The sequence below is a fragment of the Bacillus rossius genome, chromosome 3 (assembly GCF_032445375.1).
Source record: "Bacillus rossius redtenbacheri isolate Brsri chromosome 3, Brsri_v3, whole genome shotgun sequence".
Taxonomy (NCBI): domain Eukaryota; kingdom Metazoa; phylum Arthropoda; class Insecta; order Phasmatodea; family Bacillidae; genus Bacillus; species Bacillus rossius.
The window spans coordinates 47,718,212-47,983,808 of NC_086332.1; the positions used below are offsets into that span (position 1 = coordinate 47,718,212).

Here is a 265,597-nt window from a genome sequence, read left to right on the forward strand (position 1 = left end):
TGTGATGATTCGGGCTGTAGTTGCTGCAGTTGTGATGGTACAGTCTGAGGTTGCTGCAGTTGAGATTGTCCGGGCTGTGGTTGCTGTAGTTGTGATGGTTCGGGCTGTAGTTGCTGCAGTTGTGAAGTTACAGTCTGAGGTTGCTGCATTTGTGAAGTTACAGTCTGAGGTTGCTGCATTTGATATGATCCAGTCTGTGGTTGATGCATTTGATATGATCCAGTCTGTGGTTGATGCAGTTGAGATTGTCCGGGCTGTGGTTACTGTAGTTGTGATGGTTCGGGCTGTAGTTGCTGCATTTGTGATGGTACAGTCTGAGGTTGCTGCACTTGAGATTGTCCAGGCTGTGGTTGCTGTAGTTGTGATGGTTCGGGCTGTAGTTGTTGCAGTTGTGATCGTTTAGTCTGAGATTGCTGCAGTTGAGATTGTTCGGGCTGTGGTTGCTGTAGTTGTGATTTTTTGGACTGTAGTTTCTGCAGTTGATATGATCCAGTCTGTGGTTGCTGCGGTTGTGATTGTCCAGGCTGTGGTTGCTGCAGTTGTGATGGTCCTAAGTTTGGTGGTCCAGGATGTGGTAATTCAGATGCTGTGCTTGGTGCAAATGCAATCATAGAAATCGCATTAGGATCATATGGGTACATACCTGTTGCTTTAAACCCAGACTTTATGTTTGACATTGTGAGTGATTTGTCCCATAATTTTGTGAAGATTCTTCCAAAACATTGTTTTGATAGGGTTCTTTCACCATGGTGATGCCAGTACAACATTACCTCTTCATCCCAGTGGTATTCGAAGGAACGGAAAACTGCCTTATCAAGAGGTTGCAGTTCATGTGTTGTATAAGAAGGAAGACAATATAATACGATATCATACCGCTTTGCAGTGCCCACTATTTTGTGGTCCAGGTGGCTCTTGGCATCATCGAAAATAAGGACACAACGACCTGCTGGTTTATGATGTCCAAAATGGTGCAGCCATTCAATGAAGGTGCTTGTTGTCATGGAACCCTTCGGAGACATGCTGCAAACTGATCCTACTGGCAAATCATCAACGAATTCTGGCCTCATTCATTTTCCTTGAATAATATCATTGGGGGAATGGCTACACCCGTTGCACTCACACAAGTGACAATCGTTACATTTCCCCCGTGCTCATTGCCAATGATGTGGACTCGACGTGAACCTTTTTCTGCTAGCACTTTTGGTTCTCTGTGTAAATTCAGTCTGCATCCTTTTTCGTCCATGTGGTCTTCCAAAAATATTGTTATCCTCGCAAATCGCTTTGATTTTACTGAAATGGTTTTCAACTACATATTTGTTTAATTTTTGCGCTCTAGCAGGATTGAGGTTTTGCCCTTTTCTGATCGAAAGTCTAGGGTTATGTATCAGAAATTGTCTTGCCCATTTACAACTCTGATTTGCGTAATGTCAGAAAACTGATGTTTGATGTTGTTTTTCTCACAGTACTTGTACACACATAACCTTAAAACTTTCGGTGTAACAGTATAACCAACTTCGGCAAGATGCTTGATTCGAGAACAGAGTTCTGCAGTTTGTTCTTCAGACAAAGTGAACTTACATCCTAACTTTGATTTGGTAACTCTGCCAGATTTTACATATCTCCGCAAGGTCCTGCGTGGAATACCAAAACATTCAGCTGCCTTGTAATCTGACATTTCTTTCTTCTTAATTGCTTTTAAGGCTTTTTCTAGATCCTCCTATCTCCACCTGCCTCTTTTCTTTGATGGCGACTTCATTTATGAAAATAAGAAACCATTTATTGTAGACAACAAAGCAATGATAAGTTATTTATATATTTCCAGATTTTAACATGATGAAATTTTAGAAAGTTTCAACAAAGATATACAATAAGCCAAAGTATTAACTTCCGTTATAAAAAATATCAAATTTGAAATAAATAATGTTATATAGGGAGGGAGAGGAAATGCAAATCGAAAATAAACTCAATATGGCCTACTAGGCCATATTGGTACCTATTGCTTCATAAAGATTTTTAGGTTAGAAAACATTGTTATTAATTTTCTTGCGAACTGCTATGACACTACTTTAATCGAGACACTATTTACTGTCAAAGAACACATAAACAATTTTCATACAATTTATTATATAATTATTATAAACAAAAGTTACCAACATTAAATTTATAATCCACAAATGCCTTGTAACAAATAAACACACTTACTCGTTGCACCAACAGCTCATGGATACTATGCACCTGGTAAACGAAACACACTCTTCTTGTTACTTTTAGAAAAGGGTGCTGGCACCATATTTAGTATAGATGGTGACATTACGAAGAACTAGTAAATAGGCCATATTGAGTACTAGGCCATATAGGGTACAGGTACCTTATTATGCATTAGACTCTTTTGAAATAGAGTACACAAAAAATTTTTTTCGGTTATGCACTATCATCTAACCTAAATATTCTATATTAGGCTATTTACCGACACTAAAAACAGTTTATACACTTTTCTTGAGTTTTTTCAATTCATTCTCTATTTCTAATAATTCTCCTTTTTTTCTCTTCAAGCAATTTATCCTTTTTCATTTGGAGTAATTTGATTTCATGTGCAGCTCTTTTTCTTGCATTTAACACATCATCCTGTTCGTTATGTTTCCTTCTTAAGTCTTCCTTCCGTCTTGCTGAGGCATTGCGAAATAACAAAATAATTTTTTTTTGTAATCTGATGCGCAAGAGAAAAAATGCCCTCTTAAAAACCAAATGAATCAATAATCAAATCTGAATTGTAAGTACTCCCACCCTAGCCCAAAACAAATTATTCCAAAGTTAAAATACCCACCTGGAAGTGAAAAGATATGATCATGAACCAGTCTTTGCGCTACAAGAGATTTCTCTTGAAGATTTTCAACCAAAAAATCTTTGTTAAAAGAGAAACTTCTCTCTACCACTTCATTTCCAGGGAAACAAATTAAGAAGCGTTGGAAAAATAGGATTAATTGAACATGTGCATCTTGCATAAATGAGTTGATCAAATTAAAAATGAACTTGTCAAGGCTTTCCTTCTTCCAGTTGAAACATTTTGCAGCTTTCAAAACCTTGTGAACTCTCTAAGAATAATCTCCCATCAGCAGGTGCCAACTGATTGTGTGAGATGGTTCCTGAATGCAAGCATGCGCCAAAACGCATCCAACATACTTCAAGTCCTGCAGAAGCCCATCAATTTGCAACAGTTAAGGAAATGTATCGAAAAATATACTACGAATCTCTGGATTGTGTGATTGGAGAAGTTGAGAAAACGTTCAAACAACCAGGGTTTGAGAAATACTGTAGGCATGAAATGGCACTCGTTCAACATCCTGCAGAATGGAGTGAAGATGTCACTATGGTGCTGGACGAACATAATTTTGACATTACCAGATTAAGTCGCCAGCGGGAAATGTTACATGAACTTAATCCGGTCTCAGTACTGTGGCAGCCATAGCATCGAAGTTTAAAGAAATGCAACACGAAACACGTTGTTTATTCACAAATACTCAGGAATTACTTCGATTGCTCCTGGTAATTCCTGTCACATCTGCAACTGCTGAACGATCATTTTCAATGCTTCGAAGACTGAAGAATTATTAGTGAACTACAATGTCTCAAGAGTGATTAAACCATTTGTGTATTTTAAATTGTTATCAGGAAATGGTGGATACAATTGACACCATGGGTCTTATGTCAGAGTTTGTAAATAAAAATAACTATCGTGTGCAACTGTTTGGCAAAGTCTAGTTTTGGTATAACTAAACAACTAAAGTAAATTGTGAATGCTTGTACTGTTTCTTGTTGACTAAATTGAAATGAACATCCTAACAAGAAAGATGGCTCTAACATTTGCATTTGAGTTTTTAACTTTCCATTTTGTATATTTGATGAGTATATTAAAATTTAAATATTAGTATGTTGTTTACTATACATACTTTTAATTTTACAAAACACTTTTATGAGTCATAATTATTATATATAACTAGCTATGTCAAGTTATTTAGGAAGCATGTAGGTGCTTGTTTCATTGAACTTTTTTTCTCTTTAACATACACAAGGCCTAAAAAATGTTATTTCCACTAGCCGTGTAATCAATTTTTAGATAATAAAACTGCTTAAATAGCACCATTTTCCACCATGAAATACAAATTTTCCCGGGGGAGGACCCCCGGACCCTCCGCTTCAATAGGAGGGATCAATGATTCTTTATAAAAAGGTATATTGCCCCCCCTTTGAAAATTTAGTTGTTGCGCCCCTGGTTACCATGGCCACAAACTGTAAATGCAATCTGTGTATACTGAATAACTTGTAAGGTTTCCAGTGAATTCTTTTAACATTATCTTGTAATTTTCATCTTATTAGAGTAAACTCAAGCATAAAAAAAATGTATATTGAACCACCCAGGCCCTGTACCTCGCAAGAGGAATTTTGTCCCCACCCCTCCCTCTTGACGGCCCTGCCCACAGGCTCAATGACCCTGCTGGGGATCGAACCCAAATAGCCTTGGTGAGGGGAAGGGAGAAGAGGAGTGACAAATTACATCCGCACATCCTACTTGCACACCTGGCACGGCTTGGGAATGTTTGGGTTGGCTTCCAGTGAAGCCAGTTGTTAATTGGGAAGCGACCCCCGAAATACCATCATTAGCCTGGATGTGGGACACCTGTCGCTGTTCCTAATTGTCCCAGCCGGCTGCGTGGAACATGCCCAGCCCGGCGACTGAATGGTCCAGCTCTTCTGCTTGAGTGATCAATGACTGCGTTGTAGTATAGTTTTGAATTAAAATGTCTTCACAATGAAACAAATCTAGATTATTACCAACCTGCACCACTTATTTATAGTGTATTTCATCATAAGGGAAGATAGGTAAAAATAGTACTCAGGAATGTTCTATGACTACATTTTAATCTAATTTAGATCTAACTGTATAACAAATACACTGCCATAGAACTTAGTACTTCAATCTCATCAACAAGTAAAAAAACTGTTACGATAGGATCTTTTTTCAATCCGAGTAGTTTTACACAAACAGTAAATTGCATCATAGTGTTACGCCCTTCCGGTGACATGACCGAAAGATATGCGACATATATATGTATGTATATATATGTATAGACAGTACACAGAGCTGACCTGGGCACTTCTGCACTTGGCTTAAAGCATAACATGTAAGAGCAAGACAAAAAAAGATTATTTTATATATATGTACACACACACAGCACAAAAGAAATGTTTTATCACTCACCATGTGATCATACAATACTCTTGTTTACAAGCAAATTGCTAATAAATACACCTTGTACACATGGATTTCCTGCTCAAAGCCACACACATAGTATGTATATATCTCTTGACTCTTAAAATTTGTCCATATCCCCATCAATCTTAAACAAATTATATAAATACAGATCAATTCCAGAGTAAAATTAGCAAATAATAAGCTTTATAAAACTAACTTATTTCAATCAAATATTGTTGGCAGTAACATATATTATATTACAAATATTTGTACGGACAAGATTCACTAAATATTTTTCAAAACAGTGAGAGAGAGAGAGAGAGAACTGTGGGATGGAATTAAAAAAAGCTACACAGCAGCAAGCAACCACTAAATAAAAAACCTCACCTATTTCTTGCAACGATAGACCTGACACAGTAGTACAAAAGGCCTTGTTATTAGAAACTAGCAATTATTTCTAAAGCAAAATATCTCTACTACTGGTGGGGAGACAGTTTTATTTTCTGAATACCCAATTACGTACCATATGAAAGGATAACATGTAAAATCAACTCTCTCAAAACAGAGAAATATTATCATAGAAAAATCTTATAATTCTAACTCAATGTAGAAAAAAAACTGCTTACAAAAATGGCAGTAGGGCCATGTATTACAGATTTTATGAAACACAAAATAAATTACAAGAATTCACTAACGAGCACTACATGCTGCAAATATAAATTCAATCACATCTGCATGGAGGAAATACTTGATGATTGAGAAAAGAAATTCTACACTCATCAAGCATCACAAGACATAAAAAACACATTAAAGATAATGCAGTAAAAAGTTTTTTGTTTAAAAAAACTTCACATATATTTCTGACTTTTAAAGCACCTAGAGCACTTGCAACTAAAAATCTGAAGAGAGCACTTTTAGCTGCATCCAATGGCCGATGACTTTTTCTTGAGTACAATGTCTTTTATATTTAAGTGGACTTTTTCCTTTTGTTTAGGCGGCACGGAATTGAAACAAAACCGTTTAAATGCCTCCAGCTCTCTTTCTGCATCATCAATGTCCCCATTCTCAAGATCTATGTCCTTCGGTGCAAATACGTTTTCTGCAACACAAAATACACAGTAAAAAATATAAACAAGCTATGCTTCAAAGTACATGCCCCTAGAGATTTATCCATCACTTTCATTTCATACCTTTCCCGCTTTCCTAGCAAGACAATAATTTTAAGTTAACCTTTCAAACCAAATTTAAAAAAAAATTATTAATATCACAACAGTATCATTGGTGCATATTCATCAATAAGAGAAAAAAAATTTCATTTATCAGTAACATATGAAATATCTTTTTCAACAATCATTCCAAATCATCCAAAACAAAAAACAAAAAAAAAGCAACCTTTCACCAAAATTAAACAATCACATAACATGCATGAATTATTACTGAAGTCGCCTCATGATAGTTTTTTAAGATTAAGAGTAAATTTGGTTTTATGTCAGATTTGGGTAGACACCTACCGATCACATATGAATTATTTGAATTATTAAATTTAGAAATGTAATATTGTTCTGTTAGTTATTGAAAAACTATTTACAAGAAGACTGACTGCTGAGTTTCAAAATGCTTATCCGTCATCATTATACCTAAAATAGAAAGCCAGTGGCAAAGTGTGTCTGTCCAAAGGTTCATTAATAAAATATAAATTTGAACTTATTGCTATGTAAACAAAAAAAACTACAAACATTGACACAAGAAAGGGGAAGGCACGACCTGGGAATTCACTTCGGGACAAGACTTGGTACAGTGAAACCTCGTTAATATTATCCCGCTTATTACGAACAACTCGTTAATATACCTATTACTATTGCCCCGTGAAATATGCCCATTAAACACAATGAAGATTTGTTTGGTTGATACGAAATTCTCGTTATTATGTATAGCGAACAATAACAATTCCCTTCCGTATAAACAAACAGTCATGTTTACCGTTTAATACGAACCAAAGATTACCACAAAGATACGGCCCCGCCTGAGTGTCCGAAGTGTGTTTTTAACTCTTATGTTTTCAAAATCACTTGTTCGTGTGTTCGATATGTTCAGAAATCACTCGCGTTTGTACAATATTCAATATATCGAACTTCACGTGGGATTGTATTTATGTTCGATTTTGTACTTCCTTTGTATACATGAATCTGTGCCGGACCAATAAAATCAAAATATATATTACGCCTAACCCGTTTAATATTTGTGTACGTTGTAATGAAAGTTTAAGTGAATTAACTCGTGAGAATTTTATTAAACTTTAGAATTTGTACGTACACACATAAAAATGGAGGCAAAACGTAAACGCAAGGAAATTGCATTGAAGACGAAAATTAAGATAATAAATTCAGTTCGTCAGGGTTAAAAAACGAAAACAGAACTTTCTGAAGAGTTTGGTATATCAAAATCAACCTTAAGTACAATTCTAAAGCAAGCAGATAAAATAGAAGAAGCGGTCAGGATAGGTAGTAATCAAACTAAGAAAAGGATGCGCGTCGGTAAACATTCCGAATTAGAGGCCAAACTGCTGGAGTGGTTTCATCAGATGCGCGCTGCCAGAGTTCCAATTTCCGAGCCTATTATCCAAGAAAAGGCTGATCAGCGTGCAAGTTGATAATGACTTCAATGAGTTTGTTCATATTGATGACAGTGTGTACACCAGTGCAAGATTAACTGCAGAAGATCTTGTTGGTTCACGAGGATTACAGGAAACACCAAGGGCTGATGCTGTACAGTCACTTTGTGAGGGTGGTACAAGTCAGGATAATGATGGTGATGACAATGGTGAGGTAGTGCATAAACTTCCAAGAAAAAGTGACACAATCAGTGCTTTGCGTACACTGGAAAATGTACTTGCTGCAAGTGATGTGCCAATTGACTTGATTGCAGGATTTGAGAAGATATGTTCTGCTGTAAATGATATTTACAGAGATAAGTGTGTCCAGAAAAAAATTAATAATTTTTTTAAACCTATGTAAATATATCTTGCATACTTTGCATAAGAATTGCTATACACTCAACAGCAATTAACTGTACGGTAAATGTTAATCATTTTTGTCAAAACTTTGGAAACATATTAAATAAGAATACATTCATACGTATATGTATACTAATTATCAGTCTGTTATAGTGTATTTTATTAAAACTATTAAAATTGCTTCTAAGTGTATTTTGTTAGTGTGCATGTCAATATCTGGCTTCTATTACAATAATAATATTCCACATTTTTAGTGCTCTGACATGTAGGAATTCAATATTTCTAATCGAGTTCTTATTCTACCTATTGGCTCAAGAACCTCATTAATATGAACCTCGTTACTACAAACTGAAATATTTTACTCCCCTTCAGGTTTGTATTAATGAGGTTTCACCATATATAGGTAGTACCCCTTTAGGGTGTTCAAACCTCAAAAACAAGAAAGTGCGCTGGTCAGCCAATTTTGAGAAAAAAGCCTCCAAACGTTTCAGCTCAGCTTATGTATTAATAAGTATCAATTTGTCGACAGCCGCTGAGCATCTTAGTCGGTAGGGTTCTTGGCTACTGCCAAATCATTCAGGTTCGAATCTGGGTCGCGATCACTTTCTGTGTTTATTTTATGTTTATGTTTTTGTCTAAAAATAATTTAAAATAAGCATTTGTAGCAAATAAATATTTAAATTATACTAGAAATAATTAATAAATATACTAATAATTATTATACATATTTGATTATAAAAAATGTATCACTAAAATATAATTAAAATGTTTAAAACATGCATTAAAACCAGATACAAACTTGTTCATTGAATTTTCCAAAACTGGTTTTGACCTGACAAAAGTTATATGGGTAATAGAGAGCAGCTGTTATTTTATTGAATACAAAGAACGTTCCTTACTCTTAACAATCTAATGGGACGACAGTTTTCATTTATTATTCTATTGCATTAAATGTTTTGAAGGTTACAACGTGTCAGTTCACGTTTGGATTTCGCAGAGCTCGAACTATTCCATGATATATTACTCCATAATACAGATAGTTTTAATAGTTTACAGTAAAATGTCAGTGAGTGACATACTGTGCATATGTTGGTTGATAAAATGTTTGTAAGCGATGAAGAGCTTATTCATGCTAATTAAGTGTGTGAAGAAGTTTTTTTTTTGAGCAAGTGGAAGCTGATATCTCATCTGATGAGTATGAGCCCGAAGAAAGGAAAAAAAAAGAGAAGTAGAACATATCTGTTGGATTATAAAATCAAAGCCGTTAACATTACGAAGAAAAAAAAACATCCTAGATGAAATTTGAAAACACTGCAAAAAATTAATGTATCCATTATAAAAAAAAGTATTTATTCCAAGGAAAATACATAAAAAGAGAAGGAAATAAATTTGATAAATATGCAATTATTGATTCTTGGATGTATGATTATTTTGTTAAAGCCAGACAGAATTATCAACATGTAACTACAAGAAACTTGCAGCATTGGGCTATATTTGCTGCTAGACAGTTTGGAGATTTTGAATTTAAAACTTCTGAACGATAGGTGAAGAAATTCAAAAGCACTAATAACATACGTCTAGGAAAAATAACAAACTTTGTTTTGCAATAGGAAACAGCAACTTTCAAACAAGTTATGGATTCTGCAGCAACCTTTCGGAACCAGGCATTACAATTAATACCTAAATTTAACAACTTCGTCATTAATACGGACCAGTCTCAGGTATGTTGAAATAACAAAACTTTAATGTATGCTTATGCTAATTGTAATTGTTTATTTATCAATTTCAAATAACTCATGCTATTATCTGTTTTAGGGTGCCAGTACCAATCTACATTTAATAGGAATCTTACAGAAAAAGGTATTATAACTGTATTTGTTAAAGGAAGCGAAAAGTTATTAAGGAAATAGCAAAATATTGTTTTTTGATAACTCACATTATTAATTTGTTGCATTGTTTTTAATTCTACACAAGTGCTATTGCTAATGTGCGTGTAAAGAAATAAAAATTCTCATAAAAGAAAGCAGCGTTACTTCAAATCTATGACCGCGCTACTTCAAATCATGCCGTAATTTATCGGCGTCGTTACTTCAAAACAACGTTACTTCAAGGGCCAAGTGTACAGCAGCAATAGCTGGTATCATGAGCGTTGGTCGATTACTTAGTGTGTGCACAAGCACAGCGGAACATTAATACTGATTACTCGCTGGCATGCAATAGAACAGAGCTGACTGGCACACACACTGCACGTGCACCGAGTCCAGTAGAGAAAGAAATACACGCTAGCGAGCTCTACGGGTAGTTCCAAGCATACTACAATATATGGTTGGTAGCACCAACATGTTATTATGATTGTATTTCAAGTCACTGATTTGTTCCTTTTTTTTTTTTTTTGCTTATAAATGCTGCACTCTTTGGATGATTTTCAGTACTGTATTAACATTGTTTTAAGATTGAGATAAAACAAAAGGTTTTGTTTTCAGTCACACTTAATGGAGATTCTTATTTATTTTTTATGAATATATTAAAGTAAACAACAACCCAACTGAACTGTTGATATCAGTAGTACTTGCTATCTGTAGTATTAATATGCACAGGTATTGATCCAGCCATAGTCATAAAATTAACACTGTATTACATCCCATACTTGCTATCAAACATACAATGAAAGCTTATGCTATTAAGATTTATGATCACAAATAAATCACCTTTAAAATAAAAAAAATTAAACTATTCAACATGACTGCAGCCAATACGATACATTTGAGACTTCAAGAAAACTTTGAAAGAATAAAATATTAACACTAATGTCATAATTTTGCAACTTATTCAAGTACATATTTAACAGAAGAAACCCAAACTAAATTCTATTAATTGAAGTTTAACAGGAAGACAAATGTTTGCAAAAAAAGAGGACATTATGTAACTATATTTTGCCAAATTGATTTTCCCCACCACAACCTAATAGTAAAAAAATATTAAAAATACATTGTCCATTGCTAAAAGTTATTGAAATACTCACTACAATAAAAAGTTTTACTGTTCATCTGTCATTATAATAATCTAAATAATTAAAATAAAGTTAATGTTTTTCAAAACTAAAATTAAATAATAAGTAGACTTAGCTATTCAAAAAATAATTTTAATCATACGTAATTATTTATATAATGCTAATCCCAAGTCTGCCCTAAACATGCGTACAGTCCCCAGTGCACAGAAACACAAAAATACACTCATACAAACATGTGCACACAAGCATACACACTCTACATATCTCAGTGGTGTATTTTCATTTAGAGTATTAGGCTTGCCAAAGAACTCCTGTCTCCAAAAAACCTTAACAATATGAAACAAAATTCACAAAACTTTCATTAAAGCTGCATGTAAAATTAGGTAATACAAACATCTCTGCAGAAATTACTTTAAGTATCAATATTTTAGAGGTTTTGTGAATGGTATGATTTTGAAACTTACATTTCTTGCTTCTGGGTTGTATCTATTATTGTTTAGATTTTAGAAGTACTGATTCTCAAGGTATTAGCATGTCTAATCACAGATACTATCCAGGAAAGAGATAATCTGATTGTTTTTTTGAGTATTAAATAGCCTCATGTGGATCACCATAACTTATGAAGGTTTGACCAATCACGTGCAATTGCAATTAACTGGTAAAATTAGTTTAATAAAAGAACATTTTCATCTGAGAGTGGATTAAGAGTTCCAAATATTTACTTGATCTGTATCCATCTTATCTCATCTGCCAAAATACAATTTTTAAGTTTTCTACGGCTGTGAAACTGCAGGGGAAAAAATGCTTAAACCAAAATTGTTGATGTTTCCACAAAAAAAAATTACCAATGGTTGTTATTTAAAGAATGTTTTGTAACCAAGTTTCTTTGAGAACAAACACTGGGCTTGAAGTGCATGACCTATAATTTAACCTAATTTTTATTATTATTAAATTTTAGGTCTGAAAAATTATATACATTGAGATAGCTACCTGCTAAGATTAATATATTATATTATGTTTCATTACGTAAAATTTCATAGCTGAGCCTTATACAAACTACAAGTTTGTCTTGACTTAAATTACAAGAAATTATTTTTTAAATTTCAAATGCCTTCATTATATTATTATTGTTGATAAATTATTTTTATGAAATAAAAAAAATGTTGATTGTACAGTATTCTAACATAAATAAGTCACATTATTGTTATGCTACTTCTAAAAAAAATGTTACTGGATTTGCTGATAATGGAAAAACACTACTACTAGGCTACACTAATAAATTTATAATTTCTTTTAGAAGTAATCATATTTAAATAAACTTTTAAAATATTTGACAACTTTCTAAATCAAGATTTATTACGGAAATAAAACTTATTAAATACTTCTTTGCAAAAATATTTGCATAAATGAACAATACATGCTTCAATAATTCATTAGAAACGTTAACTTTTTTTTCTGTGTACTTAAAGTCTTCTACTTATATTTATTTATTTTATCTAAAAGAAAAGAATTACAGTCTTTATGATATAAATTCTCCTTGACACATTTCCCCCAAAAGATAAGTAGCTTTATATAAATTCAAAACAAAAGGAGCAATTTTCTTATTGACATTGACACAAAGAATTAGAGGGTGTGTTAATTAAATATGTCCTTAATCGTCGCTCGGAATCCACGACAACGAAAAAAATGCTGTCCCAGCACACGGAAAGTAAGTTACAGTACATTCACAGTCCAGTAAATGGATATAAAATCTAAAATTTTTTAATCAAACTTACTGTATCTTTGGCTTACATAGTGAAACACCAAGTAAAACAATCAGTATCGACAGTTACGTGTGGGGGGACGACGCACGGCAAATAGAGCTGGCAGGCGGCAGCAAAGAACTCTCAATACACGTCCGAGGTAAGTGCGTCACGCCCAAACAAATCACAGCTCCCTGAAACATCCAGGAGAGGCAAGGAAGGGAGGCTGTGTTTGCAGCTCTCGCAGGATGTGGCAGGACTATGAAATAAAATAGATGTATGCTTAATTCTAATTGCTGGCTTGTCCGCCAGCAAGAGCGCACATTTTATAAGACAGGCTATGGGAGGGAAGGAGGTGATGTGGGATGTAATATGCTGTATATGCACAGTATTCTCTGGTTTCTGGCTGACCCTAACTATGACATTTGTGATGGATTGTTCGAGAATAATCTGTAAATATATGTACTCCAAACATAATGTAGGTTACCTAATGAATACCCAGAATACACCTTATACACCACTGACAATATCACATACACACATGCATGAACACACATTAGAAACTGTATGACACAAACCTACTATACACCACTTAAAAACATACTACACCAATTTCAGAAACATGAACACATCAACACACAGCATGCATGCATGCTTACACACACACATACATTTAGGGTTAATGCAACTTTAAATTATAAAACTCCATTGCTTGCATTATTTCAAACCAACGGAAATTTTCCCTAACCTTTCACACTACTTTAAACAAGCACTAATGTGTCTTACTGTTATTTTTTATTGACTCAAAGGATCACTAACACTTCTAAAATATCAATTTCAATGAAGACATCTACTAATTGAAAGAAATTCATACTTAAAAACATGAAAACTTCTGATTACACAAAAAGCCACTGTAACTCGATGAAAGTTGTGTGTCACTTGTATTTACTTTGGGGGCATTGAGATATTATATTTGCCTTTGCTCCACCTAACATGTCTGCCTACAAAAATAAATTCATACTTCTATTTAACAAAAATAACGTTGCCAAATGCCACTGAAAATCAATATTCAACATACTGTATGCTAAAAGTTGCCAAAACAAGAAATTTAAGATACTTATAGTAGTTTCTGCAATTTTCTCTCTCATAGTTCTTAATGACTCTTATTTTATCCGACTCTTCTCTATTTACCATGCAGTGCACTAATTAAAAATATTATGCGAACATGCACAAAAACAAACAAAATTATTTTGTAACCAAGAGATATTATAAGCACAGTTTGCAAAGAAATATAATATTCTGATATTTTTAAAAAGTTTATAACAAATCAACTCAATCAAAAACTATCATAATAAAATTGTAACACTCATATTACTGTCAGAATAGTGGTTGAGAGCACTGTAAGATGGTAAGTAAGGAGCAATTAATGAATAGTTAAATTATTTTTTTTATTTTGACATACACCACAAATTGTTCCAGCAAACTTTGTGTTCAAGTCAAGAATAAAATGTAAACTACAACAGGACACATTTAACAAAGACAAGCATAAGATAATAGGTTCAAAGGTACTAACCAACAAGGTTCCAGTCATCTCCGTGGTCGTGATCACCCGCAGATTTCTTCTTCTTTCGCTTCTTCTTGGCATCGTTGGCGGCGCTGAGCGCCTGGCTCTGAGCAGCCGCCACGCGGCTGGCAAAGCTCTGAGAGCCGTTTGCCAGGCGGCCCGGCACGACAATCGACTTGCGTTGCTCCGAGAGGCACGGCTGAGGGGTGGTGGAGACACGCATCCGAGGGGGCACTGCTCCTGTGACGGGGCCGCCGAGACCTTGTCTACCGTTCTGGGGAGTTACCTTGCCTGGGTGAACACCGTTCATGCTGCTGAACTCCACCTGAGAGGGAACCCTGCTCCTGGGAGCACTGCCATCACCGCCCGGGTACTTCTGTGTGTGGAGCGACAAGTTCTCTTTGCCCTTCGAAGCAACGCCATTCACGACCGAACTAGGTGACATCTTCTTCCCCGTCTTCCCATTAGCACCGTTGCAACTGCTGTTCTTTTTCGCGATATCCCCGTTTACGATCGGGACGGGAAACCTCGGGGTAGAATCCATCGCCGGGTTGCGGATGGTCACGGTCGAACCATTCACCTTGAATATGGCCTGCCCCATGTACACACGAGAATTAGCATTCATGTTAGGAGCATGACCATTTTGTTTCTGAGAAGGTAGAAGAAAACATGGTTGGGACTGCGCCCTTACATTGTTCGAGCCACGCCCGGCGACACCGGTAGCCTGGGTAGCGATAGGGACAACACGAGTCGACTGCTGTACAGGAACCCTTGTGATGCTAGCACTGCCATTGATGCCGTTCACTACAACGTCACTGGAACCAGTCTTGTTCTTCTTCTTGTTTTTCTTTTTACTAACATTTCCAGCCATATCTTCCCGAAAATCTGAATCAAACACAAAAAAAAAAAAAAAAGATAACTTTAAGACACATGATTCAATAAACTGATTCTCAAGGTATTAGCATGTCTAGTCACAGATACTATCCAGATTAACATAATATACTTGAAAATATAAGTTTCAATACTGATTAATAGAGACAAGACTTTATGGTTTTATTTATAGTCTAATCTCATTTTTAAAACAGAATATTTTGGTGTTATTGTTTAAATTTTTATAAAAGCTGTTTTAAATAGTTATTCGACCAAAATAGTGTTAAAATTTATATGCTGCATTTTTATGATAAAATGATTTGTAATAAATTGGTCTAAAACAGATACATTCAGAACAATAAGAATAAATAACCAACCATTTGTAGTTTTAAAGTGATTCAATAAGAAATCACTACATAGTATAAAACAAAGTCTCTTCCCGCTGTCTGTCTGTCTGTCCCTATGTACGCTTAGATCTTTAAAACTACGCAATGGATTTTGATGCATTTTTTTTTTTAATAGATAGAGTGATTCAAGAGGAAGGTTTATATGTATAATACATGCATAATATAGTAGAGAAACACTGATAATTTTAGAAGTTTCTAATGTGATGTCGTAAATAAACACATTTTTTTGCGCTTACATTGCAAACGCTGGCTGAACCGTACGAGATAGATCAAAAGGTCTACAAAAAATTCAGCAATGGTATATGTCTATCTCTTAGGGATAACCCACAATAAACATTTTTTATACTTTACTTTTTACGAGAAAGAATTACTTATTTACGAAGCGATTTTAAGCGATACCAATACAGCATTAATCCTTATACAATTATGTATTTGTGCATTTAATATATATAAATATGGCCCTTTACAGCATGTAATTTAAATAAATATTTTCGAAGATATTACAGATTTAAAATGCAGGGCCATAGCAGTTGCGGCGGTACCGGCCGGGGGGCCGGCGGCGTGTGCCTATAAATAGCACTTTTATCTACGTTGTATATAAAGACATTCTGTAGTGTATTTAGTATCAGCAGCCGGGGCAGGTCGCTAGTGTACAATAAATAAATTAATTAATTAAATTAATTTTTCCGATATACATGCACTTGGGTACAATTTTTTGCCTGAAAATGACATTCCTTGAATTTCAAACATTAAAAGATTACTTATTTATGATTTGAATTAAGTTTTGTTTAAATGCTACTTGTTGTTTTGAGGACAATTCCCACCCAATTATTTTCCACTATAGGCCAATTGTGCCGACATATACATGTGACACGTTAGCTGCTATTTGTAAAAAGAGTCAGGCAAGTGCTTATGGTTTTTATTGGAATAAATGTGATGTGGTCACTCTCAAGAAAAACTTTTGTTCCCACATCTGGAAAATGCTAACCACTAAAATTCTTTTAACACTTTTTTTTCAATATTTCTTCATAAAAATCTCAACTTAGCAAAAATAAATAAATAAACTAAACAGCCAATATGGCAGGTGAAGCTCTCTCTTGGTTAATACTGTTTCCAGAGTTTCACTATGAAAAAAAATATAATGTAATTTAACTTAAAAATACTATATTCTATATTGAGTAACTAAACAAACACATGCAGAATTATTTTACATAAAATTGTAAATTAATTGCAGTTATTTATAGAGAAAGTTTTTAAACCAAATTTTAACAATGAAATTTTCACTAATTTTTAAGAAATTTTGAATTATGAGTGGTCTAATAGTAAGGATAGCCGCATCTTTAAGATCTGTGTATGTTAAAATTCATCTTATAATCTAGATTTTCTTATATTCGAAATACCTATAATACTCTAGGTCTCCCTTAAATTCGAGTTAATCTTACATTCGAGATAATCATATATTACAGGCTCCTTGCAACTCAAGATAATCTTATGTTCTTATACATTGGATATCATCTCATAAAATGGGATGGATACATGTTTAACATTTAATAATTCAAAATGTTAGTTTATCAAAATTGATGTTCTGAACATTTTTATATTGATACCACTACTGAATAATTGCATAACCCTCAACTGAAGGTATTAGTTTCAACAATAAATATTACAAATATGTTACAACATAACTAGTTGCTATAATTATTACAACCAAATGAGAACATAAAATATATCACCCTGCAGACTGACACTAAACAAAGAGGTTGTAGAGAGAACAGCAGGAAGAAGCTACGTTGAATCCGAACACAACAATTTATTTAAAGCTACGAATTTTGATTACATTTGACAGCTAATATTGTAAACTTTGAGTACGAGCACACTTTTCATACAGTATTAATAGCTCTGGAGCTATTTTTTATACCACAAGTCTTTCAGTTGGTGGTTTGAAGTAAACATAAGCTAAGCAATGTAACTGAACTAACTTAAAGCAAAGCTAGTTAAAATCTGAATTTACACAAATGAAATGGGTGTCATATGTTGCAGTAACTCTGGGTTTCTCCGGATACTTTCATTTTCCCCGGAGACCTCATTCAACACTTCTGCATTTCAACTTACTGGCCAGACACGACAGGTCTGTCTTTTTGACTGAGCAGCGTAGCCCTACTGAGTGCCTGCTTTCTGTCATATTTGCATTTGACATTAATTTGGAAAACAATCCAAGGATGTTATTACAAGAGAGTACTTTTTACTATTTGCAATTTTACTAAAACAAATTATTTCAATTAAACTGAGAAGATTCATAATGCAAGATGAGATGGGGCATTTTGCTCAGCAGTTGCACTGTAAAAACAAAGAGTTTCCACTTAAGGTAACTTAAGTCCTCACCTCGTGGAATACTGAGATCATCCTTCATTTTGCCCGTATCAACCACAATGACGTTGGAGCTGGCGACGTGAGCAGGGTTGCCATGAGGCATGGCGCTCTCCGGGCGGGAAGTCTGCTTCTTTTGGAAAGGCACTGCCGAGTTGTCCACCTTGGTGATGGTGATGCCAGGGGGCAGCTTCAGACTCTCCAGGCTGAAGGAGCGCGACCCTGCAGACTCCTGCCTGCCCTTTCCTGGGCCCTCCATCGACGGAGCGACCTCTCTCTGGACGCCTGCCACGCCCACCACCTTCAGAGATACCTTTGCGCTAGGGACAGTGGCAGTGTTCTGGGACTTGCTGATGTTCATGGGCAGCTTTGCTGCGAGGGGCTGTTGTACACTTCTCGCGGAGGAATGTTGAGCGACGGGCTTGCTGGGCGGGGACAGCGGCGGTGTGGGCTGAGCAACATTAGGAACGATCACTGGTGGGTTGCAACCATTTTTACTCTTCTTTTTCTTACCCCCACCATTCACTCCACCAGCACCAACCATACTGCAGTTCGTAGGAGTAGATCTACACGTTGTACCCTGATGGTGCACTGGCTCGTTTACCACCTTTGACTTATCTTGAGAAGGAAGCACTGTGCAGTAGGAAAAAAAAAATTGTTAGTGGCTATCTTGATCAAAATTCTCAAATACAGTAGAACTAATAATTTACAAAAACAGTAAGACCCATGTTAACATCTACAATGTTGTTTAGTTTCTGAGAGACAGAACTGCCTATGTTAGAATTATGTTAGCCTTATGATGTAAGCATGCTTTTTAAACCTCTCTCCCATTTTCACCCCATAAAGTATGAATTTTGATAGATAAATGGAAAAAAAAATACAAAATGCAACTCTTACATGCACGTTGTTTAGTTTCTTACCCCTTATTTCAATAGATTCTGAAATAATAGATTTTCTTTTCAAAACCATAATTACCCCTTAGACACCCCTTAGGTGTTGAATTTCAAAAAATGGAAAATTTCAGTTGGTGGTTTTTATATGTTTATTATTGATACCCAATATTTTTCTTATGCTTGATTAGCTTTGTTCACACATAATTAACTATCTTAAAAATATATTTACACTTTTTCACCCTCTTCGGAATGGTAATTTATAATTATATATAACCTAGTGTTTAAGATATTCAAAGACCTTACTAACAAACAGTTTTCATCAAAATACGCCAAGGAGTTTTTGGTTGATGATGGAAAAAACAAAACAATGACAATAATTTTAAAAATTATATTTTTTAAATTTAAATTATGTTATTAGCCATTTTCAATTTTTTTTTTTTTCATTACTTCAATCAATTAAAAGACTTTTTTACTCAAAATATTTTAGATTAGTATCAATAGATTAAGAGTTTAAATGCTTCACAAATGTAATTGAAAGTACAGAAGTCAGTCCTAAATTACTCTATGGATTCATTTTCATTCTCTATGAATTGTGGATACATAGTCGAAATTTCCGAAGTCTTCATTGCTCTCTATTAATATCAGTAAACACATATGATTTTCTTTCTGTCTAGGAGAGCATTTTTGATTAATAAATGAAATTCTGTTAGTATTAACTTTATCTTCAACATCTTCAGCACATGCCTGTCTTGTATGATACTATGACAGTTCAGTTAGCCAGGCTGCTGGAGACGGTCATGTTGCGTCTCGTCTTAAGGTGTAGAGTCTCATCGCATTCAGTGTGGCCAAGCCCTAAATGTGCTTATAGTTTTATTTTAAGCTTCAAATGTGATGCAAAGCTTTGATTAATGTGAAACTTTGCATTTGTTTTGAAGCTTTAAAACACTGGATACCTAAGCCTGAATATTTAAATTTTGAAATACTGTAGGGCTTTTTAATTTCAAAAGTGCAGATGATCATAAATAAAAAAAAGAGTTGTTTAGTTTGGTATGATCAGGAACATTAATTATAGGAAACCTATTTACATTAATGATTTTTAAATTTTCAAGCAATTTTCGGTTTTTTGAAGGTAAAGTTTACATTTAAACCGCTTAAACAATCCCTAAAGTATACTTCATAGAACACATTTTTTACATTTCTAAACAGTCTAGAGTAAAACTGATTTAAGATACATGTCACACGCTAAGTCATAGATTTGTAACACAGCAAGTTTATTTCAAAAATAAATTATTTGGATATTAATTTCTTTCTTTTAGAGTGCCAATAGATAGCATCAATGTATGGGGCCAACATAATAATGAGTGGTGTGTAACAACAAGAAAGTGTTTCATCTGGTATTTTATTTTATTATTTATTTTAATATTAGTGTACCATTTATTTATTATAAATATTAATACTAATTTACAAACCATTTTTAAAATATTTTTTTGGTACTTTGCATAACATTTGAAAATGCCTAGGTATTTTTATATTTTAAATGGGCAAAATCTTTGTTAATAACATATTTTTACACCATAAAAAAATTTATTTATCTGTTATATATTTTTTGCGTGAATGAAGTCAGTTACTTAAAAAAATAAAAAGTAAAAAAAAAGGCACTCTGGTGTGCTTTTATGAATGCACAAAAATTTTTATGCATAGTAACGTTATCATTTCTAATGAATGGTGTTAAAAGTAGGGCCAATTGGTTTTATAATCATTAAAAGCATTAAAATATTATTTTTTACTTCATTCCAGTATTTTATCAAATAAGTGTAATAACTTGATGAGAAAAATATTGGGAGTTTGCAAATTCTTTACACATTTCAATTTTTATAAAGTTCATTGCATGTGTGAATTTGCAAAAAGCAAAACATAAATTCGTGTAACGTCCGGGAAGAAATGAATGATGGTGCTGTGGTGTCATGGTACTTTATACAACACAATTGTTACGCTGTTCGGGCATGCACCTAATGTAATAGGCAGGGATTTTTTATGGAAAATAATTTCTTTGTGTCATTTTGTGTTTATACGGAGTTTATTAAACGGGAAATCTAATAACCCCAAAAGTATTACAAGAGGGATGTTTTCGTTAATGGAGTAGGAAAGCATTGGTGCTATAGTATTCTAAAATTTTAGGCGGTAAAACCTCTTAAGCAATAACGTCTTAAGCATATTTTACTAACGTAACATTGAAAAATTATTAAAACTTATTATAATAATCAATCACATACACAATAAGAATTTTAATGTTAGCAAGTTGGGTAGCATGAATGTGGCAACAGTGGGCACCATTTGCTCTGTACTGCAATCTACGTGTGAGACAGAGACAACAGCCACTGACAAAAAAAAAATATGTATTAACCTTACGATAACATTAAAATACCCGTATCAGAACAGTAAATTAGCATTCCAATCTTACACCCTCCATTATAAAAAAAAATTCCTTTTTTCTTCCCCAAGCAAAGCGGGCATGAGAAGGGGTGCATGGCCATAACTGCTGTAGAGTCTCACCCACGAAAGTGTGCAATTAAACCCGACAAGTGAGAAGTAGCTGCATAAGTGAACTATGCCTCAGATTAAGATATAGTGATACCAGCTAAACACACAGAAAAATGTTAATCTCATCAGTGATTGAAAGTAGTAGTCACGTTATCAGAAATTGGGCGCCATAGCATACTATTGAAAATATTTAATATTAACAAAATTACTTTACTCAGAAGGAAATGAAAATATAATTCATTCAGAAAACAACAGCTTTATGATTTTCTATATCAATCTGCACAGAACTAGACATTATTTTACGCAAAAGAAAATTTAGTTATATACTACTTATTTCAAATATGGGATTATGTACACATAAGGACAATTAAGAAATAGAATTATAGGGTTTTAAAATAATAAGAGTTTAAATTAATGAGGTTTTACTGTAACACTGTAAGTAAGTACCTTACTGGTAACAAACTTAAAAATTTGTAGGGCTATAAAGACAAAAATCTGAATTGGTTAGAATCTTTAGTTACTTTAATTCAGGGTAAGAAAAAAAAACTGTTAAAAAAGTGGTTTTTTTTACCAGGTTTTTAAGGTTAAAACCAAGTTTTTTTATTACTTTAAATATTTTGGTTCTCACTATGTTAAAACGAAAGCCATACAACATCCCACTTTCTGCCACTCATGTTGAACCAGAAAAGTTATAACATCAAAGAAATCAAGTCCAGCAAATCTGCACATCTAACTGGGACTTAATTACAAAAAGGGTATTTCCCCACACGAGGAGGATTCTACCATAGAATGGGCAATGGGTGTTTCTCACAGAATGGGTATTTACAGTACAGTCAGGGATTTCCCACAAAATAGGAATTATAATTTAATATTTTTAATTTTAGAGGAGTAGCCTACATATTTATCTGGGTATGATTTACAACTCTTACAGATAATTTAAATGATAAGATCTTGATTAGTACATAATTTTTTGTTCCTGTAAATCACAAGAAACATTAATGTCCAAATTTTTTTTGTTATTAGAGTGGAATTAGACCTTACATTAAACAAATTAATATATTCTATTTAAAAATACATTATTTTAAAAAACATTAATTTTTTTTCACAGAAACCATTTTTTTAAACCACGGTTTAAAGTGTGATTTAAACCATCAGCCAAACTTGCTTTAATCTATAAAAACAATTGATAGCCCATTAAATGCTATATCATATGTCATTTATAATGATATTATTGATGGATGCTCTTACCTTGGCCATTGATAAGGGTGAAGAGCACTTTATCCTCATCAGGTGTGGTGCCTTTGAGTGTGATGGTTACGGTGGGCTCTGCACCATTGGGCTCGATGACACGCTTGATGGTGACCATCTGTGGAGGGTGCGCACATTCCTCGGAACTATTGCAGGCAGGAGGGAGTTCCGACTTCTTGGGCGGGGAGCCGCTGCCCTTCCTCGGCTGCTGGAGGGGATAGGAGGCCGGCGACTCTGGTGGCGAGTCCACAACCGTGATCGTAACCTCTGAAGTTTTCTCAGTGGTATCAGCCTTGGTTCCGGGCACTTTCTTCTCCTTCTCCTTCTCCTCCAACTGCAATCACAACAAAAACTGTCCTTGAAAACATTTGAAAGGCAATGAAGACAATTGTTTGTAACATTACATACTTTCTGCACCCTTGTAGAAATGTAGCATAATTTCTTTGTATATATTTCAACAATATTCTAGTTTGTAAGTTCATAAAAATATGTTTAGTTGGTTTTTTTTATTCCAGATAAGGTTATTATTGGTGTAGTAAAATAATACTTTCAGCTTAAAGATTGATTTGAATTAACCTCTCAATTAATTACGATTTTACATAATGAAATGAAATATTTTGGGTATAACATACTACAAGTTCTAGAACTCTCAGAAATAAAGAAAGAAAGGGTGCGACACCCTGGCGCCTGCTCGAGAAACGTAGTTAATTTCTGGTAAGTTCTTATAACTTTTATTGGGAAAATCCAGTGCATAGGCACGAGAAGGCACAGCAGTGGTGATATCATATGTAGGAGAATGTTTGCCGTAGAGGTCTGCGAGTACTCGAAAATCGAGCTCGAGCCGAGTACTCACTTCAAACTCGAGCTTGGCTCGAAAATATTGTTAGGCTTGAAAATTTAGAGCTTCAGCAGCAGCAGGTTATTTGGCCGGAAAGTATTGTGACGGTGTTTTACTATTTACGGAAGAAAATACAGTAATACTCGCTTACAACGGTACCGCATGGTAGGTTTTTCCGTATAAAGCGTTTAAATTGTCCGGGGTCTCGTCATTTACGCCATTAAATGTGATATAAAGTCCCGTTTAAAATTTTTCCGAAAGTTCCTGTCTAAAATAGTAATGGCGCAAGTAAATGTGAAGAAAAGACAAATGAACAACAACTTATGAAGAAATATGCATGATGTACCATAACTACAGTACAAACCCAATAGTTATCTTAAGATAATTACAATAAAAAGAACTAAAGATTCTTTGTAGGTACCATAATTACTACAGAAGCATGATAGCTACCACATTTGCACTATAGTTACCATAACAACCAAGATGTATGTTTAGTGTGATGGTAATGTATTTATTTATGACGTAATATTAAAGACAATTATTTAAAAAAAAATAGAGGTTAAATTTTGATATGTACGGTTGGCACATGTTGCTAAAAAATAATGCAAGTTGAAAGAATGCAGTACTACTATGAAAAGTGAAAAGGGTATTAGTGGATTTTTAGGTTATGGCTAGAGACCCCGAAAAATGGTGAAGCACGAAATTCACGAAATAACGCAAAAAATTGATACTTTAAACAAATTTTGCGACTTTCCTTTGATTTCGACATTGTCACGAAATTCACACTTTTCCGCACAAAATAATGTCCTTATGTCACAAGTTCTATTTATTTACGCCATCATAAACATAGGCGTGAAATAAACATAGACTGAAAGACTAGTGCCGTGATATTATCATCTTCGTTTTGACACGTTACTGAAATCCACGTATTTTTATTACTTGTTTACAAGCAGTAAATATTGCCATCGCAAATGAAAACAAAATGTAACAAATTTCAACAATCGATATGTGCGCACTACCAACATAACAAAATTGATTGTCCACAGTTTTCGTGTTTTGAATAATGGTCGTTTCTGCCGCAAGGCGCACTGGTGTCGATTTTTCTAACCTAATTTAATCGCATAGAGCTAAAATGGCAGTCATTTTTGCGTGCACATATCTATGAGTGTTTACAATTACCGTCCACATTTTGTAAGTTTTGTGATACAATTGAATTTATGGCTAAGATGCCGAAAACTTCGACAATGTTTGATCGCGAAAGAGAGATGAAATCGGATGGATTTTATATTTTTGATCAGCGGGACAAAATTATGATGTGCAAGTTCTGCAACGTGCGGGTTGATTTGACACACAAAGACACGTGCAAAAAGCATGTGGCAAATGACACGCACAAAACAAAACAAAAAATACAATTATTTTGTCAAGCAAATTCTACCGTGTCTAAACAAATCTCGATAGGCGACAGCGTGAATAAAGCAAACAAGCTTGAAAAAGCAGAAAACAAGAATTTGTTTCTGATTTTGTTAATATGATGCTGTAAGTTAACATTTCTTTGGAAAAAGCTGATCATTCAGCTATGAGGGAATGGTTTAACACCCATGTCGAAGGTTAGCCTTATTTACTTAGAAATGTTTTCCCCCTCTTATAAAAGTTCATAAGCATGTGTAGGCCTACAATATTATAGATTAACTTACCTTTAGGCCCAACTTACCTTTACTTCAAATAAATATGCAAGTACCTCAGATTAACAAACACACAAATAGGATGGATTGCATTGTGAAATGGTGAGCACACCACAAGATATTTCTGACTGATTGATATTTTGACTCTGTAATCCAGCAGTAATCTTGAACAGGTTATGTTAGGTTTGGCTAAGAATTGTTTTGAGTAAATTAGCCCATTAATATTTTCAGCGATAACCTTATAAATGCTACCTATTTATAAGTATATTGTAAGTTATGTATACATTTTAGGTGCAGGGGATTTGCCATCAGCCAACACTCTTGGAGAAACTTATGTCCCAAAAATTGGCCAGACAAATTAGGAAGCAGTAAGGCACGCTGTAGAAGACAAACAGATTGTATTCTTGTGTGACGAAACGACAGACAAAGTGGGCCGATGTAAGGCAGTGTCTGCTATTTTGTAGTGCCTATGAAAGATACTATGGTAACTGTTGTGTTACACATTTGTGTACCAACCAAACTTGCCTGCAGAGGAGAATTTATAGTATGCACAGTGAGATAGACTCTATAATTGAATTTGGATATTGAAATACTGTGTATTGTAACTTAGGATTTTTAATGGAATATCTCAAATGTTTTTACTTTGTTAAGACGTCTTTAGTCTTTGTAAAGCCCATGTTCTTTAGTTTACAACAATTTTTTTTCCTTCAAAATGAGACATCACTTTGATACTGTATAAAAAATACTGACTTACGAAACAGGTTTTAAAACTGTACCAAAGTACCATGTGAGAATAAGTATTTTCTTGAGATGAGTAGTACCTAGGTATCATATGTGAAGCATTGTAATCAAAAAGTATAACAATGTTTAATCGAATGAATCATTCAACAAAGTTTTTACATTTTTCCTGTTTATGTAAAGAAGATTTTCACATACAAAATTTAACAGCTATTAATAATTTTATTTTTATGTACAATATAACATATTCGTAAACACTGCTTTCCTCATTTATATGTACCGCTATGAGGGTTCTTTTACACCCCCAATGGCATAATTTTTTCACCATTTTTTGGGGTCTCTACCGATTGCTTATTTTTACACAGATTTTTTGCACCGCTTTTGTCATTTTTTTACACCGAAATGAGCCAGTTTTATTAACCATTTTCTGGGTTCCCTACTAATAATTTATAAAAACTGAAAGTTCTTTGGAAAATTTGTATCCGCCTCTAGCTCTAATTGCCTACGAGTATTAATGATGGAAAATCCTTTAAACAATAAAGATGTAAATAATTGCCTCTTGTTCTCACTTATTTTCAAAATTGCACTAATATTTATTTGTAGCCAAAAGTAGAGATTGTAGCTGTAAAAAGTCTTTGTAGAAACATTATTCTCGACAACAGCAATTTAAACCCATGTTCTACACAATCAGTCCGTAGAGGGAAGTATGACTATAAAATCTTTTGTATTAATAATACTTAAAATAATATAAATTCTTCTTAATATAATATTGATTATAAAATGATTTAACAGTAACTTATTTGTATAACTCTATAAAACCAAATTATCTTCTGTGGTATCACTTCCAAATTGAATATGAACTTCCTTTCCACAAGACTTATCAAAACATTCTAGTACGAAAATTTTCTAGCACCTCAAAAAGTTCTTAAATCAACAACTGTCTTTTTTCGTATAGCAAATTATGAATTTTCAAAGACATGAAATAAAATGTTTTTCCTTTTTTTTTTCCTTCTTTTTTCCATGGATATGACTACAAACATTGTATACAGCAGGATGATTTAAAATAAATATTAAAACTTTACCAAAAAGAAGTGTTACTCTATGAACTGGCCTAAACAATCAATATATTTCAATTTTGTGGAATCTATGATTCAAAGAAAGAAATTCATTCCTGAATGCCCCCAAGCAATATCAATCCGGCAACAGTGCACACCATTAACCCTCCAATTCAAACTAAGAACAAGATGTGCTTCAGACAAATCCAAAGACCCACCTTCTTCTGTTTCTGACGAGCCTTTTTGGCAGCCTTCTTGGCATCCTTGCAGCGAGTTGACTGGTTGCCCTCGATGAAGTCGAGCAGCGCCTCCAGGTCTCGGGGGTCCTTCACGTCGCCCAGCTCCTCCGGGACAGCCGTGCTGAACGCAGGGGCCAGCAGCGCGGTGCCCGGAGGGGCAGCCGTCGCCGCCGTCGCGGGCGGCTTGGCGCTCGTGTCTGGCACCGGCACCGGGGAGGGAGGGGTCGTGCCAGACGCCGGACTGTTGCCTTTACACTTGGCTTTCTTCTTCGTCAACAGCAGGCGCAGCCTCTCCCTCATCTCCTGGTAGTTTCTGCTAACTGGGGCGACTGATGGCTGTAACAAACCATTTATCATGTGTGACCATGCACACTTGTTTGCTTTCACAACCCAGCCAGCCAGATGAACAGATTGCAAACCAATGGATTGATGTTGCAAGGTATATTCTGCAAAATTTCACAGACTCACCATGCCATGGCCGAAGACCTCGCAGTAACAGCAGTCACAGTGGCGGGAATCTCGCTGTGTTGATGCTGTTGTGGAGCTGGATCTCTCCGAACATGAGTCATCTTGGCTGGAAGAGTCCTCCAACTCTGGAATTTCACTTTCATCTGAAACAAAAACAAGCTCCTTGACTTTTTTTTTTTTTTTGCAATTTTTTGCATTTTAAGTACCTGGTTAGTATGTTTGAAGATTTTGCCATTTGAAAAAACACTTATTTACCATGCTAAACAATAACTATATTATATTTGAAGTTAATAATATTTTAAACAGCCTGCTGGTTATATTCCTCAGCTGACTTTAATGTGAATTTTTTTATTATGTTGAACTTGTAATACATGAGGTAGTTTAACAGAATGATATATAAACATATTTCAAAGACAGTTGAAGCACCTGGAGGGTGATTACTAAAGGCAATACAACCTACAAAATCATGATGAGTTTCAAACCACTTGAGTAAAGTCAGTGTTCATAATTAAATCTCAAAGCTCAATTAAAAGAAAATTAACATTTTACATGAGCCATGTTATATGCTGGGCAGATGCAAGTTACCTATAGTATAGATGATGGAAAATAGCATTTATAAATGTACTTTAAAGTCTCTGAAGAAGAGGGAATTAATTGTATCATGTTATTGTAATTGTAAATAATTAATACTTCCCCCTTTTATGTTTGCTTCACAGAAAAGTCTTCATACCCAAAGGAAGTGGACGATAATTGTTACACCCTTCTTTTCAAAATGTATCATTGTAAATTGTGTTTGATTGAACAATAATCACAACAATATGTTTCTTAAGACTTTTCCCCCTCAATTATAAGTTTAAACAGTTTTACAGTAGTACACATTTTGTGTGTAGCTAACAAAACGCTTGTGAAAAAATTATGCATTTTAAACGGCAGTGTCTTTGGATAGGCACCAACTGATTTTGTTCAGCCTTTTCTGTAATACAAAGATATTAAAGCATTAACCTGAATTCATGTTTATTCTACTACAGGTAAGGAAGAAAATAAAATTTTTCATGGGCAAGTTTGGCACATGAGAAATTTTGGTTCTAGGTGCTTAATTGTATTTGTTTTTAGACACAAAGGCTTTAAATAATGAAAAGAGAAAAGCTGACTAATGTGTTTATAATCACAATTTTAGGGTCTAAATTGTCCAAGTAAAAGCTACGGCTATAAATGGCTCTGAGAAATCATATATGAAAGTAATTTCTAAACTAGATTCTATTCTGTGAAAGCAATCTCCAAATGGTACATTTTAAAACTACACCTATCCCGCACTTAGCACGTCTTCAGATTGCGTGGATTCATTTAGCGTGATGTGAATTTTACTGCCCCAGTCTTGAATAGCACATCTGTAAATATCAGTTACCACGAAATCTCGGCAGGCAAAAAAAAAAGTCTTAGCACGAAGCCACAAAGTCTGTTTCAACTTCTGTAAACAACAGATGTGCCGTGGGATACAGTTATAGTGCGCTTTCAAATGTACAAAAACTATGTCCCGTGGGATTTTTGATGATACAAGCATGGGAGTGGTATTAATATCTTCGTTATAACACGGAGAATCAGTATTTGGATGGTGGACAGGAGACACTAGTGGCAGATTAATCTTATACACAAAAAACAAAATGGCAGCCACTCTGCCGTACATGGTATTGGTTTTTCATGTTTAGCTCGTAAAATACATTATTTACGACAAAGTGACTTCTTACAAAAAGTTTTCAGTATTAATTTATACACAAAACATGTTCTTAGGGTATTTTGTGTACGGCTGACCATTAACACAGAAATTCGGCTTTTAAAAGAATAATTTATGATTTTGTTTTCCAAAAAGTACACAGTGTTTTTTTTTTCTTTCAAAGAAAAAATACTAACTTTTTCAAATTAATTATATTATCTAAAACATAAGTAGACTTCAAAGTTTACACAAATATCTAACATATGTCTACTGCATTTTACTAAAGCAAGGTTTATCAAATAAAATCTACATTCTAAATCTCGTCATCACTTTCTATAGTTGATTCATTGCATTCATCTATGTCTTCTGTATCCTTAGAGTTTCCACATAGTTCTGGATCGCCTTAACATGTACACATTTCTGTGCACTTTATTCCATACGTGAGACAGGTGCATGGTGGACAACAGCGACGTAGGGAGCATGTGCAACTACAAAGCTCTGCCATAAGGTCTGGAACACAAGGCAAGGTGCACACGATTGGTTCAAACGTTCCTCCAACGTACGTCCATCCGAAGCTGAGTGGTGACGGTATGACTGGGTTTTGTTTGATATCTTGATTCCACTCAAGTGCCTGAAGATGAGCTCTTAACAGTGCTGGAGTTAGAGCAGCTTTTGTTGGTGGAAGATTTTCATCTTGACATTGTTTTTTTGTGAAAAGCCACCATCGCACATCTCCAATCTATAATTGACAAACAAATGACTCCAAAGCGTTTCTGACATCATCTGGAAGAGTGGGTGTTGTACCAAGCTTTGCTAGGGCCTCTAGTAGGTCATCATTAATGGAATTAAATGCTTTCCACCACTTAAGCTTCCCTTTATTGGCAAATGACCCAGTGACATCTGAACCTGATAAGGCATGAAGTCCAGGGAGAGCAGCAGACTTGAGTAACCCATGTGGATAGGGGCTATGTCAACAAACCTGGCCAAGGAAAATTCAAAATTGTAATGTAATTTGAGGAAATCGCCTTAAGGCTAAAACCAGAACATCTGTATCTGGCGAATAAACGTGCGTTGTTCTGTATCCTTGTTGTGATATGTATACTCCGTGAAGTATGATTTTTGTATCTGCTTCTTCCTGTGTGGTCCGAAGGCTTGAAACATCTGTTACATCTGATGATGCAGCTTGATCCCTCCAGCTAACTATATATGTCTTGTTATTGCTCACTCCCCATTTTAATATGTGACTAGATAGGAACTCTGTTAGCTCAGCTTTGTTTTTATTATGAGCAAGCAAATTCTTCATTGAAGTTTTGCTAACTATCATTCCAGGCGTTATTTTGTAACGGATGTGATCACTGCTCAGTTGCCGAATACATCTCATTTCATTTTTTAATGAATTGTCCTTATACGTGTCAAACATAATATGTACTGAATTATAGGCATTGAATTTTTTACCAATCCACTCGCTTAAGTGCATTCCTAGATCGTGACACATTTTTACTGTGTTAGGCTTATTGTAAGTGTGCAGTAGAGCCATTCCATCAATTATAGCCGCGATTTTGTCCGAACCTTGTGAGTCTTCTGTTGGATGTGATAGTGGTGAACTTCTATCAATCTGTTCTTCATTTGAGGGCAATGACTCCAAAATCGCTGCAAGATTTGATTTGTTGGAACAATGATGCATTTTACCATCACAAGCAAACAATAATTTGGGAGGGGTGAAAATTCGTAGTTGCTCAGATTGAACTTTATGTCAATATCATCTCTGCTTCGAGATGCCATCAATAGCCTAGACATAAGTGAGAGATCTGTTTTCATAGATACTATTTTGTCTTTAAGGACAACTTTAACCTTTTTCGCTGATGCTTTACAAGTTTTTGTGGGCTATTTCTTAATTGGAGACCAAAATTGTGTTTTGTTGCTATTTACACGCTCTGCCATAAAAGATTCCTATAACTTTTGACCCACTTCTTCTATGTTACTTACAAAATCATGCACATCTTCCGGGAACACTCTTCGAGTAAGAATGTGGGTAAGTTGTTGGTTTCTACACTGAAAACGGTTGGTAGAATTTATAAATGCATCTTTGAGTTTCAATACATTGCGATCTAGAAGCCCGTAGTGTTTTGTCTGTCCACCAGTTTTCATCCCAAGAAAAATTTCTGTCTCATTTTAAATTCTGTTCAGTTCGGGATTTACAAGGAAGAAACGATTTCTGGCATTATCATTTTGTGTAATACCTACCAGTCCTCCTTGCACTTTCAATTTACAGTTTTGGTGCTCTAAAGCTTCATCTGCACCTAGGGCACAGAAGGGTACAACATTACAATTGACAACCCATTTTCCCTCTATGAACTATTGTGTTTGTTTCGTCTTTTTCGTTTTGCCGTGTTTTTTGTCTCGTCTCAACTGTTGTGCTGAATTCTTTTTGGGTTCAATATTTTTGTGCTGTCATCATTTGTGGTTTTTTTTATCGTTCTATTCTGTTTTGGAAAACTATTGTGTTTGTTTCGTCTTTTCGTTTTGTCATGTTTTGTATCGTTTCAACCGTTGTGCTGAATTTTTTGGGTTCAATATTTCTGTGTCGTCATCATTTGTGGGTTTTTTTCGTTCTCTTAGTACATTTTTCTTTGTTTTGTTGACCATATTCCTGTCACGGAATATTTTGTGGTGTTTATATCCTTGTTGACAACAGCAATTTTTTGCTTAATTTTGTGTTTTTTGCCCTTTTTTGGGTTTTATTTATATATTTCTTTATTTTTATTTTTTAGTTTTTCTTCAACTGAAAAAGTTTTTAGCAATGGCGTATGTCCAAAAACTTACATCAAGTCATGAAGTTTTTCCAGATATCTGGATCTGTTGATTGTAATCCATCCATCTCAGCAAGATACAGTGAAAACATCCTTGCATAATTTAATCTATTTAGAGCAAAGAAATATTTCAGAAAGTCATGAAGAGCAGCCAGGCTGAGATTCCAATCAGATGTTCTAACAGATCTGATAAAGCACAACATAGACTGTACCATATCCATATATGAACATGCCATCTTGAAGACCGGTTCCACTGATTTCCTAGAACTCACAAATCTATTAATTTCTTCAAGTATCCTATTTTCTTTAATGAAAGACATTACTGCATCATGTTTTTGTATAATATTGGTTTCATTGTGAGATTGTAAACTTACTGCCATTTCATCCAGTAGAGGCTGTAACAATGTAATTTTTCCCGGTCGTTCTTTGTCAAATTCTTCTAGAAGAAGAATATTTAATGTGGTTGCAGTTGTTAAATGGGCTTCAATAGCTCTCCTTACGTGTCTTCCCTCCAGTATTTGTTTCATAGTCACTGAGGAGTACAAATCACATTCTGGTATTCCACTTCCACATAAAAACTCACCAATTGTTCTAAGTTGAGCTATGATTATGTGCAGTTCTCCAGGCTTCAATATCCATTTGCCCTTGCAATCTTCTTTTGCCATTTCAAACTGCTTTAAAGGTTTATAAATTGCCATGTCAGCAGTAACAACGACTTTGTTTGTCGTTTTATTCACATATTCGTTTAGTTTTTCAAGCTGCCTCACAACTGTTAACTGAACAGAACTATTGCTTGGAGGCTCTGGAATTACTGGCAGCAATGAAACTCTGGAACCACATTTCACATCTCCTAAATAGCTGTTATACCCTATCCATGTGGGAGAGTGTATAGATATATCATTACCATTCAATATGGATCTTCGTAACAGGAACCAAACACTGTCAAAACATATTGCTTTTTTAAGTAATTCACCATATTGTTGGACAATGTTGGAAACGACTGGTTCTGGACCACATGTATTCCAGTTCGTAGGTTTTGTACAATACAGTATTTTTGGTAAGGCATCTTCAAGATTTGGTAATGGCAAATTATTTGATGAGGCCAATTATATTGGAGCATGCCGATCAGACTCTTTTACATCTTGGTAAACAGTTACAGCTGTCCCATGAAATGTCTTTCTTCCATCAACGGTGTCTTCACAAAAGTCAATATTGTCCATAGCACAATGTATAAACCTGTCAGTAACCAAATCTGGTGGTATGTATACGCCATCATTGCTAATACTCCTATTAACCACACTTCTTGCAATATTTATTTCAATTCTCAGGACTCTTGAGTAATCAATACTGCAACCAATGTTATACATGAGTTTGATCAAAGACTGACTTCGTGTTGTATTATGAATAGTTAAGCCACAAGCCACCTGAAGAGGTAGTTCTCGACTGTGATGGAAACTTAAAGATGTTTTGTTTTCTACTTGTCTTCGAGAAAAACAGTTTGACATGAGCGCCTGTGACATATTGCTTGCTCATCTCTATACATCTTCGTTCTTTGTTATTTTATTTTCATTAATGTATTTTTCCCTGCGATACACCATTTAAAGTACATTTCAATTTCTTGTGGAACAATTTCTGTGAGACTTTCTGGAATAATACCATCAAATGTCCATGATTTTGCTTTAAAAATGTGTTTTCTTATAATGCTTGTAGATTCAAGCAATACATTCAATTCTCTCATCATTTCATCGCCACAACTTTCCGCTTCAGCAATCAGTTTGTCTCTAGTACATTTCATTGAAACTCTTTGTGGCTTGTTAGCCTGGTTTGGACGAGAGAATTCAATGTCTTTGTCTGATAGTTCTGTTTCAATGAAAACTTTAAGATGTTTGCGTGTCATAGCATTATGCTGTACATTGTTTGAACAAATATTAAATACGTTTCTTCCAGGACATCCATTCCAAATATTTTTCCTGAAGACAGTTCCTGCTCCAATATATTTATAAACTCTACACATGCTGCCATTGAAGCAACATCCTTAATATGTTGATTTGTGTCCGTATTCTTCGGTCGAAAGATGTTAGTGATATTTTTTGCCCAGCATTTAGGGTGGTACATCACGTCAATTGCATGAGCGTCATTTGGGTCTACAGCTTCGCTATGGCGTACTCGTAAAATGGCAACATTATTTAGTTCAACAGCATGGCGCAAGTTTTTCCCAGCAGTATTAGTCGACACTTTTCTTAATTTAAGTCTTCTAGAACCTGGCTTGTCACAAAAAAAAACACTTTTCTTTTATATAGTTCCTTGTTTGAGATCTTGTTAATTAGATAGAAAAACTTTCAGAGGTTGGTGCACATGCCTCTTGCAATGGCTCATTTAATCTTTCCTCGTATTTCTTTCTTAAAAGTCCAATATGCTTTTTATGGGTTATACGTTGATAACACGACCTATGCCATGCAATCTTTTGTGTTCTCATAGAATCAACACTAAAATCATTATCAAACTGGTTTACTATATTTTCGCATTGTTCATCACCATAACATTGTCTTTCAGCTATGCAATCCACAAGTTTCTTGTATCACTAGATGGATGAGATACTAGTTTTTCAGACGATGACGAGGTACAGAGGACACAACTAGGATTATTTATTGTCTTCCTCTTCTTCGCCAAACTACAATGATATGCAGCATCCATTATTACGTTTTTTTCTGGTTACTTCTCCAAGTAATCTGTTACAAAAATAGATTTTATATTAGCTTAATATTGAATGCATACAAATTTTAAATGCAAACATAACATGTACAAAGTTACAGAAAGCTGATATTGGCAAGTAATACTGGAGATTTCTAGCATCTGAGTGAATTATTCATTTAAAAGCTAATTTTCTTTGTTAAAGGTCAGTCGTACACAAAATACCCAAAGAACGTTTTGTGTATAATTTAATACTGAATACTTTTTGTAAGAAGAAACTTTGTCATAAATATTGTATTTTACGAGCTAAACATTAAAAACCAATACCGTGTACAGCAGAGTGGCTGCCATTTTGTTTTTTGAGTATAAGATTAATCTGCCACTAGTGTCTACTGTCCACCATCCAAATACTGATTCTAACTAAGAGATTGATACTACTCTCATGCTTGTATCATCAAAAATCCCACGGATGTACACTTGCAAGCCGACTATTAGCCAAACAAGGGGGGAAGAGATGCGAGCGCAGGTCAGTATACGCTATTGGCTGTTGTACAAACATCAGCTATGGCAAGTTAAATTGTGGCTATGGAGTGTAAAGGACCGAATGTTTTTACGTCCGCCCGTATGCCACCGTGCCGTACCGTTGTCGCCTTGCCAAAGACCTGGCCGTGAACTCAGTCTAGCCAGTGGCAGGAAATTCACTCAAACAAAAGCAACATCTGCCCATTCAGCTGCCGGTAACTGTACATGCTTGATCACTCATAATGCATCGTGTTCAAGTATTTGAGACAAAACTAGAAGTATTACTGCGCGCAGATTGTCATGAAGGCCACTCTTATATTGGTCGCACTTTATTTTTAAGCAAGTCAACTGTGTGACAATCGTACGAAATATGGACTCTTACCAAAAGTTTATATACATAAGTCAGGTGCTGTTGATTGTACTAGCGGGAATATATTTTATATTAGATACCGGAACAGAAATGAACAGACAATTCACGTAGAAAAGGTTATTAAATTAATGTTGCAATGAAATAAAATAATCATTGGCCTGACAGGATTGGTGTGAACCAGGTGGTGATACGCGAATAAGCACTTTAATTTTTGAAAAATTAAAACGTAATTATCCGGACAGTAATATCGGTTTCACTGTCAGTAAAGGATGGTTTGGAAAGGTACGCAACATGAGTTGAAGGTCACGCCCGGGCGGGCAAGTCAGCCAGCCGACTGACGATAAAGTACATAACCACGTATCTCCCGTTACGCAGTGTCGTATTTGTCATACAAAGTGTGATGGGAGGCATATAAAGATAAATGATGTGCCATATTTATAGTTGAGTGATATTCAATGCATTTATATTACGTAAAGTATATTTTCCTACACAATTTTGGAACACATTAAATAAATTAGCCTTGCTATTTACGGAAACTAATGCTTCAGAATACGCGATTTCGAATAACACAAGCGTTTTTAGGAACGAATTAGTCGTGCTAAGTGAGGGATAGGTGTATATAACTTTGATTATCCCAAAAACTTAACCTACCAGCCAGTTCAAAGAAATTTAAATATACCTATGATACTTTAATGTCACAGCCATTTTCCACTAAAAAGAAAACATTCAATCAAAGATGTTTACTTAAACAGCTAGGACACATCGTAGCTCTTTAGATCAAAACATTTATACCTCCTCAAACTAGCACACTAAATGAAATGGCACATCTTTTGTAGAGAACAAGTAAAAATACCTTATTAATGGGCATTTTCACCTTTCAGAATAAACCATACTCATCCTGAAACTGAGCAACATGAAGACATGCTACACGAGACATTCACAATCAACTCTAGACTACATGGCACCTAGTGTTGTGAATTGGGTAAATACCCGGTGGGTAGGGTATTTAAAAATGGGTATTTACCTAGGTACTTACCCCTGCCTCTGGTAAATACCCAAAATGAGGGTTTTTAAAGTAAAATCACTTTTTAAGTGTATAGTCATATGGCATATTCATTATTTTATTGCTGTAACTTTATGCTTATTTGTTACTAAATTAACCTTATAAAACCATTTAGTAATCATAAATAAAGTGATCAAATACACTCTAATTTTTAATGAAATATAGCAGCATGTATTTCAATCCCCCAGATACACAAAGTATAATATACTGTATTTGCGGAGTTAGAATCTACCTTAAATGAAGCAGTTCCCCTGTCTCCACTCCAAAAAGCTGAAGAGAGAAACATTTTGGAAAAATTTTGTATTGGCGAAATTCATCTAGCAGCAAATCTTTTGAATCCTGCAGTACAAGGTAATGAATTGAAACCAACAGAATTGGTTGATGCCTTGGGTTTTATCTGTGAAGTTGGTCACCACATGGCCTTGAATGTAATGAAGATTTGGCTGACTACAGGGATAAAGAAGGACTGTGGAGGCGCCAGTTCATTTGGGATGGTGTGGGTAACAATGAATTGAGCCCAATATTATGGTGGAGGGGCCTACGTGGAACTTGTGTGTTAGCTGATGTAGCGATAAGAATCCTTGGGGCTCCTGTCACATCAGCTGCTACAGAACGAACATTCAGTACCTTTAGCTGGATCATGACAAGAAAAGAAACAGGTTAACAACCTTACGTGCTGCCAAGATAACGTATGTATCTCATTACTGGAAATTACTAAACAGTACTACCGAGACAGAAGGAAAACAAAAAGAGAGAAAGAGAAATAAGGTATCTCCATACAAGAAACACAGCAAAACTGACAGTGAAGATGAAGATGACACAGAGGAAGATGACACACAGGAAGATGACAAGCTGGAACTTACTAGTGAAAGTGATAGTGAAGTGGTTAGTGAATGAAGACAAACTTAAACTGGTAGAGTACCGTATTTACTCGCATATAGGTCGCCATCGCAGATAGGTCGCACCCATAATTTGAGGTCTTGAATTTGGTATTTAAGATTCCCCCCATATAGGTCGCACCGGTAATTCATTACCGCGCCGTGCGCCGTGCGCGGAGAAAGGTCATTGTACTCGATCAGCTGCTGTTACGGCGCGCCTGCTGGCTCTTTGTTCACTGAGCTGCGCATGCGCAGTATAACTCACTCAACGCTCCGCCCAGACTCGTGACGTTCCTTCAGCAGCCAGCCAATAGATGCGAGCTTAGCGAAAAAAAATATAAGCTCCACCTCCCGTGTACCAGTTTTATCCAGTTCTAATACCAATTTATTGGTATACGCACCAGTTTTCTCGCTGCCGTGACATGTTCAAGTTTACATCCATCTTGATGTCTTGATACCAATAATTAATTAATTACGATCCCCAGAAATAAATTGTTAGTTTAAAAAATATGCGTCAACTGTACAATACTTCCGAAATTATAAAATACGTATAAAACAGTTACCAAGACTCCGCTCATTTTATCTTGTGAAGTTTGTCTCGTACCAGTATTTCGGCTAAGTTGTGACATAAATACAGTATCAGAAATTAACAATCAGCCACGTTCATACATTCGTGAGTTTATTTTTTTCCCTCGTGCATTTTAGATTGTCTCCTGCTATAATAACTCAGACTTTTACACGCCTAGGCTTAAATTATTACATGTTTAGAAATAAAAGCAACTTTTTATGTTATAAAATATGTATATTTTGCGATTTAAAATGTTCATTGCCGACTATAAACGTTACGTTTTTCACGATGTTTTTAGTGTTTTTAGGCCTACTAACTAATCTTATCTACTCTTAAAGTACCCACGGTATTTTCCGGTTGTTTATTGTTGTTACGTGACGTAAATAGCGGGATGGATTCGATTTTTGAGTCGTAATTTGCTTGAAAGTATTGTATTGGACTAAATGGGAACTAAACGGGACCTGAAGAATATAGTGCAAATAACGGGAAAACGCAAATAACGGTAACGTAAATAAGGGGTTTCGTTGTATGTGTACATTGTAAATAAATTTGCTTATACCTATATAGACTTCTTTTTCGCATTTTAAAGCAAAATATTGCAAAAAAAATTTCTCAACAATTTAAAAAAATTTTTTCTTCACATATAGGTAGCACTTCATTTTTTCCCCATCAAATCTGGTAAAATTGCCGCGACCTATATGCGAGTAAATACGGTATTATTAAAAATATTAGTCGAGGAATATTTTTAACTTTTAGTCCATTTTGCACAGATGAAGAGTGAAGAACAAATAAACATGCAATTAATTTCTCAGCTATTCTTAGAAAATTTTGAAAATACACGTTTACTTTTTATTTGATATTGTGTAAGTTAAATATCATTGTAGGTTAATTAATGTGAGATTTAAGTAAGGACTGGAAAGTAATAACAGATGGATTAAAATAAAACTACAAAAAGATAAATTAAAAACAGTAACTTAAAAAACAAAAAATGTAAATATGATTAGTTATATAATATTGTGTGCTTTTGTGTTGAATGCATGATGTTAATGAAAGTATGCTACAACTTAGAAAGGTGATTCCTTCTTCCAAAAAAAAACAAGGTAGTCAAGTCTTAGAGTTACACTACGCCATTTTTTTGCGTAGTACTATTCTCTAGGGAAAATTTGTAGTTAAAAAATTTAAAATGTTAATATTGACAAAGTATGGAAAATTATGTGGAGTAAAATTACAATATTTTGATAAATCTTTAGTGTGTTGAATTATCCAACCTTCAAGGGGAAAAAACCTTTAAATAAAACTCTCCCCTTCATGATAATAATAGGTCAGGTCAGGTTACCCTATTCGCTATTCCCCAAAATAAAAATTTAGTTGTCTGGTTTTTCTAAATATTTCACACTGTTGCTTTTCCCCCATAAGAATTGTGCTTGGAAAAAATGGTGGCGTATAACTATTCCATGTTTTTGATATGAAATCACCTGCTAAATTTTGCAAAATACTTTCATTAACATCGTGTATGTAACATATTACTTTGTGAAATTATTAAAACTTGACAAAATTAAAATTATCATTGATTTAATGAAAATACCCAGGTATTTATGAAATTTGGGTATTTACCTGGGTATTTTACATCTCTAATGGCACCTATTTATAGAACTACAGAATATGTTTATTTGATTCCCAAACAATCCTAGAAAAAAATAGCAACCAAAACTTATTTATAACACTTTTGTTGCTCAACAGCAATTATGTAGAGGTAATGAATTGTCACTATACTTAAATGGTATGCCTCAATGTACAAGTAATCAAATGTAATAAAATTGATTGAAAACTGAAATTAAGGTAAAAATAGTAAGACTACTTGTGCAGCGCAACATCACTTCACAATGAGTCATTTTCAATTCACTACTAGAATGACTTGGCTGCTGACTGCAACCTCCAACAAACGCAACCTCAGTTGTACTTAGTGTGAGAAGCACACCCCACCATTCATCAACAATTAATTTTTTGCATGTGTGCATTTACTAAAAAGTGAAATGTAGCACTGTACTGCTTCAAGTGCGTTACTATGATAACATAATTGTAGATAAAAAAAACACTAATTATTATCAAATTCGTACTTCAAGAGAAAAGCATTTCATAAACTCCACATCATGTAATCAAAAATGAATATGTGTATAATTTGCACGTGAGAGTTGGTCCTAGACATCACTAACTTACACATTCCTGTGTGGGTAAAGATAAGCACCTTGAAATAGAATTTTTGCAGGTAAGAGTTACTACTTCCCATATGCTAGTAAAGCTTAATATGCATCACCATTTACTTTAAATTGGTCATGCCCAATTCAGCATTTAAGCTAATGTTTTACTCATGGGAAGGTATCATAAAAATTTTTTTTACATTGAATTGAGCACTCGCTAATGGTTCAAACCAACACAAAGTGTTTGCTGCATTTGGCAATGAGATGTTTTATAAGTTCTTTACTAAAAAGTTTTTGTTTGAAGATTTCCTCCACAATTGATATAAATTAATCATTTATTAAAAAAAATTGTCTAACATGTTCTCAGGAAGCCATGTACTAACAACAAAAAATATTAAAAAATTTTGGGTTTAGACACTTTTCTTATGCTCAGGTAGCCAAGCAAATAATAAAAGAATAATTGGTGAAAATTATAATATTAAAATGACATAAAGGAACGAGGACACTCACAATCTCCGCAGGGCACCCTCTTGATGGGCTCTGCATTGCCACTGGCACTCTTAAGCCCTTTGAGGCAGGTGTGCCCCGGAGCCTTGCCCTGCGCAGGCTGATGGAAGTGAGTGGTGCTCGTCGCCGCGGACTTCACCACGTCCGGCAGGGGCTGGTGGTTGTGGGAGTGGACATGACCATGGCCTGCACATCACACACATCACGCGTACAATATCCACACCACACTCCTCTACGCCTCGAGACACGCACTTCGGAGACCGGCCACAACTGACCTTGCTGGGTTTGCGTAGTGGAATGGCGGACGGTGCCGGGGGCGGCAGGCAGCATCCCTTCGGGAGACTGGCCTTTCTTGAGCTGCACCACAGAGTTGATGGGAAGGCGAGGCCTGACAAGGGTGCGGTGGGACGCAGTGGGCTGCGACTGGGGCTGGGGCGGCAGTGGTTGGTGCTGCTTCACCTTGCTGGGGCTGGTCTGTGTGGACGCTGAGCTGTGCTGTCCGGGGCCGCTGGTCGTCTTCCCCAGCTGCTCCCTGCTGCAGACAAGAAGGCCACTCTGTCACTCCAACACTACACTCAAGATGAGGAGCATGTTGCCAAGGTGCTCCAAGACATTTGAACAAAATCACATGTGGTTTTAACAAAAATAGTGAACATCCCTTAATTTGGCATATTCAAGACCACAGCCATTCCGAATAAGCGATTTTGCTGAATTATCGAATGCCAATATTCAGTAGTATCATTTATCTGAAAAATTAATTGGCAAAATGTAGACTAAGCGAAAATGTTGAATTACAGGAAGATATTGAAGAAAAGCCCAGTAAACTTTTAAACATGTTACAGTAGTACCCTGTTATATTGTTCCTGCTCATAATATTTTCCTGCTTATAACATTGCGGCCGAATGTCTTGGTCGAGGCCGAATGTCTGTAGGGGTTGGATGCTCTACGTGCACGCTCCTGCATCGGAAGTAATAAAAATTGGAATTTAATTGTGTCTATCTTTCAGTTTTAGTGATCAAGTGATACAATTAACTCCTCTCTAAATGAGATTTAAGAATTTCTGGGGTTTTCAATGCTCCACGAAAATGGAGTATTAACCTATTAGCTATTAACAACTGAACTTTTACCCAAAGGAGATATGAACAAAAGCAAGAATCCTCCTTTGAAGAATCTCCTTTGAAATGCTTCATACAGGACATTCCACGCCTGTTACAATAGACTTAAGTAAGGTAAACAAAATGATTATCTCATAAAACTATATTGTGCAATGAAGTTAGACGATTTAAAAAAAAAGGGGGTCGACTGTAAAGTCGGTTTACGGACGATAATTTTACGTGATAACGTCATAAGAAAACATTGATGAAAAATTGCATACTTTTTCATTTTAAAAATATTATTTACAGTTTTTGCAAATTTAATTTAAATAATTTGTTTAAATATAATCACGAACAATAAGTTATAGAAATAAACTGAAATCAAATCAATGTCAATAAATTGTTAATTTGAAATGACGAAATTGGACAAATAAATCAAATGTTTAAAACTGTTGCTTTTAAAAAGCCCGCCTTAATATGTTTGATATTATAGAAGATTTTCTCGCACGGTGGTTAGCCGGTTCTTGCACGCTCGGCTCAGGCGGAACGTGACAATGAGTCAAGCTTTTTCGTGCGTGCAGCCGACGTTCATCGATTTATAAGACGTTATCACGTCAAAAGTGAGAATTTAGTCCTTAAAACTGTTGGATGATTACAGGAATGAAATCTGTGATCAGAAAAATGAATTAATTCCAATTAAACAAGAATTTACCATGCAAAAAGAAAAAAAATCATTTAGTCAGGTTTGACGAAAGTGAAGGCCAATGATAAAGCTGAACAGGCGGCAAGGAATGTTGCTACATCTGTCGCCTTGCAGATTGACTGGACGGCTTACCTACTTCCAACTCAGAGAGGATTCAGAGAAGCCAACAACCGCACCAATACCCATAACAACCAACAAACTGATGAACAAAGGTTCACCATTTTGCAATACTCACATAACTCCACGACCAAATTGAATCAAGATTCGAAAACTTCATCGAATGAAAGGAAAAATTCCAATGGAAATTAGAATCAAAAATATTTAATCCCTAAAAATTGCTAAACCGATCCATCGAAAAACAAAAGCTCTCTTTGTCACTTGCTTTGACCTATCTGTGTAAGAGAAAGAAATAGTGGATTATATTACCCATGAGCTGTATATTTCACAGGTAAAAGTGGTAAAACATAGCTCAATATATAATAACTACGCCTCCTTCCACGTCTCGGTTTTAGAAGAAGACTTTGACAGAACTCACAACTCTTGTTTCTTGGCCGAGCGGCTTTCTAATAAGTCCTTTCTAGAAAACTACATCAAGATCAAATATATGATAACACGGAAAAAAGTCACATGCCTTAAGAATCAACCAGCAATACTGCCATGATACCTAATTAAATATCTACAAACAAGGTGCGGGAGAACGACCTTAATTTACACCCCACGTGCCTACGTCTGGTTTATGTGAGTGGGAAATATTCTACCAAAACGTAAGAGAATTAAGTACCAAAGCCACAGAATTTTTTGAGAATCTTTCAAATTCAGATCATGAAATAATATGTATTGTAGAAACTTGGTTTTCAAACAATAGTATAAATTCTCACTACTTCAATGACAACTACTATATATTTAGATCAGACAAAGACCCCTCACAAACTTTAACGGGAAGAGGTGGCGGTGATTTGATTGCAATTAATAAAAATAAATTTAAAAATGTTTTCCCAACAAATGAATTTGACCATCCAGGATTTGAAGCTTTTTGGATTACAACCAACACCCTCATCATATACTACCTGTTTTGAAGATTTTGAAGAAAATTGTACAAATACGTAAGATAATATATTAATATAATAATTGGCGATGTCAACGTACCGGGTGTCGACTGGATTCAGATGCCTACACATAATACATTACAATCTTAGTATTAAAACGAAGGACTGCCTTTATCAACTTTGCCTCAGCCATAAACTTATCGCAATTAAAAACTCAATTAGCCAATCATCTGCTAGACCTAAGCTTTTCTAATATTGAGCACCGCTCTGTTAGTAAAGCTGTGAATCCCCTTGTCAAGGAAGACTTATTACTAGGCATGTGCGAGAAAGACTTTTTTGAATTCGAGACGAGATCGAGAAAGCAATTTAAAAATTCTCGAGAATCGAGTCGAGATCGAGAAATCTGTACTTTAGTTAACAGGATAATATGATCCAAAAAAGTAAAACTCAATAATCTGACAAACATACATAATTATTCAATAATTTTATCAAGTATCCACAATTGCAATTGCAATTACAACTTTACCTTTACACTCAACAGTTTATTTGCCTACTGTCGTATGTAAACATACGTTATTGACTCCATAGTCTATACAGTTTCCTTGAGCCATGGACGGTACTTAATCATGAAAGTCTGAACATTCACCACTATCGATATGTCACTATCGATACGGACCGCAATTTAAACATCATGTTGCTTGTTATATACTGCTGGCCGTGTGTATAACCTAAGGCCATAAAACAAAATGCAATCGCGGAAGAATTCTGCAGTCATGTTTATATTTTTATTTTTTACTGTACCGTTTTACGTTGATACTTGATATTGATACCGAAAATGATTTATTTTTTACTTTAATGTTGGTTTTATTAACGGAAAATAATCATTTTCTTCTGTAATTTAATGTGATAACCACAGCACAATTCATTGTTTACGTTTACAGTTTCATGTAGTGACTTGTGAACAGAAGTTGTTCGTTTTTAACTTTTTAATAATTTATCGTGTATACTATCGTAACAAGTATATTTTATTTTATTCGATCTACGTTACGTTGAAGATATGTTAATTATTTCAACACGCAACGCAAAATGCTGCCTCAATATATTATATTACCTAACCTATTTCTTTTTTACAAAATTCTCGAAAATTCCGAGCCAAAAAAATTATCTCGAGACGAGATCGAGAAAATTTCTGTCTCGACTCGTTCTCGATGATGCCGAGACTCGCACATCACTACTTATTACATCCTGCCAATGAGGTAAATATTAAACTGGACATCATTATCAGAAATAAAAATATTTATATTTCTTTCGAAAACTATAAAAACTATGATTATCTTGAACTATGTAATGCTATCAAAGATCATAATCGGTCAGATTTATTTAACATTAGTAATGTAAAGTGTATGGTGGATTATTTAACATCCAAAATAAATAAGTTCAAAAATGATTATATACTTCCTACTGTAAAGACCACACCAAATGATTCTCATTGGTATTCAACTTATTATCTTTTCTTAACACTATTTTTTCTGAAGTAATTACACATGGTCAGGCCGATGCATATTGTTTTGATTTAGCCAAAGCTTTAAGTAGGTACTGTAAATCATCACTCTCTCCTCACTAAATGTGCTAATTTTGGTTTAAGTGACAAATTTATAAACTGGTTATCCAGTTATCTAAATAACAGAAATTTCTGTTTCAATAACAAATGTCAACTCTGATTTACACCTGGCTACATCTGGTATTCCACAAGGTGATACCCTTTCAACACTACCTACCTTTCAATATTTACATTGATGACAATTTTGGTACTTAACTTATCTACTGGCACACTATTTGCAGATGACCTAAAAATTCAAAGGCAAATAATGTTGAATCATGATTGCTATTTTTTTCAGTGTGATATTTCTGATGTTGCTAAATGGTGTAACTTAAACTTAGTTAATCTTAACATGATAAAGACTACTATCATAACCTTCGCCAGAAAAATACACCCAATAATTTTAGAATGTAAACTTGCAAATACACTTATCTCCAAGGCACAATATGGTAAAGACCTAGGTATCTTACTTAATTCTAAGTTATATTTACATTTACATATTGAATCACTTCTGAATTACTCAAACAGAAAACTTGGACTCATTAAATTTATTACTTATCCTGCTTCGATAGAGGACTCCTCTGTTCCTCTATAGTGCTCGTTAGGTCTAAAATTGAATACGGGTCAATAATTTGGAACAGCATCAATAATATTCACAACAATATCAACAAATTCAACAGAATACAAACTAATGTATTTAGACTCTTATTCCAACAAAAAAAAATTCTATTAATGTAGATTTAAATTCCCTCTTTCAAGTCCTTTCAGATAGACAAAACACAAGATGCAATAAAAATATATAATTGTTATGATTCTAACATTAACTGTCCTTATACAGTTTGTAAAGTTTTGGTTCAAGGACACAATTAAAGAGTAACTTAAACAGTTTTCGATACGCACATGTGCGAGTACAGCTTTGTTGCTTTTGCCGCTTACAGTGCTACCTATGCTAAAAAGAGTGACTCCTGAGCTTGAAGCGTTTTGTGTTCTGAGATTTGCTAAGAGTGAATCTGTAATTTAAGTTCCCATTTCATTTGTACGAGAGTGGTTGAATATCCCTGACGGGTTGGTCCTAATGGTTGAGATGACAGAGTTCTTTTTGGCTGGCCTCCACATTAACCTTACATAACACCATGAGATTTTTGTTTTCCTTTGGGGGTTTATAAAAGATTATGTCTACGTTCTGCCGCTACCTAATGATTTGTGAGAGTTGAGATACAGAACTGAAGAAGCGTGTTAAACAATGTTTGAGAAGAATCGGACTTTAGGTTGGATGTGTGCCGTATAACTAAAGGTGCATATATTGGACATTTGTAAGAAAAAATAGGTTAGTTTACCTTCAATTTGATGCATGATTTGTTTTAAATAGTCTAAATGAAACTTGTATAATATACCATTGAAATTGGGACATTCTTTTATGGACATCCTGTAATCTGGAAACTACTGGCATCAAAATTCCCTTATTTAATAGCCATAAGCAACCTTTATTATGAACCTTAAGACGGAATAATTATATTGTATATAGACTTATTACGAATTTTAACAAGTATGAAAGTTTCTTATTGCAAACTAGTAAGAATGTTAATCGTACAAAATTAAGTATTTTCTTAATATGTAAATATTACATTTATTTTGTGCTATATTCATATGAATATTTTCATTTTTCAGTATGTTTCAACTTAGTTGGAAATACTTGATAATCTGCTTGTGTTTGTCTGTTGCAACACCTGCCTTACTTCATTAATTTTGAGTTGGTATTTGTTTTTGTTTTGTTTTTGTGTTATGTTATGTGTTAGTGTTTGTTCAATATACATTGTTATTGTCTTTATTTTTATTTATTTATTACTTATGTCATCTTTTTAAATATTTGTGGTAGGAGGATTATATTGGGTCTGTATGTTTGTACCTACTGTAAGTTTTGCAGTGTCTTCTTTATATATCTATACATATATATTTTTTTTTTCTAAGTGTGCACACACCTACAGTCCTAGATGTATTTCCAAGCATGTCACAATAAATAAATAAATAAATAAATAAGTAAATAAATAAATAAATAAGTAAATAAATAAATAAGTAAATAAATAAATAAATAAATATTTTTTAAGTTCCAATATTTTCCCCATAAGGACATATATTTATTTCTTGCATGTATAACATTTCAAAAATAGTGCATTTCCTGTTTATAACATTTGCTTTTTAAAATTCAATGAATTACAAAAAGTTTAAAAAACCTAACTATTCCAACACTTATCATATCTGTGCAGTAAATGCTGCAAACCATACCTCAGACCATTCTACACACTGGTGTGCCTATCCGAATGCAGCTCAATGTTTTCAATAAGGTAGTATCACTAAACACCACTAATTCAAAATGGTGCTGTTGTTTGCAAGTTGAGTGTTCACAACATCACAGCACATCCTTTGCCTTTGTAATCTGAATGCATTGTTCCGCAAATGTACACATGAACGTACGTTTTACTGTCGATAATATTGTTCGTTAGTTCTTAAATGTTTGAAGGAGTTTAAAAGGGCTTAATTTTATAATTGATTAATGTGTTTAGAAATCTAAATGAAAAGGTGTAAAACAATTTAAATTCTATAACTGCAGGCTAATGATGTAGGCATAATGGTATTTCGTCAGTTTGTGGAATGGGGTTGTCACCCAACGTTTCGTGGACACGGAGATAATTAGAGGCGCTTGAAAGGTGAATCGGTAGAGAACTGAAAAATTCGCGGGTTCATTTCGTGTATTGCTAAAATTCAAATAATTATACCTTAGTGCTGCTTTTGTCATTGGTTCACTGTTAATCTGGAGGACTGAGGACCAATTAGAGACCCTCACTCATAGAAGTGTCGAATCACAGGCCACCCAGTCGAGACGACTCACAAGTCAGCAGCCAATGAACAGTTTTTAATTTACTCAAGCCACATTCAATAAATAAAGTGACTTGAATATAAATACATTCTACACAAAGTTGTTTTGTTTTATTAAGATATTCTAAAGTTAATAAAGTGTATATCAGTATAAGAAAAACAAATTATTTTGAAAAATTATCCTTTTTTTGCCAGTAATTGTTGTTACCGTTTTCTAACACTGCTGTACAGCATTTTTTGATGAAATTGTATACTGCTTTTGATCATTTTTAATGGTGAAACACCTCATTTTTATTTACCATTTTAAGTGGCCTTACGAATCCCACTCCCGCACATACCTGCAGGGATTTGAACCAGGCTGCGAGCTGTGGGCTTGCGAGGGCAGTGTGGCTTTGTGCTGGGGCTGTTTTGGAGGCGATACGGGACCACTAGTAGGGGGAAGAGACGGCTGGGGTGATGACGCAGGAGGGAGGGACTCTGCCAGCACCGTAGAGGCAACATTCTTCTCCCCTCCCGTGCCACCATCGCTGCATTGAACCTGCGGCAACAGACACCCTATCAGCTTACAGCGACTATCTTTACTTATCTCATGTTGCGTAACAGTGCTTAGGTTATTGTGTTATACCAACAATACAGATCTGAAATGCTGAATGTAACAAATGACAGCCACTCTACTTATTTCATGAAAAATTTAAAAAAAAATTTACAACTGATTTACAACTGAGAAGAAAGAAAAGGGGAAACATTTCACAAAACTATACACAACCTTTAGTTACAATCAGTGATACACCAATATGACCTTACCGATTTTACCAATAATTGTAAAGCTCAAAACTTGCTATTACTGATTCAGTTAACAGTTATCACAGAAAATTTTCAATAATCAAATTAAAAAAATTGGTTTATAATTATAAATAATAATTTACACAAAAGCTTTAAGTCACACCCATATCCAGAACTCACAAAAAATGTGCATCTTAAAATCAAGTGACTTCGAGTGAATGAAGGAAAATATCAACTGTAACATGCAGACAATTTTCACAGCTCTAAATGTCACATGAAGTATTATAGAATTGAATTAATAAAGGTGAACTAACCTAGTCACAGATATTATGTCTTAAAATTGAGTAAATAACATTATTCATAAATCTTAAGCAATTGTGTCAAATTAAAAAATTTATTTCAATTCAAGCTTTAAGAACTCTCAGTCAGAAGTTTGGAAGTGGTTCAAGATTAAGGGAGGCAGGTTAGTATAGCCTTATACAAGATTTGGGCAGTTTATTTCTATACAACTTAATATCTTAGTTTATTGTGTGGTCTTTAGTAGGAATGGGCCGGTCGAATACACGAACCTTAGAATATCATCAAATATCTAGTATTTTAAAGATATGAGAATCAAAAATAATTTTTAAAAGATTACCTGAATAAACTGCGTACTCAAATAAGCCATGCGTTCCTTATCTTTTGACAGTAACCAAAAATATTTGTAATTTAAAAATAAGCCTCAAATTAAACTTTTAAAAACTGAATTTGTGACCATATTTCAAATTTCTATTTAATTTTTATTATGTATGGTTAAACACTGCTGACTGCAGTTTACTAGGTCTATTTTTGTGTTTCTAATATTATAATTCCATTAGATATTGTACTTTTAAATATATGATTATCTAAATAAATTTAATATAATATGTAATGATTCAAGAAACTTAGTTTGTAAAACAAACAGTGTAAGCTTTGAAAGTTTTAACACTATATTTAACTTTTTTTAAATTTCTTTAACTATTTTATTTTTGACCCTAGACCTACAGTCAGATTCAAGTCATAAGATATACTTTGTGATTAAAATTCAAGAAATTGGGATTTGGCCCATCACTATCTTGAGTACGTAATTATGTATGAATCTTGCAAATAATTAAACATCAATCCAACTGTTTCACTCATTTTCAAAAACTTATGTTCGAAATGCTGAATACTCAAGTGTCTGCTTCATTTTTTACTTGTGCATTTTATTCTGCTGCAAAATCTGAGACAATAATGTCACTATAATTAGCTTCCTTCCAGTGAATAAACTTGCCTGCTTTGATAGTGCTGAACAAATTTCTATCCCTCCACAGTACACATGCATTATTTGTACACAAATCTGTGGCCAATAAGCAAGGGACGTACTGCGCACGATTTGACAGCAAAGCCAATCGGCCCCTCTCTTTCTAAAGACATGTGCGAGCCGAGGAAGAAGACAAGACAGCACCCGCGGTCCGCCTGCAATCGTATCGCCATCGCTTGAGCAACCATGACAGCGTCTGTGGTTGCCCTGGGCAACCATGCGGAGGGCTGATGAAGCCTGTCTGTGCCCACCCCACCAGCCACTACCCCTGGCCCACCCCTTCTCCACTCAGGCAAGCTGAGTTCACACAGCACCACACTCGCTTGGAATTCCCAGGAGATTTATTCTTAAGTTACTCGGAAAGGAGTTCCCGATCATAAAATGAAGATTCTAGGAGATTTCACATGTTCAGTATTCTAAGTTACGTGTGGCGTCTCGATTTTCGGTGACCGCCCATTGGGAGAGCCCGACTGCTACTAGGCTCTCGGAACCTGACTTCACGATCGGCCACTCGCTTTCCAACACGGCGGCTGAGAAGCGTGGTGGCAACAGTTACACTTAAGCTGGATATCCACTCACTCATTGTTTAGACACTACTTGCATTATTCTTACAGTAATTTTTAATACAGTTACAAATTTCTGTTTAGGTACCTATAATATGAATATAAACGACTCCATTCATTACTATTCCATCATATAAGGAAGAAGTGGCAGAGTGGGTTAGGTCATGGCGTTGTAACCACAACAAAAAAGTTTTGTGAGTAAAATATCCCCTTAATTTTTTTTTTAAAATTAAGTAGTTTTCATTTATGTTCAACAATTAAAGACTTCAAATTATTTTAAGGTACCGGTACCTAGAATTTTAAGTTTTTTAACTCAGTCTTGCCTCTCTTTATCAGCATACTTATATATATTTTTAGTGCTATTATTTTCATATTTAGTATTTTAATTCATATTTTCAAGACTTACATTGAATATTTTTGTTTTGTTTTAAATTGTGCTCAGAATAATTCATATTTATTCAAACAATTAAGTTAAAAGAGTTAATTTTGTTATGCGCGATTGCCCGAGATTGCACCGATAAAGTAAGGTTATAGTCAACTGTAATAAAAATCCACTTAATTTTTCTCTTTTTATTTTTGTGAATGAAAATGAATATTCAATCATTTTATAGAAAAAAAAAATTTAATTTGTTGGAGAATTGAATCCAAAACAATCTCGTGCAGCAGTTATAGCATGTGATTCAGTTACTCTATAAAATAAGCTAAATCAGTCAATACACTTTTCATTACTATAATATACAATTATATAAAATTTTTTAGTTAATCTGTTTTGTTATTTTTAACTTTAAAAAGCTAATTCCTAATTCCTTTAAGTGCTTCAATGTTTAATGCACAAATTCGCCTAGTAGCCATCAAAACATTGTTATACTTTAATAATATTTAGACATAAAAAAATATTAAAGTAATTGTGTAACATTTAATTTGCAAGATGTTCATTGTGTGAACTGCACAAGATTTTTCGTACAACAAGAATCATTTACCTCTAACCCAATTAATTGTACACATGTGGATACATAGAATAATTTATCCCCACACAACGGGAAACTACACTCTAAATTTCCCTTATTTTGTGCTCAACAAAGACAAGATGTTTCTTTTATTTGCGACACTGTATTACTCATAAAGTCATAATATACCGTATTTACCCGATTGCAAGACGACTTGAATGCAAGACGAGGTCAACTTTTTAACCTTTATAAACCAGAAAATAGTATATAACAAGCTATAAATAAACATTTTACCACCACCGTAGCACGTTTGCTTCGGATATGCCAAAACGTCTTGATGCAGCACTGTTGTTGTTTTCTTCTGCATATTTTACCACAATGAGCTTAAAATTTGCATCGTGATATGTTCAAGAGCCTTTCTTTATAAAAGAATTTGATGTTCCTCGCCTTTCAACACTATCCATTTTAGGTTGCCGCAATTTACCGCATTTGTTTATTAACGAAAATAAACAATTTCGTTTACATAGAATAACATTGTTAAAACGTATACAACACTTCGGTTACTAAAATTGTTACAGCGCTCGCAACATAGTGGAGATATCATGTACTACAAAAGTCAGCATGAGAAATGACCTGGTTTACCAACTTCCAAGTCTAGGTTTCACGTCTTCTTTCATGCATACTTTATCTATGGCGTGAGCGCAAATAAACAAAGCATGGCAACTAGTACTGTAGATGTTTTTTATAATCTTTTTGCGTACAAATTAGCTTTAAATTGTACTGTATTTTTCATTAAATGATTATAATGTTAATAGTTATTTATTGCCTGTACCCATAAAAGTAATTTCACATTGTATTAGCCTAAAAATGTGGGACAAACTACCATCAAAAATAATAATTTTCAAATGCAAGACGAATGTGAAAGTTTTTACCGTTGCCGGGAGAAAAAATAGTCGTCTTGCATTCAGGTAAATACGGTATGTTATTCCACTTTTTTACAGTATCTTACCATTTTGCAAACGCAGAGTTCAAATAAATAGTTACGATTTAGTGATATATGATAACTTATGAAGATGTAATGGCTGTTTAGTGTCACCATGTTGTTTGTTTGGAATGCCCGGGAGGAGGAGGCAGAAGAGAAGGGGTGGGGAGTGACTAGACCCAAACATTGCAGAGGAAGCAGACTCTCGTACCGATAGAGCACCTAGAATAGCATTTTAAACACTTGTCGGTAAAACCTATTTGTACAGATCAGTGAACAAGCAGTATGTCGGATTTGACATCGAAAGCTTACGATAGAATAAACAATAAACTAAGAATAAACCCCCAGAAGTGGCAGGCCATTCACAGGAACCCATTTGCTTCTACATCAATCTCAAGCCCTCAGAAATTGTATAAAACGCCATCCCTTGGCCTGCAAAGGCAGTTGAAGTCCAGGGGACAAAACGAGAACAACCCCAAAGCCAGCAGAGTATAGCTCACCACACCATCTGAGATCGAAGCCTGTCCGTACGAAGAAGATTCCCTCAGAAGAAGCTACAACTAGCGTTCCGCTAAGAAATTGTTAGTGATAGATAGAGAGAGATCTGTGGTGACATGCCATAGTCAGTGCAAAAGTCAGTGAAGTGACAATCTCTATTTAGTAGTAAACAACCAATTAGAGTCTAGAGTACAAAGGCAGGCTGTCACCACTGAGATTGAGTATTTGAGAAATAAATTTAGATACCTTGAAATAGGAGTGTTCTTTTTGGGGTGGGGTATTCCACAGGAAACTCTAAGCAACATCAACTGCAAGAGGGCAAACTCGAGTCTCGCCAGCACTATCTCCAAAGAAGGAGCAGCCATCCAACAGCCTCTATAGCGACCAGCCGCTCGTGACTAACAAAGAATGCCTCTCCTACTGAGGCAAGAGGGAAAAAAACCCCACCAGCCAAAGTTCGGCACCTGTGAACTTCCCCTCTCAAAGCCAGACAGCCATTTGCAAGGCATTCCCCACTGGGGATACCCCCCTGAATTCATCAGGCCCTTCCCCCCAACCCCTCTTAGGTATCTACTTTAAGTTGAGCCAAACCTATATCTAACAACCAAGCAGGCAGACATTGAGCATAAGACGCCCCTGTCGATAACCCGTATGCAGAGCGTCACAACACAATTAGTAGCGCCCAACGTGGAGCTGACTCCAGGACAATTTGACCATTACCCCCAACACCTTTCACGAACCTACACTTACCAGGCCTAGTCTATAGCATTTCAAATGGACTAGGCAGCCATAGAGTCATCTTGTAGCAGACATCCTACACTCCTTAGGATCAAACCAAAGAGTGTCTTGCGACGCAATATTTCCCAAGGCAAAGTCTTTTTTCATGCAGATTTTGGAAGCTGGCAAGTATATGTGTTCTGTTTTTCGACAAGAGTCTAACCTGCACAGCTCGCACTAACCTGCAGCTGGTCCTGGAGATGCACACCAAGGTGAGAGTGCTTGGAGCCAAGCTGAGTCAACAGCGAGGGGTGGATGTTGTACAAGTGAGGGTAGAGGCTGCCAGCATCTCCACCTGCAACACCGCAGCCGAGCCCACAGTGTCACCTCGCATCCAAACACGCCTGAGCAGAGCACACGGAGACGCTGGGCTACATACCTCCCCCCGTGCCGTGGATGTGCGGGTAGAGGTGGAAGCCCCCGGCATGTAGGTTAATGTTGGCCCCCGCCACGGGTGTGCCCTGCTGCTGGACACACGAGTGACACTCGTAGTTCTCCATCAGCTCCATCTGCGGGGAGGCAACAACACCACCTCTCATGACCACCCCCGTCACAATGACACAGTAACTACCTCCACCCAAACAAACCTAACAAAAGACTGAAGATTAACAATTTAAACACGTGGAAAAGAAGCAGGAAAAATCTTCACACCACCACCATCTCTCACGACCGCCCCCATCACGATGACACAACAACCATCTCCACCCAAACAAAACTCTCAAAAGAATGAAGATTAAAAATTTACACATGTGGAAAAGAAGCAGGAAAAATCTTTAATAAAATATACAACAGCAGACTAGTTAATTCACAGACACCATTCACAGCTATGTAGGAATACTGCAAGGGCAAATCCAATTTCAGTAGTTTACAACAGTATAAAAAATCTCTTACTAAATAGTTCATATGTGTACAGAAAAATCAAGTATGAAGTTCAAAAAAACATATTAAGGAGACATCATCCACAACAATACATACAGCTAAATTCCTGAGAAGAAAAGGGGGGGGGGGGGGGGGGGAGAGAGGAACTGAACAAAAAACTGTGCTATTTCTTCTGCCTGTGAATGATATACTCTGACAAGAGAACAAACAGGTCATCAGGAGGGAGGAAGTGGAAGTTAATTTTCAGTATTTGTTTTACATAGCATAAATTAAAAAAAACAGGTGCAGTGTTAAAAAATATTATACCAAACTGTGGGCCAATAGAAGGAATCTCACTTTTCCTTGTATGATCTTCCTCACCATTTACTTGCTTAACAATCATCTTTAACTTTACAATAAAAAATGCACTTCTCTGCTATATTCCATTTATTTGTTCATACTACTTTATGATTCTCAATCAAATTCTTTAACATAACAAAAATAGAACTGTTGAATTTTGATAAATCAAGCCGAGCTTAGTTGACAGGAATCAATTTGGATCAAAAGTCAAATTAAAGAGCTCAATAAAATGAAAACAATAAAGTATATTTGAGTTATGTTGGTCAGAAACTGGTGATAGTGACACATGTGAAAAAACAAAACTTGTGCTGTTCACAAATTTTTCAGTTCCTTCAAAATACTGGAACCAACTTTTGAAATCTTTGGTTTCGGTTCCAGGTATTTTCTGTACATTTCTGTTACTTCATACTTCACAATCTGTAATGTTAAGAAATGTTTATCCTGCGGGAAACAAGTAAGGTAAACAAACATATTCTTTGAATGTCACCAATGTGTTGCGATGTAATAACGCACAAAAAATTTATGTCATAGTTAGGGACAAGATTATATGTTGAATTGCGATAAAACCGAAATAACACGATACAGCATATAACGCTAAAATGCAAGTTAAATCATGGAATATAGGAGCATTTAACCAAAAACATAATTCCAAATTTTAAAAAAGGAATCTCTTAATGTTTTAATTCAAGGACTGTCATTATTTCCTGACAAAATTTGTACCAAAGTGCATGGATCAGAATAATTAATTTTATTCTGCATCCTTATTGAATCACTTTAACACCACAAATTCTCGTTAATTTAGTTTTATTGTTCTGAATTTATCAGTTTTAGACCAACTTAGCAGAAATTATGTTATCATAAAAATGCAGCATATAAATTTTACCAATATTTTGGTGAAGTATTACAAAACAGCATTTATAAAAATAAAATAAATAACACAGAAATCCCTTATTTTAAAAACGAAATTGAACTATTAATAAAACCATAAAATCTTGTCTCTAGTCATAGAGTATAGTTTATAGTCACAATAAATTTAGGGAGTGATAGGAACCAAAACACGATCTAAATTCCTAGTCTGGTTAATTTTGTCTTCATTAAAGAAAAATAAATTAAGATAATTCCTAAAGTTTACATAGCAAATGGCTGCTACAAATATATTTCCACGCGATCTCTGCTGCAACAAAGACAAATTATCAATAATAATGAAAAAATAGTTTGGGCACAAACCCTGAAGAAACCAATATGGCTTTTATCAAACCCTGAAGAAACCAATATGGCTTTTATCAGTTCCTCTCATATAATAGTCTGCTGGCAGCAAAGAGAGTTACTCGGATTTGAAGCTCCTGCCGTGTCGTGACGTCACCTTATGGTCAGAGACTTTTCTTTTCCACTTCACAATGATCATTGTTCCCTCCCCTCCTTTCCCATTAGCTGTTCCTACCTCTCTGTGCATGCACCGTGCTCGTCAGATATGTCAGTAATTTTTGAGAATGTTTCGCTCTTCTTCAGGTAGTGGTGAACGACTCAACACGTAGTAACTTATAACATTTATTATTGTTGAACTTTCGGGTGTGTGTGGACAGCATAATATAAGTTACATTTCTTATGAAGTAAATTGGAGTAAATTTTTCTAAAACTTTTTTCAACCTACCCTTCGAAATTATCTTTTAGAATTTCTGGTAGTATTTTTCAAATTTTGTATATGTTACTGACAGTGATTTAATAGCGAATGAACACATTCTCGTTTGAGGTTAAGTCAGGTTTTCACAAAAGACCACATGATAGCATTAATCTCATGGCCATTCACGTAATTGTAGGGATTGAATTTTTGGGAACTGAACACGTCTCATTATGTTAATTTTGGAATTGTTACAGTTTCACATTACTGCTCTTTGGGAGAAAAATGTTAAATGATATTTGGTTTTATTCGCCACATTTTTATTATCGGTGTATCATTGTTTGTTATTTGCGTTTTCGAATGTCTTCACTCATACTGGGTCGGTAGGTTTGTAAACTCAAAACATTTCATGGCCTTTTGCAATAATCAGAAGACTATAAATGTTATACAGTCAAACCTCTATCTATCGTTTTTCAGGGGATCAACAAAAAAATTCAGTAGATGCGGACATTCAATAGATGTGGACTTCACTCTAAGAATTTTTTAAAAATATTTAAACCTCAAAATTAGTGTCAGAAATATATCAGTTACTTGTAATTAAAGTTAATCAGTTGAAAAATAAATAAAAATGGAAGTATTTTACTTAATTCAATTTACACTTGCAAAAAAAAAAACATACGCACAATAAATCTACATGGAAATTAAAGTCTTTTTCAATATCCTGAAGTCTGAAATATGTTTACTCATGTCATCAAATGTAGAGCTGTACTGAAGAAGCCGATTTTGCCAATATTTAGTTGAATCGGCATTTCTGCCAACTTCCGATACGCTTGTTAATTTTCGGCCGATATTACTGAAAAACGAGAGAGACTGCCATAACCTAAAAATCCACGATTACCCTTTTCACTTTTCGTAGTAGTACTGCATTATTTCAGATCGCATTATTTCTTCGCAACATGTGCCAAATGTACATATAAAAATTTAACATCCTTTTTTTTCAATAATGTTCTTTAATTTTAATATGTCATAAATAAATGCATTACCCTCACGGTAAATAAACATCTCGGTTGTTACGGTAACTGTAGTGCAAATGTGGTAGCTATCGTGCTTCTGTAGTATTTATGGTATCGACAAAGAATCTTTAGTTCTTTTTATGGTAATTATCTTAGGATAACAATTGGGTTTGTACAGTAGTTATGGTACATCATCCATATTTCTTCGTAAGTTGTTGTTCATTTGTCTTTTCTTCATATTTACGTGCTCCATTACTTGGCTGCAGATTTAAGGTGATTTTTACTACTGTATACTATCGTTACTGTTTTTATGACTGTTTCTATCTAAGAAATGGTTATTTCTGCAAAATCTTTATGGTTAAACAATCATCTATTATAATTTATAGTGACGGGACCACATATGTTGTACAATCAATGCGGAAAAAACGATAATTCGAACATCTGTACAAGCGGACTTTTTTAACCTTAGTTGTATGGCAATTTTGCCGGGACCGTAGAAAGTATACGATAAACACGGACAATCGATACATGCGAGTTCGATAGATAGAGGTTTGACTGTAGTTTATTAGCGATGACATTGTGTATCATTATTTTTCAGTATTGTTATTAGTCTTAAAGAAAATTATCAATGGCCTAGCAAGGAAAAGCATGTTAATGGAGGTACATTGTATTCAAAGTCAGAACGTAGCAAAAGCGTGCAAGTGTACGCACGGTTTCCATATGTAGACGTGCAACACCACACAGCACTGTTACATGAAAAAATAATGAAAGAGGTCAAGTTTTCCTCAAATAGATGTTCTGAATATTTAATTATTTATGTGATTCTCTGAAACTGTAACACATAGGTGTGTAAAGTCTATGCAATATTTAGTTTAAATTAGTAAACTAATTCTTTGATAATTGTTATATGTGTTTTCTTAGTGAATTGAAGAGACATAATGTTAAATGTGAACATTTGGTTCTGCAATGATAATGTACACATTAGAATTGCAGTATGCTATTTTTAATTTAAGAGGCATACTTTGGTTTGTACACATAGTTAAGTAGGCACACTGATCATAAAATTACAGTGTGTTAAGAGACGGACGTGTTGTTAAAAACTAAAAGCATTTTTGTAATTACATGTTTATTGCCGCACACGGAACATATTGACATCTACTTGTAAACTTGTTTAATGATAATTGTTTTGGATTCTTTTTGCTAAGATGGCAGCTTTATAATGCTTGATTACTAATAAGGCTGCTTGCTTTATAATTAGAGTCACCTGTTTTTCGTGATGCGCGAAATCGAGAAATTTTCGCCGAAACAGAACCTTTTTCGCGAAATTTGCTTATTTGCCAAAAATTCGCGAAAAAGTAATTCAAAGTATAGATTTGTGGCGATATATATTGCATTGTGTACCAATGATCGATATTTACGTAACTACTTACTATTGGTTGTTACGAAGTTACAATCTATGTTTCAATGTCGCGTTGGTACAAAACAAATGAAAATAGAAAGTGATGTTCTGTTTACTTGCTTCTTGCGCGTATTGGAGTATGTTTTTTTTTGAGCGCTATAGTATAGATTATTAAAGAACTGTGACAGTAAAATTGTATGTTGATTACTGACAGTTAAGTTCGTGAAAAATGGTTGTCACAGTATACGGCCGTGCTAAAGAATTTGCGCATGAGGGATTTTATGTTTTTGACAAATCAACAAAAATTTAATGTGTAAGTTTTGTAATGTCTGAATCGAGTGGGCAAGAAAAGATACGTGTGTAAAGCATATTCATTGGAGCGTCACCAATAAAAAGAATAAGGCGTTAGCACGGGAAATGAATGAAACAAGTTTCACTCACTGACATGGTATCCCAGTCAAAAAAAGCCAAAGTTGACAAACAAGAATTTGTTTTGTCTACTGTTCGCGCATTCATGGGTGCAAATATCCCGTTGGAAACATTTTATCACCCGTAATTACGAGATTGGATGAACAAGTTTATAGAAGGTGGTATTGATATTATGCTTCTGTTTATTCTATAAGAAAATATGTCATTCTTTTCTGTCATTCAATTTTTGATAAATAAGTTTCTGCATACGAAATATTTTCAATTATGCACAATTCCGAAACCCTCAAAAAATAAAAATAGTCCTTTAACCTAACCTCATATTCCAAATGAAAAACATACTTTTTTTTTAACTTAAAATCCCTTGAATTGTTAATAAACTACAATTCATTTTAGGCCTAACAATGACTCGTTCACATTTCTCAGGTGCTGGTGACTTACCTACAGCAAGTAGGCTTCAAGAAGGGTACGTGCCACAGTTAATTCAGGAGGAGGAAGAAAGGATGAAGGAAGTTGTTAGAGATAGACTGGTTTCTATATTATGTGATGAATCTACAGACAGAAAAGGCCAATGTGTATTTATGGTGCTCATCAAAGTGCTCACATGTGGTGACAGTTCCCTTCAAAAACTGTACGTAGGTGGGGTGAAAGTTTTGCAGAATGCTAATGCAACAGAGTGCTCTCAAGCTATTATTTCTGTAATTCAGAAACTAGGTATTTTGTATGACAATATAGTTTCAATTACATCAGATTCTACTCGGGACATGAGTAAATGTATCAATGCAATTAGAGTGTTAGTTTCTGAGGGACTCTTGCACACACAATGTTGGGCACATAAAATTAACTTGGTAGCGAATTTGTGGGCAAGTAACTCAAAGAGCTCAATGAGTGTGTGAGGCAAACAAAACATCTTTTCTTGAACACACGCAAAAAAAAAACATGCATATTTAACTTTTCTCCAACAAAAATACCCTGATCAACCTGAAAAGATAAAACTGTTCCCAATGCCAGTTATCACTCGGTGGAACTCTTGGTTTAGAAGCGTTGATTACCTGAAAGACCACTTGTGTGACATTGTCGAGTTTGTCCAAACTTCACAGGATGACAATTCTGCAGTGCAGTATTTCCACAGTTGTTCATCACCACAAGTGAAAGTGATCCAGTGTCAAGCTGTATTTATTGTCGAACACTTCAGCAAATGTTGCAATTTACTGCAACTATTAGAAAGCTCTTCAATTCCTCTTGCTCTTACACTTGAGTCAAAACTAAATGATATGTCCAAACTGTTTGCTTTGCTCTCTGATGGGTTTTTTTTCCAAAGAACATCATAACTACTGGAGACCATACCCAAGCCATTCAGGGATGGTTTGTCATCCCAGTTGAAATCTGTTTCTGTAAAGTGCCTGACCAAACTATCAGGTCTCAGGGAAAATGACACTGCAGAAACATTCATCTCAGCCATTGGAACACTTTTTGATCAAAGGAATGTTATTAAGTGTTCCTTGTGACATTTCTTGCTTGATAAAGTGTGTGCCCATATTAGAACCGCTTGCTTCAAACCAGTATCTTGAAGCGTACAGTATGTTCAGAGATACCGTTAAAAAAGAAGCTTAGAGTGGAATTGATGTAGATGTTTTGAATATTTTGTTGTCATTGAAGTGTGATTTTCAGTGTTTTGTTGAGTATGCTGTAAAGGCTTTGTGGATTCCCATTAGTAATGTGAATTGTGAAAGAGGATTCTCGTCTTATGAAAACATTATGTCAGACAAAAGAACCCGCATCACAGCAGAAAATATGGAATTAATGGCTGCAATGGCTTTCCCATCAAGCTAGATAGCAGTAGTCAATATTTCTAGCAAAATCTCAAGTCTAAACATTTTTTTATATGCAGAGCATTTCCAATTAAAAATATAAAAACAGTTTTTTTTCCAAAGTGCATTTTCAATTTTTAAAACTTATTACTTAACAAAACTGCCAAAAAGCGCCAAAAAAAGTTTTAGAAATGAAGAAAAAATTACCGAAATTCACTTTAAAATCGACGAAAAATACACAAAAATAACCAGAAAAAATGACGAAATTTGTCTTTACTTTTCACCGTAAACAGGTTGACTCTATTTATAATGATTGTGCACGAATACAGCTTTAAATAAAAGTCTAGCTATTTGTTTAAAACTTTGTGCATTTTACAAGGCAGCATTGATATAAATAATTAAGCAAACATTAAGGGCACAACTAAAATTTCTGCAGCTGCCAGGCAATAACACAGTTTACCCAGTTTAAATTTACTTACTTAATCAATAATAATAATAATAATAATAATAATAATAATAATAATAAATTCATTAGTCGTTTCCTTTCAACTTCGTGTACTCTCCATAACAAAGACCTAATCTATAGACTTATTTCCAAATACAATAAATTAAACATGTAATTTATTTATTAAGTAATTTAGGATCTGTTTAATCACATTCTGTTTTATAGCAAAATTGATATATATATATATACACACACACACACACACACACACACACACACACACACACACACACACACACACACACACACACACACACACACACACACACACACACACACACACACACACACACACACACACACACACACACACACACACACACACACACACACACACACACACACACACACACACACACACACACACACACACACACACACACACACACACACACACACACACACACACACACACACACACACACACACACACACACACACACACACACACACACACACACACACACACACACACACACACACACACACACACACACACACACACACACACACACACACACACACACACACACACACACACACACACACACACACACACACACACACACACACACACACACACACACACACACACACACACACACACACACACACACACACACACACACACACACACACACACACACACACACACACACACACACACACACACACACACACACACACACACACACACACACACACACACACACACACACACACACACACACACACACACACACACACACACACACACACACACACACACACACACACACACACACACACACACACACACACACACACACACACACACACACACACACACACACACACACACACACACACACACACACACACACACACACACACACACACACACACACACACACACACACACACACACACACACACACACACACACACACACACACACACACACACACACACACACACACACACACACACACACACACACACACACACACACACACACACACACACACACACACACACACACACACACACACACACACACACACACACACACACACACACACACACACACACACACACACACACACACACACACACACACACACACACACACACACACACACACACACACACACACACACACACACACACACACACACACACACACACACACACACACACACACACACACACACACACACACACACACACACACACACACACACACACACACACACACACACACACACACACACACTAGAGCTGGAACGATTCACAAAATTTTACCGATATTCACAATCAACTGTTCCTGATTCACCAATTCCGAACCGTTAAGTGAGAAGGGGGGGGGGGGGGGGGACATGTATTTTAGTTTGAGTAAACAAAAGTTAATTAAAAAGAAAGATAATCTAATATGTACTGAATGGGATAGCTTTTTTTTAAAAATCAGTAATTTAAATGCAAAAACAAGTGTGTGCTTGCCTAAAGTTCGATGTCACTAAACATTTTATAATAAACAATTCAACACAATTTACAGAGCCATACATTGCCTTACTATAGAAAACATTTAACCAAACTAGCACCAATCATAAATTCCTAGATTTTTATTTAGAAAACGTGCTTAATTATCATTTAACATCTTTTAATGCCATTAAAAATTCTACATGGGCTGAAAAGTCTCTTAGATGGAACACCAGTAGCAGATACACAATGGAACTTTGAAGTAGAAAGACATAATTCTGTTATACCAAAAAAAAAATTTCTCCATTAAAACTTCACTAAAACTGATATCCGCAACTCATAATTATGTTTATCCGGTCACAAAACAAACATTCTCCATTTTCATTTTATAAACGGAAAATAACCTCTCTTTTGTGACTAAAATTTTTAGTAGGGGTGTGCGGGAATAGGTTTTTGTACTGCGGGAAATTTTCGGGAAAAATAAATTATTCCCGCGGGAAACGGGACGGGATCTGGAAAATTAAAAAAAAAATTTAAATTCTAATATTATTTTAATTCTAATATGAGAAGATGGCCATTTAAACGTTTCTTGCAAAGTTAGTTGTTTTTTTGTTGCTATTTCTTTTGTCTGCTTCACTTGCCCTTTTTTCAGCGGCGACTTCATATTTTTTAGCATCCTCAAATTCTTTTTTTATAGAGGGATGTTTATTGAGATGGCTTAGTAATCCAGACGTGCTACCATGCTCGCATCTCAAAAATTTTTCATACGAGACACACTTTGCCAGGGATTTACTGTCTGTCAGACGTTCAAAATACTTCCAAGCACTGTTAGGTATACAAGTAACAAGCTGATCGGTTGCGACCTCCATTATTTGTAGGCTGCTAGTTTGTTTTAATATACAATGGCATCGAAAATAGGAACAGATACTTTGCACAAGCCTTAATAACGTAACGTCAGCCGACGAAGCCCGCCAAACTAAACAGTAAACAACTATTTTTTTTCTCCCAAAGCAAAAGCATAGATGTTTAGATACTTGTGAGCAGTGGTGTAAAACTACGTGATTTCATATTTTTCAAAGTGCCAATACAGTTCTCTACATCGCCACTGCTGTGAAGTAATGAGAACGGTTACGCTTCGTTATGTAACGCAAGTCTAGTATTTCTTATATCTTTGGAGAAAAGGTTGGATTGCGCATGTGTTTTGTTTGTGTCTAAGGGGACACAGTGGTTTTAGGTTAAGTATTCGATGCTGACGGCAATAACGTTATATAACTGACTATTCACGTATCTTGCAAATTTGTACCCTTGAAGAAACATATTTATTAGGGATGGGATTTTCGAATCTTGGATTCGTCGAATATACCGAATCCTATGGATTCGAGGATTCGTAGGATCCGAGGTAGGATTCGAGGTGGGATTCGAAGTGGGTTTTTAAGAGTTTTAGGTAGTAATTGAAAATTGTAGTGCTGGCCGAAGTTCGAAAATTTCGAACCGAACCGAACCCTTACGTTCGGTTCGGTTCGAAACCTCTTAAAATATTTTCGAAAAACCGAACGTTCGTTTAAAAAAAAAACATACGTTTTTATAATTTTCTAACCCCCATTTGAGACCATTCACAAAACAACACAACAAAATTCCATTACTTGTAATATTCCGACTTTTATCGCATAATCTTCGCCTCAACAGTTTCAAGCGCAGACAAAATAAAAATAAAAATTATTAATCGTCGCATAACTCGCATAGCATTTTTTCATATAGGCGCGCTTTGTTTTTTGTTTACTTTAGAGAATTTTGTATGCATTTCTCATACTACGTAATATAAACTATCGTACAAATGCCAAAGGTATTGTATATTATACCTTTAACTATAGTGCGTGTACGAGAAGTGTTGTAAAATCACCAAAGATTACGTACCCCATACGTTAAACTAAAGCGCATGTACGAGAACACTCGTATTTCGGTAAAACTAACGTGATCAAGTTAACACAAGACAAATGCGGTAGAAAATGAATACGTAAATTAGGTACGTATTTTAAATTACTGGGATGTATTTATTGTCTTTGGCCTTTATGGTTATAACAGTCAGGTACTGAAAATATTAATTTAATCTTGTTTATTAAAAGTACTGGTCCAGTAAATTTTACAGTACGGTACTAAGTTGACTAGCGTAGTCGCGGCAGCCATCATTATTTCTCGTGTTTTCTTTTTTCCGACGCAAATTTCTATAACCACACTTCTTACGTTACGTTTACAATATAATTGTTCTTGAGGTGATTTGCGATGAGCAGGCTTACGTCGTTTAAGTTTTCCAAATGGAGAAAAGATAATGACGATCCAGATGACCCAGAACCACCCCAAAAAATGTCTAAGTTTCTTCTGACGAGCAGCATTCTTCCAAGAAAACAGCAACTGCAGTCAGCGGGTTTTGTAATGTAGGTAGATAGGTAACTTAATTCACATTCAACTTTTTTTTATGTCCTATTAAAAAGTTTTACTTATTAAAAATGTTAGGTTATGTCTACCACAAAAATATGTTATGTGGCCTTATGCTGAATGTTCGTCATCTTTATAATAATATATTTTTTTAAATGAAGGTTGGTGTACACTGAAAAAGGAAGATAGTCTTTTGGAAATTTAGATGGAACTTCTTCATGAATTAAAAGTATATGATTTTCTCTAAACTGTTTTCTTTCCTTCATTATTTTTGTATAAACTTTACTTATAAAATGTTTTGCAATGTTTTCATAAAGCTAAGTTATATAATGTTTTAATTTTACATATGGCTGGAGAACCTTTCTTTCTCACCATTCAGTTAAAGACCAAAATGCTGGTGGTCGGTTCATTTTAATTCAAAACAATTATTTCTGTATGAGGTTCGGTTCGGCACGGTTCGAAATTTTTTTGCTATGGTTCGGTTCGAAACCAGAGAAATGAGGTTCATCCAGCTGTAGAAAATTGTATACCTAAACTATATTGTAAAGGTAATGGAAATAGCGCAAACATAGATAAACTACGCTGTATTTTGTCAATTAGCATAACTACTCGATCATTTCCAACCTTCAATGATATAACATTGCAGAAAAAAACATAACTTTTTTTAAATAGTGTCTGTTATACAAACATATTTTATTGAAAACATAGGAAGGATTAATTTAACAGAGAATTAGACAGATGAAAACTTACATGTGTGGTTTTTGAGGTTCTGTGTCTCTATTTTATATCAGGCATATACACTATGCACTTATTTTATAATTTTATAAATACACATGTGCTTTTTTTTTAATACATAGGCCTATGTATTTTTTTAAAATAAATGTGTGATTTTTTTAATAACATGTGAAGTTTAGTGTGGGACTGGGATTCGAGATTCGATGACAAACACTGAGGATTCGAACAAGGATTCGGATTCGACCAAAATGTGGATTCGTCCCATCCCTAATATTTATGAACACATACAATATTTAAGGTACTCCATGTACGTTTTTTCTATTCCAATTAGATATGTGTAAACGATTATCATAATTCACTGCACACCACAGCTGTCGCTACGATCGGCATACGTTTAAAAGATGTTTTGCGTTTAAATAGTACGGAAACCCTTCAAAAATGTACGAATCCATTAAAAATATTGTTGTAAAAACAGTTTGAATTGATAGAAAACATTTTCACATGATTAGTAGACATTTGTAAATTTTTAAACAATTTCCCGAAAAATTCGGGAGTAATAAAATTCCCGCCCGGCATTTCGGGAAGCCTATTTTCCCGACTTTTTTCCGAAGCGTTGGGATCCCGCACACCCCTAATTTTTAGCAGTTTTCATTTGTTTGTTGCTGAATTGCCGACCCATTAGTTCAACTTACGAGACAAACTGATAATTTCTGATGGCTTTAAAAAATTCATGGGTTCATCACGGATTTCCCGGCACCAAAAAAATTCACGGCCAAAACAAGGTTTCCCGATTTTCCCGGTTGGGTGGCCACCCTGTTCCACTACTACAGCGGAAGAATGTGACTCACAGTGGACATGGAAGGAGCGGTGCAGACATGGCACTCGCAGCTCTGTGGCTGGGGCTGTGTCCCAGCACTCAGCTCCTTCACCCCGGGATCCGAGTCGCCACAGCCATCTGGCATGGCTCCATCCAGCTCCTGGATGTCCAGCACTGGGTCCCCTTCAGGGGCGAGGTCACAGCCCTCACCATCCAAGCGCAAGTCCAGATCCCCTTTGTGGCTGCCACTGCAAACATAATGCACAAACTACTACGACACCTTTCGAGAGGATCTACAGTAAGATCTGCTACTGGCATTCCCACACTGATAAAAGCAGTATATAGGCCTACCAGACAAAACAAATCGAGTACCTAAATATGGAAATATCAGAGCCCCTGCCCTATCAGTAAGGACCTGAAAAATTAGCTATTGCGATAACGCTAAAAGTAATGGGAATCTCTGCATTTTTACATTTTAAATGTTGGTTTCAGCATTTTTCAAGTTAATTACAACTATTTATTATGCAAAAAATATTTGTTGAATTCTTTATTTATGTTACATATAAATCTGAAAAATATATTGTATTCAATAGAATACATATTTGATACATAATTTTTAGATTTTTACTGTAACTGGTTACTTTGATTTTATGGCTGTACTGTCAACTTTCATAACTCAGCAACGTTGAAACTTTAGTTGCACACCTTTTTTTCAGTTAACTAACTACAAAAGTAAATTTTCTCGTGCTTGAAAAAACATTTTGACTTAATTAGATAAATACAATTTTCAATTTCTTGAGTAAATGGTTTTGTTATATTACACAACATTGATTAAAATTGTACTTATATTTTAACAAATGCCTTCACATTTCTGCTGAAGAAATCACCTTGCGAAAACATTAACACGAAAATTACATTGGAGTAAAATACAAGTAACAATATTTGTTGACTAATAAATATTTCATTGAAATTATTGACACTGGTTTTAAACCTTTCTGCACAGTAACCCTTGTGCATGTTTAAGATAATTTTTATTATTAATCTTAAAACATGTATAATGAAGTTTCTAAGAGTTTTAAATTGTAAGTTAATATTTTAATATGGTAGCATTGATGTGGTGAACACTAATTTCATACATATCATTTTGTTTAAATTAGGGATTAGCCGGTCGAATCCTTGAATCCCATCGAATCTCCAGTATTCAAAAGATTCGGGATTCAAGAAAAAATATTCTAAGAAAAATATTGGAGTCAAAATTGTAAATTAAAAAATTTATTACTGGCAAAATTCTGCCATTTTGAAGGTTTTTACTGAAATTTCTCAATTTTTTTTTTAGTATAAAAAATCTTAGTTCGACTCACAACACTGCTGTTTATGCGATTTGATCGATGCCATTTCTGAAAACCGTCACGTGGAGGGTCATAGATCTTTAACAAAGGAAACAAATTACAAAAACAAGTATTTTGATACATCTTGAACGTCTTTTTTACTACAGAGCCCATCAATTTTATTTATAATTCCCAAAAAAGCAATAACTTACTCTTTGTGCTGTTTCTGTAAGTCTTGTATCTTCATATCTTTAGTTATTTAGTGGGAGAAAAAATGAAAAGGATGGCTTTCTATAAAGGAAAAGTTGCAGCATATTTCATATTTATACTTGGTTTTATATATATTTCTTTCATTAAAACATAAAATATCAATTATCACATACACATATGGTACACCATGTTCTCATGATGCAAATACTCAATAGTCAAAATTTTTATATTTTCCGTTTTGCGCTACACAATATATCGGTGATGTGAGCTCAAATGAGCGTACCCGTGCGAGGTGGGGCCAGGGGAGTCCGGAGGGGTGATGAGCCCCCCGCAGGTGAGCAGGTGGGTGATGGCGCACTCGTCGCAAGGGCAGCCCCGACGCGAGCTGCAGCCCAGGCAGTAGGCCCCGCCCCCACTGCCAGGGTCCTCCGGGCTGTCGCGCACCCCCAGGCTGGCCAGGGTCAGCAGCTGCTCGTCGAACTCCCGCAGCTCACTGTGGCACGGCCACCGGCCCAGTCGTCACAACACTGACACGGCACCTACACTCCAGAGAACCAGTTCAGTCTCCACCCTTGCCAACAATCCCACTGTGTTTAAGGCTATTGTAAATCATCATGTATTGAAAAGCTTATTTAAGATGCTATTAAATCATCCCATCACAACTTCAAGCCAAATAAAAATACAATTTTTAAACTTCTATAAATTGTTTTCTTGGTACATGAAACTTATACCATATTTACTCAAATACAAATATTTCATCCACACAAATTTTTTCAAGTCCTCAGTACCATAAAAGACGGACATTCAAGTTTAGAAGACACTTCAATCCAAGCAACATTTATTTTTTAATGGTGAACTTGTTTTTTTGGGCATTAGTTCTTTTAAATTAAACTGTTTAACCTTCGCTGGAGACGTCGCTATGTCTCATCTTCGCGCCTCCTCCCCATTCCCCAATCCCACTCAATCTTACCTCCTTCCTGTAAGCTGTTAGTGCCTGCACGAGAATGCTTTGTAAAGGTATAAGTAAGATTGATGAGACGAGTAGATTTCCTTCTGGCATTTGATGTCAAACTTTTGATACCAACAGCTCTGCGAATGTCCCAGCGAGTCACTCGAGATGAGCTATGGCAACTTGTAATTTTATTTCTCTTCTGTGATAGTGTGAGGTGACCATGCCTTTCAATGAATGTGAAACGTTTCAGTCGTCACCGTCCAAATTGTATTTTTTATTAGTATTTTGTATTTGGCTGCAAGCCCGTAGTGACATGATTATCCTCAGAGTCTCACGATGGGTTCAATGTCTTGTAATTTATTTAGGCATGTAGGCCTTGTGAATTTGCAGGTCTGTTGGAATAGTTCAGCAAATAATTTCTTCCACTGTATTTAATTATTTGCTTACTGCTCAAAGTTGTTGAGTTTTAACGTAATCTAGTTAACACTATGTGCTCTTAGAATCTTTTGCATAAATTAACTTGCATGCCTGCTGAATTCATGTTTGGGGCTAAAATTTGTTGGTCATTGAGATTTGCATGTCTCGTCATGTAATTCTTGGCTGAATGTTTAAGTACATCACAATTTCCTAAGCTAACACATTTTGCATTGAAATATCTATGTACTCATGTTCCTTGCTTAAGCAATTTTCTCTTGTTTATATGTATTTCACTAATCACAGCCTCATACGTTGAGCTTGTTTCCTATGTCTGTGATAGCGATGTCGGTTTTACTTTTTTCTCCGATTCTCGGTTAGGTTCTGGTTCTCAAAAATTGGTTCCCGTGTTCTCGGTACTCAGTTTTAGGTTAACCTCCACACATTTCAAGTCACAACGAAAATACAGTATGCCCTAATATATGGTGTGTTTGATTAACATGACTTATCAGGGCCCAACTTTACCATAATTAAAATTACATCCCGTGTCAATAGATGCAGGAGCAGCACTATATCGACATCCTGTGGTGCAGCAATATCAAGTAATTTATACTAACAACTTCTCTTTTGCTGGGTCAGTATTTAATTTGGGCAAACCTATAAAAAAAAGGTTGAGAATAATATAAATATTTTTTCACAAGAGATTAAGTAAATAATCTATATTAATATTATAAAGCTGAAGAGTTTGTTTGTTTGTTTGTTTGAACGTGCAAATCTCAGGAACCACTGGTCCGATTTGAAAAATTCTTTCAGTGTTGGATAGTACATTTATTGAGGAAGGATATTATCAATAACATTAGGGATCCTTACTAAAAGTCCAATTTAGAATCAAATGCAATGGAAGGGGTTAGATACAACTTGCAGTACACGTACGAAGTGTGTGTTGACAATGCCGCAGGCGCTAGAAGTTTATTTCCTATTGCCTATTAACATTGTTGCCACGCACTAGATGCCTTATCATTCTTAATATTCCCATACAAGTAAAAAACACCTGTGCGATATTAACAACGAAGCAATCAGTACCTCATAAGAGTTCAATTAGTATTTAAATACTTTTTATCACTTTAAATCGCAAACCTAAACTATTGTTTTTTTTTTTTCCTCTCTCTGTGTTTCAAGTATATATATTTTACAGACTTGAAACTTCACAGAAATGTTCCTTATGTTACGCAGGATGACATTTTCCGAAAATTAGATCCCATGGGTGGTTAAAACCAGGCAACAGTGGGTACTTTGTCTGCATGAGAACAGGATTTTGCATTGTTCATGTCTTCTGAGTCTCCATGGCAACGGGCATAGCGCGGCAGTGGCATACCCACAAGGAGGGGCATGTATAATGAGCGGCGCAAGAGTGATCTGCCTGTAGACTGCCGTAGCGAAGTATGGGTACATCAGTTGCACGTTGCGTGCACAAGTCGGGAAACAATCGGTGCTATTCATTTTCTCTCCGGTACATTATACAGCATTGTAATAAATTTTCACTGAATTTTTTTTTATTTACCATAACTGTAAATGGGAGATGTGGCTTAATTTCTTTCCATTAGTATAGCGTGTGAAGCCGGGTCAGGCAGCTAGTAAAAAATAAAAACTAATACTGCAGTATTCACACACGAAAGCATCTGCAAGGGTAAGGGATGGAGCACCCAAGTAAACTGAGATCTGTTAAAAGAGTATACTAATACTTGATATGTTCGTTGAATTAATAAGTGTAAGTAGAGATACAAAAATTTCTTGAGTAGCAAGTCTTAAAATTTTTGGATAGCACACACTAAAATTCATGGGTAAAATTGAAGAAGTTTTGAGTAAAAACAAACTTATATAATTAAAAAGACATACATAACAAACTGAAAAATTAGCTTCAATTATTTCCAAAATTAGCAACTATTATTTTACACATTAACATCTATTTTAGTGGAATTAGCATATTCATTAAGCTTGAATGCAGTTTCTGCAATGCTGGGAGTACATGTTGATAGGCTTTAAAAATTTCTCGTTTCTTATCTAAATGCTAGTTGTATGAAACTGAGATAAATATATAATCTCTGCCTTTCACTGCTGCTCCAGTGCTATGATAATAATCTGCAATCATGTACCATAATTTTGGGTATAGCTTACGATAATTTTAACACTGATTTTCATGTATTGTACCATAATATCTCACACAATGAACCATATCTATGGTTCAGCATACTATAATTATCATGAATTTGTATACATGTTTTGCTGAAAGAAACAATTAAATAACTACAAATTTGTGTATATTCGTGAATAGATACAAAACTTTGGGGGCAAAATCATTTACAAATAAATTCTAGTGATTCGCAAGTCAAAAACCCTTTAAAACATATTTAACTTTCATTAAAAGACATTTACAAACAACCCTGTTCTCATTGCAAACTGTTTTGCTGAATACTTTTCTAGTGTCTAGTTACTCCACCCTCAAACATTAATTTACCCACTTCCTACTCTACTAATCATTTCATCACTATGACGAACATTTCAGAAAGTCTGGCATTTCAGAAAGTCTGGTTCTCTGGAATATTAAAACTCTAAACTCAACTTTTTCAACCAGACCAGATGATATACCTTATTTTATTATAAAAGGTTGTTCTTTACTCCTTGCTCCTGTCCTGCACATTTTTAACAGTACTACTGAAAATGGTATCTACCCTTGCAAATGGAAGCTAGCTAAGGTAATACATATCCATAAAAAAGGTAAAGAGTTAAACGTTTCTAATTGGAGGCCAATTTCACTGCTAAACGGTTTTGCTGAAGTTTTCGACAAAATATTTAAAAATCTAAACTTTAACTTAAAAAATCAACTGACTTACTCTCAACATGATTTTAGAACTGGTAAAACCACTACGACCAATTTAGTTTCTTTTCTTAACCCTTTTTTTTTCAAGTTATAACTCGTGGTCAAGTTGATGCTTGTTATTTTGATTCAGCAAAAGCTTTTGACACTGTAAATCACCAACTTCTCCTATATAAATGTGCTAAATTCGGCTTATGTAATAAATATATATCCTGGCTGACTAGCTGTTTAAACAGAACAATTTTCGTATCAATGCAAAAAGCAAACTCTGATCTACATCCGGTTAGCTCTGGTGTACCACAGGGTGGTACACTTTCACCTATACTTTTTAAATATTTATATTGATGACATAACTGTAGGTTTAAATTATTCTACTGGCACTCATTAAGAGAAGACCTAAAATATACGAGAAAATCTCATTCATACATAATTGTTATCTACTCCAGTCTGACATTGATTCAGTTATAGAATGGTGCAATTTAAACTTAGTTCATCTTAACAAAGATAATACCATTATTATAACGTTCACTAGAAAATTATTTTCCATCAAATATGAATATAAAATAGAAAACCTACCTATCTTTAAGTCCCCCTTTGTGAAAGATCTTGGCAACCTACTTGATTCTAAACCTTTTTTGACGTGATGTCTTATAAATCGATGAACGCCGGCTGCTCACACGAAAAATTGTCACGTTCCGCCTGACCCAAGCGTGCAAGAACCGGCCAACCACCGTGCGAGAAAATCTTCTATAATATCAAACAGGTTAAGGCGGGCTTTTTAACTAATTGTTCGTGATTATATTTAAATAAATTGTTTAAATTAAATTTGCAAAAACTGTAAATAATATTTGAAAATTAAAACGTATGCAATTTTTCATCAATGTTTTCTTATGACGTTATCACGTAAAATTATCGTCCGTAAACTGACTTTACAGACAACCCCCTTTTTTTCATCTACATATGGAATTCCTTGTCTCACTCAAGAAAAAAACTTGGCCTTATTAAATTCATTACCTGCTATGCATCCAATCCAGATTCTATACTATCCCTCTACACAGCTCTGATTCGATCTAAACTTGAATATGGATCTACAAATTGTAATTGTATTACTAGTACAGATAGTGAAAATATTAATTCAATACAAACCAAAGTATCTAGTCATATATGTATTTCAAAAAACATCCAATAAAATAGATCTTACCTCTCTTTTAGGTTCCCTTTCAATAGAAGGAATATTCTACACGTAATATTTCTACATAATTGCTTTAACTATAAACTGTACTGTCCCCACAGTTGTGAAAATTTCTGGGATAAAAATTCCTTCTTTTATCAGTTGTAAACCACCTTTTTTATGTACCTTAAAAAAGACACATGATATACCCTCTTTTATCGCCAACATCGCCGCGGTGTACCACTTATAAACATGTAGCCAGTGCTAATTGGCATCATTCATGTTTGGTTATGTTGCTTTCCATATAGAGCGCGCACACGTAGTCGAATACAGTCAAACCTCTCTGAAACAACCCCTCACGGTTCCTAGGAATAGGGTCGTAATAGAGGGGGGGTCGTAATAGATGTTTTCTGAAATTTTCAGTTCATTTCAACCCCCCCTTCCCAAACCGCTACTCGCTAAGAAACCAGCCGTACAATGGCAGGATGCTGTCACTCACAGTGCTAGACGGCTTTGCTTTAAACCCACTTCAACCTTCATGACAAGTCCATCGCCCTACAGGCCACCTCTAAAGAAAATATGTCAAAAGACAGTTTATTTTTACAGGTTAGTTTACATGTACGTTTTCTGCTTTCCGTAGTTAAATACATACATTACAACCCCGATGTCACGAACCCCGGATTTAACGAAGCAGTGATTTTACGAATACATTCTCGGGAACCATCAAAAAAATTGGAAATTTTGACCAAAATGTGAAAATCAGAAAAGAAAAAAAAATACAAAATGAAAGATCACGTGGAATGTTAGAAGAAAGATAAATGCGGGTGAGACAGACGGCAGCCAGTGTGTTTCTTGCGTGGGGAATAAGTGACGCAGCTTTTTTTTATGCTGGGTGACGCGACCTTTTTCTATCAACCCACGGGAAAAGATAATTGCTTGAGCTGTCAAAATAAACATCACTGCGGCAGTTAAAACAAGTCGAGGTGGGCGTGCATCCAGTCGGTCGCTGTGTATTGTCAACCGATCGTAATCAAAATCAAGATAAATCCAGCAGGTACTCACAAAAAGCTAAACGTAAACATGTTGCCACAAAAACCTTTATCTGCACCCTGCTGGCAAAGGGACGTGGAATGGGGGTTGTCAAGCGCTGACAGCGGTCGACAGAAAGTGGTATCTATTTTTAGATATGCGCTGCCTACGGCAGTACAGCACTCGACAAGAGAAACGCAGTAACACGCTACTCACCACAAGATACTTATTTTCTGTCCGATTTTCTTCGGATTTTCGGCAATTTTTTCACGGTTCCTCGAAATCGGGTTGTAATAGAGAGGTGGTCGCAATAAATGGGGTCGCAACAAAAAGGTTTTACTGTATTTATATCTCGCCGATTGCATGCAATGTGTGCTCTCTGTCCTGTGATGAGTTAACTACATTTGATAGCCAGCACTCTTTCATGGCAAGTGTATACTACGACGGTAGTTACGCGTTAGTTCACGTCACCGTTTCAAGTCGCTTGCGTTCGGGTCACAGATTTTGTTTTTCTATTTGAAGTTGAAGAAAGGTTTTTGTTTAAGGAATTATTATTATTAATATAAATTGTTTCGCGTGCTCTGGTATACTACACCTTCTTTCCACGAACGGGTTTTGTTTTTATGAATAACTTTACCTAACAAAAAAATTTTTTTACGCATAATCGTCACACCCTACTTTTCCATCTTGATTTTAGTATAAAATGTGCGACGATTATGTGAGAAAACACAGTAGTTTACAGGTTAATTACCAATTTCAATAAATATGACAAATTCCTGAAGGCAACAAATAATAGAATACTCATTAAAAAAGTTTTATCTTCTGCTCATCCTTAAATTTAATTTTATTCCTTATAAATGTTGTTTGTCCTTTGACCTCTTATTCTGTCTTTCATTGTTTAATGTCTTCATGAACTTCAATTATTCACTTTTTTTTTTTTATGTATATTACTATCTTTGATGTGCTGTAGTTCTGTTATATTAGCTGTTTGAATTCACGTAAGATTATCTTTTATTTGATGATTGTAGTTTTGCAATAATAGATGTGTAGTAATTTTGTAATTGTAATGTGCAGTATGCCTGTGTATGTTGTTGTGTTGCTAACAATTGTTGTGCCTACTACTAAGTCTATAAACTGTTTGTAGGCATGTCACAAGTGTTAAATAAATAAATAAATAAATAAACAAATACATAATAATTTCCTACTGTTTAATATTGTTTGGTAATTTTTCATAAATCCATTAGTCACAATTTTTACGGGTCTCTAGTTATAAGTGGTGTGAAACTGCAAACGTAGTAATAATAGCTATGATTAATTAGTATTAGACAACTTTAATAATGGTGTTTATTTTTTGATAAGTTTTAAAAATATATTGAACCTGTGCTATCTTTCCATAGGTCTCATTTTAGTTGAAATGTGCATCTACTAGTGGAAAGAAGGAAAAAAAAAAGGGATCTTGACACAAAAAACTCTTTTGTTTATGTTCCTACACGTCCTGCAAGTGTTAGGTTTTATGTATCTTCGCTGTTAGCATTAAGGTGGTAAAGGAAGGGAAGGGGAAACTGCCCATTGTCTTGTGTCTCCCGCAATTTTCAAAGATTTATGAAACATTTATTTAGTTACATGGGGCTTAAAGTTCAGTTAAAAAGATGTGAGCATTTTGTCAATATACCACAGTGCCAGAAGTCTTTCGTATTTTCAGGAGGGAAGGGATTAGCTATTATATTATGCTTGCGGCAGTACCAGATTATATTTACGATTCTCGGTGCAGGTTAATTTGCTGAGAACCGGCGGAACCAAGAACCTAGAACCGGAACGACCCATCACTAGTCTGTGATATGAATAAAATGTTAGTTGTTACCCTCAACCTTCCTTGGTTTGTCACTATTGCTAACGAGAACATATTTCACCACATAAACTCTATTTCTTGCCTCCTTGTACCATTACAAGGTTTTACTACTATTTAGCATTGCTAACTCTACGGGTGAGTTTGGAGCAAACTGGGAGCAAAAGCCTCCCAGCACACTTCAAAATAAATTCATTAACCACACAGCGCTCCCTAGTGAATTAAGGGCACAAGATTTATTAGTTGAGCAGATATTGGACCTATATGGCATCTTCAAAGTTAAATAACTAGACTGAATAAACAAATGAACAAGGTCAACATCTCGTCGACATCAAGGATACGACTCGATGAGGGGTGATGAGATGAGAATAAAGAATGACACACTGGCGAAATGAAAAGCTTTGGTGTTTATTTTTCAAGAGTTGTCAGGCGGTTAGGGCAAATGATCTCACCTGGCTGTCTTGCTCCACATCTTCTGCTGAATGAGCTTGCGCTGAGCTTTGAAAAGTTCCCAGTCTTCACGCAACATCCTCTGCTTTGCTTTCATGGTTGCCTGCTCTTGGCTTTAAATCACAAAACACAATTCATATGCAGTAGCAATTATGGTACATCGTAGACATTAAGGAAAGTAAAGTGTCGAAGTAAGTACATCATGAGAACCATACTCAAAACTGACTGAAATAACCAAAACATCTATTTATAACTCTACAAAATGCAGGCAAAAGCATGTCTTATTGCCCAAAAATTTGAGTTCGGTAACCATTCCAGCATGATCCCTCTAATCTAGTCAATGCTTTACAGAAGTGTTTACATAATCATAACTTTGCTCGCAAGTTATTTCTTCTTGGTTAAGCAATCATGTTATAATAACCATGATTGGGCAATAGATATATTTACACACTTTTAAATAGATGATTACATTCTTTATTGGAGATTTTAGGATATTTACGACTATATGAATTATCAAGAGAAGCTCTATTTCAAATTTCATGGATAGGTTACCTGATGGTCTAGCTCCATGATATAAATGCATTTACTTTTCAATACAAGTTTAATAATAAACATATGCAAAACTTTTAGTGATTACATCAAATGGAAGAAACAACAAATAAGATGAAGTTTGTAGCAACATAAAGATGGTGTTTGTGAAAAAGTAAGAATATTATAGTGTATCCTTAGTGGAGGAAAAAAATTTGAAATTTCCGACAATATTAGCTTTCAAACACACACAAGATTTACAACAACTATCTGACATTCATGTATTTTAGATTGTGAAATAGTGAATTAATTTGACAACACAAAACTTTTGCAGTCAACCAAACTCACTTGTACTCATGCACGAGAGTTTCTGTGTCACGCCACATAGCTCCAATTAGCGTCATTTCATCATCGAAGGCCAGGTACTGATGCACCAGAGCAGAGTAAACCTGGTTCTTGCCTGGCAAAAGAGTGCGAAGCTGTAAGAAGACAACCCCGTATCACTAAGTGCATCTTCTTTTACCACACTTAAAATTACTTCCTTAACCTCCTAAAACATTTATACCTGATGGAATGGAGTGTAAAGGAATTAGATAAACATTAACATAGCCTCTCTACAACATTTTCCCCATTTATTTTGCTACAATTTCCAGAAACAGACGAGTAGGCCAGTCTGCAAATTTTTAATTCAAGTCAAGACTTAATTATAGAGCCCTTCAAAATTGATCTGAACTCGAGTAGTGGCTGCTAGGAAATAAGGGTAATAATAACTTAAGTGAAAGATTGGTTATTAATAGAGGCACTGGAAAATAGTGTTTATAATGGCTGTTCGTAGCATTTATATTTTGCCATATAGCATTTATATAGCTTTAATTTTAATATTCTAGAAAATTCTTACATCATTCTATTAGTCATTATTTGATTATTCCATATTTTCAAAACGGTTTTGAAAAGATTCTTCCAGTTTATGCGGATGTTGCAAGTTTTGCACGTAAGTATGTTAGTGTCACTAACATAGAAATGGTGCGACTTGTATTGCTCTGCACATGAATGCACGGTAACAAATTTGTCCATCCCATAATGGTAAAAAAAAAATTTTTATAGTTCTAACTGCATTGGACGCGAACGCGATACAGAAAACAGACTTTAATAACCTTAATTTTAATGTGAATAGCAGCGCAATATTTTAGTTTCACAGATTACCGTTTGTTTTTCGGATTAGGAAATTAGGAAAACACTAGGTACGTTCAACAAATGAGCGACAAAAGCATAGAGCTACATTGCTGCCATCTTTTTTTCCCGTTAAAGTGCTAACGAATTTGACTGAAGTTGATTTTCGTAATTTTATTTTAAGTTGCCAAATATAAGCTGCGTGTGTTGTAAACTTAAATTAATGCATTTTTATATTTTAGTTGTCATTTAACAGTAAATAATTTGATTGCTTGTGTTAATATCACACACGCACTCACGCACACGTTGGCAAACATGGCCGCTTCAATGTTTTCACTTTCTTTCCCGTGAAAATATTCATGTACGTAAATAAACATCTCTCTTTAATCGTTTACATTTGTTTGGGTCGTACGATACGTTTGCTGTTAACAAAGTTTCCGCGCGAGCCTATGCGTACTTAAATTGTGTTTCGTGTTATTTACAAGATTCATAGATCGTGTTGATTGTTTGCATGGCTCGCCATCGTCACTGTTTATTAGGTAATCTTCAAACACGGTAAGACCATGCATTAAATAAAGAATGTTCTTTATTGTACGAGGTTAGGCCGTTAATAATAAATGGTTTATTTAAAAATATTAGGTAAACCTAAAATTTATTGGAAATTTTAATATTACTTGAAATTTTAATAATTACTTCTAAAAACGGGATTGTAGCGTTTATTCGTCGGTAAACCATTTCGTCGCTTTTATTCGCGCATATATCGTTTTTACGATTTTCCAGTGCCTCTAGTTATTAATGTATTAATTAAATACATAATTTTAATGTGGGAGACATAAACCAACACAGAACCTTATTTTTCATCTATCCTTCCAGAATTTTCATTGTTTAAGCAAATATACCTTTTTAAAACCATTCCATTTATGTTTAAAAAAACTATGCAACTAAAAAATTATAGAAATGAAAAGTAAATACAACCAAAGTGAAGGTTAACTCCAGTATTATTTTATCATTTTCTTCAACCATTTTCTGGCTAACAACAATTCCTCCCACTTCAAAATTTTCAAACATCACAACTCGTATAAAAAAAACTTGCATTTAATACTTGCAAAATGCATAATAGCCTCATTTATGAACTAAAATAAAGCAATCATAGCTATAAAGATACAACCCAAGTATATATATATATATATATATATATATATATATATATATCTTTTCATTTTACAATGTTTATATTGAACATCAATTTTATCTATTGATGTTGCAATAGAAAACGCAACTCATATCTTCCCAAGATTTTATACTTTGTTACACTATAATATGTATTTTCTGACATGCTCCAGTCTACAACAGCCAAGAGCAATATCTGATTATTTGACACGAATGACTACCGTAAACAAAAATGAAAGGAGAAGAAGAGGCATACAAGGTTGTTAGGACGGAGTGAAGCTGCCAGTCACGTCACTATAGCCACATCACCGGCCCACAGCCCTGCCTGTGTATTCAAATGAACAACAAAGCATCATAGTTGCACGTCACAAAAAATTAGATTTATGAGTGAAGAAAAACATTACATTTATGTTGAATTTAAAAAATAAAATTTTCATATTGAACTGAGGAAAAAAATTTTACTGCTAACTACAGGAAATTCACTTTGTGCATTATGGTGAATTAGGAAAAATATCATAGGTATTTAACTACTCACAAAAACATAGGTCAGCCTCAGATTGTGCATCAATTGAAACCTGAGTAAATTGAAACATGAAAAAAATTTAAGTAAATATATTTTACTACCCACAATATGTAGGGACACCAAAAAATGGTGATGAAAGGAAATTCACGAAAAACAATGAAATTTAGATTTTTTAAGTTTTTCATGAAATTAAAACATAATGGAAACTAGTTTTGATGTGACATACATCTGTTTCTATGAGTTGATTGATGTCAATTCTGAAAATGTTATGCCGTTATGCGGTACATTATATCAACACAGAAAATAAACTTCAATAATAAAGTATTTCAATATCTCGAATGTAATATTTTTCTCTACTACAACACCAATTAATACAGTCAAACCTCATTATTACAAACCTGAAGGGACCATAATTTTAGCACTTTGTAATAACGAGGGTTTGTATTAACCAAACTATTGGAATATCATGACAAAAAAAATTGATTGAACTTTAAATGCCTATATTTACAACCATAAAGAAAATTATATACACTGTTGGTAGTATAAGCTGGCTTCACTACATGCATAACAATTTGTAAACACTGAAGAAAACAAACACAATGCAACACTTACAGAATAAATCATAATACAAACTTCAATAAACTTGCATTCATGACACATTTTCTATTCAAACATTTGGTTTAAAAAAAGCATCAATTCTGGTTTGCACTATTTTTTTTCTTATAGGCATTGTTTACCACATTACAAAGCTTATCAAAGGCCAGTACTGATCAAGTATTGGTTGAGCAGTCTGTATCCAATCTTTTACTTTGGTCATATCTACTGCTGCCGACTCCCCACACATAGTTTTGCAGACAAGATTGTTGCGATCCTTAAACCGTTGTAGCCAACCATTGCTGAACTAGAAGTCTGAAATTCCTAACCTCAATGCTAGGTAGTCTGCCTTCTTCTGAATCATAGGCCCAGAAATAGACAAGTTTGCTGCATGCATTTCTTCAAACCACTGCAACAAAGTAGCTTCCATTTCTTGATGTTCTGGTTTCACATTCTTATTCTTGTTGATAATTTGCACGAACTCGCAAAAGCTGATTCAATCTTTTCACGATTTTTTAGTATTGTCGACAACGACGATTGCGGGATGTTAAATTCTCTCGCAATTTCAGTTTTCGTTCTCTCTCCATTGTCTACTTGTTCGATAATTTTAACTTTAACTTGCAATGTGAGGTCGTTGCGTTTACGTTTCGCAGTCATATTACAAAACAACTCACACTCAAAATTGAGGTTAAGACACACGTGTGTGAACAATGGAAAATATCAGAACTTTTTTCCATAGATTGTTTAGACATCTACGTGTGTACACTTCTGACGACTAATATTAATAAGGTATAGAGTACTTTCCTTTTCGTTTTCCGTTTACAACATGGCATTTTTTCTAGTTTAGTTACTAACATCGCCACTAGAGTTGAACTTTTCATCTTGTTTTTCGACCATTTTGCGCTGTAGGATACATACCATATAAACCCACGTACCACCCGCACCTTTTTTAAAAAAATCAGGTTCGAAAAAGTAGGGTGCGAGTGTTACATGTGTCTTGGGCCATTTTTGCACGGTGACGAAATAACGCCGGCGCGACTGGAGGTTGCTGCGATAGACAAGAGGGGTAGGGGAAAAGGAGGGGAAGGAAGCGGCAGACAGTCAAGGTCACATTCCTCATAGCGTTGTCACACTGCAGCTTCGCTGGTTACAAACGCGCGCTCCCACGCACTGTCCTATCCTCATTTGCTAAGTACCCAGTGGTTTTACACGTGTGTTGGCTGCAAGTTTTGTAATGAATCGTAAAAAGGTTGCATACTTTCACAGTTGTGGAAAAATTAAAATTGTAATCAGTTAAGCGGAATAAATCGGTAACCGTGCCGCTGGGCGAAAATATGATGTCAACGAATCATGTGTGAGGGATTGGAGGAAAAGTAAAGACAAACTGCTTTCGGCCAGTGGCGATAGACGTGCGTTCCGTGGTGTGGTAGCAAAGTTTCCGGAGATAGAGGAAAAACTCTACGACTACATACAGCTGTGAGGAAGTTTAAGTCCGTTCTTGGTCGACGGCTGTGACATCATGTTATTCTATTGTTAATTTTATTGTCTGTGTGATTTTGTACGACACTTTTATTTAAGCCTAAATAAATGCCGTATTTGTATTAACCTAATTTATATTTTTATGTAGAATATGTCACATTTAGGCACAAGGTTTTTTTATTATGCGTGGCTAGGACTCGCGTGCTTTATCGTTTATTTGTTTGAACGATGTCATTGCCCAGCGCACGGTAATGGACGCGGAAGATTGTAACTGTAAACAGCTGGGAGCTGGGCAAGGTCACGCGCACACACGGCGTGTTGTTATCGATCGCGCGCGCCGATGCCACGTTCTACTCGCGCGATGTTGCCACATTGCAGTTGCCTGCCTTCTGTAAACTTTTAACACAAATGCCGAGGCTGTAATAAGTACATAGTATTTTTTTTGGTAATTCTTAACGATTTGTTACTGTTTGAAAGGACAAAAAATCACGACTAAATAATTTTTTTTTCCATGCAGATTTGCAATAAAAACATTTTTTCCCACCATGGCATTCTAAAAATAAGGGTGCGGGTCTTACCCGGGGGCAGGTGGTACGTGGGTTTATACGGTATATCTCTCTTTGGAGACACGTTTGTTTACATGACAGTTATGAAGACATGATTTACTTTAGACTTCGGCTGTGAAATTCGTATTAACCGTTTACTTATACACGTTAACAACTACTTGAGGGATCAAAACAACTTCGTAATTCATATTAACCGTATTTCGTATTAAAAGTACTGAATAACATAGGAAAGCATACCTTATTTTCTGAGACTGTGAAAGTACTTCGCATAAACGGGAATTTCGTACTAAGCGGATTCGTATTGATGAGGTTTGACTGTATTTATGAATGCCTCAAATGTAATACTTTCCTCTTGTGTTGTGCATACAACACAAAGTTATAGGTATATTTTCTATCTTCTTATTTATGGATATTTACTGTAAAAGCAGAATGTGTAGTTTGCTTTTAAGAGAAGCTAAATATGCATTTTATAATTTATAACTGGGTTTACATTACTTTTCTTTATTATTTGAAGTGACACAAAAAAAATGTGGTCTTCTTCCAAATGAGAGAAAAAATGGAAATAAACTTTTGTTTACACGTATACATCTCGGAAATTTTATAGTTTAGGCCAAGAAATAATTCTTAATGGTATCAACGAAATACCAGAAAAAAATGAGAAAAACCTCTGTTAGTTTTTCAGTCTTCAAAATTGAAAACGAAGTGATCTCCTACACCATAAATAAATTATATTTTTGTATTTTTCACGAAGAAAAAAAAGCAGCACATACACAAAAGTACTCATGGCATGGACAGGTTTATTAAAGCTAAACTTTATACATAATAAATGACACAAAATGTTTGAATGATGCAAGGTATCTCCAACCATTAAACATACCTGTGCAATGTAGTGCGGCAAGTTGTTCTGCACCAAAGGGTCGGTGTAAACACAGCTCTGGTAAAGATGCTTGTTCAACACCTCCCAAGTAAGGTTAAACTTCTGAAGGTGACCCTTCTCTAGAGGTTCCAGCAATTTGATTAGCAGACGAGCCGCAATACACAGCTTCTCGTAGCCTTCCAGCAGCCCTGCAAACACGTGCCTTGTCAAACCCAAGTACAACATCTCTCACTGCTTTACGATGGGTACTTGCATAAGCTTTGCATCTTTTTTAATGAAAGATCAAACATAATACTATTATTTTTTTCCAATCCTTATAGTTAATACATTTTAGTATGAAATTCATGTGGAATAAATAACATTAGATGAATTTACCATATTAAAAGATAACTTTTTTTATTTGCGTTAAGTTTTATCAATCTGCTGATTGATTTCAGGTTTTTAATTACATTTGGATGCTAAATGGTGTATTTACATGCATATCTGTGTAACGTGTGTACCTGCGTACACATGCAAAGAATAGTACCCCTGACTTTTCACGGCATACCACCCGCGCAACAGTGAGCTGGGCAGGCTTCCCCCGAATAGACGAGACTATTCTTCTTCCAGCTCGTCAGGGAAGCCAACGAGTATAAAAGGGCATGCGCCAAGTCAATCGAGGAGCAGAACAACTGGGACATCAAGCGGGCAGGCTGCCACGCTTCTCCGACACCGCTCGCCGGCCTACACCGTCAACCACCGCGGAGTTGCTGCCCCCGAGGACAGAGAAGACTTCGATTAGGTGAGACCTCTCCGAGTTGTAACCCAGGATATGGACTGTTCATGTGGAAGCGTCGCTGGATTAGGCATAAAATCTTTCCGAACTGACATTAACTAAAAACGAAGGTCCAGCCACAAGGACAAGAGGGCGTGCGTTAGCAACTTCCGTGAGGGCCGAGCGAGCGGGTGTCTTGACACAATCTTGATTAGTGGTGCACCGATGCGGATACCGATGAATCGTAATCGGCGATTATGGGTACTTACAGATTAATCGTAATCGGCGATTATCTTAACGATTACTTTGCCGATTATCTACGTCCCGGCGTAATTAAGTAGGTTTTTACCGTGTAATATTTTGTTACACATTTTAGGACGAAATACGGTAATATTTGTATATATTACTAAATTCATTTAACTCCGTCATATCAAGATTACAGATATTTCGTTAAGTTTAATAAATCTCATTGCCTCTAACAATAAAAAATACATTTTTCCTACACATTTATTTACGTTTTGTCTTTTGTTCTGTCTTTTGTTTAGTGGCCTTGTACATTACCTATAGCCAGAGACGTAAAATAGATGGCACGCAATCAAAATACCACAAGCAGTTGCAGTGGATTCTATGAGAATCGATCTTTTCGAGTCGTAGTAGCGGTTCAAAATCGTGGTCCCGATACCTTTCAGAGTTTATCACTGCATTTTACAAACTCGTTATGGGCGTCTTTGGTAACATTATCCGTTGTTGTGTTATTTGTATGTGACATGAAAAGTGAAAAAGTATTTATAATTTTATACATTCAGTCAACATTATTAAAATCACATGTGCTAGAATTGGTTTTGAGTCATTTTTATATAATTATAGTGAGATGGCGACTAGGGAGAAAAAAAGTGAAGTGTGGAAACATTTTTCTATAAACTCAAGTGAACAAAATATAGCAACATGTTTACATTGTTAAACGGTAATTTCTCGATGCAACCTTATGTGATAGTCAATAATAATGCTAGTTTTCCGCAACAAAAACTTGCCCATTGTAAATTACAATTATTAGACTGTAGTTCAAGTTGTTTACAATAACAAATATAAATAGAAGTTAATTTAATTTATACTTTGCAATGACTTAATAGTGTATTTTATATATTTTTATACTGTTATTATAACTGTATTCTCAAGTTTACCTATTCTTGTAATTAAATTCACATGGGAATAAAAATGTTTGTGTGCATTATTACACTTAAAAAAATTTGTTCATTATAATCGGTAACTGAATCGGTATCTGCCGATTATTGCTCTAATAATCGGTAATCGGTAAAGTCATATCGGTGCACCACTAATCTTGATACAATCACGACACTATCAGGACACTATCACGACCAGATCTCAACACAGTACGGACTTTAACTCTACCGCCGGTAACAAAGAATTGTAGACACAAGAGACAGCGAGCAAGATAAATAACTTATGCGTTACTGCGGTGATGTGTAGAGGGCTTCACTCGGTAGCGGCCGAAGAGTAACAGAAAACAGATCAGCATTAACAGAGACTGTTACACCAATGGTTGAATGTAAATAATTGTAACCACTTGTATTAACTATCTGAATTTATGTTACGAGTAATATTGAGTCATATTAAGATTATGAATGTTCAGTGTGACTTTGTATGTTGTCTAGCCTTAGTAGTTTAGATTGACCGCGTATCGGTCGTTGGCGGTGACGAGCTCACGGCTCACCGGAATTAAGGGTATTGTTTTTTTTAATTGTTGTAGAATCTATCACAGAGAGTTAATTCATATGTCTTGTGTTAAAGTGGGAACTTGCATCAGCAGTTCGACTCCACAAGAACCCGACTTATTTACTTCTTATGTCAGTTTGAGAATCAATGAAGTACTTGTTGGTGTTATTGAGTTTGTCAATAAATTGTTATTGGAATGAACTTAACTTAGCAACTAATTACAGAACCACCCACAAACGTTCTTTTTCCTCCTTGTTAGGGTTTTCATATTTCTTTAGTAAAACCCGTGACATCTGTGTTATATGTTAAATGACATGCTTTACAGTATTTTTTCGGTTTTATCTTAATTCCCCATATAATCTTGTCCCTACAAATTAGACAAAACTACAAATTTGAACTAAAAATACACTGTATACGAGTCAATGTTGAGGTTGCAATCAGATGTTTAAATTTTATTTTAGTTCAGCAGGAAGGCACTACATGCATTCTACAAGTGCATGTTTCAAGTCAAACAGGTTTCTCAGCCACTGTACCTGTGAGGAATATGCGAGCTATTTCTGGCGTCTGCTTCTCCCGGTGAAGCAACTCCAACTGGCGCACCTTCGCCTCAATAACAAACTCCTGGACTTGTGCCTCCAGCCTCTGGAACAACTGGTGAGGGTCCTTCGCACACAGCCTAGAAGCACATGTCAGCACTGTGGAGACACACAAGGCCACACAACGCTGTAGCATATATTTATTACTATTACAGGCCTGCCAGATTTAAAAAAAACTGTTGGAATTCACACCAACAACCATTTACTATAACACTAACAGGAAAACATAACAATAATGATTTTATGAAATCAGTAACCTTGACAGTCATTTTTTTTAATTTAATTATTTTACAACTTTCTGAAAGCAATAAAGAAAATCCAGCCTCCACCATCCCCATAGCTGGGCTAGTTCTCTCTCCACTTTCTTTATTTCAAACAGAACCTTTCATTTGCCATTTTACAAAGTGGTATCAAAAAATATGGTGAATGAATTTTTATAGCAGAAACTGCTTGACGCTACATCTATTTGAAGTAATAAGCCTGATCTGTTATAGAGTTTTAAGTTTGAACAAGTTATGACTTCTCAGTCTGCTCCAGCGCCGGAACAGTAAGGTTTTGTTTACCATGTCTGCTGCGCATCATGGATTTTTCACAACGCGTTAACATTTCCTAAAAGTACCAAATAAGCTCATTAAATGTCAAAAATCAGTGGATGGTGATAATGCGATGAGTCTGAAGACTGTTTTAAAGGAATATGTGCAATTAAAACGTGGAAATGAGTTAGTTGAAGACAAGCAATGGCTGGGACATCCTTCCACCTCAAAAAAAAATAAAAAAATGCAACAAGTGGTCAAAATTGGTTTATTGAAACAAGTAATTAACAATTCGATAGCTCACTGAAGAGTTGAACATTTCGTATAGGCCTGTGCAAAGTATTTAAATTGATAATTAGCAAATGAGTGAATGCGAAATTTGTTCCCAGACTTTTGACTGAGGAACAAGGAAATTCGAGTGTCAGTTTGTACGGAATTGAAGGATTGTCTTGAAGCAGATATAGAATTAATAGCCAAAATTATAACTGGAATTGAAAGTTGGATGTATGGCTATGATCCTAAGACTAAAATTACAAGTTCCCAATGGAAAACAAGTGGCTCTCATCACCCTAAGAAAGCACGTCCGTAAAAGTAAAATGCCAAGGTCATGCTCATTGTTCTTTCGATAGTGAGGGCATAGGAAAATCAGAGTTAGTTCCAAGGTGAACAACTGTAAACTCTGAAAATGATGTACAGAGAAAGAGACCAGAAAAATGGGCCAATTTTGAAGGAGATTATTTCTAATTTGAGGTAAGCTTATTACTTTGTACTTAATAAAACTATTCACTGTAATTTTTATCACAACTCGTATGACCATGCACTTAACACACCATGTAAAAAAATGCTTTCACAGTCTGGATGATGGCCGACAGAAGCAATATATTGTCTCCTCAAATTACTATCACTGAAAAATTTCTAGGATTTCAAGAATTTTCTTGACTTTCCCTGAACAATTCCAAATGGCCTAATTTTTCACCGAGTATCCTTGACTTTTCAGGATGTGAACACCCGGTTAAATCTTGCAGTTGATAATCCCATTTCATGATGATTATCAACATCAGAATGAAAAAAGTGGAAATGGTTCAGATAATTGATTTCATCATCTAATACTACATTTACAAGAATTGTTTAAATTTTTTAATATGTACAGTAGAGTCCCGCTAATCCGAAAATCTGCCTAATCCGAACAGGGCTAAAACAAAAAAAATTAATTTTTATAACATTTAAGAACTAGGAAAAGTAAAGAAAAACAAGTTTTTTCAAGTAATGTTGTACGTTGATTAATATGTACATAAGAAACTTATAATTTATCTATTTCACTGTCTAACTGAAAAGAGAAAAAAATATGGTTACGTCCATAGTACTTAAATACATATGTAAGTATTGAAAATTTTTGAATTTACTTACATACTATATTTAGAATTCATGTTCTGTACATGATTGACACAAAACAAAATGTAAAAAAGCAAACTATTATCTAAGAGGTAAAGTCAGTAATCTTCTTTTGACATAATGTACTAAATTGACTTGAAGATGCAATGTTTCGCCAACGCAGCATAAACATATCATCTGTTGGGGTTGCATCGGCATGTTGCTCGACGTAGCGCAAAGCCTGATCAAGGGCACTGGCTGTGGCAGTGTGAGAAACATCAGTCGGCACGTCCCCTTCCTCCTCACTGTCGTCTGCATCGAGATCAGTTGACGTTCCCTGCACAGCTGCTTCGATATCTTCATCTGTGTATTCCTCGTGGCCACAGTCGTCAATGGCCGTCCATTTTTCAAAGCACTCTTCTGCATTTTCACAACCTGGTACAATTTTTTCACTAGTTGAAGAAGTTCAAACTTTTCTTTTGCCAGGGGGAAGACTGTTTGGACAAACTCTAAATCAAGCCAATTTTTTTCCATGATTTCTGTAAAGATTCCTTTTGTGTTTTCTCCCAAGCTTCTGCTACCCAGTAAATGACATCTTTGATGGTGATTTTGAGTTTATGCAAGATTGTCAGTTCTTCATTCTCTTCAAGCAGACTACGAAGAAGCATTTTTCTGTAATTCTGTTTCAAAGCCTGCAAAACTCCTTGGTCCGTTGGCTGCAAAATTGAAATGATGTTTGGTGGGAGAAAAATGGCTTTTATATCACTGCAAACAAGTTGCATTTCTTCAGGATGTGAAGGAGCATTGTCTATGAGTAACAAAGCACTAGGAGGCAATCCATTTTCTTTGTTAAAAGCCTTTACTTTTGGCACAAATTGTTTTTCAAACCAGTCTTGGAACAAGACACGATCCATCCAAGCTTTCTTTTGGTTTCTGTAAAATACAGGGAGAGTGTTCATGTTCACGTTTTTAAAACAGCGTGGTTTTGCCCATTTGCCGATAACCATCAGTGGAAGCTTATTTGTGGCAGAAGCGTTGCAGCAGGCTAACACAGTTAGGCTTTGTTTATCCATTTTTAACCCTGGTGCAGATTGTTCCTCTTGTGATGCAAGACTTTTGGTAGGCAATGCTTTAAAGTAAAGTCCCGTCTCATCCGTGTTATAAACTTGCTGTGGCGAGTAGGAAGAAATGATATCTTTGAACTCCTCAAGGTATTCAATAGCTGCTTCATTTTTCGCTGACAGTTTCTCCCCAGTTATTGTAAGCTGCCCGATTCCATGTCGTTTCTTCCATCGGTCTAAGAAACCGCAACTAGCCATAAATGATGCGTCACCATCCATGAGCTTGTTCAATTGAAGCGCTTTTTCTGTAATCAGAGGGCCAGTGATAGGGATTCCTTTATGTCTTTCTTGGGTAAACCATAAAAAAAGTGCTTCGTCCAATTTTTCTTAAGAAGAAACTGTCGTTTTGCTACGTTTTTCGATAATTTTTTCACTTGTGGTAGTATAAAACTGCTCAATTTTACCTCTGTTCTTTTTCCAATCGGAAATGGTTGCTTTGCTGACACCGAATTATTTTGATAACAGAGTGGCCTTTGTCAAGTCTTTTCAGCACTTCCAGTTTTTATTTTAGTGTACACGAGTTATGTTTATGCTTGCTTGTCATGATGACCAACAGCAGGGACAAGCACAGAATGTAAAAAACTACACTACACACCGCTCACAAGGGCTCACTAAACACAGGGCATGTGCGCAGTTTAGCAGGTGACACAGCAGCAGCATGTGACGCACTGACTGTCTGACTCATCATAGTTGGGAACGGAAGAGGAGAGGAATGTGTAAGCCTATGCGGAAAGAAGGATGGGGGCTTTGTTTTTACTCTGGTTGAAGGTCACTGCCATTCCGCTAATACACACTCATGAACCACCCTTCATTTCGACCTAATGTCATGTAATGTAGACTGTTATATTTGTTAAACTCGGAATATTTCAAATTGTGGTTTAGGCTATGTGAGTAATTCATCAAAATATAATATGATACTAAATATGTATGCTAAATAATAAAGGTGTATTTTTCGTCTGACCTTTCATATATATTTGACATATCAGACACTAAATGCGCCTCAAAAAGACAATATATGGCATTATAAAACAAAATTCCGCCTAATCCAAATTTTCGCTAATCCGAACAGGGTTCGGTCCCATTTAGTTCGGATTAGCGGGATTCTACTGTAGTTACTAATGTTGTAATATTGACACAGAATAAGAGACGAGATAAAAAGTGAAAAATCTAGTATCACGAATTAGGGGGTCGCTTGTTAGCATATTTTAAATTATGTGCAATGAGCATAAAATCATGCCCCATTATTTTGCAAACACTTCACAATGTAATCTTATATTTACATTATTGCAGTTATCTTATAGTACGGTTAATTTTACATAATAAATTGCTCAAAAAACATTTAATGTTTATTCTGCTATTTACGTTTCATACAAAGACACCATTTTAAAATGGTCTGCAGTACGTCATAAATTTGTAACAGCAAACAAACTACGAAAAGGAAATATTGCCTGGAATTTAAGTTTTTTCCCCAACTACAACAGCAATCGATAGTATCGCTTTTACGCAAGAACATGAAAGTGTTTCACCATCTAGTGAAAATCTTGAACAGTTCTACTCCTGTCAGCAACAAAAGCTGTTATTTATTTAACATGAAGTCAAATAAATTTTTTAAATAAATTCTTGATATGACAATTGAAAATACCTAATTATTGCAATTTTTGAAGTCGGAACATTCATTTTCAACCAGAAAATGGCAGAAGAAAAGAAAACAACACAGAGTTAATTTTCTGTTGGTTTACATTTTCCGTTTTGGTAAGGTTATAATTTATGCACATTATTTTTAGCACGTCCATTTAACGGTGTTAAAAAAAAAGACTTGAAGATGATAGCATTCTTTTGGGAAAACTATTTTTAAAAAATCTGAAAAGCATATTATTGACTAAATATGCTGCAAAGGGCTGTTTTTTTTAATCTGACTGGTATCTTAAAACTTTGATAATCTGAATGTAATTCTGGAGAGTTTTTTGTCAGTAAAAATACTAAATTTATATTTTTTTCATACTTCTTGACATGTTTTCAAGTCCTTTAAGAAATCATTGTAATACAAGTAGTTTACCAGTAATTTGCCATTTTAATGACTGGCTAGCTTACGTAAATTGAAACTAGCATTAAATTGTGAGAACAGTTGGTTGGAGTTGGGATATCTACGTATAAAATACTGTTAAATATTGTTAGCTAGGAACTAAGAATTTGAAAGATACTTAGCTATTTTAACCTGAACACGGTCCTCACTATTTTTTTGTATTTTTAATGTATCTAATCTATCGAACTATTCAAAAAATTTTACAGTATTTTTAATGTAGCTAACCTAACCTAACCACTCATTAAAACTACTGGAAAACTACTTGATATACCATAACACTCTGAAAACATGTCAGAAAATTAAAATTTATTTTATTTTAAGAAAAGATGCTCTTCTTCAGAATTACCAACCACGTAATTGTAGGGTTAAAAGCATAAAAAAAAAGTTAGTAACATATTTTCTCATTATCAACTCATTAAACAACACAATCTACTATGTATTCCAGAATCCAAAAGGAATAACAAACTCAATTTTAAAAGAAATCATAAATAGTTATAATTGATAGTTATTTTTTTTACATATACTTGACACAAATGACTAACTCCTTGAAATAAAAACAAACTTTAACATAATGCTAATGGTACATTAGCATAAACACCTAGAACATAATATATTTGTTTCTAAAATTTCCGCAGTTAACTCAAGCTTGTTTCGAATTTTGAAGACTCGACTTGTTCCACAAATTTACTTACTCGTCCATCTCTAGTTCTAGCTATTTTCACTCTTTCTAAAAACTAAGTACAGAAACAGAACTGATTTTGTGCTCCGCTCTGATGTTCTGAGCAGTTGTCAAATCGCGTCTTTTTCCCTGAAGCTCTGCAAACCCATGGGTGAGCCGAGGTAGGCGGGCACCTTGAACTCTTGATTCGTCAAATTCACAGGAACAGCCCTTGTACGGGGAAACGCTCACTTGTTGACGAGGTCCGACATGCGGTCCACCTCCTCCAGCTCCTCGTCCTGGGTGGAGCGACCCTCGACGGCGTTGCGGTACACGTTGCGGATGTACTGCCGCAGCTCCATCCAGTAGCTGTGGAGGCAGCGCATCTCCTTCATCTGCTCCGCCGCCTGCTCCCTGTGGGGCACAACCACACGCTCTGTTCAACCTGCTGGTATCACGCAACATTGCACTTAGCCGTGATCACGTCAGTGTCTCACTCCCCCGCACGGTATCTCCTTTCCTATTCATTCATTTAGTTCATAGGCTATTCCTGTCAATTTAACACGACTATTCACAAAATTTCATTACTATATATTTACTAAATGCTCAGAAATGATAAATAAAAAATATTTTTCTACAAAAAAAAAATGTATTTTAAAAGTACAAATTTTTTTAAGCAATTTTAAAGAGAACACTAAAGTTGGGTTTTTTTTGATGATATAAATATCACATTACGAAAATATAACGTAATACACTCCAGGGACATTCACTGGAAATAAGAAATAAAATGTAATGGTCATAGGTTGATTTTATTTAGGCTTACTTACTTACTAGTAGTGAATTGTACATGTCTAGTGCAGTTAATGTAATTTGTTTTTTTGCCTAATTTTGACGTTAATCAAAAATACTTCTGTACAACAAAAAATATTCCACTTGGCTGCATTCATGATACCAAAACATTAAGTCAGTGGTACTGAGAAGTTTTTTCCATTACCTGCAAAAACTTATAATGCATTCCCCAAGTTTTTGTACAAAATCCTAGCAGTTTCCCACAGCAACATTGACTAAGGAATACAAGCAGTGCAGTTGTATGAGGTTTTGAAAATTTAATAATTCAAAAAATGATGACATTTGGTACATCCATCCAGTAGCGGATCCAGAGGGGGGGCTAAGGGGCTCAAGCCCCATCCAAAAGCACCTGGGTCCACTATTGTTTTAGTGTTTGCCTTGATAAAGTCTAGCCTCAGCTGGGTCAAGCCCCTCCCAAACTAAAATCCTGGATCAGCCACTGCATCCATCCATATGAGCACATGGTATGAGTAATGAGTTTTTAGAATATCTGAGTTTTAGATATAAAAGAACATGTAACACACACAAATTCAATTTTTTTATAAATTATTTCCTTTTCAAAAGAAACTAATGTCATAAATGACTACCCAAAAGCATCTCAATCTAAAATGTCTTATAGCAGGTAAACATAAACACTCACCATAATCTGAGGTAAGCTATCCAATGGTAACCACAGTGACTAAGTTACAGTCTAATATGTTAGGTGAGAGGAATCGGTCCCATCTTTGTATTTTAAACTATATGCTATAATTTAAATGTTTAGTGTTTTATCAAGTTTTTTTTTTGCATGGTAGGGCATAAAGCTCTTAAATATAGTTACGGTATTATATTTATTAATAGGTTCCAGCCTCTTATGGCAGGAAGTAAATTGCTGATTAATTCTAGCTGAAGTGTTGCAATGGTTACGTTAGACCACAAGCATTGACTTTATCGAACCATTGAATTAATTTTCAAACTGTACTGCAAGCCGTAGCTAAAATTGGAAAAATTTACGATGGTAGGGACTAAATCTAATTTATTGACTTGTAAATGCCTAATGTAGTTCAGTACGTACTGTCTATTCTTGCACGCTTCACATGCGCATCTCTCCTCTTGCTGAACACTTCCAACCATGGCAGCCTCCGGAGAGTTTTCTTCATTCTGTGAGACATTTGACAATACAGATAATGTCCAACTTTAAAATCAACATCATTGTAACACAAATGCTTAATGAATGTTAGATGTTAGACCACTGCTGCTCAAGACGCTGCCATTACTTCAAATGAAGTTGTACAATAAAGTTTATTTGCTATGATACCACCGAAATAAGACTAAAATTCGACAGCTTGACTCTTCGCTGTGATGTCAACCGCAGCCCTGTAGCTCTCGGCCACTACAAAAGCCACTCAATAATAGGCTTGCAGTCGTTTACATTTTATGACATAAGACTATTTACAAAATAATGCACTTAAAGGTATACAAAAAAATTTTGAATAAAAATTATTTTATAGTGTTTCAAAAATGCAGCCCATAATTATAATCCACAGCTGCACCGTTTTACAGTAGATTCACTTTTTACTCTTACAGCATAATGTATTTATTAATTTACAGATTTAAAACAAAGGGAAAAAAACTTTCTATATAAAAAACTTTCTATATAAAAGTTTATTCTGTATTGAAACACGAAAAGTGTTAAATTTTACATGTACTGCGGTACATTGTTTCTGTTCGTGCACAAAATCATTATGCAAACTAATAATTTCACACCTAATTTTTTTGAAAACTACAACTAATTTATTGTCACGGTTCATAACAATTCTCAGGAACATCTTCATTTTACCTTTTTTTCCCCTTCAGTTCAATGCATGCTCAGTATTGAAGCATGTGATAGCAAATAACTTTCTGGATGTGTAAAAAACAAATGTAAAATTATCCAATGCGAAAAAAAAAATTATTTTTTTTTTGTTTTGTTTTCCGAAAAAGTCACATTTAATAACTAATTGATTTCACACACCTTCAGTTTATGTTACATTTTCCTTTGCACTAAAAATATACTGAAATCTCAGAATAGAACACACTCACTGCAAACTGTAACAACAAAAATAAAACCCACACAAACCAGTTATTTCTATTAAAATAGTAACTACATAGCACTGTAATTTAACCACACAACTATCACCTAGCATTTGAAAATCCTCCAATGAAATACTGAAGAACTAACATAGCAAGTATATTAAATCACTGTTGAAATGTTAAATCGCATTCTTAACAGCAGGTACAACTCATTTGGGCTGGCGAGCCTCCAGTAATGTTGTGAGCAGAATGCACAACTGAATATCCCTAAACTCTCCAGAAACATCACTGTCACATTTATATTGTTACGGATTATTAAAAACAATAATTTGTTGTGGGAACCTATTGGGTTCGTAAATGGATAACCGAATTAAAGGTTTTTACTACACATTTTATTGATTGCCAATATTTACATCACTAACAAATAATTTCTAAAAATGCCTAATAATCAATTACACTTAAAAATGTTTATTCCCGAGTCACTCGGTTTTTACACACTGCACACCTCGCTGGGCCGCACCTCTGGCGCAACTCTCGCCGCAGCACTCCTCGTGGTCCTCCGTCGCAGGACTCCGCCGCCGCCGTCGCACTTCCCTTCGTCGAGGATCCGCTCGACGCTTCACTTGAATCCATTTGATGCTTCGCTGGGAACTTCGCTCGGGACTCTTGCCGCACCCGTGACACTATCGCGTAGATTATCGCACTGGAACTTCGCCGCACCAGCGGCACTATCGCCCGCACTATTGCACTGTAACTCATCTCTCTCGCTGAGGAACTCCGTCGCACCCACGACACTATCGCACAGACTCCTCGCCCCGAAACTCTGGCTCAGACACTCGCCCCGGAACTCCGGCGCCCCCGATGCACTATCGTCCGGATCAACTCCACTCCCAACTCAACTCTCAGAGGCCGGCATCCTGGCTTATATAGGCCCAGACGCCACTTTTACAAGTTGTGAGCGCGGCTGGGGCCAGTCGCGTCATCCCGCGCAGACCCGACGCCAGACTTATCGAGAAAGGCGTCGGCAGCTCGCGGAACTCCCCAGCTTCTAGGTGTCAGATAACGCCGCAAAGGCAGAGCATCACTAGGGGAGCGGAGGGAAGGAGGGGGAAAGCAACGACCCTTGTAATCTACCAGGCACGCGTGGCACGTCTCACGTTGCGGCGGCCACGATATGAACAAAATGATAGCTTCTTTTTTCATCAAACATTTTAAATACATATACTGCATATTATAAATTTTATTTAGACGTTTGATGTAATCAGCCTAGCAGAATCACTTTTTTTTCAAAATAGATGTTATAGCTGTTTCAGACCCTATCTAACCTAAAATGATGAGCAACATTTGGGAAAAGAAGTTATTATAGAGCAAATTAATTTGCATGAAAGCTTTCACACTCAAAAGTTGACTTATTTGATAACATGTTGGGAAACCAGCCATGTGTTGAGTTATTAGTAAGGACGATTAAATTTGTTTCTACGGAGCTTACACGCACCGTCTACCAGGAGCGTACGCAGAATTTCATTTTGGTTGGAGGGGAAGGGGGGATAGAACCACTCTGCTCACTGTTTGTTTTCAAATTCTTTCATTTTGTTGGTGGGAAAAGCCTATTTTTTATTATTTCCTTGGCATACGCTCCTGCTCTACCAAAATATTCACTCTATGACTGGGACAGATGGCAGATAGTTGTAAATATTCCTTCCAGAGGAAATAAGTGCCTCCTAACACCTGGAAAGACAACGGCTGCAATAGACAGTTTTGATTTCAATTTTCATAATTCATAATCACCAAAAAATATTAATGTCTATAATTCCAAGATTTTTTAAATAATTTTACAACCATCTACCAATCTACATAAACCTGCAGCCTTGATTAAACCCATGGGGGACTACAAGACAAGTGGCTAGAAATTACAATAAGACAAAAAAAAGTGTCAAGTAGATGCACTACATACCAATGATGTGGAAATTCAAAATAACTGTCCAAGAAAGAACTTCATACACCACCTTAAAAATGCACTTCTCAATTATGTCATTTCTTGTGTGCTGTGTTCGCGAGTAAAAGCACAGTTGGTTTCTAGTGACTGTTTTCAATTTCCCTAGTGACTTTTGTTAACTAACTGTATATTAGGTTTGAATAGTGCCTTTGTTGTGTGATAAGAAAGAATAAGGGTACTAATGTTCAAAATGGCACACATTTGCCAAGATAAGTAAGCTTGTGATTGAGGATCCAACAGCATAGAAACAATTGAATAAGGGAAATGGTTTAATTCAAGTCACTACAAAAAATCTTTAGCAAATGCTTCATTGTAACACAACAATGTCAATAGATGTCATAATAAAACACTAAAAACACTAAACAAAAAACTACTGTTTCAGTCTAACTAAAAATTTCCAAAATGTTACCTCTTGCTTCTTACACATTTTATGAATATTGTCTCCAATGATCTAGCTTTCCGTGAACACAGTTAAGTCTCTTAAGCTAAAGTTTGTAGAAACAATTTCTTCAATAAAATTTTCCGTTCTTCATTTGCCTCTTTAATCAAAAGAATAAAAAATAATAGTGAATTCAGGAAGAAAACCTATTTTTCATTACATGGGAATCAAAGCATGTGCAACTTTTTTTCACCTGTCATCCATTTACTTTCCTCTTTGGTTGAGATATTTTTAAACTTTTTCTTTACTTTCAGAAATGGATTTATTTTCCACCAACATGTTAGCTTAAAACTGAATCTGCACGAATGTTTCTTCTAGCTTTCTCTTCTAGTTTCTCCTCATGTACACTGCTGTTCTGAACCCAATATTTGTAAAACAAATCCATCTCAACTGTTAAGATTTTTGGCAGACATAATATGTAGCACTGAATTCCACAGCAATGGATTAAAAGACTTCATTCAACAAAAGAGCCACAAAACAGTTTACTACTGTCTACAGTCATGTAAATAGTCAATTAAAGGAAATTGAATAACTGGCAACAGTGAATAACCGGTAAACTACTTGAAATATGGCAATTTCAATTTAGAGAAACATCAAAATTATTAAAGGGAACTTAAAAGTACCATTTTCTAAATATTTTTTAACATATACTCTAAAAAAAATTACCCTAATAATTTCTGTATGTATTTTTTCTCTTTTAATAAATAATGAATTTCTACCCACAATTTATTAACAAACCATTGCTCACATAAATAGCAAGTTTTTTTTAAGAAACTATACTGAATTGAAAATATTGGGTCAAGTTAGCTACATGTTTTTCACCGGCCTCGCTACAATGTAAATAAAAACCACCTTGCATTTCCCTCATGACTACTACACATTACAACACATTTACAACAAATCTCTTTTTACCCATGTAATACTTATTGTATACTTATTTATTCACTTCAAAAAAAATTTCCATTACACTTATTACTTCACTCCTACTTGTACCACAACCACTACTATCGTTCCAAAACTCACACTATTATTTGTATTTATTTTTAAGACTGTATTTAGTCTTTCACTGTTGCCAATATTGCAGAGGTACAGTATTTTCCCGTTCAAAGGCTAATACCCGCTTTTAAACCCATGCCCATTCCTGTTGTTCCCAGAACTGTCCTGCGTCGCTGCACCCAAATCTCACAACCAGGACCCAGGCTAGCTGAGTGAGGACCCAATTCGGCAACACCCACGTAAGTGGTGCGCTCGGGTTTATGTGACCTGGAAACGTCAGCAGAAGGTTGCAGCAGGGCGCACAGCTATGCAAACATCACATTCTTGGAATGTGTTGTGCTTGCACTGCCAGCGCCTGTGTTTGCTGAATGATCCCATAACCAACTTACACCACCATGCAACTGTGGCGACCACACAGCGTCCAGACCATGAAACACTAAAAATTCAAATTTGGCACCATGAAAATTTCTGGAATGTGATATGACAGTACACAGTAGAGAAATAAAGTGTGGTTGTGATTGTAGTAGTGACCAGGAAAGCTATGGCTAGTGTTTCATGATATTGAATTAATTTGTTTCATGATATTGAATTAATTTAAATGGTGGAAATTTTGGCTAAAATTTAATATATACCAGAGTAATTTTGACAGCTACAAATAAAAGTGGTTTTTTATGATTTTTAATTGTTTGTGATTTGTAGTAGTGTTTCATATATATTTCAATTGCTGTTTTAAGTGATAGGTTTGTTGTATTTTCATTTGCTTTATTAGAAAAAAATAGTGGTTTTCTTTGGTTAGGTGAATCATAAAATTAGGCAAAGTAAAAATGGCTCTTTTCAAAAGGTAGGTTCATTTTGCAATCGTTGAAGTGATAAAAACATAGCAAAAGGTTTGGTGAGGATATATCAGCTAATTATAAAAAGAAATTTATACATTTACATCACGAAATGTTAAGGATTAGAGGAAGTCTTTAACAAGGCAGTGCTGATTACGACCTGTATGTTCTTACTTTACATGCACGGGAATATGGCATTTTGGACAAGGAAGCTTGTTTTGCACAAGATGTTATTGAGGAAATAACAGAGTATAAAATATATTTTTGGTACAGTGTTCTATTCTAGAACAGGTAGTACTGAAGTATACTTTATGATACCTAAAAAGTATAAATCAGTGTAAAAAATAAAGAACAATGAAACTATACAAACTTGGTATCGCAAAATTTACTAAACCAGGTAGTACTGTAGTATAAAATACGAAAAGTACCGTATATATTAATTTAATGGTATTCTGTTATATTTGAATAGGTAGGGAAACCATGCCGAAAGTTAGTTTTGTATATAAACGTATTTTGTGCAAAACAAGAATGTGAACGCTCCTGCACTTGTCCCGTAAGAATGTAGGGGTGATGATGTCAGTGCCGCCATGTTGGTGATGTCATCAACATTGGGTAATTATTCTGCATCACGTATCCGAGTTTACCTTTGATCTTGATAGCATGATCATGATACTTAAAGTTTAAATGTACTATGTCGAAAGATTCTGGCTGAACAGAAACTGGAATGTCACAATACAAAAAAATTATGTGAGGTCTTTTGGAAAAATTTTTCGTGTGTATTGAACTAAAATCATAATTTACTGTGTTCTCACAAGTTTTTGTTGTGTCAAGGATCTTTCGCTGTACAGTTGTCCCTCGATAATCCCACAGGTAAGGGACGAGAGGCGTGTCGGATTACAGAAAATGTCGGATTATCAAAGATGTTTTTTTCTCAATGCTTTTGAACACAATGAAGTTAACAAAAAATTCCAAACAGTATAAGTACATGTAATTTATTAAAACTAGGCTACGAAATGACGGTATATTAAGTTTTTAAAAGAAATACGGAAAGAAAGTAAAGTAAAATGTACAGTACATATGTAAAAAAAAAGTACATACTACATATTTACACGTTAAAAAAGTCTGTGATTTTCTTCAGCTTCTTCTTACGCAGGCAGTCCATCATTGCTTGTTCTTGAATACCTTTTAACATCAAAATGTTTGAAAATCTAACTCTTTCTTCTCGCACCAACGAAGCAAAGTTTTGGTTGCCGATAACGCTTCATCACAGCTGATAGTGAAGTTTTTCTCCGGCACTGTCTCCTCGATCACTTCTTCATCTACTGTTGTGACTTCCTGGATTATTTCTCCATCTGTCACATCAGTAGCAAGGTTGTCTTCAATAATCCATGTCTTGAACTCTTTAATTGATGCTGGCGCAAGTTCCACTTCGTTACAAATTTCAAGTGCAACATCCAAAATAGATTCAGAATCATTGGATGCAGCGTTGCATGTTGCAAGATGTGGGTTATTAAGGCCAAATATTCTTCCAAGATTTTATCAGGGTTGTGCTTTTTAGTTGCTGCCAAGCAAATGCGGCATTCAAAATCGCATCTTAATGTTCAAGAATTTCAAAATTGTTGCAATGTCATCATTAGGTTGACTGACAACATTCATTAAAAGACTTTTTTGTGATGTGCCTTGAGAGTCTTTACAACGTTTTGGTCCATTGGCTGGATCAAAGCGGTGGTGTTTTTTGGTAAGTACATTACCTCAATGTACCCATTGGCAGTTTAAACTTTTAATTCTTCCTTGTCAGGGTGTCCGGGTGTGTTGTCAAGCAACAGAAGGGCTTTCACAGGTAACTTCTTATTTTTTAAATCTTGCTTAACTTGTGGGACAAAGCTGTTAGTGTACCAATCATGAAAAACTTCTTTGGTGACCCATGCACTGCTTTGAGCCATGTAGGTTACTGGTAGAGATTCAACCTTTACATTTTTCAACGCACGTGGGTTTTTTGATTTACCAACAACAAGCAGTTTTAACTTATCGAGTTCCTGACGTATTTGCACATACCATCAGGGTGATTCATTCTTTTTGTAAATTTCTCCCAGAAACTTTTTTTTCCTCTTCAGTAAAAAATGTTTTTGTTGGTAGCTGACGCCAATTTAAGCCGGTTTCATAGGCGTTATAAATTTGTTCAGGAACTAGGCCAAGTTCACTGATTTTTGCATCCAACTTTCCAATGAATTCCCGGATTTCAGACTCGTTAGCAGACACTTTTTCGCCACTCATCTGCATAAATCTTATACCATGACGTTTATTGAAGTTTTCAAACCACCAGTGACTAGCGCGAAAGTCAGTTTTCTTTGTTATTTCGGGTACACATCGTTTGCCCTACAGGCGTTTGCCCTAAACGTAGGGCAAATGCCTGTAGGGCAAATGACTTTAGGGCAAATGCTGTTTAGTGCAAACGACTGTAGGGCAAACGCCGGCAAGCACTTATGTTTTGGATTAACGAAACCACACGAACTTTTAGGGCAGACGCCTGTAGGGCAAATGCCTGTAGGGCAAACGACTATCGAAAAACTTATTTTAGGTCAAACGCCTTTAGGGCAAATGCCGGAGCTTGGTCCGAATGGGATTATAAAACATTTTGTGCAAACGCCTTTAGGGCAAATGCCTGTAGGGCAAATGCCTGTAGGGCAAACGCCTGTAGGGCAAATGCCTTTAGGGCAAACGCCTGTAGGGCAAATGACTTTAGGGTAAACGAAGTTTAGATTATTTTGGGTAATGTAGGTTATTTCAATTATGTATCGATTCAAACAGTGTTCTTGTAGTTTATATTTCCTCCGCAGGTGGCAGTACCTAAATAAAAGTTTTCCCTCTAAATGCAAAGTTTACAAAACCGTCGCTAGATGGCACTTATGTAAGCCTATATCGAGATTTGGTGGGAATTCATGTGGTATGAACTTCCTAGATTCACCAGCAGATGGTTCCCTGCGCTAAGTTCAATGTTATCAAATATTTTTTTCTGTAAAATATTTCGGAACATTAGATGATGTAAGGTCTTCGACCAAAAAAAAATCGTATAATAAAAAAACAGTATTGGCGATTTAACAAAAATATAGCTGGAAAAAGGTTCAACTTTTTTTTCCGGGGATTTGCTTATTTCAATTTCAGCTGTCAGACGCGCATTACGCTATGGTTACTTAAAATGTTACGAGCATATAGGTAAATAATGTGAATACTAGCCTTTAAACATTTTCTTAATTAGCATAATAGTACTAATGCGGTTAAACTCCTACATATTGTTCATACTATTTTATTCTGGAATGTATACACAACATACAGCTGAAGTACACAATGAAGAAGTATTCCAATTCGTTTTGTTCTGGGTTTTCCATAATTTGCATTTAGTTTGTAATGCTTGAGTTAGATCATTTTGACGTTCAGTTATAAGAGTTGGCCGATAATAGTCATTGGTTGGCATGATTCTTAAAATAGGCTATATCCGAAATATAATATATATTTAAATATTTCCATAATATTTCCCATATTTCCATAGTGGATTCCACTTATATTCCCAAAATAAAATAATGAATATACGTAATGGTATTTCTCAATAATAATAATGTGACTTTAGCCTACCGCACACAGAACGACTTTCCTTGCGGGATTGTATGCATATTTGTTTGTTCCACAATATTCCTTCCTTTTTCCAAAGTGACTTGTATTGACGCGATGTAATGTTCACACTTACTTAATAGTTCATTTTCAGGAAGATCACACCCTTGTACATCAGTAACTTGCCCTGATGAGGATCCATAGTCAACATTTGGTTTAGTCGATTGGAGTTCACGCCGTTTTAGTTTCAACCGACTATCTTCTTGGTAAGCCAGTTTACGCCGAGTTGTGTCGTATCGAATCTTTTTACGAATGACTTTCTTGTTTATTGAACCAGGGCTCCTACCTGACATTTTTTTGAAAGGACTCTTCTCATAAGCTAAACCTTTCTTGAATCTTGTCCTGCCATGTAACATTTACGCTGAAAAGAGCCTCGCTGTGTCTGTGTGTAGGTAATTTATTATTTTGCGTCCATTAAATTTGGCAACGAGGCTCGTACAGAATTCTGCCGAATTACTGTTTTTGTTTTCTTTGAGATATCTGTCACAAAAAAAAAGTCTTATTAAAAAAATTAAAAACCTTTTGTTTGAACAAGATTGTTTTAGATATGAAGCGTCTGTGTGCATAATAGTGTGAAATCATATATCCCATAATTATAAATGAAAAATCCCCGATGGCAGCCAGTCGGAAAGGTAGATTTCGCCGTGCGGCTTACCAATATAAAAATTAACTTTCTGAAAAATTCCAGAAGTTTCAATAACTATATAAAATCTTATGAATATTTCTAGAATATCCAATGTAACAATAAATTGCAAATTAATTGTTGGCTCAACAATATGTACAGGGATATAAATCCAATCCAACAATACATTAGACATTCATATTTACCTGAATTAGAAATTCTGAAATTCATAGGACCTAGATCGGAGAAAAAATTGTGAAATTTTCTGTAAGTCGCTCTGCGAAATCTACCTAAAAACAATCTCGGGAGAAAAAAAATTTATAGTCACATAAAAACTTAATTTGTGGAGATGAACTGCACGTGCACAACTGATACTATTTTTGATACATGATTGTTATGCTAACAGTTTTTGTTATGGTTTGCTGTCCTGTAAGCCCGCCCCACACGACGCCCAATTTGTGCTTTATATTCTATTATACCCATGGCTATAAAAGTGGGTATATAAATTTCATTAGCAGAAGTGAAGAAATAATTCATTACTCCATACACACGTTACCCAGAGTTCTAACAGAGAAAACAGCCAACATATTTGCCGACCAAGGCAAGCAAGTCGGGTTGGATAAACCTATTGCGTACATTTAATCAAATACTGAATATATACATATATAGGTGTGTGTATATATGTGTGTGTGTGTATATATATATATATATATATATATATATATATATATATATATATATATATATATATATACACGAGGGTTATTTTTTTTCAACCTCCGATCGGCTGTAATAAAAAAACGGGAATGAATTGGGAAATTATTTTAATGTCAAAAGAAACGTACATCTTTACTCTTTATTTTTCCACATAATCACCGTGCAGATTGAGGCATTTGTCATACCGATGCACCAACTTTCCAATACCCTCTGCATAAAATGATGCCTCCTGCCTATTCAGCCACGTTTTAACAGTGCCCTGCAGTGTGATTACAGTTTCATTTCTCCATGGCATGCCCATTAATCAATACCCTAATCGCTCGTACACGAATCGACACATCTCGTAGTGTTTACCCCCTTCCACCAACCATGTGGAGCGACCAACTAACACCTCAGTTGAAGCTTGGTTATGGGAATGTCAACATGGCTGCAACGATAAACTGTACGGCGAAATGCGAGCTGCGTGGAGTCATCCGTTTCTTACAGGCAGAAGGGCACACTGCAGCAGAAATCCATCGCCGAATGAGTGTTGTGTACGGTGAAAACTTTATGAGCGATGGCGTTGTGCGAGAGTGGTTTCGGAAATTCCGCGAAGGCCGTATTGATGTTCATGATGAAGGAAGTCGGTAGCAACAGATGAAACAGTTCAGAGAGTTGATGCAGTTGTTCGTGAGAGACGTCGATTTACGATTTCAGAACTGTCTGAACAATTTCCGCTCATTTCAAGGTCAGCCCTATACGCCATTGTTACAGACAATCTCGGATACAGGAAAATCTGTGCCCGATGGGTACCCAAGATGTTGACTGACATCAACAAGGAGCGGAGAATGGCATCAGCCTTGTAGTTTTTGCTGCGTTACGCAGACGATGGTGAACACTTTTTGACTCAAATTGTGACAGATGATGAAACATGGATTCATTTCGATAACGAAGAAACAAAACTTCAATCACAACAGTGGATGCACCTCTATTCTCCAAACAAGCCGAAAAAGTTCAAATGGACATTCAGCACCAAGAAACAGATGGCTACAGTGTTCTGGGATCACCAAGGTGTGCTACTGGTTGATTTCATGGAGCCAGGGACAACAATCAATGCTGCTGCATTCTGCGTGACACTACGACGGCTAAGACAGTCGATACGCAACACGTGGAGAGGAATCCTGACATCTGGTGTTGTCTTGCTTCATGACAACGCCCGACCGCATAGTGCCGCCGTAACACAACAACTCCTTGCAAGATTTTGATGGGAAGTGTTTGATCACCCTCCTTACAGTCCGGATTTGGCACCGAGTGACTATCACCTTTTCCCCACGTTGAAAAAGGGGCTTGGAGGACGACGCTTCAACACTAATGATGAACTGCAGAGCACTGTTAAAACATGGCTGAATAGGCAGGAGGCATCATTTTATGCAGAGGGTATTGGAAAGCTGGTGCATCGGTACGACAAATGCCTCAATCTGCACGGTGATTATGTGGAAAAATAGAGTAAAGATGTACGTTTCTTTTGACATTAAAATAATTTCCAAATTCATTCCCGTTTTTTATTACAGCCGATCGAAGTTTGAAAAAAAAAATAACACTCGTATATATATATATATATATACGAGTGTTATATGTATATATATGTATATATCGTGCCCACTGTTAAAGTCGTAAGACTGTTTGTGGGCATGTGACAAATATGTAATTAACTAAATAAAATTGCAATGGTTTATTTTGAAAATTATGCAATTCGGTGAATTATTTTTTTAAATATTTATTTTCTAAGCTTCACTTGCAAAAAATATAGAGAAGTTGATTCAGTGTTTAAAAACAAGATCATAGCAATTTTGAAACTAAATTGTTTTGAAAATATATTAACTAAAATTGCACTTTTTTTTGCTGATTCATTAGCATCTGAAACAGAGTTATATTTAATGTTCTTTCTTTGTGTATTATACTTTTACGTAATTCATTATTGTACATTCCACGACATATCAAAATCGTTCCTAGTTTACAATCATACCTATGACATTCATTCAAATATTGTGGCAATGTGGATGATATGATTAAATGCATTTTGAAAAGTTGTACATTTCATTGGCTGTCACACATAAAATCAGTCTTTTATTATAGTTCACTTGTTCCCATAAAACTTATTAGGGGTTAAGCTATAGATGGTCTGGGCAAATTAGCAAAATATGTACACTCTCGATGGAAGTATTTTCACCGCATTCTACAAACATATTAAAACATCGACAGAATCAGTTGGGCACATGTTATATAAAAATTGAAAATAGGCATGAAGATCTCGGAGGCTATTTTAACAATAACTTTTAAACACTGAAAATGTTTTTATAAATGCATATGTATAATCTTCTGCTTAAATTATTTTAGGGTCATCGTTTTTAGGACGACTTTAAGTGAAAATTCCAGCAGGCAAGGATAATAAAATTTTGTAAGCTCCTTTTGTTAACGCTTGTTTTTATATATAGCAGCAATATTAAATTAAGTTAATTCGTTCGCTAGTTAACCCCCCTCCACCATGGAAAATATTACATCATCAACCTCTCTGTTAAAAAATGATTTAAAAAATACAATCCAGTCACTGAGATTGGTGCACCATCTGTTGTAAGGTTCAATTACCAGCTGCATTCTTAGACTTCAACGTTGGGAAAGCAAACCGTATGTGCTGCCATCTAATTTGTGAATTTTGTACTTTGTACTCATTTGGAGAATGGTTCCAACATTTGTCAACAGGGGCGACACACGTAAGAACATCTATCTTCGAAAAGGTTCGTAGGGCAAACGCCTGTAGGGCAAACGACTTTAGGGCAAATGCCTTTAGGGCAAACGACTGTAGGGAAAACGCCGGCAAGCATTCATTTTCGGATTATTGAAAATTCGCAAACTTTTAGGGCAAACGCCTGTAGGGCAAACGACTGTCGAAAAACTTCTTTTAGGGCAAACGCCTTTAGGGCAAATGCCGGAGCTTGGTCCGAATGTGATTATCAAACATTTTGTGCAAACGCCTTTAGGGCAAACGCCTGTAGGGCAAACGCCTGTAGGGCAAACGACTTTAGGACAAACGCTTTTAGGGCAAACGCTTTTAGGGCAAACGCCTGTTTGGAATGAGGAATGCGAGAATATGCTTCGAAAATGTGTTTAGGGCAAACGCCTGTAGGGCAAACGACGCACTCCCGTTATTTCTTGGTAAAAAAAAACTGGGCTTTTTGTTTCAAAATGTCTCCTGAAATAGGTGCATTCCTGTTCCATTGCTGTTTGAACCAAATAAAAAGAGCGTTTTCGACCTCGGGTAACTCACTAGTCCTAAGAGTTTTTATGTTCATGGGTTCATCTTCAACAGACTTCATGAATTTTTCAATTTTTTCCCTAATTTTCACAATATCGTAGACAGTAGGTCGTCCGATGTCATACACTTTACATATTGCACTCTGAGTTTCTCCACAGTCTATTTGTTTAATAATTTCCCATTTTTCAGATAAATTTAATGTTTTATGTTTACTTTTCACACTTGTGCTTGCCATTTCTAAACTGTCACTACATACACAAAGCAAACAGTATATACAGTCAGCAGTAGTAATACTGAACGTCCGATCTACACTACAACTGCGCACTTACTAATCTGTCCCTGCGAAATAAGTGTACAGAGTGGAGGGGGGGGGGAGATTCATGTCGCTGCAGGCTTGTATTGTTTCCACAACAAACAGCTGGTAAGACTGCTGACGGCGCGTCTGACTACCGAGTACGTCGGATTATCGAGGGACAACTGTAGGTACTAAATTAAAACAGCAAGCATCATGTACAACAGGATCAATATTTACAGAATCATGCCATCAGAATCAAGGAATAAACTTAGATACATTAAAGTTTTACCCAATAATGGTACGTATTGTGATCTAGATTACTCCCAAAATATCCCTTGAGGATAATCAGGCAACAATATAATAAATCAAAAAAAATTTCTCTGGAATAAGCCACTGTTTTCAACTACTAACTACCAAATATACTATTTTCAGGGTGTCTACCCGATCTAGTAAATGAAATTGCCTGATTTTTCCAGGTTTTCCAGGTCAAAACTGAATTTTCCCAGGTTTTCTTTAACACAATTACAACTGCATAACAATACATTGATGGGTTTCAAAGTATTTCAACTTACTTAAATTAGTAAAAATATTACCTTCTTCTAGACGTGGCCAAAGTGACTCAATTGATGGCAAATAAAACATGCTGCTACAAATATTTCACACACTTACTTTTGCAAAAAAACATTAGTAAAAGGAAGCTCCCGTCAATTTCGCAGTGACTCAACTTTTGCATCTATAGCACTTGCTTCAGAACAAGCCAAATCCAACACTCGAGCCTTCTTAAACTGCAATGCCTTGATCTCCTTGTCAACTCTTCTTTTTTCTGCCTTCTTCTTGTTTGTAGCTTCCTTTTCTTTTTGTTTTGTTTGCAGGGCTTCCTTACGCCTACAACTAGCATTTCTTACATACTGTAACATGGACTTGATGCTATCAACATGCTCTACACCTCCAGAACGTTGAACAAAGTCATACACTTGTATTTGTGCAATCAGTGTTTTTTCCTGAAAGTTTTATGTCAGCAGATTAGAATTCACTGAAAATCCTCTTTCCAATGATGCATTTCCATCATCATCCTCACAAACTTTAGAAGGCCTGTTTTGGCAATTACTGTATGTGCCTTAAGAATGAGCATCCACAAGTGATCAAGGCGCCCATCTTCTCGAGAAAAAGAAGAGAACAGTGCTTCAGAATCTTGCGAGGAACATACCAACTGATATGATCACTCAATGTTATCAGCTTCTTGTCCTGATAGCCACCTGTTTCGAAGACAACATTATAAACTGTACTTCACACACTGTTTCCTCACACCTGAATTTAAATCCATAGATGGACATAAGCAGGAAATTCCTTTGGTAAGTTTGTACTTTAGGGGACTTTTGTCTTGAAGTTTTTTTACCATAACCTTTGGACAAGTCCTAACATAATTTTTCAGTAACAGGACAGACTTTTCTGGTACTTTCTCTTTCTTGATGGCATGGCGTACTGCATAACCCAACTTGATATTGTTAGCAGTCAATAGATTTTCCTGGTTATCTACATCCAATCGAGATACATTGCGTTTTTCCCTAAAGTTCTTCAGTACCTCTGGTTTCAAAAACTTTCCTGCCAAAGCTAATAAAATGTCTACCAGTGAATCATACAGAAAAGATGCCATGGGTGCTTCACTTTGGAATATTGTAAGAAACAATAACAGCTCCGATGTCAAATAGTGGAAGAATGTAAATTTTACTTCTAGAAGATTATCTTCAAGAGCACTTTCCACTACCTACATTGAAAGACAGATGGAATAGAAACTTCACTAACAAATTTCTTTAGGTGGGGTAACGTTTTCATGGCACGCTCAGCAACTGCAGTATTTTCTAACCATCTGATTGCACAAAATTTCTTGGGAAAAAGCTCTGCTCTAGTTATTCTAATGTAATCTGCCCTCCTTGCAGGTACATGCTTAAACAAAAAGTAACTGTGCCTCAAAAAACTAACAACGTCCCAATGTGTAGCAGAAATTCCAGTTTTGAAAGCACCATGGACTGTATGAAGCCCACAGCTACCAATTTCTAGCAACGATGGCGAATCTTCACCAAAAGTGTCTGTGATATGTATTTTCAAAGCTAACAAAAATGCCCAGTTTACGTTGGGGGCATCCATTTTACTTAAAATTAAATGCACCTGTCGGTGTAATCCGAGCGCGGGAAGCACGTGCCGCAGCACATACGTCAGCAGGATAACAGACCAGCTTGAACCAGTTTGTATCACGTGATTTAATGCAACTTCCGAATCCGATGGTAAATAAAAGAAAATGAACGTGGGAACTGTTCGTTATTTGCCATTCAAAAATAAAAATGGGAGGGGATACACTTGATGCTACGTCAATGCAAGCTGATCACTAAACAAAAAGGTATTGCCAACTACAACCTACCAGTCAAAAATTCCCTGATTTTTGAAAAAATTCCTTGATTTTTCCCTGATTATTCCCAGATTACAAAATTCCCTGATTTTTCCAAGTTTTCCTGGGTCAGTAGACACCCTGTATTTTCAAAACTTAATTTCAATTTTTTTTGTACAAATTATTAATTTCAACTTTTGCAATTTTAACCAAGCTGAGTTACATTCATTAATTAAATGTTAATAAACGTAATTGTCAACCTGCAAACAAAACCTGCAAAAAGCAAACATATATTTATGGATTTATTCATTTCCTTATTTTATTTTCAATTATAATGTTGAGGCACAATCAAATATTTCAAGAATTTCATATACAATGTACCATTTTATGTTTGCCTTGTAGTATCATGGCCGCCGCTTTAGCTGAGTCTCGATAAACGTTTAATATTAATATTACAGCCACATGCAAAAAAAAAACAGTACTTTTGAATTAAATGATGGTGTAAAATTATTATCTGTAATGTAAATATGTGAATATATTGTGGTTTAATAGCATAACAAATACCAATACGAGAGATACCCCTGATTCTGTTGTCACCACCCTATTTTTATTTGATATTAACTGCAACTTGACCTTGTGGTTTTTCAAAGATCCTTAGGAATACAGTGTAGCAGAGATGGTTTTCTAAAAGATAGAGATGTTTAATGTCAGAACTTTACGGCCTGTCAAGAATGTTTTCCACCCTAATCTGTATTCCAGGCTAATTAGGATGGAAAATCAAATAGTTTAACAGTCTTGGCCAGGACATAACGTTCTGACATTAAATATCTCTACTCTTTTAGAAAACAGTCTCAACAGTATAATTCCTAAGGATATCTGGGAAACCACAGGATCATGTTGTATCAAGTAAACAGCAGGGTAGCGACAACAGGATCAGGCGTGTGATATTAAAGCAAAAAACATATATACATGACTTTATTTACATTACTCATAATATTTACGATTTTTCACCATCTTTTAACCTGAAAAAACCATCAAACATTTAACTGGAGTCAAGCATAATGGCTGCAGTCATTGCACAGGAAAACATAAAATGGTTAATTATAAGTGACGTTCTTGAAAATATCTGAATGTGCCTCAATATTATAATTAGAAATACCATAAGGTACTGAATAAATCCATTTTTGGGTAAATATGTAGTTGAGCGGTATTTGCGAGAAAAAAATGTTAAAAATCCGAAAATACCTTTATTATATGCTCTTCAACTTCCTCTTTTCATTAAAACTGGTGGAGGTAAGAAATTCCAAATACTTTAGGAGATATCGAATTTTTTAATTTCATCATATGTAGTTCAGCGGTATTTGCGAAAAAAAATGTCAAAAATCCGAAAATACCTTTATTATATGCTCTTCAACTTCCTCTTTTCATTAAATGTGGCGGAGATAAGAAATTCCAAATACTTTAGGAGATATCGAATTTTTAAATTTCATCACAATCCCAGTGCATTCTGTGGCGTTCAACATTGTTTCTTGTTTATGAGTATCAATTTTTTTTTATTGGATAATGATGTCACGTGATTGTTCGTGATAGGCCAGAATTCAAATGAGCCAATACGTGATTATTTAGTTCATTTATTGTTTAAAACTGTCTTTAATTACCACCTCCAACTTAGGTGAGTTTTTAACATTTCTAATTTTAAAGTCTTATTTGTTATTTGAATATTGTTGCGCAAGTAATAAGTAAAAAAAAATTATATGAGTTCCTACTGCCCATCCTTTGTCCCGGTTGGTTAGGTCAGGTCAGTTACATTATAAATAATTTAAAACTAAAGAATAATTAAAATTAATTCACATTATTTTTAATATCACCTTAGTTTGAAAGTATTTATAATGTAACTGACCTGATCTAATCGACCATTTTAGTTTACTGTTCATCCTCTGTCCCGGTTTGCTTGGTCAGGTCAGTTACATTATAAATATTTTAAAACTAAACAGCCATTAAAATTAATTCACATTATTTTTAATGTTGGCTTAGTTTGAAAGTATTAATAATGTAACTGACCTGACCTAATCAACCATTTTATTAATTACGCATTCACGAACACACAGCTAAATAGCAAAAATTGTGCCGGTCGAATGGTTGCACAGGTCTTGTATTGCAAAATTAAAAAATTTGATATCTCCTAAAGTATTTGGAATTTCTTATCTCCGCCGGTTGTTTTGAAAAGAGGAAGTGAAAGAGCATAGAATAAAAGTATTTTCGGATTTTTAGCATTTTTTTTCGCAAATACCGCCCAACTACATATTTACTCATTTTTGAGAGTTTACCCTTTATTTTAGAATAGTGCCCTAACAGTATGAACCTACCTGCTGAGCTGGTAATTTAAAACACAAGCATTTACTACTTAAGGCCGGCAGCATGCACACAGCATACACGTACATAAGTTGAATGTATACAAACAGATAACATCTGCTACATTGGAAAATATCACACGTACCGCAAAACAGGACGAGGCACAGAAAGTTGTCGAACTGCTAACTTTTCTGTGTGTGACCAATCAGCATACAATACTTCATAGATATACACTACATCAGTGGCATAGATTAGCTATTGATTGTGTTAAGTACATTTCAAAGAGAAAAAACTAATTTTAACATGGTATTTATTTGCAAGGCAAAGCTTTGTAGTTAATCAATCCAAGTCAATTAAAACTAAATGGCGAAATCAATGCTTTAATTTAGGTCTCAACTGCTTCATGCAATATATGACAAAATCTAAAACATTTGAAAATGAAAATTTTCAAAAATATAAAAGGAAGGAAAACAATATAATTTCTTGAATTGCTGCAGTGTTGCTAGACATACCCAAATTCAGGTACACATACCCAAATTACTATGTCCATACCCAGTAACCAATAAGAGCCGCTCGAGTACATAAATTTAGAAAAAAGAAAAACTTAATATTTAAAAAAATACAGATAATTTTTACTTGGAATGGAAAACCAAAAGGGGTGTAAAACTATTTTCCATGTCTGTAACACACTAACATCAAATATCCCTGCTTTTTTTTTTTAAACAGCCTCAATTAGGCTATATTCCTAAGAATCTCTGGAGAACCACAGGATCAAATTGCAGCTAGTATCACTCAGCTAGTAGAGTAGCGACATGAGGAATAGGGATATCTCTTATTGAAAACAGCCTTGGCTACACTATTAAAGGACAACCAAAATTTAAGTTGCCATATTCATATTACAGGTAACTACATGTGAGTAGAGAGGGGGGAGGACTACTTGCCAACGGGCGGAAATCCAATCGCAAGTGTATCAAACAATTTACAACATTTTTACACCAACCTTTAACCTGAAAATACAATGTTTCACATGTGGCTGGAGTAGTAACATTTACGTTTACATTAAATCCCCCAACTCCCAAAAAAAAAAAAATGACACATTTTAAAATCCTATCCACAGGCCCTAGCAGTAGAGCCAATATTGCATTTAAACTACAAAATTGTATATTGTCACGCTATTATGAGATTCAAAAGAACAGTGTAAAAAATATTTGTATTAAAACTCTGCAATATTTTTTTTTCATACTTTTTTTTGTGTGACATCTGAACTGAGAACTTCTTGAACCCGAAATTAGAGGCGAATAGAGGCGAGTAGAGGCTAGTTTACCCAAATTGTGTGTATTATGGCTGGCAACACTGAACCAGTTACGTATGCAAATGTAGTTTCAAATTCTGTGCTGAGCATGTGAAACCATGCTATGTTCATGCTGTTTTGTGTTCTATCGCAAATGTAGCTTAGGCTTAACACTATTGTCCAAGAAAATTTTTATATTTTAATGCCATCATAAAAAGACTAACAATTAGGAAGTTACTTTCAAGGCTGGTAATCAGAGTTCAAATTAGCACAAAGAGGACTACAATATCAAGGTTACTACAAAATAATAGTTAGAAATAGGAAAGAGAGCATCAATACCAAACTGAACCAAACGTTCACACAATAAAATTAAATATATAACTTGATCTTTTAAATGTGTATACCTCTTCACCTCTATTGTCCAATATTAACCAACCCAGATTTATTAAGCTCTACTGACATACTAGTGCTTTATTTACTCTATACCACTACTGCCTACCTTTCCATCATCTGGGGTATTTACATCAGCTAGCCCAGGGTCATCACTCAATTGGAAACTTTGCTCATCTTTGCTAGGAGCGCCGTCGGCTTCCTCTCTAACGTCTTCGCCGCATGTTTCTTCTAGTAAATTGTCCTTTTCAATATCTCCACATTCTTTCCCCAGAACGTCACCCATGTTTCCACTTTTGATGCTCTTTCTCTTCTTCGATTTCTTAGAATCCGAGCAACTCATTATCTCTTCACTTAAGAATATTTAACAACAGCACCTATTTTTCTTTGTAATCACTCACTATAAACATATATACCTGCAGCACTTGCAGAAACACTTTGATTATTCACCCAAACTTTTCGTAGCAACATTCGCTCAATATGGCGTTGACAATAAGTATTTTCACCAAAAGGTACCGCTGCGGTAGACAAACAATTGAATGTCAGAAGTAAAATTTAAATATCGATAACTATCGGGATTTTTAAAAAAAGTGAATAACTAGCTTAATATAAAACCAATAATTATCCGTCGATGTTTCAACTTTTCCGATATAATATTTGTTGATTTAACATTCCTTGAAACATTTAAACAAAAACCTTACTCCGACAACGATGGGACGGAAGTCATTGAATATAGAACGGTAATGCGTAACCATTGTGCTGCCATCTGTATTGCATAATGAGAACCAACATTCACAAAATAAAAACAAACACTACAGTACTAAAGTGTTTAAAGAATTTTTACAAGATGGGCAGCATATTGACGACAGTCGTCGTACCCTCCCAGATGCAGAAGCCGTACCTGGCCACCGACGCGGGCCTGAGGGAGTTTGTTTCCCCAGTGAACCATCAGTGTAGTGCATCGGTCAGGGACGCACCCGCGTGCGCCCTAGCATGCTAGTGGGCCACTGTTAGTGTGTAAATAATTCTGTGTTGTATATATTTTTCAAATGGTCGTGAATTTTAATAAGTGTGTAAATAATGTAACCGTAATGTATTAATTATTGTGTAAATAATCTTGTAATTTTCGCAAATGTATCGCAGTGTTAATATGTAATCGCGGCCTGGCGCTCGTCCACGTCGCGAGGGGTGGCGCTCTCCCACGCCGGCCGATTTCTTCTCCCCTCCCCCGCAGCCCGCGCGCGACGGCCCGCGGGCGGGTGGGGAAGGGCAGTGTTACTCAGGACTCGTTCAGCGGCAGACGTGCACGCCGCTCCGCGCTGATCGCGCGGCGCGTCTACCGAGCTCGCGGTCCGGCGACAGCGCCACTGTACGGGTTTTGCGGCAGCTGAGCTGCCTTCGTTGTGCCGCTCACACGATTGAGCGTACGAGTTACGAGTTACGTCACGAGTCGAACATCATAGGACGCGTAAGCATTGTTACGCACCGCCGAACTTTCGCCGTCGTTACGAGTCTGTTACGTAAAGAACCGCGCACGTGTTATGCGCCTTTGTGGAGCAATTAGCATTCAGGAACTTTGTTACGTGGGAGGATTTCTAGTTCGTGTCGAGACGAGTTGGTTGCACGAAACGGTCTTCGGGAGTCCGGGTCTTCGTGGGAAGGGCGCTCATCCCGCGACGGACCCGCCAGGCCGCGGCAGGCTCTCAGGATTACAATAAAGGGGCTCGTGGAACTGTTAACATCGAGTGGTCCTTTAAATCTGCCTACCATTCTTCCTCATCACCTCACCCGCCCTCCAGGTCCCGTATTCCCCGGTCCCGGCCATGTTGGCCTGTACCCACACCTCTCCGACGAGAGCAGTACGGGCACAACAGGAATTTCTAGTAAACGGGGAAATAGGGACCAGAAGCCGAGGGACGTCAATATTAGGTATTTAAAAATAATGTCAAGAAACAGGTCTAATGCCAGGGCTTAGTATTTTACAAGCTTTTTTTTTTCGTTTTTATCGGAGCTATTTCGTAATGTAATTATAAATTTCGGTTGCTAATATATATCAATAGTCAACATAGCTATTTCGACAGTGAGTACTAGCTGCATTAGTGTAAACAACATGTAATTCGCATCAAGAAAATAGACTTTGTAAATATTTATAATGTTCGGCAATGTTTTAAAACAATTCTAAATTCGATTTCGTGTTCAAATTTGGTATTGAGAGTGTATTTCCATCATGAGAACACATGAATTTGCTCATTACTTTGATTAAATGTTACACATCTCTGGCGAGAGATCCAAGGGACATAATAATATAACTATGAGAGGAGAGGTATGATGTAGAGTGAGAAAGGATATGACATTGCCACCGGGCGAAAGCCCAATTGAAAATAGCAAATCAAATCAAATAAAATAATTTTAAAGATTAGTTGTAATAAAAACTCATGTCATTTCCATTTTCGATAGGCACGAGTTTGATTGGCTGGTCTTGTCCAAATCAGACATATTTTAAAACCTGTCTTAAAAGAAAAATATCACAGGCCGACTAAAGAAATTTTGGTGCCTATGATTTTGGAACCGATTTAGCTATATTTGGGGTGCTAAATCGAAATGAAATTAGTTTATTTCTAACAGATCTACTTTTTGAGATAAAAAAGAAGTAAAACCACCTGCTTGACTCAAGCCACTTTGTGTCAAGGATACCCCAGGCTATGAACTCCACTTCGTTTCTGGGATACCCTGACGCCAACCGCTGGTGCTCCCTCTGGTTTGCACAGGCCGTTACGTCCCAACAACACTTACTCTTAAGTGCATCGATCACGCCCGAGCATAAGTGATTGAAAGTGCGCCGCGACGAACACCAAGTCGACTACAGCGCCCGGCCAAGTGTGGCAATGCTCTAATGTATAATTAAATCAGTAATTCTTCTTTTTAAAACAACCAAATTAATAACAATTAAAAGATACGTACTTTAATAATGTGAAAAATATGTGCAATTGTTAAATAATCATGAAATGTCAAATATATGATTTAAGTCCAGAACTGGTCGGAGCTGTTTTCCCGCGCTTCACGTGTCTTGGCGCGAGGTCGCGCGGCGCCCTCGCGCCAGAAGCCGTCTGGAGCTCACAGGGGTCGGTCGCTCCGCCAGGGGTGTAACCAGGGGGGTGTTTTAGGGGTTTAACCCCCCCCCCCCCTTAGCAACAAATTTTTAATTAATTTATTATTCATCACTCAAACAAATTTCATATTAAAATTAATAAAATTTCTACCATTAAAATATTTAAATTTAAGTACCGAAAACTGCTAAAATAGCACTATTTTACACCTCAAAATCCAAATTTTCCCCGGGGAGGACCCCCGGATCAACGGCTTTCTTACGGGGGGGAGGGGGGAGCATGCTTCTTAACCCCCCCCCCCCCACCATACACAAATCCTGGCTACACCACTGCGCTCCGCGAACGCAGCGCCTACAGTTTTTGCGCCACGTCCAGTTCATCGCAATAGTTGTAAGTTAATCAAATCATTTTCATTTAGCTCTGCGCCCGACCCCACTCAGTCGTACGTCTTTACGTCCAGCTCTTAGCATAATTCATTTTAATCCCAACAGGGATATTTCAACATTGTACGTAATTTTTCACGTCTTGAAGCATTAAGACAGCGGACTTGGTTCATACGCAGATTCCAGGCTTCGACGCCAGTGAATAGTTGTTTGTTAAGGGCTTCTAGCCAGCCTCGAGTGTCATGTACTAACTCTTTAATATACGTGTCTTCAATATAGCTGATTTAAACTGTGTCACATATACGTATTTGCAATCTTACCAAATTATAACTTTGTTAATCTGTAAGTAGTGACTGTGACTCTCATATGTTTTCATCTAGCCGGTGACGCCACTCCCGCTGCCTGTTTAAGTTTTGAGTAATTATCAATCTGAAAATGATCTCAGGGGGCAAAACCGGGGATTCGGCCTCTTGGCTGCAGGAAGGGGTGTGTCGCGGTTTTAAAACTTCGTACACACAGCCGGCCATGACTTATGTCACGCCGTTCGAGGGACTGCTCCCCCCTACTCTGTGTTGCACGCGCGGGCATGTTCGTAGAACTGGCCCTAATTCAGGTGTTGAGGAACCATAACGGCCTATGCTCTTAGAGGGAACACCGATGGCGGCATCAATTACACAGTTAAATAAGCTAAATTGTAAACACGTAGATTAAAGAGTTAGTACATGACACACGAAGCTTGCTAGGAGCTCTTGACGAATAACGATTCGCTGGCTTCGGAGCCTGTAAACTGCGTATGACTCAAATCTGCTGTCCAAATGCGCAGGACATGAAAATTACGTAGTAAGTTAAATATCTCTGTTGGGATTAAATGAATTAAGTTAAGAGTCGCACGAAAAGACGTACGACTGGGTGGGGTCGGGCGCAGAGCTAAAGGAAAGGACTTGAATAAACTTACAACTATTGCGATGACCTGGACGTGGCGCGAAAACGGTAGGTTCTTTGTTCGCAGAGCGACCGACCCCTGTGAGCTCCCGACGGCCACTGGCGCGAAGATGCCGCGCGACCTCGCGCCAAGACAGGTGAAACGCGGGAAAACAGCTCCGACCAGTTTTGGACTTAAATGATATAATTGACATTACATAATCATTTAACAATTGCACATCATTTTCACATTATTACAACATTTTTTAATTGTTTATAATTTGGTTGTTTTTTTAAAAAGAATAATTACTGATTTAATTTAGCGCATTGCCACACCCAGCCAGGCGCTGTAGTCTGCGTGGTGTCCGTTGCGGGGCACTTTCACTCACTCGGCGGACATCACGCTCGGGCGTGTTCGATGCATTTAAGAGTAAGTGTTGTTGGGACGTAACGGCTTGTGCGATCCAGAGGGAGCACCGGCGGTTGGCGTCACCGGGCTTACGCACATTTCGAAGCATTTGCATTTGTAGTGGGTTAGATTGCAATCACCTGTAGGAACTATAATTATATATTTCTGTTATTCTATGTTTACCGTCAATCACCACATCAACATTTGCAGTATATCAGTATCACGTTAGTTTGCCGCAGCATTCATGTTAATCACAGTAACAGGATAAATCATTAGACACGAGTTTGCAACCTATCCTGTTCGCCCGCAACGTCAAGGTATCGAACCTATCATGAAGCGACGGTCTGACAACAGACGCGGCCAGGCATTGGACAAGCAAGTGTAACAGTCTTAATAAAGTGCAGTATCTTTCCAGTCGGTTTTCCGTTTATTTCAAGGCATCCTGGGTGGCCTGAACAGCCCAGGTTGTTTAAAATCGCGACGCACTCCTGCCTGCAGCCATGAGGTCGAATCCCCGTTTTTGCCCCCTGAGATCATTTTCAACTTAAAATTCACTCAAAATTTAATCAGGCAGCGGGAGTGGCATCAACCACATGATGAAAATACCATCCTTCATTTCAATGATTCAATTAAATTTGAGGTCAGTTTATGAGTTTTATCTATGTATGATGAATCGAAGTTGATAAAAATGAGTTCCAGTAGAAGAAGTTATGTAAATTATCCTGATGTTTTGCTACATATGGAAAAAATACAAAATTAAAAGATAACAGAAAGACTGTTCGAGACCTTGTAAAGAAAGCTTATCATGGACACTTTGGTGTTAAGCTCGGTGGTCAGACTAAATCCTGGGCACCGCATCAGGTTTCTAAAATTTGTACATAACATTTACACCAATGGAAAAAGTTTGAAATTCAGCATACCGATGGTTTGGAGAGCACCTAAAAACCACATCGAAGTATGTTTTTTGTGTTGCCGTCCGCCGCGGTCTCGTGTTCGAGATCGGGCGCAGGTCCTAGCGGGGTGGCTGGCTTTCTTAGAGATTTCTGTTCCGGGAGGGCGCCAGGCTAGCTCGGTGTCTAACCGTGTGATGGTCGTGGGTTCGTTGCCCCAGCGTGGTCCGCTAGAACCGTCGGCAGTGATGGAATTTGTTTCCTGATAAGGTTGGGTTGTTTAGGTTAATTTACATACACTGTTCTGGTTGTTCTACGGGTCGCACGTCGCGCACGGGGGGTGCGGGGTGGACTTTTTATTGTTCACGATTGACACTGGTTCATTACATTGGGCGCGAGGTTTACTCGGCGGTACATGACTGCCAATGAGGCGTCGGAACACGTAGAAGTTTTGATTACACTATTATTACAATATTACACTTGATCAAACGGCACTCTGTGGTGCTTTTACATACACGATTAAACTGCACACGTTATCTGAGAGGGACACCTGCGTGCCTCTACGTGCGTTTACTTAAGTCCTCACGCCAGTTGCAGTCGAGGGAGAGCGTTCGATTAGCATCGGCTAATCTCGTAATCTGTAACTTGCGACGCGCGGGCCCACCTGTGCGGACCGCGGCTCGCTATTAAATTAAAAACACTTTTGAGCTTGAATGTAGCCTGTGCCTGTGCACTGGGCGATTAAATAAAGTTCTGGGGTGGCGGGAGACGGCCCGTACCGTATACTGCACGGCCCCACGTAATGCTTTGTGTGGGGCGTGTTAAATTGACGCAGCTGGGTTAGGCCCTACACCGGAAAAGGACCGGGCGCACATGGGGAGTATTTAAAAAAAAAAAGTTTTGGTGGTGACTATAATTACCAGATGGACGTTCGGTGAAACAAAGAGATGCTGGCTTCCCGTGGGACGTGCGTCTGTCCCGGTCCGCGAGTCGCACTGTACTGGCGTGCAGCCCTGGCGCGAGGGGAGGGGTGAGCTCCCTGTCGCGCCAGAGTTTCTAAAGTTCCGTTATTCGTAAAAATCTATATAATTAACTAATTTTAAGTGGCTCTAAATTCACATAATAAAACTTAATGATTAACTTAATATCTATACCCATACAGCACAAAAAGTTTCAAATACATTTCAGAAATGTAACTCATGAAACATTGTTACCTTTTTGTCGATATTTCAGGTATGTTTCAGATACGTAGAAATGTCCGCGAACAGAGATATAACAGTGTTATATTTCAGAAACATTCCCCAGCAATATCCCTTAAATACAACAGTGTTATATTTCAGAAACATTCCGCAGCAATATCCCTTAAATATAACAGTGTTATATTTCAGAAATATTCCACAGCAATATCCCTTAAATATAACAGTGTTATATTTCAGAAACATTCCGCAGCAATATCCCTTAAATATAACAGTGTTATATTTCAGAAACATTTCACAGAAATATCCCTTAAATATAACAGTGTTACATTTCAGAAACATTCCCCAGCAATACCCCAGATACATATCTAATATATATGTCTGCAATATGACACTGCCACATATCTGATACATTTCCAAGACATGTCTGAAATATAACGTGACAGCTCCAATATATATATATATATATATATATATATATACACACACACACATATATATATACATATATATATATATATATATACACATATATATACACACATACATATATATATATATATATACATACACACACACAAAATGTGGGTTTGAAATATAGCACTTCAATATCTCCTAAACATATCCAAGATATCTGTGTGAGATATAACACTGCATTATCCTTGTAATATTTTAGTCACGTTTATGACACATCAGTGTGATACGTTTCAGACTGAATAAAATAACCTATTTGTAGTATACAAATGCAATTACTCAGAAACATATAAGTACTATATTTCATATCAGTATATTATTTGTGTAGCATAGCACTGAAATACATCAAAACATTTCAGGTTTATAGGTATTTCTGAAATATTTTGGGCCATACTTAAATTTATCACAAATCTTAAAGTATTAAATACTGGAATAACGTATCGATGTATCAATTAAATTTAAAATCAAAATGTTTCTGAAACTCCAATGTTACAGTTAGACAAAACGTGACATAAAGTAAACTATACCAACACCTACACACAATATTTTTGTGTAAATGTATGCTGATAAGATTATTTTTATGAATAATTTGGCTAGTAGCATCAGAGATAAGCATATACCATTACTAGGTATAAATTACCCGGACACCTAGATGAACAGATATTCCTTCTAACACCACTTTTTCCTCTCTACCCCCCCCCCCCCCCCCCCCCCTTGTAGAGAACCATTAACAATCTCGGTCACACTGTATCAAACAAGAAAATGACAGGAATATGCAGTAGTGTCAATGCAAAGTCAAATGCATTATCAATTGATGGCATAATTCATGTCATCCACATTAAATAAATAAAATATATTAACCCATACCAATATTATGTACAAGGCCTACTCATTTTAAATTTACACAGCACGCCAAAAGTATATTCACACTGACTGAGCGGACTTTCACAACAAAATTGCAAAAATATATTAGCTGCCACTTCATATATACACTGATTTTCCCTTAACTAGGAAAGAAAAATTCAGAAACCAATTTTATATTTATTTTTATTCTTACAATAACAGCATTATACAAATAATTATAACAATAAAATAAAAACATAATAATATAAAATATTTTGAAAAACAAATACATAAGATGTTTTTAGACAACCTATGTGCAAGTGTTAGCATAAAATATGTATTTCACTTTTATTTGCCAAAACTGCTTAGATTGTATAAGATTATAATACAAAAAGTGCTGTTGCAAAGTTTTACAATATACCAGTAGTTTAAAAGATTAAGTTAATATCTGTCAAAATAACAGGTAATTTATAGCTATTCCATTAAAGCAATAAAACATAATGGAGACTTCATCTGAATACCTACATGCTGTATTTTATAAAATTTTAACTGAATGTAACATGCACAGATGAAACACAGATACTGTAATTGTCGGAACACCGAAATCTGTTAAATTACTGCGCATGAACTGCATTGATTTACAATTAAAATAAACAAATATGTGGATTTTTTTATGCTTATTTTACTACTAGTATCATAAAGTGTGCAACTATCACTATCACAATTAGTAATCTTAATTAAATTTAAAGCAACATCTGCTTAAGTAAATACATAATGTAGTTGCAGTTTAACATGTGCCTACAATATGAAATTGGCAAATTTCATGAACATTATAACTTTACTAAAGCACAGCAAACCTTTTAAGAAGTTTTCCTGATTAATTAGGTTCCAAAAAGTTAATTACTCTCTATTAATAAAACAACTAGACATATTATGAAGTATTTAGTTAATTAAGTGAAATTGGCCAGTACTTACAAAAATTTCTTAGGAGAGCTTTACTCTACTTAAAATCATTTATTTAGTGAATAACTTCTGTTATGACCAAGGAAACTTTGTAAACTAAATATTATTCTCCTTGTAATTAAATTAACGCAGTTTAGTAGAAAGAAAAGTGGTATGCTAAGCAAAAATTAATGCTATCATACAATTAACAAATGGATGGTAGGTATTACATTATTTAACACTATCTTTCATCGAATGTGTTAAAATAACCACAAACTTCTAACAAAAATTGTTTTTTTAAAAAATTCATCATCTGACTATAAGTATGTGTAATGAATGATTTCATTTATTTGGAACAAATTATTATAATGAATTAAAATTACATACTTAGAATTATTGAAATAAATGCTTGAGGGGTCTTGCAGGTAGTTATTTCTAAATCAGACCATTTGAAGCATTGACTAGTAGCCTAGCGGCCTTGAAACATTATATTTATATTCAAAATATTCAATTTGTTGTATTTGATATGGTATAAAGTTTTTCTAAAATGCATTTTATACTACACATGGAAAGAAAATTATACATAGTAGTGAATTTAAAATTCTCACAAGACTTATTACAGTACATAAATAGTGTGATAAACACTTATAAAACATAAATTAAGAGAAAAGTATGTAGGCAAAGAGTTTCAAAGCCAAAAGATAGATAAATTCAATTAAACACCTCGTTTAGTGAGAAATAAAATGTCTGCACCATTTAGAGTGACCAGTTTTGCTGTTGTATACATATTAAGAGTGGAATCATTTTAATTGGTTATCGACTTATTGTTAACCATTATTAACAGTAGTATTATTGCTTGATTTTGTTCACTTTAAAATAGTTCGAATTTTATTGCTGGTACGTAGTTAATTTCCAATAAATACAAGCATTAATCGCAGATCAGTTCAGAAAAAATACCTAATCTCTTTACATTCGAAGCTTCGAAAATTAAAATTTTGTCCGAAACTAATACCAACGACTACAATTTTCAATTTGATTTCAACAAATTTCAAAATTTTGCACAGCATTAAGAGAACTCCAATGTGAGTTCCATACGCATTTCCTGAAGATTTCCACTGCAGAATCTCTTCACTCCCTTTTATGTCATATTCACTTTCCTAAAACAAATAAAACTGACATTTCACACAGATATCACCAACAGCATGAAAGCACTATTTTTAACATGAAAATAGTAAATAAACTCTAGACAAAACACACCATTTCATTTGCAAACATTAATTAGTAGAAGGCTTAGCAGAACCAAAAGACCATCTGAAAAAATAAATCTCCAACAAACCACTACCTGCCTTAGCATTAATACTTTTTAAGTGGTGATGGGTGGGTGGTAGGTGGCAACATCACTACCAAATACAGACAAGAATCACGAAATGTAACCGAGTGTAATAAACTAAATCAATTTTTTTTTAATGTGTAGCTTGTTTAAAGTATACTTGCTTAAAATCTGTAAGAATTTTGTTGTATAAAGCCTTAAGTTCTGTATCCCCTTTAATGAATCATATTTTACATTATATATATATATATATCTCTGTTTGGTTTCGCAGGGCGAGATTTGTAATTGCTTTATTACTTTTATTTATAGTATTGCAGGTGGGAACAAAATAACATTGACGAAAGAATCATATGTCCCTTCACAGCTCTGGCCAGCCCAAAATGAATGTACAGCCCTCCACTCATAGTCGTAACATTTACATTACGAGGGGTTTTCAATAAGGTGCGTCCATCAGATGATATATCATAGAAAGTGTGTTGCTTTAAAATACACAAAAGTGCAGAAAGTGCATTTTGAGGTATGTTGAAGTTAAGTGACCATTCAATAATTTTCTCCTTAAAAATATCTGCATTCAGAGATTCTTTTTCTGAAGAGTTTAAGGGATGTGAAGGTAAACTTGAGGCTTCATCTTGGGATGAACTTTCATTTGTGCAAACTGCATCAATATCTATATCACTTATATTACTGTCACTATTAAATTCCATGCTCCAATTATCATCAGTGGTTTCATTGGTATGTACAAAATCATCCGCACTATCATTACATCTGTTTGACAATTCTGCAGTTACTTCAGTTAAATCTTCACGAATAGAAGAACCATTTTCATAAAGGTTTTCAATGTTTTCTGGGATGTGGTAATTAAAATTTCTTTCTGCCATCTCGGACAATGCTTGTTGTCTAGCTATCCTCCTCAAATGTCTTGAAGAATATCCAAGAAAAGTTCTGGCTTTCTTTATCTTCCCCATTTTAATTGTCTTAAGACTGACAGCTGTCAAAAAACAAAAAAATTAAATGACAACCTACAATGCTTGTTTATTTTAAGTAACTATACTATATTAAATTGGTAATTTATAATTAGATTAATTTTCCAGTTTATGGTTTTTATCTTACATGCACACTGCCCATATTTCCAGTAAAGACAATATTTATAATACAATGCAATAATTAAATGCTGTTTAAGAAGCTAATATGTTAATCTAACGTGTGTTTGTAATGTGGGCAAATATTGGTGTAGTGCCTGCAATAATATTTTCACGCTCAAGACAGCATGCAATCACGATGTGGATTCACCTAAGCAAATTTCATACTACAATGAGAATTTTTTTTCTAAAGAATTATCTTCGATAGTTAACACTATATTTTAAGGTAGATTATAACCCTTTGTTGACTTAAATGTTAAATCACTGCAATATCCTTTAAGGAATTAAAATATTTTTCTAATACAGTGCTAATTTAAGTTATAGGCCTATGGTAGAAGCAGAAGCACCTTTTGTGAGCATTTGTGAAAGAATTAATTTTCATATTAAAGTTTTAAGAAGCTTCCTCTGTCATCATCGCATCTGTTGATAATAAAGTGAATATTGTAGAAAAGCATTTTATTTCATTAATAATTTTTTTTTCAGACTTCCAATATTAACAAAAGTACTTTAGATTAATTTACTTTATATAGGCCTATGTACTTCTCAATTGTTAGCGGTTAATTCAACTGGGTTAGATCATTTTCCAACTAACTCTAGCCATTCATTTTCATTTACATCTATATAAACAAATCTGAATGATACTCCTAACATAAAGATGAAAAATGTTAAAATATCATGAATTTCACCAATGTGAATGGCACACCATTGTTCCAGAAATGAATATTTTTGTTCAGACATAATGGATAAAACAGGGCAAGATTTCTAGTAACCTATTGTATATGCTTTGGTGATTTTATGTTGTCCCATCTAATGCAAGGGTAGTCATTAAAACTCATGTGGATACAGAAATTGCTTTAGTTTGTTGTATTGAATTACCTTAGATAACTTAAATGTGAAATTAGGTTATAGTTATAATAAAACATACTTGAAATGAATGTATTTTATAAGTATGTCATAACTTTTCTCAAAGCAATATATTAGGTGCATTATTGTTTTATAGATAAATTTATTTTAAGTAGACTCCTTATAATTCTCTAATATTAACATTAAATACAAGAGAGCTTTTAATACTTGGTTTTAAATACTTGCTTTTTATAAATAAATAATATATATTATGTAAATGATGAAAAACCTGCTATAAAAATAATTATGGTAAGTCTCAAACAACATGAATTAGTTCACAAATTTGAAGTTATGTATTTTCAAGGTTATGCACAAAATATGTAAAAGCCAGTTCTACAATGACAGTCGTAACAACAGTTTTAAGATTGTTTGTACAGTTGTAAGAAGCTAGTCGTACAACTTGGTTAAAATCCATGTCTTGCGATTTCGACAACTATAAACTGCATTAAAAACTGTTAGCTCATGGAGATGTTTATTTTTTGAACTAGTCATACAATTTTTTATAGTGTTTCTTAAAAACTCTCGCGACTTTTAAAATTTCATGTTGCGAACTACAAGAACTCCATCTGCTGACCAGAAAGCCAACAAAAATTAAAAAATTATAATCATACCATAAAATACCTGACGTTGCCATGCAAAGCTATAATTGTAACACTAAGGGAAAAGAAATGCTCATTAAATGTTAGGACACAAACCTGCAAACATTAATACCTACAAACTGTGCATAAGGGTTAAATAACAAGTGTATAGACACAAGAAACCTAGGTGGAATTGCAAATAGTCCAGTGTTGCGAATGACAAATGGAAAATAACTTATTTTGTCAAGATATATGTTTTTACTTAGGCTAAAGATAAATATTAATAAAATACACTCTGAAACATGCATTAAATTATTACAAAACAAATATAATTGGGAAAATATCTGGAAAAAAATTTTACTGGAGCAAACATATTGTTTACAATCTAACCTTTGCATTATGCAAAAGTATTTATTAAACATTTCTGTATAAGAGCAGCTAAACAGGACTTAAAACAACACATTTAAATAGTATTTCTTAAAATAATAAGTTCGTAACATACCGATTTCAATATTATAACGATCAAGACGATACTGTTTCGAGAGAGGGGGGAGAATGTTTTTTAGGATAATATTAATTCACTTACAAAAAACAGAATAACCGGAATATACTGAACAAAAAAGTAATACGGATTAAACTTTAGGGATCATCAAGTAGTTTATTTCACAGCAATGATTGAAAATATTTCAATATCTTATGTACGCAATAACTAAAGTATAGTGAATATTTCTAACACACAGTCTAGTTTCTATATCGTAATATGTAAAATACTTACGACTATAAAACGTTTAGTAATGCTATGCTTAATACGAATAATGTATAAAGAACATAATCATACCTTATCAAAAATGACTATAATCATAACCTCATGAACCAAACATGAACATTGCAGACGGACAACTCATCAACCGGAAACAAATGCACAGTGCACTGTGGGTAAATATCATAGATTACATTTCAGCTATGTACCAGGTACATCACTTGAAATATGTTCCATTTTCAAAATACTGTTATATTTCATACATATTTCGAAACACATATGAATGAAATGTTGCAAAGAAACATGTCTGAAATGTTTATGAAAGCTGGATTGTGAAATGTTATGTATTTGAAACATTGAAACGTAACTGAAATATAACTGAAACATTCTGTGCTGTATGGGATATATGTTTTAGAATTGACATTTAATAAGTTTGTCTAAAATAAGTTTGAATATTAGAGTCAAGCTGGAGACTGTCTGTTTCTTGATAACTACTCCAGTGGCGAATGATAATGCTAATTTGGGGCGGTTTGCGTTACGTCACACGTTTCACTACTGAATTTAGGCTGAAGGCCGCAAGGGTTGCACTCACAGCTGTTTTAGTAGAAAACTACACGTGAGTGACCCGGGCACTCCTACGTCGCACTCTATTAATTAGGGGCTTTTGTTTGTTTTTGATTACTTCATTATTGTGTGGGGAATTTTGTAGGCACGGGGAGTGCGTTGCATGCGTAATTAAAATGGGTCGCCATTCTCTACCTTGGGCTGCGGTCCGCTCACTTGACTCAGGTGGGCCATGGCTGATGGCTAGGTGTGCTTTACGTTAGCGGAGCCGAGTACTGGCGGGTGCAGGTCGGGCTTTGGGGTGGCCTTCGGCCGTACGATGTCAGTGTCTAGTAAATATTACTGGAATAAATCGAAACAACTGTAGCAAGTGAAATTATCCTGATTTACTCTGCAAGATTCCCAGTCCCTCACTCAGAATAAGTACCGATCCCAGCATTTCCCAGCTTCCAGAGCTTTCTGTGGATGTGTGTTGCCCCTATAACCACCATTCTGATACTAATTAAGGTGACAGTGGTTATGAGGGGATGTCAACAATTCCTCAATTTTTTAATTAGGATGAGTTAAATTACGTCAGAGATCTTAACCTGTCAAAAGAAGCTTCTGAATCACTAGCTTCTAGGTTGAAGGAAAAAAAAATATTGGATCAAGGAACCAAAATTACTTTTTACCATACAAGAGAAAAGTGTCTACTGCCATTCTTCTCTCAAGAAGAAAATATTATATTTTGTCACGATGTGGGAGGATTCCTTAGAAAAATTAAGTTTTACTGAATATTTTCCAGAAACTTGAAATGTGTTCTTCTTCACAATGGGAACAAATATGGTTCAATAGCAAATGCTCACTCAATTGGTCTGGGAGAAGATAAGGTACTGTGAGCATAAATGAGTGATTTGTGTTGAAATCGTACCTCTGTGGGCAGTAAAGCCCTGTCCCCACCCTGCCAGCACCAGCCCCCGCTGGCAGAATGCACCCTCACACCCCTCCACTGTGCAGTCACCATCGCTATTTTAGTTTTCGCCCGCGCGCGACCCAGGACGGATGTGTGACCCTGTGAGACCCCGGGAGACGTAGACTGCGAGACGTGAGACGTGAGTAGTGATATATGTGTTTTCCGAAAGCGAACTCCGCACCGCCGGCGAGCCTAGTGTGCTGCACAGGGGCTGACGACCCACACCCACCGTGGCCTAGCTGCAAGCTAGCCTGACGCCCATCCGGACCGAACAGTACACCAGCCGACTACCCTACTAGGCTCACCCGCTAACGCAGCCTCCGTTACCGGGACGACGGCAGTGTGGACTTAAAAATGGTAAACTTTCTCCTCGGACAGCAAAGTGGCCACACCAAATATCCTTTTTTTTTGTGCCTCTGGGATGGCAGTGACATAAAACACCTTTGGGTTAGACAAGAGTGGCTTAAGAGAGAGGACTTGGTCGTTAAAAAAAAACATTATTAACGAACCATTAGTTGAATGAGAGAAAATCATCTTTCCTCAACTGCATATCAAGTGGGGCCATATGAAGAAATTTGTAATGGCTTTTGATAAGGACTGATCATGCTCTGAATTTATAAGGAGAAAGAATGCCTCACTTGAGTAGGGAAAAAAATTAAAGCAGGAATATTTAATGGTCCAGAAATAAGAAAATTGATTAAGGACTAAGCCTTCGTAAATTCCATGAATGTGGCTGAACGAAAAATGTGCACTTAATTTGTTGAATGTTGTTGGAAATCTGCTGGGCCAACGAAAAGCAGAAAACCATGTTGAACTAGTAAATGATATGCTTAAAATTGTTCAAATCCCTTGGGTGCAACATGAGTATTAAGGCGCACTATTTACATAGCCACTTGTACCATTTTCCTTAAACATTTAGGAGACAGCAGTGAGGAGCAAAGTGAAAGATTTCACCGAGAAATTAAAATTATGGAGGACCGTTATCAAAGAAGGTGGGTACGTACATGATGGTAGATTATTGCTGGACTTTAAAAGAGGACTGTTCCAAGATAAATTCAAGAAGTTCACGAAAAAGAAGCTTCCCAAATGTTCAATGACTAGTTGGTTCCATCCGTGACTTGGTACTATCTTTGCATGTATAATAATATTAGTATATATACTAATAATAATTATTGTATATTGATATTTGTGTAATTTCATAATAAAAATTTCATTTTAATTTTTAGATTTGATTCATGGATGTTAGCTAAAAATAACAAAAAGTTGATGCCATCCCCGCTGCCTGTTCCTGAATTAATGAATTTAGAATGTGGAATTTTAACTCAAGGCCGGGGTTCATGCCTCGTGGCTGCAGGCAGTAACGCATCGACAAAACGCCCCCCGGGTTGTTTAGGCCACCCAGGTGCCATGATGATTAAGAGAAAACACTTGAGTATAACTGAATTTATTAACACATCACATGGCACATGGCCCTGTCGCACAACTGGCCGTCTCATCGTCTACCTTTTGATCTCTGCACACGCAGCCCTCGAATGGCGGCACTGTTAACGTCTTGTGGAAACAGCGAAATACCCAACAAGGGTTGCAGGCAGTCCTAAGACTAGCGATACGAAAGGTGGTGGCGCGTGACGCATCGGCGCCTAATGTTAAAAACTCTTCGGACGGCGGAACAATTGAATATACAAGACTAAATAATTAAAATGCCTTTAAGTTAACCTAGAGAATTATGAAGTTGCAAAGTACACGAGGCGAATGTTTCCACACTTAACACGCCCTTGGCACAGGCATGCACCACATGCGGCTGATGACCGAAACTATTACTAGAATTAACACCATATGACTAAAGCCTGACATGGAAGCGTTCTGAGGAACGACATTAATCCGTAAAGATGTACAGTTTAGGTTGGGTTGGAAATAGTTACCAGTGTTCCGTCCTCGCTATGGTGTAGCGGACACGAATACTGGCTGCGGATGCGATCGTATCTGTGACACGGAAATCTTATACGCGGCCACTGCACATCCCAGAAACTGAGGCGGTAATAAATGTCGCTGAAGGCGTTTAGCTACAAAGAAGCCCTGCGTGGGCAAAGTCCAGACTCCTACCGGATTTACTACAGCGTGAAGCGCGGGCCCATCGGCATGGTACCCTTAACAAATATAAATTACGTAACACAAGAAAATGTTCATGTCTGAGCCACAGTCAATTATTTAAGAACAGCCATCACCCGGCCTCTGTGGAAGGCCCGGGAAGTACCTGACAGGCGTTACGGGCATCGCGATGATGCCGTTTCGGGGGGGGGGGGGGGGGGGGGGGAGGGCGCCAGGCTAGTGAGACACTAGGCCATTGACGGTGGGTCGCTGGTACTCTACCCTGCATGTCCCGCCAGATATGCAGCTTGAAGTCTACCCTGAACACCCATGAGGCTGCTCGACCGTGTGAGGATGGGGTGGCCCGAAATAATTGTACGCAACACCGGTTATGTTTATTTACGTTTATGCTAATGCGCTATGCGGCGTCTGAGCCATTGTACAGTACATGAACATACGCTACTTACAGAACAACACACGTCACTAATATCACTCAATGAACTCGCCACCGCAGTCTCGCGGGACGCGTTTACGAGTGTTCTGGAGACGGCCAGTACCGAAAGTCTTAGGGTGGCTCAGTGAGCGTGGCCTTAAATTACACTTACTTGGGGTTGCAGCCTGCAGACCTAGGCGCGGCGGTTTTTGAAAAGCGTTGACGCCAACCGCCGGTGCTCCCTCTGGTTCGCACAGGCCGTTATGTCACAACAACACTTACTCTTAAGTGCATCGAACACGCTCGAGCGTGATGTCCGCCGAGTGAGTGTAAGTGCACCGTGATAAACACCAAGTCGATTACAGCGCCCGGCCGGGTGTGGCAATGCGCTAAACTAAATCAATAATTATTCTTTCAAATCAAAAACAACCAATTTAATAACAATTTAAAAGATATTTAATTCAAGGGAAATTATGTACAATTGTCCAAAAACCATATATTGTGAAATATGTCTTTTAAGTCCAAAACTGGTCGGAGCTGTTTTCCCGTGCTTCACGTGCCTTGGCACGGAGGCGAGCGGCGCCTCCGCGCTTAGTTACCGTCGGGAGCTCGCAGGGGTTGGTCGCTTTACGAACGCAGAGCCTTCAACTTTCGCGCTACATCCAAGTCTCAGCAATAGTGTAAGTTCTTCAAATTCTTTTACCAGCTCTGCGCCGACAACACTCAGTCGCACATTATTTCGTGTGACTCGTTAATTAGTCATTTTATCCCAACAGGGAGTCTTGCATTTATTAAGTATTTCCATGTCCAGAGTTTAAGGACAGCGTAGTTGAGGTACGCAGTTTTCCGGCTTCCACAGCCAAGTAATCGTTATCGTCGAAGGCTCTCAGCCAGCCACGTGTGTCGAGTTCTTACTCGTTAATTTACGTATATTTAACTTTCATCGGATTTAAATGTGTAACTTGTAATGTGCACTCTAACCACGTCATAACCGTTTAATTAGTGATTGTAACTTATATGTCTTATCTAACCGAACCCACGTACTTTTCGGGACTTGTAATATTTTGCAACAGGCTAGATTGCAACTAACTATTGAACATTCATTTGTACGTGCTGTAGTACATAATAACATCAATCCCTGCATAAGCTGCGGCAGCATTGCAACTCCGCGTCTATACGCCGCATCTTTCACGTTGATAATCGGCCACTGTAGAAGTCCACACATAGCACTTTGCAACCTATCCTGGCAGCGCGTATCATCTACGAATAGAGACTCGCGTGCCGCGACTGTCAGACAACAGACGCGGCCAGTACTTGGACCAGTGTGTGTAACGGTTCTCAATAAAGTGCAGTGTCGTGTCAACCAGTTTATTATTTATTCATAAGGCGTCCTGGGTGGCCTGAACAGCCCGGGTAGGTTTCGAACAACTACGCGCTCCTGCCTGCAGCCACGAGGCCGAACCCCTGTTAAAATCCCTGAGATCACTTTTCAAATTAATAACTACTTTAAAAACTTAGACAGGCAGCGGGAGTGGCGACAGCGTGTTGGCTGGAGTCGGCCAGTGCCGTACTTAGCGTGGTCCGCGACGCGGTGTGAAACCACTAACGAAGGCGGTCAGGATAAACCCGGGCCCGCAAAATACACGCCGAGTCGACGTGAGCAGATGTGAAATAAAAGAAAAGGTTTAGGTATTAAAATGAATGCAGAATGACAGGTCAGTGAAACAAAGTGATAGGCTGCTCACGGACACACGTCTTGAACCGGCGCTGAGTGGTTGGGGACTGCCGAACATCGCCGCCTCGCAAGGGAGGGAAACTTTTCCTTCTTGGTGAGTCGGCGCCAAAAAAAAACTTATATTAACTTAATTTACTCTATTATAAGTTAAAACATGTTCCAGGTGCCCAATTAAAAAGTAGCACCTGGTAATTGGGTGCTTAAGGCTTAACAATGGTTTTAATGTATTTAATTATTTAAATTGTGACATCAAGTTGGCGACTGTAAATTTACTAACATATTGTCCCACTGTGAATTGTTTTAGAGGGATTTCTCCTAGTCTAACTCGATCATAGTCACGGGCACTTTAATTAAGGCCAGTGGCCGCGGTGAATGTTAATAAGTTATGTTGTCTGCTCAGTGCGTGCGAAACTCGCACGGAGTGGCTACGACGCACTTGTTTCATGTCGGGTGATTAGAAATTTTGTCGTAATGGCTTTTCCCTTAATTGAATTATGGGTTCGAGCCCCCGGGGTTCCGTGCCCTTAAGTTTCTTTACGTCTATTGGGGTCACGCCCGAGGCACTCGCCTGACTCATTCCCACTGGCCTGGGGGTGCACTCTGAAAATGGGATCGGGTACTAAATGTGCGGAGCACGAGCTTAGAGGCCATGGTCGGTACTACGTCAGAACCGCGCGGAATAACGCACAATCGGTTTGGGCTGGCCGTGAAAACTGATTAAGAAACTTTACCTATTTAACACTACATATCGGTTTTGGCGCGAAAATGAATGCTCTTCGTGCGCAGGGCTGCCGGCCCTGATGAGTGCTTGACTGCGACTGCCGCTCCCTGGAGACCTGACCAAGGAGGGCTCGACCTCCCGCGGAAGGATACGGAGCGCGGGAAGATGGTGACGGCGAGTGTTATGACGAAAATGCGCCCGAATCATCATTACTTTATTAATTAAAGTTTTTAAGAATATAAAAAGTTTAAGTTTTTTGTTTGACATAAAATTACATGGGTACTATGTTTTGATAGTGCAATGCCACACCCGGCCGGGCGCGTCACACAACATCGCAAGCCGGGTTTACTTCCCGGCATTTTGCACACTGCCCTAACTCACTCTACACGACATGCGCGGGCGTGTTCGTTACATACGTCCTTGTCGGGTGTTGAGGACACACAATGGCCTGTGTGACCAGAGGAACACCGACGGGCGGTTTCAAAGTGTACATTAAAACGTTATATCTTAGAAATTTGACCTCCTAGGCAATAACTAATACCATTTTTAATTCTGGGCACAAAATTTATATGAAATCAGCCCCAAAAACCCCGCCACCAAAACTAGTGTTTACCTGTGTATTTGCTGGAAACTCGATTCATACTGCTGTCGTTCGGGTTCTCGTGTTCGAGACCGGGCGTGGATCTTAGCGGGAAAACTGGCTCTTAGTGAAAATGTGTCTGGGAGGGCGCCAGGCTAGCTCTGTGTCCAACCAAAGTTGGTTTGTGGGTGCGTTGCTCCTGCGTGGCCCGCTAGGACAGTCGGCGATGGTTGCTGTTGGAGGGATCCCTGGCTGTTAACATGTTACAGGCCCTGTGCAGCATAACACGCTGATTCCTGGCTGGGGTAGGGAGACTCAACACAATAACACACACGAATTCGGATTTTGTACTGTCGGTGACACGTCGCGCACGGAGTGTGCGGAGTGGACGTTTATCGGCTCGAACAGTTGCAATTACAGTTTACATTTACACGACGTACATTGAATTACCCTACAAAATTACATTGAATTAACACTAAGTGCTCACGCAATGTCACTAATTTAAGCCCTCGTGCCAGTCGAGGTTAAGGGGGAGGTTTATTGGAGACGGCCAATCCCGAAAATTGCTAATGTGGCGTTACCTTGGTCCACCTGTGTGGACCGGGGCCCGCAGTTAATTTATATGCAAGTTCTATGCATAGTTGTCGTCGTTGCCTGTGCACTCGATGTTTAACAAAAAGTCACTGGTAGCAGGAGTCGGCTCGTTCCGTATAGTGAACTGCTCCACGTAATGTCTAGTGCGGGTAGTTTATAGTTAAACAGCTGGGTTAGGCCCTACACTGTAAAATGGACCGGGGACACATGGGGAGTTTATGCAACGAAAAAAAGGATTTGGTTTAAATGACTATAGTTACCAACAAGAATGTTCAGTGGAGACAAAGGGTGATGACTCCCCATGGAACGCAGGTCCGCCCCGGTCCGCGAGTCGCTCGGTACTGGCATTTGCCCTTGGCGCGAGGGAAGGTCTCAGCGTTCTCTCGCGCCAAAGTTTCTAAAGTTCTGTTTTTAGGAAATTATTTTAATAACAAGAAACTGACAGTGGCTCTAAATTCGTAGATTAATTTATAATGATTAATCTAACTGGCAGATACTCTTTAGGAATTAGGGTTAACCCATTTACATAAATTTGACGTCGTTCCAAATGTCTCCCCAGCTCCTTCAGGCCGTTATGCCTCGTCAGCCCCTGATCCACCCCTGCCCCGTGCATTGTGATAATGTGTTAGTGCTAAGATTAGACTTATATGTTTAGTGTTTAATAGGTAATATGATTATTGTGTAATGTGCAATATAATTTTTATGTAACCTTTTTTTACGTAATATTTCGTAATATTAATATTATATGTTTTTCTAAAAACTTTGTGAAATAATTATGTAACTTTGTTCACTGGGCGATAGAGCCGAGGCCAACACCCGGAATCTCTCCGAGCGCTGCACATGTCGCCGAGTGGTTGTAGGAGGGGCGCAGAGGTGCGATGGCGGGCAGGAGAGGGGGAAGTAAGAGTCTGGTGGCCGGATGAGGCAGACGTGTGCAGAGACGAGAGTCTCAGGGCAACGACAGGTGACAGCAGTAGGCATGTGGTTGCCGGACGAGGCAGATGCACACGGGGACGAGTGTCGCAGAGCAACGACGGGTGAGATTGAATCTGGGGAGTGGAGATTTCGCGACCACGTGTGTTACGCCTCAAGTCGTCATTGTAACTAGTTTAAAATTATATCAGTTTTTCTCTTGTAACTAGACATTGCACGTATCAGCGGGCACGTTCTTACCATAGAGAGACGGACTCTTGCTCAGACGACGGGATTCAAATTTACCTTTTCCACCGCTATCATTTAAAAGGGGCCATCGAGGGTTCTTTAACGTATGCACACATAGCCACGGGGGGCAGCCCGCACTCGGCACCTGCCCACCCTAACACGTGCAGCCGAGCCTCACTCCGCGGAGGGACGGGTGTTGTGCCGCGGTCAGCCCATGTAAAGAGACTGTGTGAAGGGCTCATTAAATACTTGCATTTAAACTGTCGAACTGTCATTGTAGTACGGATAGTGATAATTTCCCCCGCCACGAGGCCTGAACCCCACCTGAGAATGAGATGCAACCAGCATCACGGGGGCTATATCCGTGACTACGACAAATTAAGTTTAAACAATAGAGTCACAAAAGAGACTGTTCATCACTTTTTGACTGCTCCAGGGGCTAGTTACACACAAAAAACGGGGAGGTAATATTTATGTTTACACAACACTATAATTAATTTAGGCTGAAGGCCGCAAGGGAGACACTTACAAACATATTAACATAATTTACCACGTGAGTGACTCGGGCACTCCTGCATCGCACTTTCCTTGGGCGGGGGTTTTAATAAAAAGTGGCATTACTATTATATCAGGTCTGATTTTTAATGAATTGGGGCCTAGGAGCCGTATTCCAAGACACAAAAATAAGGGTTTAGGTGTTGAATATGCAATACCTGTACCCTAACCATATTCCAAGTGCACTATAGGACACGGCCAGTCCCTTATTTTTAGGGCACTGATTTTTGGTGTCCCATCTGTTGCCGATTTGATCCATAACTGTATGTATGTATATATATATATATATATATATATATATATATATATATATATATATATATCTCCTTTTTAATTAACTTTGACATAAATTTTATGATTAAATTCCCACCCCACCCCCAAATATCTTAAAAAACAGCAAACATAAATACGGCCAAAAATTCATTGTTTATTCTAGTACAACCAAAATTAAATATTTTATTTCACATTATAATTCCATAGTTTTAAAAAATAAGCTAAATTAACGATGGATTCCACGAAGTACAACTCTTTATAGCCTCGCACAATTCCTTGTTTATTAAAACGGCTGCCGATCTGATACCTTACAGGGGTTCAGTTAGGACACGTTTTGTAATATGACCCGAGAGTTAGGGTACGGCAGTTGCCCAACAAGGCAGTGCATAGAGCTAAACACACTTTTCAGCAACTACAGTGTACCCTATTACTGTTCTGTGAGTAGTGAGTGTAACCGTACACATTCGCGTTTGTAAACGTGTTTACTTAAACATGTTCACCTGAAGTAGTTCAGGGTCCCGTGTAACCGCGCCCTTAATTACTTTTTTAGACCAGACTTGCTCTTTCTTCTAATTACAAGTCTATGCACGTTCTATTTGTAAATAAATACAATGAAGTCATTGTGTCACAGTGTTTCAGTCAGTTATGTTTTTCTTTATAATTTCCAGTTTGTTTTCTCTGATATCAATCGAAATAACACTAGTTCAGATAAGTATTATCCTCATGGGCCATTGGTGAAGTGTGATTTCTTGTAAGATTTTTCTTAACTCATCTTATTTTTTTTTATTCTGGATATTTTCGTTTCCAAAATGTTTTTGTTTTTCTCTTCCTGGAATATTGAAAAGTGCATTTTGTATTTAAAGTAGTTTTATTTTACTTTGTTAATGAGTGGTTAGTTTTTGTTAGCTATATTAAAAAAAAACAAAAAAAATGTGTGAATGTTTGGTAAGGTGAGGTTATTGTAAAAGTAAAAAATGTGTATAAAATTCTGTAAAATCGTGTGAACATACCTTTTCCTTATGAACCTGACCACCTTTGTTTTTCCTACATTCATCCTCATTCCGTTCCTCTCTTTCCACTCTTACAGCTTATTTAAATCCTCTTGCAACCCTCCCATGGTTGGTTATGTTAGCTAAACTTAAATATGGAATTCCTAACCATTTAGACATTTTAGAGTATTTTTAATGTAGCTAACCGAAATGAACCAACCTTGCACACTGGTTTACATTATTTTTAATTTAGCTGACATAACCCAACCAAACATTCCAAAGATAGTTCAAATATTATGTCGCAGTGTTCCATAAATTAATAATCAAATTCTGAAAACCCCCTGTTTTTTTAATCTTAAAGTTATCCCTCCTTTTACCCTGTAAAGAGTGTTTCTAAATTCTTACTGATTTCTAAGAAATTTCTGTATGTATGTTGCATTGGATAGCCTATGCAGTGACGCAGCTGTCACCATGTTCTGTTTTTATGTGTTTCCAATCGTTTGGTTGTACACACACATACATACACACACACACACCTCTGAGACCTAGACTTAAGTTTATGACTTTTTTTATGTACCCAATGATTTTTTTAAATTTGATGTATTGTATGTGTGTGTGTGTGTGTGTATACACATACAAATTGACTTGTTCTATATTCCGAAGCACTCAACTCCATATGGGATCCACAGAACAAAAAATTAAATAAACAAATAATTACATGCCCTTCCTCGTGGGTACGCAACTGTCAATGCAAAAGCCCGTTGCCATGGAGATGAAAAAAGCGTCAACAATACCATGGCAACATTTCATCAAGAATAATTAAATTCTGTTTAAGCTCTGGTTTTTTCAAAATCTCTCCTAGACAGTGACCTTCCTTGTGTTTCGAAGGTCAAGTGTGCATAATTTCATCACAGTCAGACGGATGGTATAGGAATGCATATGGAACAAGTGACTCGCACGCCACCTATTGTAAAATTATTATACTGATTCAGAAAACTTTGCGAGCATGCACGCACAACAACTCAACAAAGTTTCATCGCAATCAGAATAAGGATTTAGGAACGCAGTGAGATGTCCAGCAATTTTTATTATTTTGTTAGATATGCCATAGACATCTGATGAATTTGAGTTTTTTTAATTATTTCATAAGTTTTATTGTATTTCCTTTAATGATGTTGGGTATAAGTAAGTAAATTAATTTATTGTTAGAGGGGCAGTTATGTTTCAGATTTTCAATAGCTTTTATTTGACTGTTATTAGTTGCAGTTAATTCATTAGCAACATTAGTAAAAAAAACATATTCAGTTCTGAAGCAATCTGATTACTGTCAAGCATTACTTTACCATTTAAATCCAGATTTTTTTTTGTATATATATTTTTTTAATTTTAATTTTTAGTGTCCCTGTCTAGTTTAGAATTGATTATTTTCCACGTGGTTTTCATTTTGTCACTTTGGGTTATCCTGTTTTGAATATGCATTCTCTTAGCCAGTCTTATGACTCCTATAAATGTATTGTAGTTCTTATAATACTGCTGAAATTTGTTGTTCTGATGATGTGTTTTACTTAGTAAATGTTGACATCAGCAAGAATGAGCAATGCCAGAGTATTCTGCCTGCTGACTGCTGTATCGAAGCACTGCCACCGGTACTCCAGCTAGTTATTCAATATTAGGCAATGCTAAACAAGCAGATGCCCATGATCTGCTGTACATATCTCTCTCAGATAATTGCAAATTGGGCTAGCTGCATAAAAAATAATTTAATATTATTATGCTTTATTTTTTGTTTAAACAGCTTTTTGATAAAGAAAGAATAAACATATTCTGCGACAGTCAAATCCTGCTTTACAAAAGTTGTGTTACAGTCAAGGGTTGTTATATATTTTTTTGTTCAAGATGATTTCTAGAGCATTTTACCAGGTTTGTTGGTAATATTTTGCTCTAGTGTTTCGAGTGTTGTTTGCTTGATATTGCTTATATTGAAATACAAGCTTGTATGCTTTCAAGGCTTTTCCACCATAATGTTGGCTATAATAGTGTTTTACAGAGAATATAGTGTAGGAGACAGCCTGTCATAAAGTTTTTTATTACTGTGATCTATTGCAGACCCATTGAATTCCTCGAGTGTGATGAGCCATTAGACCACAAGGGCAATAAGACTGCTAAGGATGAAGCAAATGGTTATGGATGTGTCAAGGTAAAGGAAAAATAAATATATGCTCATACATTCATGAAAACACAAAAATGAGTTGAAATAAAGACCTGATTTCAATGCATCAAACTAGTGAAGAGGTAGTAATTTAAACTTAATATTGATTTTCTTGTTCTACCTGAACTTCTTGAGGTTATTCTACAATTTTCTACCAGCTCATTGAAATAATAATATTATTCTTGGTGTTCAGCATGCAAAGCAGTTAAAGAGTTAAATACTTAAGCACAATATTCATTGCTGTAGATGCAAAACCTTGTAACTTATATCAAAATTGATAGGGTTTCAAGCTGTTGAAAAGCTGTCTCTTAAAACCAACTCTTTTATAGGAATATATTATTTTTCATTTGTTAGTAGTCTTATTACAATTAGTTATTGCCATAAATGTTTACTGTATTTGTTGCAGGAAATTTCATTGACTTTGTATGTTAAGATTGTAAAATCACCAAACAATTACATATAAGGTTTTTTTTTATCTGCAGCGACAAGTTTTAAGAAAAAGTTTCATTCTGTCGTGAATTTGAAAAAAATACTGTCAGACATTTCCAGATAAAATTGATAATGTTTCGGTTTATTTAATATTTTTTACTGGGCCAGGCTTGGAACAGAAGGCCTGATGCAGGCATATTGAATGAGAAACACATAAGTCTCTTCCTAGAGATTTAGTTTTTAAAATTGGTCTCTATTTAGTCTCAAACTATAGTCTGTGTAATGCTTAGATTGCAGTGTAGAGTAAATGGCGAACACTGTGGCCAGATTGATACAAATGGGCTTGTTAACATTATAAGTCTTACTTTGTTCACATAATTTATAATATTAAGTTTTAATACATATTTTATTTTAAATTATACTATTTTGTTGGTTTGTGATATTATAAAATAATGTCTGCTGTAATTATTTTTGCATTTTGACAGAAAAAAAATTAAATTCCTAACACCGATTATTATTTCTCAGGAAAAACTATTGGAACAGTCAGTTACTATTAAGTAACAAAAAGGCATTCCATGAAAGAATGTGCTATGCTGAAAAGTGCCAAACTTTTTAAAACTAAATGATGTTAACACAATGTTAACAGAAATGGTTAAATCAAGATGGCATCTTTCAATTATATCTCCTTAGAAATAAAAAAATGAATATTATAAGATAATGCTCTTGATAAAATACAACAGGAAAATGTATTTTTATTACATTACAAAGTTGTGTCTGAAACTTGTGCGCGCTATGGCATGCATCTGGCAACAGAGCATGTATAAACAAGGACAGCACTATGAGTAGACATTAACGAAAATATCACAACTGGTGAAAGTCCCAGACATGTCCGGATCATTTAAATTTACTGTACTGTGTTATAGTTATTAATAAAAATTAACATTAGTAGTAACAATATATTAAATAAGATAATTTAGCAAACATTAAAATGGGGAAGTGAAAAGATTTAATGGTTTCTTGAAAGTTGATTTAAACCGACAAAAGTTCAAAGCATTAAAGATCATTCTTCCTAGATTTCAAAGTTAAAGTTATATAGCCGAAACATTTATATCAAGTCCAAAATCAAATGAGATGCAGTCACTGTGTTCACTTATAGGTTACACAACCTTATAAAATAATTGTAAATAAAATTTCTGGCCTTTACTGAAGTGATGTGCGAGTCTGTTAACTATGTTTCCCTCTCTGGAACACCCAAGCCAGGAGGAGGCCCATGACTCGAACCGCGAAAACGGCGGTTAAGATTTAGATGTTACATAGTAAAATAATTTTTACATCAGCACCAAAAAATGTGTAGAAGATGGTAGAAATTAATTCTAAAAAGGGCAAGGTAAGTCTTTTTCGTTTGGCACAACAGAAAACAGAGAGTTAACCACAAGTAGGTGGTATCAAAATAAACAAGATAGCCATGGATGTAAGTTTTTCATTTAAACATTTGGATATACTTGAAACAAACACAATTAAAATATTATTTTACCAATACTGGAAAAATACAAATCTCTAACAATATATAGATAATGAAATTATTTAAAAATAAATAAAAATGAAATACACACTTTGCCATGAAAACTTATTTTAAAAGTTAATTACAAAAAAATTAAAATGTATTATTTAATAATTAAGTTAAAAGTGCCGGGATTAGAAACAGCAAAATGAGAGAGTAGATGCCCGCCCATTGAAATGCACACTGCAATCGAAGGATGAACTGTACTATAGTTAACCATTCATACACAGTAGCTCTGGGTGTTGCGTCTGTTATGGTTTGCACCCACACTTGTCCTCCCCCCTCATTTGCTGTTGTACAGCACCGGACTCATATCCAGGGGATCCACGTTTGAACCCCAGTTGGCAGACCTGATGTCTGTTTCCAGTGGTTTCATGAAACCTATGTAAATAAAGTTGGGATGATTCCCTACCATATGCGCCATATTCCTTCCCCAGCACATCCCTCGCTGATTTGTGTTGTCATGTAACATAATCTTTAATGACCCCATTGCCGACGAGACGTTAAGACAAAAAATAAGCAGTAATTATGTATTTTGTTAAAATAAGTGTAGTTGATCTGCTCCGAATGTTTAGTGCATAGTTTTATAAACCTAACTTAGCACTATACTGAATTATTTTAATGTTCGTACTTGTATATGATTCTGAATTATTATATATAGCTACTTGTTTATGATACTAAATTATATTATGTAGTACTTATATGTGCTTAAGCTATACAATATGTAGTAATTACTAATTACACTGAATTAATTGTAATTTTATAAAATGTTATGTAATAAAATTAATAACTTAACTAAAATTTCACGCAACTTGAGGTCAAATAGTGAGTGGTACATGTGCCTTGAATGTTTACTTCTAAACAGTAGTTTTGTACCTATTGGCTGGCTCTTTGAGTACTTACAAAATTTTTTTTAGGAGTAATTTAGACACTGCACAGTACCAAGTTGTGCTGGCCATTTTTTTTAAGTATGAGATTTACTAGAATATTAATTTTTAAATATATTTTTATTTGGAATGTAAGCCAAACACACTTACTGATTCCAGTATGCAGCATTGAAGGATTAGCAGAGGGAATATTTAACCTAACAAGGCAGTTTACTGCTGTATGTTGTAGTTTGGTGGCTACCTGTATGAGGACGTGGAGAAGACGAAAGTAAACTGCACTGTACTACCTGGAATTGAATGTCATGGGAACCATTCTTTTGGGCGCGGAGGATTCCCGTGTGTCAAGTGAGTTTCGCCCACTGGCCATCCATCATGATCTTTCTGATACGAGCTTTCCTGCACTTGCAGTGTGTTGTGCAGTTGAAGCTTTTTTTTTGTCCATCAAGGATGGTGGCCAGACTGATGTGAACATTCATATAACTTCCTGCTGCCTGACACTAGGTGATTTATTTTCTGCTCTTGGTAATTTGAGAATAGTATGTTTTCTTCTCAAGAATAAAAAAATTCTATGTTAACAGTATTACTACATATTGTGGTAAAGCCAGTACACTACTGTTGGTTCCCCCCTTAATTGAACAGTTTTAAAAATCCTGCTTCAATCTACTAACACTATCAGATGGGAAATGCAGTGTTGCTATGAGCCTTGTGACCTATGTGCAAACGTACATCACGTGAAACAATCAAACTGTCACAAATGTAGGTATGATACTTTTACACCATATGTTTCTCTAATGTTCACAAACTAAAAGAAAATTATTTCATAAGTTAGTCATAATGCTTTTCTTGTTTTGGATTATATGCAGTTTTGGGCATTGCAATTTTTGTAATGGATGATTACTAAAGTGTTTTGATAAACCAGATTGATGACATGAGAGACTAAATGCCCTGCTATAATAGCCCTCGGACGTGACACTACGTGCTGCTCCCAATTCTGGAAGTTGATTGTACATAACGTCACTCTGGCTTGCCGTGACACTACAGTTGCAACTGCCAACGTTCATCTTTGGGGCCATCAGCGGACTGGCATGGCACACGTGATTGACTGTTGTTTTGTGATGTTACAAATGAGAAATGACGTGCACCAAATGAAATTTCTACCCGCAAGAAACATAATAGGCACACTGTAAATAAATTCTAAAAACAAAATATTCTTGTCTTGTTAAAACAAGCTCACTAACAACCTTTCATTGACTGAAAATTTGCATAAACAAGTGGTTTGCTCTTTTGTTACATTATATTTAATTTGGGCAAAATTTACAGGAGTGCATATTAAAACAATTTTATTTAAGTATAAAATGTGCTGCAAATAGTAATGGAAGAGCAATATTAAGAAAGATTTTATTTACAAACAAAAAAATGCAAGCATTTAATGAGCGTGCAAAAATGTACATAAGGGGTCGTCCATTAATCACGTGATGTTTTTTTTAGCAAATTTTTAACCTCCCCTCCCCCCTAGTGATTTGTGGTGAGGTTTTAGACTCCCCCCCCCCCCCCCCCCGGCAATAAATCACGTGTATTTTTTTGGTATAAAATATTTTTTAAAAATTTCAGAATATTATCTTTAAATATAGGTATAATCTAATTTAATTCTGGAAAATTAAGCACAGCATGTATTCGGCGCCAAAATCACAGTCCTACTGGCGACTGGCAAGCCGAGCCGGGCGGGGATATTGTTGCCTGGCTACGGCGAGTCAAGATCACGCGTCGCTTTTCAATTTAGTAGAAATCGCGCGAAAAAATAAATACACGCGATATCTCTCTACACCCCCCCCCCCCTCCCTTTTGTGATATTTCGTGATTTTTCCCGAACCCCCCCCCCCCTCCCCCCTTTTCGAGTCTCACTTGATTAATGGACGATCCCTAACCAATGGTTACTTTCATTGCAGACTCGTGATATAGAATAACATGGGATCATAGCAAATGTTTAGATAGTTTTTTTGACTAGTTTTGTTTTATTTATTACCTTACCATCTGCAATTTAAATTTTTTTGTAGCGTGACAAAATTAATATGTATTCTCCCTGCCACCTATACTAGGACGTGGAACTAGGCTCGTCCTCCAAGCACCGGTATCTATTGTAGCATGCAAACACTTCAGGACCAGCACTGTACCAGCAGCATCCTATTGTAGGGGCCTTAATACCAAACAGATTTGACAAGAAAACTTTGCATTATTGTCACACCAATCCAAGAGATCAACTTTATGTCCGTAAGACAAGATTCGTTTTTCTTAGAAAAACTTTTATTTTAATAATCTGGAGTATTGTAAAAATACTCCAGAGCTACCGATGTCTAATAAAAGTAACCAATTTATGTCACTATACATTCAAATACTCTACTTATAAAATGTGTTCTTGCAGTTAGGTTATTTGTGGCCCTCTTTCCTGTGTTATTAGTATATAGCTGTCATTATAGCATATTTGGTTAAAGTACAATACAGTTTAACTAAAGCAGCTGTGTGTCCCTTTGTGCGATAGACATTTTTGTCAAAAGTTACATTATTGATAATACGTTAAATAATTTGTGTAGTTTTTTCCATCACTTTTGCTATATTATAATGTTAAGCAGTACATCCATTAAATAAACCATCCATGGTAATAATAAAAATTAAAGTGAAGTGTCACATGGTAAAACACCAAAGTTTGGTTCATTATGGAGACCAGGGTTCATTCATCATTCAAATTATGGTCTGGTCTTTCATTTTAAGGTTTTCCATTGTTTCTTGAAGTCACTCCGCACAAACTCTGGAATGGTTTCTTACCATATGCCATGGCTAAAGATCTGGGAAGCTTTTGGATGGCATGTATTAAAATAGGAGAATGAAGGTGGCAAAAATTCTCGAATGATACCGAAACTATTTGTGTGTTAAGACATGGATGTTTTAACTGACAAAGCAATGCATCTCAAAGATGGCTATGTGAAGGTGAAGGGTTTTTAGCTTAATGTGTTGCGAAGTTTGATGGAAATGCGTTGCTCAGAACAGACTGGCAGAGCCAAATAGGTGGAGCTCTGTGGAACCAGTTAGGGAAAAATTGGCACAGGTATTTACATCAAGGAGGTATTTTCAACATCCTAGGCCACGCCTCACTGATTGTGTTCCTTTCCCCTCCTCCCTCCACCCTGCTTACCACTACGCTATGAGCTTGCAGACTCTGGTTCACACTATGAATGTCTCTACTGTCATAGCATGTGGATGAAACACACCTAAATTCAGTCTGACCATTTACAGTAAAATATTTTTACTAAATTTTTTTTACAGATTTTTTAATTTTGACTTTAATGGAAGCATTTAGACTTTTTTTTATCATCAGGAAGCTAAGTAAGGAAATATAAAGCATGTAAGATAGGGAATTCTTTTCATTTTTTGGTAGTAGTCAATATAAACAATTTTCAAGATAAATAAATATCAAATTTGTGTATATGAAATTACTGTAATAATTTGGTATCTTCATTCTCCAATTAAAAAATAAATATTCAAACTTATAATTTTAAACCTATTTAATGTTTATTATTGTATCAAACAAGATGACCTGGAATATATACGTCCTAAAAAAAAAAAATTATAAAATGTAGGGTGACATAAAACACGATACAATCTTGAAAGTAAAACCTCCAATGTACACAAAAAAAAAATATATATAAAGGTAGTACTGGAATAAAAGGGAGTTTTTGAATGTAAGTCCATCTCGGTGATAAGACAGCTTTACCAATGTAAAATGCACTTGGATAGGAAGCCTATTCAATGGTACTCACAACTCAAAATTTTCCAGAAAGTGGTCAACCTAACATGTGAAATAATGTTTACTTTTCATTAAAGACTTCTGAAAGATAATTTTAAAAATTTTGATTGGGAAAAGTTGCATCATAAATAACAAAAGCTTTATTTTAATAGTGTATTCTGTATTTCAGTCTAAGTACAGTGAATATGTATTTTTATTACATATTAGACTATAAAAAAATGACTTTTCTTAGTTCTGGAATTTATTTTCAGTTGGAGGTAAATCTTAAGGAAGTATTTATTTTTTTCCAATTCATTTAAGAATAGCAGTAATCTCTTAACGTTATGATTACAAGATCATATTGCACTTGGCAAAACTAATTTCAGCTGAGTATTATTGAATTTAAATAAAATTTATTGTATGTACTGGGAAGAACTAATTGTTTTTTGACAGGTACAGCGGTCACTACTTTGCCACCACGCTCATCTACAGCATACTTTTGGGGTTCCTGGGCATGGACAGGTTCTGCCTGGGTCAGACGGGCACCGCAGTGGGCAAGTTGCTGACCCTGGGCGGGGTCGGGATATGGTGGATCGTCGACATAATTCTGCTGGTCACAAACGGGTTGCAGCCCGAAGACAACAGCAACTGGAACCCATATGTATGAGCTTCCTGGTGACCAATGGAATCAAGTTATCTGTGATATTAATTTAAGAATCTGAATTTAATAAAAAATGAAACAAATGTACTTGTCCCTATGTTGTGATTTGTAGGCATGACCAAGAGTGAAGGATATTAATGTTGATATTGACTACATTTGGGAAGTCCCTCGTTGATTGGTACAAGTTTGGATGCAGGGTTGCAATCTTAGTGACTAACCATAGTGTGTTGGCTTTATTAATGTGCAACTTGAGCTGGCTAGCAGCCATTACTTAAAGCAAAGTAAATAATTATTTACTCAGTTATTGTCTGATATATTCCTTATCTAACAAGCTGTCTGACATTGTTAATACTTCTTCCCAACAGCATGCTACTAATAAGCTGTGGCTCGGAAAGAAACTACTGAATTTACCTTGAATATATGCTAAGATTTTTTTACCAAAACTTTGGAAATTAAAAGTATAATCACAAACTTGAATCATGCCTTTGGAAACAGCTTAGTTGAAAAACTAAAGGTTCTGCCTCTTAATGTCACTTGTGCCACTTTATATTGCTGTTAATACAACCTCCTGAACTTCCACTCGTTTGAAAAACTACACGCACTGCCTGTAAACTACATCACTTATGCTACTTTAGTCCGCAGCATCCTAAACCTCAACACAAGCATGAGAAATGCAGGATGAAGAGGGTGCAAATGGAGTTTGTCACTGGGTTCTTTATGATTTTCTTCCGTGTGGCTGCTAGCAGAGGCAATCCTCCTCCTCTTTCACCCTCCCACAACCACCGTATATCACCACATTCCTTGAATTGCAGTCATATAACCAGGGCTGGAACTAGGAGATTCGTTAGGGGGGGCAAAGCTTAATTTGCCGCCCCCTCCTTACCAACATTATAAAATACCCTTTTTCGTTAGAAGCGGTGGTTGAAATGATACCATTCACTTATACATAATTGAGAACTTTTATTTATCAAGTACACTAATTGGAAAACTAATACAATTACATTTTTTATTATAATGAAGTAGACTGTTATCAAACTATTGTTTATTGTTTGCACAATAGTGAAAATTAATGTCTTACCAATAAGTTTATTAAGTACTAAAATTACATAAGGAACATGTGATTCTGAATTAAATATAATATTGTATTGATAACCATACAAAGAAATTCAGTTCAAAATTTAATTTTTCGAGCATGATTAGCTGAAAAAGTGTTAATAATATCATCAAAATTGATCAAAGCAGATCGTTTGTGTTCAATAGATATAATATACTTAGATTTGTTAATCTCTGCTGGCCCATCGTGCTTCTCAAATAGCTTTTAATAAGTTTAAGTTTACTAAAACTTCTTTCACCTGACGCAATTGTAACTGGAAGGGTGAAAAACATTCTCAGAGCAGTAGTAATGTTAGGATGTGCCTACTCCAGTTTATTTCTGTATATAAGGCTCAACATTGTTGATGCGGTAGCATCTTTTAATTCATAGTCTACTGTTAATGCATGGTGCTTAAAACTTTCAATTTCAAATACGAATCCTTCTTTGTTAAGATCGGCACTGTTTTTCCTAATTCTGCTGTTTTGACTTTTAAATCTTCTACTTCCATTTTATGAATTTGAACACCACTAAAAAATCCAAACTTATTGTTAATGTTCTCCAAAGCCTTAAACCCGTTACTCAGTTCCATAATTAATCTTTCAATGACTTTCAACATTACTTGATGTAAGTTTTTTGGACATACGCCATTGCTAAGCACTTTTTCTGTAGAAGAAAACTAAAAAATAAAATAAATAAGTAAAAACAACCAAAAGACAAAAAGCACAAATTAAGCAAAAAATTGCTGTTGTCAACAGAATATAAACACCACAAAATATTCCGTAACAGGAATATGGTCAACAAACAAAGAAAAACAAAGAAAAATGTACTAAGAGAACGAAAAAAAAAACACAAATCATGACGACACAAAAATATCGAACCAAAAAAAAATTCAGCACAATGGTTCAAACGAGACAAAAACACGACAAAACGAAAAGAAGAAACAAACACAATAGTTTTCCAAAACAGAATAGAACGATAAAAACCCCACAAATGATGACAGCACAAAAATATTGAACCCAAAATAATTCAGCACAACAGTTGAAACGAGACAATAACACGACAAAACGAAACAAACACAATAGTTTTTCCAAAACAGAAACAAGCGACGTTTCGGGAACTGCTATCTGCTCCCGTCCTCAGGCAGAGACGCACATGGTACGAAAACACAGGAGCGACTGAGTAGGGGCTGGAAAAATGAGGGTATTTATCAGAGAAAGGGCTACATCTTGCTCAGCCAAGTGATCACCCGCACAACGGGTCCTTGAGATGCCAGCTCTCATCGCAGTGGTTTTACTCACTCCAGACCACGAATTATGGTAATACTTGTTTCTTAGAGTGAAGTAACGCATTTGAAGTACGAATATATTTACAAATTATGCATAATCAAGTTAAATAGAATTTCTTAATTTCTTGGCTAACTTATTGGTTGCGATATGTACACTTTCAAAACTTTTTTAAATGACTAGTTTCAACTTTTTTTAGTGAACCACTTTTCATATTTTGCCGCCCCCTGATATTTTCCGCCCGGGGCACATGCCCCCCATGTCCCTCCTTAGTTCCGGCCCTGCATATAACAGTTTTTTTTAAACTGCAGCTTGGTGTTTCAAGAGAGACCATGCAAATCACTCTACTGATGAAAAGGGCACTAGAAAGGTCTGGCAAATATGAAATTGATTTGATAACTTAAATAATTTTCAAGTGCTATGAGCTTGAATTGTGTTTTCCATTTCATAAACTTGAAATCAAAAAATGTAGGGTTGCATTATATTCAGAGTCCCGTTATTTTCAGGTGAATATGGTATTGCCGTATTGGTTCTGAGCTTCACAGTGAAACAAGTTTGTTATGATCATGGTTGTCAAGATGTTACATTGCTTACTGAATGTAACTGCATATGAGTGTCTAAGTTTACAAATAAATTTATTCTTAATGTGGAAACTATTCTACATACCAACTACATTAGTTTGACATGCTTAAATGTTTTTAAAATAAATTTTTTACACAAATTGACATTAAATAAAAGGTATGTAAGGAAAAGAGTATTAGAAACAAGACCCTTTGAAGATGCTCAAAAATATATATTTACGTGAAACTTTAGAATCATAACATGTAGACATATCACAAATTCAAAAATACAAATGTCCATTATAAAATATCTTTTGCAAAATTTGAAATATAAAATTATAAAAATTAAATTATCCGAGATTAAATCTGCATTCCCAAACAATAAGCTTACAAAAGTAAAATTGGTAGCAAGATAAATATATATAGATATATAAATAGGAACAAATGCATAGTTCACAAAGGAATGCCATAACCGTCTTCACAGATCATTAAGCACATTTCTTTTAAACAATTATGTGTATGATGTGCAAACAAGACAAATTAAAAAAGAACTAATTGTCATTTACAATACATAACATATTACACAGCATTCCCATATTTAACAATGCAAGCCAACTTCCAAATGGGAGATGACGAAGCAAAATTAAATTGATAATATAAAAATTTAATAAAGCAGCATAAGTTTCACTGCCTCTTCTCAACATGAGATTCAAAAATAAACACAGGGAAGCACGTGGCTAACACCATAAAGTAACACCATATAGAGCTATCACATCACGAAAATCATTATTTGTTGGCCCCTTTTAAGTGTTATACTGTGTAAGGACATCCTACACCAAAACCAATTCAGTCTGGCCATTCTTGGTGACGAGGCTCACCAAGCTCCCATTCTTGGGACGATCTTCGCCACGTGTCCACTTAAGGAACAAACTGCAACAAGAGATGACACAAATGGTTGCACCAACAATGAAAATCACATAGTATTGAGATTACAGCAAACAGCAAAGTTCATGGTGGCTATTAAATTTTAATTAAAATTCTCTGTGAATTCCATGTTTTCCAGATAAGCTTTACATTGTTCAACATCTTAATATATTTTTCTCTAATGTGTTTCAACCATTAAAAATTGTGTTTTTTACATCAGCATTACACTTCCTCAACCAGTACTTAAAATAAGGAATCTTTATTTGCAAAATAAATCCTAATGGTAGAGACCAGAAAAGGTAAGATATTTTTTTTTCTTAAAAGCTATGATAATATCATATATTATTTTTTACAAAATTTGCAAAAAAAAAAAAAGTGAGGCTAATTTATGTGCACTTTTGTTTGATAATCTAGAATCTGAAAATTAAATCATAACCAGTTGCTTGTAAATAACTTTCAAAGAAATTACACTTCGTTAATATCTTTATCTTACTGCATTTAATACTTAAAGTGCAGGACAATTATAACGTTCAAAGTGAAATTTATTCAACCAAAGACAGTAAGTATAGTGAACACTTCAACACTGGCTTATTTTTTGTTTAGTAATATTTACGAAAAATTTTCTCATGCCACTATCATCAGTATGAGTGATTTACACTGTGGAAAATATGAAATGGTAGTACTTAGAATAAAACAAATTACACAAATGTGTGATATTATATATACATGTTCAAAATCTTTTGCCTATTAAAACTTTTCACACTGCATTAATGTTTTTCTGTACACTGAGCACAAATAGTCTATACAAGGAGTGTTCAATGGAGCTATACTAGAACTTCTACGATGCTGCTTGCCATCGCACGTTTCTTTATTCCGGATCCACTATTCCTGTTTTTGCTCTCATCTTTAAATCTTTGAGTTTCCATTGCATGTGCGTATCTGGTCGAGAGAGATTTACAACACAGTTTTCGTCTTCACAGACAAATTTTGTTAGAAGTTTAACTGTTTTGTATGGTGCGAATAAATTCCAGCAGAGTCGAAAATGAATGTCATCGCGACACATTTCAAAATATGTTGCAGTAAGAATGTCTTCTTCGTCTTTAAAACTACAGTGTTTTATCGCATAGTGGTCGCACGCGCGTAATCGTCGCAACCATATCTAAAGTTTAATTTAGGTCATTACCACTTATTTATTTAATTAACGGAAATACTAAGTTGTTTGATGTGTAAATTTTCTTAAAAAGACGTTTTTAAATGTTATTTCCTTTATCTGATTGTCTGCGTTGCTGCGGCGTACCGCTTATAAAAATGTAGCCAGCGCATCATTCATGTTTGGTTATGTTGCTTCCCGTATAGAGCGCGCGCACGTAGTCGAATATCGATATCTCGCCGAGTGCATACAACGTGTGCTCTCTGTCAGGTGCCGAGTTAACTACATTTGATAGCCCGCATTCTTTCGTGGCAAGTGTGTTGTGTGTACGACACGTTAGTTCACGTCAGATTCAAGTGGCTTGCGTTCGCGTTAAGAGTTTTGGTTTTTCTATTTATAGTTGAAGAAAGGTTTTTGTTTAAGGAATTATTAATATAGATTGTTTGGCGTGCTCTTGTATACTCTACCTTTTTTTAAATAAACGTACTTTCCATGAACGGGTTTTGTTTTTATGAATAACTTTACCTAACAAAATTTTTTTTTCCCTCATATTCGTCGCACCCCTACTTTTCAAACTTGATTTTAGAATAAAATGTGAGACGATTATACGAGAAAACACGGTAAGTGTATATTCCACACAATGCAGACTGAATTTCACCAAGCCATACATGCACCGAATTCAAACAATGTGCACGGAGCAGATTCTTCTTTTCTTGGGTCTGAGCGTAGTGGTATTTTTTCTTCTTCGGGATCACTATCTTCAGGATGGCTATCTTCCTCCTCCAAAACCCACAATAACTGGACCGAAGACTTGAAGGCTGGGGGCGATACGATCGCTCTTTGGTCATGCCTCGTTGAAACATGGCTGAAGACTGATGCTTAGTGCTCATCTGTGTTATAGCTACCAAGACTATGATGGAGACGATAGGAATACAGCACATGTAAGTGGCGAACACATGGTTGACCAAGTTGTTTTACCATGATTCAGGAGAGTGGTGTGCTTGTACCCATCACAAAATTCTATCCACCGTAGATCACTCTAGCAGGATGGCCGACACAGCTTGTAGGTTATCGTGATGAATTCGTGTACTTCGTAAATTGTTTCTTGCTCAGCTTGCACGATGAGATCCTCGGTAGTAGCTGGAAGCTGGCTGTCCGGTCTCAGATAGAAGATAGGGCAGGTTCTGAGTTCGCAGGGTACTGGTATCACAGTTTTCCACCATTTCAGGCATCCCGGGAGGCTTGAAGTGCACTCTGTGATATCCGATGGTGACATCCCCATAAAAATGCTGCAACAAACATAGTTGCCTGGATGTGAGAATGAAGAGGGGCAGGGGCAACCTTTGAACATCAACCAAGGGAAGAAGAGAGGAAGGAAGGGGGAGGGGACTCTGTAACTCCATTAATGCTTCAGTCTCGGTCTCTCTCTGTCCCTCCCTCTCCCTTTTTTTTTTAAACATTCCAAAGGGTTATCTTCTTTCATCTTTCATAGTGACACAATTTACAGGCAGAGTAATCAGTTTTTTAATTAAGCTCTTCCCATAGCTGACAGCGATGTAAAGGGCTTGGAGTCACAGCAGCAGTACGAAACAGCCGCCCAGCACGGCATATGGAGATTTGCCAGTAAAATAAAAATGCTTAAAGATACAAAATATTTGGAAGTAATTTTTCTTGTCAATAAGTTTTATTCTATGCGTTTTTCTGCTAGATGCATAATTTTTTAGATACTTTTGCTGAAAAAGTTGTGTAATGTTACATTTGTAAAATGAAAGCTATTTTTGAAGGAAATTTAAAAAAAAAAAAAAAAAAAAAATTTAGAAAATCACATTTCTACTTCAAAGTTACCAGAAATCACATTATTTTTCAAGTTTACCATGATAAAAAAATTTTCAGGTTTCTACAGATTGGCTATTAAATTGTTTAATTTGTATTAAACTGATATAATATTTTCTGGCAAGTATTGAATTTTAACTTTTGTTAGTATGTTATGGACAAAAAAATCTGTGTTAAAGGTCTTTACAAATCCATTGAAATATCCACAAAGATGGAAAAATGTAACTATTGAATAGAAGAATCCAGTAAATGTTTGTGATGGTTTAGTTTATTTAATGAATATGAATGACCGTAAAATAGTGTACACTTTATGCACCCTGGCATAAAGATATAAAAATAAAAGTATGGAAAACACCTGCATCTAATTAAAAGGATAGGTGATTCTGTTCCCAGTGGGATTCGAACCAACCTATCACTAATAAAAATAAGAACTGAATCCTGATGAGTATTGCCAATATTCCTAACCTCACTTTCATACTGTACCATATTAGCACTTTAACTTCAGATGCACCAAAATCTCTATAAATGTTGCAGTTAATGTTTTTTTCACCCTGTATACTTAATGCTGTACCAGAACAGTAGTGCACACACTATTTTTCTTACGTGTGTTTAATCCTTGAAATACCTAATATTAGTTTAGTTTTAAATTTAAATTGTGAACATTTTGACAATGTTTAGCATTTATTTTGAGCTCATTATGTTTATTAAGTTTCATGAAGCATTCTCTTTGCAGAAAATCATGCGTTGTCATGATGTGATTTAAAAATGTTAAATTAGTTTCATCTTTGAATAGACTGCCATCTTGCTGGAAGTTAATTTTTAATTCTTTAGTTGAGAAAGTGGTACGTTTTCCACTTGGTTTTTAATAATATAATATAACATGCGTAATTTTGACAGAAATTAATGTTTAATATTAGGGGTGAGCCAATGCCGATTATTAAGATCAGCTGATTTTGGACATTTTGTCATTTGCATGATCGGCTTCATGCATGCCGATCCTTTTTGCAGTTTACTGCTTCCTGAAGACAAAAAAAAATCTCTTTATGTAACACAAAAGTGCCGACATATTTTTTTGCTTCAAAACTGTTGCTTGACATTTTTAAGTAACATTTATGTTACTTACGTGTTTTAATATTTTCTGCATAAAAAAACTAAGTAAAGTTATTCTTAAAAAATAAACATATTCATGAAAAGTACGTATGTTTAAAAAGAGTAAACAAAAGCACACCAAACCATTTAATAAGTCATGCAACAAAAACATTTTGTTCAACTTAAAATAGACAAAAGAAAACGCATTTCGTCGTTGTGTTGTCCATAGTACTTGTTTATTTTCATCGTTGTGTTTATATGTTTGCTACGTTGTCCAGTTTTGTTTTCTGAACTATCGTCGTAGTGTACACACTTACCACGAAAAAGAGCGGGTTATTAAATTTAGTTAACTCGACAAGAGAAAGAGCGCGCACGTTGCATGCATACGGCGAGCTATCAATATCGATATTCGACGACGTGCGCTCGTTCTACATTGAAATCAACATAATTAAACATGAATAATGCCAACTGGCTACATTTTTATATGCGATACGTAGCGGCAACTAAGACGAACAGATAAAGGTTAAAACGTTTGAAAACATCTTTAAAAGAAAATTTACACATCAGACAACTTCGTATTTCTGTAAATTTAATACGTAAACTGTAAAATCCAAATGAATAATAGATTTCAACTATAAAATACATTGTTTTATATAGGAAAACTACATACACAAAGCAGTTAGAATCTAACAGCGAGTCCAAAACATATTGCGACGTTTTTTCCCCCTCCAAATTTGGACGTCTTAAAATAACGGTGCAACGATTATGCAATAAAACACAGGTATGTATATGGACCACTCTCTAATCGATTGTGTAACAAACTGCGATAGTTGATCTCGACTGTCTGGCGTGTTTAGAACAGTATTTTCATCATGTTTTTCGTTTAGTAATTTTGTTAATGTTTTGAAAGTCAGAGTTAAAAATTGGAGTTTATATTTTCCAGTTAAATATTGCATTTTGATTGTAAATGTCAAAGAAAAGCAGTTTAGTTTGGAAACATTTTACCGTTGTTGTAGGTGATGAGGGGAAAGCAAGATGCAACCTTTGCAAAGCCGAAATTTCACGTGGTGGAAGTTCGTCACGTGGCTTCAACACCACAATTTGTCGAGACATTTAATGTCATTTCATGACCGTGAAATATATTGTGCATATATATATACCGTGCATATATTTTTTTTACCAACAGTGATCACGTTTGTATCTTTATGCAATACTTTTCAAGTAATTTGGAGCATATTTTACAACCAACTTAAAAAAGCACTAATCGGTCAAAAAAATCGGCATGATCGGTACCACTTTCTGGCATCGGCATTATAGGCAAATGTGGTGATCGGCTCACCCCAATTTATTATCAAGTAAAAAAGATAGGTAATCATAAAAATTCAACTAAGTCTACAATTACGAAGTTGTGGTCAAACATATAGCACAAGCTGTCCATAGAAAAACGAAATTCAATGACTTGTACCACAAATTTTAAGTCATATATACATGTATTTAAAGACGATTAATTGTTAAGTACTGATGTTAAATGTTATCTTCGTGTTTTCCTGATGTGTAACTTATAAAGTGCTACACCTCAGTGTTACCACCAAGAGGTGGCTCTAATGACTGGTTAGCAAGGCATAAGATTACTCAAATTCCACATTCTGAACTAACTGAAAATCACTTTATTTAACTATTCAATAGTAGTATGACCAGTTTTTCAATGAATTGCACGAATACGATTTAGAGTTTAACTCTTAAGCAAAATGTCCTTCATATTGGCAGTTAGCTTAGTCGATATTTGATGACTGATCAGAATATTTTTTTTCCCCCCTGTTTACTACTTTCTTGTAATTTATGCATGTTAACCATACTGTATATACTACTTGTTAATAATAATAATTATTATTATTTCCATTTAGAATTGAGAGTTCAGAGTTTTATCTTAAACATATATTATCATACAAATTTCAATAGATTAGCTCATGAAGTTAAGTTAGTAGGGTGCCCTAAAGAAATAGTATGTTAATTTAAAGTTACCGACTGCTGTTTACAAATTTATATACTGTATACTACCATAGTATAATATTATAGTTGTACTAGTACTATGGTGGCATTCAAAAAAAGTATCTATACAAATAAAACCTTCCACATAGTAAGTACAGTCAAACCTCTATCTATCGTTTTTCAGGGGACCAACAAAAAAATTCAGCAGATGCGGACATTCAATAGATGTGGACTTCACTCTTAGATTTTGGAAAAAATATTTCAACCTCAAAATTAGTGTCAGAAATATATCAGTTACTTGTCATTAAAGTTTAATCATTTGAAAAAAAAATAAAAATGGAAGCATTTTACTTAATTCAATTTACACTTGCAAAAAAAAAAACATACGCACAATAAACCTACATGGAAATTAAAGTCTTTTTCAATATCCTGAAGTCTGAAATGTTTACTCATGTCATCAAATATATAGGTGTACTGAAGAAGCCGATTTTGCCAATATTTAGTTGAATCGGCATTTCTGCCGACTTCCGATACGCTTGTTAATTTTTGGCCGATATTACTGAAAAAACTACTGCCATAACCTAAAAATCCACGAGTACCCTTTACACTTTTCGTAGTAGTACTGCATTCTTTCAGATCACATTATTTCTTCGCAAAATGTGCTAACCGTACATATAAAAATTTAACATGTTTTTTTTTTTTCAGTAATGTTCTTTAATTTAATATGTCTTAAATAAATACGTACATTACCATCACGGTAAATATACATCTCGGTTGTTACGGTAACTATAGTGCAAATGTGGTAGCTATTGTGCTTCTGTAGTATTATGGTATCAACAAAGAATCTGTAGTTCTTTTTATGGTAATTATCGTAAGATAACAATTGGGTTTGTAATGTAGTTATGGTACATCATCCATATTTCTTCGTAAGTTGTTCATTTGTCTTTTCTTCATGTTTACGTGCTCCATTACTCGGCTGCAGATTTAAGGTGATTTTTACTTATACAATCGTTACTGTTTTTATGATGGTTTCTGTCTAAGAAATGGTTATTTCTGCAAAATATTTATGGTTAAACGATCATCTATTATAATTTATAGTGCCGGGACCACATATTTTGTACGATCAATGTGGACAAAACGATAATTCGAACATCGGTACAAGCTGACTTTTATAACCTTAGTTGTATGACAATTTTGGCGGGACCGTAGAAAGTATACGATAAACACGGACAATTGATATATGCGAGTTCGATAGATAGAGGTTTGACTGTACTGCAAAATGTGTTATACATGAGGATAACTTTACAAGTAAAGTGGTGCACTACAATGCACTTGAATTACAGATGTTGACTATTTGTAAATGTCGTTGTATACACACACTATCAGTGTTGACAGGTTTTAAAAACTAATAACCTTCCTACCTACACTTAAAGCAATACAGGCTAGAATGGCAAATGGCAGATGACCAGCATCTTTAAAACTACAAAGGTTTAGCATGCATCCTGTTAAACTAAATCTCAGCACTAATTATATGTTGTTATATCATTGACATGATTATAGAATATTTGCACCAACTTCTATTAATTCTTAGCTCATGTCAAGATGCGTGATTTCTGAGTTGAGGTTGTGCTGTTTTTTTCTTAAGACTAATAAGTAGATTTTTAGTTAATACTGTATATATTTTTATTGTGTGTTGCTGAGCTCTTTGGAATGTCATAATTTTTTATATCACCATCATAATTTTGCTAAGCCAAATAAATTTATTACTTGATATTCTTTACTGCAATTTGAGACATTCTAAGAATGAAAAAGAGTTAACATACATTTATGTAAGTAGGGATGATAAGAATAGAGTTCTATAAGTTTCATATAGCTTTAAGATCAGAAATATGAGCAACACATTACAAATATTTGGCAATTTAAGGTAAGTACTCACTCAGCAATAAATTCTAGTGGGGTCCACGTAGAAACGTCTGCTTTGGGCATCCACTTGCGGTTCATGGGTGTGTCGAGGGTGATGGGCAGAATCGCAACGGCCAAACAGTTGGCTGGAAGGCCACTGTTCTCCCCGGCCAGGGACTTTGTGAGCTGGTGAACTGCAGCCTTTGCAATGCCGTACCCAATCATACCTGTAACACAATTTCAAAAGTTCAGCACTCCAGCACCTTCAGAATAAATTAACCACTATATGTGCCAAGTGCCCACACATGAACCCTGTCTAGTTGTAAAATAGTTAGGAACACATTACTCCAACTCTCATAGTAGTCTGTATCAAAATAATTTCACATATTTCATTAGTTACCAAAGAAAACTTTAAACTGGAAAATCTGTCTATTACAGGTTTTTTTTGCATATAAAGCAATAGTATCATAGTTTTCAGTTGTTGCTGTTATGCAGCAGCAATAAAATCACTCACCATGAATCATTTAACAAAAAATTACTAATTGCAGTAATATCTGTAAAACAGTGTAATGCTCAACTCACAGAAGTACACCCAGTAACTTAAAGCAATGTGTTTATTTTGGTTGATTTCCAAGTTTTATTCCAGATACTAAAATATTTCCATAATTTGTTATTTATATCTTTGATGTACTGTACCTGGTGTGGGGCCTGCTGCTGCATTAGCTCCAGGAAGAGATACTAGTCCACCTTCTTTCAGATACTTTGCTGCAATAGCTGCTGCAATAGTGGAGCTCCATACAGTTTGACGCCACATCAAGTCACAATTTTTCACAAATTCTGCAACAGCAAAAACCTAAGGGTAGTAAGTTTTTTTTTAAGCACCATAAAATTTAGCGAAAGTTTCACCACCAACCCACCAACCTTCTGAAGCAGCATTTCCACCGGCCCAGCCACCGGCCACACAGATAACGGCATCCGCTTTGTGTCCATCCAGGGCCTTGCCAACCTCGGTCAACACACTCTTTTCCTGAGGAAAGAAAGTTGTAATGCAAATAAAATGGAAAAAAACTTATGGAACAGAAGTGGTTTAAAGGGGCTCGCCTAGTCAGGCTTGCATTTGTAGGATTAGCTGATTCAAACCATGGTAAAAAAAAATAAAAAAAAGTATCTTTAAATAGAATATCTTCATAAATTTTAATGAAAAAATCTAATTTCACTAATAACAACTATAGTTTGCTCATTAATGTTTCTTGTGATTTATGGGAACAAATTATATACTAATCAAGATCTTAACATTTAAATTATCCGAATAAGATGTAAATTATATACAGCTAAATACTCCTCTAATACATTAATTGTAGTCAAAAGTGTAAAAAAAAATATTTAGTATTTAGAAAAAAAATATCCTATTATGTGGAAAATCCCTGATTGACGGCTTTCATTTGAACATGCTGAGAACCAAAATAACCAATGTAACAAAAAAAACTGTTTTTTTTTTTTTTTTAATCAATCCCCGATTTTTGTTAGTGTGGCAGGATGATAGGTGCAACACTCACTGGTCTAGCACAGTGATGCCTCTAAGCACAAGGCTGTGGATTGGCATGCAGTATTCTTATTATGCATAGGGCAACTATGAGATTTGAGTAGTATCCATAACATTATATGGTGGAAAGATGAAGATGTGATGCAAGTTTCTTGAGTGCTTTCAAGAATATTTACTGGATGTTTCATGCCTTAAAATTATTCTGAAAACACACATTTTAACCCTTTTCACTCTTCTAAAAATACAGTTTAAAAACAAAATAGGCTACAGAAACACAACTATTCATTCTCCCTCAGCCTATTCTTAAATGATTTTCATAAACAGACCTCTTTCGTATATCTTGAGCAGATTTCTGAAGCTGTGCACACCCTATGTGTGGCCAGGTAGGCGAGACCCTTTACTTTACATTTTACAAATAATGGGTTCCAACTTATATTTTGATCAGGTCCTATTACAAAAAGCAAAATAGTTTCATGTAAAAATGTTTAAATAAATTTTGAATAAATTAAAAATACAATTTCACGCTAACATACTAGATTCAAAAAACAGAATAAAACTAAGATAGTTTAATGAAATAATTTGAGCAAAATAAATAATACCTTCACAAATAAAAATTCTCAGGATTACCTGTTCTAGCCATGTATCTTCATTCTTTACGAGGATGTTTGCATCTGCCAGGTCATTGGATTTGATGTCGATTGAACCAACCCACTAAAGGAAGAAAACAAGCAGCACTTACACAATCTATTTTCCTTAATAACAGTTGTTTAACTTTTATTTGTGACTAATTTTTGAAGTGAAACTTTTTTGCTGAGGGGACTACAACTTTCAAGCATTACGAAAATTCTGATCGCATGAAGGGAATAGTTAGATACGTGGTGGGGGAACCGGTAGAGAAGAGTGCATCAGCGGCAAGGCCACTCCAACGCATGCACTAGTGGTCGAAAGGAAATAGGTACGTAGTGCAGCATGCTAAGTGCTAGTCGTAACAGCCGGCAGGGGAGAGGTAGAAATGACGCAGCAGTGATGCCACAAAATTCTCGTAACGCTGCTTGTGTTTGCCTACTTCTCAGTTTTCATAATGGCTAACGATTGATAAGTTATTGATCTGTGCAATCAACTTTGTAAGTATGGTATCATTGATTTTTATGTAAATAGTGTGATTGAAAAAGTAAAATAATAATAATAATAATAAAACAGCAGAAGCAGATACAAGGTATTATCAAAGGCAAAGTGGGGAAGAAAAACCTGCCAAGGAAGTGCCAAAAAGTACCAGTGAACAGATGCTGAGTATAGGATGTAGAAAAAGGCATTTTTTTTCATATGAGATTCCTTACTGTTCTCAACTATTATATCTTGTTCAACAAAAAAATACTAATAATTTATCTCTATATATACTTAATAAGCAAGAAGTTTCTCTTATGTCATGCGTGGACTCTACACATGCTTTTTTTGTTAGGATGACACACATGATATGGGTATGTACACTAGGCGCAATATAACTCCGAGCTTGAGCTACGTCACACATGAGGAGTGTTGACTGCTACACGTGTGGGGGGTCGGGTGGATGAGGAGGGGGTATAAGCAGATACGGCGACCATGCACAGCAGGTAGAGAAAAGCAGAAAACATTGACCACTTACCACTGACGTTCCAAACACTACCTCAGTTCAACGCCACTGACTAATCCATCCGAAGAGTCTGATATGTAAACGTCACTGCTGTCACTGTTTGCATCACCTAACTGAACAATCGCTTTATCAATTTCAATGTCAAAACGCACATCCTTATCCCAGTATTCGTTCTCGAGTGTCTTGGCGTGATTGCAAATCGGTATCCAATCTTCTGGACCCATTCGGTTAAATATTTCCTTGCAAAGTTTTTTTACATTTGCCAAATTGCAAGTAACATTTCTTGAAGCGACTTCTTTAACTTTATCCCATATGCTTTCTATCGGAGTCAAATCCGGATGATAAGGGGGCAGACGAAGTAATGTGTGGCCACTATTTACCAATAGTCTGTCTGCCGAGTACTGCACTTGCGAAGGTTTGTGCTTCATTATGAGGTTATACAAGTTTGGTTTGAGCATGTCGCTAGTAAAGGAAATATTCTCCTTACTTAACCACTGCTGCATTTACAATTTTATCGAGCTGGAGGTAGGCGTTTTATTTATTTTTACATTGTGATAGGGAGTATTATCTATCACAACAACACTGTTTGGTGGAAGATTTTGTATTAATTGTTCGGTGAGCCATTTTTAATATTGTTTGTACAGTCGTGCGAGACACACCCGTCGCATTAGCTGTTCTCAGCTGTGCTTTCTCTAGTGAAATGGAGGGTTCCTGCAATCGCGCTTCATTTTCCATAAACTGCAGAACGTTATAGACTATTTCCCGCGCCTGCGAGTGCAGTTTTTTACTCTTAACTTTTGACAACACTGAAGGCATTTTATGTATAAAGTTGTACTTTACTGAAGTACTGCACTACATATGTAACACTGGCTCTGAACTAAAGTGATACACTACATGCATACAAACCTCAAATCCAAACTGTAAACGAAAACGTATAGTAAGTACCAACATATTCGTCGGATTTCACCGAAGGACTAAGTTTTCACTCTGTGCAGTAGCGTGTAGCCCCTGTTATCAAGTTACGCATTATCTCTCACTGCCGCGCCACGTCTGCCTTCTCCAGTGTCGGGACTCACATACACACAACGATTTTCTAACCGTCACCCAGGCTCGGAGTTATGTTGCGTCTAGTGTATATACATACATGTTTACACACACTTGCTTTGCTTGTTTGTGGCATTACCTTCAGTTTTAGGGTAGAATTATTAAATTAGGCACATATTTTGGCACAAAATGTCAATTGTGACAAATTTTATGGTTCTGCAAAAAAAAAAAAAAAAAAAAACCAAAAAAAAAGTGTAAAAAAGTACACTTAATCTAAGTATCTAGCTCACTCTAAGATCTCCAGGAAAAAAAATTTCTGTACTGACTTTAAAGGTGTCACAGTTTTTCTTTCTGGGGGGAAAATATTTATATATAAACTATTTTTAGAATCTTCCTGTTGGTTACAGGCTAAAAGCTTACAAAAATTTCTTATTACAGGTACTAGCCAATCTGAAAGGCTAGAATTTGTATAAATGAGTGAGTCAGTCACATATCGGACCATTGTTAAGCAACAAACGGATAATTTTTAATTTTCCCCATAAAACGGTCATAATACCCACTCAAGGCATTCTTTTAATGTCTAAAAACTAAAGTATTACAAACTTCACCATGCAAAAATATTTAGTACAAACTTTGGCAGCAATAAGGTACTAGATCTAAAGAAAAAGTACTAAATTTCTATTTCATATTGTTTAAAATATTTAGACAATTTAGCAATATCCATACACACTTTTAAAAGAACTCATAATTTAATGCCACTGTACTCTCTCACTCTATATGTGTGTGTGTGTGTCTATATATATATATATATATATATATATATATATATATATATATATATATATATATATATATATATATATATATAAAAACAAAAAACTTTACTTAGGTGTTGTAAACGTTTATGATTTTAAGCATCTGCTTGCAGTCTCGAAGGCAACAAATGTCATGAATTAAGCTTGAAATGTTTATTGATTTACTATGTCATGCTTATTATTTTAAATAATTATTCTACAGGAATTTAAATAATCTCAAATTAAATTATCAGTTTCTTTAACCTTATATTTACACTTTCATAGCGTAACTCACAAGAAAAAAAAAGTATGAATTATTTTCCTACAGCTTGCTATATTAATGTGTTCTTCTGAAACGGTACAATCTGTATTTAAATAGATGTATTTATTTATTTTTGTAACCAATTAAATTTGTAATTTGTTTTTTAATTTATATATTTGTTTAATGACACTGCTAAAAATGTTATTTTAATTGCTGCTGTTGATAAAAGGAGGTGCAGAACAGCTTTGACTAATTTTAATAGAACAACCATTTTCTCTCCTACAGCATTTTGGAAAAAAACAAAAAAACATATTTAAAGTACTGACGTCCCTCGGCCTGCGGTCCCTAAGTCCCTGTTGCGAATTGTCCTGAGACTCGCCCTGATTTGCCCGCGTAGCTCCAGTCGGAGAGAGAGTGGAGTTCAGGCCAACGTGGCCGGGACCGTGATATATGGGACCAGGAGGTAAATTTACGTAGGTACATAGAAGGAATGGTAGATGGTAGCAAGGAGAAGATGATGCTGTCCGTTTTCACGAGCTCCTTTATTCCGTGAAGAATCCTGTCGCAGCCTGACCGGCACGTTGCAGAACGAGCGTCTTCCCTCGCCGCGACCCGGACTCCTGGAAATACACTCTTGATAACGAAACGCGACTCGATGTGGTCGCGGATGCAGTCCCGTGGCGAATCGTACCGGTTACGAAAGTTCAGCAGTGATACGTAGCACATACGCGGCCTGTTACGTATGCGGAGATAGTTCTGTGGCGAAACGTACTGAGGAGGTTCAGCAGTGTTAAGTAATTCTGACCCGGCTCAACACGACTGCGGCAGCAGTCCCGGAACGAATTATACTGATAGCGAACGACGTTGCCCCGCTACACGCGTCTTGAGCGGAGCGGAGCGAGCCCACGTCTGATCGGCACCGAGTCTGGTTAACCACTGCCCTCCTCCGCACGTCCGCGCGGGCCGCGGAGAAGGGGAAGGGGAAATAGGCCGGCGTGGGAGAGGCTCGTCTCGCGGCGGGCCAGGCTGCGGTTACATTTCTAAGCATGGCACTCAAAAAAAATCACCTAATTATTTAAAAACGATATTACAAGTAGTAATTGAACGGTAACTGATAAAATGTAAACACAAGTGAATTAATTAGTTAAGAATTAGTTAAGTATTTGTACAATATTTAGACACAATATCTAAGACTGGAGAGTTCTGTTAAGTTACAAAATATATACAATCGTGGAGGCTCGTGATGAATTAAAATGTACATAAGTACAAATATTTACAAACATAATGAAGTCTACTGACCAGCTAGGGCGCACGCGGGTGCGTCCCTGATCGTTAACACTTCACTTATGCAAGAGAGGACGCTGACGAGGCATAACGGCCTGAAGAAGCCGAGGAGACACTTGAGTCGACGTCAGTACTATATGTCTAACACAAATGTACTAGCAGTGAAGACCCTAACCAGCACTTTCTATTTCTATATGATGCAACAAGTATATCCGCTTCCTCTCTTCAGTATAATAAACTTCATTCCCCCTTCCCTTTTCCAACCATTGCCACCCCTCACAAAACACAATAGAACTACCAATAGCACATGTGTTTGGTGTGTTTTTAGGCAATAAGATCTCAAGGAACATTTTGTATGGCCAAGATCTAACACATTTTCTGATATTTCATTACTAGAGAGTTTAAATATAATCGGCTTTTAATTATTACTTCACATTTCATAACCTTCATAAAAAACATGAATCTTGCTAGGATACTAGTTGCAAAAAAAAGAAAGCAAATGGCAATGTTTTCATAAGCTGAATTTTGAATTGACACGTATGCAAAATGTAAGTCAATGTTAGCATCTGCACAGAAGTATATGGCAGAATACATGTGACAAGTAATGGTGTAAATAATTACTAATCTATGGGCTTCCCAACTATTTTGACACAGAGTACAAAAAATTAGAGCAAAAAAATGTAATTCTAAAGTTAAGATGAAAATAAAGCTGATTTAGCAGATCTCTGTTTTTTGTTGTTGTGTAACTATGGAGGTGCATGAAGAAATACTAGCACAGGAAATGTTTACCATGTGATGAAATGATCATTAAAAAAAGCAGTTTCAAGAACAAAAATAATAATAATACACCCGAACTGCAGTTTAATAAACAAAAATAAAACAAATTAGGTATAAACTTTTTTTAAAAAAAATAAAAAATACTGCATCTCCTACTGTCTTCTACTAAGAAATTAGTCATTGAGTAGTTAAATTAGTAATATAAAGCTAAAACTTCGAATTCGAACCTCCCCCGCGTTTTCTACTAGTAGTTATGGGCCCACCCAACAGATAGCGTCACATGTAGCGCGAAATATCGTCTCAGTTCCACTGGAAGAGTCCCCGTCTATCTCCCTCCGTGTTCTATGGTAGAACTGTAAAAATGCCTTGCTTTCATATTAATATGAACCTGTTCCGAGAAATTAGAGTAACATTTGGGCACAATCACACATACATGAATAACGAACAGGCATTTTGCAACACCATTGAATTAGCTCGTTATAAATAAATAATATAACAATCAACGTAATCGACCAGCTGACCACAAACTACACAGTACGCCCTTGAGGATTACACTTAGCCACGATCGTTTCTAACAAAAAAAAAAACCTAACGAACTCAACAACAATTCAATAGTTAAAAACAACCAATTAATATTTTAATAAATTCAATGTTAAACGTGGTAAACATACCCAGTTTTTTGCTTTGAAATGCGAAACACAGGCAGCACCCAAAGCTCCTTTTCCTCCGTACACAAACACGCGACCCAGTACGGCTGCCATTTTACAAGAGTCGATTCTGGTTGCTTGAGGAATTATGGGAAGAAAAGTTTGTGACGTCATAATGGCCTAGTTGGGTTAGGTTTTAGGATGAGGGTGTACTAGAAAATCATCTTCAATGGGATTTAATTGAAATCAGAAAGTTAACTTCGTCTCAAAATATTGGCTAAAAACTACTGTGAAAAAATAAAAAAGCGAATACAGTAAACTATTTTGAGCTTTGCTCGGTCACTGAAATGTCTCGTCATGAAGGTGAGTGATGCTGGATAGTAGGTTCGCAGGTCAGAGAATGGTCTACGTACTTCGTTGAATAAAGTATACCGCAAAGCACCGTAGTATGAATGGATTTGGTATGTTCGGATTTTGCATGTGTATGATTCTTGCACTGATATGGTATGGATTATAAATAGAACTAAAGGAAATGTTATTTGTATTTTTCCCGTATCGCACTATCGTTGACGTATTAATTGGCATTCTGCTGTGTATGTTACGTAGCGAAACAAGGATGTTTACCGATAACAGTTAAGTGGACAAGTATGAAATATTCAATTTTGGTTGGTTTTTTTTTTGTTGTGTTCAAATTTAGCATATTAATTTTTGTTCTTTACTGCGGGCATTGCAAATGGCGTTTATTAAGTTACCATTAATAACATAGAACTCTAGTTTCTGCTCACGTGCACTTAGTGCAAAGACACAATTCACATATTTAGTGTGTTAAACAGGCCAAGTTTGTGTGTGTAAGAAATGTTAAGTGAATGTTTTGCTATTTCTTTACCTATATGTTAATTATTAGCACAATTTGCATTTAGGCTATGTTTGACATTTACACATTTTCCCCCTTTTTTAAGAATAAAGGCTCATTTGCAATTTATGTGGCACATACTTTATGTCTTAAGTAAATAAGTACGTACCTTTAGTTGAATGCTAGCATTCACAATATGTGGTGCAAAGTTAAGACATTCATTTAGATTCAGCAGTAAAGTTTTTAATGCCACCCTACAGTAATTCATTTTTTCTATCAACATCTGTCAAAATAATCAGTTCAAAACAGTCACAATTCGTTGTGGGATGACAAGCAAACATAAATGGCAGTATTGTGCATAATTTGTTTTTTGCATTGGTGTAGGAATTCAGTTTGTCTCCAAAAGTATGTGTGAGAGTTCACCAATTTGTGGTCATCAGTTAAACTTTACAGTTCAATGCAACAGCTGTAGTGTTTATTTTTTAAATGCTTCCAGCAGACTTTTTGTATACAATCATACAGTGACATTTCATAAATTATTTAATAAATTTATATATATATATCTTTACGTAAAACTTGAACAGTATACATGTTTACCTACATCTACATTTGGATTAAATATTTATTTATGAGTTGTTCCTCTACAGTATACCATACATTCAAAAACAGAATAACTGAAATTTTGAAGGTAAGAGCACATCTGGAAAAAAATCTGGAAATGGTATTTTGGGATTCTAGGTACTAATAATGCTTGATTTTCTTGCAAAATAGCACTTTCCAATTTCCAAGGGATTCTAAAAATTTGATACCTAGTGGTTAGTGCTGTAAAGACCAGGCAAATTGTCGGGTGAAAATAATTAAAACCTAGAAAATATATTAAAATTGCTATTAGTATTTATTTATAGTGGTAATAATAATCTTGCCGCTATATTTGAAATTATTTTCAATAAATCAACCTATAGGCCTAATAAAAATTTATATGCTGTGTGTTTATTCTAATTTATTAATTTCATTTATTTATTAAATAATAATGAATTTATTTAAACCTTATAAACCAAATAAATTATATATACTGCAACATAACCTTACTGATATAAATACACCTAAAAACACTGAAAAAGTTTTCAAACACAATTTATATCACTAATATTCACAATAAATAAATGTTTTAATGATAAAGACCAGGATTCAACATCAATCACTAAATATAAGATTTAAAATGACATATAATTTTTATTTGTATGTAATGTTTTTCTTTTGAATGTAAAGTTTTTTTTTTTTTTCATCCTGTAAAAATTTTGTTGCATGGTGCGCGTGCACCGTAAGAAATCACTCTCATATATTTTTTTTCATAACGCGGCTAAATAAGTATAACTTTAAAAAGTGGCTTTCAGAGACACACAGTTTATAAGTAGTTTACAATGCATGATTCAGTAGAAGGTAGTTTAACTACACCCAAGCCGCTGTGTGTGACTGCTAAGTGACAGGTGTCGCAGAACATGTTCCACGCAACGTCACAGGTCTTATAACGACTGGAAATGCACATCTTTGTTCGGTTTCCTTTTCCCCAAAGAAAAAAATAAATAAATTATAACTTTCCAACAGGGACAATCTGTAAAATCCAAAAGGACAGTGGGGAAAAAAAAAAAAATTATCGGGGTCCCCTACCTAGGATCTATTTAATGTACAACTTTTCAACACCCTGTAATTGCTACTGCGACCATAACTCTAAACATGATCAGTGCGCACTGCATTTGGCCAATCCTTATGTTAAAGCCTTTCACTATTAGCAGATTTCTCAGAAATAGTATGAATAAAAACACACATTTAAAGAGAATTTAAATAGTAATAATTTTATGTATTAATGTACATAACTGACCTAACATAACCAACCTTTCACTTCAGTTATTGTCACTTAGATATGCAAACACCTAACATGAAAAGAAGCATATTTCAAAAAATACCTCTCTCTGAATAGTCACACAACTAAAAGCAAAGTAAAATATCTTGAAAATACACAAAAATACACTTCTTTTGGAGTTACCGTAAATGATTATCATAACTTGTGCAAACATTATCATTCATTGAATAAATACATGATCCACAATGAATTTGGTGAAATATTTAAAAAAAATAGTGCATAGTCACATAGTAACTAATTTTAATTCAACACTATTTACCTATCACAAAGGAAATCAACATATCTATGGAATGTACAAGGCTGGTGAGTATCTTATAAATTTATGTTGGTACCAAATGTTCAATAAAAAACAAATAGTAGGTACTTCTTAATTTTACGGGCGGGGGGGGGGGGGGGGGGGGAATTATAAAAAATTATATACGTACATATAAACCAGTAGAAATAATTATTTATAAATAATTAAAATTATTTATAACCAGTTGGCACCAATTTAAATAATTTTTTTATCATCCAAGATTTTAATGAAAATCACATAGAAGTTATTTAATTATGGACTTCCGTGGAAAAATAAAAGTGTTTTCATGTAAAAAAAAAAACTATTTTTAATATCGCAAAGCAATTGAGGAAATTAGATAGTAAGTCTAGTAAACTGATAATGTGTAGACTGATTATTCCCTTTGTGGCTAATCTTTGGCACCTATAATACTATAGAATAATCTTTTTCTTATTCCCAAGAAATAGTATGAAGATGGATTGAACATCCTTTTGCTTGTTAATAACTTTCTCTTGTGCTGCTGCCTGTCTAGAAGGTAGGTTTCTGTACATCACGACACATTGGCTCCTTATTTCTACACTTGCCCCTCTTTTCCCCTTTTTGTCTAAATAATTTGGCTTTCTGTAGTCTTATACTGGGTTATCTCACTTAACCTTCTATTCCCACACATAGAGATATTTGAGTAGCAGTTAACCACGTGAGATACGCTCAAAATGCATTGCTGAATACACACTAAGCAGCAGTTATTTTTTACACCTGAGGATGTCATTGGCTCTTTTGCAGAATTATTTTATTACCAAGCTGTCTATCCACTGAAACAATTTAATATCTCAATATTATTCCACTCTACTGTAAGGAGCCATGGAAAATTAATTTTGTGTGAGCTTTGCTACTTCAGAATAATATGAGCTTTTCTAGATAAATTTAAATTTATGTGGTGTCTGTGAATAAAGTTTAAGGTTCTTGTGTTGTTTATTCTGGAAAATTTGAGCAGAAATATTCTGGACGAGTTACACAATAAACTATAAAAAAAAATACAGTTTGAATGACAAAGAATTCAAATAGCTTAAATTAAATTTTTAGTATCTTATTTTATATATCTGCTACTGGCTATGTTGAATTTGAGACTGTAAAGCCCACCCCACACGATGCCCATTTTCTGCTATAACTTCTGTTATACCCATGGGTATAAAAATTTGTATAGCAGAACCGCAGAAAGATTTCTTAACTCCATACACACGATACCTAGAATGCTAACAGAAAACCAGCCAACGCAGTTGCCAACCAAAGCAAACATATCAGGGGAGGATAAACCTGTCGTAGTCAACTTATCAAAATACTGAAAAAAAAAGTGAAAGTTACACCTGTTTGTGTTAAAAATTATGTAACTTGCGGAAATATTATTTGATATTTTATCTTATATTTTTCATTTGCAAATAAATAACAAAATTGGTTTAGTATTTAAAAACAAATTAAGAGCAATTTTGGAATTACAAATATATTTTTAAGTTGTAGGTTAATTTCAAAATCTAAAAATATATTAATTTAAATGATACAAGGGACATTGGATTTACTAAATGTAGTTTATGTACGGTTTAAATTCTAATATTAATTTAATTATACAGTTAATCAAGCTAATTTCATTGTAATAGTAAAAAAATGCTACCGATTCATATATGTTATATATAAGATTTATTAATTACTTATATATTTAACTACATAATTAGAGGAATTGTAACTAATATTTTTTGTAACCCAGGGAGACAAATAAACACGCACATACCGCGTAATAAATTTAAATCTTCGGCGAAGAAAAACATTTTGCATGTATTTTTTTACCCTCACAGGTGTGTCGCTATGAAGTATCAGTTTATTCATTATTAATTTATGGACACTCGTTTCTTAATAAACGTTGGCGTTTTAATTATAAAATTAACTTTTGGTTTAAATTATTTGTGAACATGTGATTTTACTTTACTTTTTTAAAAGTAAAAATAAATCTAGGTACGTAGTACTATGAATAAAATCAATGGACTGAGACACCTAAATGTAGTTAATAATATTATATCATAAATTAATTATAATAATTTATATTTGCAGAAAGCACAGTATGTACAATTTAATTATCTGTTATTTAAAAAAAAACTAAAAAAAAATTGAACTGATGAGGATTCGAACCACATTCAAAATCACCCTATTATCGCTGCCATCGTGCCCTTCGCCACTACGCTACCGCAACTTCTAAGAATGTGATAGGAGATAATGGGTAATATAAATTGCAACGTATTTTCATAACGTATTTTAAAATTTCCGATTACTTCTTTCTGTGGCAATTTCAGCTTAACAAATATATTCCATAGTAGTTTTACTATTATAAAGTTTCATTTGGCATACCATTACATTTGTTACGTCCCTTACTGTTGACAATACAGACTATATACAGGGTTATATTGCAACACGTGGGTCCGCCATCTTGACGGCTCCAGCTCGTGGGTATAGCAGAAAAATAGAACACGTTCTATTACGGTTTTGGCTAAGACTTCGGTTATGAAAACTTTTATACCCAGAGCTAGACCCCTTGGAAGGGTGCTGAAATGTTACCCATACGGGAGCAGGCGCGCTAGCATAAAAATTACATGAAAACTGCTAAGGAAATGGGTGTCGTGTGGGGCAGGCTTAACCAATCATTAATTTCTACCATTTTAAACTAATGAGAGGAAGTTGAATTGAACACTGGAATTTAAAAAATATATCTCGGTGATTCTGGCACTAAAGTTTACTGACAAAATAGAAATCATGATTAATCATAAAGGTCACAATTTTGTTATAGAGGTCTGTGTTTGAAATTTAATTTGCTTTATTAGACCTAACCTTCTACTGAGACAGCTTGTTATATAGGATGCTTGTTGAGCAAATTTTTTTCTTGTATTTTTGTGTTTAAGGTAGATTTAGAAGAAAGACTACCAATTGTAACCGTTACTGTAGCGTGTATTCTGGAAAAATTTTATATACTTTTTTTGTTTCATGGTCCATAGACCGAAAACCATCATCAACTCAAAAGTTTATATGCATCTATATATATTTATATATTTTATGGGCATGATAAATGCGATAATTTTACACAAATTGTTTCCAAACTGATAACGTGTAATGAAAAATCTCAGTTGAGTTCATTATTTGTTACAATCCGACGAAAGGGTAGAAACGGAGAGGGTGTTTTTTTTTTTTGAAAAACAGAAAAATTGCTATAACTCATAATATGACAAATATGGCATCCATTTGAATGTATTATAACTCGTAGGAGCAATGCAAAAAAAATTTTTCTTTAAATAAATTTTTGTTATAAAAAACTATAACTGCAAGGGGTGGAGAAAACAGGAGTTAGAGGACAAACAATATTCATAACTCCCTTAGTAGACATATTATCAAATCTGTTCAAATTGTTTGTAAATATTATATGTATTTATCTGCAACTTTTGTCCGAAACAATTTTTGATAATAAAAACAGTTTCTGCAAGAGGTTGAAAAAACAGGGGTATAATTATGAAGAATCTCATGATATCAGTACAGTGTTCATATTTATTGTAAAATCTTAAAATATTATCTGCTATTTTTGTCTGAAATAATTTTTTTATACGACCAACCATTACTGCAAGGGGTTGAAAAAAAGGGTTGATTGACAAAAAAATTCATAACTCCCTTAGTAGGTACACTATCAAATCCAATCAAATTGTTTGTAAACATTGTAAATATTATCTTAAACTTTTGTCTGAAATAATTTTTGACCAACCAATTTGAACCAACCATTGCTGCACAGGATGGGAAAAACAAGAGGTTACATGTAAATTAAAATTCTTAATTCCCTTATCAGGTAAACTATCAAATCTATAACAATTAATTGAAAACTTCTAAAAATTAAATTTAAATTAGTTATGAAACCATTTTTTTTTAAGATGTACCATTACTGCAATGGGTTGAAAAAACCAGGGGTTGGAATAAAAAAAATAAACAGAGCTTGCATACCGTGTACACTATCGAATCTATTCTTATTTATTTGAAACTTTGTAAATAGTGTTGAAAACTTTTGTATAAAGTAAATTTTTATTTATTCAACCATTAATGCAATGGGTGAAAATAATGAGGGTTGAAAGACAAAAAAAAATTAAAAACAATATCAAATATGTTTAAATTTATTTTTATTATCTTAATATCATCCTAAACCTTTGGCCAAAACAAAGTTTTATATGACCACATATTAGTGCAAGGGATGAAAAATAGTGTTTGAAGGTCAAAAAATACATATCTACCTCAGTAGTAGGCATATTATGAAATTCATTCTAAGCTATTCAATGCTGGATGCATAGAATTAAAAACATTTGAAACATTTTTGCTACATACATGAAATATGAGTAAATGTTAAATAATTAATTTTGTAGTGTTGGAGAACATATAGGATGTTATGTACATTAAGTCATTAAAATGTTCTAGAAGTTAATAATAGTTTCCAGAAAATTTCCAGAATAAGTAGGTACTTAGAAATCTACGTACATCTATAGGATGAACCAAAAAGTTTTTATTTTCTTTATGTGTAAACATCTTGGCTTTCAGTATACTGCATTTGGTAGGGGTAGTTTCATGAATAGAATGTAAGTCGATTGGAACAGATGGTGGACCTGTGGGATTTAACCGTATATTATATATTAAATTGTGTGAACATCGGGGGATGTACTAAGTGTATAGGTGTGCCAAACTAAACTTTGTAGTAGTAAAACTATCCTTTAATACTTTATAATTTATAGGGTCATAAAAATAAGTAATGATAACTTAAAAAATACTCATTACAGTTTTGACAATCCTTGGTTAACATTGAAATGTAGAGACAGCACAGTGTTTGTATACTGTAAAGACCCTAGAAATTGTTAGCCTACATACCTGTGTATTCAACACCATGTTGAATAAAAAAAATTTGTGATGAAATTTTTACTGTTAAATCTTAAATATTTAATCAGCTATTAATGTTAAGGTTTGTTGTAATAAGTATTTACTGGCTGATTTCTGTTGTTTAAGCAAGCAAAAAAAGTGTACATATACTTAGTGTTATAATATGTTTTTTAAAATGTTTCAGGTTGTTGTTATTATTTTTAATGTATCTATTGGACTGCAACATTTAGTTTGAATAGCACCACGTTCGTAATACTTTAGACAACTAACAAAATGTTAAATATCTTTGATGTCATATTTGTTCCAACACAATTTTCCAGGCTAATATATTATAGGTATTTTTAAAGTTGCGATTATATCTTGTTATGACTATTCAAGTTTACAAAATGTATTCTAGGATAGTGTCACTGCCATAAAGCTTACTTTGGTACACTAATACACTTATGTACTGATGTTCACAAAAGGTATTATATATGGTTAGATTTTGCCATGGGTCCGCCATTGTGACGACTTCAGCTTGTGGCTACACAAAGTTCTGCCTGCATGCTTATTGGACTTTCAACCTATTAAATTTACATTGTGTAATGTGTGCTTACTTCATTACATTTCTGGTGCGTATTAAAATTTCACTCTCAACTCGCCTAATGAAGGATAATCTAAAAAATGCAGGCGTTGGTTGATAATTCCAGTCTAGGGGGAAATGTCAAAGGTTCAACATTGAGTCATTTACATGTGGCACGTTTCGTACACCTGTTTGGATAGCCCTGAGATCAATAGTACCATCTTTTTAAACAGAATTGTAGTTAGTTTTTAACAAGGGGAAAATTTATTATTGGTTTTCCCTAAAATTAATACGTTTCATATATTTATCCCACTCTGCATTATTTTAAAGAATTCTACATTAGATTTTGTGTCCGAGTTTCGTATAAGTTTATTTGCTCCTTACCGAGAGGTTAGGTATTTACATATCACTGACAAGTACTGGAAGACTAGCTAACATTTTTTTTTTTATTTCATGTGCTAATAAAAATATTACTTATGTTTTTTGAAACAATTTGGGTTTAAAGCATTAAAAAAAAATTTAATAAAATTAAGAGTAGGCCTAATATATAATTATTTATTTAGACTGTTTGAATGACAATCAGCTAGTCTGTTTATTTTTTAAAATATTTTATTTTTTTTTTCTATAATTTTTTTTGCTTATAGTTGAATTTTTACAAAAATCATCATATATCTTAATGAATTAGAAATAAATATAGGTAGTATAATGATATCTACAGTCCTTAACAAAAAAATATTTTTTAGTTCATGCAAAATTCCTTAATAAGATTTTAAGTTAACTAATTGTAAAAATATAGGCCAAGAAATATGATTTTTTAAAATAAATTTATTTCTGTATTTATCATATATTTAGTATAATTTTTTTATGTTAAAGCTTTAGTGTATTGCAAACCATGCAGTTAGCTCAGTAATTTGTTTTATGTATTAGCTGTTAATATATATTTCTGTGTTCTTTCCCGTCTCTTATCAGCATGGTTACCAGCACAGTTAAAATAGTTTAGGTAGTCATATTTGAAAACATTTACAGATTAAAAAGGAAGTGCTTGCCAGATCAACCAGAATCAATTACTTGCATCTAGTGTCACTCATAATGTTCATATTGGGGAAGTCTACAATATTGCATGTTTAAAGCTATCATACTACACTGTTATTCTGTATCACCTTTCACTTGCACAAAACATATCAGTTAATATATTTTATTTGCCTGTTTATTTTTCTGCAGCTTTATGACTTGGGCAATCTTTAAAGCTTTGGTTTGTGATGCTAAACCAGCCAATCACAAGAAAAGCATAAAAGTTTATAATTCTGAAGAACTTGCAAAACCTGTTTAGTTTGAATGAGGAATAACCCCAGTCAGTCATATAGTGTAATTGTGGCTGGTGTCATCTGTGCATTTAGGTTTATGCATCATTGACATTCATGTAAACAAAATAAAATAACAAAGGTCCAAAAATCTAAATTTTTGAAACACTGCTTTATTTTTGCACATCTTTAGTAGACAGGATTTTTTTTCTCTCTTTGATAATTGTTTTCAACTTGGTAGATATGGCGTAGTTTTGTTTAATTTTTCTCAGTGAACAAAATTAAATTTTCTCTTAAAAGTGTTTTTTTTTTTTTCTTTCAAAGTCTGAAGTTTGGTTAAATCATGTAGAAAAATCCTACAACCAACATCAAGTTAAGTACCTTTTTTAAATGTAAGTTTGTATATTAACTTCAGTAGAAATATTGAATCAGAAATAGAATTAAAAGTTTGTGAAGTTATTCTGTGTTTTTTTTTCCAAGGTGATTCAAGACTAGAAAACTTAGGAATGCATCAACTTTGAAAACACATGTAGATGAAACTCTATTACTGAACTAAAATAATATGAGCATTTTTTTGGTTAATTTTCCTACATATAGAGCTCTTAAATTATTTTAGTTAACTAATAGTTTCATGTACGTGTGTCATGATACAACTTGATGCTCTAAACACGTTTATAAACTAACAAATTTCGTTATTGCTCTGACATCACTTATATTCGTATTTTAATGCATCGTAGCATTGTAAATTATAATGTTAAAACAAACTCTGAGTTCTCTGCTGAGTGACCAAAATTACATTCAGTACTACTTATTGTTTGGCACATAGTTTTATGAATGTACTAGCTTTTACATGTGGCTTCACTCGCATTGATGTCAACATAAGTATCAAAGATCATTGCAAAAAAAGTATGGTAATTGATTTTTTTTATTGCATGACTGGGATCATCAGTATTTAAAAATTCTAACATACAATTTAGCTTAAAATACTGAAAAGATGCGTTATTGGAATATGTTTCACTATTTAAATAAATAAATAATTTTAAATACATTTTAAAAATTTCAAAGTAATAACATATAATAAATTTAATTTTCTTTAAAAGAGCTTAAATCAGAGTATTATACTAGGATGCTCCTGTATACTATGTTATATTTTCTTCTGTCCGTTGCAAATATGTGTAAATTTCGGGCATTGGACACACGCAAACAGGCTACATATAGTTGACCATGGAAAAAGCATGGCTTTTCTAAATGCACCCCTGCTACCTGCAATGTTTGCCCTTGTGCTTTGTTGATGGTAACAGCAAAACTAAGCCTGACGGGAAACTGAACTCTTTTGAATTGGAACTGTAGATCAGTGGGGGTAATTGGGATTCGAGGTATGATAACACTTTCTCCTTTACCGACACCTGTTAAAATAGTGGCACTAAGTATATTCTGCCCCAATTATGTGATCCGAAGCTTCATACCATTACATAGTCAAGGAGCAACCAGATTTCACATAAGCATAACTTGTACATTTAGTTTCATTTGATTTTTATGTGAGGGTACACCCGAAAGTTCAAGTGAATTTAAAAACTCAACAGGATATGAAGTGCTTTGTTCTGTATCCATGATTGTATCTATTGACAAATACTCCTTAATTTCCCCTTGGACCTCTTTTAAAATATAAGTGTTGATTTTATTAACAATATAATTTTTTGGCACCATAATTGCTCTTGCGCACAACCACTGATCACTATTTAAATTTTGTTGCAAGTCCGGGAAAACTTGAGTAATAAGATCCACATAATTTTTTTACTAAATTACAAAATTATCTTGAAAGTAAAATATAACCTTCAGCATCAACGTCCAATCAACCATCACCGAAGAAAATAGACACCTAACATCAAAAATTAAAAAAGTTTAAGTATTGCTTGGCGGTGACAAAAATATCAAATTGAATAGTGAATTGAAAGCCGGTATTATAGTATTAGATTGGCGAATTATTTTATTGACTTATTGATACAACAGATGGCATTAAATTTCACTCAAATTGGACGATGATACATGCCAATATCAATTTTTTTGCCCTTCGGAAAAAATATTGTTTTATATGTGTGTGTGTGTGTGTAAAGTGTCCTTATGTCCTTTACTATATCCTTGAAAATATGCACACAAAATTTCATGATGATCGGTTAGTAGTTTCCGCGTGAAAGTGTAACAAACAAACAGACTCACATTCACATTTATAATATTAGTAAGGATGAATTCAGCCCACAGGTTATATGTCATGGCCTGCCAATTAGTTCAGTTTTCCATACTTCTTCTTTGACGTGTGTTGCACTTGTTAACAGGTGTGAGCTGCGATTCATGTCTGAAAGGGAACTTCCGTGGCCGCCGCTACAAATGCCTGATCTGTTACGACTACGACTTGTGTGCAACATGCTACGAGGCAGGAGCCACGACCACAAGACACACCACAGAACATCCCATGCAGTGCATCCTCACGAGATCCGATTTTGGTGAGAACCTGTCAGTCAATCAAATTATAAAACATAAACACACATTTTGTTAGATTATAAAGGTTGGAGAAGAGGTTCACGTTCAATATAATAAAATAATTAGTAATTGAATGTTTAGTTAAATTTTCCAAGAAACATTTCAACATTTTATCTTTATTAGCATTATAGTATTAATTTGAATCGTATTGATAGAAGTGACCATAATCTATTTTGAAATGAAATCATTACATTATTCACTTTCTATTTCTATCATTTATACAAGTATGTTTAAGGTGATTAGTCCCTGGCATCTAGCTTGCACTACTGCTTTTGTATTAAATGTTATGGCTGGACATGGCTTATGAACTGACTTTAGACTAGAGGATTTGGTGCAGGGGGTCAATAGATGCCTGTTTTATTGACTTTGGAAAAGCGTCCAACAAGGTACCTCATGCGAAACTGATGAAGAAGGTAGAGACAGTCGTAAGGGATAGAGGACTGGTGAGTTCCTTAAAAACAGGACACAGAGGCTACGTGTGGAGGATGAGATGTCTGAGGGGGCCGCAGAGCAGTGTGCTCTGTCCACTGCTCTTCACCTTCATGGTGAATGATACAGGGGAAGGCATGTAGGTGTGAATGATGCTCTTTGTGGATGGCTGTGAGGTATATATAGGGAGGGTTGCAGGAGGATTTGGATAGACTGGAAGAGCGGGTGGAAAGCAATGACACGAAGATAAATGTGGGCAATGCAAAGGTGGTTATATTTACCAAGAAAAAGGTTGATGAGAGATTCTACTGCTGGAGGGGAGAAGTGATAGGTGAGTCCAAAAGCTATAGATACCTAGGGGTAGTGCTGCAAGGAAATCTGAGGTGAGGGGAGCAGGTGGAGGAGGTAGTTATGAAGAGCAGACAGGATCTGGGCATCAGGGCCATAGAGCGAAATTAAGGGTCTGGTGGCAAATAATTTTGTCAGAATTTGGAACAAATTATTTGCCTCCTTACTTAGTTTTTCATCTGTGATAAATGACACAGACCCAATATTAAATAAATTTGTCTGACATTTTTTATCTATTTCATTTTCCTTTTTTTTAATGTTTTTCTTCCTGCTTTCGAGAACCTAATATATGTCTATTTAGCACATTGCATTTTACGTGACTTACAGTTTTAAATGAATAGATAAAATATAAAGTGGCACTTATCAATAAGCTTAACCAATCTGCTCTCATATTTCTAACTCTTAACAAAATTAGACTCAATGTATGTTTAATATGTCGCTTAATAAATATTTTTTAAGCTATCCTATATCATTTGCATGTTCAGCGTTACACACCACTGTTTCTTTCGTGAGATTTCGGATCTTTGTACTTACAGGTCATTTCATTAATATTCCAAGCAAATTGGGGACAACTGAAAAAAAAATACACACACACGCATATATAACATGATTATGCTTCACCTGCTGTGTGTGTATGTGTTGTGACCACTGTAACACGCTAAAACTGAATGAACACAGTAGAAAAATCAAGGAGCGCACATAAATATTAGGTACTGACTGCAACAGAAGCTGTTCCACTCTTTATTTTGAAATATATTTCTCACACAACATCCACATGTCATGGCCGGCAGATATTTCATTGCCTTGTAAGGTTTTTAACCTAACCAAGCCTCTTCATCATTTGAGATGAAATATAATATCTTATAGATACGTGTATTTTCTCTCTCTCATTGTAGTGTCGTATAATTTTCTTCCAGGCAGATTTGCTTGTACAAAGTTACCTTGAGTTAAAGTGGCCACGACTGTTATTGTTATATGATCATATTTCATAACTTAAGGGTTCCAGACTTGTAATTTTCATCCTGCTTTCAGGGTAAATCCACACATTATAAAGTTCTGGAATGTAACCGGGCCACCCTGGTGTCCAGGCCCTGGGGATTCCCCCCTCCCTCCCCATCCATTTACCATCCCCTCTTGACGGCTCTGGCTTTACATACGTTCAGCTCGGTCCCTTTTGTTCTTATTGCAACATCTAAAAGTGTACAGATTTTGTAGGTTCTGCCCTGTATATGCTAAATGATAGTTGGTGTACTGCTTTATTTAGTACCTACCATGTATAATGCTAAATGTCAGTGAAAATAACTATTGACTGAGAGTGCATGACATCATAGCACTTACCAACAGTGTTGGATGTTTTAAACCATGGTTTAGGTTTAAACCAAGTGTTTTTTATAAAAAACCAAATGGTTTTTTAAATAATGTACATATTTTTAATAGAATTTCTTAATTTTTTTAATGAATGGTCTGATTCCACTCTAATAGCAGCAAATGTTAGCTCATTAATGTTTTTCGTGATTTACAGGAACAAAATTTCACATACTATTCAAGATCATATTATTTAAATTATCTGAATAAGTTGTAAATTATACCCAGTGAAATACGCCTATAAAATTAAATTAATATTATTTTGAAGAAGAAAAAATCCCTACTCTGTTGAAACACCCATTCTATGGAGAATCCTCCTCCTGTGGGGAAATATCCTTTCTGTGATTAAGTCCCAGTCATATGTGCAGATTTGCTGGAGTTCTTTGATATAACTTTCCTGGTTCAACATAAGTGGCAGAAAGCGGTATGTTGTATGGCTTTCATGCTGAGAACCAAAATAACTAACAATATAAAAAAAGCTGTTTAAAAAACAGGTTTTTTTTATTAAAAAACACCTGGTTGGTTTTTTTCCAACCCTACTTACTGGTGAAACTGTTTTTGGTTTTGTAGCATTGGCCATGGGAGCATGTGGACTATCGCACACATTAATTAGTGTTTAGCTGGGCAGCCATACATGTTTCCTAGAGATGTATAACCTTTTTTTTTCCCTTGGTTATTTCCACAGTATGTTCTTGTTGGATATGCAGATGCATACTGGGCTTAATAATACTCATTTAAATTGATTTACGAATTATACATCAGAGGTTTTGGGACACAGGCACATTTAATTCCGTGAAACATTTCATTTTCATGTTGCTGACTTAACAATCAGTAATGTATCATTTTACTTATCAGGAAAAAAGTGCATTGCAATGTATTTTAAATAAAAGAAAAATATCCTGGACATAGGTTTTTACTTTGGCAATAATATAGTATATTACTGCTTTAAAAATTATGTTGACAAAATGGCGTGATTGTGTGATGAATTTTTGTTATAAAACAACTAGGTGCAATTTAAATATGTTTCAGCTAACATAAAAAAAATAGCTTTCTTTTAAATCAGAGGCCTTCATTACAAACTTATTTAAATTAGAATTAATTATAGGACTATTAATTTCATATTGTCCTTTAAAGATGAAGTCATGATTTCTTTTTGTTGACATGACAAAATAATAATATAAAAAACATTCTTATCTGGGTCTTCCTCTGGCACACCAGCCGTCTAAAGCACTGGTCGTGGTGTGAAAAATTTAGGGTCCGCTTCCATTTTCATGACTTTGTATGGAAGCTGTAAACTGGAAGAGTGGAATCCAAAAAAGGCAGCGGTGCTAAGAACTTTGAAGCCTGCAGTATGGTGGGACATATACCATCCGTGGCAGTGGGGTTTGACCCACTGCACAAATAAATCATACAGTGTAAAAAAATTGAAAAGTCAAATCACAAAAAAAAATTAAAGGACATTTTAAGATGAGCTAGTGTCTAGCATCCACTTACCAAATAATGTGGGTTTTATGACATAAGGTCATAGCAATATCGAAGAGGAACTGAAGTATTAAAAAATCCAAGAAATTAAAATGCACTATTCACAACATACTAGATCTGCTGGAAAAAATGGGAATACTATTCTTAATACGCGCGACTACATCCTAAATGTAAGATTGTATCACACAATTTTATTTTAATTGGCACACTAATGTTCAGAGGTGCCGGACAGAGAATAATTGCCTGCCTGCCCTCAAGCAGAAACAACGCGTAGTAACTTGTCCGGAAAGGCACAAGCTATTGGGGGGGGGGGGGGGGGGAAATTCTGACCAGCGGAGGGATACAACTGGGTCCCAGGAGAGTACTACTTTCGCAACGCCAGACAGGACATGCGAGATGGCATTGCAGGGCATGCATGTCTAAGCAGCCGTGTGGCAGGCAAAGCAATAAAGATGAGACGCACTGGCTGGCATAGTGCAATACACAAGTCACGCTGGCGTGGGTGCACCGTGCGTATGATGGAAGTTGCACAAATTAATGCTAGTGGTGGCTGAGAATTAGATTTTGAAATATGGAGGTTTGGAGAATATACAAATTAAAGAATCTTAAAGTATTAACATTTGATTAACAAATAAAAATAACTCCATTAGAATTAAAACAAATATGTTACTTCATTCAATTAAAAAATTATTAGTGCCACAAAAATAAATAAAATTGGCACAGATGTGAATTTCTAAAACTTTACATTTAGTGCCTGATTAGATTAAGTATTTAATGGTAGGTTTGTTTATTATCATGGACTCTTGATTTCTATTATGTCCTTCCTCATGAAGCCCCACAGTATCAGCCAAAGTAGTTTTCACTTTTCATCAATTGGGTCATAAATTGCAAGAGAATATTTCGGTTTGACATGGGAAATCGTGAAGTTACATACTACATCATTGCGTGAATATTAATTCTGACCACTATATATAAACTTTTAGAGTGTTGGCAAAGCAAGGAATTATTATTAACTGGCAGGTGTTGTGTTGTGGCAGACTTGTACTACGGGGGGGAGGCATTGACAGTGGAGCAGCCTCAGGCCTTCACATGCCCCTATTGCGGCAAGATGGGTCACACGGAGACAACGCTTCAGGAGCACGTAGCAGCAGAACACTCGGAAGTCACCTTTGAAGTGGTGAGTATATTCTGATGCTGTCATGTCAGTGGTTCATCCAGACATCTTGATTTGCAAATTTTTATCATTTGTCTTTTTAGTTATTTATACAAAAAATTAAAATGCATGTCAAGATCTAAATAATATTTACCCAAGCTTTTGTTTCATGTAACAGTCTAATATTCATTTGGGTACAGTTCGTGACTGCAGGATAGATATAATTAATTTTTTTTAATGTCGTCAGCCATTGTAGACATGTGTGTGAAAATGTAAACACGTGGCATGATGATACATTTGTGTTGCTAATGAAGCAGTTACCCACTTGACAAGCTTTCAGTGCTGACAGATAATTGTACTTGTTCTTACAATTTTTTAACCAATGATTGTTCACAATCTACACTGTGTGTAAAAGATTACCACTTTTTTTTATTTGCATAGAATTAAAATTTGGAAATAAACCTTGTAGTAACAGTAAATAAAATTATGTGAGATTAAAATATTCTTTCAGTTTTAAAAACTGTTTAAATAGTTTTACATTTTGATTAGGACATACTTGTCACCATATACATGTAGGTTTTGAGGTTTGAGTAATGATGAAATTGAAATTTTGGGTTATGTCAGGGCCATCTCAAACCCCATTCGAGACTATCACTATTCACAGATGACTTCTGAAACCTTGACAAGGGACACACAAACATCGGTACACGTTCGTGTCATGCTAGAATAGTTGTAAACTAGAATAGTAGTATTTAAGCCAGCTATTTTTGTTTGGCTTGGCAACTTATGTTTTTGTGTGATTGCTGTTTAGGTGTGCCCCATATGTGCATCCCTGCCTGGAGGAGACCCCAACCTGGTGACAGACGACTTCTCGGGTCACCTCAGCCTGGAGCACCGCAGTGGTCCGCGGGACCTGATATCCTTCCTCATATCCTCTTCAGTACAGCTAACACTATCCTTTACTGTTGCATAAGCTGTGCCTATCTTGTCAGACACCTCAGATTTTTTGTCTCAGCTGTTGCCTGGAAAACCTGCAACTCCCAGGGAAACTGATAATTTCTTAACATCAAGAATATTGTTACGATTTATAATGTTGAGAGAACTGGGTTCATTAGGGATAGCCCAATTAGGTTTTTTTCACAGTTTTATTAATTACTAATATTTACATTAATAATAAATAATTGTACTTAGGGATGGGGCGACCGAATCCAATATCCGCCGAATCCTAGGGATTCGAAGCTTCGGCCGGTCTGATATAGGATTCGTTAAAGGATTCGGTGTTTTACTATTTACGAAAAAAAAAAAAAAAAAAACAGTAAAACTCGCTTACGAGGTCCCGCATGGTAGGTTTTTCCATATAAAGCGTTTAAATTGCCCAGGGTCTCATCATTTACGCCATTAAATGTGTGATATAAAGTCCCGTTAAAATTTTTCATGAAAGTTCCTGTCTCAAATAATAATGGCGCACGTAAATATGAAGAAAAGACAAATGAACAACAACATACGAAGAAATATGGATAATGTACCATAACTACAGTACAATCCCAATAGTTATTTTAAGATAATTACCATAAAATTACCTAAAGATTCTTTGTAGATACCATAATTACTACAGAAGCAGATAGCTACCACATTTGCACTATATTTACCGTAACAACCGAGATGTATATTTACCGTGATAGTAATGTATTATTTATGACATATTAAATTAAAGGACATTGTTGGAGGAAAAAAAAAGGATGTTAAATTTTGATATGTACGGTTGGCATATGTTGCTAAGAAATAATGCGATCTGAAAGAATGCAGTACTACTACGAAAAGTGAAAATGGTACTCGTAGATTTTTAGGTGATTCTTAGGTTATGGCAGTCTCTTTCGTTTTTCAGTAATATCGGCCTAAAATTCACAAGCGTATCGGAAGTCGGCAGAAATGCCGATTCAACTAAATATTGGCAAAATCGGCTTCTGCAGTACAGCTCTACATTTGATGACATGAGTAAACATATTTCAGACTTCAGGATATTGAAAAAGACTTTAATTTCCATGTAGGTTTATTGTGTGTATGTTTTTTTTGCAAGTGAAAATTGAATTAAGTAAAATGCTTTTATTTTTATTACTTTCAATTGATTAAACTTTAATGACCAGTTACAGTTATTTATGACACTAATTTTGAGGTTAAGCAATTTTACTAAAGCATTCCAGCCACACAGGTTTCCAGCGAGAGACGCTTCTCTTCTGCTGGAAAAACTATCTCCAATCGTAGAGCTAATTTAACTCCTGAACGTGCAGAATAAATTATTTTTCTGCATGATAGATTAAAGAACAGAATTTAATACTCTATGACAATCTCTCTCAGAATTTTTGTGCTGAAAAGTGGAAATGTTGAAACAATGTGAATGTACTTTTCAAACAACATGATTTTTGGTGCTAAGTTTGTTGAAGCTCAGCAAGGACTCCAGAAAAATTGACAAGGATGAAATTATTCCAAAGATATGTTACATTTACACAAACATATACTTGTAAACTGTGCTTATGTTAGTTGGATGATATCAGTTACTAATGAACCAATGGAAACAGTTAAGATTCAATGGAAAAAAAAATGTTTTTTTTTTCTAGCAGTGCAAAATGTAAACACACTCTGTAGATAGTTACCAAAATTAATAAGCCCACTTCATTTTAATACTTTATTCAAACATTATACTGAGTTTGAGATAAAAATAATTTCCCAAAAGTGTAACTGTACCACAAAAGCTCGAGATTTTTCAAGTAGGCTTGCTCGAGCTCGGTTCGAAGTAAAATTCTTAGGCTCGCAGACCTCTAGTTATTTATAGAAAAAATCCTAACCGCTAATCTGTACTAAATCTGAAATTTCTCAAGAAAAAATTTTTGTCTTTATATACACTTATACCAGAAATGTACCAAACTACATGTGAGAAAGTCAAGGGACTTTTAGTGCAAGCAGAATACATCTCACTTACATTAGATATGTGGACATCATCTGTTTAAAGATTCGGGTTTGGGTTCGAGATTCTGCAATTCCAGTCGAGGATTTGAGTTAGGATTCGGATTCGAGGAAATCAGGATTCGCCCCATCCCTAGTTTTTAGCCAAAACGTAGCTATAATTAGGGAAAATAAGACACTTTTTATTATAATTCAATGTACAGTTCCTACATGGATATTAGAAGTACTGAGAGGAACTATTAATGATAAAGCGTTTACTTTACCATGCTTCATTCAAACAATATACTTGTTTGAAACAGAAATTATGTGCAAAGTTATTTTTATAGTTTTTTTAAATTTTTTGAAAACATAATAGGGCAAGTGTACAAGGTATTTTTGTTACAAAACTTAGTTTTTTATCATACTAAACTGTAAGTCTGCTTAATTAAAGATTTTGTTTTGCTTATTACTGGGGACAAGATAATATGGTGAATTGCAATAAAACTGAAAAAACACAGTAAAGCATGTCAATGCAGCATATAAAACCGAAATGTAAGTTAATACACTATAAAGCACCAAAATGCAACTTCTATCATGAAATTAATCAACCTGTTTTTTTTATCAAAACTTCACCCATAAAAACATAATATTTGACTTATTCAATTCGATGAATGTATTGTACTCCGTATAAATTTTTTACTAAAATGTAGTGGTGCACCGATGCGGATACCGATGAATCGTAATCGGCGATTATTGGTACTTACCGATTAATCGTAATCGGCGATTATATTAACGATTACTTGCCGATTATTTACGTCCCGGCGTAATTAAGTAGGTTTTTACCGTGCAATATTTTGTTACACATTATAGGACGAAATACGGTAATATTTGTATATATTACAAAATTCATCTAACTGCGTCTTATAATTACAGATATTTCGTTAAGTTTAATAAATCTCATTGCCACAAACAATAAAAAATGCATTTTTCCCACGGTCTAAGGGCCGGTTTCACCAAAGTAGTTTAAGCAAATTAATCTCGATTAGTTTCAATATAAACTCGTTTAGTCGATTGTGCGTTTCACCACATGCGTAATCTCGATTTTCCAGAGTAAAGCGAGATTTTATATTAACTGGCCAAGTTCTTCCAGTTTGCGCAGCTAATCTCGCTTAACGTATGTAAACAAATGGCTCGAGCAGCTTACAATGTTATATTTGAAGAAGATTCGGATGGAGATGATTTTATTCTTTTGCGTCAACCTCGTACAATTCGCGAAAGGAGTAATTATTTTGAAAACTATGATGAAGTGGACTTCAGAACCCATTTCCGTCTGTCGAAACAGTCTGCACATAGACTGATCTAACAAAACTGACTTCTCATGTGGCGAAAGATTTCGACTTCTTTGTCGCTTTTCTTTAATTACAGCTGAAACTGCACCATTGCCAATCATGTTTATATGCGATATGACAATTTCCACGGTATTACTAATTTTTTAATTTTTTTTTTATAGGTTGATGCGGCCACCATAAATTACGCCGGCCAAAACCTGCATCTACAAGAGGAAAAAAAAAAACAACATATTCGCGTATCTCCGACAGATATTCGGGTATATTCGCTAGCTAATTGGTGTTTTTATGTGGAAGGCATTTATAAATCGAGTTTTAGAAATCTCGATTAATTTAAACTTGTGTAACGATGGTGAAACACACGTCGGAATTAAACTTACGATTATACTTAATCTAGTTTTGTAAATCTCGTTTTGTAACAAAATTAAACCTGCTTGGTGAAACCGGCCCTAAGAAGGGGAGGTCTGGACACTCCCCAACCAGGCCAGCATGCAAAAGTGGTACACCTAATGTCTCCGTAGTTCCGCTCCGCTCCACCAGCTGACCTGTAGCGCTGCTTGTTCTGCGGTGGTATTTTAAGCTTTGTTGTTATGAACAACTCAACATAATAATCATTTAAATTTTCATTTAAATGTTAAAAATGCATAAATCTCCAGATATCGATACAGTATTAAATTGGATGTGTTTTTGTTTTATAAGTTTGGGAATTATTTCATAAATGAGGTACTTAAATTAGGTTACGTAGTATTGTTTCCACATTAGCATTGGTGGGAAGACGGGAACTTATTGTAAGCAAGGAGCATTGATTGTTAGTAAAGAGAATAAGCGTGTATTATTGTAATTGTGAAAATGCCTAACCATTGTGTTGCACCTGGATGCAAAAAAAAAATTATCAAGCAAAGTCGGACGAGAAAGTTGCGATATTCCGAGTTCCCAATGATGATAATGTTAGGCAATTGTGGCAGAAAGCAATTCCACGAGACAAGTTTGTCCTTAAAAGATCCCATTATGTATGCGAAAAACATTTTGTGGAAGACAACATTCTCACAAAAAAGGATCACAAAGATCAGTTCGGAAACGTCATTGGAATAGTAAGTTAAATTTTATTATTTGTATGAATGTAGTCTAAAGAATACCTACTTATTTTTGTATATGCCAGACTTTTTTAAAAATGGAATGTATGATGAATTTTATTAATGACCAGCAAAACCCTGATAGGTAATACCTGTTTGTAAGTAGTTTGACAATACACAATTATTTATTAAAATACAAAATTTGCAAAACGATTGCGGTCTCTTCCTTAAAAAAAAAAAATAATAAAAATCCCAAAATACTTTTATTCAGTGCTCTAAACTTTCCTTTGTTATTTAATAAGGCGGAGATACGAAATTCCAACTAGTTTAGGAGTAATCGCCGTTTGTAATTTACATTACAATACCTGACGATGGCACTTATTTGTGTAGTAAATAATGTATTGTAAATGCAGGTTTGGTATTGATATTCAAATACGTAAATCAGCCAAGTTATGTACTTTGATTCACCCTTTAAATTTAAATGTTAAAATATAGTGTAATTATTATTATTCGATGAATTTTAAAACGTACATACGTTACAAAGAACGATGTTTGTTTATTAAGTAAAGTATAATTTGGAAATTCGTCGTCCAAGTTTTTTACTGTTTATTAAAGGTATTGTGTGTGTAGACAAAGTTTCAGATTGGAACAGAAACAACGTAAGAAATAATTTTTTACAAATTAGAAATACGTATGTATGTTTTTGTTTTTTATTATCGCGTATTTTCACATTTTTTGTTCTTAAAAGAGATAATATAATAAAGCCGCTCTAATGAGATTTAATTGTTTCTTGGTTAACAAAAACTGTTAATTATTAAATATTGTTAGCTGTTAATATTCAATTTATTATTATTTACGCGACGTCATACTGTACGCGTACGCAATACCACTCGATTCGTTGCTGTAACATAACATAGCATGTTATGCTGTATCAGAAGTAACGAGTACCGTAACGATACGAAAATAACGAGTACTAATTGTTATGGTAACGAATACATACGGGTACGTTTTTTTCGTTACTTTTACACATCTAGATTTTAAACTATCGTTGTACCGTATATGTATTATTTACATCTTGTTTGTTTTTCAAGAGAATTGACAAATTCATAATAACGTCTAGTTATATATTTCCACCGCAAGACACCTAGCGCTAGAGTTGAATAGCGGACGTCGAACGAACTATGGAGACAGTAAGTGGTCACTTTTATCTGGCGAGTGTCCAGACCTCCCCTTCTTAGACCGTGATTTTTCCTACACGTTTGTTTACGTTTCGTCTTTTGTTTAGTGGCCTTGTACATTACGTACAGCCAGAGAAGTAAAATAGATGGCACGCAATCAAAATACCACAAACAGTTGCAGTGGATTCTATGACAATCGATCTTTTCGAGTCGTAGTAGCGGTTCAAAATCGTGGTCCCGATACCTTCTAGTTTTTATCACTGCGTTTTACAAACTCGTTATGGGCGTCTTTGGTAACATTATCCGTTTGTTATTTGTGTGACGTGAAAAGTGAAAAAGTATTTATAATTTTATATATTCAGTCAACATAAATAAAATCACATGTGCTAGAATTGGTTTTTAGTCATTTTTATAAAATTATAGTGAGATGGCGAGTACGGAGAAAAAAAGTGAAGTGTGGAAACATTTTTCTATAAACTCAAGTGAACAAAATAAAGCAGCATGTTTACATTGTTAAACGGTAATTTCTTGATGCAACCTTATGTGATAGTTGATAATAATGCTAGTTTTCCGCAACAAAAACTTACCCATTGTAAATTACAATTATTAGACTGTAGTTCAAGTTGTTTACAATAACAAATATTTAAATAGAAGTTAATTTAATTTCCACTTTCAATGACTTAATAGTGTATTTTATATATTTTTATACTGTTATAACTGTATTCTCAATTTTACCTAATCTTATTATTAAATTCACATGGGAATAAAAAATTTTGTGTGCATTATTACACTTAAAAAAATGTCTTCATTATAATCAGTAACTGAATCGGTATCTGCCGATTATTGCTCTCATAATCGGTAATCGGTAAAGTCATATCGGTGCACCACTACTAAAATGTATTTTAGGTAGATAGTAAAAAAATTAATTTTACTTTTTTTTAATCGTACAATGGTAATTAGTAACTCATTTTTACATTTTGATGTTGGTACATTTTTCATGCAAGTGCTTGCAGATTTATTTTTGTTCCGAGTGCATCATCTATCATTCAAAATGACACTGTTTTGGTGAAAGAAGTTATCTTAGAACATTTACGTGTAATATGTGTTCAATAATATACTATATTTATGAATAAACAATTCATAAAAAAAAACAATAACACTGAAATCTCCTGTTTTGAAAACAATATTGGCCTAAAAATAAGACCATAAAATCTTCTCTACTTATTACCAGAATAAACCAGATTTTTGGTTGTCCGGATAGACTTTATTTTTTTCTTCCTTCTGGATTGAGCTCATGTTCTTAATATATTGTTGCTAATTTCCACTTTCAAAGTTTATGATATCATTAAAGGTATAATCTAAAGGTTTAACTGAATAAAGTTGTTGAAAACTGTTCCATAATCAAACGTCATTTAGATTAGGCTATTTCAAATTTCAGAGGTTGGGTTTGGCTTCAAAAGTAGTAAAAAGTATGTTTCATTTGAATAAATAAAAAGGTTCATATAGCTCTTGGCTCTTACAGTAAAACCTCGTTAATTAAAACCCTGTTAATACAAAACATTAATTCAGTGTTTTCAGTCCCTAGAAATTACATGGACTTTATAGTGCTAAGTAATTTGTTCAGTACAGGAGTATGGTTATAATGTAATACAAAGTGGTTTTTGTTCCAAAGGTTCCAGCATGTTGTAATTTGTGGTTAGTACAAATATCGTAGAATAATGTAAAGAAACTAATTCCATTGCTTTGGTTCATTGTAAGGTTAGAAATTTAATTCTTCCAAAATGATGGCACATAGTATGTACATATGTCTTTTTTTAGAAAATTTCTAAACCTTTGTTGTTTTTTTCCTTCTCTTGAATCCATAAAAGTGTGATAATAGTAGGAAAAAAATTTTAAGCCACAGGTGAAGCCCTTCTAATATTATTTCTTATATCTAAAAATAAAGTATATTTTGGTGCGTTATAAAATTGCATGCTAGGTTGAACAATATTTGAATTTGTTGTAGATATTATTTAAAACTTGTGATTTAATTTTGTAATAGTTTACTTAATACAAACCTCATTATTGCAAAGTGACAAAACTATGGTCCCTCCTGGTTTGTATTCTTGAGGTCTATAGACATCTCTTGATGCTTCATCAATAACTTTTTCAGCATTTGCATTTTGTTTATAATCTTTCATCTCATAGTGTGTGCAGTGTTCATACTTTCTAAGTATCCACTGCACTTTTTTTTATTAACGTATTCTTATTTACTAGGTACAGTAAACTCTCGCCAGTCCGTGGCCCGAGAATCCGAAGTTCTCAGAAATCCGGGGTATTTCCGAAGTGACATGATCGTTACTGTTTAGATGTATGTATCACTATTCTCAGTGGATGATAAGAGCGACGCTCACTGATATTTATAGCGCGGTAAAAGGCTCTGAACTGGCGCGCAGTCATCTCGTTCCCGTCAGATAACTGTGAAATTTGAGCGGTGACCGTAACATTATATGGCGGGAAAATAAAGATAAAGGTGTAATGCCTTTTCCTCTGGTGCTTTCAAGAAATTTTTTAACGGTTTTTTACACCTAAAACTTCAAAACCATGCCTTTTAGCCATTTTAACTCCTCTTAATCCGATATAAAAAAAACAGTTGGGCATTAGCAAATTCTTAAATGCTTTTCGTAAACAGACTCCAGTCGGATATTTAGAGTAGGTTGGAAATCGCGTAGGCTTTCCTGAAGCTCTGGGCACCGTGTGTCAGTGTGTGAAACATGTTGCCAGTGACAAGTTTCCTAGCTGTGCGCGGCACACGACTGTAGTTGTCATGCGTCACACGCCGGGAATGCTGGCCGGAGGGAAGGTGAGTATAGTTCATTTTCGGTAAAAATAAATACTCTAACCGCCCTGCTAAATTTTTCCATTAAAGAAATTTTGAAGTTTCAGAGATTTTCCAGCAGAAATAATGTTCTGTAACTAACAAACAAATTGTATCAAAAAATTAACGGTAAATGGCTGCCGTGGGGGGCCTTAAAAAAATGTTCATTTTACCGGGAATGGACTATACAACCTGGCTTTCGTCGCATGCAGTGTGGAGTAGGGGAGGAAGGATGTTGACAGTTTCACACGCAGAAAATGGCTAGAGGGCTGGAGAGAGGGAGAGAGATGGTTTGTTGTCTGGGAGGGAGAGGTAAGCCGTATGACGTCATGCATCCGCTGCCTTTGCAGCCGCCAGCCTGTCTAGACGAGATTCTCGCACTCCCACTTACGTCGCACAAGCTACTGCTGCCGTGTTTTTAAACGGACTGTCCAATTTTTTTTCTCTTCTTATACGAACATTAGTAAGTGCACTATAAACCAACACAAAATATATGCTGCATGTTAAATAATAGCTTTGTATAAGCTTTTATTGTGAGTTTTACCATTTTTTCCCCGATTATTTTTGTTTTGTGCCAAAATTTCAGATTTTTTGATGGTTCTAGTGTACAATTAACAAATGATTTTTTTTTATTTCTCCCGTTTCTCTTTAGTTTAACTGGACTGGCCGTGTGTCTGTGAGGGAGTGGCCTTGAGTCTCTTGCCAGCTACGTATCGCTTCTCTCAACCGCCCCTCCTAAATTCACTTCCCCTTATCAAGGGGCTTCCCGTTTCAGCGCACACCACATTGCTACGCCTAGCTCTTTCACATCAAAGTGCGACTTCGGGTGCCATTAATTTAATTTAAGATGACTTTAAATTACTTTTTACACAATTTACTACCAACTTGAACAAATGGGTGTGTTAAATTTAATCAGGCCAGGCTGTAAATTTTCAGGAAAAAAAATTTCTCGGGTGCTTCATTTACTATGAATGGACTATACTGGTATTGCTTACGTACCATTCTGTTAACTTCTCAAGTGTCTTGTTTATTATGACGTCCTGTGGTAGTATTACATGTTCATTGACTACCATCTTTTAGAATTTTTTTTTGTATTTTAATGAAAATTTTTCAAAAATCCGAAGTTTTCAAAAATCCGAAGGTCATAAATCCCCGACACCCACGGATTTGCGAGAGTTTACTGTATATGTTCTTCTAGGGTTTGACCAGTCAAATTCTCAAACCCTAAAATAATATCAAATATTTGGTTTGATAAAATTACAAAAAATTACAATACATTTATTAGGAAGGGAAGATTAAGAAATTCAAACACTGACATTTCTGTAACTGACTTAAAATGCATTAACTGTCAAAGTAATTCTTGTGTTTGTCACCACCTACAATGCACAATGCTCTCAGAATGTTTGTTTAGCACTGCAGGGAACATTTGTGACAACAGTGAATTATTGATTAAATGTTTTTTAAAAGGAAAATAAAACCATTTTTTTTAATTTTTGATAATTATTTTCCAGAGTAGTAAGGACAACTTGGAATGTAATTGGAGTAGATGATTGGTGCAGTAGGCTGCATGTTGAGTTTGAGTTGCATGTTAATTTCCTTAACTGAACACACGATGAACCAGCCGGTTCCCGCCATGGTGTTCGAAGAATACCTCACTCGTCGCGCGGTGTGGGTGGTCCCAGGGCTCGACGGTCGAACATGCACTTCAGGTGAGTCTAGTCAGCCTGTTTCGTGTCGTGTTCTCTCAGCTTGTAGTACTGGTGTAGCCTCTGTCACGCAAACCAACTTGTGTGCCAGACGGTTCAACTATAATCTCAGGGTTGCATGGCCGTGGGAAATGAACATTTTGGCTTGCACTGGCAGCTCGCTGCCACAGTCTGTGAACTCCTCCAGATGTCTATGAAATGTTACTTAGATTTTTTTTATATATATAGCTTTGAATAAGTATTAAAACAATCAAGTTGAAAGATAATTTATTAATATTACGTATAGATACCTCTAAATAAATGTTGGAAAGCGTGTATGTTCTTTGTTCTAAAACTTAGACTGAGCTGAGTAGTAGTTGTGTTTTACTTGTCAAATTGCTTTATAATGAATTTTTAACCATTTATATATTATTATGTATGTCTCATTGATAACTAGGTCATTAATAGGAATAGAAAAATTAAAAAAATAATTATTTACAAAATATGTAACCATTTAACTCCCTAGTGACATTTCAAATCTTAGTTACTCAAGTGTTTTGGTTGGTAACAGAAGCCACGCATATTGTATTTTGCGTATTTTGTCAGTTGTACAAACACATTTTATGCTTATTTTGTCTCATATCCGGAACCTTTATTTACGTACGTTAGTTTTACGTTTGAGTAGGAACATCTCTTTCGTCATTGATGCATGCCTCAAGCAAGCTGCTACAGTGTAACATGGTAACTTACAAATTCGAGTGACGCTTTGGTTAGCTCAACAACATTGTATTTAAAGTTTTTTATTTTACGAAAAGCTAACTTTAATGAACAGTTTTTAAAAGTTTCATCATTAAAATCAATTACACCATCATCCGAATTACACAAAAAACACTTTTGGCCATTTTTTTACAACAATAAATAGTAGCACGTTTTTTTTCATTTCTAACTATAGCGACAATCTACTCCAAAATGATGCACAGCATGTACGAGTCTATCGCTATCCTTTTCATTTTCAAGGACAAATAGCATTCATACTCTTTTTCTTTCAATGGGCGAACTACACACAGCTGCAATGCTGTATACTCTTCTATCGCATGGGATGGTTCGTTGGGACCTCTCAGTCGCACATATTTACTCGCAGAAATTTCACTTTTTAAAACTCAACAACCGGAATTCAGGACTGATTTTTCGCAGACAACTCTATACCACAGTGTTCGTAATGAAATAATCTTTATTTTAATTTAACTTTTATTCATTAACCAGACCGGTGCAAGTTACTAGTATTGATTTACCTGTTTATACCTGCCTACCCAAGAGTTGTGATGGGAAAAAAAATAGTCAACGTAATGTTTGCATATTCTATGAGCTTCATACTTTTGATTGGTATGGAATTTGTCTATTAACCAAACCAGTGAAATGTTTAAAAAATAAAAAAATAAAAAAAAATTGTTAATTAATCATATTCTGGACTTAAATTTTTTAGACAACCCATTTGCAATATATTTATTGACATATTTAATTAAATATAAAATACTTTTCATCCATTAACCAGCTCAGTGAAGGTCGTTTTATAGCAGGATCATAGACTATATGTTTTCCTTTGTTTTAGATAGATGTTTATTTACTTTTTTCCATTACTGGTATATTTAAAAGTATGTAAATAATTTTCTTTTCAAGTTAAAATGTCAAACTTTGTTTGCCGCTGTCAATTGTTCACACAACTTTTCTGCTAGCCAAATATATTTCATGTTGTCGATAGTGTGTATCAAGCTATTATGCTATAGTGACTTGTTTTGAATTTAAAGTGGTGTAAATGGTGCATATTTTATTGCATTTATGGGTTTACTTAGGTTAAAGTTCAGTACTGTAATTCCTCGATAAATGAAAAATTGTTTAACAGACACATGTTATAATGAACACTATATGTTATTGCCTTTAATTTGGTTAATGGATGTCAAACTTGTTACTGCAGAGATTTCCGCATCACAACTTAGGAACGGGCGGGGTTTGCACTCCTTGAATAGCCTGCATACACCAAGCACTGCCCTGCTTACACACGTGAATAATTCTTGCGTGCATGCATAATGGTTATTGAAGCATGACAACTGTTTTAAAAGAGTGTCTGTGTATCTTTTCTCCCGTGCCTATTTAAAACACAAACCAGCACTAATATATATTCATGATGCACGTGGCAAAGAAAACGACTGCCAACTCACCATTTCCACTAGCCTGTGCGTCCCATCATGACTAGGGAATTTTTGCAGGTTATTCACAGACTTCCCGAACAATTACCATAATATTCCAAACAGTTTAGTAGCCAGCCATTAATCGTTTGTTGTATATGCCCGGTGTGTTTACCCTAAATAAATACAGATTTATTCTTATAGTTCGTTACGTTCAGTGAAATGTTATGTATGTGTTTAATTCTACGTAGCTGTATGGATGTAAAAAATAATAAATCTGCTTGTAGTTACATAAAGAAGTAAGTTATCCTCCTCCATTGTCTTAACTGTCCCTTTCATCAAAGGCATGTGAGGAGAAATAGCCACTTATCATGCACACACTCTCACTTCAAGCCGTGTTGTGACAATGCTGTGGCCGACCCGTGAATCCATCGATGAGGCGATGAGGTTAAAAATAGTCTAGGAATTTGAAGTGTTTTGTTTACATTCACCCAGCGCTGCAAACAGTGCTTTCACAGTCACCGTACCCGTTGGATAATTGCAGACAGTATTTTCTTGTTTCTGGTAGGAATTTACGAGTGTAGTTGCCAGACAATGAATGAAACATGGTCTATTGTGAATTTAAATCTATATGAGATTACGGTTGGTGAAGTTATGTGCTGGCAACGGCACTGTCACGTCAGTGGTGTGTATAAATCTACCTTTCCTAATATTCTTTCTCTCAGCCTCGCTCTTGACAAGGTCACTGAGCTACTTTTGTATGTACTTTTGTATGTACTGCCTTGCCTGGCATGTTACAAGCCGGCTATAAAGTTTTTGTATTACATGTTATGCATTTTTGGAAGGTCTAGGAACATAACCTGGGGCATTAATATTGTTTCTCTTGGAGAAAAATGATTTAATTAACTGACATTTTGTGTAACGGACAATTTCCGGTAATGTAACCTGTCTGTTATTTGAGGACTTGCTGTGTTTCATTCAAAAATAGTTGAGCAACGTCACCACATTGCCATACACAATCCAACAACCAAATAATGCTCTTTGGGACATTACAATATGCCAAGAAAAAAGTATTTGAAAAGTAAAATTGATATATAGTTTCCTGTCTGAGGCAGGGTCTACGTGGATGGAATGGGGCTGACATTTTTAGGAGCTGGCTGCTCTACCCTAGGGTCTGATTGTGTAAAAACATGTAAAAAAATAATTCATGATTAAAAATTAAATACACATTAAGATACTCTTGATATGTTTGTGGTTATTGTATACACACACACACACACACACACACACACACACACACACACACACACACACACACTTACCAGCAATAGAATCAGAGCTTCATAATATTAAATGGAAAGTATGTGTAAACTCAATACACAGTATACAGGAAGCTCAATTATTCAGGCCTGAATGATCCAGTTCTTAGGTTATCCGTTCTTAAATTTAATTTATTGGTGCAATTCTTCGCATGGCCATTCTGTATGTTAAACCATTCTGTCACTGTTAAAAAAAAACAGTTTGGTTCGACCCTCCAAACCCTTCACCCTTAACCCTTCAAATCTCCCACCCACATAGCTACGTATCACATTTGTCACACTTTAAACCCTTGGAGTGTTGCCCTGACTTCTGCTTCACGTCTCAGTCTTATTAATTACACCCATGTGCCGTTATGCTGTGTTTAACACCCGCCTGGCGAGTTATGTGAGGGCTTGACATTGGCTGGATATAAAAAAAAACTAGTAGCCAGAATTTGTGTGTGCACGTTTTGTTAGCATGCATGATCTTATCCTAACCAATGGTGAGTCAACTTCTTTCCCTCTTCCGCTGTTGTAAATGCCAGTGAACCAGCAATGTACGTGTCTATCATGACAGGTTTTCATGGCGCAACTGTTCCCCAACAATATCATTTTCACATGCTATTTGTTTCCTCATGCTTTTAACTGCAACATTTCATGACAAACACTCTAGCCACCACTCTGCAAGATTTTCATGTATTGCAGCATCCATTTTTGATTTATGAAAACTTTCCTTTGTTAGGTCTGTGAAAACATATCTCAAAGAATTGTTGTGTTGAAGTGTGGCTTATTTGTTCCTCCAGCCTGAATTTGCTTGTAAGCTTTGTATGTACATATTTCAGTTCCTCGGGTGGGTTATCATCACTGTCTCCATCCAACCGAGATGGGGTGGACCCCATAGCAGAGCTGCTATCACAGCTGTCGGGCGTGAGGCGCTCCGCGGCTGGCGGCCAGGGCACCCCACCCTCTCAACTGCAGCAGCTACAGATGCAGATGCAGTTGGAACGCCACCAGCAGCTGGGCGTAAGCTTTCAAGTTTGTACCTTTTCTTTCCTTCCTACCCTGCTGTCTTTTTTTATGAGTGTGTGAAGCTTTAGTAAACCAAAATTAAATCAAAGTTTTCGTAGACTTAGAGAAAATTCGAAAACTTTTGAGATTCCAAAAAAAAAAAAGTCTAAAAAGAGAATGTGGTTGTTCAGGAACACCCACTGTTAAGTTTATTCAAGTTATGAAACTACACTGATGAGCAGTGCCCGCCTGATAATTATTTTATTTCAAAACATGGTGGGAAGAAGTATAAAAAACTTGTATAGACCTGTTAAGAATACATGACTACCAATGTACAGCATTAGTACTTGACAACCATTAATTTTCTGGTAGGTAATATACCTAGGGGTGTGCGAATATTCGTAAACACTAATAGTTGCGAATAGTAACTGACGAACTATTCGCATTCGTAAGTCGAATAGCAAAATTTAAAATTGTGAATAAAATTCACATTTGCAATAAAACGACTTTTACGCGAATTTTGACATTTTAAAGCGAATAATCACAAATTTGCAATAAATTCATTTTTACGCGAATTTTAACAGTTTAAAACGAATAAACCCGATATCCACATTATAGGATACTATTTTTACGCGAATCTTAACGTTTGAAAACAAATAAACCCGATATCCATAACTATTTCATTAAACTATGCTAAAAATACGTACTTCTGACGAAGTCCGTAACCTAGGCCTAACCTAGTGCAGAATTAGTAAATCAACACGGCCGCCATAATTCAACTAGAGTAAGATGCGCTGCTTCCTCTCACACGCGAACATGTGACGATGTTTTTAGTATTTATGGTAAGAAAAACGGTGTAAACATGTAAAGAGGCAAAATTGAATGTTTTGAATAACTTGAACGATGTAAGCAAAGACGTGAGTATAGTTTGATACACTTGTACCCCAATCATCAAACAAATACGCAGTAGCTACACAACACGTTACTCGCTGAGCTCACACAATGATGCAATCAGCAGTAGCAGTGCAGCTGGCAGCCAGTAGGCTGCGCGCGCAGTCACACTCACACGCACTCACACGAAGTCACAACAAAACAAAGCTGTTTACTGCCATGTCCGCGCGTGGTTGAATACAACAAACTTGTAAACGGTATGGCGTGGTAGTTGTGCTCTAATACTTACGTGGCGTAGGCCTACATACTTATCCTAAGTAATAAATATTTTTAACAAAAATGCGTTAATTTACCGTAATTACTTTTGTTGACAAAAATGCTGAAACCTGTAGTGACTGCCAAACAACGGGCCGGAGAGTTTTCACAACACGATTTGTATGCAAGAAATGAAAAAAAAAACATTTTCTGTCATTTTTGTGATGTGTCTGTGACATGGGACTGCAAAGACTCGTGTGCGAAGCATATTGACAGTGAAAAACATAAGAAACGGGCAACAGAAAGTGTGAATAACTTAGTGAGCGTAGTCTACTTACTGTGTTGTTTTTAATTGATATTCATTTATTTTAAGTTAACTTTCATTATTGTTTGCTAGGTTGATTAAGTGTTGTAATAATTTTGAAGCAGTAAGTTACAGTAAGCAGTTTGCTAATGGTTTGAAGTGAACAATTCAGTGAGTACAGTAAGTGTTTAAATAAGAATTGAGAAATGACTTCATACTTCTCCAAATACTGGACATTCAATTTTAATTATACCTCTTTAAATGTCATCTTTTTAAATATTAAGTACAGTAGTTAGTTTTTGGTGTGTATTAAGTGTTAAAACAATTTTCATGACACTTGAGATATGAAATTGGTATTACTGTTATCCATTTTGGTAGTCAAAATAACCTCCCTTTCAGAGAAAAATAACACAGATTTTCCAGAAAAATAACCTCGAATTCTGTGAACAAATAAACACGAAAAGTGCATACCCCTAATCATTAGACATACATTTTGTGCTGATAAATCATTTTTGCATTTATGTATTACGCATTTAACTTTATGTTTCACTTAAGCTACGTACAGTGAAACCCGGTTATAATGTTCCCGCGTATAATGTTTTCCCGCTTATAATGCCATATTTTTTAAGTCCCGACTATTTCCCCATAAGAGCAATGTATTTATTTCCCTTTTATAATATTTCACTAATTATGCTGTTCCCGCTTATAATGTTTGTTTTCTGAATCCAGTATGTGGCGCAAACGGTTTTATAAATGTAACTATTCCAACCATTATTCAACCAATTAAGTTAAACGCGTAAATTAAGTAATATCAACACACAATAATTACGTTTTTGTTTACAGTCGTTATACCATAGATTGTTCAAATAGGTTAGTGTGCATAAACAAAATGGAAGTGTGCCAGAACACTGGTGCTTCCAGTGAGCACTGGCCTTATTAACTAACCTGTGCACTGTAGCATTCGATATATCGAATAGTACCATACACTCAAATTTGCAGTGTCGTGTCTATTGGCATATTCACCTAGGGAAACAATACCAAATAGTAAATATTTCCATTGCTTATTATTCTGTTTTATGAAGCATGTTCTTACGTAGTTTTACAATATTGTAGTTTGAAATACTTTCCGCGATGTCGCAAAAAAAAAACGTAAAGCATTTTCTATTGCCGATAAAGCTGAATTTATTTCAATTATCGACAGGAATCCACAAAAAACACGTGTTGAAGTGGCAAAGGAACTGAACATAGGCGTTTCCACTCTGAATGCCATCGTCGCAAATCGCGAAAAAATCTTAAAGAACTTTGGTACTGCATCTACTAAGACAAAGAAAATAAGGAACGGGAAGCACAATGAAGTTGATGAAAAACTGTTGGCTTGGTTTAAACAAGTTCGAGCATCGAGTGTACCCATCAGTGGCAGTATGCTGCGCGAGAAGGCTGAAGAAATAGCTTTGAGGTTAGGTTTTGATTACTTCAAAGCTACAAATGGGTGGATAGATCGTTTCAAGAATCGGACTGGGATAGTGTATCGTGCTATTTGTGGAGAGTCGGCAAGTGTTGATGAAGGAAGAATTGATGAGTGGAAGACAAAGGTATTGCCTAGCATGCTGGAACAGTATGACCAAAAGAACATCTTCAATTTGGACGAATGTGGTTTGTTTTATAATATGTTACCTGACAAAACATTTTCTTTCAAAGGTGAGAATTGCAGTGGTGATAAGCGAAGCAAAGAGAGGGTGACTGTTCTTTTAGGGGCAAATATGGATGGAACAGAGAAGCTGCCTCCATTAGTTATTGGCAAACCATCCAAGCCGAGATGTTTTAAGAATGTTCGATCACTGCCATGCAGATACAGCAGCAGTAAAAATTCCTGGATGACATGCAAGATTTTCCAAGAGTATGTACAGTTCCTCGATGCTAAAATGGGTGTGAAAAACAGAAAAATCTTGCTTTTTATAGATCACTGTGCTGCACATCCTACAGATATGGTGTTAAGAAACATTAAAGTTGAGTTTTTGCCTGCAAACACCACATCTTGTCTTCAACCACTGGATCAAGGCATCATTAATGTGTTCAAGTGTGGCTTCAGGAAGCGGCTTTGTCAAAAAGTACTGCGGTACGTTCAAATGGAAAAGCCAATCCAGAAACTCAATTTACTGGAAACAATGCATATGTTGGCGGCTTCATGGGATTCAGTTCAGCAAGCTACGATTGCTAACTGTTTCAGAAAGGCTGGGTTTTCCAAATCTTCTGTCAACTCGGAGGTAAGCCTTTCTGAAGAGGAGCTTCACACTCCTACAGCCAATGAGTGGGCAATTCTGCAGAGTACTCTTAATTTTAAATCTACATACGAAGAATTTGCCAAAGTGGATGATGATGTTCTTTCCTGTGAAACTCAAACTGTTGAAGACATTTGTGCCTCAAATGCTGAAGAAGACAGTGAAGATGAAGAACCTGAACCATATGCATCTGTACCAACAACTGCTGAAGCATATCAAGCTGCAACTGTATTGTGCTCCATGTGGAAAATAGAGGACTACTTGGGAAAAGTAGCACTAGCCAGTAGGAAACAGACAAAAATAGATGATTTTATAATTAAATAATAACTAATGAGTGAACATTCAAATGTCAAGGGATTTTGTGTTTTCTTTTCCATTTTTTTATATATGATGTTTGGCAAAAATATTATTTCAGTATTAAATTTCATACTAAGTGCTATAAACTAAAATTAAATTGTTTCACAAATATGATGTAGTTTTTTTTTGTGAATGTACAGAGTTTAAGTAGATTAAAAATATAGGAATTCATATTGGGATATATTCCTTTTAACGTGAAATTAATTTACTTAGCTTAATGAGTCCATCAGTAAACATTTAAAATACTATCGAGAGCTAAATTAGTGTTTCCTGCTTATAATGTTTTCCTGCTTATAATGTTTTTTTCTTTTCCCCCCTTGAAATACATTATAACAGGGTTCTACTGTATTACTATTTAGTAGCGTGTTAAACGTAACAAAGCAAACAAAGAATGCAGCTTGCCGGAACAAAACAAGTGGCTAGCGGCCATGGTGAAGCATACGGCCATGAATAACTTCGGTGACGTGACCGCGAATATTTGTCCATATTACTCTCTGACAGAGAGTCTCTGTCCTATGAATTTTAAATAATTATCTATGATAATTATGTTTGAAAGGTTTTTACATAAATAAAGAGTGGATTACTGTGAAATTATTAAAATAGCTTTTGAAGCAACGTATCAAATTCCTGTAAATATGGCGTCTTCGTGCGTGTTCGGCAATGTTCGGTTTTCAACAAAGAAATATTGTGGAAAGACAGTTGGCAGCCATGAATTTCCAAACATTGCATCCAAAATGTTAACATTTTCTGTTTGTAAACGTAAACAATCGTTGAAAATCGCTGTGATTTTTCCATTAAAAATCTGAAATTAAATTACCGTAAATGTTAACACGCGATTGTACACAAAGTACAAATATGAATTGTGTAATAAAAGGTTGCCATTTTGAGATGCTTCAACATTCACATTTTTACTCAAGAACAAATATTTTAATTTTCAACTTTAAACAATTGTGAATTACTGCAATAATGGGTGGATTTATGGTTTTCCCCGTGTGAGGTAACGAAGTTTTAGTTAATATAAAAATCATGAACATTTTGTTTAACAATGTTTCTACTGTAGCTTTCAGCTTGGAACTAATGTTTGCGGCGGTGCTGATGTCTTAGTTGCGAAAATAAGGCGAATTCCAATTTTTTCATCTCTCGTTTATTTAAAAATGGTCGCCTTAGAGCCCGTCTACAATAGTCCGAACCTGTGCATGGTCCGTGTCCTTATCCGAATGTGAGTGACGTCACATTGTCTCACCGAAAACTGCCCTGTCCACAATTGCAATGTCCGTTGTCCGAATGTATTGATTTCTAAAGTTGTCACCAGAGCGCAGTAAATGTGCCAAACCAAATGTTTTTGTTTATTGTTTTTATGCTTTGTAGTATGAGATTGAACTTACGAAAGTTGTGGGAGTTCAATATTATATATTTATTCAGTAATGCAAAGTGGCAAATATAAATGCTAAAAAATGAACTCATATCACACTGCCAGAAATGTATTCGTGTGTACGGCCTTCTGGTTTTTTGCTGCAATATTTCTGTTTCTCTTACAACACCAGGGTTCGTATGCCTCCTTTAAATCCTTAAAAAGCCCTTAATATTTCATTTATAGAATAAGGGCCCTTAAAAGTCCCTAAATTTTAACAAGAATCCATAAGAACTCCTTAAAAAACATCGTGTGAACGTAACGACTACTGGTATTTTCGTTTCTTTTCCGGTAACGACTTCGGCAATAAACAACGCTCGGTGCATGCACCGTGCACGTTTACAGTGCTGGGTGTGTGACTAATGAATTAGTACTATCCAGAATTCAGTGTGGCGTGTCCGTGTTTGTTTTGGTAATGGCGGACCATTCAGTGTTCAGCATGACGTAGTTTATGATACAAATTCTAATGCCTGGATGAAAGTGTGTTTTTAAAGCCACATGGCTTTTGAAAAAGGAGTACAAGGAGTGGTTGCGTGAATATGAAAAGTTTAACACACAAAGCCATGTGTGCACGGTGTAACAAAGTTTTGGATTTTGGTGTAATGGGTGAAAGTGCTTAGGAAAGTACATATGCAAGGTACGTAATTTCTTTTGTAGCTAGCTTTTTATAGACTTTATATTTGTTCTATGTCTGAGAAATTCTATATTTAAATTTGAATTATGGTCTTTGTAGTTTATTCAATTAGTGGGTTTAAATGATGCTACGTTTTCCAATATCTACATGGAACAGTATTGTTTCATTTTATTGTTGTCACACGATCACACGTGATTTTTAAAATTTCTCTGGACTTCCTACATGGGTATTTTCTACCAAGGTATACGACTTAGTTAAGCTTGCTAGGCCCGTTTATGTAGGTTACCTAGATATTGGTCACGAAACTCATTTTTCCTATGCCATGTAGGAAATGACTAATTTCGAGCCACATGACCAAATTTGATTTATAAAAACGTATTTAATATTTTTCATACTTTGCATCTCACATTTAAACTTAAAATTCTTGTTTCACCATTTTACTTTTAACTGTTAAATTAGCGATTATTAGGTATCAAATTATATTTTAGGATTATAAATATTTTTATGGACAATATATTGAGCTATAAGATGGTGAATCAGTCAACCAAAAAATTTATTTTTGAGCATATACATACCATAATAATGTTATTTTATTGTGGGATTTTGAGATATTACACATAGTTTTCTACCCCTCAGTATTGGTGAAGGCAAAGTTAGGGGATAGTGTTGAGTGAAATTCATAAGCAATATAATTGCAAAAATTCATTAATTCTGAAGTAGAAAGGCATTTTCCAAACTCAGTGGTTTAAGAATTGAAAAATAATGTAGCTTACCAATCCAACCTTTCACCTTAGTTATGATCAAACTTTTGTGAGAAATAAAATGTTTAAAAAATGTCACCATATATTTTTTAATGTAGCTAACCTAACTTCACCCAATTCACATTACATTAACTTGGAACTTTGTAGGCTATCATTTATTTGTCTTATAGGCTAGGTGTAGTCTGTAGTGGTTGTAAGTTAAGTTAATTTTAGTGTGGATTGTGTAAGATATTTCTAAAATAGGCTCGTAAGTTTAGCTGTATTATGTACCTTTTTTACTGTCATTATCGAAGGTTTTAATTTCAAATGAATTGATTGCATCTGCAAGTAGTGCTAGACTAAAGTACATGGCTCATGTTGCCAGCGAGAAGGAAATGAAAAAAAAAAAGAAGTCATTTGTGAACGAAAGAGAAAATTACAAGATGACTTGGAAGGTCTCAAAAGAAAGATTTGTTTAGAAGCAGACATTAATGAACTTATCAAGTCAGCTGATGAGTTGAGTGAAGCAGCAGAGCTTACAAGATCAATCACACTGTGCTGCAAGTCTAATAATTTAAGAAAAACTGTAAAAGATTAAAAATTGTCAGTTGAATCTCTGGTGCAACAAATAGAAGAGAAAGTGAAAGAATTGAAAAACTAATACCTTTGTCAAATATCCTGGCAACATAAGATATTTGGGAAGAAAAAAAAGTTTTATTTTTCGCATATTATTTTCCTTGCTTTCTATCAGAAAAATTTGTGCAATTTGTGTTGAAAATGAACATCATAATGAGATTTTAGTTACTATTTCATTTACATGTGAAGATAAGGTCAATGTACCTATTCGTGTTCCCAAAATTGTAATTCGTAATATCACATGTATTGTATTACTAGAGACTTCAAAAATAATGCCTTATTTTACTTAAATATTTGTAGGTATTCATGTATATCTTAAATCCTTAAAATTAGTGTTGGGCCGATTCCTAAAATATACCGATTCCGATTCCATTTTCGATTCTTAAATTAAAGGGTCGATTCTTCGAATCCGATTCCGATTCCTTAATTTTTATCTGACAATGTTCAACAGAGTAATATACTCAGAAAAAAAAGGTTGTTTATGATTTTAAAAATGTATTTGCGTTGTTTTTCATTTTCTGTGCAGAAATTAACATTATACATATACAGCTTATATAATGTAAAAAAGTATATTCATTACCATCAAGTTACGCTACCTTGAATTTCTAGCACAATTTGGCCTAAAACCTTGCATATAGTTAGACAAAACACGTGTTCAAACACTGCCAATAATCAAAGATGTCTTATGACGTGAATGTTATAACTTAACTAACTTTAGATACCTTACATTAATTAATTGTAAAAAAAAAAGAGGTTTGTACAGTTAGGTTAAGAATTTTATTTTCAAGCACAACTAAATAATGATCCAAATAAAATGACAATATAACCTCAATTATACATATTTCAAGGGACCAGGGCGAAAAAAAATAAAAAGTGGGAAATGTAAAAATAAAATTTTATTATCTCATTATGATGGAAATGATAAGAAACAAATATGCACCACACTAAAATAAAATGTCAGAAATGCTTACGTTTTAATATATTACCTAGAACTTAATCATCTCACTTGGTGAAAAGAATAAATCCATCCAGTCTTGCAGTTCTTCACAACCGTAAAGAGAAAATAAATTTTAGATAAATTTTAGGTTCTTGAGTAAGAATGTTCTGTGCATGTTTTAGCATCTCAAAATTTCCACATTTTATGTTGAGATTTTCTTACATAAAATATTTAAACTCTTCAAATAATCGCGTGTGAACATTTAATTTATTTCAGAAATTTATCGGAAACAATTCTGTAAAACTAACACAACTACTTTCAAAAGATTTTTTATGTTTGGTAATAAAACTTTACGAACGTTTCAGCAGCAATGTTTGGTAATTCAGATTAGCCAACTGCCTTTCCAAAATATATCTAATGTAAAATGAGCATCGCTGAACACGCACAAGAACGCCGAATTACAGCAATTTGGTTATGTTGCTTTTACACTTATTTTAATATGGTCGCAATAATCCACTGTGAATTTGGGTAAAATCTCATTCAAAAATTATTTAATTTTAATTCTTTAAAGTTTAAAGTGCAGAGATGTGAAACATCTTAATTTTCACGTACACGTCACCAAAGATTTGGTTCATGGCCGTATGGTTTTCCATGGCAGGTAGCAACTTCAAAAAAAACAAAAAAAATAGGTTGTTTACAATGGCAAATGTAGCTGCCATGATCAAATAGTTAACGTTTACATTATTTTACTTGCCGTTTACATTTACACAATTTTCTTTTAACATTTATGGTTTTGTCTAATTATTTTTGAAGGTTTACTATTAAATGCAGTGCTGCTGCAACGTAATTTCCGAAAAATGTTTTCGCTTAAAGCGGGAAAATAGATACTGCATTTGTACTGTAGGGAAAATGGCGGTGCAAGTAAATAAATACGTTAATCACCGTAATTCGTAAATCAGTAACGTAAAAAAAGATTGTATTATGTAGTTTAAAAATTATATTTGCATGCATTTTAATATTTTCTTACGTTGCATGGGAGATGTATTTTGCAAACTTAAAAACAATGCAGGAATCGGTCATGGTCGATTCCAAAACCATTGTATTCTGAATCCCACGATTATACTGGAATCGGTGGAACCGACCGATTCCGGAATCGGAATCGACCCATCACTACTTAAAATCCTTAAAGGGGTCCTTAAAAACTCTTTAATTTTTGATTGCCCAAGAGGGTACGAACCCTGAACACCTTCCATTTCCTTCAATAACAAAACCCAACACCACGTTTTCAAACGGGAACCGGAAATTCAAGTATTGTGAGTGTTCTGTTATTTTTCTGTGTCCAAAGAACACAGGTTGGGACAAAAAGTTCAAATTGACAAATGTCTTCGGACCAGGTAGGTTCGGACCTTCGCCCACTTGACGCATGACGTCAGAGGTTCACGTGGACCAATCAGCGACGAGTGTCCTTCGGACACAGTTTAGGACAGGCCTGCCGATTTCACGGATTTTATCCGTTTTCGCGGCTTTTTAAACCTCTAAACGGATTGCCGGATTTTGAACGAATATCACTGATTTTAAATAAAGCTAAGCACAAAACTGCACGAACGTACGTTTGTAAACAAATACAAAATGCATAGACACATTCAACATGGAGCGCAATCTTTACATGTTTTAGTGCTGCCCCAAGGGGCAAAATCTTTAAACAAACGGCCATTAGACGCACTGATATCGACTATCGATATTTCACATGAAAGAATTTTAACCGCTCGCGGCAGAATCGAGAACCAACATTCTCGACACAGCAATGAATCATTGAAGTTCTACGCCTACTCATACCGTTTTCTTCTATGGCCGTGTTGAATGTAAACAGGAATCTTAACGATGTATACCACTTGTTTATGTTTGTTAACTTTGTCTCGAGAGAAACACGTCGTCGCTTCAGCTATTTATTGAAACGGAAAATTTCTTAAGCAAAGTTTTTTTTTGATCGTAGCCTCTTGTGCGCGTTACGATGAATAAAAAACAAAAGACATCACCAGAAAGCGTCCCATTCAAACAACATTATAAACGGGAATGGGAGAATGAACTGAAATGGGTGAAGCCTGGGAGTAGTGTTTTCCAGGCGAAGTGCACAGTTTGTAATTCTATCCTTTGCGTTTCCAATGGAGGGTTGAAGGATTTGCACCGTCATGGCAATACTGAGAGCCACAAAAAAAATCTCAGATGTGTTGAACAAAACTCTTCGCTCACAAACTTTGTGATTAAAGATGATAATGGGAGTGTTGATGCGGACTTACTGTGGGCTAACTTTGTTTGGAAAACAATTTGCCCATGAACCTGAGTGATAGTTTCACTAAATTAGTAAAGTGTTCCCAGACAGTGACATTGCTAGAAATTTTCGTTGTGGTCGCACAAAAACTGGCATGATCATCCAACAGGCATTGGCTTTTTCCGAAGAGGAAGAAATCGTCAATGTCATGAAAACATTTTTTACACTCTTAATTGATGAGTCTACTGACATAACAGTGCACAGGCTGATGATTATTTTGGCCAGATAGTTTGTTAGTCAGCAAGTAGAAACACACTTGTACAAGGTTGTCGCTATTGAGGGCAAAGCAACTGGTGAGAACTTATTTAATCTTGTAAATAAGTCATTTCAGAAAGATGATATTCCTTGGAAAAACTGCCTTAGCATGTCATCAGATGGTGCAAAGGCTATGGTTGGGGAGTTTAACTCAGTACTTTCGCGAGTTAAAGGGGAACAAGAAAATGTATGGTTTCTGCATTGTACTTGCCATGTTTCCCATCTGGCTGCATCACATGCCTGTGGTGCACTACCAGGTGTGTGTGAATAGTTTTCTAGAGATGTGTATACTTATTTCAAGACATCTGGAAAACGCCAAGATGAGTACAGACATGTCCAGCAGTTGCTGTAGGTGGAAGAACATAAGATTTTGCGTCCTTCTTTCACCAGATGGCTGGCACTACTTCAGTGTGTAAATCGTATGTTGGAGCAATGGCCAGCTTTAACTGAATATTTTGATTCAGTTGATGCAAAAGAGAGCTCTTTGGAATCTGTACAAAGAATCAGATCTACACTACAGTCATGTTCAGCCAAACTGTACTTTTTCTTCAAGCAGTGTTGCCACGGTTTGAAAAATTCAATTTGCTGTTCCAACAAGAACGTCCGTATTTACACAAGTTGTACAGCGAGATGAGTACACTGCTGCGACAAACAATTGCAAGTTTCGTCCAGTTTGGTGTGATTCAGAAAAGTGATCTAACCTCCATTGATTTTCAGCGTTCAAACCAGCTTTCAGATTCATCCTTATTTGTTGGGCATGCAACCCGTACGTTTCTGGCAGAAAATGAGATTCCTACGTCTGAAAAAATTGAATTTTTTAACAATGTAAGGGAATTTTATGAGACTGGAACAAAAGAATTGTACAGACTTCTTCCTGTGAATGATGTAGTTCTTAAGAACATGATGTTTTTGACCCAACCAAAAAACATTGTGGGGAGTGGAAAAAGATGGAAAAACTAGCCGAAGTTTTCCCAAATGTAATTTCTGATGGAGAACACAATTCTCTGAATGCAGAATTTTTTGATTACACGCTTTGGGACTTACCTGAATCCATTAGTCCACACTCAGACGCAGTTGATGTATTTTGGTACAAAGTTTTCAAGTACGAGGAGAACGGCAAACCACGTTTCTCAACCTTGGGCAAATTAGTAGGGGTGGACGAGATCCCGAAATTCGGGATAAAAGTCGGGGAAAAAACCATTCCCGAACTTCGGGAAAAAATTTTCTCTTTGGGATAATACCTCGGGTAAACAAAATTTGTTAAATAGTAAAAACCTTCGTCGTACTAATTTTTATATTTAAAAAATACGTTATGTATACCTACGTATTAAACGAACAAAGTACAAAGACATCACAAAAAATAAACTACATATTATAAACAATACCGAAAATTTAATACTCGTTCATAAACATAGTTTAAAATAAATCTCTGACTAAATAAAAAACTCAATGTTGAATATTATTTTTAAGTTTGGCGAATCTTTGCCATATTTTTAGGTTATAATTTGTCTTGAAAACTAACAAGAGCATCAATTAGCAGTGTTGCCAAACACGTAATATTCGAAACGCTAATAAACTGAAAAACGCCATCTTGGTTTCACATGTTTATGCCATTATAAACGTCTTTCATAAACATCAGAGGGTTTTACGTTTTAGTAGTTGGTCATTATGTAAGAACGAAAGTGAACAATTAAAAACAAGTGGTATTTTTAAAGTACACGTGAAAATTATTTCTTGTAAATTACAATTAATAAAAATGGGTAGTGTATACACTTGTGTGAACGATGGAGCCTGGCATTCCAGGCAGTAGCAAAAGTGAACCAGGTGTGTCTTCTGCGCCTATTTGGAAGTTCTTTTAAGAAATTACCAAATAACAAGTTGCAATGTAGTACTTAAATTAACGAGTGAGCATGTTTCTTCATGAAAATTTTAAGTAGAGTAGGACACAAGATGTTTGTATTTATTACATTTTATATTATTTGTATTTGTGTCTTTCCTTTTTTGTGATTTGTACTATAAATGTGGATGGTTTATTTTAAAAAAGACTTAATAATACGCACATTTTAAAAGTAAAAATAATTTTCTGTACATCAAGCTAAGAGACAATTTACTGCTCTTGCTCCGGATCCCGAAAATCTGATGTATTTCCCGACTGAATCCCGTCCCGAAGTAAAAATGCTATTCCCGTCCACCTCTATTTTGCAAGAGCAATGATGATACTCCCTCACAGCAACGCGAGTGTAGAGAGAGCATTCAGTCAGCTCAAACTAATCAAGACAGCACATCGGTCATCTTTACAGGCACAAATGCTGAATGCCTTGATGCAGGTTTCTGTTAGGAAGTGTGTAGCTGAGTTTAAACCTACTGCTGAGTTGAGGAAAAAAGCAAGAAACTTAATAAAATAAGTGTGTTGTGAAAAACAGTTATGTGAACACTGACTGTACAAAATATAATCCAAATATTTTACATTATTCTGCCTACATACTTTTTCATTGTTACGTAAAGACATTTTGTTGAAATGACTATTTCAGTTGTACTATTTTCCATAATAATAAGAACTTTGTTTGAACCAAAATGTTATAGTAAGAACAACTGATTTGGTTGTGTGTATTTATTTCTTAATTAGTATTTTAAGCCTACTGGTTAAAGGAACAATAATAACTTATTAAGTATGTTATTTTCTCAAACATTACTTCATTTGGATGGATATTAGTTTTTAAGAAATTTAAGTAATAAAAATTTTTCAGGGTCAAAATACTTATTTTGTCATCGCAAGGATTTTCAAGGATATGCTTGTCATATTTTCAAGGATTTTCAAGGATTTTTGGATGTTTTGTCAAGGATTCACGTTCATGACCTGGTGGCAGCCCTGGTTTAGGACATTGCTATTATAGACGGGCCTTTATATTCGGACCAATACGGTATTTACGTGGCTGTTTTTTATTTTTCGTGGTGGTTCCAAGAGCTTCGGTTTTCACCAGCTTCTAATGTAATTTCGAAAGTATGTTTTTATACATTCTAACTAACATAACCGCTATGTATTTTTATCGTTTACAAAACCGTAAAAATTGTCTGTTTCAAATATTTTATTCAATGTTAACCTTTTTGTTTTTATATACTTGTTTTGAGTATTGAAGTTAATCACAGAGTTTTTCCGGTCATATATGTTTGAAGTACAATGAAATTAATTTCCCATGCTACAAATTTTTTTTATCCAAATATTTCCATTGTGGTAACCGAAAGGAAAAACAATAGATAACAATTATTAAATATTATTATATATCAAATAAAAATTCATGTCCTCAATAACTCTTAAAAATACTAAGTGAACTTTTTTTTTGTGGTTTCATTCACAGAAAATATCTTGTATAAACTAAATACAGTAAACTCTCGATTATCCGGGCCTGGATTATCTGGTTTTCGGGTTATCCGTGCTTGATTTTTTTATGAAGTTGTAATAAAAATGACGGGGTGTAGCTAGGCGCGCGTGCTTTTTTTTTTTTTTTTTTTTAACTGCTTCAGACCCTCGTTCCCCCGGCACCATCACCCGTCAATTTGTCACACTTTAAACCAAAAAGGAATGCCTTGACTGCTGCTTCCAGCTCAACTTCCCCCCCCCCCCCCTTTTTTTTTTTTTTTTTTTTTTTTTTCATTTTCTTTTTAAGCGTTCTTTTCACAGCGCCCCGCCACGCAAAAAAAAAAGTCCCTCTACCTCTTTTACCTTCCCACACTCCTGACGGCTGTAAGAGGCATTTTTCACGCAGTTATTTACATCAGTTCTCCCAGGCACATTTGTTTTTGTAATCATGTCTGGTAAAGGAAACGTAAAGTGCTGACAATAGCAGAGAAGTTAGAAGTTGTGGACAGGTTAAAAAAAGGAGAAACTGCCGTGAAATTAGCACAGGAATATGAAATTGGAATCCAAACCGTGCGAGACATTAATAAAAGTGAATTCTTTGAGTGGCGCATCTCAACATAGCGGCGGTATCCCTGGTTCCTCCACACAACTAGACAAAGGAAATTTTGTGAGAAAGCTCAGATGCTATTGGAATATTGCATCATTAAAACCTGTAAAGCTACACAAGAAAAGTGCTTTTTTTTTTTTTTTTTTTTTCCACGCACACGCACGCAACGAGGTCTTACACACGCACAAAAAGGGCTCTCGTACACACATGGGGGGAGGGGTGGAGAGGGGGGTGGTTTAGGAATTTCCCCTCTACCAGCCGAAGCAGCCAGTAACACCTAGTAGTCCAGGAAACCAAGACTTAAAAAGCCACAAACCTGTGAAAAATTTGTCCAAAGCTGAATTTTTGCACAGTTGTAGATTTGACTATGCTTAATGACATACCGAAAGTTTACCGCTGTAGACCTTGTGCGTATCACCGAAAATTTGCATTTAAGTCCTAGATGACAGCGACTTACATCAGTCCATTAAAATGCTACCCATTTGTACAGTTTTTAATTTAGACTGTCCATAAAACTACTAAAATAATCTTGAGACTCTAATACAGCTATTAATGTTGTAAAAAGCATAAATTTTTAATATTAAAGATGTGATATGAAGCGATTAATTCATGACATATTATTTTTTATCTTTGCCACTCAGATAAAAATACTATTTACACCAATTTGAAGAGTCCAATGCGAAAAATGTCTAAATAAATATTTTTGGTTATACCTTTAGCTTTAAGACAGTATATTTATAAATAGTCTAACGTAATTAGTTGGCTCATTAAAGCGGCCCGAGCGTTGCAGTGTACTGCGGCCGTACTGATCTCTCACGGCCACCGCCGTTCCAGCGCGGCATTGCGACACACTGCGTACTGCGACACTCATTCAACTGGGTCTTATTTAGGGATTACTTAAAACATAGCTAATTCATATGAGAGGGTGTATGTTACATGTAATGAGATATGCATTTTTTTTCTTATATGAATGTTTTTTGATACAATAAAATTAACAATAAACGATTTCTGCTTGGAACTTGTAAATGAAAAACTCTAGAGGACCTCTGGTTTTATATCTGCATGGATTTATTATGTTTCAAAAATTTTATTATTAAAAATTATTTTTTTTAGCAACAATTTTTTTTTTTTATTTCTGATACATCGTTTTATTTTCGATCAGAACAATGCAAAATTTTAATGTAGCCTGTATTCGACAAAATGAAAAATTATATATTTACTTCTTTAAAATCTGTTTACTACATAAAAATTGAATAAAACGATACATCGTAAATGTACTCTAAGTTTTTTTTTTTCACTTTTACAAAATAATTCCTATAATAATAGGTTTTTTTTCCAGAAAATAAATAAAACACGAGTTGTGTTGTAAAACGTATAGGTAGCATTACATATTCAGGGTTTTTTTTAATAAGTTAATGTATTTGAGTGCTGCGCCTAGCTGACGTCGTTGGATTGCTAGTGGCAAAGAGCGGTGGTGGATGTTTTTGCAAGAGTTTGACCGTATTTTATGACCCTACCTGTGAGAGGGTGTTCGTACCAGAAATCCTAACGGTTAAGGAAACTATCCATTCTCTGTAGTCACGCACGGGTGTGCTACTCGCGCAATATCGTCAAATATCACAACTTTCCGGGACGTTCGGTCATTTCTCGGTTAGCTCTGGTTTCACCATAGTAAACGGAACAAAATCTTGTCTGTAGTGATTTCATATTCCTATTACCGTAGTAGTATGGCGTTTGAGGACAAACCAAGTTTACTGTATACTGGGAGCCTACTTAAAAAAAGTATTTATAGAGTTATTAAATTATTTACGAAACACAATTTTGTGGATCGTTTGGGAAATTATCATTTAGGACTTAACTGCTCGTTATTGGTGTGATCACAAGGGATCATCGGTAAACTTTTGACATGTTACTAAGAAACGTTTATTCTACAACTGTACAAAGTTTCTGCTTTGGGATAATTTTCCATATTTCTTAACAGCGAAATTCGTCCCGACCCCAAGCCGACTTCGGCAACCTCACAGTAGTACACACTACACGGCTCGGATAGCTTCAGGGGTCAAACAGATTGTATGAATCCCTTAACAAATATACCCATTTAAAGAAGAATAAATATGCAACAACGTTTATTGAAAGCGATTTTCACGTAGGGCTCTTTATATTTATGTAAGATGTATTAACTTTTCCGTAAAATTGAATGAAAATGAATTTATCAACTTTAAACTTTTAAATTGTCTATTTTATATAAAGATGTTAAAACTTTGTACTTTTTATCACTATCCTCAGATAGGGCAATGTTTCTAGATTATTTTGGGTTCCATACTGTCAGTCTACTCCATAAACTGCATTTGCAATATCCATTATTGTGGATCATTGCAAAAAATTGTCATTTTGGGATTAACTGCTCGTTTTTGGCGTGACGCACTAGGTTTGCAATGGTAAACTTTTGATATGTTACTGAAAAACGTTCATTCTACAACTGTACAAAGTTTCTTCTTTAAGATAATTTTCCATGTATTATAAACCTTTGTTTCTTTACAGCGAAATTCGTCCCGACCCGAGCCTACTTCGACAACATCGCAATAGTATACACTACACTGCTCGGATCGCTTCAGCGGTCAGACTAATTGTATGAGACACTTAAAAAATATACCAATTTAAATATGAATAAATATGCAACAACGTTTACTCTAAGCGATTTCCATTTTGGGCTCTTTAAGTTTATGTAAAATGTATTTATATTTCCTAAAAATTGAATGAAAGTGATTTCGTTAACTTTAATGATTTAAATTGTCTATTTTTTAGAAAGATGTTTAAACTTTGTACTTTTTATCACTACCCTCAGATAGGGCAATGTTTATAGATTATTTTGGGTTCCATACTGTCAGTCTACTCCATAAACTGCATTTGCAATATCCATTATTGTGGATCGTTGCAAAAAATTGTCATTTTGGGCCTAACTGCTCGTTTTTTGCGTGACGCACAAGGTTTGAAACAGTAAACTTTTGATATGTTACTAAGAAACGTCCATTCTACAACTGTACAAAGTTTCTTCTTTGGGATAATTTTCCATGTATTAAAAACCTTTGTTTCTTTACAGCGAAATTCGTCCCGACCCGAGCCTACTTCGACAACCTCGCAGTAGTATACACTACGCGGCTCGGATCGCTTCAGCGGTCAGACTAATTGTATGAGACACTTAAAAAATATACCAATTTAAAGATGAATAAATATGCAACAACGTTTACTGTAAGCGATTTTGATTTTGGGCTCTTTAAGTTTATGTAAAATGTATTTATATTTCCTAAAAATTGAATGAAAGTGAATTCGTTAACTTTAATGATTTAAATTGTCTATTTTATAGAAAGATGTTTAAACTTTGTACTTTTTATCACTACCCTCAGATAGGGCAATGTTTCTAGATTATTTTGGGTTCCATACTGTCAGTCTACTCCATAAACTGCATTTGCAATATCCATTATTGTGGATTGTTGCAAAAAATTGTCATTTTGGGCTTAACTGCTCGTTTTTTGCGTGACGAACAAGGTTTGCAACGGTAAACTTTTGATATGTTACTAAGAAACGATCATTCTACAACTGTACAAATTTTCTTCTTTAAGATAATTTTCCATGTATTAAAAACCTTTGTTTCTTTACAGCGAAATTCGTCCCGACCCGAGCCTACTTCGACAACATCGCAGTAGTATACACTACGCGGCTCGGATAGCTTCAGCGGTCAGACTAATTGTATGAGACACTTAACAAATATACCGATTTAAAGATGAATAAATATGCAACAACGTTTACTTAAAGCGATTTTCATTTTGGGCTCTTTAAGTTTATGTAAAATGTATTTATATTTCCTAAAAATTGAATGAAAGTGAATTCGTTAACTTTAATGATTTAAATTGTCTATTTTATAGAAAGATGTTTAAACTTTGTACTTTTTATCACTATCCTCAGATAGGGCAATGTTTCTAGATTATTTTGGGTTCCATACTGTCAGTCTACTCCATAAACTGCATTTGCAATATCCATTATTGTGGATCATTGCAAAAAATTGACATTTTGGGCTTAACTGCTCGTTTTTGGCGTGACGCACAAGGTTTGCATCAGTAAACTTTTGATATGTTACTAAGAAACGTTCATTCTACAACTGTACAAAGTTTCTTCTTTGGCATAATTTTCCATGTATTAAAAACCTTTGTTTCTTTACAGCGAAATTCGTCCCGACCCGAGCCTACTTCGACAACCTCGCAGTAGTATACACTACGCGGCTCGGATCGCTTTAGCGGTCAGACACATTGTACCAAGCTCTCAACAAATAAACTAATTTAAAGTTTAAGAACTTTGCAACTACTTTTATTTAATGTTTTCACATCAGGCTCTACGTGTTTTTGTAATACATATTTTCATTTGTGCCCTTTTTTCAGAACAACTCTCTTCTAATATTATTGAATAAATATCATATTTAGTCAAACGTAGTGAAAGATTTTTAAATTTAATCATTGAGAATAATGTTTTGAGTAAGTTTTGGTTTGCTATTCTGAAAGTATACTATAGTAATTACGTTGTTGTGCCATATTGTTGAGTGGTCAATAAATTATTATTTAGGACTTAACTTCTCGTTTTCGGTGTTCCGCGCAAGGTTAGCGGAGGTAAACATTTCAAATGTTGCTAGAAAACTTGAATGTTACCACTGTTTTAAATTTCAGTTAGGAGCAAATTTTACAAAGATTAAAAATCTTTGATTTCGTGGGAGTGAGAGTGGCCACAGCGCTTGCGGCTGTGACTCGGTCGCAGTGCGTAGACGACATTGATAAGCTCGGGAGTCTCTAGTGATCCTATAAATTAAGCTAGACTTTTGAGAGATATGTCCCTGTAAAGCTTAAGAACTATACAACAACTTTTGTTAAAGAAATATTTGCGTAAGACCCTTTATTTTTAAGTGAATTGTCTTTTTATTGCCTTGACTGATGTAAAAAAACTTATTTCATTAATTTAACATTTTTTTTCTTACCTTTAATATTAACTTTTAGAACTTTATTCATTATAAATGTGAGTAGTAGTGCTTTAAGATTATTTTCATATATCTATCGAGAGTCTACGGTTAAAAGTGCGAAAATGGGAAGCATTTTAATGAACTGCTGCAAGTCGCTGTCATCTAGGACTTAAATGCAAATTTTCAGTGATACGCACAAGGTCTACAGCGGTAAACTTTCGGTATGTTATTAAGCATAGTCGACTCTACCACTGTGCAAAAATTCAGCTTTGGACAAATTTTTCACAGGTTGAAACCTTTGTTTCCTGGGCTACTAGGGAGGGGGAGGGCTTCTTGATACCGCCCAGCGAGAGAGAGAGACAGAGAGAGAAAGGGAGCTAGTTGTCTGAGTTGGGTCTGCCGCCGCTCTCCCTCCCATAACAAAGGGGACAGGAGAAGGATGGCGGCAACACAGTGCCAGTATTGTTTACGGTCCAATAAGCTGAGACAGGGTATACAAAGCCTTTGCTTGTACTCATAGAATTCTACTGAAGAGACACTCTTTTGCCAGTAAATACACCATTTTTAAGTTGTGAAAGGGATTATCGGGTTTTTTTTATGGGCATTCAATTATCCGGGCATGGGAAGGTCCCAATTAACACGGATAATCGAGAGTTTACTATGAAATCCCGCTATTGTTCAGTGTGGTAACATATAAAATATATATATTACAACTATTCGACTTCGAAACTATTTGTATTCTATTCAAAAATTTTAATATTAGATTCGAAAATATTCGACCATCAAAATCCACTACCACTATACGCACACCCCTATATACAGCAACCGACTGCATGATTGACCTCTCTCTTCTCCGCTCTCTACCCCTTTCTCCCTCTTTGTCCCACTAGCAATAGCATACTAACTGCTGCTGGCTATGTTTTGACAGCTCAGATGCATGTGTAAATTTGCCTTTGTGACTGACAAAAAAAAAAGTTTACCTCACATTTGCCCTTTTTACACAAGTGCACATGCATTTGAGAGGGGGAAAAGAAAAAGGAATTATGTATTTCTCTTGGCTTTAATTACTTTTTGTTGATCGACTTTTTTTTGTTAAGATTCAGTTGCACTTTAGAATAGATTTTATGAACAGTTGTTGACAACCCACAAATATATATATATATATATATATATATATATATATATATATATATATATATACACATATATATATGAACTTCTGGTTTGTGTAAAATAAGTAAAAGAAGATGTTGTGCTAGATCCCAAAATTCGGGAAAAGTTTCAGTATAGCTACGATTTGTTTCCCGTCGGGTAGGGAATTCATATGTAATGTTTTTATTTTCCATTACATATTGATAGTTTCGTTTAAAACATAGCTAAAGAGCTTGTATGGATCAGGTAGAAAACATCTGGCTAAAACATAAGACATCAGGACTCTGTTTTCATTAAAACCTATGACATATTTTTTGAGTTGATATACACAGATGCATGTCCACCCTTTCGCCCTTAGTTCTAATTTCCACTGGCAATGTTTATCTTGACTGCTCATGAAAATATACTTTCCCACGAGTTGACTAAAAGACGCTTCACAGCGTAATAAACCTACGCCTCTTTTTCACCAAGCTCTGAAAACAATGCTCAGCTGGCTGCCTCCCCGTCATCTCTGCATTCCCCTTCTCCAATCTTGTCTCGAAGAGCCGAATAGGACTAAGGACTAAGCGATCCTCAGATTTTTAAAATCTAAAACAAGTTAGTTCTAGGAAAATATCAAGTCATCTCATTTTACATTTTTTGTGCTAATGCACAGTAAATGTATTTTCTTATACATAGCTGTAGGATTGTTACATTTTTAACCTCAGTTGAAGCAAACAGCATAGTAGCGATTAGTTAGCAGGAATTAACATGGTATGTACATACAGGGGGTGCGGGGAAGTGTTAAAAAAGTTTTTATTGTATCACTCTTATGGAAATGATAAGTGCATATATACATACATACACACACACACAAAAGAGAAAATTATTGAAAGTAAAATACGTAAATATGTTAATCATGGAAATTGGTAAATCCCGGGTATGTTAAAAAGAGGTTCCCTTGTACAATGAAAATTTAAGTATTTCAGTTTCAAAAAGCTTACCAACGTAACTGATTGAGATTTTCCAGCTTAATGTTCTGCTTGCTGGTGAAGTTTAGAAACCATTGGACATGCCTGAAACTAGTTTCTATAATTCTATTCTCCTATAGGTAATTTTGTCTTTGAATACTTTATTTTATTCAACATTACCTTCAACATCAAGCTCTATTTGAACTAAGTGAAGAATGGCAGTCAGTTTATTAGTAATGTTTGTGTTTACATGAAGTAAATTCTTCTGGCAGGGTGGGCGTCAACAGGCAGAGCGAGTGCCCCGCAGACAGATACAGACGGCATCATCGACCAACTCTGCCGCAAGCAGCGGAGCAGCAGGAACTGCCACCAGCTCTCACGCTGCCAACTCAAATGATGGCAACAACCCGGGAGGCCAGGGGGCTGCTGGCGGTCCACAGTTCTTGCTGTCGAGCTGCCTGGACGTGCCCTTGTCGGACGCGCAGCTGCAGGCCGCAGAACAGGAGCGAGCGGACCGCAGTGTGTTCGTGCAGGAGCTCGTGCTGGCGACACTGTCCGAAGGAGCCTCCACGCTCGCCCCAGACGGTGCGGTGGAAAGGGCTCCCGGCGGCGCAGCGATAGTGCAGTCGCCACGTTCGTCCCCGTCCTCTCTCCCACTGCCACCCCCACTCGTTCCCCTTCAGCCCATCCCCTCCAACCCACAACTTAACGCGACCAACTCGGGCACGAAGCGCTTGTCGCCTCGAGGAAACTCGACAGGAGCGCGGCACCAGCCACCCGTCCCGCACGTGCGCCCCAGCATAGCACCACAGCAGCCCCAGATGCAGCCCCTGAGGCTGGTGACCGGGACGGGCACCATCAGGGAGGTGGTGGCATACGCAGGGCGCGGGAGTGCTGTGCGGGGAGGGGTGGGAGCAGGCTCCCCGGGGCCCACTCGCAGGAAACCTGTCCGTGCTGTGGAGGGCAGGAATCAGTCCACAGAGCCTCCGCCACCTCACTAACATCGTGCTACTCATCTCTAGTCCCAACATTTAGAAACCAGTCCCTTCATCCTTTTATTTTTTTTTTCCTTTGCAAATTACCCTTGTTCTGTTCCTATCCACGTTTTGTCGAAAGTTGGTAAGACTGCTTGTCCACGTGGCTATGGGAAGAAAATCTGCCTCGTTAAGACTTGTATATCTTGCATTTGTTTCAGCTATGTTTGGGAAGCTATAATAAATTTAATGTACAGGAAAAGATTCTTGTATCATTGTGTATTTAAGAATATAACTTTCTAATATATATTCTGTGTAACTAGTGGATTCATATGGTTGATTAATAACTTTTTTGACTGAATGTTTGTAGCCCTAAACAAAGAAGTCAGATGTCAGTCTGACCAACTTTTGTGGCCTGGTGTAAAAAAAAATAGCTTGTTACTTGTGTGGTGTGCAGTTAAGTGTGTTTGAAAAACTTTGTCTGAAACAAATATATATAATTAGACTGTGAATACTTACTTTAAATATTTAGAAACAATTAAATTCAGTTGTGTTGATGATTTTTATCTTCTCTTATTTTTGTTGATTTATTGTTTGTATATGTGTGTGTATGTGGGGGCATGCACACACATGAGTGTACCACAGTGATATGTAGTTTTCTGAGCGGTGCTTCAGGACAAAACAGTTTGCGCAAAGAGCAGTGGAATTTTTTTTGGTGATATTTAGCCTTTTATATTTAATGTTATAGGATAAAAGGCAACAGGATGATACAATGAACACAACTTTGTAAGCTTCCTTATTAATTAAAAATTTTTTGTTCTTAAGGTATGTAGTCTGCAAGATGCACCATAATGTCCAAATTTTACAGTTATGAGAAGAAATTTAAATTAATTGGAACTGAGTTGTTTATTTAAAGCATGTGTTTATTATTCGTAATAAATATTGTAACAATAGTTATTAAAGATGCTACAATGCCGTTTGCTCCCTGCTTTAATTTTTGTTTGCATTATTACCTTAGTATATTAATGTGAGGGGCAATTTTTGAAGGTATTGTATAATTTATTAAAATTATTAACAGTGTCTCTGAATTTTTTTTCTGTTCTTGAAAATTTAAGTAATAAAGAGTAATATCAGTGTACATGCACATATATACAATTTACTCCATTGATTTGACTGTACCAAAACTATTAGCAAACAAATAACCTTTATGAAATGTATATACCATAAAACCTGATGTTGAATTGATATCTTAATTTATGAAAGCATACATGAATACAATAATCAGATTTTTTTTTAATGTTATAAAATAATTTAAATAAAGAATTTTTAAATGTATGACTGTATTTTTCTAACATCATACAGACAAATTAGTTTATAACTAATTTGTTTTGGAGTTTATACTAGTGATGGGTCGATTCCAAATCTGGAATCACTCGGTTCCGTTGATTTCACTATAATAGTGGGATTCAGAATAAAATGGTTTTGGAATTGACCATGACCGATTATTTCTTTGTTTTTGTATGTTTGCAAAATATATTATCTACACAACGTAAGAAAATATAAAGAAATTGGACGTATATATATCATTCTTAAGCTACATTAGAACTTAATTTTTACGTAACTGGGATTTACGAATTCCGATGATTAACATATTTATTTACTTGCACTGACATTTTCCCTGCTTTAAGGGAAAGAATTTCCCGCAGGTTATGTTGCAGCAGCACTGCATTTAATTGTAAACCTTCAGAAATTTTTAGATAGAAATAAAGTTAAAAGAAAGTAATGTAAATTTTGTGTAAAAAACGTTATTTATGTGGTCACAGCAGCTACGTTTACCAATGTAAACAACCTAAAAATTTTTGTGCAATTTCCATGGTAAACCATACGGCAAAGAACCAAAACTTTGGTGACATAAACGCGAAAATTAAATTGTTTCATATATCTTCCCATTAAACTAAGAATTATCAATGAAATAAGTTTTAATAAGATTTTATAAAAATAAACAGTGGATTACTGGGCCCATATTAAAATAAGTTTAAAAGCAACATAACAAAATTGCTGTAAATATAGCGTCCTTGAGCATGTTCAGCCATGATTGTTTTACATTAGAAATATTTTGGAAAGGCAGTTGGCAGCACTGAATTTCCAAATGCTGCTGAAACGTTTGTAATTTTTTCTATTACTAAACATAAACAATCATTTTGAAAGTAGTTGTGTTAGTTTAACAGAATTGTTCCCGATAAAAGTCTGAAATGAATTAAATGTTAACACATGATTTTTTGAAAAGTCTAAATAAAATTGTTTAAGAAAATCTCACCATAAAAAGAGGACATTTTGAGATACTTCAACATGCACATATCTTTCTTACTCAAGAACCGAAAATTTCTTTTCTTTTAACAATTGTGAAGAACTGCAGGACTGGATGGATTTATTGTTTTCAAGAAGTGATATAATTAAGTTCTAGTTGATAAATTAAAAAGTAAGCATCTCTGACATTTTATTTAGTTTGGTGTATATTTGTGTCTCATAGTTTCAATCATATTGAGATTAAAAAAAATCATTTTACTCTTTATTTATTTTTTGTCTTGTTCCCTTGAAATATGTAAAAATGAGGTTCTACTGTAATTTTATTTGGATCATTATTAAGTTACGCTTGAAAATAAAATTCTTAACCTAATCGCACAAACTTTTTTTTTTTTTTTTTTTTTTTTTTTGCAATAAATACATTGATATGATAATGTAAGGTTTGTAAGTTATAACATTTATTCCAATTTACGTCTTAAGCCGTCTTTGATTGTTGGCAGTGTTCGAGCATGTGTTTCGTCTGTGTGTAAGGTTAAAAGGCCTAATTTGTGCTAGAAATTCAAGGTGGTAGTAATTGAGGGTAATGAATATTCTTTTTAAAATCATGTAAGATTTATATAATGTTAATTTGTGCACAGAAAATGAAACGTAATGCAATTATATTTCTGGTATAAACTTTTTTTATGACCTATATTATTCTGTTGAATGTCATAAAAAAAAATTGGAATCTGCCCTTTAATTTTAGAATCGAAAATGGAATCGTAATCGATAAATTGTAGGAATCGGCCCAACACTAGTTTATACAGTTGCTTGTTTATTACTTGACTATGATTGGAGCATATGCACTTATTGAATTCATACACGATAGATTTCTGATCATTCACCGCAATTGAGGAGAGCGTTGTTCAGGTAATAAAAAATCAGAGCTTATCCATGAATTTAATGTACATGCGATACATAAACCTAATAAAGCATTTAAACATTTTCAGCTTGCACTGTTGTAATTTATTTTGTTTTTTAAAGTGAATTTTTTTCTATAAAAAATAGTTGCACAATTGGTTTAGGAAACATTAATTTATTTAATTACAGGATATCATGCAAATAAATTGATTCGTACGGACATAAAAAACCTACATTGACCACAAAGTAAGCATAAACACACTGTCAAGCAAACATTTTATGTGAGCGGCCAGTTCCAAGAAAATAGTGATTATATTGAGTTTTTGTAAAGGCAAGATACATCTTGTGTTTCAGATACTTTGTCAGCCATTTTCGTCTACATTTTCTTTTCCTACAGTGCAGGATGTGAGAGAATTCAACTGACAAACTTCGGATTCTGGTTCATCAATAAATATAAATTTAAAACACATGTAGGACATAGAGTCTAAGATACTTTTCAAGGCCGTTATACACCTTTGAAGTTGCAGCTTGACAATTTTTTTTATTAAAGAAACTATTTATAAAGAAACTTCCAAAATTCTGAGTATATTAGAAAGTTCTACATACACTGTAAATATAGTCACTAAAGTAAAACTATTTAATGGAAATAATTTAGTTTTTCACCCTTATTTCCAACTAGCTGCCCGACCCGGCTTCACACGGCTATACTAATGGAAAAAAAATTAAGCCACATCTCCCATTTACAGTAATGGTAAATTAAAAAAATTCAGTGATTATTTATTACAATGGTGTATAATGTACCGGAGATAAAATGAATAGCACCGATGGTTTCCCGACTGTGCACACAACGTACAACTGATGTACCCGTACTTCGCTACGGCAGTCTACAGGCAGATCACTCTTGCACCGCTCATTATACATGCCCCTCCTTGTGGGTACGCCACTGCCGCGCGATGCCCGTTGCCATGGAGACGCAGAAGGCATGAACAATGCAAAATCCTGTTCTCATGCAGACAAAGTACCCACTGTTGCCTGGTTTTAATCACCCATGGGATCTAATTTTCGGAAAATGTCATCCTGCGTAACATAAGGAACATTACTGTGAAGTTTCAAGTCTGTAAAATATATATACTTGAAAAAAAGGGCAATAAAAAAACAAATTAAACACAGAGAGAGGGAAAAAAACAATAGGTTTGCGATTTAAAGTGATAAAAAGTATTTAAATACTAATTGAACTCTTACGAGGGTACTGATTGCTTCGTTGTTAATATCACACGGGTGTTTTTTATTTTTATGGGAAAATTAAGAATGATAAAGCATCTAGTGCGTGGCAACAATGTTAATAGGCAATAGGAAATAAACTTCTAGCGCCTGCGGCATTGTCAACACACACTTCGTACGTGTACTGCATGTTGTATCTAACCCCCTCCAATGCATTTGATTCTAAATTGGACTTTTAGTAAGGATCCCTAATGTTATTGATAATATAATATAGCCTATAGCCTTCCTCGATAAATGTACTATCCAACACTGAAAGAATTTTTCAAATTGGAACAGTGGTTCCTGAGATTAGCGCGTTCAAACAAACAAACTCTTCAGCTTTATAATATTAGTATAGATGAATGTTTGTGACATGGAGAAATAATATGGTTTTTAAAGGCTGATTATGTATCTGTGCGTCAAAAGTAAGGAAAAAAACAGCATTGTTGTACCCCACCCTTTAGCAAATAACTACTAATTGAATTTTTTGATCTAAATTATTAGTAGACACCTGAGGCAGAGGTGCCTCCAGGGCCGGGCAAGTCGGGCAGCCAACCAGAGCCCCGTGATAAGCAGGGTCCCGTGCCAGTACATTTTCATTGTAGGCAGATTTCAAAGACTGACTATTAAAGCCATTACCATGGAGCGACTTCTGAGAAAATAACATACCTAGTTTTTTGTTTCCTGGTCCCTAGACCATCGTCAACTAGAAAGTTCTATGTGTGTGTATAGATGAGAGAGAAACAAACATTTTTATGGACATAACTGCCGTTATTTTGGACAATTCACATCGCAACTGATAGATAATATATTGTATATATAATATATTATAGATAATATATTATTATATATTATATATATATATAATATATATATAATTATATTTATATATTATATATAATATATTATAGATAATATATTCTCAGGAGTTCGTTAATGGGCAAAATCAAACTAAAATAATAATGATGTTACTATAAAACCATCATTTGGTAAAATAAATATTATCAAAACATTTAAACTGTAAGAGGTAGAACAAACTGTGATTGAAGGGGGAGAAAATTCATAACTACCGTAATAAGCACATCAAATCAATTTTACTTATTGGTAAACCTTATAAATATGATCTAAAACTTTTGTTAGAAATGATTTGCAATTTATGGTAAATCATCTTAAGTTTTAACTGAAACAGTTTTTGATAACAAAATCCATTTCTGTAAAAAAGTTCAAATAAAAGTTCATAAATTTGTACCTTTTTCACTATTGAATATGTTCTTTTTATAAACATTAGACGTCGTACCTCCTATGATTGTAAAGTTCGGTCTCCACCCCGCTAGCGAAATGCACCCTTGCATCACATCTAAATGAATCAAGTTGGTGATTGTGTCCACAACTAAGTAAGTGCTCCGTACCATATGTTAGGCACCTTATGAGTAGAGTACAAGTGTATTTAATTCCCCTAAGAATGTATGTGTGTGTGTAAAGTCATAATATTCACAAAAGAAAGTGTTTCATTAAGTATGCGTGTGACCCCTGGTTTGACGAACGCCTTAATAATTTTAGCAGCCCCAGGCTCACTGAGGAGTAGCCCACAAGTGACAAAACAGTCTCTGGTTTGATTGGTGTTTTTAAAATAAAAAATTACAATATAGGTAATATGCACATATTTAGACCTGTTTAGAGTTGTTTTCCATGTGGGTAATTTAACTAAGTAAATTGTAAGATGTTTTGACATCAAATTTTACATAAAAAGTTTATTAGTGCTTTATGGATGTGCACGCGAGGGTTCTGTCCGTCCCCTCTCCTGCTGCTCCCCTCATGCTGCAATCTTCAAGAGTTTGCGGTAAAAGGCGGATGTGACAAGTCACATGTGGAAGCTGTAACGCTTAAATCACAGAGTTCTGCGTGCCAGTAAATCAGTAAATTGAGGTAGTAGTGGCGCGTTGTTGTGTTATATATTGTTGGGTATACAGTCTGCCACTCGGTGATATATATTCCGCTGTGTGGTTACTGTGTTGCACAATACAGTTGTGGTAGTATTGTGTATACTGCTGTTTGTGTTGTGGTATTGGCAGTCAACCCACTTCAGCCACGTAAAACACAAGTACTGCAATAGATATAATAATCAACAAAAACACAATCACCTATATTATGAAACCTTAAGAGTTGGACAGGGATGGTTATCTACAATGAACCACATACTGATTTTTTTTTAAATAGTTTTTTATTTGGCTCCCGAATTATACATTTTCCAATATAAACAAATACCAAAGCTATTAGGGTAGCCTGCAAAACTTATGATTGATGAAACAATAACAATGGGTAGTTGCATGGCTAACAATGTAAACAAGATTCGCTTAGGCTTTAAAAAATATATATATACCTAGTTCAATACTTTAATAACACAAGGATAAGTACCTATTCTGTGTCAGACGAAAGCAAATTAAAAACTGGAAGTTAAGTCGGACACACTCACAAAAACAATATCACATTATGGTACAATAGTTTCTCAGGGTTAGTGTTTTTGATATTTTAATTTTTCCTGCTAGCAGTAACCCAATGGTAGGCACAAAATCTATTCAAAAGACCACTAGACCAAATTAGAACTATATCAATAGCTTGTTTACAAAATGTCAATTGGACACAGACCGTCGTCAGATAATATTAGATGGTTGTATTTCTATTGTTTATGACTTATAACAGCCTAACAAGGAATTGTTACCTGCGGTGCGCTGTGGTATACACAGTTGCCAGCATAGGAAACACCAGTAAGACAACCAGTGTAGCGATATACTTACGACTATTAATGCATCGCACTCACACACACGCACAGTCCTATAACATAGAAGCCCAAACTATCCTGTATCGAAGGTTTGGTTATAAGATGCTGCACGTCCCTAGGTCTACAACAAAGGCAGTTGCTATTTAAAAAATTGTAAGTTCACAAAGTTGAAATATACCGCTGAGTGTCGCGGGTTCAATCAGTGGAGATACGAGGAATTCCCCGAAGAAACGGGATCTGGCGTTTATATACCAGCGCCGACATACCGACGCCTTGCTCTTGATCCAGATTTGGCACCTAAGCGCTAGTGATGGGCAGAACGGTTCTTTTGACCGAATCGGTTCTTTTTGATCAGTTCCGTGTAATGATTCGTTCATCTCGATCATTTCGTTCTTTTCTGTGTTTGAGATCTGGCTCTTTTATCAGGTCTCGTAACTCGTTCATCCTTTAGAGTATTGGCTACGTGTTTTTGTATTTGAACATTGCTTTTCGTAGCCAGTGAATCACAGATGCGTATATGAAACAAGATTATTTATATTTTATTACTTTTTAAGTGACAAATATTAATATACAGGCTATTTACACTCTAGTGACAGTAAAGTGTTTACATGTAGACCAACACATTTAGAAAAATTAATACAAAAATGTAATACTACTACTGCGATTCAATATGAAGAGAGACAAATGAAGTACATTAATTAACCCAAAAATTGTAAGTGTGAACATTTGTAGTTACTTTCCCTGTTATTTTTAATTCATGTTTTTTTTTTTTTTTTTTTTTTTTTTTTTCAAATTTGTGAATGTGAAAAAGCAATTTTAAACCACTACTTAACGGTTGACATTTTCAGGTACGTATAGATACTTTTCATGTTACCCTATTTTATTTGATCAGTTATCGTTTGCTCTTGTGAACATGCGCACGCTGTGATTATTAATTCTTCAGACTCCAGACGTCATGAATCATTTCACGAACGAATCGGACCGGGCGCGTGGCCGGCATAGAAAGGTGGCCGGTTCTCTCATCTCGTTCTCTCGTTCTCACATCTTTCAAGGTACCGGCTCTCAAAGAGCCCCGGCTCTCAAAGAGCCCCGGCTCTCAAAGAGCCCCGGCTCTCAAAGAGCCGGTTCTTTACATCGCGAACGAATCGCAAGATTTCGTTCTCTCAAAGATTCGTTCTTTTTGAACGTAACAATCACAGTAAACAAAAATCCAAAATAAAAGTTACTTAGGGCCGGTTTCACCAGTCGAGTTGAAAATCCCGATGATGTTATCGAGATAAAAAGTTAATCTTCCATTTCTATCTCGATAAAGTTATATGTGTTTCACCACATATTATCTTTCTCTGAGAAAATCGAGATAAGTTTAACTCGATCTTCTGAAATTATCGCGATTTTCTGTTTGTAAACACCTTTCGTTATCAAAGTTTGGCTAGAAATTTCGTAGGCTATTATGGCGAGCCAAGGCTGTAATTTGTCAAAGAAGCAGAGAAATAAAAATACATCGCAGCAGGAGAAATACATTCTTTTAGATTTAGTAACTGAACATTTCAATATCATTGAAAATAATAAAACAGATGGTGTTTCACAGCAACAAAAAATGAAGCAGTGGCAAATACTTGCAGATACTTTCAATTGTATGTCTGGAGAACATCACAGGACTGCAGAAAATTTAAAAGCGGTGTGGGAGAATCTCAAAAAGCACACGCGAAAGACTTCTGCTGATCAACGAGTTCAAGTATTAACTGGAACAGGTAATATATTTTTTGTCTGTATATCCTGGTACATTATATTTAGGTACAGCAATAAATATTGTATGCATTTTTATCCATAATGCAATTTTACGAATTGTAAACATGTGCAATAACAATTTTTTTAGTTACTTGAATTAATTGTAATATATTAAAGAGGTATCTTGGGTGGAGTTGGAATCAGAACTATAACCTTTGCACTGTCAAGAAGACACTTCGCACTATACCACCAGTGGATATGAAATATACACCACATAACTAAATTAATTCTGTATTTTTTCAGGTGGAGGTCCTTCAAAAACAGTTAGTAAGGATCCCATTTGTGAGAGAGTGCAGAGCCTAATCAAACCGACTATCGATGGTGCCAAGAATCACTTCGATTCAGATTCAGATGCAATAATATTACCATTTGATGCATCAAATAGGCCTACTGATGAGGATGACAGCATTCAACTGGATGTCGGAGCAGAAGTGGATGTTTCTTTCGTGGAGACGGCAGAGACAGTTAGTAGGCCTACACTTTATTTTGAGAAAACCTAATGGATGTGTCACTGTGCATAGTTATGCTTATTAATCATGTATAGCTATAGCCTATGCACTGTGTTAACTTTATTTCTCTCACATAATGTTCAAATTTAATTTTTCCACAGGTAACTCTTCCAAATGGCGACTGGACGCATTATACTCCAGCCATGCTCAGCAGTCCTGTGTGTTCTGCCCTTCGACACTCCAATAACAACTCGGCTATCACAAACACAGTGCAGACCAATACTACTGATTCATGCAGTGCAAGTAGTGGGAAGGCAATGCCTCCTAGCAGTAGGGGAAATGCTTCAGTGCAATCTCCCTTTACTAGCAAGCGGCGACCAACCCCGGCCACCAAAGTGAAAGAAGTAAGTGCTGTCAATGCAGCAAAAATCGAACTAATTGAACTTGCAAAAAAACATGCAATCGAGGAAAAAGAAGTTATGAAAGAAATCTGGGAACTGCGGTTACAACAAGAACGAGAAAAAGTAAAGCAGGAAAAGCTGCAAACTGAACTTTTATCTTTACAAATCTTGAAAATAAAGAAAGAACTAGAACATTTGCAGTAATTTAATTGTTCTTATGTATTAAACATTTGCTCAACTATCATGACATAATTGTTATATATTACATGTATATTTACAAAGTGATATTCATTGTGCCTATTAACAAACAGTTTCAAGTACAAATGTTAAGAATTATATAAAAGATAATACATGTTCGCTTATGTCACATTATTTTGTATGATCTAAGCAGTTGTACAATGCAAATGTATTAAAATATTCCATACATCTTGCTATATGTAGTTATTTTCACCAGCAAATCTTCAAGTTGATGGCATCTCTGTGTGACATATAGATCAGTATGACCTACAACAAACTGAAAATACACAGAGTGATAAATAATCGTATCTTAAATAAGTATTACAACACACACACATATATAGGTATTTAATTATAGGTATATGTAAATTTCATTTACCTCCTGAAATAGTTTTCAATCAGTAAATGCCTGACACTGTCATATCTGGGCCTTCTGTTTGCATTTTCGTTGTTCTGCTGTACATTTCCTTCCTCAAGCAACTGTTGCCAAGGGAGGTGGAGATTGAGGTTAGGGTCGTCTGGAGGGAGTTCTTCCCCAGTTTGTCGCAGGATATTATGCAGCACCCCAGTCGCTACAATGATGGCAAACGAATGTTCTAATGACACTCTCAATCCTAAAGATAAGACTGGGAAACGTCGCTTCCAGCAACCGAATGTTCGCTCTACAGGATTTCTTGACCTAATTTGCGACTCATTAAATAGGTGTTCCTGTGGACTTCTGGGATTATCTAATGGAGGCATTAGATATGACCTACAAGCATAGCCCGCATCAACAAGTAGTACAGAATCACCATACTCCCCTCTCTCAAAACATGCCCTTCTGTTGCTATTGTTGAATATGGTACTATCATGTGAGGAACCAGGCCATCGTGCAACAATATCTGTAATTTCCAATTTTGTATTACAAATTACTTGCACATTCACAGAGAAGTAACCTTTTCTGTTACGGTAGAATTCTGCATTGTTTCCACCTGCAACAAACATAAAACAAGCTTGTATGTGGATTGCAATGTTTAATAAAAAGGTAGCATAAAATCAGTGTTTAAACCAACCTGGTGACTGGATTTTTACATGAGTGCAATCCATAGCACCAATAGCCCTGGGAAATTTAGCAATTGCATAGAAATCCCTTTGTGCTAAATTCAGTTCTTCCATCGTCTCTGGGAATTTAATGAACTGCGGTCGAAGAGATGCAATTGCGGAGCTAACCCTATGTATTATTCGGTGAGCTGTGGGTTTACTAAAGCCAGCATAATCCCCAATGGTTAGCTGGTTACAGCCTGTAGCATAAAATCGAAGTGTAGCCAGCAGTTGGTTCATTGGCGACACTGACATATTCCTGTGAAAGACGAAAAAAGTATGTTGAAGGTTGTAATGTAATGTTCGTATAAATGAGTTTTATTTTACTTGTCTATGATTTCATATACATATTTATTATTCTACAGAAACAATTAACATTAGGAAATAATATTAATATAAACTTACTTTTCGGGAAACTGTAGTTGATTTTCTATAAGTTCCAAAACAAACATAGTCGACTGTTTTGAAAGGCGAAAATGTATTTTAAAGTCTTCTTCATCATACATTTCAAAATAATCGCTTCTATCTCGCATCCATCGTGGCCGACGAACAATGGCATCTTCTTCATCACTTTCATCTTCAAAAATCAAATTGTACATGCCTCGAGCCATTACAATTTTTAAAATCTCCTCTCGTCACTTCGTTTTACAATATTATCTCGATAATAAGACTTTAACCACGAAAATCGGTGGTTAAAATATTTTATCTCGATAACACTAAAAGATCGAGATATTCGGTGTGGTGAAACGGGATATTCTGTTAATCTGGATAATTCATTACTTTATCGAGATAATTTCGCTTGGTGAAACCGGCCCTTAGTGGTGCATACAACACAACAAACGTAGTAAATACTGTTGTACTTGTACTATGTGTGTGTGGTGGTCTTTACTTAATCTCCACTTGGGTTGTCACTTTCTGTAAATACAGAAAGTATATGTAGTGTCTCAATCTAACACAGTTGTGTAAAAACAGATGAAGAAACATACATAAATATAAAATATGACATAGGTATTGTGTTATGTTGTTTTTTTGGTATGGCTGTAGCTAGCTCTATGCCAATCGCATAGCTCTGCACCTAGCTCTATATCGATCAGCTGATCGGTCGCTCCACTGCAATGTCTGTATTATTTTTAATTATGGGCGCCACTCTTATGTATATAATGTCAGGTGTTTATAAAGAATAAATAGGATTATACACACAAGAGAAAATTAGTAAAAGTTTCAGGACAAATAGTTAGAATGTCGAAACAAAAGGAATTGGGATATTTTACCATACATAAAACAGACAATAAATTACAAACGTAATTTCTAGGTCGTATTTAATAAAACAATTAATATTCAAATTAGTAACTTGACATATGTAACTAAATATGTGTTTTACCATACTCAGGTATTAGGTTGCACACATGAATACATATACAAAAGTCCGTTTTATCCCGTTTGTAAAGTTCGTTGTTTTCAATTTAGGTGCGGCGAAAAATGAATAAATTATCATATATATCTTCAAAGTTCACTTCAATTAAAATTGTACCTCGGCGTAGTTCATTATATGTGTCGGCAAAACACCGTGAGATCCTATCCCGCTTAACCTCTGGGTATAGGAATTGGATTGTGTATTCAGAGTAAAATTAATTAAAACACGTCTGTCTTTAGTGTGTTGACGTAATTTCACGTATTAATTAAATGTTTTACGTTTGTAGGGAAACAGATATGACTATTTTGTTTCGTAGGCACGGTCATTTGCGATGGAGGAAATCGAGTCAGATGTTACTCACGTATTTTCACTCCTAAGATCGCATCAGTTCTGATGCGCCCTATAATAATTACATATAATTACTGTAGACGTCGTTTAGAAACATCCTTTTTCTTGGATGACCTAAATAGCTTCGTCGAATTTCATATTATTAAGGGATCCAAACCCCGGCGATTTTGACTGTGACGCCACGATTTTATAACTCCTCTATTCTTAATTTTAGTTCCAAACTCTTCATTATTGCAACTCGGCCTCTGATTGGTCGGAACAAAATCACCGTTAACGTAATTTAACACTTTATAATAAAATCCGACTTCTCCCAAAACGTCTTAAAGTGTCAAAACGTCACAAATTTAAAATGTTATTTTTCAACAATAAACACTCTTTTATATAAAATCAGTGTCAAAAGCTGAAATCACCGTTAAAACCAATAAGGCCCTAGAGGGGTCTAGTCAAATGATGCTTAGTTGTCAGCTGGAATTATGTCAAGAATTCCGACACACGTAGAGACGTTCAATTGCACAAAATAAATCGTTCAAACGGAAATATATAAACAAACGACGATAAATATAATAAAATGTTAGTAAATAAATAGTTTGTTTACATTCTGTGCGTGAGGTAGTCATAAATGTAACAGCACATACCATAAAAAGTTTAATAAAAATGCACTTAATAATTAATATGAAAATACTTCCCGCGGCTTCATGATTACAGGTCTGTAACCACACTTTCGGTTGGTTCACGGAATTTAAACAGTGGAGCATAGTTCATGGTACGATGGCACTCGCACGGGAGGCGACAGTGCATAATGTTTATGTTTTTAAAGTTTATATTTATTATATTTAACTTAATGTGTGCCACTTATCTGCACACTTGATGAAATTTTGCACTTTTGACCTTCAAAATAAGTAAAATTTCACTGTCTACATAATATTCCTAAAAAAAACATCCCGATTTTCCTTTCTCACCTTTTAAAGCACAATTTTGGTACTGACGCCGCCGTCAGTGCTCCCTCTGAGAGCACAGGCCGTTATGTGTCCCTCAACACCTGATCAGTGCCGCGCCTCGAACGCGCCCGTGCGTGCAACACAGTGCAGTGCCCCGAACGGCGTGACGTCAGTCACGGCCCCCTACGTGTGCAAAGCGCCCGGCAGGGTGTGGCACTGCGCAACTAAATAATTTGTTCATGCATTTGAGAAAACAAACAAAAAATAATACTTTGACGACAGTCGTCGTACCCTCCCAGATACAGAGGCCGTACCTGGCCACCGACGCGGGCCTGAGGGGGCCTATTTTCCCCCCCAGTGAACCCCAGTGTGTGCGACGGCCAGGGACGCACCCGCGTGCGCCCTAGCATGCCAACGAGTGTTTTTCTATGTGACTTTATCTTTTATTTCAGTGTGTATATATTTGTAAACGATTAAGGGATTTGAATGTGTGTAATTAACTTATTTTATTTATTATTCATTGTGCAAGTTCGCTGTGTAATTAATGTCTCGTGTATGTCTTTGTAAATAATTCAATAACTTTTTCTGAAGTGTTTCGCCGTAGTATGTAATTGCAGCCTGGCGCGCCGCGGGACGGAGCTCTCTCCCACGCCGGCCGATTTTCCCCTCCCTCCCCGCCACCCGCGGGCGCCGGCCCGCGGGCGAGCGGGGAGAGGCAGTCGCGTCCTGGTCTCGAGCGGAGACAGACGTGTTCGTTGCTCCGCGAGCCGCGCACGTTGCGCTCGGGATTGAACGTTCGCTCAGCCCGCAGTCGGTCACGGCAGCTGAGCTGCCACCGCGGATCAGCTTAGCATTGTTAACTTACGAGTCATCGGGAGACGTGTCTAGCGGGCAGTTTCTACAACGCGAACGTGGTGCTACGAGTCTCTGAACTTTTCGCCGTCCACGGAACATTACGTAACGGGCCGCGTATGTACAGCGTTCCGTCTTCGGGCCCTTTCTCACTGGGTCAGCCTAGCATTAATAAACTTTACGATTCACGCCGAAACGTATTTGAGAACCGCCCCGTCATCAGGGAGTCCGTGTCGCCGTGGTAGGGCACTTGTTCCGCGACGGTTCCGCCAGGCTGCGGCAGGACTTTATAAGCGTTAATAAAAGACGGCTCGTGAAATTCGTTAATGCCGTGTTCTGCTTGCGACAACCTACCAACATTCCTCGCAATCACTTCACTCTCCCTCCAGGTCCCGCCTTTCCCGGTCCCGGCCACGTTGGCCTGGACCCACACCTCTCCGACGAGGGCAGTACGGGCATAACAGGACATTTATTTCAACGGGAAAACGGGGACCTGAAGCCGAGGGACGTCATTTGGCGCCCAACTAGTGTGGCCGTAAGCATACGCAAGCGCACGCAAGCGCACGCAAGCGCACGCAAGCGCGCAGGTGCAGGACAGAACGGAAGCAGGTGCGGCTGCGCGGCGTGGGAGCGGCTCGAATTCGAGACGTCGCGCCGGCGCGCCGGCGGGAGATAACGCAGCGCGGGAACGGCGCGAACACGAGACGTTTCGGCGAGAGATAGCGCGTCGTGGGGGACAGAAATACAAGACGGCGGTGCAGCGGTATCCCGGACTGAAGATAACGCGCTGGGGAGGATCGTATTGTATTACTGGGGGAGATTGTGTTCACGATCCGCGGATCAGTAGCACAGGAGGACAGGATGGCGTGGAAACAGGCGGGACAAGAAAGATACGAGCTAATCAGTTTCGAAACGGACTTGTGTGAGGAGGGAGACTCCGCGAAAATGGACGTAAAAAACGAGGTTTGCGGGTCCGGCGGCGCGGCCGAGGGCGCAAACAGCACGGACAGCACAGTTGAGGACAGTAAACGGGAACAGGGGGACAGGCACGCGGACGCAGATGGGCCGGTAGTGCGGTACGTGAGCACGCAGTTTGAGTTGCCAGAGTTTGCGGGGAAAGACAACGAGGACCCGCGGGAGTTTTTGCGGGAGTGTGAACACCTCCTAAAACTGTACGAAGTGCGACGGGCGGAGTGGACGCCGCGAGTGGCGGGACAGCTCCGCGGCGAGGCAAGGAACTGGTGGTCAATGGCCGGGAGTTTTGATACCGAGTGGGGACATTTTGTGCGCCAAGTCAAAACTAGGTTTGATAACGATCAGGCGCGGGCAATGTGTTTGCGGACATTTTATTGCCGAAACCAGGAGGAGGACGAGAGTGCAGAGCAGTTCATTTACGAGAAGTTACGCATGTTCCGCCGATTGGGGACAAGTGGGGACGTGAGTGCGGCGTTGCCAACCATTGTCGAACAATTGCTGCCAGAGTTTCGCCCCTTCATGAGGACGGCTGCTGGTCGTGACACGGAGGAGTTCGTGGCCCTCGCCCGCGTGATCGAACGTGACATGTCGCAGTGGAGGACGGCACTCAGGGGCGCGAGAGCTCCCCGTGCTCGCTCGGGGCTGCGAGGGGTCATCGTCACAGAGGTCACGGACAGTGACTTGACCGTGGTGAGCTACGCCGGCGGCGCGGGACCGCGCAGGACAACAGACCGCGGTGGCACCAGGGAACGCCCGGAACCAGCTGCGACAGGAGGAGGACGTCACGAGCGGACAGATACGAGAGAGAGGGACGAACGTCCGCCGCGATGCCGTTTTTGCCCGGACGTGTACCATTGGCATCGCCTCTGCCCCACCAGAGCCGCGTGGGAGGAGGCGCGCGAAGGCAACACGTCGCAGGCGGGAAACGCAGGACCGGGGGCGGAGGGACAACTGGGTGCCGCTCCCCGGCCCGCCAGCCACCGGCAGTCCCAGTAACTGACAGAACACGTCGACCACCACCGGCGCCTACCGCACTAACGTCCTGTATGCCGCCGGGAAGCAGGGGACAACGGGACTACTCCTCATCAGCTGTCCCCATGCCGAGGCAACTGCGGGGACAGCTGACTGCCGGCGCCACCACCGCGGCCCTGAGGCCGGGTATACCAGGGCCGGACCAGCCGCCTCGTCGACACGCCGTCGACGGGGTGGGCAACCAGAGCGTCAGCGCAGGCATCCCGCCGGCCATCTCCGTGCAGGGACAGCTGACTGCCGGCGCCACCACCGCGGCCCTGAGGCCGGTTATACCAGGGCCGGACCAGCCGCCTCGTCGACACGCCGTCGACGGGGTGGACAATCAGAGCATCAGCGCAGGCGTCCCGCCGGCCATCTCCGGGCAGGGACAGCTGACTGCCGGCGCCACCACCGCGGCCCTGAGGCCGGGTGTACCAGGGCCGGACCAGCCGCCTCGTCGACACGCCGTCGACGGGGTGGACAATCAGAGCATCAGCGCAGGCATCCCGCCGACCATCTCCGGGCAGGGACAGCTGACTGCCGGCGCCACCACCGCGGCCCTGAGGCCGGGTATACCAGGGCCGGACCAGCCGCCTCGTCGATACGCCGTCGACGGGGCGGACAACCAGAGCATCAGCGCAGGCATCCCGCCGGCCATCTCCGTGCAGGGACAGCTGACTGCCGGCGCCACCGCCGCGGCCCTGAGGCCGGTTATACCAGGGCCGGACCAGCCGCCTCGTCGACCTGTCGTCGACGAGGTGGACCACCGGAACGTCAACACGTCGGCGCCGGAGCGAGCCGCGGACCTCGCCGCGAGTTCCCCACGCCCGGACGGCCAGGTGGCCGGGGGCGGTGGGGGACAGACGACTGCACAGCTGGGGCAGGTCGGCCCCGAGGAGCCGGAGCTGCTGCGAATTCCTGTCCGCGCTAACGGGCGGGAGATGCTGGCCCTGGTGGACACCGCCGCCAGCCGAACCTACATCGCGGCCCACCTGGTGGGAGCGGAGGCAGTGACACCGTGGAGGGAGCTGGTGCAGCTGGCCACCAGGGATGCCGTCGTTGCAGCAGGGGGCATCACTCAGGTAACAATGAGCATCGTTGGTCACGTTAGCCACGTCGAGGCCTGGGTGGTCCCCGAGCTCCGCGAGGGGCTGATTCTGGGGGTCCCATGGCTGCACGAGGTCGACGCCACCGTGGAAGTACGAGCTGGCCGGATGCACTTCGGCACCCAGGGGCGCTGGACGGTGTACGGCGTGCACCAGGTTCCCCCCAGTCCCCCTCAGTCAGTCATTCGCCTAGAAGACCTTCAGCACGGTGTTCCAGAGGAGTACGTCGATGTCATCAACCATGTCCTCACCTCTCAGGCACAGGTATTTGCGGCCGCGGACCGGCTACGACGGACAAACGTGACGGAGCACCGGATACCGATGGTACCGCACCGCCCTCCCTTTGAGAAGGTATACGGATTTGGCATCCGGGAACGGGAGGCCATACAGACTCAAATTGACGAGATGTTACGTGACGGGGTAGTGGAACCCAGCACCTCCCCGTATAACTCACGGGTGGTGCTGGCCACCAAGAAAGACGGAAGTCTACGCTTTTGCGTAAACTTCAAGGCGATAAACAAACTGACCATTCCCGCCCCGCCCCCGCAGATCAATATCACAGACGCACTGGCAGGACTGGGGAACGCCACTATTTTCACGACACTAGACTTAAAATCAGGCTACTGGCAGGTGCCGGTATGTCTGGAGGACCGCCCTAAGACGGCATTTACGGCACCAGACGGTCGACATTACCAGTTCTGCGCCATGCCGTTTGGTCTCATGGACGCCCCTGCCACGTTCCAGGCCCTGATGGTACGTGTTCTGGATGGGTACATTGGTGAGTTCGCCAGTGCCTATCTGGACGACGTTATCATCTGGTCCAGGACGTGGGAGGAACACGCGCACCATCTGGCATTGGTGCTAGAACGTATGGCCAGACACGGACTGACGTGCGCCCCAAAGAAATGCCACATTGGGGCCACGGAAATAGAGTTCCTAGGACACATAGTGACGGCGGAGGGGTGCCGCCCCCGACCTGAGCAGTTGGAGCTAATAGAGGGAAAGGGGGCACCGAAGACCAGGAAGCAGCTCCAGAAGCTGCTGGGGCTGCTCAACTGGCTGCGGTCCTTCGTCCCCGACTTCGCCACGGTGACGGCCCCGATGACGGACCTACTGTCGCCGAAGACTAAGTTCCGGTGGACCCCCGCCGCGGACGAGGCCTTGCGACAGGTGAAGCGCCGGTTCAGGAACTGTCACACGCTCTCACGCCTGGTGCCCAGCCGCCCCATCTTCATCCAGACGGATGCGAGTCAGGAGGGGATGGGGGCGGTGTTGTACCAGATGGATGACCGGGGCGAGAGGCGCGTGATCGAGTACGCCAGCGCCAAGTTTGGGCAGGCTGAGCGGAAGTATCACGTGAATGAGCAAGAGTGCCTTGCGGTGGTCTGGGCCCTACAGAGGTACCGTCACCACGTCGAGGGCCGCTCATTCACGCTGAGAACCGACAGCCAATGCCTCCGCTGGTTGGACTCCGCTCAGGGCCGGAAGTCTAAGTTCACTCGGTGGGCCATGCTGATCCAGGAATTCTCGTTCACGGTCGAGCACATTCCTGGACGTGAAAATCAGTTGGCCGACGAGTTGTCCCGGAATCCGGACCCTGAGAATGAGTTCCACGACGACCAGGGCTGGGAGGAAGTGCTCCTCCCTGAGCGTGAGCGCGGGGTAGAGGACTCGGTGCCGCGACCGTGCGCGTTGTACGCGCTGACAAGCCCCACTGCTCCTGCACCTGACGCGCGACCCGAGACTATGACTGACCTGCTGGCGTGGGTCCACGCGGCGCAACTCCGGGACCCCGACACCCGGACCCGACTGACAGAGTGTGGGGAGGGGGTGATACCGGGCTGCCGGAGCCTGAACGGGGCGCTCCAGACCGGGGGGGCTCACAGGTCGAGCGGGTGGCGGACCCACGTGCCGCCCGAGGCCAGGCGCTGGGTCCTGAGCTACCTGCATGACCACCCCCTGGCGGGACACCCGGGCGCGGAGCAGACGCTGCGTGAGGTCAGACGGACGTTCCGCTGGCCTGGCGACGCGGCAGAAGTAAGACGCTACGTGCGGGCCTGCCTGCGTTGCCAGGAGCGGAAGTCCAGGCGACCCGACGGCAGGGAGCAGCAGGTCCCACGACGGCCCCGGAATCCCTTCCACACTGTGGCGGTGGATATTATGGGGCCGTATCCTCGCACGTCCCGTGGTCGGCGATTCATTGTTGTGGTCACGGATGTCTTCACCCGCTGGGCGGAGGCGTTCGCAGTACCAAACGTGAAGGCCGGCACCGTGATTGCCCTGCTCGAGCGCGAGTTCTTCCCGCGATACGGGTACCCCGCGGTCCTGCTGACGGACAACGGGGTGCAGTTCACGGGGAGAAGCTGGCGAGTGTCCTGCGCGGGTTGGGGGGTGGAGCATCACACGACGCCCACCTACCTTCCGCGCGCGAATCCGACCGAAAGGCGGAATCAGGACATTAAAACTCAGCTGCGCATCCGGTTGGACGAGGACCACACCAAGTGGGACCTGCACCTGCCGACGCTGCTGTTTTGCCTGCGCCGTCGGACGAACGCGGTCACGGGCCATTCCCCCGCTGAACTGGTGCAGGGCCGGAACCTCGCCCTGCCCGGGGAAGCGCGCGCAACCCCCGACTTGCACAACATGACCACGGACGATCTGCGCGAAGACGCCCGACGTCGCCAAGCTGACTACCTGACTAGACGTACGCCGCAGACGCACCAGCCCCCAGCACGACTAGAGCCTGGCCAGCAGGTGTTTGTTAAGTGTCATCACCTGTCGGCTGGCGAGCGGGGCTTTTGCGCCAGTCTGGCTCCTAAGTGGGCGGGGCCACAGGAGATCGTAGACAGACTGGGCACCACCTCGTACCTCGTGCGTCGCGCCGACGGACGGACAACTAAGGTGCACAGGGACGACATTCGACTGATAGGCGACCCGCACGACGAGTACGACCACGACGACAGCGGACCAGTGGACGGTGACGAGGCCGAGGATGACGTCACCGAAGGTGTACTGGCCGACCTCGGCGCCCCTGTGGTGGTACCGCCGGAGCCGGACCTGGGACGTCGACGGGGACACGCCCACCCCAGGTCACTGCGGGGGGTTGGCAGGGACGTTGACAGGGACGACGACACACGGGGCAGGACCGATGACAACGTCGCAGTAGGGGTCCTGGTCGACCTCGGTGACCCCGTGGTGACGCCACCGGAGCCGGATCAGGGACGTCGACGGGGACACGCCCACCCCAGGTCACTGCGGGGGGTGGGCAGGAACGTTGACAGGGACGACGACACACGGGACAGGACCGATGACAACGTCGCAGTAGGAGTCCTGGTCGACCTCGGTGACCCCGTGGTGACGCCACCGGAGCCGGATCAGGGACGTCGACGAGGACACGCCCACCCCAGGTCACTGCGGGGGGTGGGCAGGAACGTTGACAGGGACGACGACACACGGGACAGGACCGATGACAACGTCGCAGTAGGAGTCCTGGTCGACCTCGGTGACCCCGTGGTGACGCCACCGGAGCCGGATCAGGGACGTCGACGAGGACACGCCCACCCCAAGTCACTGCGGGGGGTTGGCAGGAACGTTGACAGGGACGACGACACCTGGGGCACGACACATGGACGGGCCCCCACGACGACACCGACTCAGCCTCCTACGGGGGGACAGCAAAAGGGGAACGGTGGTTGGCAACTGGCAAGAGGGGGCGGGGAACGGACGCCCGTCAGAAGGGGCGGAAGGGGTCCGCGTGGCGCAAGCATGGCAGAGCTGGAGCGCTTTGTGGACCGGGTGCTCCCGCCTGATGACGTCAGCGCCTACGCCAACGACACTGATGGACCGCTCATCGAGGACGTAACACATGACAACACTGCTCAGGGCGACCTGGTCGACCTGAGTGAACCAGTGGTGACGTTGCCGGAGCCTACCCAGAGACGTGGACGGAGGTACGTCCACTCCTGGGAACGGCGGGTGACGGGGACGGACGTGAGCAAGGACGTGACAGACGGGGTAACGGTCCGGCTCCTCAGTGGGGAGGGCGATGTCGACAGGGCCCAGCAGGTGGTCCTGGACTTGCCTTCCGGGGAGCCGAGGATGACCGCTCACGCGGGGAGGGGACCGGCGTTGCGCCGGTCCACGCGTGAGAAGACGGCCCCCCACTACCTCCGGGACTACGAGTGGGGGAGTCAGCGCAAACCCCGCGACGTAAGACAAACGACCGACGGGGGGTTACGCTGCAGCGTGATGCAGCTCCTGCCCCAGTTTGCCCGACCCGGACGGAATGACGTGACGAGCTCCGACGACCAGACAAGTGGCCGGACGCGGACGCAGCTGCCGGTCTAGGTCGGCGTCGGGGGCCAGGACGGCCTCGGGAGAGGGGGGGCATATGACGACAGTCGTCGTACCCTCCCAGATACAGAGGCCGTACCTGGCCACCGACGCGGGCCTGAGGGGGCCTATTTTCCCCCCCAGTGAACCCCAGTGTGTGCGACGGCCAGGGACGCACCCGCGTGCGCCCTAGCATGCCAACGAGTGTTTTTCTATGTGACTTTATCTTTTATTTCAGTGTGTATATATTTGTAAACGATTAAGGGATTTGAATGTGTGTAATTAACTTATTTTATTTATTATTCATTGTGCAAGTTCGCTGTGTAATTAATGTCTCGTGTATGTCTTTGTAAATAATTCAATAACTTTTTCTGAAGTGTTTCGCCGTAGTATGTAATTGCAGCCTGGCGCGCCGCGGGACGGAGCTCTCTCCCACGCCGGCCGATTTTCCCCTCCCTCCCCGCCACCCGCGGGCGCCGGCCCGCGGGCGAGCGGGGAGAGGCAGTCGCGTCCTGGTCTCGAGCGGAGACAGACGTGTTCGTTGCTCCGCGAGCCGCGCACGTTGCGCTCGGGATTGAACGTTCGCTCAGCCCGCAGTCGGTCACGGCAGCTGAGCTGCCACCGCGGATCAGCTTAGCATTGTTAACTTACGAGTCATCGGGAGACGTGTCTAGCGGGCAGTTTCTACAACGCGAACGTGGTGCTACGAGTCTCTGAACTTTTCGCCGTCCACGGAACATTACGTAACGGGCCGCGTATGTACAGCGTTCCGTCTTCGGGCCCTTTCTCACTGGGTCAGCCTAGCATTAATAAACTTTACGATTCACGCCGAAACGTATTTGAGAACCGCCCCGTCATCAGGGAGTCCGTGTCGCCGTGGTAGGGCACTTGTTCCGCGACGGTTCCGCCAGGCTGCGGCAGGACTTTATAAGCGTTAATAAAAGACGGCTCGTGAAATTCGTTAATGCCGTGTTCTGCTTGCGACAACCTACCAACATTCCTCGCAATCACTTCACTCTCCCTCCAGGTCCCGCCTTTCCCGGTCCCGGCCACGTTGGCCTGGACCCACACCTCTCCGACGAGGGCAGTACGGGCATAACAGGACATTTATTTCAACGGGAAAACGGGGACCTGAAGCCGAGGGACGTCAACTTGTATAATAACTAATAATTAATGTTAATTTAATAATCATTTTGTAAACTGGGATCATTCACAAAACTGGCCGAAATCATCTTCCCGCGCTCCGCAGTTTCCCGCGGAATTTCCCCGCTCCCTTGCCAAGGTGGCCAGGGAGGTTAGTCAGTCGCCATCCAGCACTCGCCAGGGCCGGCAACCCGCGCACGGGGAGCTCTCGACTTTCGCGCCAACTCCACCAGTCACTGCAATAGGTAAATATAGTCAAACTGTTTAATTCAGCTCCCCGGTCGGCCCGAATCGGCCGTTCGAGATTTCGCACGGTCCTTCAATATAATGTGTAGCCCGATACCGGGCTTTTCGTGCGCTACGTAATTAATTAGGTGACCCCTCGTGGCACCTGCGCCTCACGCTAGTGAAATCCCACCTCGGGAAATAGTTCATCGCCCATGTGGGGCGGCACTGCGCCAAACGCGAACTTAAGTTTTAAGACGAGTCATTAACTGGGACGTGCCACGGTCGCGGGTGCGATATCCTGCCGGATACCGCCGCGTCCGTACCCATCATAACGTGGCCCTCGCCACCGCGTGGAGTAGCCGCCATTGTATAACCACCTGTGTGGGACACCCGGACCAGGTCCGAACCCGGGACTAACCATAGTGACTGTAGTGTAGTGTTTTGTATCAAGTAATTGTGTATGACCAGTCATCCACGTGTTTCACGTTGCGTTCCGCAAACTTTCACGTAGGTAGGAACAGACTTACCGCTCACCCGAACGTCCAACTCGCAACCCGCCGGGAACAACCCCTATTAACGTACTAGCCACCGGGTTACCGTGTGGCCGTAACAAGTCCGCCAATAGAAGGTGGCGTGCGTGGAGCTTAGGTCGACAATGAAGCGGCCAGTCACGTGAGCGTGTCAAGTGTAAAGTGTGTGACGGAATAAACCAGCTAAAAGTACGTGTGTGTTTTTATTAATACGGCGTCCTGGGAGGCCATAACAGCCCGGGGAGCCCTTTGCCAACGTGTCCCTGCCTGCAGCCACGAGGCCAGGAACCCCGCCCTTGAGATCAAAATTAATCAAAACATTTCTAATTCACGTAAAATTCAAATCAGGCAGCGGGGACGGCGTCAGTACTTTAAGGTAATACTTTCCAAAACTGCCATTTAAAATAAGAAAAATATTACTGTCTTCATCTAATTGTGAAAAACAGTGTCTCTACAACCTTTAACGAAACAAATTTCAGTGAGTATGAAGTAAACAAGTTATAAGTCTGCAAAATTAATGATTTTAAATAATTATTATTTTTATATATATATTTGTTTTAAAATCATTTTTGTAAATATTAACATTATTATTTTCTATAGTAGGTGCTCCTATAAAAATATGATATAAAATTCTGAAAACTGAAGTTTTCAATTTCTCTCATTCTATTTGATGAATGATTAACAGCATTTTAATATTTGAAGTTGACATCGTTCGGCCGAAGGCCGCCTTAACCCCGACCTGGAACCACCAGCATCTGACATTGCTGACGGAATGCACCCCTAGCCAAACCAACCCGAGTCAGACAAGCCTTCCAACTCTAAGGTAAAACTGTTGCCACGGCACTTTGCCACCATACTGCTTGACCCCCACGCCTAATTATTAGATGCCACTCACCAGTAATTTTTATATAATTTCCCAACCCCGTCTAGGGAAAGTGCGATACAAAAGTGCCCCGGTCACTCCCGCGGGAACGTGTGTATCTATGAGCGTGAGTGTCCCCCTTGCGGCCTTCTGCCTTTATCAAGTGTAGTGTTATGTCTACCAAATTAGGCCTCCATATTCTTACGCATAAGCAATCACTAGAGTAGTCAACAAGTGACGAACAGTCTCTAGCGTAACTTTGTATTTTCAAACATAATTTTACGTAAATTTCATTAGCATAATTATTATAGGCCTTTTGCCACCTAATTTGCCTATAACTTATTATTAATAGAATTTGTTTACAATCATAACTTACTCATGTTTCATATTTTTGACGTGACAACGTCTAATAAATCGATGAACGCCGGCTGCACGCACGAAAAAGGGTCCCACTACGGATGTCCCACTACGGATGTGTCCTATATGCTCATTGTACGCATGCGTGGCATCTCTCTTCATCCTCATTGTAGGGCCTACGCATGCGAAGCATCTCTCTTCTACTAGATTGGAACGACCATCGATTTGACATTTCAATCATATTTTCGTCGTTTGAATTATTAATATTATGTAATTTAACGATTTTCCACCGATTTTCAGCACAATCGGTAGAGTTATTTAAAAGTAATGTTGAATATTCAAATACGTTTTTAACCAACAATGGTGTTTTACATTTACACATAATAATGCAAATTTGCCGTCGTCCGGGGTCTCGGGCTCGAGTCCCGGTGCGGCTCCTAGCGGGAATGGCTGTTGTTGATGTAATGTTTCCAGGTGGGTGCCAGACTAGCTCTGTTTCTAGTCGATAGGTGGGTCGTGGGGTCGATTGTCCCACGTGGCCCACTAGGACCGTCGGTGGTGTTGTGTGGGTTATGAGGAATTCCCTACTTGGCGGTGGTTGGGAGTCGTATGGTTAATTGATTAGGCGCTGAAGTAGTGTAACAAATGACGTGCTTCGTTTATTCATGCGACTGTGGGTTTGGTGTAATACCGCTGATTACACACCACGCCGTAAAGAGGATGACGTCACACAAAACCGAAATTACACAATTACACAAAGTTAGTTTGAAAAGTTACGTAATAAGACGTGGCACAAGTTTACAAAGAATGTTACGTGATGGGGCGTTGCACAAGTTTACTGAATGTTACGTGGTGGCGCGTCGCACAAGTCAGTTCTGAGCCTGGTTACTCAAAAGAGGGGTGAGGGCGATTGGAGGCGGCCAATCCCGTATATCAATGTCTCGAGGCGGTGTTCGTGTCCACTGTAGTGGAACGCGGACCGCAGCTAAATTCGCCCAAGTTCCTTTACGGGTGGTGTCAGCGCCGGAGCGACTGGTTTTAGTTAGAGTTCTGTGGTTCGGGAGGCGGCCCGTGCCGTATGCTGAAACTACCCCGCAGACAAAGTGTGGTGCAGGGGGTTTTAAAAGTTATGCGGCCGGATTAAGTCCTGGACCGAAAATTGGACCGGGTATGCACGGAGAGGTTAATAAAAAGAGGTTTCGAGGAAGTGACTATAATTACCAGAAGTGAGTTCAATGCAGACAATGGATGATGTCTCTCCGTGGGACGTGCGTCCGCCCCGGTCCACGAGTCGCACTGTACTGGCGTGATGTCATGGTGTCCGGCCTAGGCTCGGTGGCCCTCGTGCCAGGGTTGACCTTGACGTCGACCCAAGTGTCTCCTCGGCTCCTTCAGGCCGATATGCCTCGTCAACGTCCTCCTTTGTTTTCCCCAGTGCATCATCAATGTAGTGCATCGGCCAGGGACGCACCCGCGTGCGCCCTAGCATGCCAGTGGGCCATTGTTAGTGTGTAATGATTCTGTGTTGTATATATTTTTTCCAAATGATCGTGACTTTTTAATAAGTGTATAAATAATGTATTAATTAGTGTGTAAATAATCTTGTAATTTTCGCAAATGTCTCGCAGTGTTAATATGTAATCGCGGCCTGGCGCTTGTCCGCGTCGCGAGGGGTGGCGCTCTCCCACGCCGGCCGATTTCTCCTCCCCTCCCCCGCGGCCCGCGCGCGACGGTCCGCGGGCGGGCGGGGAAGGGCAGTAGTACTCATGATTCGTTCAGTGGCGGACGTGCGCGCCGCTCCGCGCTGATCGCGAGACGTGTCTACCGAGCTCGCAGTCCGGCGACAACGCCACTGTACGGGCGTTTGCAGCAGCTGAGCTGCCTTCGTGGTGCCGCTCACGCGAGTGGGCGTATGAGTTACGAGTTACGAGTTATGTCACGAGTCGGTCATTATAGGGCGCGTAAGCATAGTTACGCACCACCGAACTATCGCCGTCGTTACGAGTCTGTACGTAAAGAACCGCGCACATATCACGCGCCTTTGTGGAGCAGTTAGCAATCAGGAACTTTGTTACGCAGGAGGATTTCTAGTTCGTGTCGAGACGAGTGGGTTGCACGAGACGGTCTTCGGGAGTCCGGGTCTTCGTGGGAGGGGCGCACACCCCGCGACGGATCCGCCAGTTCGCGGCAAGCGCTCAGGATTCCAATAAAGGGGCTCGTGGAACTGTTAACATCGAGTGGTCCTTTAAGGAAACTGCCTATCATTCTTCCTCACCTCCTCTCCATCCCTCCAGGTCCCGTATTCCCTGGTCCCGGCCACGTCGGCCTGGACCCACACCTCTCCGACGAGAGCAGTACGGGCACAACAGGAATTTTTAGTAAACGGGGAAATAGGGACCAGAAGCCGAGGGACGTCATCTGGCGCCCAACTAGTGTGGCCATAAGCATACGCAAGCGCACACAAGCGCAAGCAAGCGCACAGGTGCAGGACAGGACGGAAGCAGGTGCAGCCGCGCGGCGTGGGAGCGGCGCGAACTCGAGCCGTCGCGCCGGCGCGCCGGCGGGAGATAACGCGACGCGGGAACGGCGCGAACACGAGATGTTTCGGCGTAAGATAATGTGACGTGGGAGCGGTGTGAAACGGAGACGGCGGGCGACACGACAAGGATCGGTGGCGCGACAGATAACGCGTCGTGGGAGAGCCACGAACCTGAGATCGCGACGCAGCAGGGATCTATGGTGCAAGATAACGCCGCGGGAAGATACGGACTGAATTACCGATCAGCGACACTCCCGATAAGCATGGACGATTTCCAGGAAGCGTACGAGACATGGGCGGGAGTGGACTTCCCAGAGCCCGGGGAGTGCTGCGAGCACTTCGCAGATTACGTGTGCGGATTTTGCTTTGAATACCGGGCGTATGGGAGGACAACGTGCGGTGCGGACTCATGCCCCGGCGGGACATCGGATGGGCGGATCTGCGGGACGAGCGGGAATCTGTGGCACAGGGAGTGTTCACAACTGGTCGCGCGAGAAGAGGAATGGATGTCCGGCTTTACGTGTGACCAGTGCCGAGCGAAACTGTGTGTGGGTGTTACCGCAAGTGTCTCGACCACGAGGATCGAGTGGTCACAATGGGCGGACGCCGACACGCTGCAGGAGTCGGCGATACTTCCGATGCCACCGCCGCCGACGCTGCCTCCGACACAGCCCCCGCCCAATGGGGTGGAAACGCCGAGCAGAAGGACATCGCTGCAGACAGAGGATACTGCACCCGTCCAGCCCCTGTGGTACGGCTGGCACGCGACGTCCGGGTGGTTATTGCAGGCCGACTCAGACACGCCGCCCCTGACGCCGCCGCCCCCAACTGCCGTAGGGGCTCACGAGGGGCCTACGCGGTGCGAACCGGCATTGCTGCCACCATCGCTCTGCACGCACAACGAGGTCGTGCCACAATCGCTCTGCACGCACGAGGGCGCGCCACGATCGCTCTGCACGCACAATGAGGGCGTGCCACAACCGCTGGCCACGCATGTCAAGGGCGTGCAACAACTGCACGATACCAAGGGCGTGCCACGACCGCTGTCATGCGGGCCACCTTGGACGCGACTCGGCCGCCTGCTGCCGCGCGCGCCGCGAAAGGTGCCACGCCCCTTCGGTCTGTCACGCGGGCCACCTTGGACGCGACCACGCCGCCTGTTTCCGCGCGCGCCGCGAAAGGTGCCACGCCCCTTCGGTCTGTCACGAGGGCCACCTTGGACGCGACGCCGCCGCATGCTGCCGCGCGCGCCACGAAAGGTGCTACGCCCCTTCCTACTGTCACGCGGGCCACCTTGGACGCGACGCCGCCGCCTGCTGCCGCGCGTTCCGCGAAAGGTGCCACGCCCCTTCCACCTGTCACGCGGGCCACCTTGGACGCGTCGCCGCCGCCTGCTGCCGCGCGCGCCGCGAGAGGTGCCACGCCCCTTCCGTCTGTCACGCGGGCCACCTTGTACGCGACGCCGCCACCTGCTGCCGCGCGCGCCGCTAAAGGTGCCACGCCCCTTCGGTCTGTCACGAGGGCCACCTTGGATGCGACGCCACCGCCTGCTGCCGCGCGTGCCGCGAAAGGTGCCACGCCCCTTCGGTCTGTCACGAGGGCCACCTTGGACGCGACGCCGCCGCCTGCTGCCGCGCGCGCCGCGAAAGGTGCCACGCCCCTTCCGTCTGTCACGAGGGCGCCGGACTCAGCAGGTCAGTTCTCCAGTGCCACGGCCCGGTGTATCACGTCCATGTGAGTAAATGAGAGGCGTTGACGGACATAACGGCCTCGTTGGAGGGGGGGCATTTGACGTTGACCCAAGTGTCTCCTCGGCTCCTTCAGGCCGTTATGCCTCGTCAACGTCCTCCTTTGTTTTCGCCCAGTGCATCATCAATGTAGTGCATCGGCCAGGGACGCACCCGCGTGCGCCCTAGCATGCCAGTGGGCCATTGTTAGTGTGTAATGATTCTGTGTTGTATATATTTTTTCCAAATGATCGTGACTTTTTAATAAGTGTATAAATAATGTATTAATTAGTGTGTAAATAATCTTGTAATTTTCGCAAATGTCTCGCAGTGTTAATATGTAATCGCGGCCTGGCGCTCGTTCGAATCGCGAGGGGTGGCGCTCTCCCACGACAGCCGATTTCTCCTCCCCTCCCCCGCGGCCCGCGCGCGACGGCCCGCAGGCGGGCGGGGAAGGGCAGTAGTACTCAGGACTCGTTCAGCGCGTACGTGCGCGCCGCTCCGCTCTGATCGCGAGACGTGTCTACCGAGCTCGCGGTCCGGCGACAATGCCACTGTACGGACTTTTGCAGCAGCTGTGCTGCCTTTGTGGGGTGCCGCTCACGCGATTTGGCGTACGAGTTACGAGTTATGTCACGAGTCGGTCATCATAGGGCGTGTAAGCATAGTTACGCACCACCGAACCTTCGCCGTCGTTACGAGTCTGTACGTAAAGAACCGCGCACATATCACGCGCCTTTGTGGAGCAGTTAGCAATCAGGAACTTTGTTACGCGGGAGGATTTCTAGTTCGTGTCGAGACGAGTGGGTTGCACGAGACGGTCTTCGGGAGTCCGGGTCTTCGTGGGAGGGGCGCACATCCCGCGACGGATCCGCCAGGTCGCAGCAAGCGCTCAGGATTGCAATAAAGGGGCTCGTGGAACTGTTAACATCGAGTGGTCCTTTAAGGAAACTGCCTATCATTCTTCCTCACCTCCTCACCATCCCTCCAGGTCTCGTATTCCCCGGTCCCGGCCACATCGGCCTGGACCCACACCTCTCCGACGAGAGCAGTACGGGCACAACAGGAATTTCTAGTAAATGGGGAAATAGGGACCAGAAGCCGAGGGACGTGAACCTCATGACGTTATTTTCTAATGTGACACGTTAATAAGAGATTTTAAGGGCGCTAAATTCCTACATTAATTATTAAGGCTAAATTAACATCACTCATCCCTTCTACAAATTGGAATTAGTATGTTTACGAATTATGTCCTTTAAATTATACGTCACACCAGCGACTGTTCGTCTCTTGCCGGACTGCTCTGGTGGGGGTTAATAACGAACACAAGGGGTTAATAATTATGTCACATGGTTAATTAACTATTCTAGGCAGAAGGCCGCCAGGGGGACACTCACACACGTATCGACGTATTTACACACGTGAGTGCCCGGGCACTCCTACGTCGCACTTTCGTTAATCAACTTTTAATTTATACATAATATTGTTTAATATTCTGTGTTTGTTTTTGCAACGTGGTCGGCTGTAATATCGATCTGTTTATTAGGGGGCCGGGTTTTACCTTTGTTGCTGGTGGCTCGCCTGACTCGGGTGGGCCATGGATAGGGGCGCGTTCCGTTAGCGGGGTTGAATACTGGCGGTTGCAGGTCGGGCTTTAGGGTGGCCTTCGGTCGGACGACGTCAAATTACAACCGGGATCTTTTGCACAATGTTTTAAAAAATATTGTAACACATTATAAATATGTTTGGTGTATTTGGGATGCGTATTTGTTATTTAATCGAGTTATAAAAACGAAATAATATTATTTCCCTACCGTGAACAAAATTTATATAAAAGTATATATAACATCTGAAACTATTATTAATTGAATATGACCTCGTGGGTGAGCAATCAGCGGCGCTATCTTCTGATTTTAAGGTTGTCGGTGCGAATTTTTTTTTTGTACTTGTAAAAATAAATACGAAGCACGTAACATTTCAAAAGTAATACATATTATTTAATACTGAATGCAAATGTAAGTAAATTTATCAATTAAATTGTACATTTCATTTCACTCCTTTGTATCCATACAAAATAGTGATAATTCAATAAAAATGATCAATTTTATTCATAAAAGTATGCAGAGGTAGATTTTATCATACAAAAGATAGATAAATTTAAAAAAAAATTCTTCCTCAAAGAATATAATATTTTTAATGCCTAAATGGTTTGGTTGCAAAAACCTATTACGGCTCAGTCTCAGGCCGAATATTATATTTCCTTTTCTTCTGGATCAATCATTTCATCAATGTTTTGTTATGACGTTGTCACATTAAACTATCGTCCGTAAACCAACTTTACAGACAACCATTTTTTTTCTAATAACAGCAGTTTAGGAACCTTGGCGCGAGAGAGTGCTCACCCCCTCCCTCGCACCATGGCCAGACACCAGTACCGCGCGACTCGCGAACCGGGTGGACCTAGTGTTCCACGGGCAGCTACATTTTTATCTTCACTGAACTGTGCATTCTGGTAATTATTAACTCTTCGTCCTAACCCTTTTCCTAACTACCCCTGCGTCCTTTTACGGTGGACACGCTCTTACCGAAGAGAGGCGAGCTCTATGTCTCAGGCGCCGGCATTCCAAATACCATTTCCACCGCTATCATTTAAAAGGGGGCCATCGAAGGATCGTTAACGTACGCACACGAGACAACGGTGGGGGGGGGGGGGGGGGCCTCGGTGCCTGCCCACCCAAACACGTGCAGCTGAGCCTCACTCCGCGGAGGGACGGGTGTTGTGCCGCTGACAGCCCATGAAAATAAACTGTGTGAGAGCTCAATAAATACTTTTATTCAAACTGTCGAACTGTCATTGTAGTACGGATAGTGATAATTTCCCCCGCCACGAGGCCTGAACCCCACCTGAGAATAAGATGCAACCAGCATCTAGGGGGTGATATCCGTGACTACGACAATTTTTTTTTTTTGCAATGTTCACGGGATTATTTTCAAAATAAACTATTTACAAAAATTTCGTTTTAAGTTAAAAGTTGTATGACCTTTGCCCTTTTATAATCATGTGACGCCGACCACCGATGTTACTCTATGTCGCATAGACCGCTATGCCTGATCAATGTCTCACGAAGGTGTGTGCACCGAACGCGCTCTTGCTTGCACCGGAGTGTAGAAAGTGTAACGGGGCGAACGCCAGGTAACAAGTGCTACGTCGGCGGAAGGATCAGGCCGGGTGTGGCATATCCCTCCGCCGAACTACAACAAATGTAATGTATGTAATTTTTTCCACAGGATATTATTATACATTATTGTCATTATTTAATACTTTATTTTCTTCAAAATTATGTTTCACCGTGCGATTTGTCCCGAACCTGGCCGGTTCAGTTTCCCGCGAAAATCACACATTTCCGCGGGGGGTTGGCAGGGGAGGGAGGTCGCGCGCGGTGAGAGCGGGAGTATCCTTCCGGAGCTCATAGAGGTCGGCAGCCTCTGCGCAACACCGGATCAGCAATTCTTATTTTCTCTGATATGTAGTTTCAATAGTTGTAATTTTCGCAAACCTTTTTCTTTCAGTTCTGTGGTCGGCTTCGGCTTACCAAGTGATATTTAACTTAATTATTCAGTGCTCCAAGACTAGCGTTCGTTGTAATACGTAAGTACTGTGAGTTAACAACGAGATGTTACTTTGGTGCTTCACGCGATAACCTAGCCAACCGGCTAACTAGTTTCAGCCCGCACGGGGCAGCCAGTAGGCAACACGTACATTTAAACTTACTAACGCATCAATGTCTGGGTCAGGCCTAAGAGACAGGTAGCGTCGCTGGAGTTACGGGCCTACGTGTTCTTAGCCCAGTGTATTATGTAATTCGTAATTGTGCAGTGTTCTTTTTAATCAGGATTATAGTATGTCATGTTAAGGTTTGTTTTGTAATCACCGCATCATGTCCAAGTGTATGACCTTACCGGGGAATAAAATCGTGAGCCATCACTGAGAGAGTGGTCACGCGTGTGACGATTCAATTCGGGACAACCGTTACGGCCAGGACGGGCAGCACTATGTATAGGGCTGTGCCATAATAAATTAATCAGACATCAGCCGGTATTTTCTTGTTCTTTTCAGGCGTCCCGAGTGGCCAAAACAGCTCAGGGGGCCCTACTGTTTTGAACCACTACCTCTAGCCACATGGCCGAATCTATCCTGAGATTCCAAACAACATTAAAATCACGTAAATATTCATAGAGGTAGAGGGGTTCGCGTCACATGTTTAAAGTTGCCGTCGTCCGGGGTCTCGGGCTCGAGTCCCGGTGCGGCTCCTAGCGGGAATGGCTGTTGTCGATGTAGTGTTTCCGGGTGGGCGCCAGACTAGCTCTGTTTCTAGTCGATAGGTGGGTCGTGGGGTCGGTTGCCCTGCGCGGCCCACTAGGACCGTCGGCGGTGTTGCTTGGGTTATGAGGAATTCCCTACTTGGCGGTGGTTGGGAGTCATATGGTTAATTGATTAGGCGCTGAAGTAATGCAACAAATGACGTGCGTCGTTTATTCATGCGACTGTGGTTTTGGTGTAATACCGTTGATTACACGCCATGTCGTACAGAGGGTGACGTCACACAATACAGAAGTTACACAATTACACAAAGTTAGTCTGAAAAGTTACGTAATAAGACGTGGCACAAGTTTACAAAAAATGTGATGTGATGGTGTGTTGCACAAGTTTACTGAATGTTACGTGGTGGCGCGTCGCACAAGTTTACAAAAAGAAAATGTTCCAGATTCAAGGCGTCGCACAAAGTTACTAAATATTACGTATTAGCATGGCACTATGCGGTTCTGAGCCTGGTTACTCAAAAGAGGGGTGAGGGCGATTGGAGGCGGCCAATCCCGTATATCAATGTCTCGAGGCGGTGTTCGCGTCCACTGTAGTAGAGCGCCGACCGCAGCTAAATTCGTCCAAGTTCCTTTAAGGGGTGGTGTCAGCGCCGGGGCGACTGGTTTTAGTTAGAGTTCTGTGGTTCGGGAGGCGGCCCGTGCCGTATACTGAAACTACCCTGCAGACCAAGTGTGGTGCAGGGGTTTTTAAAATTTATGAGGCCGGATTAAGTCCTGGACCGAAAATTGGACCGGGTACGCACGGAGAGATTAGTAAAAAGATGTTTCGAGAAAGTGACTATAATTACCAGAAGTGAGTTCAATGCAGACAATGGATGATGTCTCTTCGTGGGACGTGCGTCCGCCCCGGTCCACGAGTCGCGCTGTACTAGCGTGATGTCATGGCGTACAGCCGAGGCTCTGTGTCCCTCGCGCCAGGGTTGACCTCGTTATGTTATTTTCTAATGTGTCACGTTAATAAGAGATTTTAAGGGCGCTAAATTCCTACATTAATTATTAAGGCTAATTAACATCACTCGTCCCTTCTACCATTTAGAATTAGTATGTTTACGAATTATGTCCATTTAATTATACGTCACACCAGCGACTGTTCATCTCTTGCCGGACTGCTCTGGTAGGGGTAATAACGCAACACAAGAGGTTAATAAATATGTCACATGGGTTAATTAACTAATCTAGGCAGAAGGCCACCAGGGGGACACTCACACACGTATCGACGTATTTACACACGTGAGTGCCCGGGCACTCCTACGTCGCACTTTCGTTAATCAACTTTTAATTTATATGTAATACTGTTTAATATTCTGTGTTTGTTTTTGCAACGTGGTCGGCTGTACTGATGGTCTGTTTATTAGGGGGCCGGGTTCTACCTTGGTTGCTGGTGGCTCGCCTGACTCGGGTGGGCCATGGCTAGGGGCGTGTTCCGTTAGCGGGGTTGAATACTGGCGGTTGCAGGTCGGGCTTTAGGGTGGCCTTCGGTCGGACGACGTCAAAGTTAGGTCATATTTCAATATCTGTATAATAAAAAATATTATTTTTTTAATTGCGAAAACTTGTTTTGATTATTTATACACGATTTTCATAATAATATATGGCGTATGAATTCATTACTCTACAACAATATTTTAAACGATGTGATAAAAATTTTACTGATATCGCGCATTGTAATATAAGGCAATTTGAATTTCTCGTGCACTTTTTAGGTTAAGCCGCTTGGAAAGTTGCATTCAGGTATCGCCCACTTTCGCCATGTTAAAATGTAAGATTTTGACATCGTCCGACCGAAGGCCACCCTAAAGCCCGACCTGCAACCGCCAGTATTCAACCCCGCTAAAGGAACGCGCCCCTAGCCATGGCCCACCCGAGTCAGGCGAGCCACCAGCAACAAAGGTAGAACCCGGCCCCCTAATAAACAGACCGACATTACAGCCGACCACGTTGCAAAAACAAACACAGAATATTAAACAATATTATGTATAAATTAAAAGTTGATTAACGAAAGTGCGATGTAGGAGTGCCCGGGCACTCACGTGTGTAAATACGTCGATACGTGTGTGAGTGTCCCCCTGGCGGCCTTCTGCCTAGACTAGTTAATTAACCATGTGACATAATTATTAACCCCTTGTGTTCGTTATTAACCCCCACCAGAGCAGTCCGGCAAGAGACAAACAGTCGCTGGTGTGACGTATAATTTAGAGTACATAATTCGTAAACATACTAACTCCAATTTGTAGAAAGGACGAGTGATGTTAATTTAGCCTTAATAATTAATGTAGGAATTTAGCGCCCTTAAAATCTCTTATTAACTTGACACATTAGAAAATAACGAAACGAGGTCAACCCTGGCGCGAGGGACACCGAGCCTCGGCCGGACGCCATGACATCACGCCAGTACAGCGCTCCTCGTGGACCGGGGCGGACGCACGTCCCACGGAGAGATATCATCTATTGTCTGCATTGAACTCACTTCTGGTAATTATAGTCACTTTCTCGAAACCTCTTTTTACTAATCTTTCAGTGTGTACCCGGTCCAATTTTCGGTCCAGGGCTTAATCCGGCCCCCCTGCACCACATTGGTCTGCGGGGTGGTTTCAGCATACGGCACGGGCCGCTTCCCGACGAACAGAACTTTAACTAAAACCAGTCGCTCCGGCTCTGACATCACCCCGTAAGGGAACTTGAGCGAATTTAGCTGCGGTTCGTGCTCCACTACAGTGGACGCGAACACCGCCTCGAGACATTGATATACGGGATTGGCCGCCTCCAATCGCCCTCACCCCTCTTTGAATAACCAGGCTCAGAACCGCCTAGTGCCACACTAATACGTAATATTAGTAACTTTGTGCGACGCCTTGAACCTGGAACGTTTTCTTTTGTAAACTTGTGCGATGTGCCACCGCGTAACATTCAATAAACTTGTGCAACGCACCTTCGCGTAACATTTTTTGTGAACTTGTACCATGTCTTATTACGTAACTTTCAGACTAACTTTGTGTAATTGTGTAACTTCTGTATTGTGTGACGTCACCCTCTGTACGACGTGGCGTGTAATCAACGGTATTACACCAAAACCACAGTCGCATGAATAAACGACGCACGTCATTTGTTGCATCACTTCAGCGTCTGATTAATTAACCATACGACTCCCAACCACCGCCAAGTAGGGAATTCCTCATAACCCACGCAACACCGCCGACGGTCCTAGTGGGCCACGCAGGGCAATCGACCCCACGACCCACCTATCGACTAGAAAAAGAGCTAGTCTGGCGCCCATCCGGAAACATTACATCCACAACAGCCATTCCCGCTAGGAGCCGCACCGGGACTCGAGCCCGAGACCCCTGACGACGGCAATTTCCTATATTGTTCTACTAAAATATTTTATGCAGTACTACAAGTTATAAGTATTTTTTCGACTACTTATAACTTCCTAATTTATGGCCCTGATAGATACAGTTTTGTTTCGTGGCAGTGCACTAGCCTTCACCTTGCTGCACTTGAAAAGCGTTCCAGTCGTACACGCTGTAGCTAGACACAGATGTGATATAGTGTTCCTTGCGGATCGAAGGAGCAGTGGCGGTTATCGTCGGGTTGTTGAGCCTTAAATATAGTTTTAAAAAACTTGCAATGGCAAATTATTTTAGTGTTGAAGTAGACCTTTATTCAATTTTAAGCATTAACGCCATCCCCGCTGCCAGTCTTAGAATTAGTGAATTTGAATTGTGAAAGCTAGAATTTTGACTCGAGGGCGGGGTTCTTTGCCTCGTGGCTGCAGGCAGGTATGCGTCAACAAAGGACTCCCCGGGCTGTTTTGGCCACCCAGGATGCGGTAACGATTAAAAGAACATGTTAATATAACTGGATTTATTAGCATGTCACACGGTGCATTACATCATCTGGTACAGTACACCGTCATGTAACTGGCCGTATCATAGTATACCTTCTAATCTCCGCATTCAAAGCCCTCGAATGGCGGCACTGATTCACGGTTTGCAAAATTCCCTGGAAATACCCCACCGAGGGTTGAAAGCTATCCTGAGACTAGCAGTAGTGGAGATGAAGGCGCGTAGCGCGTATTGATGCTGCGAGTAATGATACGCCGGACAACGAAACAAAGGAATAATTCAAATAATTAATTACAAATTGACCTAGGTGAAACACTGGAATTACAAAACTATATTTGGCTGATCGCTGAAACTAAGGCTAGCATTAACACCATGGGATAAAGTCTAACATGGAAACGTCCCATAAGTTGGGATGAATCTGATACCTATGGAAGCTACATGTTGGTTTTGGCGCGAAGAGTGAAGGATCCACGTGCGCGGAGCTGCCGGCCCTGATGAGTGCTGGATTGCGACTAACTTCTCTCCCTGGCACCCAGCCAGGGAGGGCTCGATTTCCCGCGGAAAGTTACGGAGCGCGGGAAGATGGTGACGGCCAGTTTTGTGACACAAAAGCATTTAAATCAACATGTATTAATTATTTAGGAATATTAAAGAAATAAAAAGTTTTAGTTATTTCTCTTAATTATAATTGCATGTGCACTAAGTTCCGATTGCGCATTGCCACACCCGGCCGGGCGCGTCGCACAACACAGCCGGCCGTGACTAGTGACACGCCGTTCGTTGCACTGCCCTAACTTACTCTACCTGGCACACGCGGGCGTGTTTGTTACACTTGCCTAATTCAGGTGTTGAGGTCAAATAACGGCCTGTGCTCTCAGAGGGAGCACCGATGGCTGCTTCAGCTTTATTATATTATATTTATTAGGTGCTAATCTTCAAATCCATTCAGTGTAATTATTGACTCTCCAACTTGCTGATTCTATTCTCCAGTGAATAAAGCAAAAGTTTTTCCTATTCTGACTTATCATAATCTTCCCAATGTAGTGATAGTTGATACTTCAAAGTTGTGGATTGGATGTTTATGTCTTTTTTCGTATGGCTAACCCCCAATGTAGTTGAAACTAAAATAACATAACTGTGCCGAGGCCATCAACATAATTGCACATTTACTTAAATTAATTAAATAATTTTTGTTAACCCCATCCTCAAACCCAAGTGACGTTCTTTGCTGTGGTGAAACCTTTTATCACATTTATAACTTCTCTCTGAAGGTTTGAATATGAGCTTGAAGAAGGAGGTTCTCCCCAGTTTACATATCGACCAAAAGATAGTGGCAGGTTTGTGGCCTTATTTTTTTGCTGTCTCACCACAAGGCAGTTGGGTGCAGATTGGCTCAGCTGACTAACTCTGTAAAAATGCTTCTTTAGTGGGACTGGGCCTGACTTGGCAGTGGCCGGTATGCTTTGTCGGGCTGGTGGCTGTACCACCGAGCACTGTATGGTGCCTTCACCTTGCGATATATGTGGAAGGGCTTCCCTTTGCTTTATTCACCTCTATTATGGTATAACATTAACAGTGCATGGTATGAGCAAGGAAATAGTTTGAAATAGGAAGCTAGTGGTTATTGCCAACACCTGGCTTACTAGGGTCGTGATGATATGGTTTCCTGTTACAACCCATGGCTACCTTTGTTTTGTTGAGAATATTTTACCGGCCAACCAATTAAACTGAGTACTCACAGGACTGCTTAATCTCTTGGGATGCAGCAGCTATGGTCGGCGAATCCACAGTGGGCTGTTCCCCAGTAGAATTTTGTGGGGTACTCCAGCCACTCCAAAACCTCTCCACGGCTGTATCGGTAGGGAACAAGTCAAGGTGCGAAGGACTAACCCAGGACACTGAGACGGATTAATCTGCGCCTTCCTTTAGGGTTGTGAGTAATAGTTTATATTGGGAGAAAGCAAGAGAGAGAAAACACAGGTAAATCCTTATCAAACTTAAAAGACTTAAAATATTTGGTGGGAGGTTTATTTCAATACACAGTAATACATACCGGTCCCCCAATTTGCCTCGAAAGTTTTCTG

At 37.2% G+C, this 265,597-nt stretch overlaps 5 protein-coding genes across 14 annotated transcripts; 2 read left to right on the forward strand and 3 right to left on the reverse strand.

Annotated features, from left to right (window-relative positions):
* Positions 1-157: 157 nt before the first annotated feature.
* Positions 158-1,019, reverse strand: LOC134531286 (probable serine/threonine-protein kinase fhkB). The gene is made up of 2 exons (XM_063366980.1): positions 874-1,019; positions 158-533 (listed from the first exon to the last, which is right to left on the reverse strand). Exons 1-2 carry the CDS (start codon positions 1,017-1,019, stop codon positions 158-160), a joined length of 522 nt encoding a protein of 173 aa, XP_063223050.1.
* A 3,879-nt stretch (positions 1,020-4,898) lies between these two features.
* LOC134530617 (uncharacterized) lies at positions 4,899-116,570 on the reverse strand. 4 transcript variants are annotated; one of them, XM_063365613.1, is made up of 21 exons: positions 116,180-116,549; positions 95,801-95,886; positions 94,150-94,311; positions 88,069-88,211; positions 85,048-85,235; positions 79,017-79,147; positions 78,143-78,253; positions 69,687-69,896; positions 67,897-68,113; positions 54,812-54,941; positions 54,615-54,727; positions 48,900-49,099; positions 41,520-41,779; positions 41,248-41,430; positions 27,927-28,069; positions 27,438-27,794; positions 22,907-23,240; positions 18,240-18,857; positions 15,272-15,465; positions 14,590-15,172; positions 4,899-6,350 (listed from the first exon to the last, which is right to left on the reverse strand). In XM_063365613.1, the coding sequence occupies exons 1-21, from the start codon at positions 116,411-116,413 to the stop codon at positions 6,166-6,168; spliced, it is 4,782 nt and encodes a 1,593-aa protein (XP_063221683.1). In that variant the 5' UTR covers positions 116,414-116,549; the 3' UTR covers positions 4,899-6,165. The 4 variants fall into 4 exon arrangements, with proteins under 4 accessions (XP_063221683.1, XP_063221681.1, XP_063221682.1 ...); XM_063365611.1 differs by having other exon boundaries at positions 14,590-15,465; positions 116,180-116,570; XM_063365612.1 differs by having other exon boundaries at positions 14,590-15,465; positions 41,520-41,776; positions 116,180-116,568.
* Positions 116,571-140,050: 23,480 nt separating this feature from the next.
* On the forward strand, positions 140,051-150,202 carry LOC134530625 (TM2 domain-containing protein CG11103). Of its 2 annotated transcripts, XM_063365629.1 has the most exons (5): positions 140,286-140,352; positions 142,160-142,236; positions 142,697-142,787; positions 145,906-146,021; positions 149,908-150,202. In XM_063365629.1, exons 2-5 carry the CDS (start codon positions 142,163-142,165, stop codon positions 150,119-150,121), a joined length of 495 nt encoding a protein of 164 aa, XP_063221699.1. In that variant the 5' UTR covers positions 140,286-140,352; positions 142,160-142,162; the 3' UTR covers positions 150,122-150,202. The 2 variants fall into 2 exon arrangements, with proteins under 2 accessions (XP_063221698.1, XP_063221699.1); XM_063365628.1 differs by lacking the exon at positions 142,160-142,236 and having other exon boundaries at positions 140,051-140,352.
* A 3,067-nt stretch (positions 150,203-153,269) lies between these two features.
* LOC134530624 (dihydropteridine reductase) lies at positions 153,270-170,103 on the reverse strand. The gene is made up of 6 exons (XM_063365627.1): positions 169,944-170,103; positions 164,109-164,192; positions 162,860-162,965; positions 162,635-162,775; positions 161,973-162,165; positions 153,270-153,981 (listed from the first exon to the last, which is right to left on the reverse strand). The coding sequence occupies exons 1-6, from the start codon at positions 170,091-170,093 to the stop codon at positions 153,882-153,884; spliced, it is 774 nt and encodes a 257-aa protein (XP_063221697.1). The 5' UTR covers positions 170,094-170,103; the 3' UTR covers positions 153,270-153,881.
* Positions 170,104-170,159: 56 nt separating this feature from the next.
* On the forward strand, positions 170,160-226,873 carry LOC134530623 (E3 ubiquitin-protein ligase KCMF1-like). Of its 6 annotated transcripts, none has more exons than XM_063365621.1 (7): positions 170,160-170,282; positions 182,105-182,272; positions 186,971-187,110; positions 187,898-188,038; positions 198,092-198,189; positions 202,489-202,681; positions 225,024-226,873. In XM_063365621.1, the coding sequence occupies exons 1-7, from the start codon at positions 170,267-170,269 to the stop codon at positions 225,750-225,752; spliced, it is 1,485 nt and encodes a 494-aa protein (XP_063221691.1). In that variant the 5' UTR covers positions 170,160-170,266; the 3' UTR covers positions 225,753-226,873. The 6 variants fall into 6 exon arrangements, with proteins under 6 accessions (XP_063221691.1, XP_063221693.1, XP_063221694.1 ...); XM_063365623.1 differs by having other exon boundaries at positions 202,489-202,669; XM_063365624.1 differs by having other exon boundaries at positions 187,898-188,002.
* Positions 226,874-265,597: the final 38,724 nt, after the last annotated feature.

Coding starts and splice junctions, on each gene's coding strand:
- LOC134531286 (XM_063366980.1), bottom strand. CDS start 1,019: ATGTCTCCGAAGGGTTCCATGACAACAAGCACCTTCATTGAATGGCTG. Junction 534..873: donor ATAGTGGGCACTGCAAAGCG/GTATGATATCGT, acceptor TCACAACTGCAG/CAACCACAGCCTGGACAATC.
- LOC134530617 (XM_063365611.1), bottom strand. CDS start 116,413: ATGAGTTGCTCGGATTCTAAGAAATCGAAGAAGAGAAAGAGCATCAAA. Junction 88,212..94,149: donor ATGTCGGACCTCGTCAACAA/GTGAGCGTTTCC, acceptor ATGTGCTTCTAG/GCTGTGTGCGAAGGACCCTC. Junction 54,728..54,811: donor CATCCACGGCACGGGGGGAG/GTATGTAGCCCA, acceptor GCGGTGTTGCAG/GTGGAGATGCTGGCAGCCTC.
- LOC134530625 (XM_063365628.1), top strand. CDS start 140,213: ATGAAGTCATTGTGTCACAGTGTTTCAGTCAGTTATGTTTTTCTTTAT. Junction 142,788..145,905: donor ATGGTTATGGATGTGTCAAG/GTAAAGGAAAAA, acceptor TGTATGTTGTAG/TTTGGTGGCTACCTGTATGA. Junction 146,022..149,907: donor GGAGGATTCCCGTGTGTCAA/GTGAGTTTCGCC, acceptor GTTTTTTGACAG/GTACAGCGGTCACTACTTTG.
- LOC134530624 (XM_063365627.1), bottom strand. CDS start 170,093: ATGACGTCACAAACTTTTCTTCCCATAATTCCTCAAGCAACCAGAATC. Junction 162,966..164,108: donor AAGATACATGGCTAGAACAG/GTAATCCTGAGA, acceptor TTCTTTCCTCAG/GAAAAGAGTGTGTTGACCGA. Junction 162,776..162,859: donor TGGAAATGCTGCTTCAGAAG/GTTGGTGGGTTG, acceptor TTGCTGTTGCAG/AATTTGTGAAAAATTGTGAC.
- LOC134530623 (XM_063365621.1), top strand. Junction 188,039..198,091: donor CCTCTTCAGTACAGCTAACA/CTATCCTTTACT, acceptor AACTGAACACAC/GATGAACCAGCCGGTTCCCG. Junction 198,190..202,488: donor CGGTCGAACATGCACTTCAG/GTGAGTCTAGTC, acceptor TACATATTTCAG/TTCCTCGGGTGGGTTATCAT.